The following is a 217,312-nucleotide window of genomic DNA, read 5'->3' as shown; positions in this document are numbered from 1 at the left end:
ACAGAAGATCCTCTGGGTCCTCAACTCTCTGGGCCTCAGTTTTGATGTCTTAGTTACTGTGCAAATTACTGTGAAGAGACACCATGACTGAAAAACTTATAAAAAAAAAAAAAAACCAAAACCCAACATGTGTCCTAATTGGGAGCTTTCTTGGCTGGATAGTGGTGGTGCACACCTTTGATTTCAGCACTCGGGAAGCAGAGGCAGGCAGATCTCTGAGTTTGAGGCCAGCCTGGTCTACAGAGCTAATTCCAGGACAGCCAGAACTACACAGAGAAACCCTGTCTTGAAGGAAAAGACAACCAAAACAACAACTCTGAAGCCCACCCCAGTGACACACCTTCAATAAAGCACAAAACATTCCAATATATGAGCTGTGGGGGCCATCCTCATCAAACTATCACGTTCCCTAAGTGTATATAAGTTGTGTGTGGGAGTGTTCACTTGTTTGTTTTATAATACTTGAGTGTTATAGTTTTGGGTTATGAGCCTAGCCTTTAACGGCTGAGCCATCTCTCCAGCCGCATACTTGTGTATTATTTCAAGAGCAACCCCAGAAACCAGGTAGAGCTGGATTCAGAGCTTTTCTGGATGCCAAGGCCCTTGACCTAGCCAGGTCTCCTGCCTCTCTTTTCTGGGTTTCTGTCTCTTCAAGCCTAAAATACTGTTTTGACGAGTGCTAGGCCAGAGTTTACTCCAATGCCCAGTCATTTGTAAAAGCAGACAGTACATGAATGATTCCTGTACAGAAGGGTAGGGGCCAGCTGGGGCAGGTTTCAGCACATTCTGGCAGGTCTCACAGAGATGTGGCCACTTCCTAATTTCCACCCAGCCCAAGGGAAGGGTATGGCTGTGAAATCAAGGCTGCCAAAGGGGACAATAGGTGGTGAAGCAGGCAGGTATTAGCCCAAGGGTAGGAAAGAATGAAGGTGGCTTGGAAGGCCCAGCTACCACTTCCCATTCTTCAGCCAGAGCACTGAGCCTGCCTCTGGCACACACTGCTTACAGCCCAGTGCCTGTGCACCTCACGGACAATTCCCTTCTGGTCTGCGCCTTCACCTGAACTGACCAGGTCATTCTATTAGTTAAAGTGCCTCCTGTCATGGAATTCTAGTTGTTACAGCACCAGTCCAAACACAGATTGCTCAAAAACTTCACACAGTATGGTGTCCAGGCCCTTGTTAAACTCAGTCTACCTGCTGTCAACACGTGGTTTAAATCTTCCTTCCCAGGCCCACCAACCTGACATCCCTAGGCCTGATGGAGAGCCAGCCTGTCCCAGCCTGTCACCCAGGGGCAGCCTGAACAAGACAGGAGGGCCCCATGAGAACCCTAGCATGACACCTTAGCAGACAGAGGAGGGCCATGGGAGGACAGCAGGCCGGTCCACTGTTGTAGGAGAGGTGTCCTGGGTTGACCAAGCTGTGCAGCAGGACAGGGTGTCCGAGGGTAGGGGCCGTCAACAGAGGCTCAGCTTTACACCAGCCCCAGAGCCACAGGGAGCGGTCACTAGAAGCCCCACAAGGCTGAGCCCAGAAGAGTCAACACGCAAGAATGCCAAAATCCTGCGCACAGGGCCGAACGGTGGGCGGGCCCTACAAAGAGGAAACCTGCTGAGGGCGGGGCTCGTGTCCAGGAAGCGTGGAGGAGGTCACAACGGGGCGGGGCCCGTCCTGGCGAACGTACCCAGGTGTCTGCGGGTTAAACTCCCTCGTGATCCTTGCTGGGCTTGAGTCCAGATATGACTGCCAGGCCAGGCCTACTCGCCAAGGCGTCCTAGCAGCTGAGCACGTGCGGCCCTAGGTGGAAGGTACTGTCTTGCAAGTCTTAAGATCTTTAGGCCTCTGTCGCCGCAGGCAGCGTCACTGTGCTGGGGCGGCGCCAGGTTTGCTCTGCGCGGTACAGGCAGGTCTCAAGCTCCTGCTCTTTGGCTGCAGCATTTCCAAGGTTAGCATTTCTCATTGATTCGTTATTTTTGTGCTATGGACGGGCTTTGCGTTTTTATAAACATAATTGGCAAGTTTTTGTATCGAACATATTTACTTTTTTTTTCCTTCGAGTTTCTCTGAATAGCCCTTGCTGTCTTGGAACTCGCTCTGTAGACCAGACTGACTTGGAACTCAGAGATCCGCCTGCCTCTGCTTCCTGAGTGCTGGGATTAAAGGCGTGCACCGCCGCCAGCCGGCCTTTAACTTTTAAAATTTGAAGTAGGATCACAACTCTAAGTTGTAGTTCAGTGCTGGGAGGCCTTGCCTAATGTGAGTTATAACCTAATCCTAGATCCCAGCATCTTGACAAAGAAAAAAATGGGGGTGTACATTCGCAATGGATACGACTGTTATAAAAGTCCAATATAAACCTTGTTCCAGCAACCACCAGCCACCAACCAGCTGCCTCTGGTTTGGATGCTTCAGGCAAGGGACTCTTAAATCCTCAGGCCTTGGGTTAGGAGTCTTTACATAAAAACTACATCAACTCCACTGTAACGTTGTGTCAACACCGCCTGTCTGTAGGACTGAACAGTGTTCACATTGTTCATGGTCTCCTAGGGGTGGACATTTGGGTCGTTCTCACCTTGCGGGTTGTAACCACCTGGGATGGGTAGTGCTAATTATCAACTTGAGAACCTAGAATCACCAGGAAGGCTAACCTCTGAATAAGCCTGTGGGAGATTATCTTGATTATGTTAACCGAGGTGGGAAGACGCCCCCCATGGGGGCGCTATTCTCTGGGCAGGGGATTCTGTTTTTTTTTTTTGTTTGTTTTTCCGAGACAGGGTTTCTCTGTGTAGCTTTGCGCCTTTCCTGGAACTCACTCTGTAGACCAGGCTGGCCTCGAACTCACAGAGATCCGCCTGGCTCTGCCTCTCAAGTGCTGGGATTAAAGGCGTTGGCCGCCACCACTTCTGAACTGTATTAAGAGTGGAGAGAGTCTGCCGAGGACCGGCACATAGCATTTATCTGTCGCTCTTTTCTGGCGTGGGTGTACTGTGATCAGCTGCAGTAAGCTCCTGTCGCTGTGATGTCCCTGCTATCATAGACTGGAAAGCCCACTTTCCCTTGATTTGCTCTACCAGGCTATGCTATTGCAGCAACAGGAAAACTAAGCTTTGCCACTGCCATGAACCTGACTGCAGGTGTTTGTGGCAATTGTTTCCATTTATTCTGGGTATCACCTGAGTGGCTGCTGCAAATATGGGGTTTCTGTTCAGGTCTTTATGAAATATTTTCCTTTTGGTGGGGGCAGAATCTCTGTAGCACGGGCTGCCCTGTGTAGCCAAGGATAACCTTGAACTTCTGATCCCTCCGCCTTCATCCACCCCCCAATTGAGTGCTGGGATTTCAGGTATGTATTACCACACCCTGTTTGTGCACACTGGTTCTACCAACTGAACTACATTCCCAGCCCTCTTTTTTTTTAAGAGTAACTTTGGTCTTTCCAAACTAATGACTAAGAATATGTTCCATAAAACTCATTTTTAACTTTTCTGTGCCACTTGTTGTTTTGGGTGCTTTTTAGCTACTCCGTTTAAAAAAATTATTGCATTTATCTACTTTGTGTGGCGAGGTATGTTCGTGTGCCTTGGCTCAGGTATAGGGAATCATTGGTTCTGTCCTTCTAAGATGTGAGTTCCAGGAACTGAATTCAGATCTTTGGGCTTGATGGCGGCAGCACCTTTCCTGGCTGAGCTGTCTGCCATCTTGTTTGTCCCCTTTCCTTCCTTCCTCCCCCTCTTTTGTTCTTTCTTTGTCCTGTCATAGTTACCTTGAGATTTCTCATGGGAATAGTCATTTGGAGGCGTCTAGCGCAACACATCCCAGGCATTGTCTTTGAATGGAGAGTTTAATCTTTTTTTTTTTTTTTTTTTGGTTTTCTTTTTTTTTTTTGGTTTTTCGAGACAGGGTTTCTCTGTGTAGCTTTGCGCCTTTCCTGGAACTCGCTTTGGAGACCAGGCTGGCCTCGAACTCACAGAGATCCGCCTGGCTTTGCCTCCCAAGTGCTGGGATTAAAGGCGTGCGCCACCACCGCCCGGCGAGTTTAATCTTTTTAATCACTGCTAAGAAAGGATTTCTGCCATTATGCTAATTATTTTCTGTACAGTATAGGCTGTTTTTTCATTTTCGGAATTACTGTCTTTTTGTTACACTTTTTGTAGTGAAACAAAAACATTTGAGTTCTTTTTTCATTTCTTTATACAACCTATCACTGTCTTCTTAGAGGTTACCATGAAGATTTTTTTCTTTGAGACAGTGTCTGTCACATGATGTGGTCCAGGCTGGCATCTAACAGAATCCTTCTACCTCAGCTTCCTTAGTACTGGGATTACAGGTGTGATCTGTCTGCTGGGTTGGATCTTAGGGTTAATTAAAAGCACAACATTCTAATTTGGATTTATAAACCAGTTGGACTTCAATAACATACAAACTTCTTCTGCTCCCACGTAGCTCCTTCCCCATCTGTTTTGGTTATTGATATCACAAAATTATATCTTTATCCATTGTGTGCTCCCAAATATAAACCAACTTAGTACATTAGTCTTTTAAATTATGTAAAAAGCAAAATTTGGAGTTACAAAATAACTTGTGACTAGCTTTAAATGAATACTTACTTTTTTTTTTTTTTTTTTTTTTTTTTGGTTTTTCGAGACAGAGTTTCTCTGTGTAGCTTTGCGCCTTTCCTGGCACTCACTTGGTAGTCCAGGCTGGCCTCCGAACTCACAGAGATCCGCCTGGCTCTGCCTCCCGAGTGCTGGGATTAAAGGCCTGCGCCACCACCGCCTGGTGAATACTTACTTTTGTTTTGAAAAGTATTAGTTTCCCAAATCATGAAAGTAACACAACATGGGACCACAAGCCTTCTCTTGAGACTTGCAAGCTTTTGGCAGATGGGGAACCCCTAAATAATTGCCTCTCAGATTCTGTTGTCTAGTTGGGATAATGGATTCTTGGAGCCTTCTACTCTGCCAATTCCCAGAACCTCTCTTCCTTTATTTAGGTGGTTACCATGATAGACTCAGTACTCATTGTGTCCAGCTTATCAGTTTCCTCATGGATTGGACCTTGGTGCTTTATCTACAAGTCATTGTCAAACCCACGGTCAGGTCATCTACATGTTACCCTCTGTGCTTTCACAATGTTTTGGTTTATTTATTAATTTTATTTATTTACTAGTTTTTCAAGGCTTTTTTTAAAACATTCCTTTTAGATTTTATGGGTATGAATGTTTTGCCTACATGTATGTCTGTGTATCACATGAGTGCCTGGTACCCATGGAGGTATCAGACTTCATCAGATCCTCTGGAACTGGAGTTATAGATGTTTGTGAGCTACCATATGGGTTCTAGGAATCAGACCAAGGTCCTTTGGAAGAGCAGCCAGTGCTCTTTACTGAACCATTTTTCCAGCCCATTTGTTTTTATTTAAAAGTAGATTCAAGAATTATTTATTTCATGTGTATAAATGTTTTGCTCAAATATATGTCTGAACACCTTATGTGTGCCTGGTGCCTGTAGGGACCAGAAGAAGATGAGGATCCCCTGGAAATAAGAGTTACTGATGGTTGTGAGCTGGCATGTCTGTGCTGGGAACTGAACTCAGGGCCCAGGAAAGGCTCTTAAAAAAGCAAAGCAAAGCTGGGTGGTGGTGGTGCACACCATTGACTTGCCTTAGCTTTTGGCAAATATCAGCTGCTTAGATTTCTGTGGGTCTGATTCTGCACTGTCGTCATTTCCGTTTCATAGATCCACGTGTCTACTCTTTCACTGGCACCACGCTGTCTAGATGACTACAGCTTTAGTCGTTCTGAAGTCGGGTTCATGTCAGGCCTCTGACTCTGCTCTTCAAAACTGTGTTAACTACTCTTGGTTTTTTGTTTTTCCTTACAGTTTTTTTTTGGGGGGGTGGGTGGGGGTGGGGGAGCAGGTACTTATTGTATAATTCTGGCTGGCCTGGAACTTGCTTTGTAAACCAGATTGGCCTTGAACTACAGAAATCCACCTGTCTCTGCCAGGTTAGGTCTGAACTATCACACCCAGCCTTATCAAATTTGGGAGTGGGGTAGGGTGGGGCAGGGTTTCATACACACTGAGATGGCCTTGAACTTGACTCCTGTCTCTACTTTCTGAGTGCTAGGATTATATAGCACCACCACACCTGGTTTTGTGTGATGCTGGGGATCAAACCCAGAGCTTCATGTATGCTAGGCGAGCTACTTCCCCAGACCTCCATAATCAATTTCAGCATCAGTCTGTTGATATCATAAAATCTTTTCAGAATCTTGATCTTTACATCAGATTGGAAAGATGATATGACAGTATTGAATTTGACTCTCTCCTTCTTACCTCTCCACATATTTACTTCTATTTTGATTTATTTATTGATTGGTTGATTGAATTTCTGGAGACAGGTCCTCACTTTTTAACCCAGTCCGGCATTGAACTTTAGTCTTCTCTTGCCTCACTTTTGCTTTATTTTATGTATATAGATGCTTTGCCTGCATGTATGTCTGTGCAGTGTGTACATGCCTGTGCCTAAGGAAGAGGGTGTCAGATCCCCTACATCTGTTGTCAGTCTCTGGGTGGGTGCTGGAAATGGAATCTCAGTCCTCTGCAAGAGCAGCCAGTGCTCTAAAAAGCTGAGCCATCTCTCCAATCCAAATCAGATCAGTCTTGGATTCTCTCTTTTTGATTTTTTTTGTTTTTTTTTTTTTTGAGATAGGGTTTCTCTGTGTATCCCTGGCTGTCCTGGAACTCGTTCTGTAGACCAGGCTGGCCTTAAACCTGGAAATCTGCCTGCCTCTGCCTCCCAAGTGCTGGGATTAAAAGTATGTGCCATCTCTGCCCAACCTTTTTTTTTTTTTTTTAACATTTTTAAAATGATATATTTTTATTTTATGTGCACTGGTGTTTTGCCTGCATGTATGTCTGTGTGAGGGTGTCAGATCCCTTGGAAGTAGAGTTACAGACTGAAGCATGAATCTATTTAGTCTTAACAATAAAAACCCAGAGTCAGATATTGAGGGTGAAAGTTCAAACATCAGAAAAGCAGAGCAGCAGCCACTAGAGACTTCTTACCTCTACGAAATCTCAGACTGAATGGGGAGCATCCTGTCTCTCTGAATCCTCAGACTGAATGGACTGAGGTCCTGTCTCCACCCACCTTATAGTCTTGTCTCCACCTCCCATGTGTTGGGATTAGAGGTGTGAGCTTCCCAAGTGCTGGGATTAAAGGTGTGAGCCTCTACTGCCCAGGTCTGTTTCTCTTTTAGACTCATTCCATTTCCTGTAGGTAAGGGTAGCCTTGAACTCCTGATCTTCCTGCTTCCTCCTCTCACATGCTAACATTAAAGGTGTGTGCCACTACTGCCAGGCCTTTATGGTTAACTAGTGGCTAGCTCCACCCTCTGATCTCCAGGAAAGCGTTATTTGTCAGAACACAAACAAAATATCATGCAACAGCAGACAGTTGTGAGCTGTCATGTAGGTATTAGGAATTGAACCCTGATCCTCTGGAAGAGTAGTCAGTGCTCTTAACTGACAAGCCATCTCTCCAGCCAGTAGTTTTTCTTACACAGGTTTCTCATGTATTTTATTGAGTTTATGCCTAAGTATTACCATTCCTAGGGGTATTAAAATGACATTACTTTAAATTTCAGACTCCAGTTGTCCTTTCCAGGCATTTTGCTTATTAACTTCATCCTGCAACCTTACTGCAACTGATTATTAGTTCACTGATTCTTTTGGTCCATTCTTGCAGAACTTTTTTTTTCTTTTTACGTAATCATGTTATCTGTGAAGTAAGGCACATTTACTTATCCCTTTCAGTATACCTATATTTTCTTTTTTGAATTATTTATTTCATGTGCATTCATGTATTGCCTGCATGTATGTCTGTGTGAAGGTATCAGATCCCCTGAAACTGGAGTTACAGGCAGTTATGAGCCGCCATGTGGGTGCTGGGAATTGAACCTGGTTCCTTTGGAAAAGCAGCCAGTGCTCTTAACTGCTGAGCCATCTCTCCAGCCCTCTTTTCTTTTCTTTCTTTCTTTTTTTTTTTCTCAAGACAAGGTTTCTCTGTGTAACAGCCCTGACTGTCCTGGAACTCGATGTTGTAGACCAGGCTGGCCTCGAACTCACAGAGATCTGCCTGCCTCTGCCTCTCAAGTGCTGGGATCGAAGGTGTGTGACAACACTGTCTGGCTCTATATTATTTCTAAATTTTGTCTCAATTTTCCTGTATCAGCCAATGGTTCTAGAAAATGTGAAGAAGCAGGCTTGAGTGGTCTTTTCACACCAAGCCAGGTTTGGCTCTGATGATTTTCTCCACTGATGCTCTGTGTGCAGTTTCACTGGCTTCTGTAGTCTTTTCTGCTGGCTTTGGATTGGTTCACTCTTCCTAGTTTCCTAGGTTGGAGAGTCAGGTGATTGAGTTTACATTCATTTGTTCTGCATAGTAGAGGGTATAAATTCCCCTCTTGGCATGACTTTCCTGCATCCTGCAAATTCTGATGTTTTTAAAAACAGATTGGCTATTTTTTAAATATTTATTTTATTACTTTTTTTTATGTATATGTGTGTGCCAGTGCCTGTGAAGGCCAGAAGAGGGTGCCAGATACCCTGGAGCTGGAGTTACAGGTGGTTGTAAGATTCCTGATATGGGTGCTAGGTTCCAAAATCAGATCCTCTAGACTAAAAGAAATTTAAGCTTCCTTAACTGTTGAACTTTCTCTTTAGCCCTTGACAATTATTTTATTCTCAATAAATTAAAATCATCTACAGGGCCGGTGAGATGACTCAGCAGGTAAAGATGCTTGCCACTAAGACTGATGACCTGAGTTTGAGCCCCAGGCCCACATGAGCTGTGATACACACACACACACACACACACACACACACACACACACACACGTAAATAAGTAAATGAATAAAAGTAAATATAATTTTTAAAAGATTTTTTTTTTTTTTTAGTTTTTCAAGACAGGGTTTCTTTGTGTAGTTTTGGTGCCTGTCCTGGATCTCACTCTGTAGCCCAGGCTGGCCTTGAACTCGCAGAGATCTGCCTGGCTCTGCCTCCCGAGCGCTGGGATTAAAGATGTGTGCCATCACTGCCCAGCTAAAAAAAATTTTTAATTTAAAACTTTTAAGCCTGCTGGTGATGGTGCATGCCTTTAATCCCAACACTCAAGAGACAGGAGGATCTCTGTGAGTTACAGGCCAGCCTGGTCTACAGAGTGAGTTCCAGGATAGCTAAGGTTATACAGAGAAACCCTGTCTTGAAAACAAAACAAAACAAAACAAAACTTTTAGGGGCTGGAGAGATGGCTCAGTAGTTAAGAGCACTAGTTGCTCTTCCAGAGGTCCTGGGTTCAACTCCCAGCAACCAGTCTATAACTCCAGCTCCAGGGGATCCAACATTGTCACACAGCCATATTCAGGCAAAACACCAATGCATATAGAATTAAAACTTAAAAAAAAAACTTTTAGCTAGTGTGGTAGCATACACCTTTTAATCCCAGCGTGAGAGAGGCAGGAGATCTCTGTGAATATACAGCCAGGTCAATCTGATATATATTGTGAGTTTCAGGCCAGCCAGGGCTAGTAAGACCCTGCCTCAATTTGTTTCATCTTTGACCCTTGTGTTATTTAGAAGAGTTTTGGGACTTTTCATTTATCTTTCTGTTATTTCTACTTTAATCTCATTGTGGTATAAGAACAGACCTGGTATGATTTCCTTGAAATTTGTTAAGGTCAGAATGTGCTTTTCCACATGTTCCATGTAAGCCTAAGAAGTTGTGTTCTGCTGCTGAAGAGTTCTGTAAAGTCAGCTGTATCCAGATGTGGGTGCTGCTCTCATCATGACATCATTATTTGCTTCCAGCCTACAGGACTATTTCTGTGTGTTGTTCATTCTCTTCCTCCCCCTCCCTCTCTCTTCTTCCTTCCTTCTGGCCTCAGACTCATTATGTAGCTGAGGATCACCTGAATTCCTGATTGTTCTGCTTCTACCTACCTCCAAACACTGGGATTACAGAGGAGCACCACCATGCCTACTGGAACTGTTTGATGGTGCTCAAGTCTCCGATTGTGATGCTAGGCCTATCTGCTTCTCCTCTAGCTCTCTCTGTCTCTCTCTCAATATAGGTATATTTTATTTATCTTGAGACAGTGTCTCATACTATAGCCTAGGCTGGCCTCAAAGTTGTTCTGCTTCTACCTCCAGAGTTGAGATTACAGACATGAGCCACAGTTCTTGGCTTTGTTTAGATGGGGTCTTCTTATATTGACTAGACCGGCCCTAAACTTGAAGCAGTCTTCCTGCCTCCTGAGTACTGGGATTATAGGTTGCACCACAAAGCCTAGATGAGTTGCAGTTTTATGGCATTTATGGGCTTGGTGTTCTTTGTGCCTCCCCATTTCTGATTTGGTGTCATAATTTGACTGCAAAGGAAAGGCGGTAACTCCAGCAAGGGGGGCTGGCTAGTAGCCTGACCCCCATACTCTAGAACAGTCCCTAGTAACCAGGCATCTGACCCCAAGAACTCCATGCAATACGCCAAGACTCATGTCCTCATAGTGGGACTCTCAGCAAAGCCTAGTAAGCAATGGCCAACATGCTTTGTGCGTGCCTTTGAGGTGGAGGGCATGGGGAAAGAAAGAGAATGGAAGAAGACCAGAGAATGAGAACACGAAGCTAAACCAAAACTTGGTTTATATTCTTTTTAATGTTTTCTTGGAGTGGGAGTTGAGACAAGATCTTGCTATGAAGCCCTGCTGGCCTCAAACTCACAGCAATCCGTCTGCTTTGGTCTCCTGAGTGCTAGGACTGTGGGTGTGTGCCCCTTATACTCGGTTGCTCTTCGTTTCTTTATATAGACCTGTTTTTTTTTCTAAACCTTAATTTTTTTTAAATATTTTTTTGTGCATTTGTTTTTTCAAGACAGGGATTCACTCTGTATCCCTGGCTGTCCTGGAACTCACTATGTGGATCAAGCTGGCCTTGAACTTACAGAGAGCTGCCTGCCTCTGACTGTGTACTGGGATTAAAGGCCTGTGCCTGGCTCTTAAATTTTCTCTTTGTTGTTCATATACATCTATGTGGGTGTATGCCAAGTGTACTATTTCCTGCAATGGCCAGAAAAAGATGTCTTATCCTTTGGAGCTATAGGCAGTTGTGATCTTAACCACTGAGCCATCTCTCTAGACCCAGATCTGAGGTCCTGAGTTTCCTTCTCTCTCCCAAATTCCCTGAGCTTTGTGCAAACTAACCACACACTCAGATACACCTTAACCTGACCTGTGTTTCTCTAAATAATGTCTAAAATTCCTTCAATTTTTATCTAAGAAGACCTTATTTATCCTTCACTGTTTTCTTTTTTCCCTTTCTTTATATAGACCAGAACTTCCAGAATTCTGCGTGGCTCTGCTTCTGAGTGTTGGGATTAAAGGTGTGCATGACCACATCTGGCTGTCCTTCACAAGGAACAGATGTCTAGGTTGGTCTAGCATTTCTCCACCAATGCTATTTCATTTTACTCTTCCTAGTTCCTGGCCCCTGAGATGCTGGATGTGATTCTTACTATTGCTTTTCCATAAGAGCAGCCAGCCTCTCTCAGGATTTCTGTGGTTTAAAATGGTATGCCCAGAGACTTGGGAGATGGCTTGATTGTGATTCTTACTATTGCTTTTCCATAAGAGCAGCCAGCCTCTCCCAGGATTTCTGTGGTTTAAAATGGAATGCCCAGAGACTTGGGAGATGGCTTGGTTGGCAAAGTGCTTGCAGTGTAAGAGTGAGAATCCAGCCAGGGGATGGTGGCACAAGTCTTTAATCCCAGCACTGGGGAGGCAGAGTCAGGCGGATCTCTGAGTTCGAGGCCAGCTTGGTCTACAGAGTGAGTTCCAGGACAGCCAGTAATGCATGGAGAAACCCTGTCTTGAAAACAAAAAAAAACAAAACAAAACAAAACAACAAAAAAGTGAGAACCCATGATCGGAGCCCAGAACCCAGGTAAATGGCAGGTGGCTGTGACAACCTGTCATCCTAGTGCTCAAGAGGTAGAACAAAGGACTCCCTGCAGCAAGTTGGCTAACTTGACTACCTAAGGCAGTAAGCTCTGGGTTAGAGTGAGACCCTGTCACAACATATCAGGTGCAGAGCAAGCAATGGCGATACCCATGTGTCTTATTTAGGGTCACTACTGATATGATCAAACACCATGACCAAAAGACTTGAGAAGAATAGCATTGATTTTGCTTACACTTCCACACCATGATTCATTACTGAAGGAAGTCAGGGCAGAAACCTAGAGGCAGGAGCTGATGCAGAAACCATGAAGGAGTGTTGCTCCTCATGGCTTGTTGACCTTGCTTGCTTATAGCATCCAGGACCACCAGTCCCAGGGGTGGCACCACCCACAGTGGGCCTAGTCCCACATCAATCACCAAGAAAATGCCCTACGGGCTTGCACACATGTAAGCCTGATCTTGAGGCATTTCTTTCAGTTGGGGTTCCCTCCTCTAGGATGACTTTAGCTTGTATCAAGTTGACAAAACTAGGCAGCACAACATGCATGTACACACATACATACAAACACATAAAAACCATGAGTATGATGGCACATACTTAGCCCCGACTCCACAGAGGTAAAGACAGGGTTCTTGGGCTTGTGGTCAGACAGCCTAAATGAACAGGGGAGCCCCAGGCCAGTAAGAAATCCTGTCTCAGAAAACAGGGTGGATGGACCTGAGGAGATGGCTCAGCAGTTAAGAGCACATTCTGCTCTTGTAGAGGATCCAAGTTCAGTTTGCAGCACCCACATCAAGTGGCTCCTAACTGCTTCTAACTCTAGCTCCAAAGGATCTGATAGCCCTGGCCCTCAGAGGCACATTCACATACCCACCCCCAATACACATATACATATAATTAAAAATAAAACAAAGCTTAAAAACAAACAAGGCATATGGTTCCTCAGAAATCACACTTAAGGTCTAAACAATCTCTGGTGTACACATGTACACACACACAGCATGCTCAGATATAATTTTACTTGTTTATTTTTTCCCAAGGCGGTAGTTAAGTTTCACCCTATACCCCAGGCTGGCCTGGAATTCACTATGTAGCCGAGGCTGACCTCAAACATATAGTGATTACAAGTGTGAGCAACCATTCCTGGCATTTATCCTGCTTGGTGTCCTCTTGAGTTTCAGCAGTTTGGTGAATCTCAGGAGACTGTCAGTCACTACTCCTTCAGATGCCTCTGGCTATTCCTAGTACTCAAATGTTGGCCCCTTGTCCTGGGCATTCTGTCTGTTCAGTTTGTCTGTCTGGAGGTTTCTCTTACTGTGTCCTCAGTTCAAGTTTCCTCAGTGGAGCTCAGTCTGCCAGTCAGCTCTGCAGGGCAGCAGCATCCTTCATTTCCCCAGGCTGGTCATCTCTAGCCTGTTTCTGTCTTTTCTTTCCCTCCTGTGCAGGAAAGTCTTCTGTCAATTTGACATAACTAGAGTCATCTGAGAAGAGGGAACTCAACTGAGACAATGCCTCCGTAAGATCCAGCTGTAAGGCATTTTCTTAGTGACTGATAGGGGAGCCCACTGTGGGTGGTGGGATCCCTGGGCTGGTGGTCCTGGGTTCTATAAGAAAGCAGGCTGAGCAAGCTATGAGGAGCAAGCTAGTAACCAACACATTCCACCATGACCTCTGCATCAGCTCCTGCCTCTAGGTCCCTGCCCTGCTTGAGTTCCTGCCCTCCCTGCTTTTGATGATAAACTGTTATATGGAACAGTGTGTGAAATTAATCCTTTCCTTCCCAAGTTGTTTGGTCATGGTTTTTCATCAGAACAATTGTAATCAGAGGTTTCTGTCCCACCAGCAACTCCCAAGTACCCGGCAGCTTCTTCCCATTATTGTTTGTTTGTTTGTTTGTTTGTTTTTTGAGACAGGGTTTCTCTGTGTAGCTTTGCACCTTTCCTGGAATTCGCTTTGGAGACCAGGCTGGCCTCGAACTCACAGAGATCCGCCTGCCTCAGCCTTCTTTGCATGCTGGCTGCTTTGCTCCTTAGAACCCTTAACAATATTAGCCACATTTAGTTAAGATGTTGGGTCTTTGCTCTTTCCCTAGAGCAGCAGAAGGGAGATGATGAGATATATCAGAGTGCTGGGATTAAAGGCATGCACCACCACTGCCTGGCTGCTTCCCATTATTAATTATAAATGCTTGGCTGGTAGCTCAGGCTTATTATTAACTAGCTCTTACACTTAAAGTAACCCATAATTCTTACCTATGTTTAGCCATGTGGCTTGGTATCCTTTCTCAGAACAGCATTCTCATCTTGATTCCTCTGTGTCTGGCTGGTGACTCCTGACTCCACCCTTCCTCTTCCCAGCATTCTTAAGTTTGGTTGCCTCATCTATACGTCCTGCCTGGCTACTGGTCAATCAGCATTTTATTAAACCAATTTGAGTGACAAATCTTTACAGTGTACAAGGGGATCATTCCATAGCAAACAATAGTAATCCTAAGACACTTTCTTACCTCTTTTGAGACAAGGTCTCATGTAGTACCATCTGGCCTCAAACTTGCAGTGATCCTCCTGCCTCAGCTTCCCCAGTGCTGGGATGTCAGATGTGCAGTACCACTCATGCCTTTTTAGCATCTTTCTGGTTTTCTTTTATTAGCTCCATTTTCCACCTTCCTCAGCCTTCTTTGCATGCTGGCTGCTTTGCTCCTTAGAACCCTTAACAATATTAGCCACATTTAGTTAAGATGTTGGGTCTTTGCTCTTTCCCTAGAGCAGCAGAAGGGAGATGATGAGATATATCATGTGTGTAGCCTCATCTACATTGTTATCACTGTCACCTGTAGGAGCCTCTGTCATAATTACATGACGTAATTCACATCTACTTCCTCCCACTTCCTCCAAGGTTACTTCTCCTACATCCTTCCCTAGGGCCTTGTTAGCTTTGGAATCTGGGGTTTCACAAGGTGTAGTGTGATGATCCACTTCTGTAGCTTCCACACAGATTTGTAGATGCTGCTCACCAGGTCTCAGTCAATGGTACTGTTAGTGGGCCTTGGCATCTGGCATTTGAGTGATGGTCTACATCTTGGTGACAGGGGAATGGATGAAACTGGGGGCTAGCTGTCTTAGGGTACTATGTATCTCCTACTTTGGAGTTGGCTCACATCCCCCCCCTCTTCCCACAAGGGCAGAGTCCTAGGAAGACTGAAGGGTGGTGAGTATGGCATCCTCCTCCAGAACTGTAGCTCCACATTGAAGGTCACTAGCCCCAGACCCCCACCTGTGGGCACTGTGGGGACATGGAAACCAAATGTGGCCCAGTTGCCCTTCCATTACCTCACTTGTGCTCCAGATGAACAATTCTCACTGCTATCAGAAATAGCCAGCTCTGCCTGTCGGCAAGTCTAGGCAGGTATGCCTTATTTTGCTGGTTATTTTTCGGCTTTAAAACCTCCATTTGTGTTTTTGAGATGGCCTCAAACTGACCCTCTACTTCCCAAGTGTTGGCATTACAGGTATGACCACTCTGCCTGGTTTCTGTGGTGTTGAAGACTGAACCCGGGGCCTGCAACAAGCACTCTACCAGCTACAGTCCCAGCCTGATTCATGTTTTGAGACAGGTCTTGCTCCTTAGTAGAGGCTGACTTCGAACTCAATACATAGCCCAGGGTGGCCTGAAACTTGTAGCCATCTTCTGGTCTCAGTCTCCCCAAGTGAAGGGATCACAGTCATGAACTACCATATATATATATATATATATACATATATATATACACACATATATATACATATATACACACACACGGTATATATATTATATATGGTGTATGTATATGATATATATATCATAGATCTATGACATATATATATATCATAGATCTATGATATATATATATATCCAGTCAGCCATTTGTTCATTCTTTATGTCTTCTATATTTTCACAAGATGTATTGTTTCAAATGGCCTAAAGAATGTTAGATTGCTTCTTTGAAGTTTGGTATAATAGCTGCCTCCAACACTGTTGTTGAGGCATAGGCATCTATAGGGTCTTCCCGGGCAAATGAACTTTTGTGTGTTTTTGTATGCTTAGTAACTTAACCTTGTATCCAGGATTGTAAGACTCTGGGTCTTGCTTAAAAACTGTGAGGACTGTTACTTTATCAGGGAACAGGTCTAGTTAGAATCAGGCTATGGTCGTGCCAGTTCCCATTGTCTGCCCTTTCCCCTCTCCCACCCACCCACAGTCTTAAGGTCAGTTTGGCTTTCAGACTACTGTTTTTGTATGGTACTGGGCCTCAAGTATACCAGGCAAGCGGTACATTGCCAAACCGTATTTCCAGACCTCAGCTCAGTTCTCATACTCATGCTCAGTCTGGATCAGGGGTCATAATCTGTGTTATTTTCATTGAGCTGGTGCAGGTTGGGCTCTCTTAAAGCAAAAGTGAGCTGTGACCTTTGGCTCTTCTTGTCCTCTCCTGGGACACCTTTTTTGGTTCTCTAGGTGAAACACAGATCTGTAACATTGTACATGGCTGTGAATGCTGTGGATACCAGTCCTTTAGGCCCCACGACCAAAACATGGTGGAGTTACCCTGGTCTTGAGTACTTCTGAACTGGGCCATTCTCCCTCAGTGTTCCCTTGTGATTCCTTGCTAAGCTAGTGGGCTGCTTAGGAGGATGGTACATTTTCATGTTCCTCATCCAGATTCCCTTCATTCCAGTCACTGGAGTACAATGTTTTGTCATTTCAATCCTTTTACATTTTCTGAGACTGACTCCCGGCCTATTATCTGTTCTTCTTGGAGAGTAACCCATACAGTGGACAGTAGCAAGTTTGTTACTGCTGGGTGCACACTGTGCGGACACCAATGAGAGATGATTGGTCTGTGATGACTTCCTGCCTGTCTGATCCATTATAGAAAGTGGGGATGCTAACATCTCCTTCCGAAAGAGCTCATCTGTTAGCAGTTAAGGTAACTTTTAATGACCCAGAAATGTCTTTAATTTCCCAATTTCGGGGGGATAGTTTTTCAGTCATGCTTTCCACACTTTGGGAGGCCAGCCAGCTGCCTCTAACCTTTATGACTCTACTGTCTAGTCCTGGCTAATCTGGAGGTCCTTCCCGTGGATGCAATGGCTGTGTGTGTGTGTGTGTGTGTGTGTGTGTGTGTGTGTGTGTGTGTGTGTTGTTGTTGTTTTGGTTTGGTTTTTTGAGACAGGGTTTCTCTGTGTAGTTTTGGTGCCTGTCCTGGATCTCACTCTGTAGCCCAGGCTGGCCTCGAACTCACAGAGATCCGCCTGCCTCTGCCTCCCAAGTGCTGGGATTAAAGGCGTGCACCACAACCGCCCGGCTCTGCTGCTCTCTTATGCTTTGTCACTATCTATTTAAATTCATTGAGCTTATATTTAAAAAAAAAAAAATCAAAATTGGGTAACTTCTGACCATTCGCTCTTCATTATTTCTCCCTTCTTCCAGGACCCCCCTCAGGCATTGCACACTGGCCCTGCTGGTACCTGCAGAACTAAGGCTTTATTTTCCTTCTGTCTTTTTTCTCTCTCAAATTTGATTGTCTCAACAAGCTACTTCCCAGCGTACTGACTTCCAACTCAAATTCATCCACTTCACTATTTATCAGAATGTCCATTTGGTTCTTTAAAACAACTTGTTCTGGCTGGTAAGACATAATTTTTGTATCATTAGCCATCTTATAATTCTTTAGACATGTTTTCTTTTGTTCCTTTAACATTACACTTCTAAGTTGGTTTTTAGTCTAGTAAGATCAGTTTCTCATCCCCAGGGTTTTTCCTCAGTGGCTCTGACAGGTTACAATGCTACTTTAGGCTTCATTTGTTATTTGCATAAGCAGTTTGCATTAAGATCAGTCTCAGTTGGAACTAAGAAAGTGTTCTCAGATGCTTCCTGGGCACGCACACAGACCTATTACAGCTTTATCTTCCTCAGGAATGTGTCCATTAAAGTTTTCAGGATGCCCATGGCAGACCTTTCTCCATGTATTGGATCTTGTGTCATCAGGTCACTGTGGTGTTTCTGACCAATGCTGTGGGAAGAGGGGGGAATTCCTCTGAAGTCCAGGCTGAGTCCAGTAATGACAAACCACTAACAGTTGCTTTTCCAGGGAGCTGTCAGGTAGGCCTGATGGTCATAGGCTCCATGCAGGGACCCCTCCTGGTGGGCTGCAGGCTGATTCTCAAGGCACCAGAGCCAATGGGGTATGATAGAATAGATGACACAGACCTCACAATTCTCACTTCTCAGTTGCTTTCTTCTTTGAGCAGACCATGAGTTCCATAAGCCTGTGCAGTAACTTCTCAAGTACTAGAATGGCAAATCTCAACAGTTTGTTTCTGTTGACTATCTGAAGGAGAATTTTGGAGGTACTTTGCTGCTTTCAAATCTTACTGTTTTCTATCAAACTAATATTCCTTATTTTATCTCTTTAGAGGTTATGATCTATAAACCACTGCTTTGAATTTGTTCTCTCATGTTTTGGGAAAGTAAATTGCACTGACAGTTATTTTGGTAGAGTGTTTGTGACTATAATTTCTGGTGCCTTGTGAAAACGGAGAAATGTCTCCTATTTGCAATTTTCCCCCAAGTTTGTTTGTGAAATATAAATAAGAGGAAGAGGTGCCCAAAACATGATCATGACACAGAGCTCACTTCTGTTTTAAATTGCACACAAATCCAATCCAATTGTTTTGGATACAGGTGTTATTTTGTAGTCTTCAATTGCTTTATATCAAAAGCTCTCAATTGGAGTCAGTTGAGACCTTGCTGGTTGTCACACTGTGTGTGGAGTGGACAACTGGTATTTCCCACAGGGGGGCCTGGCATATTGTTGGACATTCATTAGTTGACAGTTAAGTACTCAGACCTGCCTCCACTAAACTGGAGCTTCAGCAGCACTGAGGTTGAGAAACCCTGTTGTGTGATTTACCTCTGAGGTGGAGAACTCCCAATGTCTGGAGTAAGGTAGAGTTACTGTGCCTGTTGCAGCCCATCCTGGCTCTGACTCCTACCGCCCCTCTAGTTTAAGTTTTCCATTCTCCTCTCCACTCTGCTGTGTGCCTTCCCTATCTCCGGTATAATCAGCTTCTTTATGGAAGTCACTTGTAGGAGCTACTCGGGTTCTCCAGGGCAAAGCCCTCACTAGGCTCCAGGTGCTACTGGACACAACCCCCCTAGATAGAATTGTCCTTAGGCCAGCCTAGGACCCTAACTCTTCTTGAGGAATCTGTGAAGGAGGGAAGCTGCTCCTGAGTTTTCTATGAAAATTGGCACCCATTTACAGGTTGAAGAGCCACCATTAAGTGTTCTACCTCTTCTTATTCTTTTTTTCTATCCTAGCCTAGCACCCTTAGCCAGGCATCAGCCCTGTGTGTGTCGGGGGCAGGGGAAGGGTGTTGAAAAATGCTGTCTCTATGATGTCTGAACATGTTCTGCAGGCATCTGTGTTTCAGAGCAGGCTTTGATATGCATGAGGTTCCTGGTTCTTTGGTAGCAGAAATCTGGTTCAGCTCAGCAAAGCCTCTCATGTTGGCAGGCCACTGATATATGGGCAGTCTTAGGTACCAGGCATACAGAAAGTTCACATGGATTCAGGTCTGGCTTCTAAGACTGATAGGTAAGATGTGTGTCTATAAACGTGCTCTATGCATTTATGCCAAATATCTTTATAGCAGGCCCTGGCAGCAATACATTAGACTTGTGCAGAGTTGCAAGGAAGCCTTTCTTATGCACTGGGTTATAGAGTTTGTGATTTGTCACAGTTCTAGGGATGCTGGGAAAAAATGGGATAATGCAATTTCTTTTTAGTGCAAAATGGAGCTGCAAAGAAGTGTTTCACGATAAAGGTTTAGGGATAAACAGTTAACTAAGGGCTAGAAAAGGACAGGGGAGCTTTGTTTATAAAGCATGTTCCCCTAGCTGCAGAGCCACTAGGACATCCATACATTGCCAGGCCATTCCCAAGGTCAAGGATCTTCAGCAGAAACAAATGTGATAGATCTGTTGGTGGTAGAAGCCCAGTGTCCACAGCCAGCTGGACAAGGCAGGTGTCTTGGAGGCTGACAGGTTGCTTTAGAGGCAGGGGGTTCTGGGTGTTTACCCTTTTCTTACATGCTAACATTGGCAGACAAGGCTGACCCCTGCTTTAGCTTTGTCCCTCTACCTGGAACACAGGATTAACTATGCAGTTGCAAGCACAGGCTCTTACTTTCAAGCTGTCTGAAGCCCAAGTACTTTTATACGTTAATACACCGGCACCTCCTAGGAAGGATCCTGCTACCTGAAGGGACGTTGCATGTACAAAGAGCATTTTAATTAATTTATTTATTTCTTTACACATAACTGAAAGTGATGTTACAGTACATAAGTTATTTACAACTGTGCAGTAATGTGTTGCAAAATAAATTATCTAGAAGGCAGCAAAAGTACATTGTGAATGTATATAAAACTGTACAAGTTTGCGGATACACTCTATAGGATTATTGGCTCTGTAGTGTTTCAAGTTACGTTCTCAGAAAGAGAAACAAAATGCCCAAGATTAAAGGAAAAAATATACAAACCACGTGGATTTGACTCCATTAAAAACACTATTGGAGAGTCCTGGCTATGTCCCTGTGTTCAGGCAGGCGGCAGCCGGACCCTTGCCGGCACCAGTGTCCAAGCCTGTCCCAGGGACCATGGCGGGACAGCACTTTCCTGCCTCTTTGACCTGGAGGTCACTGCTTATGCGAGGTGGACGCTTTAGTCTTATTTTCCATTAGTTGATCAGAATGGAACGAGGAATTAAAAAACACACTCTGTTCTGCGACTCCTCAAGTGCCCTGTTGTTGGCTGGAAGAAAACCAGAGGGCATGGCTGAGACAGAGCCACCTTGTTTGTGGCCATGGTCTCCTAGTCCCAAGGCTGGCAAAGCTCTGCAGTGTCTGGGCCTCGTGCTCCCCACAGCAACTGGTAAAAAGAGATGCATTCTGCCTCACTGGCATCTGAAGCGGGAGACGAGTGGCCAGGTGCAGTCTCTGGGCCTCTCCCACTTGATGAACGTGGTGCTCCCTCCTCCGCTGCCTGGACTCATCGGCAGCACTGGGCGACCTATATGGCCCTTGTTTGTGTCCTGTGACCTTCCTCTAAATGTCATGCTGGCAATAGTACGAAGTCATCATTGACGTCAACCATGGGCACGTAGAAGGATGGCACCTCATTTACACACAGGGACTTGTGCCCAGCAGGGTCCAGCTCTTGGGCCTTCAGCTGCCACTCCATCCTTTGCACAGCATTGAGGGCTGCAGCCTCATGCTGCTGCCGCATCAGCAAACATGTCTGTGGGACACACAAGGTGAGAGGAATGGCCAGCCCCCGGTTTCCACCACTGCCTCTAGGTTTCATTCAGCACAGGATTGCATACCCACCCTTGGTTTTAGCACAGAACCTGGATTATCCCATTTTATAGTTTTGTGTTCATACTAGAAATGCCAATTTAAAGACGTACATAAGGGACCTGGATATAGTAGGGACATGTTTGGGACCAAATAAATAATTTTAAACATGGCCCAGGGGCATACAGCTTGACACCGTTATGTGGCTGACTCTGGTTAATGAAGGACAGCTTTGGGTGTCCAGTTGATTGGATTATCTCAATGAACACAAGGATTGCTCATATCCTTGAAGTTTGTTGTTGTTGTTTTGTTTTTGTTTTTGGAGACAGGGTTTCTCCGTGTAGTTTTGGTACCTGTCCTGGATCTCACTCTGTAGACCAGGCTGGCCTCGAACTCACAGAGGCCTGGCTCTCCCTCCCGAGTGCTGGGATTAAAGGGGTGTGCCACCGCCACCTGGCATATCCTTAAAGTTTTAAACGACTAAAGTCATTTAAACTGCTAATTTAGGCGTATGATGTACTCAATGAAAACTAGGTGGCATATCTCCCATACTACAGGGAGCCAGGCAGCCTCCTCCAATCCAGCCTTGCATAGTCTTCTGAATGAAGAATCCCATTCACTTTTTGGTTCTAAAACAAATTAACACTGAGTATCTTTTCACCAAGATTTGACCATTTTATCTCCTTCCAGGACTGTTAGAACTGTTTTCTTTATTATCAATTAAGTAACGAAATTTTCAGTGTACACAGTCAAATTTTAATATGTTAGGTTAAAAGCCCATTCCTCTTCTCATAGTCTCTCCTAGGTCTTCTGGGCAACATTACATATCAGGATGAGATGTCTAGGGACCTAGAGGGGACTCTAGGATAGAATGAGAGAGATGGGAGTAGACGCTCATGAGAAAAATGCCTCAGGCCCACGCTCTGTAAATACCCTGCACCTCAGGTACCACAGGGCTTGTGATTCTCCCAAGGTCTTCTTGGCACCTTTGAATGAACTGCTATGATATGCTGTCTCTGACATCTTATTGTCAACAATATGCATTTGACGGCAGCAATCAGGAGACTCTGGGTTGCTCCCCTTTTCTGCATAAGAGCAATATTTATGGGGAAACCACATAAAGGAGAGGCATCAACTTCTCATTTTGTGACTGGCATGCTGGAATCTCATGGTACCCTGTTTGGCTCTAGCAGCTACAGGTGGGGATTTGCTTCTTCCTTACTGATCTGCTGCACTAGCCAGTACTGCAAGTGTAGAAGGTTATGTTGTGACCTCTTATGAGGGTTCAGGTTAGGTCCTGTCAAGAGCTGCTCCTTTCACCTGGACAGAAGGGAAGACACTGAAGAGACAACAGACCTAAGACCGTGCTCCCTGAAAGCAGCAGTGGTGTGGGAACTTGCAAAAGCATCTCTTGTGATCATGCCTAGTAGAAGAACGGCTTCCTTGCTCAGAGCAATCTGACACTAGAAGAACTCACCTTCATGCGGTCATACTTGTCATCTACATCCTGCAGCCAAGAGATGAATTGTCGGGCATTGAAGCGATCTCGCACAGACTTGTTTTCATCACCCTGTAGAAACCAAACAGGGATCTTCACAAAAGCTCTTGGAGGCCATGAGGAGGGTAAAAACATTTGATGGTTCAGTCCTTTTCCCATCAGAGAACACAAGGGTAACCTCATCTTAGCAGTACATGTTTCAACCATTTTATCTTGCCCTTGAGGAAAAGTATTCCTTGGCACTGGTGGCCATAGACTCAGCTTTTGATCTACCAAGTGATAGGGCAGTCAATACTTGGCAGGGATGTACAGGATAGGGTTGAGTGGAACCAGTTTCCTATGCAGGAACTTGGTGTATTGGGGGGGGCGGGCAGAGATCAAGGCCTCATATAAACTGTGCCCTCCATTATTTTGGTTTAAGACTACAGGGTCACATTAAACTAGCAATGACATATATTTTAATTTATTCCTTTTTAGAAGCTAAAAGTAATTTTTCTGCTTTGAAAAGGATAGTTGAGAAGCCTGAAGTGGGAACTGAGGGTCTTCTGTAGACTGGGAAAAGCTTCCTTACTGGCTTTCCCTCTGTGTGGAGTCCGAGCTTGAAGTAGATCCTCACTTCATTTTCATTACACATAACCTTGGCTGTATTATGACAGACTACTCTGCAAACAAGAACCAAGTTTTATGTTGCCTCACAAAGGGGGAAAACCTGGAGCTGGAATGGCTGTAGCAAAACAGACTGCTCTGACATAGTTGGCCTACATCCCTGAATGCCAGGGGGGCAAGGCAAGTTAAAGAGTTCTCAGTTGATCCATGACCTCCTGTGGCCCAAGTGTTATCCAATAGCCAATATGCATCAGCAAGAGGAATCAGGCAGAGATCATGTCTTTTACCTTCAAAAGCATACTTGAAAAGTACAGGGATTTTGTATTTAAACAAAATTCTCAAACAATCATCTGGCCCAGTTTGGTGACAACTGCAGAATATCTTTTGTGCTAGGCATGGTGGTACACACCTGCAATCCCAGCACTTAGGAGACAGAGGTAGGACAGGAGTTCAAAGTCAGCCTACACTACATGAGACTCTGTCTCTAGAAAGAGCATCTGTTGTTAACCTGTGCAAAGTGGGGAAAGTATGTGTGTCCCTTTTCTCCAAGTATAAGAATGTTAATGGACTGAAAAAAAGATCTTAACCCAAGTCCACTCAATCATTAGGTACATGGCAAGAGGCCTCTAGAGCTCCTGTTGTAAAAGCACGGACACATCAATCACCAAGGTCTCAACAGCCAAGAGGGAAGAGATTACAGACAGCTGCACGCTGAGCAGGGGGACACAGCCCAGAAATAAGTCTGATATGAGACTGTCCAGAGGACAGAGAGAAGTGTGTGACAAAACACAACCCCAGAATGGGTTTAGGGCAATTATGTATAGGAGACATAGGATCTGAAATGATAGAGAATAGGAAAAGGTGACAGAGAGGAGCTAAAGAACATGTAGTATCTGCTGGATCTGAGTCACAAATACAGAACATCAAAAGATCCTAGAGAGCCAGTGAAATGGCTTAGTGGGTAAAGGTGCTTGCTGCCAACCAAGACTGATACCTGAGTTTAATCCCAACTTTTGAAAGTACCACACATATACATGCACATACTCGCCCACAAAATACAAAACATTAAATTTAAAAGATTAATTAGGATTAAAGGGAGGTAGTAGGAGTGTGCTCAGTGACAGGTTAGAGCAGGAATGCAGTTAAGGTTTTGGAATGCTGCTTTGGTGGGTAGTGTAGAGGGGCTGTTGCCTAAATGCTTCCAGGCCCTGTGGCTCCAACTACCCCAGATAAAACCAGCTAAGAAGCTTGTCTAGGCTTCTGTAGCCTCACAGGAACACTTGGCCTGAAGTCCCAATGTTTTGTTGCTGCAATTACCCTTGACCCATTATGGCCACTAACACAGCAGCTCTGGTCACCCCTTAGCTGTAGATGGGGCTACAAATTTAAACAGACTGACATCAATCACCCCTGCAGCCTGTGAGAGTGAGAGGGTGCTGCTCATCCTACTCATGTACACAGGTGCCCCAGAGGAACTTAGAAACTGTAAGAGACTGAAATATACCAAAGGCTTGAGGGCCTTATCCACAACACTCCCGTGCCTTCGAGGTAACCTGGGGTTAGGATCTTGGGTCCCAAAGCATGTTGTGAGCAGGGAAGCTGCAGTCCAGATGCAGGGCAGAGGCTTGAGTATGCAGAGTGAGTCTGGGGGTGGTAGTGGTGAAAGCTGGAACCTACACCAGGTAAGTGCTACTGACCTGGCTTTCCAGAGGCATGTTATAGACCTCAGAGTCTAGCAGCATTGTGCATGCACTGAATGGTACTGCCTGGTTGGCAATGGTCCTGGCTGCCCGGCAGTGAACCCGAAGGATCTCTTGCTCACAGGACACAATCAGCTTCTCCTGAGGAAGGAGAGGAACAGGTGAGCTCCAAGTCATTGACACCAGGCCCCTTGCCCAAGGCTCCACTTACCCTTTCTATGCTGTGCTGCAGGCGCAGCTTACCCCGCACAGCCTCTTGCTGCTTGAACAGCTCCTTCAGGGGCTCTGCCAGGGAGGGAGGGGGTGCTATCTGCAGATGTAAGGGAAAAGCATACTTAAAATTTAGACATGATCCAGCCTAGCACCCCAACCCAGAAACCTGTTTAGATACCAGATGCTTACCTGGAAGCAACACTGAAGAGCTGCTTGTGAACTCTACCCTATGAATAGTGACAGAAAAGGCAGGGCAAAGAACATCTAGGGTCTGTAGTTCCTTGTGCAAGGAAGAAGTCAGTGTACCCACCTATACCAAAAGGAGCGCAGTGGGAATGTGGAATTTTGAGAGTGAATAGAGTGCATGCAATAGAAGTGCATGTAGAATCCTGGATACCTGCCAAGGGTGGCGTAGGGCATTAGACAACCACACTTGTCTGCACTGAGCAGAACCCACCCTCATCCCTATGGAAGAGGCTCTGGTCTGTTGACAACATATCATATTGTAAGCACTGTGTATCACAGGGTGAGCAAATAAGTAACACCAAAGATAATGAGGAGCAGAAGACAGACTTCTGTGGTGCTGACTAGAAGTTAGGTTAGTGTGGAGTCAGACTTCCAAAGCAGACAAAGAAGTAGGTGTGGTGTGTACAGGGCCCTAGGCAACCAAATTTTATTGGCTCTTATCACTGTAAACCAAAGGAGGAGCATGCAGCAGTGGTGGCAGGGCTGGGTTGGGGCACCAAATATAGTCCCTTGTGAGCCAGGAAGGTGGAAGCTCAAAAGATAAGCAAAAGGCTAGGGCTTTCTGTACCACAAAGCAAACTGTGAGGCTAACAACTTTTCCTGATGGCAGAACTCCATCATTAGAGAAAAGCCCTGACAACAAGGAAAGCTACAGAGTAACTGTTGGGGTGAAATCCATCGAGAAGACTTGAACATGGTCTCATAGCCTTTCCACTAAGATAAGGTGAACTACAAAAGGCAGGCAAAAACTTCTCAGTAGGGAGGCTTGGCTAGCAGCCTCACCTCATGTTTCAGGTCCACCTCCAGTGATCAAGTATGTGACACAAAGACTCATGTCTATGTAGTAGGAATCTAACCAAAGCACACCAGACAATGATCAGCATGCCTTGTAAGTACTCTTGGGAAGGGTCACAAACCCATCCAGGAATAAATCTGTGACTGGCCATAACAACTAGTATAAATTCTGTGCTGCTTTGAGGTTTGAACTTTTTTAGTTATAAACTAAATCTTAGGGGCCAGCAAGATGGCTCGGCAGGTAAAGGCACATACTACCAACCCCAATAGAAGGCTCGGCAGGTAAAGGCACATACTACCAACCCCAATAGATTGGGTTCAATAACTAACTCCCAGTAGCTGTTCTGACTTCCATGTGTGCGTTGTGCTGTGCACACACAAATAAACAACAAAACTAGAGCAGAGAATGACCTTGAAATTTCAGCAGGCCTCACTTGTCACACCTCTAAGTAAACCTAGCCTCCAGTATGAGGTTCCCAATGGAGCACTGACTTGTGGAAAACTGAGCACAGGGATGATTAATACTCCTCTGAACCTGTCCATTAGAAAAAGGATACTGCTGTGGGGCCAGCATGGTCCTTCCCTTAAGACTACAATTCCTTCCAGGCCTCATGCTCATTTAGACAGACTTATGTTGTAGCACAATGGTGAGTCCATCCAAGTTAGGGAGTAGCAAACAAGGGAGCTGGCTACAAAAGCCAGCTCTGTAGAGAAGGAAACTGCTTGTAGGTAAGTAGTGAGGTTAAAAATGACCTCCCTTTGGCTTTTATGAAGAAGATCCTGAAGTTAGGAAAGCAGCATGTGTGGAAAAAAAGGCCAGTTCTGAAGCCCGATGTCAAAGCTATCTGCATGGCCAAGTGGGATGTGCTACAAGAGGACCACTGAAGGGACACATGGGAATGAGGCAAAGATGGCCCCGTCGGGCAGAACAGTAGCCACAGATGTCTTAGAATGCCAATGAAGAATAAAGGAGGGGAGGCTTCAGGGTCCCAGTGAGACTCAAGTTCCATGAGTGAAGGTGGGAATACAGAGGGAGATAAGCTGAGGTCCTTCGTTGTTAGAGGGGTGTACAGCACTGGGATCAGGGCCTTGATCCACACAGCCACTGTACAGATGGGTTGGAGGTGGGTACGTATAATACAGGGCTAGTGAGGTAGAGGTGCTGACCCTCACAAATGACAACCAAGAATGCTGGTGCACACTTTTTTAATCCCAGCACTCGGGAGGCAGAGCCAGGCGGATCTCTGTGAGTTCAAGGCCAGCCTGAGTTCCAGGACAGGCTCCAAAGCTACAGAGAAACCCTGTCTTGAAAAACCAAATAATAATAATAATAATAATAATAATAATAATAATAAAATGCTAGTGCCTCTCCTGACCACAAAGGTGCCAAAATAGCCCCAAAGGCCTCTGCTCGTCAGTACCTTGTTGCCCTACTTATTGCCTGGTGCTTGTGCACACACAGATCCCATGGCACTCACCACAGGGATGTGCAGCTTGCTGAGTGGCTTGCCATCCAAGAGGTAGGACCCCGTGTAGGTAACATATTCCGCATAACACTGGGGTGCCTGTGGAGTGATGCAGCAGAGGATCTTGCGTTTCTCTTCAATCTTCTTTCTGATCTGAAGGTACTCAAAGTATGGGTTGGACCTATCGCTGTGGTAGGGCTCAATGGCATCCAGCTTTATGGCATCCACAATGGCGGCCAGCGTCTGCTGAATGACCTCCCGAGTCTGCTGTGTGGATGTGTTCAGCTGCTGCTGCAGCTGCTGACTAGAACGTTGGAAGCGGCGCTTGCGAGGGTGCTGGGCCTGGGCATCTTCCTCCTCAGAGGCACGGCCCTTGGCTCTAGAGGTTGGGGCAGGCAATGGATCCTTCTCTGTTGGGGGTATGCTCTGCTTGCTCTGGCTTGCCAGCATCTGGGCACGGTTCCTGGTCATGCGCTGAGGAACTTCTTCCACCTTGGGAGCCTTGGGGACTTCGGCTATAGGTTTGGGCTCTGGGTCTGTAGCCTCTGGCTGAATGTTGCCTGGGGACCCTTCAGCTACAGCCACACCACAGGTGGCCTCTGCACTGTGTGCCTGTGTCAAGCTATCTGTGGTGGGACCATCAGGTGCACAGCAGGGAGCAGAAGAAGGGTCTTCAGTTTCAGTCTCTTCATCACCACCTCCCAGGGGATGCTGTTCAGGGGGACTGGGTGCCGGCACCAAATTGGAGACTGAAGCTTCAGGGGCACCGTCATCTGCAAGGACCTCTGTTTCCACTGTAGCTTCTAGAACTACATCCAACTTTGGCTCCTCTGAGGGCTCCGGCTCAGTGGAGAGCTGAGGCGATGATTCTTCAGGAGGCGGGGCTGGTTGGTCCTCAGCTGCTGAGGCAGAGGCCTCCCCACTGCTGAGGACCCCAGGAGGAGGGCCTGGAGAGCTTTCTACTGGAGGAGCAGGACTGCCCTCCACAGCTTCTGCCTCAACATCTGAAGCATCTTTGGCCTGGAGAGGGAGCTCTGGCAGTGAGAAAGGCCCTAGGTCGAGGTCATCCTCAGGGTTGGTAAAAGCTTCGTGCCACGGCACTGGTTCTACCTGGCTGAGGGCAGATATACCATGATTGCTGTCTAGGAAGCCACTCTCTAAGGGTCCCAGAGCCTCTACCTGAGCCACAGTAGCAACACATGTAGGCTCAGGGGCTGTGTCCAGGGGTGCATCTGGGAGTGATTTACAGTTGCTGAAGAAGGACTCCAGCCTGGTGGGAGCAGCGTAAGGAGCAGCCCCTTCTGCAGCAGAGATGGCCACTGGGACTGCTCCTGTCCCACCATCTTTGACTTCCTCTAAGCCTGACTCAGGAGCTGGCAAAGGGTAAGAGACTGGAGAGACAGGGTACGTGGGCTCTGCAGCACTGAAGGGCCCTGGGGTGGTGGAGTGGAGGGACTCTCCAGGGCAGAAATGTTTTGGGGACTCTGCAAACCTCTGTGGAGACTTTAGCAGAAGTTCAGAGCCCACAGGCCAGCTGACAGGGTTTTCTGAGGCACTAGCAATAAGGGTGGAAGAAAGGGCCTGCTCAGCAGCAGTGTGTGTCCACTCAACAGGTTCCTCAGTAATAACCGTGCTGAAGGGGCCCTCATCCAGGGGTTCCAGGTAGCTAGGCTCTGGGGGAAGAATGGCAGCTGTGGCCTGCTGGTCCTCTGTGGCATCCAGAGGTAGGCCTAGATCTGGGGGCAGGGTCCCCTCAATGGCTGGGGTCAACAGTTCACCTCTTGGGGAAGGGGAAGACTTTGCTGGTAGGCTGGAGAAGACGCTATCTGGGGGTGGTGTGGCACTGACCACAGCTGTTGGTGGACAGTGCAATGTGTCCACCTTAGGCGAGGGGATACCATAGTCTGGGGAATAGTACCCAGGGGACAGGCAGGCAAACTTCTCTGCAGGAACGGGTGGCAGAGGAGCCTTTTCTTCCAGTAAGTGCTGTACCGGGGAATCAAAACTAGAGGCTGCAGGAACACTCTGCTGCCTGAACAGCTTGTCCCCAACACTGAATTCTTCTTCGGGTGTCCTTCTGATATCCACAGAGATTGAGCGATACAGGTTTGTGGAGACAGGCCTTGTAGGCGTCTGGCTTGGGTTTTCTGAAACCACACTGGAAGCCACAGAGAACCTGTCAAAAAAGGGTGGAGAGCAGGCGCTGGTGGATGTGGTGGAGACAGGCATTGAATGTTGGGAGTCAGTGCAGTCAAACACCAGGTCAGGGTAATCATCAGCACTGCAGGATGGGGTCCTGGGTGTGTGCATCACCTCCTCATAGCTGGGGCAAGACACCACTGAGGTGGGGGTTGGTACCCCAGTGGGTCTGCCCTGCTCAGTCCGGGGTGAAGCAGGTAGAACCTCCTTCAAGGGTTGCCCTTGCCCAGCTAGCCAGTCTTTGGACTCTGTACCCAGTCCAGAGTGTGGCTTGTTTTCACCAGTGGGCAGCATAGGAGCTGACTCCTTGAGCTTTTTGTCTTTAGAAGGAGGGTCTAGGCCCAGAGCTTTCTTGGAAGGAAGGTCCAGGCTCTTTTTGCGCCCATCGTCGGTGGGCTTCTTCTCTTTGAGCTTGGGGTCTCCAGACCTATGCCGCATCTTCTCCATCTGCTTCATGCGCTCCTTGTGCCGCTTGTGCCGCTCCTCAATCTCAAGATCTTTCTGGGAGAGCATCCTTTCAAAACTTGTCATCATGAGGTCACCATCTCCCAGGAGCTTCTCGCGGGGCCTGATGTCTTTCTTGCTTGAGTCTCTAGATGGCAGGAGCTTGTCATTCCCATTGCTCATCTTCAAGGGGTCGCCCTTTTCTCGCTCTGTGTTCTCCTTCAACTTCTCCTTCAGCTTGGTCTCACTGAGCTTCAGGCTTTCGTCCCTGGACTTCTCCTTAAAGGAGTTGGGAGGGTTGTCCTTCTCTTTGGCTGCAGGCTTTGGCTCATCCTTGTGGTGTCTCAGGAACCCGTCTACATGCTTGTCCCTGTGTCTCTCCTTCTCGTCTCTCCACTTTTCCCTATGCTTCTCTCTCTTCTTCTTCTCTTTGAGGATGCTGACGGTACTTGACCCATACGGCTTTAGTTCCTTTTCTATCTTCTTTGCAGGTTCTCTTTCAGAATCATTTCTTTCTTTCTTTTCTGAAGAAAACAACTCAATGGCTTTATCGAGCTCCTCCTCGATGTCAGCTTTTGTGGTATAAGCAACCCCGTAAGCGTCTGTATCTAAGAAGTCCTTCTCATATTGGCTGGAGTCCTTCCTGGTGCCACTGCTACTGTCCTTGTAGTCTTCACTCTTCTCTTTCTTGTCTGCCTTTTCCTTCTTGGCTCTCTCACGCTCATGGCTTTTTTTAGAGGATGAGGAGGAATGTCTGTGCCTCTCCTTCTCCCTCAACTTCTCTGAGAGGCAGGTACTCTCCCTGGCCTTGTCCTCTGGTGGTGGCTCAGAAAAGGATACCTCCAGAAGTGTGCTCAGGCTGGGTTCCTGGCCATGGTCAGCAAAGCTGTCCGAGGAGACTTCACTGATCTTGTCATTGGAGTCTTCACGGTAGTCATGCAGAGCCTCTTCCTCCAGCTTCTCCAGGAGGCTCTTCTCCATTTCAGGGCCTCGTGAAGACTTTCTTTCTCGGGAGTGTTCCTTCTCTGGCTTCTCCTTGTGCTTACTCTTGGCCTTGTCTTCAGCAAAGTGCTTTTTCTCCACCTTTTCAGGGAGCTTCTGTTTATTTTTCTTTTCTTGGGCAGAGTCGACAGAAGCTCTGTCTTTCCTGTCCTTGTACTTTTCTGTACACTCTTTATCTTTCTTTTCTTTGTGCTTCTCAAAGATCTTTTCCTTCTTGTCCTTCCCTACTTCCACAACTCCTCTGTCCTTCTTCTTTTCCTTGGGCTCTTTGTCTCTGGGCTTCTCTGTGTGCTGCCTGTCAGAAGAGGACTTTCTGTGTCTGTCTGAGGGATGTTCTCTTCCATCCTCCTTCTCCTGGAGGCTGTCCACTCTCTGTATGTCGCTGGCCTCTCCAACCTTGAAGCTGCTGGCCATGTAATCGTCTTTCTCATCTTCACTTTCATCTGTGAATATGTCTGCAATGTACCAGCTCTTCTCCTTTCCCTTTTTATCGTCCTTTTTTTCTGAGAAGTCTTCTGAGATGATGCTCGGGAACATCTTCTCCTTTTTCTCTCTTATTTGGTCGAGGGATGATTTTCTGTCTTTGCTGTGTATGTCTTTATGCTTTTCCTTGCCATCTTTCTTCTCTTTGAAACATTTATCAAATTCTTTGTCTTTCTGACACTTCTCCAGGATAGACTTCTCACTTCTGTCTCTCTCACCGGATTTGTCTTTGTACTTGTCTGCCCTGCCCTTTTCCTTCCTCTCCTTTTCTAGGACATCCTTTTTCTCTTTTTCCCGTGCTGCATGGGGCCGTTCCCAGGGCTCCAGGTTCTTAGTGAAGTCACAGTCTGACTTGTCCTTGAAAGTGCTCTCACAGCCACACTCCTTGAGGTCCTCCCTATGGACCTCTTCAGATCGTATACGCCCATCCCTCCGCTCCCGGGAGCCCTCTAGGGGATCCCTCCTGTCCCGGGCTACCTCAGCAGACTCTCGCCTCTTCTTATCTTTCTCAGAGAGATAGCCGGGGATGCTTTTATGCTTTTCTGTTTGGTCTCTCCTCTTCTCAGAGTTCTTGTCTAGATAGTCCCTGTCTTTCTTTCGGAAGAAAGAGTCTCTAAAGTCTCGCTTTTCCCGGGTTTTGTTGTCACGCTTCTTTTCCTTATTGTCTTCTTTGACTGTTTCCAGGATAAGTTTGGCCACCGAGTCATTCTTAATGTCTCTATAGTCTGTCACTGGAGAGTCCCAGCTGTCCTCTCCTTTGAAATCAAAAGAGGAATCAGATAAGTCAGAAAACCACCTCTCTTGTTGGTCATCAGAAAGGCTGAACTTGGTGTCCTCATGCTCCAGAAACTGACTTTTGTTACAGTATTCATCAAAAGTAGCATCTTCCCTGTATGCCTTTTCCTTTTTCAGTTTTTCTTTATCCTCTTTGAAGGCCTTGTCTTTCTCCTTGGAAACCTTGTCCTCTTTCATGTCATTCTTCTTCTCTACCTTGGAAGGTCGGTCTTTGGACCTTTTCTTCCTTTCCTCTTTGTACAATCTCAGTTTTTCCTCCTTGGGAGACTTTTCCTTTGTAGACTTCTCCCTTTCTGCCTTACTGGGGCGGTCTTTTTCTTCCCGGAAAGACCTGCTGATGTCTTTGTTGGCGTCCTTGATTCTCTTTAGTGCCTTCTCATCCTTAAAGAGCCACTCTTTGTCCTCTGGCTTCATCTTCCCAAGTTTATCTTCTTTCTTAAAATGGTCTCTGTCGTGTTTCAATACTTTTAACTTATTTTCAGTGGAAATGTCGTTATCTAAGAGGATGGCCTTATCTGACTTTTGCTTGGAATCCTCATATTCGTATGTAAAGCTTTTCAATTTAAGTTCTTGGCTGACTGAACATTGTCCTTTCTCTTTGTTTTTGTGTTTGTGTTTTGTTTTGTGTTTTTTGACTACTTTCCCTTCCTTGTCCAGCTTGGGGACAGCTCCATCTGTACAGGGGTGGAAGGTGCTTCTCTTCTCAGGTGGCATGCTCTGGAGGCCACCCCTTTTACGGTGTTCCTGCTTCCTCCTCGTAGGCTTCAGAGATTCCACACTGGAGCCCTCAGAGGAGCAGTCAGACTCGCTGGTCAGTCCCGTCCTTGAGGAGTCTGACAAAGAGCTGACCTCAGACCAGGCTGGGGAAGAAATGGCTTTCCAATTGTCAGTGCGCCAGTGCTTAGTGTGCTGGTCCGTGTGGCCAGAGCTGTGTTTCTGGGCCACAGCACTACCATGAGACGAGGTGGAGGAGGCAGACAGTGAACTGAATAGGGAGGGGTCCTTCAGCACCAGCGGGGACCCCTTGAGGCAGCTTGAGCTCCCCACAGAGTCCCCGTCATCCTCATCACTCTCTGAGGACTCACTTTCTGACCCGGAGGAACAGAATTTGTCATTCCTCTTTCCAAACCGAACTTCTTTGCCTTTTGTTTCTTTCTTTCGTTTCTTTTTCAATTTATTTTTTTCTTTCTGCTGCCTAGAACTAGAAGACTCTCTAGCCTTACTACTAGGCAGCATTGTGTGTGCCGACAACCTCAGTTTCTCTCCAGCCCCCATGGCAACACTCACATCCTCTTCATCTGAAGTATCTGACAAGATGCGATGGGCTGCCTTCTTTGGTGCAAGTGTGTTGTTTTTTGAGTAACTCTTAACTTCCATTTTGGGTATTGAAATGAAACTGTTTGATTTAGTTTCTTTCCTATAGTCTTTCTTCAGCAAGTGCTTGTCATCCACTGGAGGAACCCTGTCCTGCTCATCATCTTCGTCAAACTCATACTCATCCTTGACAGGGGTCACAGTTTTTTGGGGCTCTGGATTCTTAGCCTTAAGCTTGAGGCCTTTCTCAAACTCAGAGTCTGTGTTATTGCCATCAACAGAGCTGGAAGGTGCAAATGATGGGGCGTCCTCCTCTTCAGAGCTCTCTGTTGGGAACAGGAAGGGAGTTATCAGGCAGGTCAGAATCATTTGACTAGCATCAGTTAAGAATGCTCTCTAGCTGTGGAGGAACAGGCCTTCCCAGTGCATGGCCACCCAGAAGGGGAGGCTGGTTGGCTTTGCTTCTAAAGAAGCACTTTACTTTAGTCACATCTGAGGCCAACCAAAGGCAGAAGGAACCCACAGTGCTTTGTGAGAGACAAGGCTGGCATCTCAGCAGACAGAGTGCAGGCATCTTGGCAGTGAGGCACCCTGGCAGAACTCCTGTATCTGGAAGTTCCTGAAGGTGCCAGCCACCTGAGGAGGCTTGTAGACCCTGTGTGACAATCTGCAGGGAAATACCATATGTAGACACTGCAGGGCGCTCTCCCATCAGGGAGTACAGAGCCTCACCCACCCACTCACGTGTTCTGTCTGCCTGGCTTACCAGTGGAGCTCTCCTCACTGGAAGTGTATGTGCCTTTGCCTAACAGGAGATTCACCATCGTTGGGGAATTGGCTACTTTCAACGGTGTCTCGCCTTTCCTGTTGCTTTGCTGAGGGTTTCCGCCATATCGTAACAACAACTTCACCACCTACAAAACATTAATAATGGTATTAGCAGACTATTTGAAAAATAGTTACTCTGCCATGCCTGTAGAAAGCTATAGGCCACTCTACACCCTGTTGTGGGGGTACTGTGTGCAGAGCCATTGTGGCAAGGTCTCTAGGTGCCCAGCAAGCCTGTCCTCTTTTTGTGAGAGATTGCACAGGGTTCCCCTTCAAAAGCGGTTCACTTCCTCCATGTTTTCTCCATCTCTCTTCCTTGATGTGCTACCTCTTCCCCAAAATCTTCTTACACAGCTCCCTTCCCACCAAGAGAGAGCTGGTCAGCAGTGCAGGTCCGAAGGGTAGGTACATAGGGGAAGTTATCTTAGGAGGACTGGGGTGTGGAAAATAGAGGAAACAAAGACCACATTTCTGTAAGCTGGTTTATTTATTTTCATTTACATTAGAAAATAAGATAACTCCTCCTTGCTTGATTTTACATGCATAAAGATGGTTACATGGGTGACAGAAACATTCAAGGTGACATTTCAACAGCTCTATTCAACCATTTATAATCAGCAATCTGTGTTTCATATGCCTGACAGAAACTCACTCAACTCCAGCACAAACATTCAGTTTCCATCTACCCTCAACTTTAGTTCAGGCTTTAATACATACTCTTGTCACTCACAGTGTTTCCACTTCAAGAATAATGTTTTGCATTGGATCATCAGCATGGAGAGTTTTTAGTGCATATAAGTTTTCTACTGCTTGCTGTAACAAATCACCACAACCTGTCTTATAGCCTGAAGGAATCAGTTTCACTTGCTTGCATCAAGGTACAGATAAAGCTGGCTCCTTCCTTCATTGTGTAGGTTGTCAGAATTTAGTTCCTGTGGTGGTGGGACCAAGGATCTACTTCTCTGCTGTTAGAAGTCAATACCCACCCGTGCCTTTCCCCACGCAGGCCATATTCCTACCAGGTCTGTTATCTTTATGTCTCTTCCATCTCCTTGGTCCAGCTAGGAAGAGAGGTTTTCAAAAGTTGCCTTTTGGACCACCCTGTATGTTCTCTTCTAAGAGGTTCTGCTCACCTCACTGTGTTACTACAGCTTGTGACATTTTACATAATTATAAAAGAAGTTAAAACTCATGCATATATGGAGACTTAGATAATGGCCCTTGCCCTCAAGTTTTATCACCTGCAAGCTCACAGCAACCTGTACTCAAACTGCCCACCTTTCAGGGTATTCTTTTACAAGTCTTAGGCATTTGATAAACTTTTCCAGTACATTTTTCTAAAAGGGCTCCTAAAAACCAGCAAACAAATACACCACCATGCCATTATCTCACCTAAAAACTTAATAGGCCGTAAAATCATATATATTCCCCCCCCTTCTGGCTGTCTCACTAATCTTTTCATTCAAAGGACCCAACCCACAAAGATTCACTGTGTACCACTGAGTTCTTGGAGGATCCTGATCTATAGGTTCCTGATACTTCTCAAAATAGCTGGGCAGGGGCTGCTTTTTAGCACTATTACCTGGACAGATGTTCTCATCCTCACCATGCTTATTGTCCTGCCCACTCAAAGGGAGTCTAGTAATGAAGTCACTTCTGCAACCCATTCTCTTGTAGGAAGAAGTATGCATGCCCAGCACATCTTAAGTGTTTCCTGCTGCAGAGATACAGGAAACCCTGTCCTTAAGAGATGAGGTCCTGACCTACCACAGTAATCTAATTTTGACTATAATCCCATGTGCTGACTCTATTTCTCAAGTGTTACTCTATCCAAGACTTTGGATTGACCTTCCGGATGGAATCGGTACCAGTGGTAACAGGGACGCAGCAGCAACTCATACAGCTATCCAGCCAGGCCAACAGAGCCAACACTGTACATTTAATATAGTCCTATTAGTTATCAAAACTGAGAGGTTATCTCAGTACTGACCTAGGGCAGAATGAACAGCTAGGCCTTAGGGCTGGAAAGGGAATTGGGATCAACAGGGGACAACAATGACGACAACATAAAACTCACTTCCCAGTATCAGAAAATGTGAAAACTAGCTAAGACAGAGAAACAGGAAGCTGTAGAATGGTCCAGAAGTTAAGGACAGAGCAGCCACTGGAGGGCCGCAGGGAGATGCCAACCTTGTAGTGCCCGTTGTTGGCGGCATCATGCAAAGGCGTGTCATCATCCAGGCCCTTAGTGTTCACCTCTGCACCAGCGGCTAACAGCTGCTTGGCGATGTCATAATAGCCCCGGTTACACGCCTCATGCAGTGCAGTCCAGCCTAAAAACAGAAACTTAGGGTATTTGTTATGTAATCCCTGAAAACTTGGCTCCTGCCTAAATTGTAGTGAATGACAACAGGGGTGTATGGGGGGGGGGGGGGGGGGGGGGGGAATATGTTGTTCTTCCCTAAGGAGGAGCCCTCTAAGAAAGCAGATTATACCCAGCGAAGGCATCACTTTTTTTTTTCTTGTGCTTTTCATAATGACTATCTAGCCTACTAACTCTGCAGATTTATAACTTGTAGAAGAAACTATACATGGGTAGAAAATTTGTGCAGCATTGCCTGCCACAGGACTCACTCAGGAGGCCCCTGGGCTCTGGCTGGAGGGTCTAGTGGCAGTCTTTACAGGCAGCTCCCATTTTCCCCAAGGAAAACTGTTTTAAAATAACATGCTAAATTTGGTAGAATCAAACAATCATAAACTAGGCAGTAGAGAAATTAAGGTTCTGCACAAAGTTGATTTTGCCCAAATCCTCTCCTCACTGTTTTTTCTGAGATAATCTTTTCAAAAAATTCTTTGATAATTTCATACTTGCATACAATGTATTCTGACCATAACCCCCAGCCCTACCTCCTCCAGCTATCATTGCACCATGGGCACATAATTCTCCTACAGTGCTGCATCATGGTGTAGGGCATCTCAAAAAGGCAGTCCAATACTCTAATCACAAAAATCACACAATTAACAGAGCCTTGGCCACACATTTCGGGAGGTGCCTCCACTTATGCCCAGTCCAACCTTTGTAGTCAACAGCATGAGTGCTCAATCTACAGCAGAGTGGACTCTGCTGGAACAAAGCAGGTACTTTTTTAAACACCAGAGCAAGACCCTCCAGGAACCTGCCTTGTGGTAGACCCGTAAAAGGTAAATATTTAAAGCCCCTTTACTTGCTTAAGAATAACAAAAACAAATCAAGATCCGAAATACTGAAATAAGCAAATCACACTGTGTGGACATGAGGTCAACCACAGAAACCAACCATACTCCACAAAAACACCTCCTTCCCATGTTCTGGGACCAAGGGCAGGAGGCTCACCCTCCAGAAGCAAGTTGCCCAAGGGCAGCAAGGACTTACCTGCAAAGTCCTTGACATTGACATCTGCGCCCTCGCTGATGAGCTCCTTGATGCGCCGGGCATCACCCCGGATAGCTGCTCGGTGCAGACGTGTCTCTCCTCGTTCATTTCTCTTGTTTACCTTATCTTTGGTTTTTGAGGCAGAGTTGGGGGTCCCCTTCTGACACACTGTAGACTGGGAGGGGTGCTTTGGTGTTGTGTCTACTGCAGGCCAAGGAGGAAACAGAGCATTACAAAAGGCAGCTTTGTTTCATGGGAACCTCAAGAACCCAACCATTTTCATGAGGGGAAAGGGATCCACACAGGACCCACTGTCAAGTACAGCCATTCCCTCCCTGTCCAAAGAACAACTCAGGTTCCTGGGGCTCACCTGGGCTATTTGCAGACTCCTCAGCAGTCATCTGCATGAGCAGAGCCACCTGCTGACGCTCAGAGAGAGGGTATCCAGCTCGGATCCCAGACAGCCCCATGCCGAACAGGAGCCCGGACTTCCGGGCAACAGGCTCCTTCTTGATCCTCTTCCGCTCGGGACCCTGCTTCTCTGTGTGGCAGGTGAGGGAGAAAGGGAGGGGAGACTTCATGCCCAATCCTCAGAGCTGGATTTTTAACTAATGTTACAGAGCCCCTTCATTCCACCCCATAGCTTACGGAGCAACAAGGAAGGTCTATGAGGGGAAGTGTCAGTGCTGGGAGCACTGACATCACCCCACTCTGAGCAGTAGCTGTGAGAGACACAGTATAAATGCCCTGTTGTCAGCCCATCAGATCTAAGTCTCGGTCTCCACCAACCATTTGCTCCCTACAGGCGCCACACACGAAGGCAGTAGGATGGTTCAACACCACTGGCCTGGCCCACATGGGACAGGTCTCTATTATTAACACGTGTCTGCAATTAAACTCTTTCCCAGCCCTCCTCCAAACAAACAGTGCAGATATAAAATGGCAGACACAGTTTAATATATGTAAATAAATCAAGGCCAACTTGTCAGTACTGTACCTTTCTTCTTGCTTCTAGGAACCTCCATTTCATGCCATGGTGCTTCGAGGACCGTACCAGCCTTGCAGTACCACAACATGGACTGAGCTGGAGGCATCTAAAGGCATCAACACAGAGCACTAACAAGAACGATGTAACAGCTCAGCTGTTCCATCTTAACCGCCTCCTAACAAGCAGGTCCTGGGTGCCTCTGACAGGTGACAAAATGCCCTGCCAACTCTACTGGACAGACTGTGCTGCTGCTCTTAAAAGAGGTGGGATGTGGAGAAAACACTCCAAAGTCCATGGTTTGGGAACACAAAGGCTCTCACTTTGCTTTTTGCCTAGCAGCAAGCACCTCTCTTGCTGTGGAGATCAGGGGTAAGCCCTTGAGCAGGGCTAAGATGGATTCAGGGTTCCCCAGGTCACAGGGTACATAGCCTGGATTTGCCAAGGTCTGGCAAGGGAAAATGCCGATGAGGCTATTACTGGCAGTAGTTTTCTCCCCTTCCTATCCAGAAAACCCTCTGCAGGGATAAACTAGCTTCTGAAACCAATGCCTGACTCTAGAGGTAGGTGACAGCTTTAAGAAAAAGTAGCTTCAATAGATAACATGACTCCCTGTCACTGAAGACTCACTCTGGTCTTCAGCTGGTTTGTCTGGCTTCATCAGCACTTTCCCTCTGTTTAGGTTAGTGTCCTCAGGCCCCCAAACCATCCTACCACTTTTCTACTGAGTTTTCTGACAAACTGTTAGTTTTTTACAAGTATTTCAGACTGCCTTCTTAAAAACTAAACTTGTGGCTTGCTGACTTAGAAGATTTTTAATGTGACAAGCCTGTAGGCAGCAACATTTGCAACTCATGGCAAAACTCCCCTAAATACTTCAAGCCACCACTAGCTAGTTTTGAACAAGCCGTGATGTACAACATGAGAAAGGAACAACAACAACAACAACACATTAAGAATATGGCGAGAACAAAATGTCAGAAAGCCATGCCACTCTCATACTATACAGAGTATGACATACTCCCAGCGGTGGGTGACACCTGCTAATTACATTAACAACTCCAAGTGGTCAGCTCTGCTTTTGTACAGTATATGGTTGATATACTGCAGGTTAGTGTGTCTTCAGATCATAAAGCATACTTTTCTGTTTTGTTTAAGTTTGGCACTATACTGAGTCTCAAACGAGACTCCCAACCCTGTCAACTAAGTTACAGGTGGTATTTTGTTTAAAATGGTCTCATATAGGCCCAGGCTGGCCTCAAACACCCCATCTTCCTGCCTCCAACAAGGGCTGGAATTATAGGCATGCACAGACATACCTATACATCTTGTTTTGTTTTGTTTGAGATAGGGTCTTACTACATAGCCTGACTGGCCCTGAACTCACTATGTAGACCAAACTCAAGAGATCAGCCTGCCTCTCTACCTTCTGGAATTAAAGGTGTTTGCTACCATGCCTGGCCACATACCTGTTATTTTAAAGATAACAAAGGAACCTAGTAAAAATGTACCAGGCTAGCAGTCTGAGGCACATGTACTCTAGCAGGTCATTCAAAAGCTCAGGCTGGGAGCCCACTCTGGGCTTTTTCCTTGTGGGGAAACTAAGAACACAAGATCTGTCTGTCCTTCAGAACAGCTGCTGCCAACCGTGGGACACATAGGCTGGGAAGGGTATCAGGTCTGGGCTTTTAAGGCAGCAGCTGTCCCTCTCTGCAGCTCAGTGACCACTGGCTCTCACTGAGCCAAGAGGCATTTCCCTGCTCTTAAAGATGCTCAGGGACATGCAGCACCACTAAAACACTGCTCTGCTCCCCTCCTCCTGAAGAATTTGGTTCCTGAGCATAGCAACTTCTCACACAGCCAAACATCTTAGAACTTCATCACTTACTTGTCCAAATGGGAGTGGGGGTGGGGATGGTTCTGAAATGTGCTCTCCTCAAAGTCTGAACCTCTTCATTGTAAATGTAGCTTTTGCTAAGCACATGCAACAACTGGTACCCACAACTGTCCAATTTCACTCCCCAGCTTCAAAGGCCAGCAAACCTGAGTGCCTATCAGACTTCTGGGGTGAAAGATGGACACCAAAGAAGTCCCTGAAAGGACACTGAAAGTTCTGTCATATGCCAAGATTCAGAATACACTCAGGCTTAGTGTGTCCAAATATGGCTGAGCTACCCAACATGGACACAGGCTGTGTTGCAGATGCTCCTAGGGCAGGATATGCTACCTGCACCCACTACCACCACCAGATGGTGAAAAGTCTGGCAATCTGTAGGGCTGGCCTAAGCTGTGGGCTCCGGTGACCCAGCTCCACACCCATTGTCACAGTTGTATCCTGTCTGTTGGAAGGAAACGGGGCAGGAAGCAGGAGAAACTATTAGTTCCTGCAGACAACCAGAGTTCCTCTGGCATTTTATACTGATTTCCATTTCTATTATTCAAATGGAAGCAAAGTAGACTTCATAAGATTTCCAATTGGTATCTGCTAAATTGCTAAAGTAGAATACTGACAGATCCAAGGCGAAATTCAGTCTATGACATGGTTGAATGAGTGGCAGGTAGGATCACAAGTTTACCTGAGCCTACAGAAGGGCAGCCAGGGAGGGCTGTCCAATGGATCCAAGAGTCCCCTTTAAAACAGTGCTCCTTAGGCTTTGCTTTGAGTAGAGCTCAAGGGCAGAGGGTCTGAGAAAATAGAGAATGGGAGAGGGATGGACACACAGACCCTGCCAACACCCAAGGAGAGACCTCAGCTATGGCAGTTCTCTTAGGCAGACTTGAGCCTGCATGGTTCTACTTCTCACCTATATTCAACAAAAAATGAGATAGTGCTCTGCTTTTTCGCAGTACCTTTCTTAGCAACCACATGCCTCATGTCAGATCTTGAGGTAACAAAGTTGTGTTTTATCACTCAGATGGAATACACAAGACACCAATAAGCACTTCCTAGCTTGTGGTTGGATCACCCCCTGACCCTTTCTCCTTCCCATCACCTGGCACTGCTGGTGTGGCCTTCAGGAAGATTGGACAAATGCACTCACTGGCAGCCTGCTCCGACTGACTCCTCCTTGCCATTACATCTATCAGAGGAAAGGCCTTCTAGATGCACTTTTTTCGCAGCAAGGACAGAGTGCACTTTCCCAAGAACAGATTCCTTGAATGAAGGGGCAACACATCCAGTTCCTGGCTGCTGGGGTAGTAGAGGCCTATGACTCTATCAGTGCTGTTCAACAGTGTCTTCTCGGCTCACTGACCTGGATACATCCTCATGAACCTACAACAAATGCTCCTATCTATACTTACTCTTTCCTTGCTTATGATTCTCCTTCACTCTCCTTTAGAGTCAGCTCTCCTGTGCCTGCCTCCTCTCCCTTACTACTCTAACCAGATTCATTAATCCTTACTCTTATCTCTCCTCTTTCAATCTATGTCTTAGTTCAAGAAATTTCTTCAGCTACAATTAATTCACTGGTTATTCTGTGGGTGTTTGTTTGTATGTGTAGGTGTAGAGGTCAACCTTGGGTATCTTTTCACAGACACAGTGCATCTTTATCTTTTATTTTGATTGTTTTCCAACATGCTCTCTTAATGGCCTGAGGTTTGCCAAGTAGGTTAGGCTGGCCGGCCAGTGAGTTCCAGATATTTACCTGTCTATACCTTTCCAGATCTGGGATTACAAACACATGCCACCAAAACCTAGCTTTTGCACATTCTCAATTTTGTACATAAGTGTTTTACTCCCACTGATTCTTTTTTTAAAATGTCATATCTAATTAACTATATAGTGTGGCCACTGCATTTTTAATTTTAGTGACAATTTTCATTTCCAGATGTTTGATACTTAGTTTTTTATTTCTTCCTACTGATCTTAATTTTTTCTTCTATTACATTCTACTAGTTTTCATTTTGTCTATTCCAGGGTGTTATTCTAAAGCCAGCCCTTGCAGAGCTTTTTGAAAAAGCTTTCTTCTCTGTTGTCTGTAATTCTACCAGGGAGTTCTGGCATCCAGGAATCTCGGCAATGACATTAAACCTATGGTCCTACCAGTGGGTATGGAAGCACAAGTCCAACCCTACTAGAGGAGGGACAGGATTCAGAGCAGAAGCCAACTAACTAATCCTCTTTAGAATATACCAACAGAGCCTGGGATCTTTAAATGGAGAATGCCTTCCTTGTAGACAAAGGGGAATCTACAGACTTCGCCATTTTATGGGGACAAGCATTCTGTGGTGTCTGAGGACTGGCTTCAGGATAGAAGTCCAATTCTGGGGCCTAGAACTCTACTGAGGTATTATACTTAAAAGTTCATTTCATAGTGTGGGGGTTTGCTGCAGGAATATATCATAAGAACTCAGCTGGTTATGGCATTTCTAATTCTAGGCTTTTGCAATGAGACCACTTTTTAGGGTATAGACTATATCTCATTACTGAAATTGTAACTCTTTTTTTTTTTTTTTTTTTAAAGATTTATTTATTTATTATGTATACAGCATGTATGTCTGCAGGCCAGAAGAGGGCACCAGATCTCATTACAGATGGTTGTGAGCCACCATGTGGTTGCTGGGAATTGAACTCAGGACCTCTGGAAGAGCAGTCAGTGCTCTTAACCTCTGAGCCATCTCTCCAGCCCCAAAATTGTAACTCTTATTTGCCACTTCAGAATCTAGATGCCAGTATAATCTTAAGAAACTCTACAGAAACAACTTCTGGTAATATTTTGAAACAGCAGTAAATGCCTTGCAGGTGCCAATGAAACTCCATGGAATAGTTTCCCACTACTCTTAGATATGGGTAAGGTATAGTGAACACCAACACTCTTAAAAAACTCACTTAGTTTTTACATATTAAAAAAAAAAATCCCACAAAAACAAACCATGCCTCTCCAACCAAATATATGACCTGGTCTTGGAATCTAGAGTAATTAAGTACAGTGTTTCTGGCCACAAAGTCCCAACTGTGGACAAGACATACGCTAGGTCATAAGTTGCAAAAAGGACCTCCATCTAACTTATCTAAGCCCTGAGCTACAATTCTAGCATAGTGGGTAGAGGGTTAGGAGTGCTGGTCTCAGCAGCCCAACCTGCAGCACATCCTTATCAAGTCATGGTGGTAATCGCTAACTGTACTCCTGACTTACTGATACATCTTTTTCTTTTTTTTCATTTCTGTGAGGGTCACAATTAATCATTTAAAAAAAAAAAAAGAAGAAAAAGAAAAAGAAAGAAAACCTGTGCTGTGATAAGTGACCCCACTCATCTATGTGCTGTGACACCTCCTATCCCCCAGTAGACTCATCTAGTTCTTGTTCCTCCTTCTGAGAAATGGACTAGCCATCTGTAGTGTGGTAGTAAGGTCAGACACAAGTGAGACCATGTCTTCGCTTCTAAGACCTCTGCAGATTGTTTTCCCAAGTTCTAAACTGAGGGTTACACTGGCCCTCACTGCATTATTCTCCCTGAATCATATGAGGCATATAGCCTGCAGGATGAATGCTTGCTGTTGCATAGTTCAATAGTAGAACATGAGGAGTGAGACCAACATAAAGATCCACAACCTGCCACTTACTCTCACTATACAACACATGCTGAAGATTAAAAGATAAATAAAATGACAAGTCCAGACATTCACTAAGGCCTGAACAACATCTATCAATCCTGCCTGGATGGACCCCAGACATTGGCAGTTGCTGCCAGTCAGTTGGAAAGGCAGAACAGCAAAGGCAAAGCTCAAAGTTTCACAGTGTATATAGCCAGGACTAAACTGCCTGGCTCCTGTACTTGCCTGGCATTTCTCCTTTTATCTACCCTAGCTGTGTTCTAATCCCAAATACCTTTTACCTTGGCTTATTTTGCTGTCTCACTGCTATAAATGCTAAACAAAAGCCCTAAGCCTTGGTATCAAGTAGGTGCATTGCATAATGTGTTTGCCCACCAGAACAACTGCTTTGAATTTTGTAAAATACAGAATTTGAACCAGAAAGAACTTTCTGTGCTAGTCTATGATCTCCTTTTGTTGAAGAAAAAATGGCTTAGGTCTGGACAGGAAAAGTGGTTGAGAAATACACCAGACCAACCACAGACTTCTCAATTATGTGAACTATTTTATTTGGACCTGTTTCTTCACCAGTAGTCACATGTGGTTCTTGGGCTAATATTATGGAGTGCTGGGTGGAGGCTGCTGGTCTATAGGTCATGGTAAGCCAGAAATCACCTTGTTCTCACAGCATTTTTTCTTCAATGCCCCTAGCCAGTAAGTCAGACAGGATGCAGACTCTACTCTCTCATTTGCCATGGTCCAACATCTACCAATATGCAGCCCACAGTAATGCCCTTTTGGTGAGCAAGGTGGTAGAGAAGCCTCCTGATTAGCCCAAAGTCACTATCTCTTATACCAAGCATTCTGTGTTTCATAAATTCCTACACAGCCAATGGCAAGAGACTTGGGAAAAATCCTTTACCATAGAAAAACTGAGTGATCAAGACCCGAGGAATGAACACCTAACTGAATGCCTAAGAATTTATGAGTCAACGTGCTGCACAAACCCCTGAGAAGAGTCTTGCTCAAAAGTATAAGCAATATGAGAAAGCTTTAATTCCCTCCCTTGTTCCAAAGATGCAATAGATACTGGGAATAGACAGCTGTTGGCTCCAGTCTTTGACAATGACGTATGCAATGGGGTGGGTGGTTTCTGTGTAAACCCTAGAAAGGTTAGGTAAGGGGTTATTTACAGATTTTTAAATTAATGAGAAATTTTCCAACATAAAATGGGGGCAAAATAGTATCATCTGAAGTAAATCCTAGACATCATATAATTCCATAATGAAGGCTTTTTCCCCCCTTCAAGACACTATGTAGCCTTAGGTGGCCTGCAACTCACAGAATCCACCCACCTCCCAAGAGCCAGGATTAAAGTGCCTGCCACCACACCAGGCCATCATGAGTAATTTTGATGGTGGAATTTGAAATGGAGACCAGACCAAGACAGGAGGAGGAAGAGCTCTTCACCAGGTAAAGGTAATGTGTGTGGTCAGTCCTAACAATCTGCTCTGGAAGAGGGCCCCAAGGAATAGTCTTATATTCTAAGAAGACAGAGGTACTGACACTGGGCTGCCTGGTTTTCCTATAAAGACAACTAGATCCGCTTCCAGCCTTGCCAGCATGTCACAAGGGTCAGTTGCTCACTGCTAGCTGTCAGAAATGTACTTTCTCAGTCTCTTCCCCTGTACTACCAACCCTAACAAAGGCATGCGCTTCTGGATGTGCTCTTGTCCACAGCTTCCGGGCATTGTGATGGCAATAGTGTTGCACCACTATACTGATGTACAACCTTGGTAGGGCAAGCTTTTGACCAGGCTGACTCACAACAGACAAAACTGTATTGTTCTTGGCAGGCTGCCCTCAGTCCTGACTAAGCACTGGAAGGCCGCACCTCCAGTGGGCTGGGTCACATCCAGCAGGGTCTGGGAAATCAGAAAGTAATTTGTATGGTTTGGTGGTCTGAGGCTACCTAGCATTTTGCTACTTGAGGGCGCAGCAGAGGAAGCTCACTATTTGCTACTAGGAATCCTGATGAGAAGGGGGGAGCACATTCCTTGTGTTAACTCGGGTAGGCCACTTCTGTCATCAAGGATGGGTACTAAACTGTACATCATCAGCAGAGGGCGCTGGAGGGACACTGTAGGGTCAGGAATGGCTAAGCTGTTGGCCAGGGGCTCCTATTGGCTCATAATAACCTTTCAAAGCTAGAATGTGCTTAGTATGACTAAGCCACACACTTCAAGGGAGATCTGAAAAATTCTATCAGATGACCAGAGAGATCCTATCTCAGTCAACATTTTATCAAGTTAAAAATCTTGCAGATGCCAGCACTTTTCCAGCTTCCAGAACTCTAAGCCAAAATAAACCTCTTTTACATGGGAGAAAATATCCACCATCACCTCACACATTCTATGGCTTCTCCATCCTGAATAACATGGTGGGTGCCACTGCAGAACATCCTGGAGATGAGAGGTATGCCTCCTACTCCATCACACCCCATTTCTAAACCAGCCCTGCTCCTTATACCTTAGGTATCCAACTCACCACAAAATGCAGAATAGAAAGGCAGTTTAAAAAGAAAGGTAGGGGTGTGTGAACAAACAAGTGAGCAGAACTCAATGGAAGAAGACAAAGATTTGCTAGCCTTCTACAGCTGTACTGCACATCTGTAATTTCAGTACTTAGGAGATGAAGGCAGAAGGATCAGGAGTTTGACACCAGCCTGGGAAACACCATGAAACCCCATCTCAAAATATGGAGATGTCTAAGGCTGGGGATACAGATCAGTGGTGGAGTATTTATATACACAGGCTCTGGGTTCTATTTCCAGTGCTACAAAAATGACTGAAGAAATAAACTAGTAGACAAAGGAGTTCAACCTTGCAACTAACATCAGCATCATCTCACTGGGATGACTGGTGTTATTATACTAACAAAGCAGACTTAATGTTATACTAAAGAATTAGCTCTCAAAATAATACTAAACCTAGGGCAGGGCATACACACATTTTGTATGTATGTCTATAGCTCAGTTTTGATTCAAAATATTATTTCCAAAATGTTCTAAGTCTCCCCAGCTGAGCCTCTGCTGGCCTCAGAAGGTCCTGGTGCGAACATGCACAGTTTGATAGCACACCTTCAGTATAGGTTAAAGGATAATCTAGAAATCCACAGAGTGCAGTGGAGGTCACAGAGGCAAATCACTGATACACACAGGTCCAAGAGGCCTCCCATAGCCCCCGAGGAAGAATTTTCTCTAGCATAACATCAATCACCTTCCGCAAGTCACAGGGCCCTCCTAGGAAGCACAAGGACTTGCCTTATTAACTGTATAGCAAAATTTCCAGAGAATGTGTGACCATTTCAGAGGCTCTATTTCAACCTCCGTTACCACTATACAAAACACTAACAGCCAACTGGGAATACCACACTTTGCAACAACCAACTCAAGAGAGAGCCCCCACAACCCACACACACACAAAAGGAAAAAGACATTCAGGTTTGATCTGGTTTTCTCTGGGTACATCCCTAAGAGCTTCAGGGAACTGTGTTATCTCCTCTACACAACCCAGCTTCTCCATTACAGCAGAACAGAGGCGAAGGAAAAGCCTGCCATCCACATGTGTATGTCCACCATAAATACTCATGTATTTCTGCTTTTCCTTGGAAGCATCTGTGATAGAGAACAGAACACCCATCCCTCTTCCTTCTTCATCTAAGCGTCTCTACAAACTTCCCCCTCCCAAACACAGCAACAAATTACAGGAGTCATGTGCACCAACCCATACCACTTGCTTAAATCCTAGGCAAACATGAGCCACTTAGCTAATCATCATCTCTGTTTAGTTTCTGTGGGCATGTTCAAGTGTATACTGTGTACCCTTGCCTCATGCCCAGGACACTGCCTCAGTTGGTTCACCCCTGGCCTCTGCCATTTGGGTGTTCTGCTGCCCGATAAGCCATTTTTTTTTTTTTTTTTTTAAAGAAAAAGAAAAAGGCTGAAGAAAAGTCAGATGACCAGTAGAGTGGAGGAGTACTGTCTAGGTACAAGTATCATCAAATGCAGGAGGATATGCAAGACAGCAGCAGAGACCAGGCAGGGTTCTCCTTCCTTGAGAAGCCCAAGACAGAATAAGATTGGGAATACACACAATGAGGGGTAATAACCCCAACCTCTATACATGCCCATGTATATTCCTGTTCTGAATCTTAGACCTATCCATTCTCAGGAAGACTATACCAGCTGCCTCACTTTCAGGGTTCTCTCTGGGTTTTGCTACAAATAATAAAACTTAATCCGTGTGCCCTGGTAGCCCTGTGGGAAACCATCTTTCCTCTGTATGAACTTCTGGGAAGTATACCAGGGCACCTGGACCCTTGCAAGTTTGATGACTTTCCTGTTAATGACATGGGCTCAACTTGGAGGAGCCATCACTGCACAGGCTGGTGCAGCAGCTACAACAAGACTCCTCCATGGATACAGTGTTAAACCGGGAGGGGCAAGGGATGGGAAGAGTGGCCACTGTCTGGTACCTGTGTCCGAGTCTTTCTGCTCTCCATTGGCCCCCACGGTGAAGGGCAGCTTCCGCTTGGTGGCTCGTTCTCTCACCTCCTTCCCTCCATCACTGCGGTCCAGCTTTGGAGTCTTGGTTAGAGAAACTTTATCTTTATCCTAGAAAAGAAAGTGACGTTTTCACTTATTATTCCCAAATTAATTTCTCAAATCAGCTATGACTGTACTTTATGTGCCAAAGAAAGCAAATCTCTTACTGGGGCTATTAACAGACCCTCCTGTTCCAGGTTCCATGTACAAGGCTAATAAGCAAGCTGTTAGTGACAAGGACTAAAAGATAGAGCTGACTGCAGTTTGGCCTTGACCACAGGCTCACAATACATGCTGCTCATCCTTTAACTGAAAGCTGCTGTGCAAATGAAGAAAGAGCAAGTTGCTTTCTGTCCCATACTACTTCCCTGCAGGAGGTATTGCTAATGAGGAACAATGAATTCTCTCTACAATGTGGAATCTAACTCTCATATGGAAGAAAGTGCTGGCAGGGGCCAAGGGTTAAGCTCTTAGGTGACTCCAACAACCTTGAATCCCCTTTCTGTGCCCACCTAATATTTGCTGAATTGCAGCTTTGCTGTTCTTTTCCAGAATATGGTCCTATGGGCTGCTCCTCATAGAATGTACCCTGCCCATACTTCCTACTTCATCCCAGGCCTGAGATACTGGGAGGTAGTATGTCTACAGGTAAGACAAATTCAAGTCTGCCTACCTAACCAAAGCTACTATGTAAGGAGCTGGAAGGAGGGTCTCTGTTACAGGGTAACAACCCAGGAGCTCTACAATTCTGGCCACATGATCCCTACCCCATCCCTACCACATGTAGTACATGCCAACACCTGGTTGGTCATGAGTAAGTCTGGAATTTGTTTGCATCAAAAACATCAGTATGGGATGGACGATGGTGGCATACACCTTTAATTTCAGTACTTGGGAGGCAGGGGCAGGCAGATTTCTGTGAGTTCGAGGCCAGCCTGGTCTACAAAGTGAGTTCCAGAACAGCCAGAGCTACCCAGAGAAACCCTGTCTTTAAAAAAAAAAAAAAAGAAAGAAAGAAAGAAAAAAAATTTTCCTTTGGAAATAACACCTGTGTTGAGATGCTATCCTCACATGTTAACATGGTATTTGTGTTTCTTAACACCTGAGTTAAAACAATAGTTATTTCTTAATATCCACTTAGAATTTTCACCCCAAAAACAAACTAAAAAGTTGTCTTCAGTGAAGTCAATCTAGGGCAAGTGGTGGCTAAAAATGATATCCAAATCATTGATTCTTGTGCTGTGTAAGAGAAAGGAAATACTGCATTTTTAATTAGGTGTTTACTAATTTATAATTACTGTTTTATACTTTTCAACATTGTAATAAAGATTTTTTTTATTACTGGCTATGAAAAAATAGTATGGATTAGATACAATGTACCCCTTCAGAGGTGGGACCTAGACACACTGCACATGCACACCTAGGATGTAGTTTCTGAAAATGTGCCCCACAAAAGCAAGCCTCTAGTTGAGACTCAGGTCACATGATGTTTATACACACAGGCCATGGAGCCATGGAGGCAAGAGAAAGGGGAAGAACAGGTGGACACAGAACATGATGATGGGAGCAGGAGGTCCCTTCACACTATCCGCACTACAAAGAGAAACTTGTCTGGCAGAGCAACAGTTAGCACTTGGACCACTACACCCAGACCCAGAAGAACTCCTGGCACCAAGCTGACCTCAGGGGGTCTACGAGTGAGGTTTATCAATTTCAATCAACACCTTGGACTGGACAAGAACAACTAGTTCTGACTCTGGCCTCTCCAGCACTTATCACAGAGGGAGGCTCTGGCCCTGAGGTCCCTCACAGATGGTGCTATTCTGTACAGCAGCCAAGAACAGGGCCTCAGAAAAGACACCAATACATACCTGCTAGAGCACATGAACAGAGGTATGATAGAACCTGGAGGCCATTCCAAAAACACTGCACACTTAAGTTTGAATGATAAGTGTCACTAATATTTGAAGTGAAATAGAGGGGGCTAGAGAGATGGCTCAGAAGTTAAGAGCACTTGAGGCCATTGCAGAACACTGGGGTTTGACTTCCAGCACTCACATGGTGATTCACAAATACCTGCCACTCTAATTCCAGGGTTCTGGTGCCCCTTTTTGACCTCTGTAGGCACCAAGCACATACATGGCGCATAGAAATATATACAAGCAAAACACTCATTGATAAAATAAAATGAATAAATATAATTTAAAAAAATAAATATTTTTTAAAAAATAGAAGCTGTATTTGTGTCACTAAAAAGTTTCACATTTTAAAAACAAATACAAAAACTCATAGCTCCTTGCCTAGGTAACTAGCTAATGCACAACCACCTGTTCCCAGGGTTAAGCCTCCAGGTGACTGAAACAATCATGGATCCACTGCCTATGCCCACTTGACACTGGCAGGAGAACACAGGTACAGTGTTATAGTTTGGATAAAATATGTTTACAAAGGCTCAGTCCCCAGCTGGTGGTGCTAGTGACAGGTGACTGGATCATGATGACACTAATCTGATCCACTAATGAGTCCAAAGCTGGGAAGTGGGGCCTGTTAGAAGAAATAGGCCATTAGGGGTACAGCTTTGAAGGGGGTGTCTTGTCTGCCCTGCCTCCCTCTCCTTTCTTCCCACAAAGAGGTGGGCATTATGCCCTCTTGCCATGATGCTCTCTCTGCCTCAACCATGCCAACAGAGGTGGGGCAAAGACTATAGACTAAACCCTCTGAAAGTGTGAGCCTCTTCCATTACTAGCCCTATGCAAACAAAACAATTAACAACAAAACACAAGCCACACATACAAACAAAACCTTTCTTTTAAAAAAAAGTGGGGGAGAGGGGTTCCCACACTAACACACCCGGCACTTTACCTAGAACATATTCAGAGCTCAACACAGAGTTGGATGAATGCTTAAAACTGAGGTTCTTGAGAGTGAATCTGGACTCAAAATTTTGTTCTGCAACTATGAAAAGACAGCATAGTTCAAACTACTCTGAGCATGCTCCACTAGAAATGAGACTGTAAATGTTACAAAATGTTTACTTCTTAAATTGAGCCAGCTCTGATCAAGATCTCCCATGAGATTCTAGTATGTCATAAAAATAGTCAAGGTGGCAACAATGTAGTACCTGAGACAGCCCTGGCCCCATTCACCCATGTGTTGGGCTGTGCACACGTGGTACATAAAGAAAAGCTTGCCTTAATCAATTCTGTGATTTTCATGATAAAAACCACAGAGAGAAAAACAATAAATTTGCAATTTCAAAACAGAGTCATTGTCTCTGTGATATACAGCCGTTGGAACCAACTGTGATTCACAAGCACCTACCAGTGACCTTAATAGTCAAAAAATTGATAAGGGCATATAATACCACATAGGACACCAACAACCCAAACTTGTGAACCAAATCATTCTACACACCCTCTCAAAAATAAAATGCCCTGGCACCTTTGTGAATTTCAGTGGACTCTGCTCCACTCACTGGATCCTGATGCCATACGTTATTACTGCATCTTTAATATTAAAATCAAAGAGCTTAATTCCTCCAGTTTTCAAGACAATTTTAGTTACAACAGGTCCTTTGCGTGTCCATGAGAACCTGCAAGGATTTCAATGGCATTATACCTGGCAAGGTTTATTTTATTTGTGTGTGTGTGTCTATGTGTATGTCACACATGCATATGAGTGCAGGTGCCCTCAAAGGTCACAAGAGAAAGATGAATCCTTGTATTGTTTGTTTTCAATGTAGCACAGCCTGAGCCTGAACTCTTGATACTCCTACCTCTACCTCCTGAGAGGTGGGATTATAGATGTATATCATCACACCAGCTGTAAATATATTTTACAATTATTATTATGTTTTTTTGAGACAGTTTCTCTGTGTAGTTTTGGTGCCTGTCCTGGATCTCACTCTGCAGACCAGGCTAGCCTCGAACTCACAGAGATCCACCTGGCTATGCCTCCTGGGTGCTGGGATTAAAGGCGTATGCCACCACCTGGCTATATTTTACAATTATAAGTCTTGATTTTTCATTAATTATATTTAGAAGTAAATTTTATATAATGGATTGCATTGCAACATCTTGCCCAAATCATTGAGTCTTGTAGCTTTTGTGCAATTCTTAGGTATTTCTCTATAGATATCTTGGAATAAAAGGGAAGTTTAGTCTCTCTATCTTCTGTCTTGCTATTTTGCTAGTCAAAGCTTGCAGCATAACACTGCCAGCAGTGAAGATATTAGGTATCATTCTGCCTTGTTTCCAAACTTATACAGACAGTATTCAGTCGTACGCCATTAAATGATGATGGCACACAGGGAATTCCCTCCTTTTTTGCCAAGAGTTTTTGTCACAAATAATTGTTAAATTTGGTCAAATATTTTTGCTACACTGATGATGCCATATACTTAGGGGGAAAAAAGCACAAGGAAAAGTGTTTGTTGTACAAGCTTGAAGACTTGAGTTCAGATTCCTAGCAACTATATAAAAAGCCAGGTGGAGCTGGTGGTGGTGGAGCACACCTTTAATCCCAGCACTCGGGGGGCAGAGGTAGGCGGATCTTTGTGAGTTTGAGGGCAGCCTGGTCTACAGAGTGGGTTTCAAGACAACCAGGCTACACAAGGCACCCTGTCTGGAAAAACAACCAAAAGCCAGGTGTAGCAGTATGCATTGTAATCCCAGCATTGGAGACTGTGAGACAGATAGCAGAGGCTTGTTGGCCAGTTGGTCTAGACAAATTGGTGAGTTCCAGGTTCAGTAAGAGACCCTTTCTCAAAAAATAAAGTTAAAGGCTGATGAGATGGCTCAGTGCCTGTTGACAAACCCATTGATCCTGAGACCCACACAGTAGAAGAAGAGAATTGACTCTCACAAATTGTCCTTTGAACTCCACATACTTGATTGAGGAGGAATGTGTGTGGGCACTTCCCCTAATCAATCAATTGATCGATCACAGTAAGGTGGAAAGCAATAAAAAAAGACACTTGACAGTATCTTTTGGGCCTCCACATGCACTTGTGCACACGAGCACACGAATACAAATATACCCAAACTACACACATTAATAATAATAATAATAATAAATTAATTTTAAAAAAATTTACCCAACAGTTAAAGGAAACTAGAACTACCCAGAGTGTGATACCACAGTGAAGTTGTAGAACTCAACCCCTCAAGAAGGCAAAGCAGGGGCTGAGGAGATGGCTCAGAGGTAAGAGCACTGGCTGCTTTTCCAGAGGTCCTGAGTTCAATTCCCAGCAACCACATGGTGGCTCATAACCATCTATAATGAGATCTGTTGTCCTCTTCTGGTGTGCAGACATACATGCAGGCAAAATGCTGAATACATAATGAATAAATAAATCTTAAATGGCTCACTAGTTTTCACATGTAGAATACCTGCTAATAATTACACAGAGAGTATTATCAAAGTCCAGAAAGAATCAAAATGGGAGGAACACTGACAGACTGAAGGTACAGCAGAGTTGGGACCCTCTCACAGGGACAGGTGTCAAGAGGTTCAGGAGGAGCAACTAGGAACTACATAAAGGTGAACTAGGACTAGAAATCACCTTATAAGCACATGACCTGAATTGTGAGGGTGTGTCAGGACTTCTTCATCTCACTGGCTGAGAGGTGCTCTTCTACCAGAGAAGAAATTCAGTCCCAGGACAGCTCATGTACTTGGTAACAGTCACGGAATATATAAACAAGCAACTAAACACATGAAATATGTATCTACATGGTAATTCTAACTTCTCGTTCATGGAGGAGTCTTCCCTTGATGTGAGGAAATATGCATCCCAGAATGTGGCATCAACAACACAATGACTAAAGGATGGCAATTCTATTTTCCTATTCTTGGATTTGTTTGTTTGTTTGTTTGTTTGAGATAGGGTTTCTTTGTATAGTTGTCCTAGAACTCATTCTGTAGACCAGGCTGGCTTTGACTGAACTCACAGACATCCGCCTGCCTCTGCCTATTGAGTGCTGGGATTAAAGATGTACACCACTACCACCTGGCTCTATTCTTGTTCTGGATTAACAAAATTGGAAAGCAAATGGCTCAGCAGAGTTTCTAGCTAGTATAACTGAAACACAGTTAACTGTCTCACTGAAAGCAGGACAAGGTATCTTAGGGTTCTGAGGACATAGATGGGCAACTTCTATATACAAGTCTGCTAAGGGATCGACTATGATAAGCTTAAGCCTTTTCAGTGAGTGAATGGCTCATAAGAGAACTGGACACTCTTGGAAGACAAGGCCTCACAAAACAGGCCAAGAACAGAGTAACGGGCTGGCCCTGTGAGCACATGGGTTATGAGTGCTGTCTTTAGTCCTTATCCTGGGTCTTAATGACCCAGGAGAGGCAAGGGAAGGGGAGGGCGAGCCAAATGTTACCTTTTTCCCAGTTTGTTTCTCCACCATGTCGTTGCTAAGAGAAAAGTCTTCTTGCTGTGGTGTTTTAGAACACCCACCCTTGGGCATCGTTCTCCTCCCCTTACTTGATCTTCATTTATGCTGCCATTGCTTCGTCATCAACTGTCTGCTTCAAAAGAAAAGATACAGCAGGTTAAAAACCACTCAACCCAAAGCATAAGACCAGGCCAATTTCATAGGAGTGCCAAAGAGACTGCTTAACCAAGATGTACAGTTGCTTTGACCTCAGAAGCCAGTAGCCTCACTCTGGATAGAGAGCTGAGCCAGGGAGGGCTATTTCAAGAGGCAGCTCCCAGGATCATCATCAACAGGAACACTGGCTATGCTGCATAATGGGGAGTAGATAAGGAACTCACGACAGGAGAATGGAATGAACTGTCCCGATCCTGAAAGTCTATTCTAGGGAGCAGCCATTAGTACCTCATACCTGGACCCCTTTAAAATAGACAAAACCCACAATGAAATGGAGCCTGGTGATCCTAGCGACTATGTTCTTGCTCTGTATACTGCTCTCCCCCGCCCCCCCCCAAGCAAGGTCAGGTGAATACCCAGAGCAGTGAGTGCTCTGGCCCACAATTCCAACAGGTATCTCTCCAGCTCAACTTCCAACATCCACTCATCAACTTCAAAATTTTCTTGCTCGTCACACCCCTATGTAGAAGGTAGGAAGAGAAATACTCTACTTGTCATAAAACACCAAGGATACTGGTTAAGTCTATAATTCCCAAATAAAACATGAATGGCGCCGGGCGGTGGTGGTGCATACCTTTAATGCCAGCAGAGGTGCGAGGATCTCTGTGAGTTCGAGGCCAGCCTGGTCTAGAGAGAGTTCCAGGATAGGCTCCAAAGCTACACAGAGAAACCCTATCTTGATAAAACCAACCAACCAACCAACAAACAAACCACGAGTGGCATGGGTAAATGACAAGTATAAGGGAGTCCCTAGAGGATTTGCAGGCAGCTTCAAGGTCCTACTCCATGTCCAGGGAGCCAGATCCTTCATCTGGGCTTGAGGTTCTGGCCTCTGTGCTTCTGAAAATGCTTTATGACACATGCTGCATTAATCACGTGCTTTATTTTCTGTAACTTGGCATCCTAAAAAGCTTGTTGGCCATGCACCAAATTTTAGAGATAGCCAAAAGCTTATGCAAGCCAACTACCCCCTCATTCAACCCTCATGCACAAGCCAACAAGATCCATGCCTTAACCATCCAGGACAGTTAACCTTAACCAGGCAGTCAGAGACCATCCTCAGAAGGATTATACAAACTAGTTGGTCCTGACTACTGTGTCCTGCCTTCCTACTCTGTTGGGCCTTCTGACCAGCAGTGGGGCTTTAGTCTTCTTCGATTTTTGTGTATGGAATACACTTTCCTCCTCAAACCTCACTCTGGTTTTCTCTGTGGAAACACTCTCAGAACACGCTTTCCACCCACCTTCCAGCCTTTTTATATGTGTTCCATGTTTTTTCTCTACCAGGAGTTTCAGTTATTCTGACAGGAAAATAACATTTGCACTATAGCTTTTATAACCAGTGTATCCCTACACTTCATGTACATGGTTATATGAAGACTGAGGCAGGATGATCACAAGTTCAAGGCCTGCTTGGGCTACAGAGCAAGTTCAAGGTCAGTCTGGACAACGTAATGAGACCTTGTGTTAAAATAAAATATTTAAAAGCAATGTTTTAAAAGTTTAAATAGCACATGAAAGTCCAAGTGTTACAAAACAACAGTAACACAACACAACAAAATAAAGACCTTTTTGTCAGCCAGCCAGCCAAGCCACATTCACTGTTTCAGACTATCTTCCCTTAGTAAAGCACTCAGTGCCATGTTAGTCAAAGCACTTTCTAATGGACTCATCTGGGCCTACAGATATCAGCCTCACTCCCTAGCTCTTTCTGTAGAAAGAATTGCTTCTAAATCTCAAGACCTTTGGGGCTGGAAAGCACCTGTTCCGCAAGTATGATGACCTGAGTTAGACTCCCCAGCACCCATGTAAAAAGTCAGGCATGGCTGTGTATGTCTGTAACCCAGCATTAATGGTAGGAGAGGATGGAGGTGTGAGATAGGTAGATCCTGAGAAATCTCTGGCTACGAAGTCTAGCCAAAAATGTCAAGCTTTCTGTTCAGTGAAAGACCCTGTCTAAAGGCAATAAAAACGATAGAGGAAGATACTGGATGTCCTGCTGTATGCACATCTACACACTCATACACATGCAATACACACACACACACACACACACACACACACACACACACACACACACCCCCCTTATGTACAATCTCAAGATCTTATCTTACTTTTCTGTGATAACTGATAAAAATTCCTGAAGTTTAACTGGCTTAAGAGCATTATCTAAAGTTATTTGGGGGAGTCAGGAAAGCATCATGGTTCATGCCTGGAATACCAACACTCTGAAGGCTGAGGCAGGAGGAGGTCACTAGTTTAAGGCCAGCACTGGCTACATAACAAGGAGCCTGGGCTGAAAAGACTGTCGCAGTTTGGTTTTTGTTGCTGTGATAAACACTCTAATCAAAAGCAACCTGGAGGAAAGGAGCTTATTTTATCTCATACTTTACAGTCCATCATCAAGGTCTGCTAAGGCAGCAACTGAAGAGCAGAAACCATAGAGGAACACTTCTTACTGGCTTCTTCTACGGTTTGCTCAGCTTGCTTTCTTGTATAAACCAAGACTGCATGCCCAGGGGTGTCACTGCTCACAGTGAGCTGAGCCCTTCCACCTGAAGCATTAATTAAATGCCCCCACAGACATGCCCACAAGCCAGTTCCTCAATTTAGGGCCATCTTCCCAGATGACTAGTTTGTGTTAAGTTGGTAAAAACTAAGCAGCACAGAAACTGTCTCAAACAACAAAAACAACTTTATTTTGAAGTAATGGACAAAGCTGGCCAGGCCATCCATTGCCTGATCCCTCCACCAGCAGGAGCAGGGTGCTCCCATCCATGTCCCTACAGTGGATGAAACCAGACATGGTATGTCTTTTTTTCACATGTAGCTGTGATTTCTCCATTCTGCATTTTCTACTGTAAAAGTGAGATGTCTCAAGCCTGACTTGGTGGTACACACCTTTAATCCCAATACTTGGGAAACAGAAGCAGGCAAAGATTGAGGCCAGCTATGGCTAAATATCAAGACACAACTTTCTGGATGTTAGTTTTTGCTTGTTTTTAAGACAGGGTCTCACTAAGTATCCTTGGAAATCTGCCTGCCTCTGCCTCCTAAGTGATGGGACTAAAGGTATGTGCCACCATGCCCAGCACTCATTTTGAGGTAGTACAGAACAAACCTAAGCTTAGCAAAGCTAGGCAAGTGCTCTACTGCTGAGCTATATGTTTCAGCCCAAAGGGCATCAGAGAAGAGAACAATGTCTGTATCTCTGATTTTAGCTCTGATAAGATACAACACAGGGCATTTTTTAAGTGTGCCCCATATCAGACAAAGAAGCCCTCTGGCTCTAGAGATTATGCTATAGATTAAGGACTATCATTAGCCTCCTACCATCCCAGAATTCCTTTCCCCTGAAATAATGATGCACAAATAACAAAACTATAGGCAGCTTTCTGACAGCAAAGGAAAAGACACCCCTCCCCCAACTAGTGGTATGTGATAAAGTGGAAAAAGCCACAGCCTGAGGAAGTTCTCAAGAGGGGCTAGGAACCCCACGTTCACAAGATTGGAGAAGACTCATGCCAACCTCGCTGATGCAGTCTAGGAAGAAAGTCCAGCTGTAAATGGTAACATAGGCAGATCTAAGTCCAGTGCCTTATATGATCTACATACACCACCAGCCATCGAAGGTCTGCCAGCCAGCCATAGGAGCTGTAGCCATTAAAAAAAAGAGTAGAGCTGTTAAGAGGAACACCAACATAAATATGGCACACAGAGCAAGGGCAGAGTTCAGAGAATTCAGGATTTCAAAGTCCAAAATTAATCTGCTCATGCTTAGGAAGCCATGGGACCACAAACACAAGAGAGCCATGAAAAAGCAAGAAACCAGAAACAATTCCAACTGCTAGTACACTCTAGAAAGTTCATTAAGAGGCTAAAAGATTCAGAAACTAATGAGCCAAGTGGTAGTGGCACATGCCTTTAATCTGAGCACTCTAGAAGCAGAGGCAAGCAGATCTCTGAGTTTGAGGTCAGCCTAGTCTAGTGAGTTCCAGGACTATTAGAGTTACACAGAGAAATCCTGTCTCAAAGAATTAGGAAAAGAAAAGAAAGAAAAGAGAAAAATAGACAACAACAACAAAGAAATTAACAAACGAGAGGAAAATATCTAAGTATTGCAAAGTCAATCTCTTATACAGACAATGGCCTATCAGGGAAGCAGACACCAGAGGACATAAATGTGAACAGCCTTGACTGGGGCTAAACAGCAGGAGTGAGCCAATATCTCACTTGCCAATAGCCAAAACACTTGCAGGAGGGTAGGAGCCAGGTTCTCTGTACCAAATCACATGGGAATTCTCACGGACACCAGAAATGATGAAGGTCAATAAGCCGCTGTTAAGAGTTGGGCTAGAGCCGGGCGGTGGTGGCGCACGCCTTTAATCCCAGCACTCGGGAGGCAGAGGCAGGCGGATCTCTGTGAGTTCGAGGCCAGCCTGGACTACCAAGTGAGTTCCAGGAAAGGCGCAAAGCTACACAGCGAAACCCTGCCTCGAAAAAACCAAAAAAAAAAAGAGTTGGGCTAGGAGCACCCATGGAATTTCCAAACTGAAATGTTCAATTTGGCCACAACCATCAACAAGAATCAGTGAATAATGCAAAACCAGTGTGTCCCCTGTCCCAATCTTTTTTGAGGAATGATGTAAAGTTCTATTCACATAGGTCTCCATATCCAGCCTGCTTTCTATGTGTGCATAAGAATGGAGAATGTGTTTTATTACGTTACTTTAATGTCTGAAGGAGGAAGGATCAAGGAGAGATAGTTAAGCAGTTAAAAGCTGCTGTGGATATCGCTCTGTATAAATAAAGTGCTGATTGGCCAGTAGCCAGGCAGAAAGTATAGGTGGGACAAGGAGAGAGGAGAATTCTGGGAAGTGGAAGGCTGAGGCGGAGGAGATGCTGCCAGCTCCCACCATGAGTACCAACCAACATGTAAGTCACGAGCTATGTGGCAAGGTATAGATTTATAGAAATGGGTTAATTTAAGATAGAAGAACTAGATAACAAGAAGCCTGCCACGGCCATACAGTTTGTAAGCAATGTAAGTCTCTGTGTGTTTACTTGGTTGGGTCTGAGCAACTGCGAGACTGGCGGGTGAGAGAGATTAGAAAACTCTAGCTACAAAGAGCACTTGTTGCTAAAAAGCACTTGTTGCTCTTGCAGGACCTTGGTTCAATTCTTAGCACCCATAAGTAACTCCTATTTCAGGGGATCCAAAACCCTTTTCTGATGTCTGCAGGCACTAGGCACAAATGCAGGACACACATATACATGTATGCAAAACACTGATTCACATAAAATTAAAAAATTCAAAACCTAAAAATTATAAAAATATTTTGTGATATTTGAAAACTGTATGTAATTAAGATTTCAGAGACATTCAGTTTGACTGAGATGCAGCTAACACAACCATTTCTTGTTACAGGATGTAACTGAGGGTCTCTTGTATGCACCGAATACTGAGCTACAGGCCCCCTGGCCTTCTGTCAGGCTGTCTTAACTGCAACTGCCATGAAGTCTATTGTGCAGCCTTTCCAGCCCTTTATGAGTTTGTTACAACCTCTGCTGGTGCAGTGGTTCTTAAAGTTTTGACAAATAGACTACTTTTCACGATACTGTTAAGATACTATGTGTGCATTCCATGGTACTGACAGTGTAACAGAAGGTAACAGTGGGATGGAGGTAGGATTTTCACACTCACTGCTTATCCTCGTTTGCTTTTTTGGTGCTGTGATAAATACTATGATCAAAAGCAACCTAGGGGAGAAATAGAAAACCAATCAGCAAGAGAAGTCAGGACAGAAACTCAGGTAGGAGCCTGAAGCAGAAACCACAGAGCAGTGGTTCTCAACCTTCCTAATGCTGTGACTCTTTAATACAGTTCTTCCTGTTCTAGTGACCCCCAACCATAAAATTATTTTCATTGCTACTTCAGTATTGTAATTTTGCTACTACTAAGAATCAAAATGTAGGGGCTGGAGAGATAGCTCAGCAGTTAAGAGCACTAGCTGCTCTTTCAGAGGACTCAGGTTTTTCAGAGGACCCAGAACCTATATGGCAGCTCAAGACTGTAACTCCAGTTCCAGGGGATCTGACACCCTCACACAAACATACATGCAGGCAAAACATCAATGCACATTAAAAAAAATTTGTAAATAAGTGAATCATAATGTAAATATTTTTGGAAATAGAGGTTTGCCAAGGGGTTTGCAACCCACTGGTTGCGAACCATTGCCGTAGAGGACCACTGCTCTCTGGATTGGAAATGAAAATGCTCCACAGACATGCCCACAGGCCAATTTGATTAGAGTCCTTAGCCTTAAATATTCTTTGACAAATGGAGACATGTATGAAGCACCTCTGATAGATATACATTACAATGTTCTAGGGATCAGGAAAAGCATCTGTAAATGAGAGCTGACAGCTGAACTGGATTCTTCATGGAATCCAATTTGTACTTAGACTATCTTTCTGTCCAAATACTAGTAAGAAGTGAGCATCTAGCAATCACAGTCATTCCACAGTGACTATGAGGATTAGTTCCTAGGTCCTTGCAGATATCAGAGTCCATGGTGCTAAAGTCTCTCATGAAAGATGGTATAGTGTTTGCCCATAACCTCTTCATACTCTTCCTGTCAGCTTAAGACATCTCTAGGTGACAATGGTACCTAACAACAACATAAACATGGTGCAGGCTGTTACATTGTGCTGTCTGGGGAACAGTGATGAGAGAAAATGCTTGTATGAGTTCATTATGTGACTGTTTTATTTTTATACTTTTTTTTCCATCTCTGGTTGACTGAACCTACAGGTGTGGAACCAGTCACAGAGAGTCAATAGCATTTTCTCAAAAGTGGTTAATATAAGCCAATCATTTCAATAAAAACTGATTGTAGTTGTTGCTAATAATAAAACCTGAGCTTTCAAGTAGAAATAAACCTTAACTCAGGGACACTTGGTCTATCCTCCGCAAAGCCTAACGACTTCTCCTAACTTAAATGTACTGTGCTGAAATCAAGGGTGGTATCAAAGTGGCTATTTTTTAATAATGCAGAATAAGAAATCTGCACAATTCAATGAACCAGAATTCCCAAGATAACTGATCTTATGGTGTTAAAAATTCACAGACTGGGCAGGAGCAGACTGAAGTGGATGAGCCAACAGTAAATGACAGGCTAAAGCCTTCACACCAGCCACTGACAAGAAGAAATGGCAGTCATGAAGCCTCTTTCCTGCTGTACACATGTCTGTAATAAGTCCAGGCTTTCTTCATATACCGCTAGCAAAAAAGCTAAATCACAAGCAGTGCAAATGCCCAGCTGCACCCTCCCCATAGCAGCCAGTCAGGGACTGATACAGAAAACAATGCCACTTTTTTCACTAGAATTTCATTACTGATTTTTGTAGCTACTTTTTAATAAAAATCCTTTAATATTCAAGTAAAACACTTTATTATTTTCAAGTCAACTAAACAACTTAATAGATATGCCCCATATAAACTAACCTCTCTGGGGTTCACAAATCCCTCCAAGTATAGAGGTATACACCTATAGTACTAGCCTTAAAGACAATGGAGGGAAGAGGATCAGCTTGAATTTGAGGAGGCTTTCAAATTACAGAAAAGATTATTCTTAAAATTAAATTTAAAAAACAAACAAACGAAGTTGAAACAGTGATTACCAACAGTATGACATTGGCAAAGAACTAACCAAATGAGGAGGAAGACAGAACAGTACCAAGACCATGCTGGTGCTAACAGAGGACTAGGACAGACTTTGGGTAGCTAGGGAAAGATGGCCCTGCCCTTCTGTAGCAACTGCAAATTGAATATCCATATGCAAATGTGAGCTGGCTTCTATCTCACATCTCGTACACAATCTATGCCGAACAGAACAGACAAAAACATCAAGAGCACGGTTATACTAAGAAAGAACAATGTCAAGAAAACAACCCTAACAACTTGAAATCTTTTAACTACTATATAAGAAATACCTAGTACGGGGGCTGGAGAGATGGCTTAGCGGTTCAAAGCATTGACTGCTCTTCCAAAGGACCCAGGTTCAATTCCCAGCACTCACAGGGCAGCTCACAAGTATCTGTAACTCCAGTTCCAGGGCTTTTGATATGCAGGCAAAACACTACATGCAGGCAAAACACTAACGAACACAAATGAAAATAAATTATTTTTAAAAACCTACTATAAATTAAATCTGAAAAATTCTGACTAAAAAGACCTTTTCTATTAAAGAGGTCACTTTGAAAAATGGGAAATAATATTTTTTATACATGTAACTGGCAAAAAAGCTCTTACCCAGAATATATAGAGTTCCTGCAAATCAGTAAAATAATAAGACTGAATATAAACAAGGGCAAACACTTTATAAGAGGTAAGGAAGTAGTTAAAACTTCTGAACTTCACTATCAAGAAAATACAAACGAAAGCTAAAATAATATACTGAATATTGGCAAAGACACAGTAAAGTCATCTATTATATATATATATATATATATAGTCAGAAAATATATATATATATAGTCAGAATTATAAATCAATAGAATGAATCTGTCACCAACCACTCCTACTAAGTATAAGGTTATTCTACAATCTAGTGATCTGATCTGGAATACATTAAAAGAAAAATGCAAAAATAAACGAATCAATAGATAGTACTCGATGTTCATAAAAGGTCCAAACTGAGCTGGATGTAGTGGCCTGTGTCTTTAATCCCAGCACTTGGGAGGCAGGGGCAGACAGATCTCTATGAGTTCAAGGCCAGCCTGGTCTACATAGTGAGTTTCAGGAAAGCCAGAGCTACACAGTGAAATCCTGTTTTAGAAAACTGAAGAAGCCAGGCGGTGGTGGTGCACGCCTGTAATCCCAGCACTCGGGAGGCAGAGGCAAGCGGATCTCTGTGAATTCGAGGCAGCCTGGTCTACAGAGCTAGTCTAGGACAGGCTCCAAAGGTACACAGAGAAACCCTGTCTTGAAACCCCTCCCCCCAAAAAAAGTGAAGAAAGAAAGAAAAAAAAAGGTCCAAGCTGCTGCCATGAAGTCACAATGTTATTACAGAATACTAAACAACAAAGGAAATAATATGAAATTAATCTCACAATGAAGTTGATAAAAAGATACATATACATAACTTTCTGGAAATGATCCAGTGCTTAGAGGTGTGATTAAGGAGGAAAATTGACTATGAAACGAGGCTGGGGTAATAGTCTAGGACTAGGTTATAAAGACTTCTAAGGTGAAGGTTATACAGGTGTTTGTATTGAGAAAAATAATGTTCCTACTTTATGGAATTGTGTTTCGCTTCATTAACAAACATGTTTAAGAAGTTAGATAATCATATTTCATTATATACAAGTATGAAAAATTTCAAAAAAAAAGCTGAATAAGCAATGCTAAAAGGATGGCAAATATTACACCTTGATGGAACTCTAGAAAGTAGAAGGAGCTAATGATAATGCCCTTGCAGCCAGACCCATTTTCCCTCAAGTAGTTGTGGCTGATTGTATTCCCTACTGGGAACCCTATTTTCATGGAAACAATGTGAGCCCAACTCCAGGCTGTATGACATTTGGAGTGAGTCAAACCTGTACAATGCTTACAACAGGCCACTGTAATTGTAGAATAGGTACTTTTTCCCTTGATGAGATAGAAATACGGCTCTGAAAAGATGGATAGAAGAGGATTGGGGGGTGGTTAAAAGAAAGAGCAGAAAGAATTCAGAAAGAGACTAAATGTGAAAAGACAGAAATACAGGCATGTGTATTAAAGGTGTGATGCAATGACTAAAAATAGCAATTGCAGAAAAGCATGGAAAACAGATCAAGGACAGTGAATCAACAGATATCTTTTAAAACAGTAGGAAATAAGCACATGGAAATGAACAGGGGAGGCAAAACAAATCCAGTTACAGGCTGGAAGAAGGCAGTAGATGCTAAAGTACTGCTGCTGGGAAAGCAAGAGGGAAGGCCCTATGGAGACGTCACTTTACAACTATCCATTCATTCATTGTCTCCAAATGCATGAACAGAAGAATCAAAGTTGTATGCAGGGGCAACTGACAACTGAACACTGTTTCTGGGCACTATGGAATTCTGAAGACAGATGAACCATGGAGTGATGTTCATAATACCAAGGGAAGAAGCAAGTCCAGGAAGATGTATACAGTCCAAAGTCTACTCAGAGATGTGGAGGATTGCTTACAATAAAAGAAATCTGAGTCGGGCAGTGCTGGCCCATGTCTTTAATCCCAGTACTCAAGGAAGACAGAGGCAGTCGGGTCTTTGTGAGTTCAAGGCCAGTCTGGTCTACATAGCCAAGATCCAGGACAGCAAGAACTAGAGAGAGAGACACTGTCGAGAAAAAGAAGAACAAAAAAGGAAGGAGTCTGGAGACATGAAAGGGAAGCTCAGCACAGCTAAACTCTGTTGTTCATTTGGCTGTTCATAAAGGCCACATAACAGTAACAATCCCTATAGAAAAAGCACTTGACAAAATTCAGTGTGTATGACAAAACCCTCAGCAAAATAGTAATAAAGAGTATTCTAGACACTATGTGGAACACCTTCAAGGACAACTACACCCTAGCTTAATGGTGAGAGCTGCCTGGTTTGTTCCTACAGCTGGTGAGACAGCAAAGATGGCATCATCATCCTTCATCTCTCTGTTCCCTGTCATCACTACCACTGTTAATACTACACTGAAAGTACACATGAAAAACAAAATTAAAAAAAAGTATCACTATTTACAAACACAACTGCCTACGTAGAAAAATCGAAAGGAATCCATCAAAAACTTCTGGAAATAACAGTTCAGTAGGACAGTAGAATCCAAAACCAAGGCAGAAAATTCCTTTCTGTTTCTACATAACCATCAGTATGATGCAAACAGAAAAAAAGGCTCCAACCAAAATGAAAGCATTCTAAAGTAATAGAAAGGCTTTTTGTCTGATTGGTTGGTTTTCTGGGGCAAGGTTTTGCTATATACCTTAGGCTAACCTCAAACTTGCAATCTTTCTGTCTCAGTTTCCCAAGTGCTGGGATTAATACTCTCCACAAAAGCTTGTAAAAAGAGAAAATCTTGCCGGGTGGTGGTGGCGCACGCCTTTAATCCCAGCACTTGGTAGGCAGAGGCAGGCAGATCTCTGTGAGCTCAAGGCCAGCCTGGGCTACAGAGTGAGTTCCAGGACAGGCTCCAAAGGTACACAGAGAAACCCTATCTCGAAAAACAAAACAAAAAAACAAAAAGAGAAAATCATTCTAAACAAGAGGTAGGAAAAATTCTTAATTAGACATGAAACCCAAAGTGGTACCTAAAAAGCAAAAAATTAATATGCTATCTTAAGTTGTAAAACTATTGCTCTGTGAAATACTTAATGTAAAGGGTGAAATGACAAAATGTGAAAAGACCCATGTACAAACCACAGGTCAGATAGCAGAATTGTACGCACACTGAAAAACAGAGTAAAAAGCAAGCCAACTGAAAATGGGGGAAAGGAACACAAGTGTGCTGGCTAGTTTTATGTCAACTTTACATAAGCTAGAGTCTACTGAAAAGAGAGAACTACAATTGAGAAAAAGCTTCCATAAGACCCCGCTATAGGGCATTTCTTAATTAGTGATTGATGGGGGAGGGCCCACGCCATTGTGGGTGGTGCCACCCCTGGGCTAGAGGTCCTGGGCTCCATAAGAAAGGAGGCTGAGCAAGCCCTGAAGAGGAAGCCAGTGGGGAGCACTCTTCTATGGTCTCTGCATCAATTCCTGCCTTCAGGTTCCTGCCCTGCTTGAGTTCCTCTCCCAACTTCCTGTGATGTGGATGCATAAACTCAATAAACCCTTTCTTCCTCAACTTGCTTTTAGTCATGGTGTTTCAATGCAGCAATAGAAACCCCAACTAAGATAATATTTTATTAAAGAGATGGAGATGAGCATACAGTGACCACCTGGAAAATGAAAATCAAAATCACACATAGAGCAGAGAAGAAAGCTCAGTCATAAAGTGCTTGTTTTCTAAGAAAAAGACTTGGGTTGGTCCCCATGGCCAATGCTCTTAAATGAACAAATAGGCATGCATTTGCAATGCCAGCACCCAGGGAGTAGAGACAGGCAGATTTCTGGGACTTGCTGGCCAGCACAGTCTAGTTTACTCATTTATTTCCAGGTCAATGAGATTTATCTTAAAAAGGAAAGAGAAAGGGAAGGGTGGACTGTGCTACAGTAACAATACCTAACATTGCCCTCTGGCCTCTAGATACATCTGAACAAACAAGCATGCACACATATATACACACAAAAAACCATGAGCCTATGAGACTGCCTAAAACAACAATGCCATCATCAAATACTACAGAAAAAGCAGGGAAACTTATTGGGTGCCTCCTTATTGAGAACATGAAATGGCATTGTCACTGTGAAAATATTGTGGGCATTGCACCACATCCTCAACTGCTTTCATAAGCAGTTAGCCCAGAAAAACAGAACCTTGTGTGCAAAGACCACAAAGACCTATAACACAAACAAAGTGAAACTGAGGCAGTGGTGGTACACACTTTTAATCACAGCACTCAGGAGGCAGAGACAGGAGAATTTGTGTTCAAGGCCAGCCTGGTCTACAGAGTAAATTCTAGGATAAGTCAGGACTACACAGAGAAACCCTGTCTCAGAAAAAGAAGAGGAGGAGGAGGAAAGGAAGAAGCAGCAGCAATGAAACTCTTCAACAGCTATCCAAACAACATCCTTCAACTCAGTTCACATCACCATGTCTCTTCATTAATACAAACCAACAAACCAAATCTCACAGGCTATGAGGGAGCTACAAAGCATGAACACAGCACAGCAGTTGCCTCTGGGAGATACTGTGGGAGAAACACAGGACACTATTATTTTTGTTACATCTTAGGTGTTTAACTGTTTCAGAGTAAAAGTTGAGTGAGTGAGTGAGAGAGAGAGAGAGAGAGAGAGAGAGAGAGAGAGAGAGAGAGAGAGAGAGAGAGAGAACACGAACACAGAAGATGAGGAAACTTCCTCGAGGTGACTGACAGTGATCTATGTTTTGATTTTAGTGGTAGTTTCTCAACTATCAATATTTTCTAAAAACCCACCGAACTAAGAATTTTAAAAGAGTACATTTTATTAATAAAAACTACACTTTAGTAGTGCTGTTAAGAATTGACTATTAAGGAATCTGTGGACACACTTAACTGCTACTCCAGTGAGTACTTATTCAATACAGTAACTTGATTCTTCAGTTCTGGTTCCCCATGCCTTGAGAATAAGAAAAAGCCTAACATGCAAACACCCCAAGCTCTTTTTTCAGGAATGTTAGTGTTCCTGGTTTTACAGTTATTATTCTGAAACTTCTAAGTATGTTGTGTGACATGAACCAAATGAATGCTCTTTAAAACCCTGATTTGCTAAATGTAGGAGATTTAGAAAGAACAGACAGATGAGAGGGCAGCAGACAGGAATTGCCATTTGCCCCAGTGGGCATTATCAGTCTTAAAGCCTGATGTATTCTCTTTAGGGATTCTTAAATCTTGGCATGCTAAGGTATGGAAACCACGGGGTAGACCCAGAAGCAGAAACCCTGAAGCCCCTCTGCAAAGCTGCTTGCCACAGTTTCCTTGTTTAGTAGCAGAAAATAGCATAGGTTCTTAATATTGCTTATAAGATTATTTTCCTAATTAAACCTGTTCTAAACTCCCTTACTGAGACCGTGCCCAGGAGAAATGACAGCATTCGTGATCCTTGACCTATGATACCTAAGGCATCTCCTACACATCATGGTGTCTCTTGCTCAGACCCTGGAAAGGCTAGAGCTCTCCAGTGGAGAATCAAGTTCCAGAGAATACCATACTGTCCTCCCTCCACTCTGCTGCCCACATATGTAGTCAAAGAACAACAGACAGCCCTGGGACAGAAGCCCCGAGACAGAAATGGCATGTGCACCCCAGGAGTGACCAAACTCACAGGCTTCCTGATTTCTCACTTCTATAAAGACAGGATCATGTTCTCTTGGAAGCAAACATCATAAAAAGGTACTCCACAAACAATAAAGTTCTAAGTCCAAAGTAAAATAACTTCTGAGGGCTTGGGTAAGGAAAGAATGACAGGCAAAAGAAGAGAGCACTGAGTCATAAGGCTGAGTTGGGTGTGACTGAGTTCAGGTTTGAGCATAATGCTCCCAGAGGGAGTGACCTGATCTAGAGGCCATAAGCCACTAGAGGTCAAGACCCTTGGCTTTGCTCTCCTTACCTTACTGGTAGCTATTGGTGGACAATTGAGACAAACAGTGCCTTCCCTATTTGCTTATAACAAAAGTAACTCCTGAAGAAGCTCCAGTTTCTTTCTACTCATATTTTCTTCTTATTTTTTTTGTTTTTCAAGACAGGGTTTCTGTGTGAAACAATCCTAACTGTCCTGTAATTCACTCTGTAGACCAGGCTGGCCTCGAACTCAAGAGATCCACCTGCCTCTGCCTCCCAAGTGCGCCACCACCACCCAGCTCTACTCATATTTCTACAGTACTGTTTTGTTCTCGCCACAACAGGCTCTACAATTCTGAACATAATGGTGTCCAAATTGCAGGCACTGCAACAGAATAAAAAACAGCCCTGATGTCTCTGGCCCTCTCCTAAACACAACATTGCTAGAAGTCTGGACTTACCTTACAGAAATACAGTACCACCCGCCACAGTGGAGCTGTCACAACTCTGTCGTCATAGCTGTGCTTCACTTCAGTCCAAAGTTATTTTAGCATGTTGACCAGCCATTACAGCAGTCAATTTCAGTTTCCAGAAATACTGAGTACAAAAGACAGAGCTGCCACATACCTTTTACCTCAAATGTAAACAACCTCTACAAATCAACATCCTGCACCAAAGTAGTCTACCTATCACCACTAATCTCCAGAGTTCATAATTTACATCAGGATTCACTTTGGGTGCTGTACATTCTATAATTTTGACAAACATATAATCACTTATATCCACTATTACAGCACACCATACAGACCAATTTCACTGCTCTAAATATCCTCTGTGCTCTGCCCATCTGACCAGACAGATGTGGACCAGTTTTGTCTTTCTCAGAATGTCATAGAACTAGAATCATGTTGCCTTTTCAGGACAAGTTTCTTTCTTTAAAAAGACTTTTTGTTAATTTACTTGTGTATGTACTGGAGGTGCAGCACATGCCATTGCACACACGTGGGGGTCAGAAGTCGGTTCTTTCCTTCTACTATGTAGGTACTGGAGATCCAACTCAGGTCAGTCTTGGGGAGAAGTGCACTTAGCTGCAGAGTCATGATGGGCTTCTTTCACTTTGCAATATGCATGTGTGATTCCTCCATGGTTAAAATGGTTTGTTTTTAGCAATGAATAATTTTCTATTGTCTGGCTGTGTCACTGTTTATCTATTCACCCACTGAATCAGCTGCTTCCAATTTTGGCAATTATGAAGAAAGACACTTTCTCAAAAGTCAATTATCAGAATAGAAAACACTGGAAGGCATAAACCCATCATCACATGAAGAATGTCATTCTATTTACATGTTGCTTGTGTGTGTGTGCATGTGCACAGTGTGTTGCAAACTGAGACAATATTTTTCTCATTGTGAGATACAGTTTTTCAGAAACAATGGCTGATTTGTAGTCAGAAATGTTTAGGTCTATCTATAAAATACAGAAATAAAGCGGATCAAGGACCATTCATTATCTTCATCTTGTGTAGTACTAGTACATCAGTGATCCTTACAGCCTATATCTCAGGCTAGAATAAGAATATAAACTGACTCTTAGAATGTAAATTACTAATGCTGGTGGATTTCTGGCCTCAACTTCACTGAGGTTCCAAGACAGAATGAAGTTTAAGATGCTCGTCTTGAGATTAACTTTTACTTTCTATTCCATACAGTAGCCTTTTACTACTCTGCTGATCCAGTTTCCTCATTCACCACTTCTAGCACGCTGAAGAATAGATCAACCACGGCAGGAGCTCACCACCACAACTCATTAGATTCCAAAAAACAAGACAGTGCGTTCTGGGGACTGTCATGTCTATCAGAATCCTGTAGCGAAGTCAGGTAGAAATGACTGGCAGAGAGTTCTTTAACTTTTTGTTTGTTTGTTTGTTTGTTTGTTTTGTTTTCAGAGATAGGGTTTCTCTGTGTTGCCCAGGCTGTCAGGGTGGCCTTGAACTCACAGAGACCTGCCTGCCTCTACTGCCCAAGTGTTGGGGTTAAAGGCATCCACCTGCACCACGTGGGGAGTTTTTTTTTTTTAAATCTTCAATGAGTGAACACACAGTTTGTCATCCAGCACCTGGAGGCAGAGGCAGGTGATCTCTGAGTTCAAGTCCAGCCTGGTCTACAGAGTTTCAGGACAGCCAGGGCTACACAGAGAAATCTTGTCTCAAAAAACCAAGGGAGGCGTGAGGTGGTAGTGGTGGTAGAAGCAAGTCTGTCTTGGAAAGAAGCAATAATACTAATATGGGATTGCATACTGACCCAAGAATGTAACTTTTAGAAAGTCATGTTTATTTGCATTTCTGTATTTCCACTAAACACATCATCAGTTCATATAATATGATTTGATTAAAAAAAATAAGTATTGAAATTTCAAATGCATTAACCATACCTTGCTTGCATAACATTTTGTTTTTACAAATCACTTTTACTCAGATGATGCAGGCAGACATATTTAATAGAGAGAAATTAGATTCACATAGGAAAAGTGGTATACTCACAGCCAGCAACTGGAGGCCACAATCTCCATAAATACACAGTTCATTGATGCCTATCTACTGCAAGGTCCTTCACAATCCACAGTCCAATGCCATAAGCAGCAGCAAAAACAACCTTAAGGCACACAAATCCCAAAGTTCTAAAGTCCAAGGCACCAAAACCACATGATACGTCGAATTTTTTTAATGTTTCAGAAATCTAGAGGGTACCTGAATGGGTTATATCTTATGATTTCCATAGAAGAACTATGTGATGGATATTCTTGGTTGTCATATGGTTAGGCACACTGTGAGGGATTTTTTTAAATAAATCATTTGATGTGGGAAGTCCCCCTTCTAATCCAGATCTTTGAAGGTGGAAGATATATCTTTAATTTGGGCCACACCTTCTGCTAGCAGCCTAAATAAAAGACAAAGAAGGAGGAAGCTTGTTCTCTCTTCCTCTGCTTGCTCTAGCGATCACTAGCAGGTCCATTCCTTCATGGGCACTGGGGCCTACTTCTTCAGGATTCTGGCTTTTATACTCAAGACTAGCTGACACATCCAGCCTCAGTGGACTGAACAACTTGGACCTTATGTTGATAGACACAGCCATTGTTGGACTAGCTGGACCACAGCCTGTAAGTCATTTTAATCAGTCCTCTTGGGGGAGTTATACACCAAGGGGGAGAGGACTAAAAGAGATTACTGGAAGGAGGGACATTTTGGGGTCAGGTAAAAACTTGGCACAAGGGAATCTCCCAGGAACCTACAAGGAAGACTCCAGCTTAGACTCCTAGCAATAGCAGATCTGGCCATCTCCTGTGACCAGATTGGTGCCTAGCCTAATTGTCAGAGAGGCGTCATCCAACAACTGATGAAAACAGATGCAGACCAACAGCCAAACATTAGGATTAGGTGGAGTTCGAGGAATCCTGCAGAAGAGGAGAAAGGATTGCAGGAGCCAGAGGGGTCAAGGACACCAAAAGATACTCACAGAATCAACTAACCTGGGATCATAGGAGCTCACGGTGACTGACAACCAGGGAGCCTGCGTGGGATTGACCTAGGCACTTTGCGTATGTTACACTTGTGTAACTTAGCCCTCTTGCAGCACTCCTAACAGTGGGACTCTTTTATAGGCCTTTGAGACCCTATTACTCATAATGGGCCGCTTTTTACAATCTTAATACAAGGGGAGGTGCTTAGTCTTACTATAACTTGATATGCCATGTTTTACTGATATTCACAGACCTGCCCTTTCCTAAACAGAAACGGAGTGGATTTGTTCAAGAAAAGAAATCCTCTTCCGTGTGTGCACACGTGTGTGCATGGTCATGCTTGGTCATAAGGCATTTTCCCCAGAATATCTATGTACTTTTTTAAAGTTTAAAGTAAAATTTAAATAAACTGGACATGCTTTCAAAACTCTAATGAAGATCACTAGGTGTGAAGCTCATTGGGAAAGTGTCTATATAGCAAGACAAAGCCCTAGATTTGATCCCTAGCACATAAAAACTGAGTATGATGGCTACATCACAAGTTCAAAGCTAGTCTGGGTTACATGAGACGATATCTCAGGAAAACTATTGTTCCACTCTGCACCATCATTCACAAACTTCATTTTCACCTCAGACTAGAACAGGTGTCTTTTGCCATAAAATTATCAGAAAAATTGGAAGACTCTAGCTTGTAATCCCAGCACTCAAGAGACTGAGATAGGAGCACTATGGTAATTTGGAAAGCAGCCTGGGCTACAGAGTGAGTTCGAAGCCAGCTTCAGAAACACCAGTGAAACCTGAGAGCAGGTGGTATTAGGCTGAGGAACGGGAACTGGCGCTCTGCACGTAACAAGCTCTTCTGTGGAATGTGACCAGAGAAATAATAATGAACAACTTTAAATATAAGTCAAAAATTAAATTAAGCTCTATTCATGGAAAAAAAATAACAGCTATAATGAGGGGTGAGTCAGAGTACAGAGTTCTGAAAACACCCAAATTAGATAGGATACTCAAAGCTGGGTGTAGTGGTGCAGGCCTTTACTCCTAGCACTTGGGAGGCAGAGGCTGAGGGACCTCTGTGATTTCCAGGCCAGCCTAGCCTACACAGAAGTTCCAGGATAGCTAGGGTTACAGAGAGACCCTGATGACCCCTCTCCACCATACCTATAGATGCAAAGCCTTCTGGGATGAGCCTACAGCTTTTACCCAATTTTCAGGGAGTTTACACCAACGAAGTTTTAAAAAGTCACTCTGTCTTCCTTAAAGTGTGTAGCCAAGTGGGGAAAATTAGATGACAGCCAAATGAAGTACAGAAAGAACAATTTAGTTTTCAAATCCAATTTCATATAGATTATAATTTTATTAATGTACAGATGGAGATAGATATAATATATAAATGACTCCAAACTTCTTTGATATATAACCAGGAAATTAGAACTCATAACACCAAGTAACTTGAAGAAAATGTTGTTTATATGAAATATTGCTCCCAAAATTTGAGGTTTCCATGGTAAACGGCTCAAATCCAGTTTTTCACTGATGGCTGGATGACACAAACTAACGAACGACACTGATTCTGCTGCAACTGTGGAAAGCAGAGAAGCAAAAACGGCCTCACAGTTCTACTTCTCACTGAACTAAATACAGAGGAAGGCATCTTGACTAGGTGAAATAACTAGGCAATCAAACCAAAAGAAAGCAGATGCTTGAAGATGAAACACAGCAACTGGCAGATCCTCACAGGTCAGAGGGATGTGTGTCCTCCTGTGAACAGATGCCACAAACAGCATCCAGGCCTTCCAGAAGGACTGTGTGGGCTGCCAGGCTTGTTGTTATAGCAACAGCTCTAAGCATATGTGCAGTGACACCAGCTGATTTCTGAAAACTGCAAGTAGAGGATAATTGCATTAAAAAAAAATAATAAAAAGGATTTCCAGAGTAAAGATCACCACCCATTCCCTCCTCTCTCCAGCCCACACTATCTCTAGACATCATTGTTCAGCAGAGCAACAGCATGAAGACAAATGCAGCCTCAAGTCCCACATATGTCAGATCATTTGGATAATGATACACCTACAAGGCTATAAAACAGGGCCTTTGGATTCATAATCCTGTGCTAAAATGTTACAGGAAAGAAATAGCCAAGAGATGGTCTGGCAAGGGTAGTCCACCTGGAGAGATTTCTGGGCCCACTCTGACCCAGAATTTGTTCTACACTGGTCTCTCCACATACAGTCCTTTCTTTCAGGGACTTTGAAGCTTTCAGTAACTGGATTAAAGTTCAAGGCAGCCGCTAAGAGGGTAAGTCTATACAAACTAGTCACCACCTGAAAAGAAATGGTGTAGCAGTCTGCCAAAGCAAAGGTTCCAACTGAAAACCACAGGGTTTTGGGAAAGCAGAGCAAAAGTTCAGGGTTTGGAATTAAAAATCTGTTTCTACCATTTTAAAAAAGATTCATTTCTTCTGATATGTGAGAAGGAAAAAGTAAGCATTTAGTGTAGTTTAGAGCACAAGTACCCTTGGGATATCCCAGCACACAGGCAAACAAATGGTCCAGGAATGAGTGTATGCACAGACAAGCTATCACCAAGTAGCAAGTTCCTGCACTGTCCTCATAGTAATACTCACCTATTTATTCTTTCCCTTCTTTTCCACTCTCTCTCTCTCTCTCTTCTTTCAACCCACAATGCTAAGAAAAATATGTTTTTGTTTTTTTAATTTCTCTTTTACCACATTTCTGAAGCTTCACCCAAAACTAGGCAGATAAATCTCTAAGTACAAGCTGACAATGTTTATGCCCAGGCTGGAGAGATGGCTCAGTGGGTAAGAGAACTGGATGCTCTTCCCAGAGGACCTGGGTTCAATTCCCAGCACCCACATGGTAGCTCACAACTGTCTGCAACTCCAGTCCCAAAGGATCTGACACCCTTACACAGACATACATGCAAGCAAAACACCAATGCAAATGAAATAAAACAAAACAATGTTTATGTCCTTTACACCTTTATTTAGTAGATATGGAGGGGGCATACATGTGCTGTGGTCCCCATCATGATGGTCACAGGACAACTTGGGGAATCACTTATTGACTTCCACCATGTGGATTTTAGAAGTCAAACTCAAGTCATGAGGCTTAGTAAGAAAGGCCTTTACTTGCTAAGCCATCTCACTTATCTTGAACGGACATCCTCAAGACATAAGTTGGTATTTCATGTTCCAAATGTATATTTATTGGTCCAAACAGATGCATTCTTCACTATTATCAAAATTAAATACTATTCCATGGCACATACAACTTCATGTTATAGGGTTGATAAAAGATATAGAATTGTGCTTTTATCATCTTGACACAATGAAGAATCCCCTGGGAAGGTAGTATCAATAAGTAATTGTCTAGATTAGTTTGGCCAGTAGATACACATGTAAGGTATTTAAAAAAAAAAAAAAAAAAAAGCAAACTGTGTCTCTGTGTGTATGTGCACATACGTGTGGGTACCCAAAGTAGCCAAAAGAGGGTGTTGAATACTGTGGAGCTAGAGTTACAGGCAGTTGTGAGCTGCCAGATATGGGTGCTAGGAAATACATTCACATTCTTTGCCAAGAGAAGCAGTTTCTTTAACCTGAGTCACGTCTCCATTTTCACGAGGAATTTCCTTAAATTAGAGGTGAATGACACATTTCACGAAGGAGAGACTAAGTTGAGCCAACAGCAGTACGCAGCTATTACTCCCTTCTTTTGACTGCAGATGTATGTAATATAGATAGTTCTCTTACGTTCTCTACCATGATGGACTATAACCTGGAACTGTGTACCAAGTAAACCTTTTCTCCCTTAAATTCATTTTATTGGGGTACTTTATCACAGCAACAGAAACAAAACTATGACAACAATAACCAGAATTTTGTTTATTCATAGTGTCTTTCTGCAATGATTCACCTCCAAATGGGAAGTGAGAAAACAAGAAAAAAACAAACTGGGCTCCTATCAAATGCCACCAAGGTTTACAATTTATGTATATATGGTATCTATGATCCCCTAAAAAATAGAAAAAAAAATCAACATTTTACCATAAGCTTCAACACTGTTTCAAAGAGTCAGCTGTTTATACTGAACTTCTGGCAAATTCTTCCAAGGGGGGGGGGGGGAATCTAAGATTCTTTTTTCTTGTTTCTTGAACAGAATGTTCATTTGTCATCAGTAGCAAACATGCATTTTTAATATCAGTAAGAAGCTAAAAGATGGAAGGTGATTACTGCCAGACAGAGAAATGACATTACCTTTAAATTGTTACTCTGTGATATTGATCTCAGTTTGGAAACACCAGAAAATCTCTTGACACGAATAGAAACAAACCCAACGATAATGAATTCTGACTAATGCAAACCATAGTTATAACCTGTGATCAGATTTGGGGAAGGGGTTGCTTTCTTCCTTTTTTCTTTTAAATCAATCTATCTATCTATCTACCTACCTATCTACCTATCTATCTATCTATCTATCTATCTATCTATCTATCTATCTATCTATCTATCTATCATCAGCTTGATACAGTATAAATTCTTATCCTAATAGTGAAATGTTTCAATGAGTCTTGCCCAGTAATTGAGTAAAACCAAAACTTATTATAAGCCACACTCATCCTAGGGTCCCCCTTGCTATATAGCCTCCCTGGTTCTGTGGGTTGCAGACTGATTGTTCTTTGCTTTATATCTAGAATCAACTTATGAGTCAGTACATACCATGTTTGTCCTTTTTTTTTTTTTTAAAAAAAAATCATTCTTCTCTCATATATTACATTCCAGTTTCCTCTCACCCCTCTCCTTCCAGCTCCTCCTCTCTCCCTCCCCTCTTCTCCTCCATTTCCCTTCAGATAGCCCAAAGATATCAACCGAACATAGCATATCATGTTGTAGTAAGACTAGGCACATCCCCTTGTATAAAGGCTGAAAAAGGCAACCCAGTAGGAGGAAAAGGATCCCCAAAGCAGGCAGAGTCAGAGACAGCTCCCTGCTCCCACTGTAAGAGCTGTCCCATTAAGAATACCAAGCTGCACAACCATAACATATACCACAGAGGACCTAGGTCAGGCCCATACAGGTCCAATGATTGTTGGTTCAATCTATGTGAGCCCTGGTTAGTTGATTCTGTGGGCTGTTTTCTTGTGGTGTTCTTGGTCCCTCTGACTCCTATAATCTTTCCTCCCCCTCTTCCAAAGAATTCCCTGAGCTCCGTGAAATGTTTGGCTATGAGTCTCTGCATTTGCTCAGTTGCTGGATAAAGCCTCTCTGATAATGATTACGGTAGGCTCTGATTTATAAGCATATCAGAATATCATTAAGAATCATTTCAGTGGCTTTTTTCCCCCCAGACGTGACATGTTTGGTTCTATCCTAGGATGGGCTATCCAGCCTTTGGTTCCTGGCCCTCCAAACATGTCAGGCATGGGCTCCCTGTTGTAGCATGGGTCTCATGTTGGACCAGTTACTAGTTCGCCACTCCTTACTGTGGTGATATTTTATTTGTATGTTAAAAAATAAAGTTTGCCTGGAGATCAGAGGACATAGCCAGCCATAAACAAAAGTCAGGCAGTGGGAGCACACGCCCTTAATCCGATCACATGGCTAGCAGAGTCTCTGCGTGTTCAAAGACATGCTAGGGAACAGCCAAGCGTGGTGACACAGGCCTTTAATCCCAGTACCAACCATAGAGACCTGGAGGTCTGTACCGACAGGCAGTAACAAGGAAGTGAGGTAGCTGGGCTAAGAGCCAATGAGAGGGCAGAACAGCAAGGCAATAAAAGCCTGGGTAGACAGGAAGTAGCTCTCTAGCTTGGGAAACTACAGCGGCATGGTGAACTAAGGTTAGCTGGTGGCTCTCACTATTTCCCTGATCTCTATGACTTTCACCCCGATATTTGGCTCAGTGTTCCTTATTTAATAAGACTGTTTAGAAATTTGTCTACACCTTACCCCTACATAACTTACAGGCAGGACAAATTGCAGGATGAAGGCTTTGTGGCTGGGTTGGTGTCCCAATTCCTCCAACAGAAGCCTTGCCTGGTTACAGAAGATGGTTAGTTCAGGCTCCGTATCTGCCATTATGAGGAGATTCATGTTTTTAATGAGCAATATATTCCACAGAGCGTGTGCACATACATGCTCAAGAGTATGAGAGAATGAAACAGAGATTTTGGTTAGCTGGAGATAAAAAGTGAATGCAAATCCTGTGTCTCTACTTGAACTGGTAATTTGTCTGGTTCAGAACATTACCTTAGTCACAAAACACAGCAGCAGAGCATCTGAAGTTTCTGATCAGTCAATGCCAGAGAAGCATTCCTAACCAAGAGCTTCCATCACAGACAAAGGTCAAAGTGCATTCTGAAGGATCCGTAGTTTCTAGTTTTCTAGGGTGTACCTCATGTTGAGAAAGAAACCTGCAGTGAAATGTCTCCACTGTCTTCTCTGCATTTGGTATGGCATAGCCTATGCTTCATTAGCAATATAGGAGTCCCTTCCCTTCAATTAGATACCGTAAGCTAACAAAAAGGAAGGAAGGAAGCATCTCTAAGTCTGCAACATATGGAGTCTGTGGACATAAATTTAAGCTCCAATAGCCCTGCACAGGTTAGCTCAAACACTCCGCCACTTGATGGCTAAACCAGTGAGCAAAAAAATTAATGTGTCTGTCTTTTCAGCTACAAACTTGGGGTGGGAGGAGAGAAACACTGAGGGGAGGAGGGACACAAGATTACTATGTTCCAAACCTTTAGGAGGGTTATGGGATCTGTGCTCTATGGAAAGCAAGCAGCACACACCAAGTGCACAGCACACACTGGCAACTAAAATTAATGACAGCTTCCCAACCCCTTCAGGTCAATGACTGAGGTTTAACGATCCATTTCAAATTACACTTACATGGTTCTTTATTTTGCATGTTATTTTATTCATAGCATCTAACTAGCCTCAGCTGAACAGATGGCATTATTTCCTCATTACAAATGAAAAACCTGGAGCTGATATAATCCACATATCCCCTCACCTCCAGGCAATAGCACCCACTGGAGACCATGCTGTCAGCATATACCTTGCTGATTCCATGTCTGTCTAAACTGACAGGTTTGATATCCTAGAGGTTGAAAACATTTCATCTATTAAGAAGGAATCTTCCCTTCTCCAAAGGCTGCCTGAGCATCGTGAGGAATAGCTCCTGGAAACAATATCATCTCAGAGGTCAGGGAAGGCTGATCAAGGCCATTTATACCGTACCTGAAGCTACTTGGTGCTTACAGATTGAATAAGACACAGGGGGCATTGCTGACTTAATAGCGGGACAGGAGAGGTGTCTTGGCAAGTAAACAACCCCAGAAGAAGCAGCTTTGAAAGTTTTTATCTTCAAGAACTCTAAACATTTCCTGGATTTCATTAGAAAGCTCAGTGAAAGTAAAAGTAAAACACAACTGCTAGCATAAGTAGACATCACAGAAAAAAATACAATAGAAAGGAGCCAAGAAGTGTTCAGTTAGCCAGGCAGTAGTGATGCACACCTTTAATCCCAGCACTTGGAAGGCAGAGGCAGGCAGATCTCAGTGAGTTTGAGGCCAGTGTGATCTACAGAGTGAGTTCCAGGACAGCCAGGGCTACACAGAGAAACCCTGTCTCAAAAAAAATCAAAAAGTAGTGTTAAGTCTAAAGGAATTACTAGATCATCATCTACAGTTCATGCTAAAATCTGCTTCAGTGTTTTAATGTCACTGATAGCAAAGTCTATCTAAATCCCAACAAGACCACTAATGTATACAATTGCCAAATTTACAGGCAGAAAAATAATCCAAACAAAAAAAGAGAAAATACCTTGATAAGTTCCAGGTGAACCTGGGCTACACAGCAAGACCCTGTCTTCAAATAAATGCAAGCATATGAACAAACACAGTGTGTCTTATAAAATACTTGTTAGACACCTGGGCTGCTGCAAGCCACAAGAATATATTATAGAGATTCAGCTGTATATAATACAGCTATACCTAGAAAGGTCAAGGAATCTTTCTAGAGGGAAGCCATTTATCAGGGAATATTTGGTGTTATTCAGCTTTTAATAATCACCTGTCTTCTGCTATGAGTTTTTTGTGTGCTCATATACTACTAGGCCCTATGGTAAACAGTATAAGCTTCTCAGACCTCCTGCTGATCTACTAGGTAACACCCCTATGGAGCCTTGGAGACAAGCAGACTGCAGATGCATAGCTTTGTTTCTTGTGCAAATGAAGCTCAGACCATCCCTTTCCTTCAGGGCTAGTAGCATGCCAGAGTTACTGACTGAAGACAAAAGAGTTTTTTGCATAACCAGCTGCAGTAAAGACTGAAGCAGAATTCCTGGTCTGGCCAGAGAGAAGAGAGGAAGGCAGTTTCTGTAGATGGTAAGGCAGACTGGCCTGGGTGGAGAAGTAAGGAGCAAGGAAAAGTTTTGCAGACTGTAGGTGGATTTGAATCAGATCAGGAGAGTAGGAGAGGAAGGATAGATGGAGGACGAAGAAACAGAGGACGAAGATGAGATCGAGAGCCTAAGAGCTTAGTTATTACTAGGGCTATGAGAGGACAGAAAAAGAAGGGACAAAGAGGAACTGAGTGTCAGGACAGAACTGAAGCTGTGTACACAAAGGTTTGTTATAGAGAATTTAAAGTAAATGGATGTAAGAAACTGGTTTACACATATTCTTTTCCCTCTGACAACCCCATGCTGGACGTAGTATCTTCTCCAGGACTCTGGGAAGAATTTTCTCAGGGCAGGCCCCTGGGGAAAAATTCTGATACTGGTCCTTATACCCAATCCAGTGCTACGAAATGATGCCTTCAGATCAAAAGGACAGAAGCTTCACCAAAAGACTAGTGTGAGCTACCCTTCTATCCCTCCCACCCTGAACAGACAGGTGGAAGCAGAGAACTTGACTGGGTTCAGCTGCCAAAGTCACTGACTTGCACTTCCTAATTTCTAAAAACATGAGAAATAAATTACTATTCTTTCTAAACTATCTAGCTCGTGGAGGCTTGTTACACAAAAGACCAAGATAAGAGTAAATTGACTTAAGAAATCCAGTTTAAGTACTAAAAATGGAAAAGGTTGCCAGATTGAGTGAGTGAATGAAAAACATTACCTAGAGGTAAATAAGGATAGAAAAAGGTAATTTGTAGGCAATGTGCTGGGAGTTGGGGAAGCAAGTTGTAACTGATGCTGAGTATGTTTTAAGATCAAAATATCTCAAAGGATAAAAGGAGCCCCTAGAGTGTCACATAAGATTCCTTTCATGGAAGATAAGATGTTCCTAGAAATTTATGCACATAATGAGAACCCAAGAACCTCAACAGAGAAAACAGAACCACTGCCATGGGAACAGGCATTAGAGTACTTCCAGAGAGGATGGAATGAGACAACCTCTACTGCAAACTCAGGGAAAGAGGAAGGGGGGAACAGAGAGCAGAGTGGGAGAAGGAGAGGTGGTGATGTTTTGCATCTTATCTCTTGTTTTCCCCCCTACCTTTCTAAAATGTAGAGTAATAAAGATATGAGAGCAACAGAGACTGGTGAGGGAAAAGGCACTGTTTTCTCTTTTAACTTAAAATTTTTTTAAAAAATCCAAGATTGGGCATGGTGTGCAGGCCTTTAATATCAGCAACTTGGACACAGTGGCAGGTAGAGTTATATGGTGAGACCCTGTCTCAAAAACAACAGTAATTAAACTAATTTTTTTTAAAGTTGCCTTTTAACATTGAGTATAATGTAAGTTGGATGTAGGCCTTACTTTAAAAGACAAAGGACGTGCTTTTCTGCTAGTAGCTTGCAGACCATTCATTTCCTTATCTGTACTGTCAAGCACCATTTTTTAGGTCATGTTTTTCAACAAAGCAGGCTCTCTCTGAACTTGGAATTTGCCAATTTGGCTAGCTAGGAAGCTTGCCTTGGGGAACCCCTGTCACCACTTCCTGAGTGATAGGCTTATACAGCGGGCACTAGGATTACAAGTGGGTTATTAGGTCCAAACAGCTTTTGTAGACGGGTACTAGTGATCCAAACTCTGGTCCTCATACTTGTCTAGTAAGCACTTCATCACCCCAATCTGATACCTAATTTCTTAAAATGGGCAAATGATACCACAGGCAAGATGCCTCACTGAAGAAGACACATAGTTGAGCCTGTACTCTTCTAGATAGGTGACCGACCGCCTGAAAGATGATCAGGATCTTCTGCTAACAGAAAAATGAAAAATATTAATGCTGTTATCACAACAAAGTCTAAGTTGGCTTCATACTGACAGCAATCCTCTTGTCTCCATCTCCTAAATACACCATCAGGCCAAATGAAAATTAAAACTATAATAATACCTGTAATCCCTGAATGAGGGGGCTAAAGCAAGAAGAACACAGGTTAGAAGTCAGCCTATGCTACAGGTGAATTCACATCACAACAGGATGCTCTAAATATCCAACAGAATGGAAAAAAACCAGAACGTGGATAAACACAGAATAGCATGCAGAATGTTGAATGTCACCTGACCCTAAACCCCTAAAATCAAATCTGGAAGAGGGAACAGAATTTTCAGAGGCATGGTGTCCAAACCTGGTGGGAGACAGGCAGAGGTTGCCCTGGGCAACCCTACTGAACATTTCTCAGCATCACTTCAAGGAACTCTGTGTATTCATTACATATTAAAGGATTGCTTCCTATCTCACATACACAGATTCAGCCTCACTTAAATGGGGCCCTTTCAAATCGAGAGAGACAGAGGGGGGGGAGGGGGGAGGGGGGGGAGGGAGGGAGGGGAGAGAGAGGTGTCAATCTCTTTAATGTGTCAGTAAATCATAGGCATGAGGGCTATTTCTGTATTTAGCTATTTCACACAGGCTTGCAACAGCTGGTTCTTGACCCATGCTCCAGCATCACATGCAGTAATGATTCCAGGAGAGGAAATGTCTACAAATGCAAAAGCTACAGGAAATGTCCCAATAGGAAGTGATGGCTAATGGTGTCAATTTCTTTCTAATAAAAACGGTGGTGACTGCACATACATGTGAACATGCTAACAACTGCTGTGCTAAGTAAGAGCTTTAATTAGAAACATCAGGATGCCAACTCTAACTAAATAAGCTGCTGCTTTCTATAAAGAGGGTGAAGCAAGCTCCCCAGGAGTGGTATGATGGTTTATATATAGTGATTGTCAATTTAACAGGATCTAATTCATGGAAACATGTCTGTAAGGGATCTTCTAGATTAGGTTAAGGTAAGCATAACCAGTTAGACTGACAGAATATAAAAAGAGAAAGCAAGCAGAGCACCAGTATCACCCTCCACACCTGTGTCCTGACTGTAAATGCAATGTGACTGGCCACTTCACACTCCTGCTTCTGAATGGACCACTGGACTGTGGGTCAAAACAAACCCTTCCTTAAGGTGCTTTTGTCTTCCCAACATATAAAAAGTAACTAATACAGGTGTGCCATGCTAAATAGATGATAGAATCTGTCAAGACACTGGGACACATCCACAGCCTTCATTGCCCAAAACTTAAAGGCCAGAATCAGGGAAGCCAACTATCCAGGCCAACCAAATACCTTCCCATGACCGAATGGCAGAAAATATATTTGAGTGCAAGCCCTGGAGAAATGCCAGCAAATGACCATGGTGAGCACTTCTTTCCTGCAGCTATCAAGGTTATTCTCTTTGCTTGTTTTTAAATATAAGGGACAGACAGGCTCCTTTAAAAAATAAAAATAAAAAGAGGATCCTGAATACTCAAAACTGCTAGGACTGCTATCAGAGTTGCTCAACAAACACAAAAAGGGGAACAAACCAAGTCCTCAATCGTCAAGGGTCTGTCACACATACTGCTCTCTCTTCCCCAACCACTCAAGACCCACACAATCACACATGCTTGCCTGCTTTTTAGCAAGCATATTTTGACTGACATTAGTGAAAGTAACTTTTGGCTGCTCCATTTTTCAGTAGCAAAGTTTTCCCCACTTGGTACTAATTTTACCATATTAACCAGCCGGGCATTAACAGGCTGCCATCTCGATATGTGTTGACACTCTTCGGTTCAGCAGTTTCCTGAGCATGCCTTCTGCACACTGTTACATGTCACCATGGTACTGCACTAACAAGGTACAGGCATCCTTCTGTGCTTCTTCACAGTAACAGGAGTGGTGGAACTGGGACCACTATCTACTTGTTTAATGACTTGTTTTTTCTTTCCTCTTGATTTCTTCTACTTAGTGGCACATTGGTGGCGGGGTGGTGGTGGTGTTAAGCTTATTTTAAAGCAAATATATTTGAGGAAAAGTACATAGGAAGCTTTAATGGCCTGTTTACATCTCATTTTATATACTATCACTAATATAAAATTGTAACATAAACAGAAAGAGGCTATGTAATGCTACAGAGAGTCAAAGGGAGAGTCAGAAATTTGTTCTGACACCACAGCTGAACACAAACCAAGGTAACAGGGTGGGCCTGGTCACACACTTACTGGTTTTGGGATTTGTTTATCTAGTTTTGAGTGATACTGTGTACAGCACAGGATGGTCTAATATTCTCAATCTTCCTCTCCCAACCTCCTGAGTGCTGAGATTAGAGGTATAGACCACCAAACCTGCTAACGTAATAGCTTTTATTGACAGTCAACAGCCACTATTAAGACATAGCACCCAACAGTATCAATATATCCAAAATAAAACAAAGTCTTTGTATTCTCCAATACACAGACTCATCACTGACTTGGCCAAGAGAACAGAGCAGCAAATAACAGAGGCAAGGTTGGCTTTTGGCAGTAGAAATGATACAGACTAAGGATCTAATCTTAGGGATTGTGCACATCTCAGGTCCTACCCCTACATAACAAATTGAATGTGGAGCTGAAAAATCAACTTTTATTCATTCAAATGCTTCAAGATAAACATCTTTGTTTTCTTCTTGTTAAATGAGGCTTTATTTTCTTTCTATTTTTCACAAAAAGTAAAGCAATAAAGGTAGGACAATTAATTAAACCTGGAACCAAATTAATAGTTTCATATCTTGGATCTGTTCATGACTATTGGAATCCTGGAAAATTTATTTAAAATCTTTGCTCTAGAGTTTTCTTTTTTTTTTTAAATGCCGAATGCCGTTTATTGAAGGAAGGAGGAGTTCTTAAATACAGGCTTACAGCACAATGGGAGAACCCTGGAGGGCAGAAGTTCGATACCAATGTTTTACAATCTTGCACAAGATAAACATCTTTAAGCAATAAACTTATGACGGGCGGCCATGGCACCCACCTTTAATCCCAGCACTTGGGAGGCAGAGCTAGGCAGATCTCTGTGAGTTCGAGGCCAGTCTGGTCTACAGAGCAAGATCTAGGACAGGCACCAAAACTACACAGAGAAACATAGTCGGGGGTGGGGGGTGGGGGGAGTTAGACTGACATGTGAAAAGCTTTACATTAGGCAGAAAAGTTTTGCTAAAAAATAAGTCTCTTGGCCCAGAATCTAAAGAGCCTTCCTTTCCTCCTTGCCTTGAATTGAATTGCCAAAGAAAAGAAAAACAAACAAACAAACAAACCCACCTGCCTCTGTGAATAGCATTGTTTTGATCAAACTTAGTCCTGTACCACTACTGGGGAATGGGGAAGAGAAGAGAACACCTGTAGCACACAAACACCTGTGACCCCTGCCCTCCCCTCAGAGTGTTCTCAGAAAGACCTGTTGAGGATACAGATTGTTAAGAAAGGATATTGAAGTGGTATTATCTCAAAACACCAAAATACAAACAACAAAAAACTCACCCCTTCACAAACAGATGGAGGTGGCATGCATAGAACTGCCATATGACCATCTACCCATCAAAGAACATGAAGATCCCATTAAGTTTCCATTTACTTGCTCACTTGTGCTTCAAGTAAAACTGACCCTGCTGTGAATAGGTTCCAGAATAGGTTGAAAGTAATGAAATGGGAGGGTCAACACTTCTACAGCTAGCATGCATTTTTCACAAGGTGAACTGTTCATACATTAATGACAATCTAGGTAGATAAGGACTCTTCCATGTAGGAAACGTCCATGTAAAGTGTCCTTTTTGACTACCTAAGCGTTATCTCCACCAGTCTGAACTACCATCAACAAGGCATTGAAATCAATCCAGAATCTGATTCCAAAATCACAGTAGCAGCACTGTAAAAACAAGTATTTTACGATAAAGCTTAAGGGCTGGGTTAGTGGCTCATAACTGTAATCCCAGTAATTAGGAGGCTAAGACAGAAGGAGTGACAAAGGTAAAGGCCAGCCTAGGTCACATCATATGAGTCCCAAGCCAGCCTGCACAATAGTGTAAAGCTGTTTCAAAATTGGAGTAGGGGGGTGGTGGCAGCGGCAATGGACAGACCGACATGGGGGGGGGGGGGGGTTTACTCCATTGGGAAACAAAATATAAAAATTCAGGAAAAGATGCCTGGCCATTTAATAAACACATCTGAGTCCTTTGTGAATGAGTGGGTATGGCTATGGTGGCAGCTACCTATCAGCAAAATCAACTCGCAACTATTGAAAATCAGGGAAAAATAAACTCCCACAACGCTGGGTATCTGTGGTGTTTTGAATAGGATTGGCCCCCATGGACTCGTGTGTTTGAATGCTTGGCCATAGGGAGTGGCACTATTAGGAAGTGTGGCCTTGTTGAAATGGGTGTGGCTTTGTTGGAGAGGTGTGCCACTAGGGGGTGGGCTTTGAGGTCTGAGAAGCTCAAGCCAGTTCACTTCCTGCTGCCTGCCCATCTGATCCAGATGGAACTCTCAGCTCCTTGCCATGCTTTATGCCATGACAATAATGGACGATAAAACTCTGAAACTGTAAGCTAGTCCCAATTAAATGTGTTTTTCTGTGAGAGTTGCCATGGTCATGGTGTCTCTTCACAGCAACAAAACCCTAACTAAGACAGTATTGTAGAAAGAAAAAAACCCAAGAACATAAAACCACCAAGAAATAAACAGAACTAAAATGGAGCTCAGAAATGATAACTGACTTGCCCAAGATCACAAAAACTACAAAAACTCAAAGTGTTCTGCCTTTAATTGTGCCTACATTCTCTGTACCCACATGAGCACTGTTGGCAAGTGTACGTATGGCTGGAAATTGGAAGAATGGTGATCAGCAAAAAACCAATAGGTACAAGTGGGCCCTAGCCCCAAAGTCAGATCTGGTAAATGTAGGTACTTGTAAAGAGTCTGCCTAGGTGACTGCTGTACAAAATAAAGACAACAAGAGTCTAACAGCACATAAATTTATTTTTTAGTTTTATTATTATTTTTTTTTTTTTACAGTCCAGGTCTTCTATTTCTTTTTGTACATTAGGCCATAAATTCATATGGAATGGGTTCCAGCAACTCAGGCTCCTTCCCATTAGTCCTCACAAAGTGTGCTTCTCTGGGTGGAGCGGGCTGGAGCTTCAGCTGAACCCAGGTGCTCTTCTTCTCTTTGGCTTCTTTTTTCTTCCAGTTGTTCTCCTTCACCCACTTCAGGAAGCTGTCTCGACTCTTAAGAGTGCTTGATGCTCTCAATCCAGATGTTAATTCTCTTGCCATGAATCTTGCCCTTAACTTGCTTGTTTACAATGATGCCCACAGCGTGCTGGGTGACATTGTAGATGCTTATGGTTTTGCCATGGAAACACTATGAGGCATTCCTTTTTGAACAGTGCCCATTCCCTTGATGTCTGCAATATCACCCGTCTTGTAGATTCACATGTAAGTGGCCAAAAGAACAAGTCCATGTTTCCTAAAAGGCCCAGAGATCATAGTGAGCGCCCTCCTCTCTCCCTTTGTGTTTGTCATTTTGGTGAGTTACTCAAAGATGGCTGCCATGGTCACAAGCATCCTTTTTATTCTTAAGTTTCTGGTCCTTTTCTTTGTTTAAATATGGCATTTATACATTGCAAACAATAAACAGTCTATGGTGAAAGGATTTTTAAAAAATTATTAATAAGGGGACTAGAGAGATAGTTCAGTGGTTAAGAGCATTTGTTGCTCTTCTAGATGTGGTGGCTCAAAACCATCTATAATTCAAGTTCCAGGGGATATAACATTGGCATATATCCAATGGCACCAGACAACATATGGTGCACAGACCTATGTGCGGGCTAAATACCATACACATAAAATTAAACTAAAAGGTATGATTGAATCCTAGCACATTAAAAGGAGATATCTTTTGCAAGGAAGTAAATGCAAAGTCTCATGTGTAGGCCCAGTTCTTTGGTGACAGGCTTCTTGAGGTTCAGTTATCCACTGGGATACAGGAAAACACAGGGCAAGGGGCTGAAGGAGCTGAAGAAGTAGGGTACACTAAGAAGAATATTTCTACCACATAATACTTTTGTTCCAAAAGCAAGGGTGGTGCCATCTTATACGACTACCCTTCCTAGTCCAAAGGACAGTGTACACCCAGGCCTGAGGCCAGTCAACTTCCATGCTAACTAAGGTTATGCTGAGACTGGTAGGCTGTTTTGTCACCCAGACAGGTCCCAGCATTAACAGTTAGTTTAGCATCCAGGCTTTGACATGTTCTATTCTTAGAACACACCACAAATCAACCAAAGAGCAGAGGTGGGGATGAGACAGAAAGGGGCCAGAAAGCAGAGGCTAGGGATACTGCTAAGAGAAGAATTCTGCCAGACCCAGGAGTATACCTGCAGAAGATAGGTGGTAGGCATAAACAGACATTTTTTAAATATAGAGCTATTCACCTCTTTATCTGCTATGACAAAGGTCACATTTCCAAGGAAAACGAGTTGGGGACTGTGTTGACTGGATCCTCACTGCCTACAGGATGCGTGTACTGACACAGCCCTTGTAAGGTACTGGTGGAAATATAAAATAGTACAACTGATGCAGAAAACAGTGCAGAGGTTCCCTTAAAAAACTAAAAATAGGTCAGACACAGTGGTATTCTCCTTTAATCCCAGCAGACAGATCTCTGTAAGTTCAACACACCAGGGCTGGTCTAGTTGTATATAGTGAGAATCTCTCCTTTAAAAACATAAAATATAAAGTTGGGGGATTAAGCTCAGTGGTAGAGCGCTTGCCTAGCAAACACAAGGCCCTGGGTTTGGTCTTCAGCTCAAAAAATAAAATATAAATAGAGTCTCACAGTTTAGCAATTCTACTTTGTAACATTATGATTGTCAATCTAATTGGATTGAGAAGCATCTCCAAAATCAAACTTTTGGGTGTCTGTGAGGGCATTTCCAGAGACGGCTACAACGGGAAGAATACCTGCCAAGAATACGGGCAACACCATTCCATAGGCTGAAGTTTGGATGAAATGAGACAAAAACGAACAAACAAACAAACAAAAATGAAAAGATGGCTCCATGGTTAAGAGCACTTGCTACTCTTTCAGAGGACTCAAGTTCATATTCTAGCACCCATGTCAGGTGGCTCAAACCACTTGTAATGCCAGTTCCAGGGGATCTCACTCCCTCTTCTGGCCACCCTGGTCAACTGTACATGTGTGGCATATATTCAACACAAACATGTATACAAAAATAAAAATAAAAAAGACAAGGAAAGGTAGAGGGCCCAAAGCACAGGGATTCTCTACTTCCTACCATGGACTTTGTGGTGGTGGAGTATGAGGGTGTGGGGTAAACTAAAAATAGTTTTCCCATGAATTTCTGTCAGATAGTTGTCATAGCAATGAAAATCTAACAGCAGTATATACTCTGAAAGAACTGAAAGCAGGGTCTCTCCAAGACATTTGTAATCCCACATTCCCAGTTCACAAATGATTTACAACCTCACAGACAGATGAGCAAACTATATATGGTGTATCCAAAAATGGACTAATATTCATCCTTAAAAATGAAGGGAGCAGGGCATAGTGGTATATGCCTTTAATGCATAGCATTATGTATATTAATAGTACGTAGATTGAGATAATCTAGGTACAGAAGATCAGTGCTTATGACCTACTTTTACAAGGTTCCTAGGCCAGCCCAACCAGAGACAAACAGTAAGTGCAAGAGAGAACCCTGCCTCTTTGAAAGGTGCTCTTCAAAATTTGTTGTGCTTGTTTGAATAGTCCAGAAGCCCAAAGAAGTGATTATTACATTAGCTGTTCCTTTGTGGGGGCATCTTTTACTTTGGGGGGGGGTCATTGTTAATATTTACCAAAAAAGGTCTCATTATGTAATCCAGACTGGCCTGAAACTCATGATCTCCCTATCTTCTTAGCCTCACAATGCTAGGATTTCCAGTGTATATTACTACATATGTCTGGCTCATTTTTTATCTGCACCACCCCCCAGCACCCCATTGCTGTGGGATGGTCTGTATGTCAAATGTGTTGCTGATTGGTCAATGAATAAATCACTGATTGGTCAGTGGACAGGCAGGAAGTATAGGCGGGACTAACAGAGAGGAGAATTGAGAGAACAGGAAGCTGGGAGAGGGAGACACTGCCAGCCGCCATCAGGACAAGGAAGATGTAAAGTACCGGTAAGCCACAAGCCACGTGGCAAGGTATAGATTAATAGAAATGGATTAATTTAAGCTGTAAGAACAGTTAGCAAGAAGCCTGCCACGGCCATACAGTTTGAAACCAATATAAGTCTCTGTGTTTACTTGGTCGGGTCTGAGCGGTTGTGGGACTGGCGGGTAGCAGAGATTTATCCTGACTGTGGGCCAGGCAGGAAAACTCTAGCTACACCCCATCCCTATTACATTTTATCTTTCTTTCTTAGACAGGAAGTGATATGGCTGGGCGAAGAGAGGAATATAAGGCAGGCCCTCCCTTCAGGCTGAGGAGTTGGCGAGGTAAGTGGTGGTGGCTGTGGCTTGCTCCTTTGTTCTCTGATCTTATAGAATTTACCCTGATACCTGGCTCTGGGTTTTTATTATTAAGACCAATTAGAATTCGCACTACACAAATCAAACACAATTATTACACTCTGTTTCTCTAAAATGGTTCTGGGAGATATTTTCTATTATATTTGATTCCAAGAAGGTGGAGAACCCTTTGCTGCTTTCAACAATGGAGAAACCGAGAAGCCAAATTAACTATGAACCCAAGGTTATAATAAAAAAAATTTATCAGTGTTGATAGGTACAGATGGCATAGTCTTGTGGGAAACTCAGCATCAGATAATTTCTCACCTCCTGCCAGCTGTCACAACTGCACACGCTGGACAATGCTCCTACCTCACTCACAGAATGAGTATCCACAACTGTGGGCATGTATATACTACTCAAAAACAGTGGAAAGGTAACATGCACACATAACCTTGCTGCTGCTGCTGGTCAAGCTTTGCTTAACTACTACCATCTAGATAAACTAGCCAGTTACCCTGTATTCAGATATTCAGAAAAGGAAAACTATACTAAATCAAAGTTATTTTTTTTCTATTTTACCACCAAGAAATCTATACAGGTATTCCCTAAACGTCATTCTCCTGAAGAAAGAGCTGTCTGCTCCAGGTTTCCCTAGTGAAAGGCCCATAGCAGAAGATCAACCCTGTGAAGACAAAGCTGTACATCAGAAGTTATGCTCTAAAGCCAACAAGGCTTTAGCAGAAGGAACTACACATTGACACAAAATACTTTCCTTTCATGATCACTCAGATTTCAATTACAGTAACCCAGGTACTGTATGCATAAAACAAACTATAACAAGAACTTGGAAGGTGTCAGCCATGGCCCCTGCGCACATGCAGACATGGTGCTGTGCTCAGTATTAAAGACACTAAACATTTCCTTTATGTTACTCAGCTCCATTGTGAAATGTTAAATTTACCTCTTTTTTTCCCCCAAAGCCTAAAATCCTGAAACACAGTGCTTTTTAACTTAGTAAAAAGGAGAGACAACCTAATCCAATGAAAATATACAAACATTAAGCCAAGTATAGTGGCACATGCCTGTAGTTCTGGCTACTTGGGAGGCTGAGGCAGGAGATCACTTGTGACAAGGAAATAAAGAATAGCCTAAGGAACCTCATAAGAACCTGTCTCATAAAAGAAAAACAAAAAAAAATAAAAATAATATGAATGATATTATGCATGTTTTGATCTTTTTCAGAAACTACTTTACTGAAATACTACAGAGAATCAAATACAACATTCCAGTTAATACTGTTTACAGTAGTACTTCTTCAGAAGCAAAGGAAACACCTTTCTAATGTTAAAGTGTTTCCATGTAAGCCTGCCAATTTCATAGGCAAGACCAATTATCACGCCTCGTTTATTCGGTAAGCAGTGTTTCACTGATTAGCAATGAGCTCAATATAAAGAAAGAACTGGTCATCAACAATCCAAATCCTTTACTCAACGCAAACTCCTCATGCTTCTATACCAATAGTGTAATACTGTGTGTGTGTGTGTGTGTGTGTGTGTGTGTGTGTGTGTGTGTGTGTGTGTGTAAGCAAAACCTTTCTCTGCTCATTTTTTATATTCCCAAGTGATTGCATGCCACTTGCATGTACTACTTCTGTGTACAGTCTCTAAGTCAGGATCTATATTCCATACCATATCTTGATCATGAACACTATGCATGCTAGATACAGACTGCTTAAGCATCCTTTCTCAATGGCAGTGAAGACCAGAAAACATTCCTATAATCAGCATTTTCCATATATACAATAACATAAACAAGGGCTAAAAGCAGATTCCCAATGAAATGAGGGCCTGCTTCCAGGGACCCAGAATACACAATGAGAAGATATGTTTTTTTAGGCTTCAGAATGATAGTGGCCATGCTGTAACCTCATAGTCCCTTCATCTCATTCTGGTGCTCACACTAGAGCCTCAAAACCAGCAGTATGAGATATGTAAATTTTAGTCTAAGTGATACAAAAAGATAGCATTTGCTTTACCTTTATGTAATGTACAAAATACTAACAAGTGTCAGATACCAAATTAGCACCACTTATTTAAAACAATGCTAAGTATACATGATGCAATTCTGAAGAATTACACACCATTAAATCTCAAAATATTTGAAAAGTTAAAGGATCAAAGATCCACTTTGGTTACCTGCATTAAACCAACATTGGTGTTTTCAAGAAAGTGCCCTCACTGCTCTGAGGTAAGGGGTAACAGACTCTAGGAACCCCCCCCCCCCAGGATAGACTATATGGTATAGAGACCAGAATATCTGACCAACACTATGTTGTTGCTTGTGTGCATACCAACATATAATGGTGCTACAGGACTTTACTGTTGCCCCAGAAGGATCATAAAATGTCTGTTCAGCCATAGTACTTTGGCTTTACACATAAAACTTCTCAGTCTTACAGCTAAGATTTTCAAACAGCTAAAAAAAAGACTCTGTCCTTGGAAACAACCTGTATCTAGTAAGGAATGAGGCTCTGAGAATCATAGACCCTTTGTATCTACTCCAAAAACAACTGAATTCCTACCCTAGAACTCATTCACTTTCAGTCCTGCTGAACGTGGTAAGCTTTTCCAAATGCAAACAGCTCAGACCTCTGAGCTAGGACTATACCAAATCCCTATGTATGCCCCCCCCCCTACATTCTCCTATTAACTGAGTGCAGAGTCACAATACAGTAGACAAACGCATCTTCCTACAGCTCTGAAACCCTGTCCCCAGTGTATGTGGAGAGCTCTCTCCAACTCTGTGTTCACCCTGGGAAATGCCTCAAAAATCCCCCTTCATCCTTCCTAGAGGAAACAGACACACAGGGCAGAGGCAAGACTTAGGGAACCTTGGCCTTAGCCTTAGTATGGGGACTCCAGTTGCCCTTCCTCTCAGGTCAGCAAGTACCTCAAAACTAAGAACTGCTCATCTGGGTCAATGACCATTTCATCATAAATCAACTTTGTAATTGAGGGCTTATGCTAATACACGTTGTTTTAAGTTCCACAGTTTTATCTTACAAATAGAAACAAGTTTTATTTTCTTTGGTTATTTTAAAAAACAAAACAAAACATTTGAGACTATTTGGACATATACTATTTGGACACACTCTCCTATAGAATAAAAAGCCTGCTACAAGGAAGACACTGGCACAGCTATTACATAAATCACTACTTAGAAACAATGCTTCCAAATTCAAGATCATAGGCTATCAAGCCAGGTGACTAAGGATTACAGGAAAAAAGTAAAACACCTAACTAAGGGGGTTGGCCATATAAATGAAAAAGAGCGTGGTTTAGCAAAAATACTTGCAAAATTGCATGCCTCTTCAAATGGACAAAGAGCTTATACTTTCCAGGGAAAAGATAGGTATTCACAAAGAGAAAATAGCAAGACCATCATCACTGAGTTTTGTGAACACCAGCAGAAAGGATGAGTCAAAATAATCATAAGACTCTCACTAACTCGTTTCATTAAGTATACCAAAAGTTTTGTTAGAAGATTTAAATTTCAAGCTGGGTGTGGAGGCACACGCCTTTAATCCCAGCACTCTGAAGGAAGTGGCAGGTGGATCTCTGAGTTCGAGCCTAGCCTGGTCTAGAGAGTAAATACCAGGACATCCAGTGCTACATAGAGAAACTCTGCCTCAAAACAACCTAAACAAATGGACACAAGATTCAATTCTTTACCCAAATTAACATGTAAATTAACAAATGAGAGCTGAGGACTTTCTGTTGTAACATTCTGAAATGCACAATTCGTGATCTTTCCTTACTGTAGTAACCAGAAAAAAAGAAAAATGCACACCTGTTTTTTATTCCGCTTGCTCGTGTGAACCTGGATGTCCCTACATGGCCAGCCTAGCCTGGCTGCCTAGAAACAAACCAAAAGACTGAGCTAGGGAAAATACATCAAGTTCCTTTGGGAATGGGGCCTAAAATATATAGTTGCCCAATGAAGTAAACAAGTTGAAGCATGAATGAAACGTAATAAATATTTGATGACTGCAGTCAAAATCCAGTAAGAAAATATGACTACAAGTTTTTCTTTAAAATCATACAAGGTGTGGCTCAGTGATATAGAGAACTTGCCTAGTATGGTGAAGAACTGAGTTCAGTGGTCCAGCACTGTAAAACAAAATGAACAGTATCTTTCAGAGGAAAAAAAGGTGCTCATAAAAGTTTTTTTCTCTTATGGTAAAGCAGCCCATGTTTTCTTAGCAGTCTATTAATAGTCTAAGTCACTATTATTTATGTGCACCAAGTACGCTTACACATATCCCTCCTGTTAGTTTATGTTGCCCCAACTGCACCTTTAAAACACCCCCTACACTCCCTTTACACACACACACACACACACACACACACACACACACACACACACACACACACACCCCTTAGCAACTCGGCCAAGATGGCTCTTTTTCAAGCCCTGGGGCCTTTACAGGCCCCATTACAAGACTTGTCTTGTCCTTCACCTGTGCCCCATAAACAATTACTGTCCAACTGGCCAGTTTACTATGGCCTGATAAGTGATAAGGATATCAGCAGAAAAACTTCCCAGATAAAGTAAGCTTATGAGAAAGAAACATCACTGTTATCTTGAAAGATTAAGCTACAGTATAGTTTTGTTACTGAGCAATTAACACTAATACATGCCACACAGTATAGGAACTCCTGTGGGCTAAGGTTTAGTGTATATAATAGTTGCTGTGAACCTCTGTTCAGATCCATAGAGTCCATATAAAAGCTAGGCACAGTGGCATGTTCCTGTAATCCTGGCAAGGGGGGAGAGAGTAACAAAAAGACCCCCAGGGTTTTCTAGACAGTCAGTCTGGCTGCATGGACCAGCTCCAGGTTCAGTGAAAGATCTTGTCTGAAAAAAATAAGTAAGGTATGAAGGGCTGGAGTGATGACTGTGGCTAAGAATTATTGCTGTGCAATCATGAGGACTTCTATTCAGAGTCCTCATTTAAAAGACAGACAGAGGGGAGGAAGAGTCAAGTCCGGAGACACGGCTCAGTGGTTGAGACTGCATACTGCCCTACAGAGGCTGAGCTTTGCCTCCAACACCAAGCACCCAGCAGCTCACAACTAACTTTAACCCTAGCTCAAGGAGATCCACAAACTTCTTCTATCCTCCATAGGTACTTAAGTTCACATGACCATATTTATATTCTCCCCACCCCGCCTCACAGACACAGACACACACACACACAGACACACAAACACACACACACTTTTTTTTAAAGGTATGTGGATGGTCACTCACAGCTATACCTAGAGTGCTTTGGGACAGAAACAGATGCATTCCATCTGGGAGTGTTTTGGATGGCAGGCCTAGCTTCTGAGTCAATGAAAGGCCCTGTCTCAAGGAAATAGAATGCTAAAGCAGAACACTTAATAATTTCCTCAGGCCTCTGCACACACAGTAAAAGACAACTGAGAAAGATACCTGATATTGACTTCTGACCATACGTGTACATGTGTGCAAACACAACCAGGAACATGTAGGCATATATGTGCATACATACAAAATAATTTTAAAAAGAGCTTCCTGAAACACAGAACATATCTAAGATGCTACTTAAACACTTATTTAGCACAGAGCATCAAATAGGGTAGGGAAAGCAGGGAGCTGTCTTTTTTTTTTTTTTGGTTTTTCGAGACAGGGTTTCTCTGTGTAGCTTTGTGCCTTTCCTGGAACTCACTTGGTAGCCCAGGCTGGCCTCGAACTCACAGAGATCCGCCTGGCTCTGCCTCCCGAGTGCTGGGATTAAAGGCGTGCGCCACCACCGCCCGGCGGGAGCTGTCTTTTTAAAGTACTCTGTGTTCCATATAAGACTATCAAATAACCAGGTGGTGGCACATGCCTTTAACCCCAACAGGGAGAGGCAGGTAAATCTCTTGAGTTCAAGGCCAGCCTGATTTACAGCCAGGATACAAAGAGAAACCCTATAGGGAAGGAGGGAAGAGGCAGGTGATGACAGACAACACCATTATCCATTACTTAGAAGTCACAGACTCCTTTTGGGCTCCAGGGAGTTAGGTGCTAAACAAATTGCCACCTCAACAACTATCATGTCTATTCAGACTGGCAGATGGACACCAAGGACAGGTGAAGCATACTTTGGACATCAGTATCAAAGCTAACAACAATATGTTAGGTCTCAAGTTTTAGCATTGAAATCATATTCTAAGATGGTTTCCAATTTATTGGAAGATATTATCACACACACACACACACACACACACACACACACACACACACACACACACACAGTCTTCTTACTGTCTGGAAGCCCAGACATTTCTGAAGTCAAATTTTATAAAATGATCTGAAAAATGACAAGAATTAAATGCTGTTGACTGCCCTTCCTCTTAGAGTTAATCATTTCAACTCCACACCAATGGTGATAACCTGCTGGCTACATGGAGGGGTAAATTCTTTAAGTGGCTGAAAGAATGGGAGATCCCAGAGCAGACAACTGTTTTCTGAAGAAAAACAAACAAACAAACAAACAAACAAAAAACCACTGTAAATGAATTTTAAAATCTACTCACTTCCTTTTATTTGAATATGAATGTCCTAACTGGGCTTGAACTCAACTCAGGATACACTTCTCATTCTCCAAAACAGCTGGGTTTAAAGGACTGTACCACCACACATTAACTCTCAGATACCATTTCATAGAACACACACTTATGAGCCACTTAGTACTCTGATACCCAGGACCCTTATCATCACAAACACAAATAAATATACTTGGTATTACCTACTTGATACTTTCATCTTAACTCAGAAGATTCATGAAGGACTGGTGGCTGTGTTCCAATGTTACTATTAAGCTGAATTATTTATTGGGGGGGGGGGGGGCGATACAAAACACAAAATACACAGCCAGCTCTGAAATCAGAAACTTTTATGAGCTTCCCAGGGTACTACACTCTGATCGGGAAGCTTCAGATGCATCACTGAACTACTATAGAGGCCCTGGTCACAAGTCCTTCCACAACTCTCAACTTGCTTTCATTTCTTCATCTTTGTATGCCTCTACAACAATGTAGTAGATGTACTAGACTGAACTAGCTAATCACACGTCCTGCCCAGTGCCCATGCTAACAGGACACAGAAAAAGGAGGAGAGCTAATAGGAACCCTCTTGCATGCAAATTGGAAGCACTGCCTGTAACAAGCAAGTGCTTATTAGGAACTACAGAAGTGCTCTGATACCCTAATCCAAGTCATTACTTACGGTGCTACATTTGTGCTGAAATCTGCACCCACTGAGGGCATGCAGTCCACAGACATAACTAATGAGCTTCTTTAACAGAGCAGGACTGCAGGGTTGGCTTCCAAGGTGCCTAAGGCAGGGGTATCAGTCATCATTTTCTGGAAAGGGCTCTCAAACCATGAATGGATCTTCATTGCTGCTATGAAAGAGCCCTTAGAAACTATCCTCAGTAATCTCGTTATGCAAACTGAGATTACAGGCTGAATTTAGTCGACAGGTTATGTTGTGCTAGTTCCTAACTTCAGTCCTCCACTAAGACAAAGACCGACGTACCACTGGAGGATCCTGTCTCAACTCCCCACCTTTCCTGCTACCCTTGGATAAAATAGAACAGAGCAAGGACAACGAGAGTCGTATAAATCCTTGTATTCATATGTCCAAATATCCACTCACAGTAAAATATGGTATAGTCTGGTCTATACATTCTTGAAGGTGTAGAGAATCTAGCACCCAAAATAACTGTTCCAGGGCACTACTAACATCTAGACCAGTGCAGTAAGTGCCAAGAGTTCCTCTGTGAAGCAAGTCATGCCCAGAACCAGCAATTTTGCTGATACTTCCTCTGAGAAAGCTGGAGACTATGTGTGGGACCAGCCTGTAATTTCCAAATGATCCATGTTAACAAGTTGCCATAACAACTAATACCTCTCAGGCCACATCACAGCCTAATCCTGATCCCACTCCCTTCAACCTTTTATTCAGCCCTTTTTCAGACTGCTATGTCTTGTCTGTTTGGAGACCTCCAAGCACCTTCCATCACATAAAACCTTTCTTTATCAAGAAGGTTCTCAAAGGTGATTTCATCTAGCAACAGCTATGGATTTCTTACACACTGGTATGTCAAGCCCAAAGAACCATATCATTATATCAGTATATGCATGCATGTTATGCTACCCTAAACTAAAATTATAGCCTACCCATAAGTCCAGGGCCAAGGTCATTACAATTGCATTATGCACAACCTACAACACAGAACAAGATAAATACCTGCAAAATGTAAAAATGCATTCTAGACACCTCATATATTATTTCTCATATCCTCTTTTAAATTAAAGCCAGTTATACTTCACAGAAGTTACAGTTTTTACATTTTAAATTTCCTCTTTTTTGTCTTTACTAAATCTAAAAGGAAATGAATTTACTATGTTCTTGTTAATCTTCACTTGGTTTGCTATTTGTTGTTGTTCTTTGGGATCCTGTTGGAGACATCATACTTACAGCAAACTATTGCATTAATCTAAGAGATTGTACTTATCTGTTTCTGGTTTTGTTAACAATGCTCAAATTGTTTGGTGGTTTGAACATTGGGTCCTAGATCAAACAAGATTCCAAACTAAACATATTCTCAAAGCATTTTTTGGTGCAACATATTCTCTTGCTCTCAATATAAATTCTTTTCTTTTTTAAAAATTATTTATTTCTTATTTTTACGTGCATTGGTGTTTTGTCTGCATGTATGCCTGTGTGAGGGTGTTGGATGCCCTGGAACAGGAACTCCAGACAGTTGTGAGCTGCCACGTGCATGCTGGGTATTGAACCTGGGTCCTCTGGACAGGCAGACACTGCTCTTAACCACTGAGCCATCTCTCCAGCCTTATAATTTCTTACACTAAAGGAAAGTACAGGGAAATCAATGTGACCTGAGAAGAGGAAGTAGTGGCAGAGGTGAGCAGTGCCCGTAGAGTAAGGAACAGGGAAGAACATTCTATAGGGCAACTACTGTTCCTCCACATACGCTTGTTACTAATCAGCTCTGATAATCAACTCTAAGAAACATCAAACCTAGTAAGAGCCAGGGCTCCCCAACTTCAAGAGTTTCTCATGAAAAGAACAAGATTTTCTCATCTCCAAACTGGCTTCAATCAAAACCTGGGATAGTAAAGCAACCTACACTTAGGTGTAAACCCAAGGGAAAAGAAACTTCCACACAGATTCTCCTGTGTCAATACACTGAGAAACATCATTCAAATTAGCCCAAAACTAGAAAACTCAGATGTTCACAAAATGATACATGGACAAATAAAATGTGACACAGCCATACAATGTACTACAATTACAATTCACTTCGTAACAGGGAAGGAAGATGAACCTTGAACAATATATTGTGCTCAGAAATACTAGATATAGAACACCACATACTATTTCATTTGCATAAATGGTCAATAACAGACAAATCCATAGAGCTGGAAAGCAGATCAGCAGCTGTCAGGTGCTAGAAGAGGAAGCACATGTGGTTGTAAGAGAAGAGCAGACACTGAGCTGGGGAGATGGTTAATGGTTCAAGAGTTAAGGGTACTATATATTGTATCCCAGCACCCAGGTGGTGGTTCACAATTGCCTGTAACTCTAGTTCAAGGGGATGTGGCCTCCACAGGTACCTGCACTCATGTACACATGCTCATATACTCACACTACTATTTTTTTTTTTAGGGTAAACAATATCCTTGTCTTGGCTATAGTACTGACTACAGGACGTTACATGTGTAATTTAAAAAAAAGGGGGGGGGGGGAGGAAGGAAGAAAGGAAGGATGGACAGACAGACGAGAATTGTTCAGGCATGCATAGAATTTTCTGAGCAGAAGTAAAACTCAGTTCATCTAAATATGATCAGAGGACTTTTATTAATCCTGGTGTTAAATTATTAATTTTAAATAATAGCACTAAGGAAACTAGGAGAAAATACAAGAGGGGTTGACTTAAATTTACCCCAAGAAAACAAGTAAGGCTGGGCTGAGAGTCTATGACAGCCTCAGCTGCAATGTCCATATCATCCTCGTATGGCATGCCATAGTCCAGATCCCCTAAAGACACAATGTAAACTTCTTTCAGGGCAGAATTATTTTGGTAAGAGTGAGCTACAGGCCCCATAGCAAGGGGTCAAGGACTCTGAAAAAGCATAATTCTTAGAAATATAAAGAGAGGATGAACAGTTTGTAGTGGGGGGGGTCACTTTGGTGAGGGGCATGGTGGTTCATCATGTCTTTAATCTCAGTACTTGAGAGGCATGGGCAGGGAGATCTCTGAGTCCAGGCTAACCATGGCTACGTAGTAAGACCGTTGAAAAATCAAAGTCACTTGGTAGGAAAAAATGCTGAAATTAATAAAATTGGTGAGTGTGCATGCGTGCACGCGCGCACACACACACAAATTGAGCTTTTCAAAATAGAGCTCTAGGGAGATGGAGAAGTTTCTAGAAGGGGCAACATGCTAGGCTTCAGCTGAGAAGTGATGTTGAAAACATACAGGCCAAACCTCCTATCTTCTCCCATGTCATCAAGTCCCAGCAAGATCCTGGCCCAGTGTAGATTCAGCAAGTTAGAGACTCTGAAACCTCTCTGCTTTAACATTCCAGGCAAAGATCGGGGTGGGGGTGGTGACCACACACATGGTTGTGCATGTATAGGGCGCCAGAGTTGACTCTTGTATTGTGATGACTGAAGCTATGAGGCAGATACCTCCACTAAGCATAGAGAACCAAGTACTAACTATACTTACAACAAAAGACCTACTTGTATTTGAGGAAACAGTTGCAGCAGTGACCCTCAGAGCCTTTCTTCACTCAAGTTTTGCCATACTTATTTCACAAACAAGATACTTAAAGGCCAAGCTACCTAGCCCAGCACCCACCTGGCCTAAAACCCTTCTACTGCAAGCACAAAATAAAACAAATGAGATGCATAAGGATTCTCAGTCACCCAAAATGCATTCACAAAGGGAAAATTCTTTCCCTTAAGTAGTAATCAGGACGAGCCTACCCCCTGCAGCCACTGGTCAAAGAAGATACCAAGTATAGTGAGACCTAAGATAAAAATAAAACAAAGACTAACATTGCCAGAGCCAATTTTGCCATTTGGTGTGGTTTTGCTTGGTTTCAATCAAGCCTAAGACCCTCCATGCATAGGAAGACTCTCATTGAGGCATCACCAAAAGGAACCATAGATATCAGCAGCTTCTCTGTGGTGGAGGAATAATATGAACAAAAAGGTGACACATGGGATGTGTACACTGACCCAATAACAGATTTTCTAAATGACTGAGCCAACTCAAATCACACCGATGTAGCGAAGCCCAAGCAGGACAGGACTCTGAGCACATGAAAACTAGACACACTCAGATTCACCTCGTGACACAGGACGGAAAGAATGAAAGATCAGGAACATGCTGTGAAAGAGCATGCATGCCTCCTCCTGTACTTATTTGGTACAACTAGACCCAAAGACTTTACCAAGACCATGCAAGCAAGCTGTGTTTGTTATATTCTGAAACAACCTCAGAACTGGAAGAACTGTCACCATAATTGTGCTAAGGAGACAAGAGAGACTTATCACATGGCTGACCTCACTAACATTCAATGGAATTGCCTAGGCATAAGAAGAAAAAAAAAGGGTGGGTGGGGTGGGGAGCAGCAGTGACTAGAAGCTCTACAGGTTTAACAGGTCAGTGACAGTTCAAGAAAGAAAAAACAGACTGGCATGGTGGAGCCTTTACTCCCAGCACTTTGGGAGGCAGAGGTAGGCGGATCTTTGTTGAGTTTGAGGCCAGTCTGGTCTACAGAGTGAGTTTCAAGACAGCCAGGGCTACACAGAGAAACCTTGTGTGGGTGGGTGGGTGGGTGGGTGGGGAGATTCATTCTATAAGCTCTGTTATTCTAGAGAACCCTAACATACCAAGCAAGAACCCAAGACTAGAGATCAGGGTTTAGGGGATGGCTTGGAGGTAGAGCATTTGCCTACCATGAGCAAGGGCCTCACTCAATACCATCACCAGTATCTCCAATTATAGATTTATAACCTAAGGTTCTACAGAAAACCATCACTGAAGCAATGACAAGACGAAAACTGTTCTGAAACAGACCTTAATACTCATGCGCTGATAAAAAGCAAACTGTGCCATCTTCCACATTTTTATTTTCTCATGTAGAGAAAGAGTTCCTGACAAGGTGAGAAACACCAGCCAATTGTATTACTGTTACTCAGAGAAGCTTGGGTTTACAGGATGCTCTCCCTCCCGTGTGCCTCTTTTAACAAAGTGGTTTCGGATCAGCAAACTGGCTCAGTGGGTAAAGGCACCTGGCAGAAGGCAAAAAGCAAAGCCCCAACTCTTACAAGTTGGTTACTGCTGAAACTGGACATACCACAGAACACATTAATTTCTCACAGTTCATAGATATTTCAAAATGTCCTAAAAGGAAGGCTACAGCAAAATTTAAACTTCGATCTTAAAGTGATTTTGCAACTCACTGCTCCCTATGAACAATTCTTCATTGAATCTTACTACTTTTCCTAAATGATTCTGTGTACTTCAAAAAGTATACTTGTAGAATGCAAACAAGTTGTATGCATACTCCAATACATACACACAATTGAGGGAGGTGTGGCAGAGAAATCCAGTAAATATTCTAAGAAAAACTACTGTCAAGTTATCTTGATTTAGTCTTCCTCTATTATTTGTCAATTTTAAAAACAAAATACTTTTCTCCTATTTCAGATCAGTAGTATTACATCTAAAACCCTTTTTAGAAAATGACTCTCTAAGAATGAAAGTAATGGAAAAGTCTTGAAAGATCATGCCACACAACCAAGTTCACTAACTTTCTCAAGATCATGAGACACTTTAATAATGGTACTGAACAACAAAACAGATTTCGAAAATAACTGGGGGGTTGGGGGGGCATGCCTTGGCGACAATACCAACTGAATCAATACTGGAGGCTGGACTAGTTTATCCCTCATAGTTCCATATTACTGTCCCTTCAAGAAGGTCAATTCCAATGACAGTAAATAAGTAAAAGAACTTGTAATAATATAAGCATTGTCATAACCATCTAACTGTGTGGTCTAACCCCAGCACTGATACTACAGTGCACAGCAACAGCTCCCAGAGACCAGAGCTGCCCTGTCCACTGCAAAAGTGAGACTCTCAGGCATCATGGTGCACGCCTCTGATCCCAGCACTCAGGATGACTGCTGAGTTCCAGTCCAACCTGGGCTGCATAACAAGACCCTGGCGACAGGTCAAGTCAGATCAGGTCAGGTAAGAGTAGGGAAGGGGAGGGGAGTAGAGGGGAGAGGAGGAGTTCTGCAGAGCAGGTGTTTGAAGGGATAAAGTTAACTATAGCTTCAGGGTTTCTAGAAACCAACTATTTGAGAGAGAAAATATGAACAAGTGACAAGATGGACATCAAGTTATTTTCTCCATCCATGCCCATCAGCCGCTTTGTTTCACAAAATCAAGCCTGTGTGACATAACATTGTATAGCCAAGACCATGGGAATGTCATGAGAACACAGCCTTGTTAAGAGCACACTCACTCATACAGCTTTTGAAGTTACCCAATACTACCCCAGTAACCATATAACATGTATGACATGTGCGGATTGTGAGGCTGGCCTGAGTGACTGCTAAAAGTCACTTATGATTAGAGTTGCTGCGATCGGTCTCAAAAACTAACCTCCAAGACACAAAAAGGGGGTCTTGAGTCTAGACAAATAATGCATGCTACAGTATCAGAGTGGGGCTGTCATGCAGGATAAGTCAGCTTCATCTCCGTCTTTAAATTCATCAGCAAAAGAAGTGCTCATTTTTTCCCCCTAAGACTCCATATCTCCTCATCCTATGGCAGAAAAATGTCAAGATGGAGCCTATTCCTGCCTTTCTCTACTAGGACCCAAGATATGGTCTTACTTCCTTACCAGACCTATCAACACTGTTACTTTCTCAGCCTTTCTGCTACCACCCCTCAAACACACCTACTTCCCTACTTCCTGTCTCCACCTCCTCAGTCCTACTTACTATTACTAGTGCATGCCCTCCTTCACTGTCAACATTCTCTGAGTTCTCTTGCTTTGGAAACAGTCAGGTTATTAGAAGTCTTTTATCCAGATTCCTCCAAATAAGAATTGGGGAAATACTTAAGTGTAAGTGAATGGCAAGAAAAACAGGTGCTGCCAAAGAAAAATTCTAAATAACTTATTCATGACATTATTTAAAACAAAAATTACATTAATACTGGACTGCTTTAATAGAAATCCACTAAATTTTCTGCTTACTGATCTTTGCAGTTCTCTTCACATATAAGGTGAGAAGGGGTCAGCAATCTATATCATTTTTTAAAAAGATTTACCTAACTTTTTTGTTTTCTTTTTCGAGACAGGGTTTCTCTGTGTAGTTTTGGTGCCTGTCCTGGATCTCATTCAGGTTGGCCTTGAACTCAGAGATCCGCCTGGCTCTGCCTCCCGAGTGCTGGGATTAAAGGCATATGCCACCATCGCCCGGCATTTGGTGCATACACATACATGCAGGCAAAGCATAAAATGCTATTTTATGTACACATAAAGTTAAGCATTAACATTTTATGCTTTGCCTGCATGTATGTGTATGCACCACGTGGTGCCTGATGCCAGAGGAGGTCAGAAGGTAGCATTGAACCCACAGATGGTTATGATCCACACCATGGTGGGTGTTGGAAACAGAAAAAGTGTTCTTAACCACTGAGCCATCACTCCAACCCCACCATCTGGTTTTGTAAATAAAGATTTACATAACTGCATTCCTTTGTTTGCATATCATATTTTACTACTTTTACTCAAGATGTTACAGAGAATGTATGTCTTGTTAATAAAACTGGACTCTATCCAACTGAATAGTTGACACTCAAACAAGACACAAAACTAGAGGAAATTTAAAATACCAGCTAACAAAAATCTGGACCTATCTAATCCATATAAAGGTGCTATACGAGGTGATTGGAGTCTGGATGGATATGGGAAACACAATCCATACGGATAGCAGAGGGAAACACAAGCTGCATCTTTAATGTTCTAATTTTTTCCAAGAAGAATACACTCAGTAATTTCCCAGGAAATATGGTTAATCTAAAAACAGTTAAATAATGAACTCTTAGAAACAACATTCTATAGAAATTTACCATTTGCATAACACAATTTTTTGTGTCTCCAAACCACTAAGGTTTCTATTCAAACCCAAATGAGTATATATAAAGCTTCTGCCTCTACTAAGAAATTCACTGTGGAAAGCTATTATTTCTTACACATACTCTCTTGCAAAACAATGATGCCATTTTTAACTCCTTTGATCCTTAGTACTCACGAGGCTTCAGTTGTTCTGGAAACGAGGTATTCTAGAATACAACTCAGAGAAGCACAGCTACAACAACAAGAGAATGGCAACAGGTCCCCACAAGGAGCTGTGGGCATCACATTGTACAACAGAGGGAGGTGTCTGGCCTGTGAAGTCTGTATCTTTGCAAAAGATCAAACCAATCTTTGACGAAAGACAAAAAGCAAGGGGAAACATGCAATCTGCAGGACATCTAGAAATTGTGGAGCCTGACAAATGCTTGCTTTCCCAGAAGGAAAAGCAATGTAAGGAGAACAAGTCTCAATAAGCTGACACCTAACAATACATTCCTGAGGCTTTTTTAAAAACATAGGGACAACTGAAGCCATGGAACAGAACATGCACATATGCTTCCCAGGAGATTTTTAAGAGGTCCTGCTGCTCAAGACTTAAAGGTAACAAACAACCCAAAAAGGAAGTGAGTAATGGCTCAGTGGTAGAGTTTACTTGCCTAGCCTGGCTTCAGATCTAGCATTGGAAAAAGGTACAAGGAGTGTGGGAGAGAGACACTCTGAAGGCAGCACTCATACACTTAGAGCTACTGTGCAAAGAGCTTCAGTATGACAAGTCAGACCTAACTCAACAATAAAAAAAGCTAGTCAAGGCCAAGCACAGCAGAAGAAACCTTTACCCCAGCACTTGGGAAACAAGGATGCAGGCATCTCTTGAGTTTGAGGCCAGCCTCTTTTTGCCTACTTGCAGAGGGAACACATGGAGAAATGACTTGCACAAGCTCTGTAGATGAATCCTACCACCATGCTCTAACCACTATTCAAATAGGCTAGCTCTGTGTGTCACCATTTGTTCAATATATATCTGCAGACAAAGAAGGTGAATTCAGCAGGTCAGAAAGAACAAGCACAGCCAGGAAGGTCAGGGAGGTCTGAGACTACAGTACAGTATAGAGTTCAGGTACACGAGGTAGGAAGCACCAGGGATTAAAGCCAAATAGTACCAGGTGGACAACAGATCTGGGACCCAGAGAACAGCCTCCACGGTCCCTTCCTCAAGCAGCTTCTACTAAGGTCAAAACAGACATCTCCTCAACCCACTCCATTTACCAGAGTCCTCAGAGACTCTTCATAGTGTCTACTCAGCATTCACCGAAGTCAACCTCACAAGAGAATAGAAGATACAGAAATCTAAAATATCCCCTTTCAAAGGCCTCCTCCATTTTCACCCTCAATTACCCTCATAAAAGAGAATAATGAGCCAGGCGGTGGTGGCTCATGTCTTTAATTCCAGCACTTGGGAGGCAGAGGCAGGTGGATCTCTGTGAGTTCGAGGCCAGCCTGGCCTACAGAACGAGATTCAGGACAGGCACCAAAGCTACACAGAGAAACCCTGTCGAGAGAGAGAGAGAGAGAGAGAGAGAGAGAGAGAGAGAGAGAGAGAGAGAGAGAGAGAGAAAGAATATGAGAATATGAATAATGTTCTCTAAGGCTTACCCCAGACTTCAAACTCTTATCCTAAGAGAAAGTGCACATTGGAAAGACAACCTTTCTAGCAGGTGTTCCTACAAGCCTCATTCTGGCTCAACAAAACCCAGTTTGTCTGTGAGGCCCAAGGTGTCATCCACAACAGGACTACAGAGCTCAAGGCTGTTTCTATTTATGGGGAACACAGGTCCAAACATCCCTTGAAAAGAAGCTAGACTTGTCAGGGAACATATTTTCCTCTTCTATGAAAGCAGCCACTTGCCGTGAGGTTATTCTGAGCCAATAAGATCAAGATAATGAGTCAAGCAGTCACCTAGGTATCAAAATAGAACTGAAATCAGAACAATACACCCACCTCCACACCCTACTAAGATACAAAAATTGAACCTCAGAGATTAGCAGGTCCATAGTAAGAAGGGAAGGGGGGGGCGCATTACAAAGGAAGAAATAAATGTGATTAAGTGTGCCAGATGTGGTCCTATGGCAGAAAGGGGGCATTAGGTAAAGCCTGAGATCTAAAAAAATTACAGTTGTGCTCGCTTCAGCAGCACATATTCTAAAACTGGAACGACACAGAGAAGATTAGCATAGCCCCTGTGCAAGGATGACACGCAAATTCGTGAAGCGTTCCGTATTTTTTTGAAAAAAAAATAAATAAAAAGTTACAGTTAACACTGTGTCAATGCTGGTTCCTTAGTTCAGACCAAGGTAGCATATAAGATGGTAGCAATTACAGAAAGATAGGTGAGAATTATGTAAGAATTCTGCTATTTATGCAAATTTTTCTCTAAATCTATGTTTTTCAGAAATAGAAAGTATATTTTTACAAATTACCAGGCATTTTTAAACAAAAACAAAACAGTACAGCCCGGTAGTGGCTCACACCTTTAAACCTAGTACTTGGGAGGCAGAGGCAGGTGGATCTCTGTGAATTCGAGGCCAGCCTGGGCTACAGAGTGAGAAACTCTAGTCTGGGGGTAGGGGGTGGAGGGTGGAGACACATATACAAACAAACAAACCTCTAAGGGAGGTGGGGTGTGAAAACAGTCTAGAACTGACACAAATGTCAAAATTAGTAGATGTGATTTTGAACACTATAATTCCATACCCATATTCAAAACATAACTAGAAACATAAAAGGATATAAAGAAAAAATAGGCTGAAATGAACCTCAGAGATGAAAAATGACACTGTGAGATGAACAAAACACTGGCTCTGTCAGAGAGATGAACACTCAAGAAGGATCACTGGGCTCAAAGCAACAGCACATCACCCCTCTAAACTGCACACTGAGGAGACAGCTCTAGCATTACAACATATATGGAGAGTAAAGCAGGATAAAAGGAAGTAGTGGAAATAAAAAGCCAGGTAGTTTTCGTATTTTTATGAAAACTATGAACTGAACATGTCAGGGACTGAAAAAAAGCATACAGCTTTTTTTATTGGGGGGGGGCACACCTTAAGAGAAGCTAGAGGATGAAGCCAGGCAGAGAGGAATCAGGGTTAGAAACAGGTCCCCTTGGGAAATAGTGTAAGCGCAAAGATTGGGGAACAGAATAAGTGGAGTCCTGAGGAGAAATATTCATAGAACATCTTCCAAATGCAAAAGCAATGGGAAACCTTTCACAGCACTGTGAATACAACCCAAACCACTATATTTACTTTAAACAGGAGACATAGATACACCAATTATCTCAGTAAAAGGGAGACACACACAGGTATATGTCCACACATATAGGTATAGACATGCCCAGTCAAAGGGGAAGAATGTCAGAGGGGAGGGTTTTATATTTGTTCATTCATTCGTTGTGCATTGTGTAAGGGTGTTGGGGCCACCGGAACTTTAGCTACAGACAGTTGTGAGCTGCCATGAGGGTGCTGGAAATTGAACCTGGGTCCAGAGGGGAATTTTTAAGCTAACTCACTTTAAATAAAGATGACAAGAAAAGAAAATCAGTAAAGACAGAAATTGCTGGTATCTGAAGAATAACACACTGAGGTGCACTACTCGGACAATAGAATTTTTAGGTAGATTTCTGTCTCTTTTTCATGTTTTTTCTACACTGAGTAAGAAGTGGAAGTGTGATTGTCATCCTCCATGAAGCTCCATGATGAGGTTTGGGAGCACTTACTACAGGCAGGTCAGAACCACACCTGCCCTACCTGAAGCTGGAGGACTTTAGCTGCTAATAATGCACAAGTGTGACAGAGCTGGTCCAGCAGAGAACAAGTTCATAGGTGCCCTCCCATAGGTCATCCAAAAGCCCAGAAACTGTACCTCCTATCCACATAGAAAACCCCACACTGGAGAAGGGGAAGACAAAGATTATAACCTATTCCATAATCTAGGCAAGGAAGTGCTGTGTAACCACCATCCTTATGAGCTAATCTGCATCTAAGGCAATCCAGTCAACAACCTTCAGTCAGTCCTGTTTCCTTAACCCAAAATTCCTTTTCTACTCTATGGCTATTTCTTCAAACTTTACCTATAATATACAATACAAAATCCACCCAGGCGCTACTCATTGGTGGAGGCTTCCACAGGCCCAGATCTGTTCCTCATCCCACACCTCCTCCTATGAGAGCCTTGACTGACTCAGGGAAGTTGATACATTATTGTTCTATCTACATATCTGGAGGGCAGAATATGTATCTTCCGAACTTTGAGAGGTTCCCTACTAAACTTGCGTTTTCTCTTCCTGATGAAGCATGGTGATGCTTTTACCTCAGGGGATCTCCAAGGAGTAAGAGAGGCAACATCCCCATGATACCAAGTAGGAGGCATTCTAAATAGACCTCTTGTTCTTTATTGAAGATACCTAACAGAATTGTATGCAGCACTTTGCACATCACAGATAATAAATGCTTACAAATGGGAGGAAATAGATTTAAAAAAATGAGAAGAATAACCATTATCTAACTTTATTCCTTCTTTTGTTATTCTGAGACAGGGTCTCTTTGTAGCCCTGGTGGGTCTCAAATTGACTGAGGCCAAGGATTAAAACTGAAGTTCTGATCCTCCATTTTACACCTCTAGAGTGCCTGGGATTACATTACACGTCTATATGCCTCCATCACCCCATTTCAGGCAGTGCTATGAATTAAACCCAGGGCCTCTGGTATGCCAGGCCAGTGGTCTTCCTGCTAAGCTACATCCATAGAAAGAATCACCAGCCAGGTAGTGGTGGCACATGACTTTCCCATCCTGGGGGGGGAGGGGGGGGCGCCCGCAAAATGCAGGTGACTCTCTGGAGTTCAAGGCCAGCCTACACTACAGAGTGAGTTCCAGGACAGTCAGGGCTACACAAAGAAACCCTGTCTCGAAAAAACAAACAAAAATTACCATTATGATAGGAATAAGTAAACTTCAAAAGGTATGTCCCCACAAAATTTCACAAAGAAAATTCTTGTAGTAGAGACTAATTAATCCTGAGAAGTAAAAAAAAAGAAATAAAATAAAACCATAAAAGTGTATTCCAGTAGCTATGTCTGTGATCCAGCACTGTGGGTAGAGCTGGAAAATTCCGAATTTGAAGTATGCCTAGGCTACACAGAAAGACTGTCTTGGGGGAAAAAAAAAAAAGAAAAAGGGTTCCTGAACCACAGCTTTTGATGAATTAGCTCCCAACCACATTGACAATACACAGAAATACTACATGGCACCTTTTTAGAGATTTCACCAAACAGTAAGCTTTGTGCAAAGTAAGACTAGAGGAAGGCTACTTTGCAGCACAGTACCATTTAATCCAAATAAACCAAAGGGTCAATATGGGGGGGGGGGGGGGGGGTTTGAATGCACACAACAGGAGCTCTCTGACCTGTTCTCTGTTCTTTAATGACATCCGCTTTATTTTAAACCTTTATTCCCAGCACTCGGAAGGCAGGGGCAAGCAGATCTCTGAGTTTGAGGTCAGCCTAGTCTATAGAGCAAGTTCCAGGACAGTCAGGGCTACACAGAGAAATCCTGTCTCAAAAACAAAAACAAAACAAAAAGACTACAATCCCACATTGGACTCAGCTGTCACTTGGGGGAGGGGGGGGCGGGGAGAGGATCCCTGGTATCCTCCAAGTCTGACACAGCTCTCAGAAATCCTAACACAGCTCTTTAATATAGTAAAAGCCAACTCTTACACAGGAATTAAATGTTTTTTCCCTCTTGTCACATTAAGCCCGAAAAGACCAAGTTCATTTATGGCAGTCATACTTGACAATAAAACACTTATATACACAATAAGCTTAAATAACATTGTACATTATTTTCACATAATACATGGCCAAAAGAGTTCAACATAAGGTTCCTGAGCTATTTTTTCAAAATTCATTTATTTTATGTCATGAACATTTTGCCTGCACATATGTATATGCACCACAGGTGTGCCTGGTGCCAAGGTGGTCAGAAGAGGGTGTTTGATCCCCTGGAACTGGAGTTACAGATGGTTCTGAGCCACCATCTGGGTCTGAGAATCCAAACTAGTTCCTCTGCAAAAGCAGTAAGGTGCTCTAATCTGCTGAGCCATTTCTTCAATCCACTAGGCTATGTTTTAAAGCCCATAGTTCTTTTGAGTTAATGTCAACAGGTTCCATCCAGAACCTTTATAAAGTCTCAAGTCCCCACATAGGTCAGAAGAAGAGAAACTCATGTGACAATTTTTCCAAGACCTGTGTATATAAAATAACCTAGGTTTAAAAAAAAAATCTCTAAGCCAGCAAATGTGCAACATTACATTTTAAGACACTAAAATCTAGATAATATTTTTATCTGAAATTTTTGACAAAACAAATTACTAAAACAAATGCCAGACTAAGCTATAGGGCAATACCTAGAATAAGCCATGAGTGGATACCAATACTAGTCTACAAAATGAAGTGCAGTTGTTTTAAAGCATCTTCTAAATGGGAAGAATTATGTGAGCAAAGAAAACTGGATGAGACATAGAGAAGGGCTATGGGATGCCAGCAGAATGGACTCCATAGTCCTGGGAGAAGGGTTCATTTTAAAAAAGAACAGTCCCTACACTGCAGAGACACTGTCTACTACTGGTATGCAACAAAACCAAGATGGATGGATGGATGGATGGAAGGAAGGAAGGAAGGAAGGAAGGAAGGAAGGAAGGAAGGAAGGAAGGAAGGAAAAGGTAACTCTAGTGTCAATACACAATTGAGGACATGTATAGTCAAGTCTCTGAACACTGAAAAAACAAATCAGTTCTAACAGAAGACTACTAGGGGGTAACTCTACCAGGGGACCACAGCATGGAGAGCCTGCTGAAGCTGCACACACTGATAAGCAAATACACTATACACTAGAGAGGTTAACAGATATAGATTCTCATAAAGGCATGAACTTTTTATTAATAAGTCTGTGTGAACACACAAGCCATGGTGCACACTTGTGAAGATTAGAGGACAACTTTTGGGTATTAGCACTGAACTTCCACCATGTGGGTTTGGGGAATTGACCTTCGGTCTTCAGACTTGGTGGCAAGAGCCTTCCTTACCTGCTGAGCCCAAATGGATAACCTGGGTGTGGAATTCTTACAAGATTGTCAACAAGCATACAGACTAAGCAACTCAATACAACTGTCTTCAAAATATGGGTCCAAGGACCCTTAGGGAGCCTTCCAAGTTCATCCAGAGAATCTACAAGTTTGAGAAATTTTTATTAACAACACAGACATTTACTGGGGTGATACCTAAACAGATAATCCAATCCACTGAAAGAGAGCCAATTTGATAGCAGCCCAAACTGCATAAAAAGACCCATTGAAAAGAAGGGAGAAGGGAAGAAAAGAGGAAGAGAAGGAGAGAGAGAAGGGAAGGGAGAGGATGAAAAACAATTTGTGATAAACCAGCGTCTTTTCTGAATGCACAAAAATCTCTCTACAGATGTCTTACAGGATACCTATACTGCCTGACATGCATGAATCACTTTGGCAGAACCTTTTTTTTCCGCAGGAAATACTGTACTTCCATCAAAGAGTGGCTGCGTAGAAATTTCATTTGTTGGAGCATATGGACTGGTAGAGGCTTTCTGGAAAACAAACAGGAAATGACTACTTCCAGAAACCCTCAGCCAGTCTAATGTACTCAAATGAAAGCTTTTGGGAAAAAATGAGTTTAGGAAACCATCCACAATGGACAGGCAGCATCTGGTACTTTTCTGGGATAGCCACTCACCCGCCCCCACCCCCAAGAAAGAAAAATAGTACAGCAACATCTGGATATGTGACTGACTCTGCTAACCTCATTCCATAAGACCACTGTGCTGCACAGGATGAAAGATCCATGTGTATCAATCCATGATACATACCTTTAGGGGGGCAGAGTCATGTGGATTTCTGTGAGTTTCAGGACAGCTAGACCTATTACACAGAGAAATTGTCTCAAAAAAAAAAAAAAAGGCTAATAAAAACCAAACCCAAACAAAACACCCACAAACAACAACAAAACCCATACTCATCATGTAAGACCCAGAAGAGAAATCCTGGAAATGCAAGCAGGGAACCAACATCTGTCAGAAAACTTCCAAAATTATACTCAAAATACTCTTCAATTGTACTTTTTTGGTATACTTCAAACAAAATTGACCTCAAAAGCTGATGTGACAATACAGCAGTCTTCTAGTAATCCCAAATTCCACACATTATGGGATTTGTAAAATTTTAAGACAATAGATCTCTAATCACTAACTTTTTGTTTGCAAAATTATTTTAAATATAAATGCTCTACTTATATATAACAGGCAATGAATGGTTTACTGTAACTGTTTGTAGATGAAATTAGTACAGAATTTTTATGAACTTTTTATATACTCTTACTAAGAGGTGTGTAAGACCAACAGAGGGTACCCCACTGGCCTCAACATGAGCAGGGATGGCAGGGACCTCTTCATACCTGGCAAGGCACATGCAGAACTGGCTTTAGAGACAGCAAAAAGGCACTATTTCCTATCTTCTCATGTCCTTGGGGGGGGGGGGGGGGCGCTTATACAAAGGATTGGAGGTCTTAAGAATAATACTAGCCTAGGGGGAGGGGGAGGGGGAGGAGGGAGGGGGAGGGGGAGGGGGAGGGGGAGGAGGGAGGGGGAGGGGGAGGGGGAGGAGAGGGGGAGGGGGAGGGGGAGGGAGGGAGGGAGGGAGGGAGGGAGGGAGGGAGGGAGGGAGGAAGGAAGGAAAGAAAAGAAAGAAAGAAAGAAAGAAAGAAAGAAAGAAAGAAAGAAAGAAAGAAGAAAGAAAGAAAGAAAGAAAGAAAGAAAGAAAGAAAGAAAGAAAGAAAGAAAGAAAGAAAGAAAGAATTTAAGTGGTCATTCAGCCACTATACAAAGTATATCTAGGGCAGAGTTTATATCCACAAGAATCACTACATTAGGCCAACGCCTGAAGGCAATGAAAAACAGTTCATTTTGTCCCACCGTTCTGTTTACATAACAAAACAGCATCTGGTCATCTAAAGCACAAGTTCCTCAAGACTTGATTTCCCCATCACCTTGCAATCCAGTTTTAACATACCACCCATACTCCCATCTTGGGACACCCTTGTACTCTTACCATACCAGTATTTTATGATTGGATCCCTAACCCCTAAGGTTCACTACCAAAAAAAAAACCTACTCAACCCCAGCACTGACTTCAACAACCTAATCATATTCTAAACTAAAAAAATGATGCCCAATGACAAGTGAATACGTTTCCTACTCTACAAAATGCCATAACAAACAAGATTTATTAGTTATTTTATAACTCTCTATCGACAATGATCACCATATTTGAGGAGCTGGGCACTAAAGCACTCCTGTAATTCCAGCACTCAGGAGGCTACAGCAAAAGTTCAAGTTTAGCATGAGCTATGTGGTGAGACATAACCCCTCCCCCAAAATTAGTATTAATAACATGTGGGCCTGGGGTGTATGTAGCTAAGTACTGGAACATTTGTCTCATCTGTGCAAGTTCCTGTGTTCTATCCCTGGCATCGGAAAACAAAAAATACAGATTAGGGTTACAGTGTGACACGCCAACAGTCCCAGGAAAATGCAAAATATAAACCTTCACATACAATGTAATCCTTGTTTAATAAAAAGTAAAATATTCAAAATTTCTAATTTATTTAAATGTTTCATTTATTTTGGGAGGTAATACAGATTTTTTTTCCCCTCTCTCTTCCCTGTGTGTGTGCACATGCATAGTGGAGGCACACATGTGATGGTCAGGACAACATTAAGAAATCAGTTTTTTTCCTTCCACCACGGTCTATTGTCAGGCTTGACAGCAGGCACCTTTACCTGCTGAGCCTATCTCACAACACTTTGTTTTGTTTGAGACAGGGTCTCAAACCAGCCCACAAACTAGTGATGGAAAACAAGGCTGATCTGTAAACTCATCTTCTTGCCTCTATCTTTGGGGTGGGGTGGGGGAGCAAAGCACAGAACTCAGGGCTGTGTGCATGCTGAGCAAGCTCTCCATAAAGTGAGCCACATTTGCAATCCAACTGAATGGCTCCCATTGGCTCGTATATTTGAACGTTTCGTACCCAGCTGGTGGGACTATTTGGGAAGAATTAGGATGTGTGGCTTTGTTGAAGGAGGTCAGGTGTGTCACTAGGGGTAGTCTGAGGTTTCAAATGCCAAGCCACTCTCAGTTAGTGTGCCACCTCCCAACTCCCCACCCCCCAACTTGTGGATCAAATGTAAGCTCTCAGCTACTGCTCCAATACCATGCCTGCCTGCTGCCATGCTCCACAACCTGGACTAACCCTCTGGAACTGTGAGCTCCAAATTAAATGCTTCTTTTTATAAGATGCCTTTTGTCACAGAAATAGAGAAGTAAGACTCCTTTCTTTTTTACACTGCATTTTATTTGCTGGTGTGACAAGTCAAACTATGTAGCCAATGGAAATCTAGCATGTGGCTATTTGGAAACAGATCCTTGCAGGTGAATTCAAACAGAGATGAGATCATGAGAATAAACTCTAAACCCAGTATGGCTGGTTTCCTTATCAACAGAAATTTTGCATACAGATAGGAGAAAGCCAAATACAGACAGATGCAGAGATTGGAGATGGATGCAGGAAGTTATAAATAAATCAAGGAACACCAAAGACTGCTACCAACCTTCAGAAGCTCGAAAAAGACCTAGAGCCCTAGAGCATATTACCCTAGAATTCCAAGTCCCACACTTTGCTTTTGGGCATCTGGTTTCCAGACTATTGGGGGATATACACTTAAGCCCTTAAGACTATAATGTTGTGATATGACAGCTCATGCAAGTTATGATATGACTGTTTTGTTCAAAGCCCATAAACAGTTTTAGTAATAATCAAGCATCAATTTTTCTAAGTAGTGAATGAGTAAATACAGTTTTTAGAAAAGAGATCTCTTTGGTTCACTGCACGAAAAGATTTGCCCTTCCAACATAACAAAGTAATGCCTAGATACATTTTACTTTAGTCAGCTCTTTGTAGAAAGACTGAGGTTATATTGGAGGCATTAATTTATATTTAACCATAAACTACTGTGTGTGTGTGTGTGTGTGTGTGTGTGTGTGTTTGTTGTCTTTGTTAGGGAGGGGGTGAAGTTGGTTCTCTGACCTTGAACTCCTGATCCCCTTTCCTCTGCTTCTTAAGTGCTAGAATTACAAGCATGCACCATCATATGGCCAGCTGTAAACATTAACTCTTACCGTAAGACACGGTAAGATATTTGAGACTGGGCAAATATTTTAAGTGATTCTGATAGGATGAAAAGACAGAATTCATTACTCATTCCTAGCTCTAATAACAGTTCTAGATAACCACAAATACTTTTGCCACAGACCGCCCCCTCAAGTTTCCAATAAGAGCCAAAATGTTGGTTCTTATTTGTTTATAGTTTACAATTATTTGGAACAAACAGGCCTAGCAGTATATGAGAGCATAAAACACCATTAGCCTGAAAGAAGTAGAGGGCTGACAAAGAGTAAATTGTCAAGGTTCTCCAGAGAAGTGAGAGGTGTCAAATGAAGGAACCATGTTAAAAAGGGATGTGGCAGCCCAGCATAATAGCATACATTTCTAATTGTAACATCCAGAAGAAGGAAGGAAAAAAATCTCAAGTTTTGGACTAGCCTGAGCAACAAAGAAAGACAGTCTTGGGGGGGTAGGTGGGAATGTGCCCATCATGGGGTTCTTCACCATGTGTAGACTCTTCTCAACTCTGAGCCATGTTCCAGGGCAAGTGATACAGCCTCAACCCCCCAGCCTCTTTGATGTAAGCCACTGGGCAGCGCCCAAGAAGATCTAACACTACCAAGTCAGATGGCACTGAGGCAAAGTGCCTTAAAATGACATTAATTTAGTATTTGCAGGGATGCAAACCACACAACATTTGAATGTTTTTTACTTTTCAGGTGAAATGCTTCAAAGAGTGTGCACTGACAAAGAGATCTATACTTCTACTTTGAGAAAACGAGAATGAAACACCAAAGACTACAAATCAGACCAGTTACCAAGGCTAAGATTAAGACACTTAAAGTGGAAACTCCTTCTTGGATATATTGAGGGAGTTAGTCCTGTGAACATGAGTCTGAACTCACACAGCAGATAGCAACACTTCTTGGAGAAGCCTACTGCTTAAGAACAGCAAGGTTCACCAGGCAGTGGTGGCAGGTGCCTTTAATTTCAGCACTCAGGAGGCAGAGGCCAGCCTGGTCTACAAACTGAGTACCAGGACAGCTAGACCTGTAACACAGAGAAACCAGGTCTCAAAAAAGAAAAAGAACAGCAAGGTCCAGTATAGGTGGGGCAGGACAAATGAAGAAGCAGATAAACCTGTTTCATAGGTAAGAAACCAACATATAAAGTAACTTGCAAACTCAACCAATTAGCAGCAACATCAGGTTAAAGAAAAATACTCTCGAAAACAGGAAAGGTCTCAAAAACCGCCTTTAAAAAACACAACTTCCACAAGAAAGGGTTTCAGAATGTCCTTACCACACATGCTACAAAGTGCAACAAGACCACACAGTCAACACAGCCAAAGTACACCAAATCCAAAGCCCAGAAAACCTGTGACTGAAATCCCAAACGAAGAAAGACTCTGAACACAAACACTGAATGGTTCAGGCAGTCCTGAGCCATCATCATGCTGCCATTATGAGTGCAACATTAAAAAAAAAAAAGGGGGGGGGACTCCCCTTGGACATTAACAACCAGCCCCAGTCAAGGAGCATACTCACAGTTCTACAAGGCAATGTTTATTGGAAGTACAACTGGAAAGCTGGATCAGAAAATTAAAAGGCCTTGGTGTTCTTACAAAGAACCCAACTTAGGTTCCCAGTGCCTAAATAGCACACAGCAGTCAGTCAATACCTGCAGTTCCAGATGATCAAATGGCCTCTTCGGACCTTATCAAACACCAGGTATGTACATGGTGAAAGCACATACACACAGGATAAATACACTTACACATAAAATCAAAACAAATAAACCAATTTCTGTGAGTGTGGGGATTGGGAAAGGGACTGGGGGGATTGGGAAAGGGACTGGGAATGGCGATATACATACATTTTTATAATTATACAATCTTCCTATAACATATATTAATTCATTCATTATTAATTCATTTTGTTAGTTCTCTTCCTCTAGACAACCCTGGTACCAAAAGTAGTTCTAGAGCAACAGATGTATAAGGATAGATTTTTCAAGTATCTAGAATAGGCTTTCAAATTTGCCAACACTTAACAGTTACTGAAGCCTCTCCTGGAAACTCAGAAAGTTCTGAAAGCCCATGGTATGGTATGAACTAATTTATAAACTTAAGGAGACAAACGCATCTGATTATCCTGATTCACCAATTGTGAGAGGTAATGGATTGGGTGACTTTGTATATAAATTTGACAATTTGTGGATAAATAAGGGAAACGATGGTGTTGGTTGGTTGCTCCTAGCATCTCTGGATAAATTGACAAAGGAAAAGAATGTGCTTCATGATAAAATTAACCAACTCTAGCATCTCAGAATATGGTGAAAGACAACAAAGAAATCAGTATAAAACTGACTGGTTTCAGGTGCACATAAACAGTCGAAACTTTAGATTCTTAAAGGTTTCTGTCTATGTCCTGGAAGAGAAGCTTCTCTCCAGCAGCCACAGTGCTTAAGTTGTGGAAAATCGAAAAGAAGCACTCATAAGATTGGTTGAATTACAGAGAAAATTCAAGTCCTAGCCTCAAAGGGTGTTGGCAGTTAAAGGGTATTAATTGGCATAGAATGGGATCCTGTAACATGGAATGGGGATGTGTGGAAGGACCCTAAAAATTCTCAAGGGTCCACCCACAGCAGAAGATATACTCCCACCCCCACACCCTGAAGTATTATTGCCTTTTCCTCCTTTGACTTGAGAAAATTAATCCATCATTGTCTGCTAAACCAGGAGTGACTTTCTCTGAAGGAAATGCCAGGTAAGACAATACTGATCTCCCTCCGGACCCACCAATAGTTGCCTCTAGACTCATAACCAGACTTAAAGCTAAGCATGCTCCTAGAGGGGAGGTAGAAAGTGTAGTCCCTGAAGAGGTGTGCTATACTACTAATAAGCTTAATGAGTTTGCTAATTCATTTCAGCAGAAGTCTGGGGAATATGTGTGGGAATGTATTTTAAGGGTGTGGGATAATGGGGGAAGGAACATAAAAGTAGAGCAGGCTGAGTTTATTGATATGGGCTCAGAAAGTGAAGATTCTAGGTTTAATATACAAGCTCGTACAGCTAAAAAGGTGTCAAAAGTTTGTTTGAATGGTTGGCTAAAGCACCCGTCAAACGATGACCTACTGAAAAGAAGTTCCCAATATCCCTTAGCTTAGTGTTGATGAAGAAATTTTAAGGCTCAAAAAATTACAATGTTAGAGGAGGTATGTTCTGTAGGACCTAGTCCTCCACAATTCGAAGGCCAAAATGACATGTCCTTCACTAATCCAGTAAAACATAAACTGATGAGAGGAGCACCCCCTTTTTCTTTTGCCAGACCTCAGGGGTGGAGATGCTGCTGCTCAACTGGATGAATTAAACGCAATGGGTTTAACTGGGCCCTGAAGCAGCAGGAACCAGGTGGCAGCATTTAATCGCCAAAGGCAAGGTGATCATAGTCATCATAATGGGAAACACAGATAAAGCAATGTCCATAATGGCCTAACCCATAATGGTCAGCGCAGGAAATGTGATTTTTATGGTGGTGTGACTTACATGAACATTTGATACTGACTAATCAATCACAGTGTTTCCAGGCATGAAACAGATAAGAAGCCTATTACATTTTTGTTTGATTTGTATAAAGCGGGGAAGGAGGGCAATCTCAAACAAATGGAAGAAAGGCTACATTGGATCATGGCAAAGAGAATCAAGGCCTGTGAACCAATTTGCAGACCTGAGTCAGTTTGCAGACTCAGAATCCCTTGTATGAAATGATGGTCAGGATTCCCTGAGGAAGGACCTCGATAAAATCCTAAGAATTTTAATGTTAATCTTTCTCCAGTTCTTCCCAAGAGAATGTGGTATGGCCCCCATAGACTCATGTGTTTGTTTTCCTTTATAAGAGTTGGTGTGTGTGTGTGTGTGTGTGTGTATGTGTGCGTGAGAGAGAGAGAGAGAGAGAGAGAGAGAGAGAGAGAGAGAGAGAGAGAGAGAGAGAGAAGTCATAGTCATGGTATCTTTTCACAGCAATAGAAACCCTAACTAAACAGGGACCTACAGCCTTTCACAGAGGTAACTAACTATACACTCGGGGGGAGGGCGACAATCAGACTTTTAGGGGTCTACAGGAAAAAGGTTCTGAACTAATGCTGATTCCGAGAGAACCCAAGAAACATGTGGCCCTCCAGTTAAATAAAACAGGGGCTTATGGAGGTCAGGTGATTGATGGAGTTTTGGCTGAAATCTGACTCACAATAGATCCAGTGGGTCCCAGAACTCACCTGCAGTTATTTTTCCAATCCTAGAATGTATGATTGGGGTATATATACTTAGAAGTTGGCAAAATTCTCACTGGTTCCCTGACCTGTGGAGTGAGGGCTATTATGGTTGGAAATGCTGAATAAAAGCCTTTAGATTTGCCTCTGCCAAGGGAAAATAATGAATCAAAACCATAGTCACATCCCTGGAGGGACTGCAGAAATTAGTGCCACCATCAAAGTCTTGAAAGACAGGGGGGTGGGATGTTCCCACCACATCTCTCTTTAACTCTCTGGCTAGTGCATAAGACAGATGGATTGTGGGAAATAACAGTAAACGATCAAAAACTCAATCAAGTAATGACTCCAATTGCAGCTGCCACACCAGGTGTAGTGTAGTGTCTTAATTTGAGCAGATTAACACATCTCCTGGTACATGATATATGCAGCTGTCCATAAAGATCATCAGAAAACGATTTGTTTTCAGTTGGCAAGTGGAGCAGTATTTACAGCTTTACCTCAAGGATATATTAACTCTCCAACCCTCAAGGATATATTAACTGTCCAACCCTGTGTCATAACTTAGTTTGAGGGATTTTGACCATCTGTCTCTTCAAAAATATCACATTGGCATTATTGTGATTGGACCAAGTGAAGAGAAGTAGCAACCACTTTGGACTTACTGGTTACACATACGTGCATCAGAGGATGAAAAAATATATCCAATCAAAGTTCAAAGGCTTTCTACCTCAGTAAAATTCGTAGGTGTCCAGTGGTGTGGGGCATGCAGAGAGATTCCTTTTAAGGTAAAGGATAAGTTACTGCACCTTGCCCCTCTTACCACCAAGAAAGAAGCACAATGTTTAGTGGACCTATTTGGATTCTGGAGACAACACATTCCTCACGTGGGCAAGTTATTCCAGCACATATACCAAGTGATTCAGAAAGGTGCTAGCTTTCTGTAGGGCCTGGAACAGAAGAAAGCTCTTCAACAGATTTAGACTGCTGTCCAAGTTCCTCTACCACTTGGACCATATGATCCACCAGACCTGATGGTACTAGAGGTGTTAGTAGCAGGTAGAGATGCTGTCTGGGGCCTTTGGCAGGCGTACAGGTGAATCAATGAAGAGACCTTTGGAATGTTGGAGCAAGGCTCTACCATCATCTTCAGACAACTATTCTCCCTTTGAGAGAGAGAGAGAGTTCTTGGGCTGCTATTGGGCTGTACTACAAACTGAACATTTGACAACTGACCACCAGGTTACCAAGTAACATGAGCTGGTCATCATGAGCAAAGTATTATGTGACCCACCAAGCCATAAAGTAGGACATACATAGCAGCAATCCATTTTGAAATGGAAGTGGTATATATGCCATCTGGCCCAAGCAGGACCTGAAGGCACAAGCAAGTTACATGAAGAAGTTGCCCCAAAACCTATGGTTTCCACTCCTGTTACAATGCTGTCTGCTACCAAGCATGCACCTATAGTGTCCTGGGATGTGCCCTATTATTGGTTGAGGAAGGTAAGATTAAGGCCTAAATTACTGATGATTCTGCATGTTACTTAGGCACCATCCAGAAATGGACAGATGCAGCATCACAATCCCTTTCTACGACACCCCTGAAAGGCAAAACATCAAAGGGATATCTTCACAGTGGGCAGAACCCAGACAGTACACACAGTCATACATTTTGTTTGGAAGGAAAATAGATGTGTGACTGATCACTGATTCATGGGCTATTGCCAATGGATTAGCTGATGGTCAGGGACTTGGAAAGAGCATAATTAGAAAATTGGTTGAAAAAGACATCTGGGGAAGAAGTATGTCGATATGGGGGAGCCCGTTCTCGGGTTCCTCGTGGCTTTACCCAGCAGGTCCGCATAGAGGATGATTAGGACCACGGGCCTGAGTGCAGGTGTCTGAGATGGTCTGCACTTAAGCTGTGCTGGGGGAGGAGGTCTTTTGCTGCACCCCTTGGCGTCTCTATAAAAACCCTGGGGCAGAGACAGTCGGGGCCCATTGGAATAGGTTCCAGGCCCTCTCGAGGCTATCCTTTATTTTCTATCTGTTTATCTCCGCAATCTAAATCCTTCTATCTAATATTTCCTGCTGCTCGCACTCAAGAAAACTCTGGGGAGCTGTGGGGGTGGCTGGGTAAACGCCCCACATCGATAGCTCTCTCCAAATGGGTAAAGGATATGAAGACACTTGTGTCCCATGCTATGTTCATCAAAAGGTGACTTCACTAACAGGATGACAAGTAGATAGGATGACATATTCCTTGGACTGTCAGCCTGTTTCCCCAGTTATCCCTGTCATTGCCCAATGGACCCATGAACAAAGTGGCCATGGTGGCAGAGATGGAGGATGCATGGACTCATAACATGGACTTCCACTCACCAAGTCTGACCTGGCTACAGCTACTACTGCTGAGTGCCAGATCTCCCAAAAGCAGAGACCAACACTAAGAACCAGCTAGATAGGCATCATTCCCCGGGGAGACCAGCCAGCAACTTGGTGGTAAGTTGACTACACTGGACCATTTCCTCCATGAACAGGACAACACTTTGTCCTTACTGGAGTAGATTCTTACTCTGGTTACAGATTTGCCTTTCCTGTTCATAATGCTTATGCCAAAACTACCATCCGTGGACTTATGCAATGTCTTACCGAACATTATAGTATTCCACACCGTGTTGCTTCTGACCAAGGATCTCACCTCACAAGCAGAGGTATAAAAGTGGGCCCACAACCATGGAATCCACTAGTCTTCCATGTTCCCCACCATCCTGAAGCAGCTTGCCTGATAGAAAGACAGAATGGCATTTTGAGGACACAGTTACAGTGCCAATAAACGGCAGCACCATGAAGGGCTGGGACAGAGTTTTCCAGAAGGCAGTATATGCTTTGAATCAGCGACCAATATATGCTACAGATTCTCTCATAGCCAGGATTCACGGGTCCAAGAATCAATGGGTAGAAGGACTATGTCACCCTCAGTGAGCCACTAGGAAAGTTTTTTGCTCCTGTTCTGCAGGCCAAGAACTTTTGGCTCCAGAGGAGGGAGAGCAACTACGAGGAGACACAGCAAACATTCCGCTGAACTGGAAGCTCAAGCTTCTCTCTGGGCACTTTGGCTTCTGATGTCCTTAAGCCAACAGGCTAAGAAAGGAATAACATTGTTAGGAGGGGTGACTGATCCAAACTGCCAAGGAGAAACTGGATCGCTTCCCCACAATGGAGGTAAGACAGATTAAATCTGCAGTGCAAGAGATCCTTTGGGGCACTTCTTGGTGATTAAAGTAAATGGGAAACTGCAACAACCTAATCCAAGCAAGATGACAAAGGGAACAGACCCTTTAGGAATGAAGGTATGGGTTACTCCTCCAAGAAAAGAGCCAAGACCTACTGAGGTGCTTGCTGAGGATAGAGGAAATACAGAATGAGTAGCAGAGGAAGGTAGTTAGAAATATCAGATAAGACCATGTGACCAGTTGCAGCAACAAGGATTAAAACTGCCATGAGTGTTTCTATCACATTGTGTTAAGCATGTTTGTACAATAGGGCAGGAAAGATGGCTCAGTGGTTAATAGTAGTGGCTGCTCTTCCAGAGGACTGAGGTTCAATTCCCAGCACCCACATGGCAGCTCGCAACTGTCTGGAACTCTAGTTCCAGGGGATCCGACACCCTCACAGATACACATGCAAGCAAAACACCAATGCACATAAAACTTTAAAAAGACTATTTATACAAGTGTTTGTGTTCTCTTTCTTTGATTTATCATGTAATATAACATCAATTAAGAAAATATTGGTGGTTATCCTATTTCAGTTTTGAGATACTAAAAGAATGTTCCTCATGTTACAGACTCATTCTGTAAGTGCCGTACCTCTAGGAAACCCTAATACAAAATATAATGCCTTCACATAAAACATGTAAAATCAAGAAAACTGGGAGCTACAGAGATGGCTCATCAGTTAAGAGCACATGCTGCTTTTCCAGAGGATCTGAGTTCAATTCCCAGTACCTACATGGTGGCTCACAACTGTCTTTAACTCCAGTTCCAGGAGATCCAATTCCATCTTTAAACTTCTATGGATACCAGACACACACATGATATACAGACATACATGCAGGTAAAACATCCATATACTAAGAAAAATTAATAAAATAAAATCTAGACATCCACCGGGCTTCCCATGCTTTTAAAAGATTAACAGGCACTGTTATTTTGATGCTCTAGTATCCCTCAGAAAACGAGGCATTACAATAGAGTCTAAAACCAAAGCACAGAACAAAAGGCTACAATGTAATAAGTTGCCAACATTTTATCTGGCAGACACTAGGACCTTTCAGAACAAATTTTGAACATTTCCCATCATCTACTACTATAGCATACTGTTTTCAACAAAACATGTACACAGTAAGCAAAGCACAGGCGCCTAGTCTGAAGAACCAACCATATCCACAGTCAGGTGCAGCCATCAGTGTTGCAGAGTATTTTTACAATGTGTATTAAATGACCAATAGCTAGGCAGGGCAGATGGAAAGGACTTCCTGGCAGAGAAGAGGAGGAGGGATAATCAAGGCGAGCAGGAGATGCCATCGAGACATGGAAGGAGTCAGACATACAGAATTAAAGAAATGTAAAAAGCCACATGGTAAAATTTAAGATTAATAGAAGCAGGTTAGTTTACATTATAAGAGCTAATGGAACAAGCCTAAAATAATGATCAAGCTTTCATACTTAGTAAGACTCCATGTCCTTATTTGTGAGCTGGCAACCCAAAGAAAAGTTCAACTACATATAGTGTCCAAACTGGTGGCACGTATTTGTGCATAAGACCTGAGAAAGCTTTAAAAACAAATTCCAGACACATAAACACAAAGCCAAACACTGCTTCCTTGTCCTGCATCTCAGGCAGGCTGCAGCATACAGATAAAGCTGCCTGCAGGCTTGAGTCAGCTAGCACCATGCGCTGAGCTGCACAGCGGGTTTAAGGCCTGGCTCACAAGGTCAGAGACGGCTACAGGCACGAAGGGGTTCAGACCAAGAAAACCTTTAAACAGGGAAAAACAGTAAACAGTAAAAAATGAGTAGAGACAGTCATAGAAAAAAAGTTTAAAAATAATGAAGTCTTTAAATAGAGTAAAGCAATACTTTTTTTAAAAAGCCATGTAAAGATGGGAAATACACAGGGCATCTGAATCCTGTATGGTGCTTTGCTGACTTCTAATTTTTTGAATGCTAATGAGCAAACAAAACCTGTTGAGAAACATTGGATCATGAAATGGCCTGCTTAATTAAACCAGCCTATATACTTTAGAGACGTCTTGGCTTCAAAATGGAAGTGGGAAATGTGTTGCACTGGGAAAGTGTGTTATGTCTTTCTTTGTTTCCACTGGAAACAAAAAGTTATGGTTCTCTTCAAAACTAATGAAGATCATATCTGATTGGAAGAGACTTCCTGATAATGTTGGCTGCAGACATGAAGAAAAATCAAGAAAGACTACAGGACAGGTGATGTAAAAGCTGATCCCTTTACTATGGGAACAGGTCTGAGAATGGATGAGACATAATAAATCTTATTGGCTACGGAGTCCACATGACTTACTATTACATGCCATCCTTTCATATGGCAGAGAGAGAGGTTTGGTTATATAGTCCAAACAAACCTATAAAGTTAACAGATACCTTTTACCTGCTCAAACATAAAACAAAACAAAAACATTTTTAACTGACTTGTGCACACTGCATATTCCATATTTGTGTTAATATAGGTATGTATGTTACCTTTAAAAGTTTATGTGTTGCCGGGCAGTAGTGGCACACGCCTTTAATTCCAGCACTCAGGAGGCAAAGCCAGGCAGATCTCTGTGAGTTCAAGGCCAGCCTGGTCTACAGAGTGAGTTCCAGGAAAGGCACCAAAGCTATGCAGAGAAACCCTGTCTCGAAAAACAAAAAGCGTATGTGTTTTCAGAAAAAAAGGACCAGATACCAATAAAGACAAGCCACCCAGGTGATTCAGCCTCTCAAAATGTTTGTTGCAGTTCACTCAAAATTCTGCATCTAGAATAACTTCAAAGCTGCTAGCTGAGATGGTTCAGCAGAACTTCAAATAAGACTTGCACTTTTCTATCACACTGAGACTAAGCAACACCTAGCTCTTCCAGGACCTGACCATTATCTCAATTTTCTCAGAGTCCCCTAAAGATGCTGTAGTTGCCCCCAGATATCAGGAAGTAGTTTTAAGAACACAATGCCCACATTCCCAAGAGGTGGGGTAGGTAGTTTTTGGTCATTTGATGGTTTATGGATATTTGTCATCATTTAGGGAAGTTGGTTGCAACTCGTTACTGGTTATGGTAAGGGAAGAAACTAAGCAAGGGAGGTTAGATTCAATGATCCCTTTCTGAAAAGAAAAAAGGGGAGATATAGAAATGACAGGATAAAAGGATAGATTATTGAATCTATTTCAAACTAAAAAAACAACCACTAGTCTCAAATATTTTACATTGGTATGGATTTTTATATACTGATACATATTTAAGGTTACTTTTGTTATACTAGATATATATTTCTACTCTTGTTTAAGATATTGTACCTATGCAGCTCATTTAAAAATGTAAAGTTTTAGTCCTATTTAGGATAATAAAAAAAAGACAGGTTAATAGTCATCTATAATAATCAAACTTATAGTCACATTAGGTATTTTTTTCAAGATCAAACAGAGCTATATATTAAATAAACATGGTCTTCAAACACTTCAAAGACCTGTAGGTTGTGATCCTACTTCAACTTTTAAAAGTTAAAGGCTGGGTGGTGGTGGTGGTGCACGCCTTTAATTCCAGCACTTGGGAGGCAGAGGCAGGCAGATCTCTGTGAATTTGAGGCCAGCCTAGTCTACAAAGCGAGTTCCAAGACAGCCAGGACTGTTATAAAGAGAAACCCTGAATTGGGAAAACAACAACAACCAAAAAAAAAAAAAAAAAAAAACCAAAGACCTACAGAATATGGCATTTAAAATGTTTTCACAACATAAGGCTTTTCATGACAGTGAGACATGTCTGCTCATTGACAGCACCAATTTACTTCAAAAAAGGATGATGGCTATCAAAGGACCTCCATATGGAGTTTGCTTTCATTGTAGCAAAGTTAGCCACTGGACAAAGAAACTGCCCTTGCCTCAACTGCTGAGAGTACACTGTCCAACGTGGACAAGCAGGACACAGAAGAAAGCAGTTGCTGAACTTTGCCAAGACAAGGTAGTCAGGCAAATTTCTGCTTCACAGAAAACTCTGTCAGATATTCTAGGCCTGTAGGCTGAAGATGGATGCTCCAACATTACATAGGAACCTTAGGTAACTGTCCAGGAAGCCAGCTGTTTCTGTCATCTCTACAGTTTTGAACGTTGTTTGCTTTACATTTCCTGTTTACTCAGGTAATATTAAATCCTTCTCAGGTCTTTGATGGGGGTTAAAGACTAGATATTATATACTGTTTTAAAGTCTACAAGGATATTTTGGGGCTGGTAATACAAGTTATGATAGAAAGTAGTTTAGATATAAAACTCTGGACTCACTAAGATATGCTAGAGTATTTTCTCAAATATGCCAAATACAAATGAACTGGACATTGTGGGTGTAATCCTTACTTGATAATTGTTCTTATTGTATATAGTTTTACTATGTTAGCGTTAAAACCGTTCCTTTTTATTTAGACAAAAAGGGGGAAATGTTGCAAGATATTTGTACACTTTATGAAGGTGTGTTGCTGTGATTGGTGTAATAAAAAGCTAAATGGCCAATATTTAGGCGTGAGTGATAGGCAGGACTTCTGGGCAAAAAGAGGAGGAAAGATTGTAGCAGGAATCTTAGAGAGTCTTATTAATAAAATCAAACCCGGGGCCAGTTATTGGGATGAAATGATCGATGGTCAGAGAGATAGAACAAGCCACAGCTAACCTCGCCTGGCCAACTTCTTAGCTGGTCTTGTTTCCTCAGACTGTAAGCCTCTGTGTCCTCATATCCGAATGGCTCTCAGCTGAACTGTGCTGCTAGAAGCCTGAAAGCTTAACCAGCCAAATGCTTAACCAGCCAAATGCTTCTAATTTCTGATCCTCACGCCTTATATACCTTTCTGCTTTCTACCACAACTCCCTGGGATTAACGACTCGCTTTCTGAGATTAAAGGCGTGAGTCACCATGCTTGGGTGAATCCTTGAACACATGGATTTCTGCCTCTGGAATGCTAGGATTAAAGGCGTGTGCTACCACTGCCTATCTTTAGTATCTAGTGGCTTTTCTGTTCTCTGACCCCAGATAAGTTTATTAAGGTGCACAATATTTTGGGGAATACAATACCACCACAAAAGATAACCAAGACTCATGAGACATATTAGAGATGCAGAATGAGTTGGACACACAGAATGGGAGAGAGGTAAAAGCCACGTGGTAGAAAGGAGATTAATAAAAATATGCATTGATTTAAGTTATAATAGCTACTGGGACAAACCTAAGCCAATGGCTAAGCTTTCATAATTAATAAGTCTCTGTGTCGTCATTTGTGAGCTGGTGGCCCAAAGGAAAGTCCAACTACACATAAGCTTACCTGTATCTACCTTCTAAATATTAAATATCATACACTTACTTAAATAGCATACATTTAACTTAGGTTTTTCAAAGTACTACAAACATGAAATTATCACAATTACACTGCTAATTTCTAGAATGAGGAATATAAGAGCACCTATCTTTAACATCAGAACCACAAACTACTTTAAACTATGTTTTTATTTAAAATTCAAGAAGGTCTGTTATGGTGATATTTTATTTGTGCTGAAATGTGATTTTATTTGTATGTTAATAATTAAAGTTGCCTGGAGATCAGAGGTCATAGCCATTAAGCAGAAGTCCGGCAGTGGTAGCATATGCCCTTAATCGGATCACATGGCAGGCAGAGTCTCTGTATGGTCAAGGACACAGCCAAGCAAGGTGACCTGAACTTTTAATCCCAGTACCATAAAGCCCTGGAGGTCTGTATAGACAGGCATTGACAAGGAAGTCATGTGGTTGGGTTTAGAGCCAATGAGAAGGCAGAACAGAAAGGCAATAAAAAGATAGGTCACACAGAAGAAGGTTTCTCTCTGAGGGGAAGCGGGGGCAGTGAAAGGTAAGCTAAAGGGAGTCGTGGCTCTTGCTATGATCTCTTAGGCTTTAACTCTGTATTTGGCTCTGTGTTTCTTATTTACTAAGACCGTTTAGAATTTCATCTACAGTCTGGGTATGTAGCTTAGTGGTAGAGTGCTTACATAACATTAGTAAGACCCTTAGGTTCAATCTCTATACATACACACAATTTCTGAAAGGAAGTGCTCGATGGGTTCTCCCTTCCATACCCTGCCCTAGCAGTAAGGTGAAATATATGGCCTACAATCACAGTCTTGAGCTCAGATGCAACAACATCACATGATAAGCAAGAGGGTGAAGCACAAACATTTTATCATTTACTGGTTATTTCTGAATGAGCTTGATTGAGTTCTTCCCCCCCAGAATCTACGTTCTCAAGAGACTTTCATTGGCTTATAACAAGTGTCCTACTTAACAACAAAAAGAAAGCAAAATAAGCACCATACACGTGTTAAATGGTGCTGTGCAAGTTAACCATCTCATCTTGTCCCAGACCATGCTGCAGTTACTTAACAAAGATTCACCCAGAGAGATTGTCCTTACACCCAAACCTACAATATGGTTTCCTCTAAGCACTCCTTGATATGACAGATGCATTACAGAGAATTCCATCTGACTTCTAACAATACTCCAGCCAGAACACATCACAGTCCTAAGTCTGTGTGTGCCCTGCCTTGTTTCTTAATTGTAAAAACAGAGCAGTGCATTTACTTCCCTGTCGAAAATCCTTTAACTCTGAGTTATACACATGTGTAATCATTTCTAGAACAGACACACCTTGTGCCAACAGCTCAATCACAGCACAGACATTTCTCCCAGGCATACTTGTAGAAAGGGCACAGGCTTGAACACTACTTGCTCTTAACATCTGCTATAAAAAGAGAGATACTATAACCCTGCATGTATGCTCTGGATCCTATATCCAAAGGCTGAAGAAGTCACTGGCCCAATAAAAGGTGCAACATTCCTGTCTATGTGGAAACCACCTTCATTTAGTACACACAAACAACAGGAAGACAAAATGGTTCTTCTGATATAAGGGACAGGAAGCAGACTGCAGAAAGGATAGCACAAGTGGCCAGAGTACACTAGAATTCAGTGGCCAGCATCTGACTGGATAAAGGGTAACACAAACACTCCTTTAGAGAAAAGAAGCCCAGGTGACCTTTGAGCTGACATTTAACCATAGTACAGTGCATAGGATCCAGGCACAGGCTTTATCTAAAAGGGTGATGTCTGCCCTCCTAAAGGCAAAAGGAAGAGAACAGCAGAGAAAAGGTAAGGTACTCAAAGTAGTGCAGACTAGGAGACGTTCTCATAGTCTGAATGGGAAATGACCCCCCAAAATCTCCAGTCTTTGAACACTTGAACCCCAGTTAGTGTTTGGAGAGGTGCTTATTGGAGAAACTGTACCACTGGGGACAAGTTTGAGAGTTCATAGCTTCATTCTACTTCTGATTCCGCTAAAGTTTAGGATATAATCTCTCAGCTTCCTGATTTGGCACCATGCTTGCCATGACTCTCCACAACAATGATTCTTATCCCTCTGAAACTGAAAGCCAAAATAACTTTCTCTTCCATAATTTGCTTAAAGAAAAGTAACTAATACAGAGGCTAAGAAGAAATTATCAATTCCAACACTGAAGACAAAGGTTAAGAGATGACAAGAATGCCAGGCAGGGAAGGCACATGCCCTTTAATCCCAGCACTCAGGAAGCATAGGCAGATGGATCTCTTGAGTTCAGAGCCAGTCTACAGACTGCAGACTACAGAGTGCAGACTGCAGGTCTACAGAGTGAGTTTCAGGACAGCCAGGGCTACATAGAAACTCTCTTAAAAAAAAAAAAAGTGGGGGGTGGGGAGAAATGACAGCAAAATACTAATAAGAAATGACACTATCAGGGCTCTATAGATAGTGAACAGGAATGACATTCAGGAAGCCTGAGAACACTGAACAGCCTTTCCCAGTGTACTTCCTATGGTCCTCATCCTAACCCCACAGTAAGATGGTAGCCACATAAACAGCTAGAAAACTAACTCTTTTATTTAGCAGTCAAACTGATAAATTACTAGGTAAAGAAGACAGCATCCCTGTAATTGTAGCATTAAGGAGACTGAGACAGATGACAGATGACTGCCACAAGTTCAAGGCCAGCACAGGCTACAGAAAAAAATACTATGATAAAATAAACAAATAAACCTCAGTAAATAATGGTGTAATTAGATATGCCCAGTTTTAATATTTATTTTATGTGTATGAGTGCGTTGTTTGCATGAATGTCTGTGTACCACTTTTGTGTGTCCACTTAGTTGAAGGCCAGGGAAGGTATCAGATACCCTGGAAATGGAGTTACAGATAATTGAGACATCTAGAAGAGTAGCCAATGCTCTTAATTTACAGACCTGCTATGCATGTTATTTCATGAAATGAAGTGTGCTTTGCTATCTTTAATGTACCACAAGTCCTGCTACACTTACACTCCTAGTCACCCTAGGTAAAGTGTAGGGTTCTCTGAAACAGTGTTCCTGGTTCCCTACCTCCAGCCATGCTACTTTAGCAGGTACCTCTAATGTAGCTAAAACTTAGCCATGCAAAGTATCTATCTTTGCTGTTCTTGAGTATGGAGAACTGTGCAATAACAAGTACATGTGAGCCGGGCGGTGGTGGCGCACGCCTTTAATCCCAGCACTCGGGAGGCAGAGCCAGGTGGATCTCTGTGAGTTCGAGGCCAGCCTGGACTACCAAGTGAGTTCCAGGAAAGGCGCAAAGCTACACAGAGAAACCCTGTCTCGAAAAACCAAAAAAAAAAAAAAAAAAAAACAAGTACATGTGGCTTGCTCATAGACTGTACTTTCTCAAGGATACTAAGACAGAAAGCATGCCACATTCTTTCACATGACATAATATTAACACTATAGCAAATAAAACAATGGTTAATTTTGCTGAGTACAATGATTTGTATCTGTGGTCCTAGCACCCATTAGTTTAAAGTGGCAGGATCTCTTGAGCCTAGAAGGTCAGAGATAGCCTGGGCAATGAGAGACACCCAGTCTGCAAGTTGGAGGTGGTTAACTAAAGACTTCACACATGTGAAACTCTCCTCCTTTGTCATCGGCTATGGTCCTAGCCTCGTATTTGTTTATTTCAATTTCAATTTTGTTTATTTATCTTGACAGAGCCTCACTATGTTGCCTAGGTTGGCCTCCAATTTCTGAACCTCCTGTTTCTACTTTTCTATTTTGAATATACATGTTAAATTAAAAGTATAAAATTTGAGAGGCCAGAGAGATGGCTCAGCAATTAAGAACATGGCTGCTCTTCCAGAGGACCTGGAGGTTACATTACTAGCACCTATATGGCAACTGACAACTGTATGTAACTCCAGTTACAGAGGATCCAACACCTTCTTCTAGTCCCCGCAGGCAACACACACACACACACACACACACACACACACACACACACACACACACACACACACACGATGCACAGACATACATACAGGCCAAACACCCATACACAAAGTAAAATAATAAGTGATGTGCACACACGCACAAACAAAATCTAAAGTTTCTTTCATATAAATAACACTGCCTTTATTATTATACCATGCCATACCACTTTCAGAAACCAAAGGATTGCTGGGTGTTGTGGCTCATGCCTATAATCACAGAAAAGGAGCTTCTAAAGAAGGACAATTATGAACTGGAGGCCAATCTGAGCTACATTATCCAAGACTCTTTAGCAGTAGCCAGGCAGTGGGAAGCAAAGCCAGGCGAATCTGTGATTTCGGGGCCAACCTGGTCTGCAAAGAGAGTTCCAGAAGAGCTAGGGCTGTTACACAGCCCCCCCTTTTTTTTGGGGGGGAGGGTGGCGGCACACGACAATGGCTGATGTCCTGTAAAACCTTCTTCAGAGCTGGAGAAAAGGCTCAGCAGTTAAGAGCACTTTTTCTTGCAGAAGACCTGGGTTCAATTCCTGGCACCTATATGTAGCTCACAATTGTGTAACTCTAGTTCCAGGAGATCTAATATCCACTTGTGAACTCCTTGAGAGCCAAGCATGCAAAATGGTACACGGACGAACATGTAAGCAAAACATTCACATTAAATAAGTATTTTTTAAAAATTTCTTCAAATTAACTCTATCTACCAGAGCCCAGAGCAAGTAGGCAATGCCTACATTCTGTTGGCTAAAGATCCTAATATGATTTTATTCTAGAGAAATACATCCTGAGAATCATGAAATATTAACAATCAATTTTCGTAAAAAAAAAAAAAAAAAAGTAGTGTTTTGCTTTTCCTTTTTACTCATTAAGATCCATGAATATAGCTCCAATGCCAGGCGTGTGTGGCTGGCTTCCCTATTACTATTGTCTTTTTTTCTTCTTCAATTTGAAGAGTGACCCACTGCAGTTGACAAGCTGGATCCACCTCCAAGCCTAGAAAATTTCTTCCTTTGGGGGGGAGGGGAGAAGAAGGGGGACGGACGGGACACTCCCACTGCCAGGCTAGCTTCTACCTATTGCTAACACTCGGTAATAGCTGAAGGCTTGCAGCCAGTTTCCTTTCTTGTTCATCTCTTCCTCCCTCCTACCCCTCTGTTTTTTTCAAGACATAGTTTCATTCTGGCTGTCCTGGAACTCACTATGAAAATCAGGCTAGCCTCAAACTCAGAGACCCACCTCTCTGCTTCCCTAGTGCTAGGATTAAAAGGTTGTGCCACTACACCCAGCTCTTTCTCTTTGTAAAGGTGTGCGTACAGCCTTTAAAGGTGTGTATACAAGGGCATTGCATGTGTATCTGGTATTCACAGAAGCCAAAAGAATATGCTGGGTCCCCCAGAACTAGAATTATAGATGGTTTTATGTCACCATGTGGGTTCTAAAAACTAAACCCAGGTCCGCTAGGAGAGGGGCAAATGCTTTTAACCATGAGCCATCTCTCCAGCTCACATAGTTTCCTTTCATTCAAAAAATTCAAGGGAAAGAAAGACCAGTCAGATCCATTTCAAAGGGGCCAAACTCAACGGTGACCAAGATAAAAGAGAGAGGTCTGTTAAAATAATATAAAAAGATAAGATCTGGGGGCTACTTGCTTGAAAACATTAATAGCTGGGCAAGATATGAAAATCTAAAATATGCCAAGAATTTTTCTTGCCAATTATCGATTCTTCCATTAGAGAGGAGAAACAATATGCCAGCCACAATGAGTCTCTTCAGGAGAAACTTTTATCCCATGGTGAAACTCAAGGCCAAATGGACCGTTATGGAGATAAATGTCCATATTCTCAGATACATGCCAGTCACTCTCAGGAGGTCTGGGACATATCAGCCAAAGATATTCCTCCCACCTGACCACACAACCCTGTTCTCAAGCCAGAAAAAACCATGAAAGCTACAGTTCTCCCCAGTAACAGCTCTCAAACCAACAGTACAGGATGCCAGGTTACAAGCCCCAGATTTGTCCTGATCATTTCCAAAGCTATTCTCCACAATAACAGTTGATACAACATGCACATAATACTAAACAAACACAGCAACTGCTGGGTTACAAACTATTTCGAGGTGGTGGAAGTTTATTTTGTAGACAAGACCATCAACTTAATATTTTTTCAACAAAATCACCCTCATAAGAAACAAACTCCACGAGGCCCAAGCGCAAATATAAGAAGCAATACTCACAGATTCCATGGCAAAAAAATCAGTGTTGCTCAGGACTGGGTATGAACTCCAGCAGGGTAGTATGTTCTGAAAGGAGACAAGAAGAGCAGATTAAGTCAACACTAATTTTTTTTTTTCGAGACAGGGTTTCTCTGTGTAGCTTTGCACCTTTCCTGGATCTCACTCTGTAGACCAGGCTGGCCTCGAACTCACAAAGATCCGACTGCCTCTACCTCCCAAGTACTGGGATTAAAGGCGTGCGCCACCACCGCCCGGCCTAATCTCTTCTTAGCTCCTTTTACAGTTCTAGTGTCTTTCTACCTGGACCAACTATAATATAACAAGTAAGATGTTACTAAGGTACAGCTAGCTTCAGGTGGTCTGGAGTTATAATGTGCTCACATCTGATGGTTTGCTTTACAGCAAGTGTTAACTCTCAACACTAAAAAGCAAGGTCCCACAGGACAGGATGAGGGAAAGAAACCACCATAATTATCTGATAGCCTGGGTTGGTTTGTCTTCCTTCTCTCCCCTAGGAAAGGACTCAAAACCAGGCTTGCTTCATCTTCAGATAACAACCTAAGTATCAAATCTTTATTCAAAGTTTTACATTTTTGTGTCCTCTATGAAATTCTTGTTAAAACCTCTACAGTATTATCATACCCCACCTCCTTCCCTCCACTGCCCTTTGTCCCCACACCAACCCTGCCTCTCTCTAGGACTATGCTTGAGGTCCAGTACAGAATATTCCTGGTCATTCACTGATTAGCTATCAGCCAAGCCAGCATAGAACACCCCACTGCCTTCACTCATGCTTCACATCCTTAATCTACTTTTATACTCATTATCTAGAGAGTAGTCCATTTTCAAAGGCACAAAATGTAATTCAAGAATCAGGTACTATAGCTCCAGTACTTGCGAGATGGAGCCAAGAGAATCAAGAGTTCAAGGTCATCCTTGGCTACATGGTAAACTCAAGACTCACATGGACTACACGAGGCCCTTCCTTAGAAATAATTTAGAAATAGTGACTCTAGGAGCTGGATCAGGTGTAAAGAGCACTGGTTACTCTTCCAGGGATGAGTTTGATCCCTAGCATCCACATGGTAGTTCACTGTCCACAACTCTAGTTCCATGGAATCTGACACCCTTTTCTGGCCTCTGTAGGCAACAGGCATGCACATGGTATACAAACATACATGCAGACAAGACACCCATGTGCAAAAAAAGAAAGAAGGCAGGAAGGGGAGCAAGTCCAACAACCCATGGAATTTGGTGTTCTTCCCAACACAACTAGGGGGTGAAAAGGGAAAAACCTTGAGTGCCCAAATACCTTATATGGGATCAAGATTGTGGTTGGGATGTTTTGGGGTGTGAATGTAGATGTGTCCTCTATAAGGTAAACCAATGGTGGTATGCCAAGTGGCTCAATAAAGACGCTCACAAGGAAAATTATCCTGAAGAATTTACAGGGAAACCCATACCCAGCAGCCAGTGCCATGTCCTAGGTCATTCCACATAGAATACATGTTCCCTCTACATTAAAAAAAAATTATTTATTAATTTTTATGTATATGAGTGTTTTGCCTTCGTTATATGTGTATGCACCGTGTATATGCTTGGTGCCTCTGAAGAGCAGAGGGGCATCCAATCAATCCCTTGGAACCAAAGTTACAAATGGTTGTGATCCGATCATCATGTGGGTGCTAAGAACTACATGGATCCTCTGCAAGCATTCCTAACTACTGAGTCATTTATCTAGCCCCAACTCCTATTAAATAACTATTGAACTAAAAACATACTTATCAACATTACTGAATCTCAAAGATCTTAACAATGAGCAAAAGAACAGGTCTCAAAGGAATGTACTGAATACAGCCATCCTTAGGAATCTGTGGGAGATTGATTCCAGGATCCCGTAGTAGAGACACCAAACTCTGGAATGTTCCTGTCCCTTATATAAAATAAAGAATTTGCATATAAACTAGGAACAACCTTCCTCAAACACTTAAAAGCATTTCTATGAATATCACATAAACAACTGTTATATAATATTGTTTAGGCTATCATGACAAGAAAAAGTTTGTATGTGTGCAATTTTTCTTCTGAGTATTTCAATTCAATGGATTAATTACAAAGACTATAAATCCCAGAAAATGAATCTGCCAGCACCCTGATCTTAGATTTCCTAGCTTTCTGGACTTTGAGAAATTCTGTTTTTTATTAATTAAAAAAACAAATCTGTGGAAGCAGTGGTCATCTATAGCTGTATTGTTCAAATCCACATGAAATTTATTATGTTGAATTCACTTTGTGTACAGTAAGAGTCCAAAAAGAAGCAAAATATTACAAGATTCAACACAAGGGTTTCCTGTGGTATATGGGAAGAAAGCCCAGAACCCTCACAGCAGTGGCACAGCAGAGCTGGTGGGGCTAAGTATGCACACAACTGTCACAGCAGTCTCAGCAGCTTAGAGTACCTCAGTGGACAGCACTGGTACCTTCTTCTCCCTCCTGATAACCACAGAGAGGAAGGGAGGGGGACAACCTAAAGCAGCAGCCTACCGATCCCTCCACCCTTAATTCCATTTTGTGATTGAACTAAAAGTCTATTTCTGTAATTTACAACTAGGACTTTAATTAAAGGTACAAAGAGAATTCAGCAAATGCTTTTATATCAAAATGTATCAAATATAAAGGTAAAATCAAAGTCTAATATCAAACAAAGACAGTGAATAATACTATATCCAGCTTTGCAAAGTCACTTTTAAAAACAGATGACCAAGGGCTCATGCTTTCTGTATATAAGAAACCAAGTAAAGTAGGTAAGCACTGTAGCCATGTGTTGTGAATACAGTGAGACTACCAATATGATTATTTTCAAAGGTAATTTCAAACTTAAGAAATATGAAGTTTTACACATAAAACTATAGGAAAATAGTGAGGTAATTTTCATTTCCACTTAGTGTTTTTCAAAAGTAAAGATTAGAGCTGGAGAAATGCTCAGAGGTTAAGAGCACTGACTGCTCTTCCACAGGTTCTGAGTTTGATTCCCAGCAACCACATGGTGGCTCACAACCATCTATAATGAGATCTGGTGCCCTCTTCTGGCCTGTAGGCATGCATGCAGGCAGAATACTGCATTTACTTTTTTTAAAGTAAAGATCATATCATGAAAAAATGATGTAAACAAAAATCACATAATCTCATTGGAAAGCTTTGAGATCTGCAGGAAAAACACAAAACAGAAACAGAAAAAACACATACAAAACTCATCTACCCATAAACCATGATCCCAATCAAAGGTGGTACTCCAAACATATCAGAAATGCTGGAATCAGTACAACAAAGTCCCAAGGCAGGAGAGGCTCTGAGAACAAGCATACTGTCCTCAAGCAGAATCCTCAACTCATACAGCATGGTTTCCCTACACCAAGATGCATGCTCTATGTGCATGTAGCTTTCTTGTTCTGTCCTTAAAACTCTCTATAGGGCTTTTCAAAGCTACTGAACAAGATCTTAAGGCTATCAAAAACAAGTGTGAATAAGCTGAAGGAAGAGTACTTCCTACAACCACATAGTGGCTCACAAACTACCTTAACTCCAGTTCCAGAGGTGATGACACCCTCTTCTACAGTCTAAAAGTATGGGTCATATGGCACACATAAATAAATGGAGGTAAAATACCTATACACATTAAAAAGTTTTTCAAGTTTAAAAGAAAAAAATACTCATGTGAGTAAAGGAGCTTCCAGTCAGCACATGCCCTGTTTTAATGAAAAGTATCGAGTATATAACATAATTTTCCAGTTGTCCTATAAAAGCAATGATAGCTTTGACAGAGTGTAAGTGAAATGTCTACACCAGGAACTCAGTAAACAAGATCATCTACTGCTAGAATTCTGAAATAAACTCAGGGGTGTCTTCATGCTTCTTAAACATGGGACCACTAACATTTGAGCCAGAGCCTGACCACTAAAGCATTTTGAGTCACATCTCTGGTCTCACCTCCAGGATATTTCTAGAACCACTACCAAGTTCTGACAACCAAAGCTGTGACCAGCCAATGCCACTATTGGTCGGTCATCTGAGGAAACCAGACCCAAACTGGGCATTAGGGTAAAGTGGTTGGTCTTAATCAGAGAACAGAATGCAGCTCTTACAGAACCTAAAGACTTTCATTCTATCTAATGAAGGAATATCTTTAACAGGTTCCATTATTTCTAGAAAACAAGTTAAACCAAAACCCTCTAAATTATTTGAAATAAACACTGATGAAATATTCTAAGATAGGAAAAAGCTCAACAATAAGGAGCAGAGGCAGGTGGATTAGGAGTTCAAGGAGAAACATGAGGCCCTGCAGTAGTGGCACACACTTTTAATCCAGCACTTGGGAGGCAAAGACAGGTGGATCTCTGTGAGTTCAATGAAGTCCAGCCTGGTCTACAAAGCAAGTTCCAGAACAGTCAGAGCTGTTACACCGAGAACATGTCTGGGGGGGCGGGGGGGGGGGGGGGGGGGGGGGCACAAGAGAGCCTACATGAGACCCTGCAAGGAAAATTGAAGGTAGGGGCAGGGATGGGGAACCCACAACTATCCACAGACTTTTTTTTTTCTCCTCAATTAGAAACAAACCAAACTACACCTTTTACTAGCAACTACATTTTTCCTATTAATTACCTTTATACTATCTGGTTATAGTAAACGTGGATTCCAGCTCAGAAATTCATAGATCTTGAGAAAACAGCAGAAACCAAGAAACCAAGAGGCTATAAAGTTCACTGTGGGATGTCTGACAATTAGTGACAGGTAGGAACACTTTGTCCTCCTTCTGTATACAACCTCACTAAGATCCTATTAGAGCAACAGAAAGGTAGGTCCACCCATGAGTCTGACAATGTGGACAAGAAGATAACCCCAAATGCCAACAAAGCCTGGCACACAGGATCTGTGTAAAGAAAAAGAGCTGAGTGTGAGGCTGCAGGCCTATAATCACAAGGCTGATGCAGTAGTATGGCAAGTTCCAGGTTACCCTAGGTTACATAGAGAGGTCCTGATAAGGGATTAGGAGGTCCCTCGGTGATTATAGCTCAGTTGATAGAGTGCCTGTACAGCATGTGCCAACAACATAGCACAACTCAAAAGAGGGGGATGGAGGAGGGTAAGAAAGAGTCCATCCAACAGTGTTTCCAGTAGATTTACTGATAATTGCACTCAAAGCCTAGATGTCCTTCTGTAAGTAAAACGTTAATCCAACTGGGGACCTGGTACCATGAAATCCTACTTAACAATAAGGACAGAACTATTGACACAGGCAACAACTGGCGCAGCTCCTAAAGCAGTGTTTCTCAACCTGTGGATTGCAACCCCATTGGGGGTCAAATATCAGATATACTTCCTATCAGGAATTTACATTACGATTCATAACAGTAGCAAAATTAAAGTTATGAAGTAGCAACAAAAATCATTTTACAGTTGGGGTCACCATATGTGGGACTATACCAAAGAGTTGAATCATTGGGAAGGTTGAGAACACTGCCCTAAGGGAAGTAACCTGAATGACAACAACAACAACAACAAAGAGCAATCTCAAGGGTAATATGGTTATCCCATCCCATTCTATCATGTGGAGCACGTGCTTATGTCTGTCTCCCCGTGTCTGGCACAGAATGAGTCTCAGAATGGCCTTAAACTCCCAATTTTCCTGCCTCAGCTTCCTAATTGATGAAATTACAGACATGTGTCATGATGCCTGGTTCTTAGGGTTACAATTTCTCTTACCTTCTTTATATGACGTTTTTATATGACAAGGTATTAGGAATAAAAGATCATAAGTAGCTTCCAACAATTAAAGAAAGGATGGGGAAATGGGATCTAAGGGAGGTATAAACGGTAATAAGACAGATATTTATAGAAACCACACTGTAGAGGACCCCAGACTGTAACAAAGTAAATCTCTTCCTCACACAGGAAAACAGGCAATTAAGTTCTATCAATGTTATAATCCTAGCTGTGGTATACTAGTTTAACAAAACAAAACCATTGGAAGAGCTGAACAAAGAGTTACAAGGGACCGCTGAATCATTATCCCAAGTGCAAGCTCAAAGTCAAAATGTATGTGTGTATATAAATATACATATGACTTTATCTACTTCTGATTCACTTAATCTCAATAACCCTACAAAGTATGCTATCATGATTATCCTTCCTTTACAGATGAGAAAACTGAACCATGGATTTATGAAAAACATAGTGTCACACATCCAATGGTGAAGAAGCAAGGACTCAAATCCAGCTAGATCCAGAGAATCACTTTTATCTGGAAACTAAAAATTTGCACATGCATGCTGTTCTTAGGGCTTTAAAATTTTGCTGAAATGAATCCTTGAGAATGTAGAGAACCCCTGTATTTCCAGAAGTTCTCAGACAGAATAAAACAGGCAAATGAGTTTCCTTCCCTTCCTGGCAACACTAGAGCCACATCACTGTATGCCTGCCAACCTGTGCTGTGTCATGTCTAGGCCTAACACTGGCCTCCTTCCAGAGAAGCAAGACAGTTCTCAGTCTAGTCTCTCCCCTTCCCTACCCTCTGGGAGAAGAATGCATAGTTATCTACTGTTGGTTTTAGGATAGGGTGCTATATTAACATTTTACTACGTTACTATTCCTATGATTTAGAATTAAAGAGAGCAGTAAAGAAACTAAAAGAAGGAAACTCCTAACCTACCTTTCAATTTAATGTTTCTTTCACTAAAAGGAAGGAAAAAAAACAAAACAAAACAGTGCTTCAATACAATTCTTTGTATCCCTAAGCAGGAGAAAACACAAAATCAAAAGATCACAGGGTGTGACTTAACCCAACTGCCTGCCCCCTTCATCAGCCCACACTAAGTAACACAGAAACTCTGGTCCTCCCACTAACAACCTTCCCATACTTGCTAAACAGTTGTGAAAGTGAAATCCGGAAAGGGAAACTGCAGGTTAGAGACTGGGAAATACCTGGAAACAAACTCAAGCTTAAGAAAGTGACTCAACACACCTATGAGAACATCCCAAACAACACACAGGGAGGAAGGAGGAGCCTTGGTAAGGGAAGGCTGCAGGACAACTTAAACCAAGGGCTGATGAAGGTGCACCAAGTTTCAATCAGGAAATTCACAGCTACAAACTCCCTCCCTAGTGACTCTCCAGGCTCAAAGAGGGAACAATATGAAATCTCACCATCTTTCAGACATTTCACCCATATACCTGAAATTCTGACAATAAATACATAAAACCAACTTTCTGAAGACCTAGATGAGAAAGAGATTACCAATATCAAGAGTGCTTACCAAAACCACAAAATTCCATAGCAGCATACTTAACAGAGCTTTACCTTGGTTCTTTCTTTCCCACCAAACTTCATGTTGAAGCCCAATTTATTCATGTGGCGATGCTGGCAAAGGAGCCTGGTTAGATGTGTGTGAGTCACAAAGGTGGAGCCCTCAGAAACATATCTAACAGACGCATCTTTCTCCAGAGAGTCAAGCCCCCTTTTATGACTTTTCTCCCTTCCACATGAACCTGTGCAATTCCTCCTTCTGCCAGGTTCCAGCAGTCGATGGGCCATTCATCAAAAGCCAGAGGCTGATGCCATGATCTTGGACTTCCAGAACTGTGAGCCAAGATACATGTCTCCTTTACACATCATCCATACATGTGTTTTCTTTGAAGTTCACTGCCAGCCTCACCTCTTTATGAGCAGTGCTGTGGGAGCACTAAGACAGCAAAGGTCCATACTGGAGTTGTTTCACTGCATTATTGTGAAGCTCCTACAGAACTGCAGGTTACCCTCTACTTTCCACAACTCATTTTCACAACATTTATAGAAAGTGAACAATCCAGGGGAATAAGCAGCAGATACTAGGCTTTTTTGTTAAACAAGAAACAGACTCACACAGAGCTCCATGAAAACACTTTCTCGTTCAAAAAGCCTCATTCACAGGATTCTTTGCAAATTCTCTAGATTCCCTCTCTTGGGTGTCTCAGAAAGACGATTAAGATGTACAATGGCAGACCCCCAACAGAAGCAATGTACTAACCTACATCAGGGAGCACCCACAGGAAAACAAAACCCACTATCACTGAGGCACCATTAAAACTTAACCAGGGAACTGAACAGATGGCTCAGTGGTGAAGAGCATATACTGACTGTTCTTGCAGAGGATTCAAGTTTATTTCCTGGCACCTATATAAGGTGACTTATAACCACCTGTAACTCCAGCTACAGGGAAATCCAACTCCTTCTGGCTCCCACAGACACCCACACAGACACACATGCATACACATAAATTTAAAACATTAAAAGTGATTTAAATGAAAGAACGAACAGACAAGCAAAAGCTTAAACCTAAGTGGGTTGCTGGAAAATCATTTTAGAAAAAAAAAATGCGAAACCTAAAAATTGGAAGAGGAGGGCACATACCACTGACAGCACAGAACCTAGATACAATTAACCAAAGTTATAAAATGACTCTAGTCAAGTTGTAAAACATATGATTAATATGTAAAATCCAGGTTCACTGGATATGCTAGCAATTCAAAGAGAAATTAAGAAACAATTCCACATAGCATAGTCATAAATAATAAAATAGCAGTAAAATGGACAAAAAGTTAAGTTTAAGACACTGTTAAAAGAAATTAAGATCTAAACAAATAATGAAAGAAGTATAAACACCAACACTACCACACAAATCCTTATGTTCATGGTTGGAAGATGTGCTATCAGCCGGTGGTGGCGGTGGTGGCGGTGGTGGCGGTGGTGGCGACGGCGGCGGCCTAGGCCAGGCGGATCTCTGTGAGTTCGAGGCCAGCCTGGTCTACAGAGCAAGTTCAGGACAGGCACCAAAACTACACAGAGAAACCCTGTCTCTAAAAACAAAAAAAAGGAAGGGAGGGAGGGATGCAGGGAGGGAAGGAAGAGTAAGAAAGAAAGAAAGGGCTATCACTACGACAGAAATGTTATTGTAGTGTGTTCTCCTGATTTTTAACAAGCTACCTACTGAAATCCCAAGCACCAGTTTCAAAACTAGACAAATGGAATTCTGTTTTCTCTTGAGCATTTTATACTCTACAACTTAAAGAACTATAAAAGTTTCTTTAAACTTTCTTGAGTAGAGAAGGAAGCAACAGTTGGTTTATCTGATATTCATATGATCCCATAATTTATTAAATAGATTTTTGTATGATTTGAGGAGAAACTGGGGGGTTCTAATCTATAAAATCCCAGTTATCCCTAAAATAACTTTAAAAACTTAAAATTTTCCTATATTTGAAATAACAATTTTTCCCTTTAAAAACAGATCTCTTAGGGGCTGAAGACATGGCTCAGCAGCTAAGAGCACATACTACTCTTGAAGAGGACCCAAGTTCAGTTCCTAGCATGCACATCAGGCAGTTCACAACTGCCTGTGAACTACCTTACCTTAGAAGTTAACACCCCTGCCCTCCAGACACACACACACACACACACACACACACACACACACACACACACACACAAATAGTAAAAGTAAAGCCTGGTGTAGTAGCACATGCCTTTAATCCAAGCATTCAGTAGGCAAAGGATGGCAGATCTGAGTTTGAGGCCAACCTGTTCTACTGACTGAGTTCCAGGACAGCCAGGACTACAAAGAGAAAACCTATTGGGGAGAGGAGGTGAACACCAAAAGAAAGAAAAGAGAACAACTGTATATCTCTTATGATTTCAAGACCAGCCCGGTCTACATAGCATGTTCCAGGCCATCCAAGGCTACATAGTGAAACCCTGTCTTTAAAAAAAAAAAAAGGGGGGGGGGGGGGGTAAAAACAAAACAATAAAAGTAGATCCCCTGGGCTGGATGTGATAATGCATTCCTGCAATCCCAGCATTTGGGAGGCAGAAGCAATAGGAGCATGCCTGGGCTATACAGAAGGAAGACTTAGCCTCAAAATTTTAAACACATGAATGCAAACGTGAATCCTCATTTACTGTAAACCCACAGCAATAATTGGTATAACTTAACATCTGATGCAAAACAAAAAAGGGCCCTGTTGGCTGGAGGTGTGGGTGTGTGCCATCTGACCTTGTTTGTGGCATAAAAGTGAGAAAGGCTAGACTGAGCCTTAACTTGTGCTCAGTCACTACATAGTGAGTTTTCTTCTTTTTTGGTTTTGTTTGTCTGTTTCTGTTTTTCGAAAAAAGGGTTTCTGAGTGTAGTACTCACTTTCTTGTATCTAGCTCTGTAAACCAGATTGTCCTCAAACTCAGACATCCACCTGCCTCTGCCTCACAAGTGCTGGGATTAAAGGTGTTAGCCACCACCACCTAGCTTTCTTCTTTACTAAAGATAAAATTTAACATATGCCTCTGGGTGAGTGACTAATGAACAAGTGTTCCACCATGCAGGCTTTCTGCCATCTGACTGCATCTACCCACTTCCTTGGAATACAACTTCTGATGTTTGAACAAAATGTTCTGATGCCCAGGCACTACAACCGAAGAACATCACCCAACAGAAGCAACTTACTTTCTTTAAATCAAAAGAAAATTCTACTATATGGAATCTTTCCCAGTTCCAATTGGAAAACATTGTTACTTACCTCTACTTGTACTCTTCCCAAACAAATGTAATCACAAATACATACCCGCTCCTTTTTTTTTTTTTTTTTTTTTTTTTTTTTTGTGCATGGGAACACAGGCTAAGAAGCAGGTGCCACGAGGCTAGCCTCTTGACATATTTTACACCCATCAGCAAACTCTCATTTACAATGAATAAAATCCTTGCCGGGCGGTGGTGGCGCACGCCTTTAATCCCAGCACTCGGGAGGCAGAGCCAGGCGGATCTCTGTGAGTTCGAGGCCAGCCTGGTCTCCAAAGTGAGTTCCAGGAAAGGCGCAAAGCTACACAGAGAAACCCTGTCTCGAAAAACCAAAAAAAAAAAAAAAAAAATCCTCTAGTGGTAGTTCCCAAGTGGGCATGACAAAACCTGTATTTTCGTTTTTCATTTTTTTTTTTTTAAGAATTGTTTACAATTGGAACTGGAGAGATGGCTCACTGGTTAATAGCACTAGCTGTTCTTCCAGAGGACCCTGGTTCAATTCCCAACACCCACATGGCAGCTCACAACTGTCTGTAACTCCAAGATCTGACACTCTCACACAGACATACATGCAGGCAAAACACCAATGCACATAAATTAAAAATTTTTTTAATTAAATTTAAAAAATTGTTTATAAGAGCTAGAGAGATGGCTCAGTAGTTAAGAAGATATGCTACTCTTCCAGAGGAATCAAGTTCATATAAAACAGATGATAACCATAGCTGTAACTATAGCTCCAGGAGAGCCAATACCCTCTTCTGGACTCCATGGGCACCCCACACATAGATAGGTAGGCAGGCAGGCAGGCAGGCAGGCAGGCGCTCCCACACCCCTCCCTCCCTCCCTCCCTCCCTCCCTCCCTCCCTCCCTCCCTCCCTCCCTCCTTCCTTCTCTGTCTCTCTGTCTCTGTCTCTGTCTCTCTCTCACACACACACACACACACACACACACACACACACACACACACACACACACACCTTTAAAGAGACTTGTTTTTAGTAGCAAAGTAGATTTCGCTACTCTGGAGTAGCAAAAGTTAAATAAAAAAGATGAATAAAGGCAAGATAGCCCCAATGCATAACTATGCATAATACACATCTACATTCATTATGCTTGTTTCAAATGGGCTTGCTTACTGACACACACCCACAGTATGGAGCACTCTGGTACCAGAAAGACTCAAGGGAGACATGGTGAGTGGCAGATCTTCACACAGCTAGTACCAAATGTTTACCACAAAGTCTCACTACATCCTAACCAGGACCCTGCAGAGTAACAGTATCATCTTCCTCTTTCATGTGAGAAATCAAGTTTTAAGTGGCTGAGTAACAGGCCTAACACTCAAATCAGGCTCAGCTTTGGAACATGGATCTACACAATGGTCATGCATGCCATCTTCCATCCATATGCTGTCATTCTTGGAGAGCATTTAGGGCTACAACTGACAAAGCCTTCCACTAATCCAAAATAGCAACACAATTCTAGGAACTAAAGAGAGAATTCATACTTCAAAAAAATTAAGGGTAGTCTTAATTCACCATCCCCAACCCTTAAACCAGGAGCAAAACAGATACGAAAATGACTTGAACTCACAAAACAATTACTCTATAAACAATCCCTTTTAAGCAGGCTTCTCTTAAATCTAACACAGCTTCCTTTGGTATTTCTACTTCATCTCATCTCCTACATGACCTTTCTCCACTTGCTTTTTTCCCACCACCATCATTCTGCTTAGTAATCTCATCAACCTAATGTATCTTTAACCAAGCTATTTAATTCCTAGTCTGCAACTCTAAACTCCCTCCTGAACTAACCATAATAACTAACTGTCCAACTAGAGACATTGTCAATCATTTCACTCAACTCACCCTCCTCGTGTATACAACACTCATAAAGTGCATATTAGTCTATCCAACTTAACTGTTTTTCCTGAACTTTCTGTCCTGCATTAGAAGCCCCTGGCTTTTCAATCCTACAAGCCAGAAAACAACTGTTGCTTCTTACTATCAAAAGTGAGCTTGTAAATCCTGTCAATTTCAATTCCAAAATTGGGGGGGGGGGGGGGGTTTGTCTTCCTACTTCTACTGCCACTCTCCTAATTTCTAACTCAAAGTATATATCAGTATTTATTCATCTACATTATCATAGTTATCCCCACCTCCAATCACACACCCAATTCAACTTATTCCTCACACTGCTAAGAAGTGAATCTACCACATCTGACACACCTCTCTCATCTATACATCAGCCTTGCCTACAAAATAAGTCACCAGACTAACAAGGAATATATTTTGTTTTTCAAATTTCAAGCCCACAATGAGAAGAGTACTTTACATTAAGATAGAATATGTACACAACTGGGAGAACAATGCCATGGTGGCACATCCTATAAATCCCAACAACTGGGAGAAATGGGGCAGGAAGGAAGATCCTGAATGCAACACCAGCTTACATTATATATCACGATCCTAATACTCAACCAGAGGAAGGGTCAGAGAGAAAAGACAAGAGGGTGGAAGAAGAGAGTAAAGGAGATCTAAGCACATTTGTATACATTGTGAAAAATGTCACAATGAAACATACATTGTAAAAATAACATACATTAATTTTTTTTTTAAAATATAACAAGGCTGGTCATAGTGGGTGCATGTCTTTTATCACAGCGCTTAGGAAGCAAAGTGGGTGGATCTCTGAGTTCAAGGCCAGCCTGGCCTCCACATCCAGCTCCAGGGAAGCCAGGACTACATAGAAAAACCCTTATCTAAAAACACCAAGGGCTCTTTTCTACTCTGCTCACCTGGCAAAGTCTTTATTAACCCTTCAAAATCAAATCTAAGTCTTGACATAGTTCCAAAAGGTCTTTCATATTTTTTTTAAGATCGCTATCTCATGGACACTGCTGATGATCACTGTAACTTCAGAGCTGGGGCATTATAACTTGCCCAGGTGAAACACACAATCAAGGAACAAGAAATTTCAGAACAAGGAAATGCAAGTGTCAAAGGACTGCAAAGAATATAGTCAGCTGACAGATTAGCAAGTAAACATAAAGCCAATCTGCATAAATATTACCATGGAAATTACAATCTCTATCCTTAGAGCCTCAGCACTTTGTCCTTTTGATCCATTCAATTTATATGCTTTGAGACATAAAAGTTCAACTGAGATGAATATAGCTTACTCACAAAAATTAAGAAATGAAGAACCCCTCCAAATCATATCTTAGTAACCTCTAAAAAAGTGGCTCTGACTCCAGAATGCTGGCCCTGGGAGGGCTGCAACCTGCGTTCCTCTTATGCACCTCCCAACCTTCCTCTTACCACCTCCCAACAGTACAGCAACCTTTCTAACCATGATAGGTTTTAAGATGTTTCCCTCCTCCCACACTACTACTCTCAAAGCACTCAAAATACATTACTTCAAAATAGAAATACATATTGATCACTAGTCCCAACTCAAGAAAGAATAAACTCCCAAGTTAAATGCCTTTCTACCAGGTGTGGTGGCACATGTCTGTAATGCCAGCACTTGAGAAGCAGTGGGATCTCTGTGTTTGAAGCCATCCCAGCCTATATAGTGAGTTCTAGGCCAGCTAGGACTACAGTTAGACCTTATCTCAATAATTTAAAAAAAAAAATTAAAAAAAATACTTCCTAAGGGAGCAATGTGAAAGAGAACAAAACCACTACCTCCACCCCTTATGCTTTGACAAGACGCCATCGTTTAGAGAGAAGACAGACTCCCTTTGCTTGAAAAATAGCTAGATTACTATCTATGCTAGACTAGTAACATTTGGTTTTTTTCTTTAAGCAGACATACAAAGAGAAAATGAACTTGGCACATCATCTATATATAATTCAGGTCCCACTACTTAGCCTTTTCCTCTCACTAGAAATAAACAGAGACAAGGAGTGCCACAGAATATGCACTTACCTATTTTCAGAGTCTGTTTACCATAGCTTTCCTCGGCATGTCTCCTAGCAATTTCATTTCCTGAAGACATTCCATTTTTCTATCTATGGGACTGAGGACTCAAAGTTAGTTCTCACCTCCCCTGGCCCCACTCTTCACAAATAAATTTAATAAACACCAACTTAGTTCTTCCTTCACCCTTTTCCAATATATACTTGTGTAATAATCACCTAGGAGTAATTTTCTCTAAATTGAGAAATCTCCCCACTTCTTGCCAAAGTTGTTGGAGAGGACTAGTCTGAAAAAAAGCTTTTAAAATGCAAAGATCCACTAGTAAATCATTCCAGTCAGAGTAAGCATAGCTGTGAGTCTCCTGCTTCATTCCTATCAGATTGCCCAAGATGTGGGAGTAAACATGGTACTGTTCCTTATCAAAATGACCAACAGTCCTTTCATATACATTTCAAAACAGATGTCTCCTCCAATCCAAACTTGCTCTGTGGAATGAAATCAAGATGACCTGTGGCAACACCAGTCTCATACAGACATACTATACTAAGATTTCAAACTTGCATCAAAACCTTTTAGTCAGGAGTAGTGGCTCATGTCTATAATCCGTGTACTCAGGAGGCTAGGGGAAATTGACCTAAAGGTTTAGGCCAGTCTGGGCTACAAAGTGAGATCTTTTCTCAAACAAACAAAAATCCTTTTTATGAACAGCTCATGAGTATCAAATGACAAGAGCAGTGGAGGAACAGCTCATGAGTATCAAATGACAAGAGCCGTAGAGTACAAGTTGAAGAAACTGCTGAGATCCTGGGAGCTGAGTAGACTGGTATTCTAAAGAATGTATGCTAACTTGTAAGACTGAACAATTGAGCAAAACCAACATTGCCCTAAAATGTTAAGCAAGAAAAGGTAAAGTAGGGATCCATGCAAGTGTGGTTACCCAGCAGATGTGGTAATGAATCTTCAAGACATGCAGCCTGGTAGTAAGCCTGGAATATACTAATCAATACATACTGTCTCTTTACTCTTTTCTCACAAACTTGTTTCTAATTAGTCAGCTCAAGGAATAAAATGTGTATGTGTATGCCACGTGTGTGCAGATGCCCAAAGAGGCCAAAGGAGAGTGTCTGATCCCTAAAAGGTGAAGTTATAGGCAGTTATGATCTGTCCAATGTGGGTGGCTAGAACAGCAAACAATGAGTAAGTGATGAGCCCATCTCTGTGGACCAAAATGTCTCTTTTTTTAAAAACTTCCAATTTATTTAATTCAATATGCTGGCAATGCTCTTCATCTCTGAACTGCCACAAATTTCCAAAAGGAGAGTTAGTATTGGTATAGTGATTGTGCTAAACCATCCATTAGCCTGGAAGACAAAAAAAAATACTATGAGCAGAAGGTTTTGTGCCTATTCACACATATCCTCCCAGCCATCCTGGTATTCGCAGCAAAAAGACAGGTTCTTCATCCTGAATATGAAGCAAAAATTTCTTATTGCAGCATGATAAGACAAGGTTCTCTTTTAGTAAATGGAACTCAAAGAAATTAAAACAAAAATGGTACCAATTTCCTAACAAGTACCACACAAGAGATTCCAAGAGCTACCAAAGTATGAAGACAGAGCAAAAGGTAGTTATTCTACAAAGCTGAAGAGGAATGATTCAGATTCAAAATGTTATGCGCTAAGAGCTTAACCCTTCTTTCTGCATATGCCATAAGATCCTGTTTCAGCTGTTTATTTATATATAAAGTAAGAAATAACTTTCTGGGCCTAGGAAAATGGCTAAGTGGGTACAGTGCTTATTGTGCAAGCAAAAGGACCTAAGTTCTACATCTTGGGAGCTTATTGGCCAGTCAGTCTAGCCTACTGATAAGCTCCAGTTTCAGTGAAGGACCCTTGTCCCAATAAATGAAAATTTTCAACACTGACCTCTGGCCTCCACACACACGCACCTGTGTACATATTTTCCCTCTCTACCTCTTTCTCTTACACACACACACACACACACACACACACACACAGAGAGAGAGAGAGAGAGAGAGAGAGAGAGAGAGAGAGAGAGAGAGAGAGAGAGAGAGAGGGAGAGAGAGAGAGAGGGAGAGGGGGGGGAGAGAACACTTCCAACACTATAACACTAACAACTAAGCAGGTAATGGGATACAGCAACCTAAAATTATCACTACATGTTTTATCTTAATAAAATTATAATGACTATCTGTGAATGAGAATTAAAAAACAGATAATTGTCAGTTGGAAGAACTTTAAACAAAAGTTAAACAATGGTACTCTTTTTAAGAAAATCATGCTTTGCTATTAAATAGACCCATCCAATCTCTTAAGGCTAATGAACAAATGCTGGATTTAATATGCATTTATAAGTTATAGGTGGGGAGAGGTCGGCGGGTACAGGTAGAGAGAGGGTATTTTCACATCTAAACCTAAAGTGGCCACAATTCATAAATATAAAACAACCAACCTGCCAGGCAGTGGTGGTACACACCTTTAATCCTAGCACTCAGGAGGCAGAGGCAGGAGGATCTCTGTGAGTTGGAGGCAGCCTGGTCAAAGTGAGTTCCAGGACAGCCAGGACTGTTACAAAGAGAAACCCTGTCTTGAAAAGTTACTGAAGAGTGACATCAAGAAAGAAGGCATTAGGCCAGGAACAAGGCTCAATCAGTAAAGTGTTTGTTTTTGCAAGCATGAGGACCTGAGTTGATCCCCAGAACCTAAGCCAGGCATAGGGGCTGGCTGAAGAGATGGCTCAGTAGTTAAGAGCACTGGCTACTATTCCAAGGGTTCCCAGGTTCTACTCCCAGCACCAACTTGGCAGCTCACAATTGTCTGTAACTCCAGTTCTGGGGGATCTGATGCCCTCTTTTGGCCTCCTTGGGCACAAAGCATGCAAGGAGTACATAGCTATACATGCAGGCAAAACATACACATAAAATAATAAAAGTGTAAAAAACAATAGAAGTCAGGCATGATAGTGCACACTTTTAATATCCTGCTGAGGAGGCAGAAGCTAATTCCTGGGGATCACTGCTCATCTAGCCTAACCAGCAAGCTCCAGGTCTGAGAGACTTTGTCTTGAGGAAGGGGAATACACAGCACCTAAAGAAAAATATTTGAGATTGTCCTCTGGCCTCTGCAAACAGGAACAAATGCTAAAATGAGGGAGGGAGGGAGCTCAGAGAGTAGGTGCGGCAATCAAACCAGACTTGTTTCACAACTGCAAACCTAACTCTCAAGAGGTTGAGGCAGGAAGACAGCCACAAATTCAAGGCCGACCTGGACTACACCTTAAGTTTCCAGCCTGGGCTACAGAGTTGGACACTGTCTCAAAAACAAACAAAAAGACATCCAATAAAATGAACACTATTCACACTCACCAACTTGTATGCTGTAATTTTCAAAAGAGGAATTTAAACCAAAGTGTTTTTTTGTTTGGTTGGTTTTGTTTTTAGGATATTCCCAAGACTGAAAACAGAGCAGCAAGCACAGTGGTATACTCTAGTCCCAGCACTCAGGAGGCTGAGGTAAGATCACTGGGCCTTGAAGTAGAAGGCCAACTTGAGAAACATAACAACAAAACCAGTGAAGGAAAGAGGAAGAGAAAGGGGGAAAAAAGGAAAGAAAAACAGGATATGTCTTTTCATCATTGAACTAAAATGAAAATAAAACCCATCTAGCAGTGGCAGAAAGTATCTCTCCTCCAAGTAACAAAGATGATACAAATTCTATGATGGCGAATGAGAGAATCCATCCCCCAAAGACTGCACCTTTTGATCTATACAATAGAAGAAATATTCCATGCCCATCTTCTTCACTCTCATGTTCCTAAGCAGTAGAACAAGCTACCAAGTCCCTCCTCTCATTTCACTTTCAGTATTTTCTCTCCCCTCACCTCCTCCTTCCTCCCTTACCTGTGGACAAGCTACCCCCAAATCTTGCATCCCAAATCTAACCTCTTTCCCAAGATTCCCACTGGTAATACCTTTACTAACCTGGATCCAAAGGAGCAGTCAAGCATGATGCCCTCTAAGTAGTCTCTCCTCTGATTAACTTTCCTAGCAATGAGGCTGCAGTATGCTGCTCCTTTGGTGTCTCATCTCTGTACCTTCAGTTTTATATGGCTCAAATGTCAGCATGAATCCCAGCTTCCTGTAGTGACTACACCATCAGTACACCTTCACATTGTGATGTGTTTCATTTCCATACAGATCAATGTTGGGTACTGAAGTCTGTGGAGCCTCTAGCATTCCTAGTATTCTCATAGGTAGACAGAAAAGTTCCCAAGATACAAACATAAAGACATTTAAGTCCACTGTATTTCTATATACCAATGACAATCAACACATCTACTAAAATCAGATAAATGATAGTGTCCAAAGACAGACAGGCTAACCAACTACTGGGACATAGAGTAAGCTTAACACACATGTGGAAGGGACTTGAAGTAGGCCAGCAAGCACACAACACCCTACTAAATAGATAAAGTTAGGACAAATGGTGCCTACATAGACAAACAATGAGCAATTACAAAATAATAATAATAACAATAATTTTTAAAAATCTGGGAATTTTTTTAAAATTTGAGAAAAGGCTTTTTCTCTCCAAACATGCCTTGCATGTGCAATATGTCACCCCACCACAGGAATCAACATTTATAGAAGATTGGCTAGATCAAGCAGTACATATAGATATTTGAGGATGAGGAGGCTACCTCTGGGCCTCCAGGGAAAGCAGAAGATACCTAGAATCTTTGACCTAACCTTTGTTGGTCACTGAGCCAAGGCTTTGAAAGGAGATGGATGGATTGTGGAGTAGAAAAGAATTGGCACTTCTCATCTATAGAGTATAGCCGGGCCTTAAATATCAGTTCTATTTCCTGCTGAACCACATCCCACAAATGAGGCTTTTATGCACTTGGCCCAAGGACTATGCAGAATCCAAAAGATTGGCCATATTGAAAAACTGAAGGTTTATTTTTCTATGCTAAGGAGTGTAAGTAAAGTATGTAAGGCCAAACTCAAACACCAACCCCAGTACTGCAAGGAATATAAGAATTAATTTCTAAGAGCCAAGTTTGGCAGTGCATGCCTTCAGTCTCAACACTAGGGAGACAAGGCAGGCAGATCTCTGAATTCCAGGACAGCCAGGGCTACACAGAGAAACCTTGTCTCAATAAAAATCAAACAAAAAAGAATGAATTTCTACTGTGGATATCGCTCTGTATGCTGTAAATGTGTTGCTCTGATTGGTTAATAAGTAAAGTGCTGATTGGCCAGTAGCCAGGCAGGAAGTATAGGCGGGACAAGCAGAGAAGAGAATTCTGGGAACAGGAAGGCTGAGTCAAGAGTCACCAGCCAGACACAGAGGAAGCAAGATGCAAAGACAGAACTAAGAAAAGGTACCAAGCCACGTGGCTAAACATAAATAAGAATTATGGGTTAATTTAAGTGTAAGAGCTAGTCAATAGTTAGCCTGAGCTAATGGCTGAACGGTTTTAATTAATATAAGCCTCTGTGTGTTTACTTGGGTCCAAGTGGCTGCAGGACTGGCTGGTGAGAGAGATTTGTCCTGACCACAGGCCAGGTGGAACACAAGAAAGCTCCAGCTACAAATTTCTACCTTTATGTGACTTTTCTGACAGAGGGTGTGTGTGTGTGTGTGTGTGTGTGTGTGTGTGTGTGTGTTTGTGTGTGTTAAATCTGATAGATTATTAAAAGTTTAAATATAAATGGTTTAAAAAAAAAAACCAAACTTCACAAAGGCCTAAGAAGCCATCTTATTATCTTGATTTAAGAAGAAAATTTTCTTTCTTCTTTTTTTTTTGGGGGGGGGGAGGGGGGGCCCTGAAGGGGCGAGAAGGGGATGTAGGGTAGGGTCTCACTTCTGTAGACCAGGGTGGCCTCAAACTCACAGTAATCTGACTGCCTCTGCCTCCTGAGTGTTGGGATTAAAGTCAAGCACCACCATCACAAGGCATGGGAAAATTTTCTTAGGGCATGATGGCTTATGATCCACAATCTGAACGACTGTGCAGAGAACCTAGATAATCTCTTCTAAATAAAGGATCCAGTCACTAGTTATCAAAGTTAACTGCTTTCTGCACTCTCTTCCCTTAGGAATTAAAGATTTACTTTGGTTCACAGCTTTAAGAGGGTTATAGTCCACCACAGCAGGAAGACATAGCAGATTTGCTCAGTACAGGATAAGAGCAATGTGTCAGAGGTTGCTCATTCCAGGAAGCAGAGTCAAACAATTCTTCCTATTTTTCTCAAAGGTAATTAGCACAATAGAAAATTATGATTATCACAGTGTATGATACATGGTGTTCAAAAATCAAGTATAGAGCTGGAGAGATGGCTCTGAGCTTAAGAGCACTGACTGCTCTTCCAGAGGTCCGAGTTCAATTCCCAGCAACCACATGATGGCTCACAACCATCTATAATGAGATCTGGTGCCCTCTTCTGGTGTGCAGACATACATACAAACAGAATACTATATACATAATAAATAAATAAATCTTTTAAAAAAAAACAAGTATAAGCAAGGCACAATGTCATACACCTGTCATTTGAACACTCAGGAGGAAGAGGCAGGAGGACTAAAAGTTCTGGGTTAGCCTAGGCTACCTATCAACTTTGAGGTGGTGGTAGTGGTGCTTTAAAGGTATTTATATGTACAATCATAATAAACTTCTTCTTTTCCTCATAACACCATGAAAGTTCTAATAAGTTACATCATTGTTAATAAACAGAAAAGTTTTGGTGGGAGACACAGTTTTGGTTTGGAGTATTCCAGTTTTGTTTTCTGGACAGTTTCATGATGTAGCCCACACTGGCCTCGAACTCATGGTGTTCATTCAGCCCCCCAATTGCTAGAATCCACATAAGCAAGTGAGCAAGTGATGAGAGTGAGAAGACCATCTGAAATACACTTCCGCAGAGACCTTGAACCTCAGTCACAAGGCTGAGCAAAACCACACAAGCAAGGAAGAGCACTTGCACACAACACTAAAGCTGTTCTAGACTGATCTCTACAAGTCTCAAAATCATTGAGAATGTTTCCATTCCAAATTGCCAGCATAATTCCAGCTAAAAGCTGAACTCAACACAGGTCAGACTGATAGGGTCCAGACCAAGACACACTACAGGATGAACAGCTTCACCTCCACTACACGAACTTCAAGAGTGACCATATCTTGGGGACCAGGCCACAGTCTACTGTTTAACTCCACAGTCTATGACTTACTCAAGACAAACAAAGAAACACAGCAGAGTATGACATTTTAGGATTATGTCTAAAACACAGAATTCAAAATCACCCCACATCCTGTCTCCCTGGTTTATCCGGAAGTTAAGAAGACAATGGGATGAGTCATATGAATGGGCTTCCTCCAAAGAAATCCACTGTGCTGTTATTAAACAATAAACATCTTATAAATATATTAGTATGAAGTGAAAATGTTACCACTGTGCCAGAGACAAGTAACAGTACAACTTTAAAAACAAAAAAATACTGTCACACAATTATTTGGAAAAAGTAAAGCCACAGAAGTCCAACTCCAGCAATTTACGGTCTGAGTCCTAGTTATCTTATAGAAGCTATTCTGGCCCCACACAGCAGACCTACAGAAAATGATAACTCACCTTCTTCCAGTCTTATCAGAGCAAAAGAAAACCCAGACAGTACCCAGGAAGGGTTTGTGTGTGCCTGCATGCCTGTGTTAAAAAATGGAAAGAGCTGGGAGGTGGTGGTGCACACCTTTAATCCCAGCACTTGGGAGGCAGAGGCAGGCAGATCTCGGTGAATTCGAGATTCTGGTCTAGAAAGCAAGTTCCACAACAGCCAGGAGTATTATACAGAGAAACCCTGTCTCGAAAAACAAAAACAAAAGGGGGGGGGGTCCTTTAAAAAAAAAAGAAAGAAACAAAACAGTTTTCTGTGCTATAATTCTCTGGAGTAAAGTTCTAAGATACTTGTAATTATTTTCATTTTGTTCTGAAGGAGCTACAGAAAAAAAAATCTCAATATTACAGAGCTCTCATACATACATGTATACAAACACACACACACAGCACCTTGGACAGGATTTAGCCTCAAACTCATACTCCTTAGTCTCCAAAGTACTAGACATGAGTCACCACACCTAATTCACACATACTTCTGTTTTAAAACCACCACCACCACCACCACCACCACCACCACCACCACCACCACCACCACCACCACCACCACCACCACCACCCCAAAAAAAAAAACCAACCAGGTGTGGTAGCGCACGCTTTTAGTCCCAAGCACTCATGAGGAAGAAACTGGTGGATATGTGTTCAAGGTCAACCTGGTCTACAAAGCCAGTTCCAGGACAGCCAGAGTTGTTACACAGATGAAACCCTGTCTTGAACCACTCCCCCACTCCAAAAACAAAAAAGCTTGAAAATACAATAGCAGAATATATTCTACCGCCCAATAATTAATGCAATATCATTAAAAGTATTTCAGATATACAAACTTGATTCTAAGAAAATTAAATGAATCTATTTCCAACAAGGTAGAAGGTGAAGGACACTAAAATAAAAGTGTCCTCTTAACTTCCACGTGAGTGCCACGGAACCAACACAAATATAATAAATGTGGATCACCAATATAAGAAGGGTTAGATGGGTCTGACATCACAGGAAATACAACTGACAGTATAAACAGCATATGAACTGTGAAAGAACAGAGGCTGCTAAATAAATGAGTAGAGGCAGCAGCATGGCAAGTTTCCAATGTCTCTTTAGAGTCAGGCAAGGTAGAAATCCAAAGATGTTGGAGCCTTGAAAAAGATCCCCATTTATGTCTATGTTTTCTCATCAAGGATTCAGTTCCAAAAGTCTAGCCATATTCTGAGAGGTCTACAAACATAACTAAAGTGTTTGGATATGAAGGAGGGGCAGAAAAGTCTACAGTGTTTCTAACATACCCTTATTACCTCCAAAAAGCTATGGCTGGATGAAGGCGGCAGTGATTTAACAGCTCCAGAATCAGCAAGGCTCAACCCTGAGAAAGTTCCCAGGCAACTGCAGACTTGAAATATTCTGTCAACAAAATGCTCAAGTTGACCCTTTTCTGACTGGGGGTGGGGGTGGGGGTCTTCAGGCACAAATCTTTTCATACTCCTTTATGCAGTATATCTTTCAGAGGTTTCTTAAACCACTTTCATGAACCAGTGAATATTCAAGAGCACTAAATGTGAAGACTGTACAAAGCTTCCTATAACATATGCCATAATCACCTGTCAGTCCTTAACATCTACCTCTGAATTTTCATGGATTTCTGGTTCACAGGGTTTCAACTATTTATACACATTGGCTGTGGCATACAATAAAAGAGCATACAATATCTGATTTTGTTTAAAAAAAAAAAAAAAGTCATGACTGACAGGAGACCCTTTCACAATTTCTTCCAAAACCTGATCCTGAAAAAAAATGTTTCTGTAACCAGTTTTCTCCAGACAGCTTTTGTCTATCAGTGTCTTCAATACTTCTAAGTTTTAAGCCAAAACAAATTATTTTTCACAAACTAGACTCTGTAGTGAAGAAATTATTTTACACATCTAAGATTCATTTCCAAAACAAGTGGAAGAGGGGCTGGAAAGGTGGTTAAGAGCACTGGCTGCTCCTCCAGAGGACCTGGGTTCAATTTTCAGCACCCACATAAGAGGTTACAGACACCTCTAACTCCAGTTTCAGGGAATCTGACATCCCCTTCGGGCCCCCGAAGGGCACCAGGCACATATGTGATACACACATACACGCAAGCAAAATACTTACGAACAAAAACTAATTTAAAAAATAAAAAAAGCTGTAAGAGGCTCATAAAGGAAACCTTGTCCCACAAAGGTTAGTTATTAGTTTAACCCTCTTCTGCCCACCATCCATCCACTGGAAATTCCAGAGGATTAGAAACTATCACAGTAAGGCTCTGGGGCTTCCTTGGCAGAAAGGAAGTCTGCACCTTGCTCCCTCCTCCAATCCTGTACTCAGATCCTGCAATTCCAACCCTTACACCAAGTGCAGAACTAACCATTCCTCTCCTAGTTGTGCAGCTAAGAATAAATGTTTCACTATAATACTGCTTCTGCCTCCTCCATTACAAATGTAAGTACAAATGTTTCCCCTAAACAGGAAGAAACTTTAATGGGAAATATCTCAAGTTAAACTTGTTCAGAATCAATACGAAGAGATACAGATGCTCCAGAGTACCCAGTATTCTCCAATCAATCAGCACCCAGAGGCAAAGGGTCTCTGGTCCCTAGAACAACCATTACCTCCACCACATAGGCATAAATACCACTTCACACCTGCCTGTCTGTCGTACATGGGGAAAAAAAAATTTGTTTCGTTTTTCAAGACAAGGTTTCTCTGTGTAACTGCCCTGGCTTTCCTAGAACTCACTCTGTAGACAAGGCTGGCTTCAAACTCACAGATATCCATATGCTGGGCAGTGGTGGCACACACCTTTAATCGTAACACTCAGGAGGCAGAAGCAGGCGGATCTCTGTTGAGTTTGAGGCCAGCCTGGTCTACAGAATGAGTTCCAGGACAGCCAGAGCTGTTACACAGAGAAACCCTGGCTGGGGAATGGCCCCCTAGGCTCATATATTTGAATATTTCATTGAATAGTCATCAGGGAATGGCACTACTTAGGATTAGGCACTACTTACACATGGTCACAATCCTTATATAAATTATGTCTGTCATACACACACACACACACACACACTTTACAAGACCTACAATTCAGCTCTACAAAGATAGGGAGAGCCGGGCGGTGGTGGCGCACGCCTTTAATCTCAGCACTCGGGAGGCAGAGCCAGGCGGGGATCTCTGTGAGTTCGAGGCCAGCCTGGGCTACCAAGTGAGTTCCAGGAAAGGCACAAAGCTACACAGAGAAACCCTGTCTCGAAAAACCAAAAAACAAAAACAAAAACAAAAAAAAAAAAAAAAAGATAGGGAGAATTTGCTCATATTCCCTTCCCCAGGACAGACCATCTTTGTGATCTCAGAAGGATTCAAAGCATATTCCAGCACTGAAGGAAGAACGAACAGCTGATCCTTACTCTTGATCCTTCCTCTTCTACCACAGCAAGAACAGACTCCTATGCTAACCCACTCGACTCCCAGCACCACTGCTTGTGCAGGTGTAGAGTGATACAGCCAAAGTACTCTCCCCACAAGATGCTAGCCCAGTGACAGAAGTCTGAACAAACCCACACCTCTCTGCATTTGTCCTTCCAACTTCCAAGCTCTCCTGACAACCTTACTTCCTGGAAAACCAGAACAGGAGTGTCCATACACCTGCCAGTTGGTGCAGGAAAAACTCAAGGAATATACATTCCCTGACATTAGCTGGTGCACCCTGTAGAGGAAAGAACCTTTGTCACAATCACCCTTATAAACCGCAAGCACAGAATGTACTAAACTGAATGGGCTACATTTTTACTAAAGAAGTAAAAAACATTTATACAAAAAATAAAAGTCTCAACCAACAAACAGACTGGCATATACAATCCAAGAGTGAGGTCAGCCACTTTCTTCTAAACCTGAACTAAAAGGACAATCCAAACCATACTCATGCCAGTACACCACAAGGGCTCCCTTGTACTTGCTTCAGTTCCTGTCATGTTGGTAGATTCAATGTCTTGGTGTACTAGGCATGGTGGCATGTGCCTATAGTGTCAGTATCAAGAAGATGTATGTGCCACTGGGCTGGAGAGATGGCTCAATGGCTAAAGCACCTGGTGTTCTATGAGGACCTGAGTTCAATTCCCAGCACTCATATAGTATCTCCCAACTATCTGTAACCTCTGTGTCAGAAGTTCCATTGCCTTCTTCTGACCACCACAGGCATTGCACATATGTGGTACACATATATACATGCAGGTAAAATGCTTATACACATAAAAATGATAGAAAATTTTTTTTTGGGGGGGGCAGAATCGTGAGAATTACTTCAGTATAGAGGTTGAAGACCAGCCTGGGAAACAACATACCAAGACATCATCATAAAAAATTATGGTAAACATACCAACTACAGTATTTGAATGCAAGTCTCCATCATATTTCCCGCCCCTCCCCTTTTGTTTGTTTGTTTGTTTGTTTGTTTTCAAGACAAAGTTTCTGTGTAGATTTGGTGCCTGTTCTAGATTTAGCTCTGTAGACCAGGCTGGCCTCAAACTCACAGAGATCCACCTGCCTCTGCCTCCCAAGTGCTGGGATTAAAGGTGTGCACCACCACTGCCCTGTTTTTTAATAAGATCTCTCAATATAGTCCAGACTAGCTTTAAACTCTCAATCCTTTGACCTGCTCCATTATCTTTTTGTTTGTTCTTTGTTTTGTTTTTGTCTGTTTTTGAGACAGGGTTTCTCTGTGTAATAGTCCTGGCTGTCCTGGAACTCATTCTGTAGACCAGGCTGGCCTCGAACTCACAGAGATCCACCTGCCTCTGACTCCCAAGTGCTGGGATTAAAGGTATATGCCACCATTACCCAGTCCATTACCTATTTTTTAACTTGACCTTACTACACATAATTAAAACTCTCAAAAGTGTATTTTTTTTTTAACCTAAGCTGGACTCAGAATGTGGCTTATTGGTAGGGTGTCTAGCAAGCACAAGGCCCTAAGCTCCATCTGAGAGAGGGTGGAAGGAGAAAGGGTGAAAAGAAGAAAGGAGGAAATCTTACATAAACCCTGAAGAGAAAACTACCTTCTAAATAATCTTCAAGTGGGCATTATTAAAATCAGGCATGTAAATGCAATGTATATTTTTGTAACATTTAAACCCAAAAAAGATTTTACACATGCCAAGAAATAATTTGGAAGCAGGCACGAGTACAGCTTAGACAGCTAGAGGCCTCTGCTTCCTTTGAGCACACAGCAAAACTGCATACCCCAGACCTAAGGTGCCACCTGTCCATCCCTCATTTGTCTATCACCATCTTATTTAAGTCTCATTAGCAGTTACCAATCATCATAAACTAATTTATTCCTTGCAACTGTAAAATGAAAAGGAAAACCAAGAAAATGGACATACTAATGACGAAAACACAGCAAAAAGGGAGCTAGTAAAAACAAAGCTCTCTTAAATTTTATTATTTGAAATGATATACATATTTTACATTACACATGTTATCAATACAGGTATTAGGCATAGATACATTAACTCATCCGTGTGTATTACATATACACAAGTTTATTACACATGCACAAATTTACATATATAAGACACATTCATTGCACTCATATGCATGTTTACAGATTATCCATATAAATACAAACACACCTTTCACATTCTTCTACAGTTAGAATACATTTACGTTTCAATCACTGCAGATTGATAAATACCTCCGATCCTTAGTAGTAGACCTATGCGCTTATCTAGTCATGAAATTGAAATAGAGGGCAAGTGACTGACATGTTCAAAAGTAGACAAACAGGACCACACTTCACAAGGCAAACCTCCTGGTTCACAGTTCTGATTCTCATTGTCTTGGACTCTCTATGGGGTCCTGCTCAAGTATGGCCACGTGATTTGTTTGTTTTTGTTTTTCGAGACTGGGTTTCTCTGTGTAACAGCCCAAGTTGTCCTGGAACTCACTTTGTAGACCAGGCTAGCCAAGAAGTCAAAGAGATCTGCCTGAGTGCTGGGACTAAAGATGTGCGCCACCACTGCCAAATGCCACGTGACTATTTTTTAACTAATGAGAGACATTTCACAGAGAGACATTTCACTGAGGAGCATCCTGAGATTTTAAATACCCATGTATTTGTAAAATATGTCACAAATCCCTCCAAACAATAAATGAAGTAATTCTCACTTTATCCTTTGCGTCCTCTTCGCCTCTATACCCAGACTGAGAATCTCAAACAGAGAAGATGGCCCATCCTAACTCAGCTATCTAGCTACCTTGGTAATTCTGGAAATCACAGCATCTACCTACAAGATATGCCACAGATCACTTTGTTTTGTTTTGTTTTTCTTTTTCTTTTTTGTTTTTTTGAGACAGGGTTTCTCTGTGTAACCACCCTAGCTGTCCTGGAATTTGCTCTGTATGTAGACCAGGATAGCCTCGAATTCACAGAGATCTGCCAGTCTCTGCCTCCTGAGTGCCAGCATTAAAAGCATATGACCACTGCCTGGCAGAGGAGATACATGATCACCAATCACTTTTAACTATTTAAAATCCAAATACCTAAGAAACTCATCCAAAAGCCACTTACATTATCCCTTTCAAGCCTAAACTTTTTTTTTTTTTTTTTTTTTTTTTTTTTTTTGGTTTTTCGAGACAGGGTTTCTCTGTGTAGCTTTGCGCCTTTCCTGGATCTCACTTTGGAGACCAGGCTGGCCTCGAACTCACAGAGATCCGCCTGGCTCTGCCTCCCGAGTGCTGGGATTAAAGGCGTGCGCCACCACCGCCCGGCTTCAAGCCTAAACTTTTATAAATATTCTGGGGTAAGTGTATCAGCATTTAGGAAGTTATTTTTAATTAAACAAATAACTTTTGCCTGGCGGTGGTGCATAACTTTAATTCCAGCACTCACCACAAAAGGCAGAGGCAGGCGGATCTCTGAGTCTGAGGCCAGCTAGGGCTATTACAGAGAAACCAAAAGTTCAAGGTCATCCTCAGCAATATAGCCAAGTTTGAGGCCAGCTTGGGATACTCAAGACCCAATGTCAACAATAAAAACAAAAAACAAACTAACAAAAAAAGAAAAGAAAAGAAAAAGAAAAAAATTTAAAACGCCTAAAGATGTGAGAATTACAAAAACAGACAAAGAAAGGGGACAAGCAAACAGCTTTACTGGGCTTTGTGACAATTTAAACCGTCTATTTTTTTTTTTAGGTTTATCTATTTATTTGTTTTGTGTTTATGATCCATGTACATATGTGTAGCATGTGTGTGGGTAGTGCCCACAGAGGTCAGAAAAGGTGTTGGGTCCCCTGGAACTAGAGTTCCAGATCACTGTCAGCCACAATGTAGAAGGCTGGATACTGAACACGGGGGTCTTCCGGAAGAAAAAGTGCTCTTAACCACTGAGTCATCTCTCCAACCCCCATACAAATTATTAGATGCAGTCTACAAAAGAGAAAGATCAGAAAAATTCTTTTTTTTTTTTGGTTTTTCGAGACAGGGTTTCTCTGTGTAGCTTTGCGCCTTTCCTGGGACTCACTTGGTAGCCCAGGCTGGCCTCGAACTCACAGAGATCCGCCTGCCTCTGCCTCCCGAGTGCTGGGATTAAAGGCGTGCGCCACCACCGCCCGGCCAGAAAAATTCTTTTAATAAACAACAGCGGCCAGACCTGACGGCACAGGCCTATAATCCAACTACTGATGAGGCCGAGTTAGGATAATTACAAATTCAAGGCCTTTTGGAACTTCACAGTAAATTCAAGGCCAGTATAGGCAGCTTTCAGATGAGACCCTGCCTTAAAATGAAAACTTGAGAAAACACAGAAGATGTATGTCAATAGTAGAGCACTTTGCCTAGCAGGGCCCTAGGATTATTCCCCAGAAGGAAAATGAAAGTGAGAGGTGAAGAGAGAAAGGGGAGTTTAGGGGCCTATTTTAAAATGTTAATGTTTATCTTATAGAGGAGTAACTTTCTATACTACTGAAGTTCAGGGGAAATCTTATCAATGCAATCATAGATAGGAAAAGTAATGCTAACCACATGAGAAAGAGAATAGAATTGAAAAATGCAAAGTGACTAATCCAAGAGAATTAAATTTATTATCTGTCATGATGTGACATTTTCATTAAAGCTTTCATTCAAAAATGAAAGAAGCCAGCCAGCAAGATGGCTCTATGGGTAAAACTTTGTGCCGTTTGACTCTGATGACTTGACTGATCCCCTGAGCCCAGAACTCGGATGCATTGGCTTCCTTCTGTGATCCTGTCACACCTATTTCAAGATGAGTGGTGGAACTAATATCAGCAGAAGCCTGGAAGCTTACCCAGCCCATTCACATAAATAACAAAATTTGTCTTAACATGTTAGAAGAATCAACCTAAGAATTGACAGTTGTCCTTTAATCTCCACACAAAGCACAGCACTGGTGTCCGACAGCAGCACATGAGCCTGCGCTCACACACACAAAGAGAAGAAGGCAGAGGATAGCTCAGCTGGCAAAAGTGGCTGGGATATGAGCCTAAACCCCAGAACTCACAAATGGTAGGAATAGAAAATCAACTCCTCTGACCTCCACATGTTTGAATGCATATACAAACACTAATAATAAAAAATAAATTTTAATTTAAAATAAAAATGCAGGGCTGGAGTAATGGCTCAATCAGTAATAGGTGCTTTCCACACAGGCATGCATTCCTGAATTCAACCCCCTTATAAAAAAGCCCAGTGTGGCTGAAGAAGCAAAAACAGGAGAATCCCAGAAGCTTGCTAGCCAAGTAATCTTCAATAAGAGACCTTGTCTCAAAAACTAAGGAGAATGATAGAGGAAAATCTCTAACCTCCACATATACACACATGTTCACAATGAAATATTTATACATACACCACAAAAACAAGCCAAGTTTTTTTTTTAAAGCAAAGAGAAACAAACACATTCTGAAACAAAAGCTGAAGACATTTATCACCGGAGTATACTTGAGAAATTTTTTTTTTTTAAAGTACTTGAGAAATATTAAAGAAAAGGTTTTGAGCCAGGCAATGGTGGTGCATGCCTTTGATCCCAGCATTCGGGAGGCAGAGGCAGACTGATCTAAGTTCCTGAAACTCACTCTGTAGACCAGGCTTGCCTCAAACTTGGAGATCCGCCTGCCTCTGCCTCTCAAACAGGATTAAACTTGAATTAAAGGCATGCACCACTGCCCAGCCAGGCAATCCTTTTTAAGAGTTACATAAGTCTTGTATTTTTGGTTGTTAGCCTAGCCTTTAACTATTGAGTCATCTCTCCAGCCCAACCAGACTCACTGCAATGAGCATTTGCCAAGTAAAGCTGACTGGACAAAAGAGTATAATGTGTGACACACTGCACCTCCCAATGCCACCAGAGCCAATGAAAAGTATTGGGGAGGTGGGAAAGATTGAGAGCAAAGGTTCTTTGTTTGGCTGTTTTGTTTTGAGGGGGTTATTTGCTATTCTTTTTGTTTGCTTGTTTTAATGGGTTTTTTTATTTTATTTTATTTTGGGGGGCACTGTAGGGGTAAGAGGAGAATATGGAGGGACTGGGAGGAAAGCAGAATTAGAACTCATGATGTGAAATTCCCAAAGATTCAATAAAGAAATTATGCTAAATTTAAAAAAAAGTCACACAAGTAACCAGGTGTGTTGGTGCACACCTTTGATCCCGGCAGAGGCAGGCAGATTTGCAGTGAGATTGGAGGGGGAAGGTGTTTAACACAAGAATTATATCAAATACAAATACATTTTTTTCTGTTTCATTCAATAATTCCAAAAAAAAGTTTTTAAACTGTTCTCATAAATATGTACTGACATAACTTTAGCAGAAGCTTATCTTTACACTCTTTCCAATTCCAAACTTCTCTTTCAAGGACTAGAGCTATAATTCAGTGGTAAAACAACTAACTAGGGCCAGGCGTGGTGGCCCACACCTGTAATCCCAGTACTGGAAGGCAGAGACAGGAGTATCACTGTGAGCTAAAGGCCAGCCTGGTCTACACAGAGAAAGCCTGTCTCAAAAACAAACAAACAAACAAACAAATAAAAAAACTAGTATTCCTTAGGTCCTAGGTTCACTTTACAGCACTATCAAAAAACAACAAAAGAAAATCTCTCAAGCCTGAGTAATAGAACCTGCCTGTGATCTCATCTACCCTAAGTTTGAACAACCTGGACAATCTTCAAATGCAAGACTCAAAGTAATAAAGTAGGTATGGTGAAGCACACTTGTAATCCCAGTTCAAGACCTGACAACCAAGCCAAGGTGAAACAAGAAAGCAAATAAGCCTCTTCTAGAACCAACTGCTATGGCCATTTCTATTAAGAGACAGTTTCAAACTCTTGGGCTTTTATTTGAGCCTTATTACCTTTCTATTAACTTTCCTCCTTGCTCACGTGTAATGCACTCATGGAGTACACTGCAACAAGGCTGCCTCAGCACATAGGCAATTAGACTTCTGTTTGTCACAAGCAGTATTTTACAAGTTCCCTAACTAGCCAGCACTGGCTCAATTATCATAAATACTCCATCTCAATATACTTAGTAATTCTGAGAACATTTTTATTTGTAAGTGACTTTGAGCTAACTTTAATACACATCAGGATAATTACTATGTTACATGTTCCCATAGCTTTCCACTTAAGGAAAAATAACTTTCTTCTATACAAATAAAAACTCTAAGGTGAAAATGCTTCCTATTCAGCTGCAATTTTGTTTACAAGCCAACGAGGGGAGGAACACTATTCCTCTTACCAAACATATCTCAGGAGCAATAAAAAGTTTTTTTTTTTTTTTTTAAGAATCTGTGTGTGCCAACAGGTGGAAACAAGATGACAGTAAAAGCCAGGAGATGACCAGATTTGGGCCACTAAATAACAAAACGTGAATATCAAATGGACAAATAACACAAATGTGAAGAAACTGTATCCCAAACTAAACATGATAAAGAAGAGCACCAGTTGTGGCACATGAAGGTAGGATACGTTGAAGGGGCAGGGAAATCACAAGTTTTAAGGCAAGCCTTGGTTACGTAGTGAGTTCCAGGCTAGCAAGTGCTACACAGTGAGACCATGTTCTGAAAAGAATAGAAAAGCATAGTCACAATTGACACAAAGCTACCACAAAGTTTTAGGGACAAACATTCAGTGAATCCAGGTCATTCCAGTTTCACCAATATGACAAGGGTCTGAAATCTTGGGTCCTTAAGGCCAATTGTGTGTGTATGTGTGTGTGTGTGTGTGTGTGTGTGTGTGTGTGTGTGTGTGTGTGTGTGTGTACACACACATATATGTATGTATATATGTATGTGTATGCATGTATGTGTATGTGTGTGTATATATATATATATATATATATATATATATATATATATATATATATATGAATGAGAGAATGGGTCTGCTAAGAAGAAATTTGCATCTTTATCTTAAATGAAAACAAAAACATTTTGTAAGGCTACAGAGATGGCTCAATGATTAAGAGCACTGGCTGCTCTTTCCAGAGGACCTGGCTTCAACTCTCAGTAGTTGCATGACAGCTCACAACTGTCTATAACTCCAGTTCCACACCTTCTTCTGGCCTCTAAGGGCACCAGACACACATGTGGCACACATATATACCTGTGAGCAAAACAACATACAGATTAAAGAAATTTTAAATTAATAAAATAGTATTTTGTAGCCAGGAGTGGTGGCATGCGCCTTTATCCAGGAGGCAGAAAGACAGATGGATCTCTTTGAGTTTGAGGTCAGCCTAGTCTACAGAGCAACTTCCAAGATGGCCAGAACTGTACAGAAAACCCTGTCTGGGGTTTTCTGGCAGGTAAAAATTACATTAAATCCCCAACCCCCTTTGAGACAAGTTCTCCTGTAGCCCACGCTGGTCTCAAATTCGATATGCAAACGGGGGTACCCTTGGACTTCTGATCCTCCTGTCTCTACCTTTCAAGGACTAGTATTACAGATGCACACTACCACACATCCAGTTTATGTGAAGTTGGAGATCAAACCCAGGGTTTCACATATGATAGACAACCATACTACTAAGCCTTATCCCTAGCTCCAAAACTGTAATTTCAGTGGCAACAGAACTTGACTGGCAGGTATCAGGCTCATTTAGCACATCTGTTCTTATTTCCTGCAACAAGACCAGAGCTGAAGAGCTGCAGCAAAGCCTAAACGGCTCACTCTTCTGGTTCTTTCAGAAATCTTGAAAATGGGATGGGGGAAAATTCTAAGGAAAAGTAATGAAATTTCAGAGAGATAGAGATAGAAAGTCTGAGTTTCCATAAAACCTTAAGAAGTCTATCAACAAATGATGATGAATCAAACTGGTATGAATTCCCCAATCTCAATACCAAATACCACATGATATAGAACATAAGTCAATAAACATTTGTTAACAACAAGATATTAGATCTGTAACTTCTCAGATACATCTCCTGTTCACACAAGTCCTAGGCCTACTTCCAACCACGAGGACCTCTGTCCGAACCTGTAGACAAAACCTGCTCTGCTAGTACTACACCACTGAAAGAAAAAAATCCTTCTTCTCAATGTCCTGTGAGCACATGACTCAGACCTAATACATCAGATTATCCAGGGAAAGATGACTCTTCAATAGTCATTATTCACTGTTTCAAATACCAATATGGCAATCACAGAAGGGGCAAAGAGAACTAGTACACAATACACTGGCATAAATTCAGTGGGATAAAAGAAAAGAGGCAGCAAGAGCCAGGTGTGGCACTTACTTCTAATCTCAAGCCTAGGAGGCTGAGGTAGGAAGACCGTGAATTCGAGGCCAGCTTCAGCTGCACATGAATTCTAGACCATAGAGTGCTACAAAATGAGACCTTGCCTTTAAAAAAAACTAAATACCCTCCACTTTGTAATCATGCTTTACTCATATCAGATTTCTGGCAACATCTACATTTCAAGGAAGAAACACACAGAGTAAAATTATAACCAAAACATTTGATAAGATTATTAACTTACAGAACTATTTCCATCAAACCAGAAACACACTAATTTATCAAATTTATCAAATACAAATGTCAAAACAGCCCACTAGTTTTATATTAAAAAAGAATCAAGTCTTATTACTTGATACTTTTTTTTTTTAATTTAAAGGATTTATTTTTATGAGCTGGACAGATGGCTCAGTGGTTAAGAGCACTCACTGCTCTTCCAGAGGATCCTGGTTTCACTCCCAACATCCACATGGTAGTTAACAACCATCGGTAATACCAGTCACAGGGAATCCTCTTCTGGCCTCTCTGGGCATCAAGCACAGAAGTACACAGACATACATGCAGACAAAACACTCACACCTCATTTTTTAAATTTATTTTTACTATTTTAATTGCATACAGGTGTGTGTTATCTGCATGTAAATACGTACACACTGAGTGAGGTGTCCAAAGAGGCCAGAGACATCCAACGACCAGAGCTGGAGATTGACAGCTGTGAGCCAACTGAGATGGGTGCTGGGAACCACACTAGGGTCATCTAGAGGAACAGCAAGTGTTCTTAACTGCTGAGCCATCTCCCAGCCCCCAGTTTATTTATTTTTATGTATACGCGAATTTTACCATGTATGTGGAGATCATTAGACTTTGCTGGATCCCCTGAAAGTGGAGTTATAGATGATTATGAACAGCCATGTGGCTGCTGGGAACTGAACCCAGATCCTCTGAAAGAGCAGTTAGTACTCCTAGCCACTGAGTCATCCCTCCAGTCCATATTCATTTTCTTTACTACTGATCAAACTTGGAAGCTGTTCAATGATATTCAAATGACTTTCCTAACAGGGTATCACCTAATTATAATTGTTTTTTTTTTTTTTTTTTTTTTGGTTTTTCGAGACAGGGTTTCTCTGTGTAGCTTTGCGCCTTTCCTGGAACTCACTTGGTAGTCCAGGCTGGCCTCGAACTCACAGAGATCCGCCTGCCTCTGCCTCCCGAGTGCTGGGATTAAAGGCGTGCGCCACCACCGCCCGGCTAATTATAATTGTTATGTGAGACATGTTTTTGCTTATCTGTAGTGGCAGATATCACAAAAATTGTGAAGGCCTCTTTTTTTTTGTTCATCAGCCTTTATTGATGTTTGTATATTGAATGTATGGCCTAATACAAAATTTCTTCATCACAAGTGGCCCAGAGATGCAAAAAAGTGGAACTCTAAATAGAAAGGAACTACAATGGAAAGGATAAAGAATAAAGTTTTATATATATCTTAGTTCATTTTGATAATTGTCAATTTGACTGAACTAAGTAGCAACTAGATTAGAGTGCACTTCTGGGTGTGTCTATGAGGATGTTTCCAGAAAAAAATAATTAGAGGAGAAATCCCCACCCTGGATATGGGCAGCATCATCTCAAAGGCTGGGGGTTTGAGTGGAATAGAAAGGAAAAGGTAGAATGTCAGTCCACTGGAGCAGATAAGCAGGCAGAAAAGAGTCTTGCTCCCTCTTCCTCCTTCCTCATTTTCTACTTCCTGGCCACCATAAAGTAAGACATTGAACTCACAGAGATCAGATTTACCTACCTCTGCCTCCCAAGTGCTAGGATTAAAGCTACCATACCTAGCTAGTATTCAGTCTTTATTGTGAATTATAAAAAGGCCAAAATTTACCAAATATATAAGTATAGCTTCAATAATACTAGGACTGGAAAAATGTGATGAGGGAAAAATTAACAGTAACCAGACATCAAAATTGTAAACAAAACAGAAAGGAATACTTAAATATTAATTACCATTTAGCACTTTTATCTCAATCACTCTAGTAGTTGATTTAGAAACACAAAACATTGCCATTTAGCACTTATATACCAAACACTCCAGTAGCTGAGAGAGAGAGAGAGAGAGAGAGAGAGAGAGAGAGAGAGAGAGAGAGAGAGAGATCATTGTAGCCATAACTTTCTCGGGAAAATTTTAAGAAGTAGATGTGGAGTACAATGCCGCAGTCCTGAGATGATGAAGCCGGTGTGGATGAGATGTTCCACAAGGGCATGGGGCCCTACAAGGACCTGGATGAGGCTGGAGGGAGCACTAGCCTCTTGATGGACTTGGCAGCCAATGAAAAGGCAGTTCATGTGGACTTTTTTAATTATTTTGAAGATCTCTTTGATGATGATGATGATGATGATGATGATGATGATGATGATGATGTCCAGTGAAGCTGTCCAGTATATGCTCCACATTTGTGATGTGTCTTGAATTTCTCAGGACAGGATCGGATGATCATAGAGACCTTGCAAAGATGACTAGAAATCGGGACCTGGTCAGCCAAAGGAGGAGGACTGTCTGAACTAGCTGGGTGCTGCTGTCTCTGAGAATGTTAGTCCCTTGTCCTTGTTTAAATTAAAAAACAGTACCATTTAAAAAAAAAGAAAGAAGAAGTAGATGTAAAGAGTTGGCATGTAGCTCAGCTGTTAAAAGAGTACTTGCACCGGGCGGTGGCATGTGCCTTTAATCCCAGCACTTGGGAGGCAGAGCCAGGTGAATCTCTGATCTCTGTGAGTTTGAGGCCAGCCTGGTCTACAGAGTTCCAGGACTGGCTCCAAAGTTACACAAAGAAAACCCGTCTCAAAAAAACAGAGAGACAGACAGACAGACAGACAGACAGACAGACAGAAAAGAGTATTTGCCTAGCCAGGTGGTGGTTCAGGACTTTAATCCCAGCACTCAGAAGACAGAGGCAGGCGGCTCTCTGGTCTACAGATCGGAGTTCCAGGGCAGACAGGGCTACACAGAGAAATCTTATCTCGGGGAAAAAAAAAAAGAAAGAAAGAAAAGAAAAAATCAAAAAGAAAAAGGAAGAAGAGTATTTGTCTAACAGTCACAAAAACTCCGTCCAAACCAGAGTGCTACATAATCTGGGTATGGTGGAACATGCCTATAGGAGATAGAGACATAGAGACAAGGTCATCCTCAGATACATTAAAAATCTGTCTCAAAAGAAAAACAAAATGTAGCAAATGTAACCTCCACTCTCACAAATTAACTTAAACATGATCATAGCTTGTAGTTAACATTAAAATCCAATCAATAGAAGGGCATTTGGGTCCATCAAAACACAATCAGGGAAGCAAATTTGTGTGCATTAAAAGTAAATACATGTTAATCTAAGAAAAGAATAAAGTACCCCATTTAAGGACAAACAGTCACAGATGTCACATGTCCACACAAAAGGGAAGTGGAAAAAGAGACTAACCTAAGAAGACTCAGGAAAGAAAAAAGCAAAATATTCACACCTCTAAGAAATCTCTTGAGAGCACAGAAACCAATGTCCTCCTTCCTTTCCATATTCTCAACATAAAAGCACTATTCAATCTCCAAACGAGTGTCACTAACTCTAAATTTTAACAACTTCCTTTGAACAGCTGCATGCAAAATTTAAAAGCAGGCTAACTGGAGGCCCTATATCATAAAATGATCTCACACTGCTAAGGAATTCAACACTGAAAAAGATGAACTGAGTTTCACAAGACAACAAGAATTACCCACTTCCTGAAGGAGCCTAACAGGAGATGATTTTGCCAAGTACTTGCCCTGAGAAAAAGCTTCTGCTCACAGAAAGTGCAAAGGTTGAAGGTGGGATTTGATTTACTATGCAATTCAGAAGTGTACCTCAGTTCACATATAACACCTCACTAAGGGAGAGAGGTAACACATAACTGGTTAGGAGAACTTGCTGCTAATTTTGTTTTGTTTTTTTCTAGACAGGGTTTCTCTGTGAACCAGCCCTAGCTGTCCTAGAACTCACTTTGTAGACCAGGCTGGCCTCGAACTCACAGAGACATGCCTGCCTCTGCCTCCTGAATGCTAGCATTAAAGTCATACACCACCATGCTCAGCTGTTTTTGTTTTTGTTTAATTTAATGTGCATGAGTCTTTTGCCTGCATGTATGCACCACATGTGTGCCTGGTACCCTCAGAAGGCAAAAGAGGGCATCAGATCCCCTGGAACAGGTGGTTATGAGTTGCCATGTGGGTGCTGGAAATCAAACCTCAGTCCTTTGAGAGAGAGCCCCCAATGCTCTTAACTGCTGAGCCACCTCTCCACCCCAGACTGCTGCCCTTGCAGAAAATCAAAGTTCAGTTCCCAATACCCCATATATCAGGCAGCTCACAACCACCAGTGCCTGTAACCAGCTCCAGGGGATCTAACAACCTCTTGTGACTTATGTAGACACCAGGCATGCAAGGACTGCACACACATACATACAGGCATACAGGCACTCACACATAAAAGAAAGCTTTTTTTTTTTTTTTTAAGAGCTAAAGGAAGCCAGGTGATGGTGGCACATGCCTTTTAATCCCAGCACTAGGAAGGCAGAGGGAGGACTACCTCTGTGAGTTCGAGGCCATCCTGGTCTATAGCTCAAGCTCCATGCTCATTTTATCATTTTTTTTGTAAGCTGTAGTCACTTTCTGCCAAATGTAAGATCAAAGAAAGATGAGTGTACAGTAAAGATCAGCAGTGTCTCCCACTCCCTGGATACAGCATGACTCATACTGAACAAAGACCAAGTTCTGTGACATGGGAGCTGGCAAAAACAGCTGAGTCAGCTTCCAGCCCTGTCATTCAAGTACCTCTTCTCTTACAAAGATGCTCCAGAGTAGAGAAACTGGGGTTGGACATAAGTGTAATGATGCCACAATTTTGGATTCTGAATACAAAAGCAGATCAACCATCCTTTTTCTGAGGTTCAAGTATCTACGGACGCGACGCTCACAGATGAACACTCCCAGGACACAAAAACTAAGAAAAGTAACCAAGAGAACAAAAGACAACCGAGGATGCTTAGTTTGCATCTTCTTCAAGCTCTCAATGAGATTATACCATTGCTTCTGATTCTGCACAGAAATGAGACGTACCAACACAGTATCTCTAAGCTCAACACAAAATTAAGGGACCTGAGCCTGTTAAATAGAAAAGCTACCCCAAACATAAGAAACATGAAAAGGAAGGTTTGTTTCTCTGCTGAGGCTGCCAGATAGGGACACCTGTTCTGTCAACTTCCCACAAGCCACATTTTAATGCTGAAATATTTCTAAGTAAACCAAGAGAGGTCTAGGGGCTTATAAAACTGATTTTTATAGAAAAGGCTAGCCTCTCAGACTCATACAATAAAGCCAGCAATGACACAAGGCTTCTAAAACCTGAAACAATAGATGCTGTAAATAGACATTCCAGGTCCAGTTAACAGCTGTGTTTTGCATATCTTTAAATATTTACCAAGGTGACATATTTATCGGTATTCACAAAGAGCATGTAAGCCCTGTTGTCTGATGTCTGAGGATACTAGCATATCATGCAGAACCAAGCACAGTAGTACATACTTGTACTCCCAGCACTTGAAAGGCAGAAGTAGGAACACTGTGAGTTTAAGGCCAACAGGGGGTACATTGCTACAAGCTATCTCAAAAGGAAGTAGAGAGCCAGAACATCAAAGTGAGAAAGACATTAAATAAAGTAAAAGACACAGAACAGCAATTATTACCAGGAGACAAAGGGTACTGTGAGGCAGTACTGGGCCCAGAAGTCACAAGCAAACAGAGCTAAGTAAGCATGAGTTCAGGAAGACTCACAGACAGTTGAGACCTGAAGTCAGTAAGTGCTGGCCAAGAAACAGGAGAAGAAAAAAGGCCTAGAAAACCACAGCCTTCACTAAGAAAGAGAATGATCAAATGAGATCTTACATTTAAGAAAAACCAGCTTGGTAATCATTTGGACCAGTATCAAGGACAGTTGAGATGGGGAGGGGGGTGTCAGGCATGTGCCTGCACTCTCAGATGCACGAGGCAAGGGAATGAGAATGCCAAATTTGGAGGTCAACCTGGTTCTGCATCAAGAGCTCTACACTAGCTTGAGATACATAAGGAGATCCTGTCAAAAAGGGAGGGATGGAGGGGGAAGATAGCCAGCCAGCCAGATATATTGGGGGGGGGGGGGTGAATAAATGAAAGAACAGGGGGGTGGGGTGTTCAGGAAGACTCAAGAGACCACAGCAAACTGACAATCATGTATTTACTTGCAGAGAAAGCCAATCTACTTTCCAGAGGGGGATGGAGGAAGGAGCTATGGTGATTTAAAAGAAAATAGTCCCCAAAGGGAGTGGCACTATTAGAAGCTGTGACCTTTGTTGGAGTAGGTGTGGTCTTGTTGGAGAAAGCGTATCACTGTGGAGGTGGGTTTTGAGGTCTCATATATGCCCAAGCCACGCCCAGTGAGACAGTCCACTTCCTGTTGCCTACAAGTCAAGATGTAAGACACTAGGCAACTTCTTTAGCACCATGTATGCTAAAGCATGCTGCCTTGCTTCCCACCATGACAATGATGGGACTACTAAACTTCTGAACTGTAAGCTATCACAATTAAATGTTTTTCCTTTACAAGAGTTGCTGTAGTCATGGTGTCTCTTCACAACAGAAACCCTAAACTAAGACAAGACCTCGGGGCTAGATTTCCTCAAGCCCTAGACCCTGATTTCACTGGTGACATCCACCACAAACACAGGAAGCAAACAGCACAGTTCAGAATGTAAAGCATAATAAACATCACAGAGGCAATAATAGGGTGCAGCCAGGGAGATCTTTCCACCCAATGGGTAGCCATCTGTTATGATCTTCTCTCCCATCCATACAAGTGAACAACAGAAGGAAAAAGAAAAACCCTCAAGATCAGAACATGAGTTTAGGGAAAAAAAGGTTTTATGCCAGCAGACCCCCAGAAGACAAACAGATACTGGGCAACTCCAACAATCCAACCACATAAAGCCTCTACTCTCACCAACTTCCTTCAAGTGCAAGGCGGCAGGACCATTAGAACAAGGCACAGGCAATGTTTCTCCCATGATTAGGTTACACAGAACAGCCAATTGGCTGCAATGTCACTCCCAGGACTGCATTATGTGATTTAAGACTCACTGTTCACAAACAGAACAAAAGATTTTGCTGCAGGCTTGGAAGTAAACTGCCAGGTTGCAAGCATACTAGTGGCAAGAAGGACAGAAGGCATATAAAGAATCAAAAGAGGCCAGGCGGTGGTGGTGCACACCTTTAATCCCAGCAGAGGCAGGTGGATCTGAGGCCAGCCTGGTCTACAGAGTGAGTTCCAGGACAGACTCCAAAGCTACACAGAGAAACCCTGTCTCGAAAATGAGAGAGAGAGAGAGAGAGAGAGAGAGAGAGAGAGAGAGAGAGAGAGAGAGAGAGAGAGAGAAGAGGAGAGGGGAGAGAGAAAGAGAGAAAGACAGAGAGAAAGAAAGAAAGAAAGAAAGAAAGAAAGAAAGAAAGAAAGAAAGAAAGAAAGAAAGAATAAAATCAAGAGTTACCCATAGGAACAACCAGTAAGAAAAAAACAGGGATGTCAATCTTACAACCAGAAGATAAATTATGCCAGCAACCTGAGGGAGCATCAGTATAGCCCACTCCTCATGTAAGCCTCTGGGTTGTGACCTGGCCAGACCTAGGCAGAGTGCCTAGAGAGTAAGGATGCACCCAGACTCTCACCCACACAACTGTGTGTTCTTTCAAACTACTGCATTTATGATTCACCACACAGCAGCTAAAAACAAACACACCCCCACACAACACATCCAAAGAAGTTTTGGCACTCTTTCCTGCTGCCGCCTTCCATACACAAATGACACTAGGAGAGAGGGCCAAAGGGGCACCAACCTTCCAGGCATTAGTCCAAGGGGAAAACATAAGAACGAAGTTACGTGCTTCACAACATACTGCTAGTAGTATACATTCTATCAATGAAGTTGAGTCCAATTTCTTTATAAATTACTTCATAGCTTCCAACAATTACTATAGTCCAAGAGCTTTTTTTATTTTTTAAATAAATTTAACACAATTCTGATCTACAAATTAAAATATGCAGCCGGGCAGTGATGGCACACTCCTTTAATCCAGCACTCAGGAGGCAGAAGAAAGTGTACCCCTGTGAGTTTGAGGCTAGCCTGGTCTACAAAGTTAGTTCCAGGACAGACAGAGCTACACAGAGAAACCCTGTCTGGGAAAAAAAAAACACACACACAAACCCCACAAATTAACATATACCACCAGCTTTAACTTCCAAGCAATACATAATGGCCCGAAACACATCAACTAAAATTCAAAATATTCTTAAAATTCAAAGTAGGGCAAGATGGCTGAGCAAGTAAAAAGTGCTTGACCACATGAGTTCAATCTCAAGAGAATTGACTCCCCAAAATTGTCCCCTGACCACCATACGTGCACACACGTACACACAAAATCATACACAATAATAATAATAAAAATAAAATCTTTGGGTAAAACACATATGGTGATCTCTTAAAGTTAACCTTCAAACAAGAATTCATGCAGATGAACTCAATTCTTGCTAATTTCCTCTCTTCTTTCTTTCTTTCTTTTTTTTTTTTCTTTTTTTTTTTTTTTTGGTTTTTCGAGACAGGGTTTCTCTGTGTAGCTTTGCGCCTTTCCTGGGACTCACTTGGTAGCCCAGGCTGGCCTCGAACTCACAGAGATCCGCCTGGCTCTGCCTCCCAAGTGCTGGGATTAAAGGCGTGCGCCACCACCGCCCGGCCCCTCTCTTCTTTCTTGAATGGACACTGGACATGTGTATGTACAAGGTTGTCCCTGCCTTCTCTTCCAATCCTGGGTAGTATAGAGATGAATGGGTTAGAGTAGGAAATTTCACAACTGAGGATGAATTTTAACATGTTACTCATAAAGTCATTTTTCAACAGACTCTCCTGACTGCTTTCTCTGCAAGATGATCTTACACAACAGAGAAAACCTACAAAATTCTTGAATGGCCACTGGAGCTAGAGAGACAGACTAACACCCAGGTCAAAAGAAAGCCACAAGCATTCAACTGGAGGACAAAAGCTGATAGATAACACTTAGGTAAAGAGAGGAGGAAAAAAAAATCACACCTTTCGGGGCTGGAGAGATGGCTCAGAGGTTAAGAGCACTGACTGCTCTTCCAGAGGTCCTGAGTTCAATTCCCAGCAACCACATGGTGGCTCACAACCATCTGTAACGAGATCTGGTGCCCTCTTCTGGCCTGCAGGCACACATGCTGTATACATAATAAATAAATCTTTAAAAAAAAAAAAAAAAAAAAAAATCACACCTTTCTAATTAAACAGGTTCTGATGTCCTTGTGACCAAAGAGGGGTCAGAAAAGGGGATAACTAGTACCTCACATTCCTTCAAACCCTGACACTGCAGTGGACTCCAAGAGCTCAATTTTAAAAATGCATAACCGAGCACTGAATTAGCAGTCACTAACACACTAGACTGGTTTCTAGAGCAACCAAAAAGAAAATATAAAGCGCACAGCTTTACATAAATTGTTCTCTAGTACAATAAAATATTGAAGTCAGGCAAAGGATTTTGATAAAGAACCAGGCAGACAATATCTATAACACTAATGCTAATTATTTATTCACTATCCATACAAAACTGAATTTACCTTCAATTCTAGAATAAGTCATTATTCACAACAGAAACATGAAAATTATTATTAGCAATAAACACTTCTATCTAGAAAAATTTAGAAGCCAGGCTCGGCAACACACCCATCATATCTCAACACTTGGGAGGTGGAGGTAGAAGGACCAAGAGTTCAAAGCCAGTTTCCATGACATAGAGACTCTAAGGGCAGCCAGGGCTACATGAGACTTTGAGTTTTTTGTTTTTTTGTTTTTGTTTTTAAAGCAGGGCATGGAGTCCTACCCTGGGCTTTAATAAATCCCAGCACTAAAGAAACAGAGGCAGGTGGATGGATCTGGGAGTTTGAGGCCAATCTGGTCGACATAGCCAGTTCCAGGATAGCCAGTTAGTTACATTATTAGACCCTGTCTCAAGAACAAAAAATAAATAGAAAAAAAAAAAAAAAGAAAGAAATCCAACTCAGGTACATCAATTAATCACACAAATATATGTAACAAAGAGCTGGCAAGATGGCTTAGCAAGTAAGGACATCTGTCCCCAAGCCTCATGTCAATCCTCAGAGGACACATTGTGAAAGAAGAGAACTCTCCCAAGTTGTCCTCTGACCTCCATACACAGGCTTTGACTTATGCATACCCATATCCCTATATTCATAAGTCTCTTTTTCTGTCAATAAAAATGTTCAAAAAAATTAAATCAAAATACTTTTATCTTCAACATCCCTAAATTCTTGCCATGGCCTTAACAATTCACAAGCAAGATGGTCATTCTCCTTACAGATAGAAATCAGAACTCTTACTAGAAGAATGTTAATATTTCATAGGATTCTTTGGTTTTAGGCTATTTATAGAACAGAAAAGTGATTGCTATGTAACAAGGTAATTCACATGCCAACAGGAAAAAGAAATACAAACCAAAACCTGGCCACATCAGGAAAGGCAACTGAACCAGACAGGCAAATCCAACCACCACACCTGCCTCCAACCAGTTGGGGCAGGCAGGTTGCAACACTCTCCTGACTCAGCTAGGCGTGGCTCCCCAACCCAGCAGTTACAAAAGCACAAACAAAAGCCTTTAGGGATAGGTCTCCCTAAAAGGTCTTTCAACCTGACCAACTGTTGTTTGGTTCCTAAGTTAAGAGGCCCTACCTAGCATCATATTCCTATCACTGCCCACATGGCAAGCCACCAGCCAATGTTCAGGCTATAAAGGCCACAATCAGTACCAGTACTTACTCCACCAAAACACAAAGCTGCCATTCTCTGCCCAATCCATTGGGACTTCTGGAAACTCAGAGAAGACTATCCAAGAACCACTTTTCCCTTCCATGTGACCTTGGGCCTACATGTGACCTTGAGCCAAAGTATGTTCACTGGTAGTAAAGCTAACTGAACTCAAGAGGGGTCCCATCAACACTCATGCAATGCTTTTATGATCACTTGTTCTTTTTCAAGTACTATTCTGCACAGTGGCAAACTAATTTCATAATAAATGTGATTAACATCAACTGTTTAACCAGAAACTTGTCAGCATTTTCTAGACAAAGACAGAAAAACTGCTATGAAATCCAAATACCCAACACCCAACCTTGCAAAACCTTTCACTTTCAGGAAAGTTACCAGTTAGTCACATATTTCAAACACCAAAATGTTACTGCTTTTGACCCAAGGTGAATTCAAGACAAGCAGAACACAGAAAAGACACAGAGTCTTTAAAGTTGGATATGATCAGGATGTATCACATACATTAAACTGTCAAAGAATACATATTCTTTTCTTTTTTTAAAGACAGGGTCTCTCTATGTAGCCCTAACTGTCCTGGAACTCTCTCTATGTAGACCAGATTGATCTCAAATTCAAGAGATCTGCTTGTCTCTGCCTCCGGAATGCTGGGATTGAAGGCATGTACCACTACACACAGCTTAAATATTCTTTTTTCTTTTTCTTTCTCTTTCTTTTTTTTTTTTTTTAAAGAATCCTGGGTCTGGCAGGACAGCTCAGCAAAGGACCTAAGTTTGTTTCCCAGCATCCACATAAGACATCTCAAAACTGCCTATAACTAGTTCCAGGTGTTCTGACATCTTCTGTCTTTAGAGAATAACTGCACACATGTGGCAAACAATCATAAACATACACCTTTTAAAAATAAAAAATACACCGGGAGGGGGGAGGGTTTGAGGGGGGACGGGAGCACACGCCTTTGATCCCAGCACTTGGGAAGCAGAGCCAGGAGGATCTCCTGTGAGTTTGAGGCCAGCCTGATCTACAGCCTGATCCAGGACAGGAACCAAAACTACCCAGAGAAACCCTGTCTTGAAAAATAAATAAATAAATAAATAAATAAATAAATAAATAAATAAATAAATAAATAAATAAATAAATAAATAAATAAATAAATAAATAAATAAGCCGGGGTGGTAGTGGTGCATGCCTTTAATCCCAGCAACTCAGGAGGCAAAGGCAGGCAGATTTCTGTGAGTTCAAGGCTAGCCTGGTCTACAAAGTGAGTCCTAGGACAGCCAGAGCTGTAACATAGAGAAACCCTGTCTCAAAAAAACAAAAACAAACAAAAGAATTCAAATAACATTTTTAAAGAAATCCTAATTGGCTAGGGATGGCTTTTTTAAGAGCACTTAAAGAACTACTGTACCAGTGCTCAAAACCCAGTTCTTCAAAGTAACAAGCCAAAAGTCCTGCCAACACCTGTAATTCAAGGTCCAAAGGGTATATGATGCCTTCTGGCCTATATACACACACACAGGAGCATACATCTGCACACATATATGCACATACACTCAGGGGAGGGAGAGGATCAGGTAGATCAATCAGAAAGGTAGGTTAAATTAAAAAAAAAAAAAAAGTCCTCATACACTGTCGGCCATTAAGCATGAGCCAGTACATTCTTGTCCCAAAGTAAATTTGTAAAGTCACAACTTTAAATATTTATAATCCTTGGCCCAGCAATTCTAGGAATGTAACTAATAAAGATAACCCCTTAGACAAATACATGAATATACAGAGTATTACTGTTACAGTAAAGCACTGGAAACAAGTCCATCAACAACAGACACATTAAGCCAAATGGTAGCACACACTCATGTTACAGTAGAGTAGGCTCCCTATTAACATAGACTAAAATCCAAGACCAGGTTTTAAGAAGCAGTTACTGAACATCTGCCACCTGTGCCAACAATGTCAACATACATATATGGCACTGCATGCAAAAAAGAAAAAAAAAGTTCCATTCCTCTATAACTATAGCAAACCTAAAAAAAATATATATATATATGAATATGAAAACCAGAAGTAAATCCCTTAGGATTTACAGTAAGTAGGATTTTTGCTTTTAGTTATTGTATTTTGTGGTACTGGGAACTGAATCTAGAATCTTGAATATGCCACACAAGTACTCTATATCACTAGGCTTAACATGTTTTTAACCCAGTCTGGAATTCCCTATAGTGCCTAGAGGTGCTCTTGCTATCCTCTAATCCGTCTCCAAGTAACAACAGGAGCTGAGGTGTAGCAGTCATCCTCTTGGCTTCAAAATTATACTGGCACTCATCTCACAATATTACAAAACATGTAACAAACATTTATAAGCATGTACGGACTAGAATACATGATGTAACTTGCTGAAATACATGAAGCTTGAAGAGGAGTGGGGGTATCAGGTAGAAGCTTATTCCATGAGCAAACATCTACAAAAAAGGTGTATAGAAAACAGTATAAGTCAGGGTATGGTAGTGCATGTCTTTGATATTACCACCTGGGAGGCAGAAGTAGGTGGATCACTTTGAGTTCAAGGCAATCCTGATCCACATACCAAATTCCAGGCCAGTCAGTGCTACACAGTGAGACTCTGTGTCAAAGGAAAAAGAAAGAAAGAGATGAGGGAAGGGGAAGATGTAAGAAGGGTAGAGAAACAAACAGGAGAGGGCTAGGGTTGTAATGCAATGGTTGAGTGCTTACCTAGCATATGCAAGGCCCCAGGTTTCAATTCCCAGTACTATAAAAAGGAAGAAAAATGAAAAGAAAAAGAGAAGAAATCATCTTTAGTCTCACCATGGTCTTCTCTAACATGAACTTTTAACTAAGGAACCAACATGAAGTATAAAAGTACCTCAAAGCATTTCTCCAATATTTGTATTACTAAAATTCTAAAATAAATGTGTGTGAAGAACATGTCAGACCTGCAACTTGACTCAAGTATTTGCACTGTGCTCTGTCTATCTTGTTACACCATTATGTGGCTGCCATCAAAACCTCACATTTCAGAGCCAGAGAGATGGCTCAGCAAGCAAAAGCAACTGCAGCTAAGTCTAACAACCTAAAGTCTATCATCAGCATCTACAAGGTGCAAACTAGCTTCTGAAAGTTGTCCTCTGAATTCCATATATACAAGTGCGCAACACTAAATGTCATTTTTTTTTTTGGTGCCTTCCTGGAGCTCGCTCTGTAGACCAGGCTGGCCTCGAACTCACAGAGATCTATCTGTCTGCCTCTGCCTCACGAGTGCTGGGATTAAAGGCGTGCACCACCGCCGTCCAGCCTAATAAATGTAATTTTTAAAGTTGTTTAAAAAAAAAAAAAACTTTCTAAAATGACAACAATTAGCTGGGTTTTAGTGGCACTTGCCTTTAATCAAAGCACTCAGGAGGCAGAGGCAGGAGGATCTCTGTGAGTTCAAGGCTAGCCTGGTCTACAGAGCTAGTTCCAGGATAGCCAGGGCTGTTACACAAAGAAACCTTGTCTGGGGGGAGGGGGGGCACGCAAATAGTAACAATAAATATTAGACACAATGACCAAGGTATAGTGGCACATACCTATAAACCTAGCACTGGGGGGGGGGGGGGTTTGCAGTGTGCAGAAGGATCCCAATTCAGTCCAATTAGAAAACCATTAGGAAAGAAAGAAGTGGGGGACAACTCTCTTCTTTAGAAGGTCAAGAATGAGGGGGCAGAAGTGGGAGAGGGAGGGAAGGAAGCTGAACAGGGCATATAGGCACCTCTTAGTGACCCCAGAATTTGGGAGATTCAAGGCCAACCTCTACTGCATATTAAGTTCCAAATTAGACTGGGCTACAAAAAAAAAAAAAAAAAAAAAAGGCAGGAACACACCAACAGCTACTGGACTTGAGAACCAGCAGCACTGGCAGGTCCTTCAGGGATAGCCAGAGCAGACCACAGAAACATCTGGTTTGGGCTTGAGGGCTGTGTGGGTGACAGGTTTCACTTTGTAATCAGAATGGCCTGGAACTTGCTATGAATACTGGGCTGGTCTCCAACTCTCAATCTTCCTGCCTCTGCCTCCCTAAAACTGGGACTACAGGGCCATCACCTCCTATGGTCTTCAAGATCCAGATTCAACCAAGATCTGAGAAACAGGAAGGAAATGTACATATAAACTACAATCCTAGCATACACACTGAATGTAATGATGGTAAGTAATGACAGATGAAAACTAGAAGGTAACTAAAACCACACTGTTGGAGACCATTTTTCTTTTACAATCCCAAAAGAACGGACGGGACAGATGGACGAAGAGAAGGAAGGAAGGAAGGAAGGAAGGAAGGAAGGAAGGAAGGAAGGAAGGACGGACGTATGACATCCTGTAGCTGGAGAGCTTCTCTCCAGTTCCCACCAAGCCCCCGAAGTCCCACAACCCACGTATAAAATATATCCACAGCAACATCCTATTCCAAAGAAAGGAAATCTCAACTTTGCTAATGACCCTGAACCCTGAAGTTTCAATATCACAGTTGGATATTCTCCCCCAGCCCATCTGGGTTAGCCCCAAAATCCCAGAAGGAAAATCACACAAAAAGCAACCTGAGTGTCCCCAAAAAACAACCTGAATGTCCTACTCACAAAAAGAGGGTACAAAGGTGTCCCCTTATGGCCACGAACAGTATGAAACTGCTCTTCACACTCTCCTTCCAACTATCCCTGGTAGAAAGCAGCCGTCACCCTAGTGGCATCACTTACAACTGCAATCTCTCCCTGTGGCAGTCACATTAAACCCTCTCATAAATAATTCTCTGAGCTTATTACCATAACTCTACTGTCAAAGAAGCATATCTCAATAATATGAGACATTGCTTGGGGTTTTTTGTTTTTAACAGAAAGGGTCTCAGTTGAGTATGATAGATGATAGCTATAATGTCAGCAATTGGAGAAACTCAGGACTGGAGCAAGTTTGAAGACAGCCTGGGATGTTGGGTCAGTTCACAAGGCCAGCCTAAGCTTTGAAGTGACACTCTGTCTCCCCCCAAAAAAGGGGGGGTTGGAGAGATGTCTCAGCGGTTAAGAGCTCTGGCTGCTCTTCCAGAGGTTCTGGGTTTAATTCCCAGTAACTACATGGTGGCTCACAACCATCTATAATGGGATCCAATGCCCTCCACTGGCAAGTGGAGGAACGTGCAGACAGGACACTCATACATACATACATAAATAAATCTACCAAAAACAAAACAAAAAAACAAAAAACCACCCCAAGAACTGGGAGTGTAGCTCAGCAGAAGAGTTCCTACCTAGCATGCATAAAACCCTAGATTCAATCCCCAGCACTGCCTAAAACCAGGCATACTGATATACTCCTGCAATTCACTTGAAAAAATCAGAAATTCAGCCGGGCGGTGGTGGCTCACGCCTTTAATCCCAGCACTTGAGAGGCAGGGGCAGGCAGATCTCTGTGAGTTCCAGGCCAGCCTGGTCTACAAAGCGAGTTCCAGGAAAGGCACAAAACTACACAGAGAAACTCTGTCTCGGAAAAAAAAAAAAAAAAAAGAAAGAAAGAAAGAGAGAGAGAGAGAGAGAGAGAGAGAGAGAGAGAGAGAGAGAGAGAGAGAGAGAGAAAGAGAAAAAAAGAAAAAAAATCAGAAATTCAATGTCACCACCAGCTACATAGGGAGACTGAGGCCAGTCTAAGATACATTAAGACCCTGTCTCAAAAATGTAACCAATTAAAAATAAAGGAGCCAGAGAGATGGCTCAGCAGTTAAGAGTGCTTGTTGCTTTTGCAGAGGACCTGGGTTCAGTTACCTGTGCCCACACAGTGGTTCATAATTACCTGCTCCAGGGAATCTGACATCTGACTTCCTTGGGCACCAGGTACACATGCGATGTACACAGATAAATTTAGGCAAAACACTTATTCTCATAAAATACATAAATCTAAAAATAACTAACATGCTCAAACTATTCAAATAAATAAATTCAAATAAACAAAAATCAAAACAAAACAAACCAGAGTCTTACTCTGTAGCCCAGGCTGGTCTAGAATTCCCAATTGTCCTAACTCAGTCCTCTAAGCACTGGGATTAGAGGTATGTGCCATCAAGCCTAGCACTCAAAAGAATGAAACCTTGCCGGGCGGTGGTAGCGCACGCCTTTAATCCCAGCACTCGGGAGGCAGAGCCAGGCGGATCTCTGTGAGTTCGAGGTCAGCCTGGGCTACCAAGTGAGTTCCAGGAGAGGCGCAAAGCTACACAGAGAGACCCTGTCTCGAAAAACCAAAAAAAAAAAAAAAAAAAAAAAAAAGAATGAAACCTTAAAGCAGGGCAGTGGTGGCTCACCCCTTTAATCCCAGCACTTGGGATGGAGAGGCAGGCTGATCTCTGTGAGTTCCAGGCCATCCTTGTCTACAGAGTTCCAGGACAGGTTCCAAAGCTACACAGAGAAACTCTGTCTCAAGGGGAAAAAAAAGAAAAGAAATGGGAATTAGTATCAGGTTAGCCACATTAGTACATGTCTATGGCTAAGAAGTTTACGGTCTCCCTGAGCATTTTAGTAGTTAAGACCCTAATTCAAAATAAAAGGCTCAGTACTAAAGCATAAACCCATAGAAGAGACAGAAAGTAGGGAGGAAGAAGAGATTAACACCAGTATCAACTATTCATAGTGACAGACTGTCTTTGAGTCATAAGCTAGGCCTGAGTCAAATTGTGAATTTGTAACCTGATTCTCATCTGATGATTTTCTCCATTTCTTTTTTGTTAAACATATGGGGGGTGGGTGTCAGTGACAATATTCACATCTGGCTGTCAGAGGACAACATGCAGCAGTCAGTTCTCTCCTTCAACCCTGTGGCTCTCAAAGATTGTACTCAGGTCATCTTGATGGTAAGTAAGTGCCCCTACTCACTGAGCCATCTAGCTCATGTTCTATCACCTCTACATCTCATTAAGTGACAGCTGCATTCACAGAAGTACAAGCGAACTTAGCCACTAATGACAAGTATCTACATAGGAAGTCTAAAAACTATCCTATTCATAAAGAACATGAGTTCCAGTTCGAGCTCTCCAGCTCCTCACTAGAAAACCTCTGCACCTGTTTCTTTTATTTGTTGGGGGGCACTTGGGGAATGTATTGTTGTCTTACCCCAAACTCTTGGCATCCCCTCCTAGAAGCCTCAGCCTCCCCAAGTACTGAAATTGCATAAACCATTATGCCTAGTTTGGACAAGTCACTTTTAATGTAAATGTGAGCTGGAAGCAACACCCACATGATAGGCTACACACAAAGGAAATATATTACCAATAAATTATTCCATTTGCAACAAATCTCACCACTCCCATTTCACACCCACAACCTAATTCTAGTTTCCCCCAGGAAGAGGTTCCATTTTCAAAAGTAAAGCTTGGTATCACAATATTAAATATATAATTCCCTGAACCTATTATTTAAGAATGTCCCATAATATTTTAGATCTTTGACAACTCTAGCCTCAGAGTCTGAGGATGGAAGTAGGTTTCCTTTCATCTTAGCAGACCAGGGAGAACTGCCTTCAGCTCCAGCTGCAAAAACTTCAAAACCAAACAGCTTTGATAAGCCCACTTGTGTCTTAAAGCATTTTTTAATTTCACTCACTGAAAACATAGCCCTCAAAAGCATTCCTGTGCAAAAAAAAAAAAAAAAAAATGAGCCAGCTTGCTTGGGCAAAAAAAGAAAAAAGGCCAAGCAGGACAGCTGACCCCAGGGCCCTTCCTCTCCATTCTCACTGTAGCAGAACTCCAGGGAAACCACCACCTACTCCACTAAAAGGAGTTTTTAAAATCCAATCCAGTCTAGTGTGTAAGGCAGCAATGCTGGATTAGCAACTGTGGTGGGGAAATAACCAGCATAGTCTCTCTGAAAAAAGTAAAATGGATGGTTGTTGACAAAGGGAAACAGTTCTGAGAAGACTTTAAAGAGCCAAGGGTATCCTACAGCCTCTTCAAGCAATGTCAAACTGCCACATTTACAATAATGTCCATGTAAGTATTGCATGGAATATTCCAGAAAAAAACTCTTAAGTTTTAAAATGTTTAAACTTTAAATGGCTCAGTAGTTAACGCTTGCTGCTCTTGCAGAGGACCTGGGCTTGGTTTTCAGCACCCACAAGGGGCTCACAACTACTCCTAACTCCAGTATCATGCCCTTTTCTAACCTCCTTGAACACCAGGTGCATACATGGTGCACATTCATACATGCAGGAAAAGCATTCATACACATAAGGAAAAATAAATGTCTTTTTTATTTTTTAAATAAAATGTATACTGCTAGCCAGGCATAGTTGCACACACCTTAATCCCAGCACGCCAGAGGCAGAAGAAGCAGACAGAGCTCTGTGAGTTCCAGGCCAGCCAGAGCTACATAGTGAAGCCTTGTCACTAAATAAATAAATAAATTTCGAAAGGTAGGATGAAAATTTATACTGCTATTTCTGCCTGTCTGCCCACCTAGGAATTGAATCATCCTGGGTCCATCAGTCACTTAAGTGTCAACACCACAGAGCTTTGTTTCAAAACTCTTATTTGGCTGGGTGTGGACATGGCATATGTCTTTGATTCCAGCACTCGCAGAGAAAGGTGGATACCTATGGGTTTGAGAACAGCCTGTTCTACATAGCAGGTTCCAGGCCAGCTAAGGCTACATAGTAAGAAGAGACAAATAACCAGTCGGGTGTGGTAGTGGTACATGGCTTTAATCCCAGCACTCAGAGACAGAGCCAGGCGGATCTCTGTGAGTTCAAGGCCAACCTGGTCTACAAAGTGAATCCCAGGGCACCCAGGACTGTTACACAGAGAAAGAAAACATGTCTTGAAAAACAAAACAAACAAAAACGAAAACCCACAATGGATGCCCAATCACCCAAAAGTGACTCTAGCCATCCAGACATACCAGAAAGCCACAAAGTGCCGCCTTTCAGTGAAAAGAGAAATCAGAAAGCACAAAGCAAATATAGGGCTCAGTACTATCTAATGTTTCAATACTGTGCAGTTTCAGGTGGGTCATCTCCTTCCCTGTCCTTCTGTTCTCCTTTATTTCCTCACCTGTAATTATGCTAAGCAAGACTCAGAGCCCTGACAGAAACAGAACTGCTATGAGAGCCACCCACCAAACCACCTGAATGCAGGTGACAGCAGACCAAAGTTCACAATCAGGATAAGAACTGCATCCTACTGACTTAAGATAACAAGAATGCCCACTATATGCAAGGCATGGTGGTGCACACCTTTAATCCCAGCACTTGGGAGGCAGAGGCAGATGGATTTGAGTTCAAGGATAGCTTGGTCAGTTCCAGGACAACCAGGACTGTTACACAGAGAAACCCTGTCAAACACACACACACACACACACACACACACACACACACACACAACTGTTCACTCTTAATTTTTTTTTTTTGGTTTTTCGAGACAGGGTTTCTCTGTGTAGCTTTGCGCCTTTCCTGGAACTCACTTGGTGGCCCAGGCTGGCCTCGAACTCACAGAGATCCGCTTGGCTCTGCCTCCCGAGTGCTGGGAGTAAAGACTTGCTCCACCACCGGCCCAGCTTCACTCTTAAATTTAGTCTGGATTAAATAGATTAAATGTTTTTTACATAAAATATTATGTCCTGTTAGGTATTATCGTTTTCTCTGACTTATATAAACCTTTTGAAGTAGACCTTTCAAGACCAATCCTTTTCAAGCGAATATTAACTATCTATGTTCTAACATGAATAGAAGAAACTACAGGAGGCAGAAAACAAAACCAAACTCAAGGTTAATTTACCTATATCTGAACACATGGATCTCTACTCTTCCTTTATAGGACCTTGGGCATCTGTAACTACCAAAAGTCTCTAACTCCCTCTCTACTGTCTTAGCTTACATTTTGTACTGACTTATAAAATTCTTTGAGGGCAAATACCAAAAGTATCTAACTCCCTTCCTATTGTCTTAGACATAAATAAGAGCTGCTAATATTAAAACTTCTGCTAAAATACGTGAGGTCCAAACTGCCCCCTTCGAGGCTCTCTGACCTCCACCTGTCACTTTCTGAACAATCTGTTTCCTCTTCTGAACTGAGCGGCCCACTTCTCCCTCCAGAATGTAAACCCCAGGAGACCAGAGCTATCCAAGCCAAATGCCAAGAGCATCATGTGGTAGGCACAAAACAAATACCATCTAGATCCTGCTCTTTCTCTTTAGTTTATGTTGAATAAGAAATTAAGGTTACTCATCAGCTGTAGAAGAGTAACATGGAGTATTCAGCTAGGTCCAATCACAAGTGTCAGTAAAAGGCTCACACAAACCTGATGACCTTAGTTGATTCCCTAAAGCCTACAGTAGGAGGAGAGTGTTGTGGGATATTTGTACACTAGCGGGACAGAGAAAGACTCAACACAGGAGAGAACTCCCAAAAGTTGTACTCTGACCTCACCACACAGTGGCACACAACGCACCTCACACATATACATATCATATACACATAATAATAAAGTAAAAAGGGACAGCGATGAGTGCTACAGATGTGTTACTGCCATCTTTTAGGATGGAGAACAGTAAACCATCTGCAGAAATGAATATATTTTAAGGAGACATTTTCATTATCAGACTATTAAACAATGGACCCTATGGTGATGTAAATGAGAAATGTCTTTCACAGGCTCATGAACTTGAACACTCGGTTCTCGGTTGGTCATGCCGTTTAGGGGTTATGGAGCCTTTAGGAGGTTTAACTTGCTGGAGGAAGTTTGTCACTAGAGATAGACTTTAAGTCTATAACCTCTCCCATCCCACTTCCTGTTTGTTTTTCTCTCACTTCTTAATGCATGTGAACAATGCCTCTGCTTCCTGATCCTGTCATCATGTCATGCCTTAGCTGCCATTATGGACTCTCTACCTTTCTGAAAAGGTAAGCTAAAGTAAGCCTTTTCTTCCTTAAGAAAGGTAAATCTCAGCCGGGCTGTGGTGGCGCACGCCTTTAATCCCAGCACTCGGGAGGCAGAGCCAGGCGGAACTCTGTGAGTTCGAGGCCAGCCTGGACTACCAAGTGAGTCCCAGGAAAGGCGCAAAGCTACACAGAGAAACCCTGTCTCGAAAAACCAAAAAAAAAAAAAAAAAAGAAAGGTAAATCTCACTGGCCGGTGGTGGCACATGCCTTTAATACCAGCACTCATGAGGCAGAGCCAGGCGGATCTCTGTGAGTTTGAGGCCACCCTGGTCTACAGAGGGAGATCCAGGACAGGCACCATAAACTACACAGAGAAACCCTGCCTTGAAAAACCAAAAAAAACCATACTGTTCTTCCAGAAGACCTGAACTCACATACATCACATACACATAATTAAAACTTAGTGACTCAGAACCACCAAAAACAAACAAAAAGCACATCATTAGCACATTTAATAAGCTCTGGAGGGCATAAAGCAGAGGCAGGCAGATCTGTGAGTTCAAGGCCAGCCTGGTCTACATAGCAAATTCCAAGCCAGTCAGACTCTGTCTCAAACCACTCTCTCCACCACAAAAAAAGACTGGAGGCAAGAGAGTACAAAAAAAATCTAACGAAGAGACTCACAAAGGCTAAAACCTTAAAGTCAATATCAACCTTGAGGTCATGGAATAATAACAAAGCATGTTGATCTGAAAGTTCAAGTTTCTTCTATGTAACCAATCAGAAAGGTGCTTTTCCTGCTCTGTATATCCTTTAACTAGTCAGCCATTTTAGTAACTTCTTAAACATTAAGAGCACTGACTGTTCTTCCAAAGTTTCTGAGTTCAATTCCCAGTATCCACATGGTGGCTCACAAGTATCTACAACTAGTTCCATGGGATCTGATTAACTACCCTCTTCTGGTATGCAAGTATATATGCAGATAGAACACCCATATACATAAATAAATCATACATACATACATATATACTATATACATATATATGTATGAGTGTTTTGCCGCATGTAAGTCTGTGCATGAAGCATGTGCCTGGTGCCTAGACACATGGAGAGACAAAAGAGGGCATCAGATCCCCTGGAACTGGAGTTATAGACATTTGTGGAACACTTTGTTGGTGCTGGGAATCAAACATGGGTCCTCTGCAAGAACAGCTTGTGTTCTTACCCTCAGTGCTAATTTTTTCAGTTAATTCTTTCAAAAGTGTTGCTTTGGGGTTTTATAGGTCTTTTATTTTCTGTTCTGCAGGATGTAAAAACCACATTTAGAAACATGGTCAAGTAAGCTGGGGGTGTAACTCAGTGGAAGAGCACTTGCATAGCATGCACAAGGCCTTAGGCTACTCAGGAAGGCATCGGAAAACTATTTTTATCAATTTATTTTTTTGTGTATGAGTGGCTTGCCTGCATGTATCAATCAATGTGCACCACTTGTGTGCCTGGTACCTTCCAAGGTAAGAAGAGGGCATCCAATCTCCTAGAACTGGAGTTATGGATGTTTGTAAGCCACCATGTGGATGTTGAGAAAGGAAAGCAGGTCCTTTGTAAGAGCAGCCAATGCTCTTAACTACTGGACCATCTCTCCAGCCCTGATATTATTAATAAACTGTTAAGAATAAGAAATAAAGTTCTTGGTCTGGAGAGATGGTTCTGCAGTTAAGAGCACACTGGCTGTTCTTCCAGAGGTCCTGAGTTCAATTCCCAGCAACCACATGGTGGCTCACAACCATCTGTAATGAGATCTGGCGCCCTCTTCTGGTGTTCATAAAGACAGGTCACTCATCTACAGATTGAGTTTCAGGACAGCCAGGGATGTCACACACAGAAACCTTGTCTCCAAAAACCAAATAAATAAATAAAGAGCCAACTTTTTCTAATTATAAAACAGATGCACATGATTGCTTTACAAATGGAAAAAGCGTGTCCACAGATTTTCAAGATAATAATTTACCACAATGATGCCAGGACAAGACTAGAAGCTTAAGGCTTGGCCTTAGGCAGCCAGTAAAGGCAATGCCTTTAAAATAGCACCTGTCCCCAACCAGCTCCTTCTTCAACAGCACCACAGCCTGGGGCTTCGAAGAGAAGGAAAGGAGTAGTCACTAAAGCACCCTTGATTGTCCACAAGATTTTCGGCCTCTGAACAATCTCATAGATTTGTGTTCATAATAAAAATCCACTTAATTCTTTACTCACAGAACCAGCTATAGAACTATAGTATTTCTCAAATCTAGAATTGTATCTAAATGGTTCAAACCAGTCAACTGACTGTTCCCTCCTGCTACACCACCCAAACAAACCCAGCCCACTTAACCAAAACGAAGAACTCAAGACTCCATCTCCCAAACATAATTTTCTTTTCAAAGGCAAACTTCTTCCCTGGTGTCTTAGTACATATCTGTAATTAGCATTCAGAAGGCTGAGGCAAGACAATCACAAGTTTTGAGATCAGCCTAATTACACAAAAACAGAGATCTTAAGAAATAAAAATAAAAAGTTTGCTGTTGGGCAGTGGTAGCACACGCCTTTAATTCCAGCATGTGGCAGGCGGAGGTTGGTGGATCTGAGTTCAAGGACAGCCTAGTCTACAGAGTAAATTCCAGGATAGCCAGGGATACACAAAGAAACCCCATCTCAAAAAATAATGGATGGATGGATAACTAAATAACTAACTGAATAAGTGAAATAAGTAAATAAGCAAATAAAAGCCATTTGCCAATTATATAAACATGCTCCTACCACAGTGCTCAGAGGAACCAATGCCTACAGCGTGGTAAACAGGTGCTGTACCATAGAGCTACATCCCAACCACCAGGTTCCTGTTTTAAAATTTAGAAAGTATAAGACTATTAGCCTAAGGCCGGAACTATGGCTCAGCAGTTAAGAGCACTTGCTGCTCTTACAGAGGACTCAAGTTCAATTCCCAGCACCCATATGGTGGCTTACAACTGTACATAACTTTAGTTCTAGAAGATATGACACCTTCTTCTGACCTCCACAGGCCCTAGGCATGGCAGGAAGTGCACTAACATACATGCAGATGAAATATGCATATAAAGAAAATAAAAACAGATCATTTAGCTGGGCAGTGGTGGTGCAAGCCTTTGGCCCCAGCGCACTCAGGAAGAAGAGGTAGGTGGATCTCTGTGAGTTCAAAGACAGCCAGAGCTACACAGAGAAACCCTGTCTTTAAAAAAAAAAAAAAAATCATTTAATTATACATGTGTGTCTACACACACACACACACACACACACACACACACACACACAATACATACATACAGACTGACTTAAGGCTGTCTGTACATGGCAGAGTACACTGTAATTCAAACAGTCCAGAACTAGATGGTCAGGAGCTAGGGGCCACCCTGAACTACATGAGACCTTGTCTCAAAAACCAAGAGAAAACCTAGGCCTACAAGGGAAAACAAAAACATGCAACTCCACTTTGGTATATTTCCCTCCAAAAAGGTTTGGGAAAGAGAGGTGTTTACTTGCTTGTTCTGAAATAGGACTCCACTATGCAGCTTTGGGCAGCCTGGAACTCTGTAGACCAGGCTGGCCTGGAACTCAAGAGATTTCCCTGCTGGTATTAAAGACCCAAACAGCTTATCTCATAAAATGTTTAAGTTTTCATAGGACCCTACTATAACAGTAAACCATTGTTTATGTCACCTTTAAGGAGAAGGTGCTCACCGGAGATAAAACACTTCTTCCCCGTGAGCAGCAACAGTAAACTTCATACACACAGCCTCTACTAAACCACAACACTGGGACCTTAAAAGGAAAGGTGTGGAAATCAGAGTAGAAACTGCTTGTAGACTTTTCCTTTGTCCTGAAAGAAAGTCCTACTAAAATTTCTTTCACAGAAAGCAATTTTCTTACCACAAAAAAATAACCCCTATCTTTCTCTTATTCTGTATCAATTGCGAAAGCTGTGTCCCGCCATCTTCAGCTAAACTACAAAGGCAAATGTGTAATAAAGACTAATGGAGAAGCAGGACATAATATTTCTAGCCAGTCAATTCCCTCAATCAAAATTATTCATATACTTCCAAATACAGGCTTTAAACCAGTGCTTCTCAATCTTCCTAATAATGCTCTGACCCTTTATACAGTTCCTCATGTTGCAGTGACCCCCAACCGTGAAGTTATTTTCATTGCTACTTCATAACTGTAATTTTGCTACTATTATGAATCATAATGTAAATATCTGTGTTTTCCGATTATCTTAGGCAACCCCAGTGAGAGAGTCGTTGGACCCCCAAAGGGGTCTCTACCCACAGAACTGATGCTTTAAACAATTCCAAAAATACTTGTTAAACCAATTCTATGACTCTCCTGTAACACCCAGGGCTGGGCCAATGTTACCAATGAGATCATCCTTATCTTCATTAAAGCATACAACATCATCTTTGGAGCAAGGAAAAAGACAGGGGGAACACATCAAAGCAAGTATTAGATAGTTGACAATTTTTTTTTTTTTTTTTTTTGGTTTTTCGAGACAGGGTTTCTCTGTGTAGCTTTGCGCCTTTCCTGGGACTCACTTGGTAGTCCAGGCTGGCCTTGAACTCACAGAGATCCGCCTGGCTCTGCCTCCCGAGTGCTGGGATTAAAGGCGTGCGCCACCACCGCCCGGCCGACAAATTTTATTCAAGTTCTTTGTGGCTGTAACGAAGTAGGGAGACACTTTCCTTGATTAAGTTTCAGTAACAACCAGGCCTAGTTATCTCACTACTTGGATGGTTGAGACAGAAGGAACCATGATTCAAGGATCCTTGTCTTCCACACTAATAAATAAATATAATTTTAAAAATGAAAAAATAAAGGACAGTCCTCAGTACATAATCAGTTCAAAATCAGCCTGGGCTATACAAGATCCTGTCTAGCCGGGTGGTGGTAGTGGCGGCGGCGGCGGCGGCGCATGACTTTAATCCCAGTACTTGGGAGGCAGAAGCAGGCAGATCTCTGTGAGTTCCAGGACAACAGCCAGAGCTACACAGAGAAACCCTGTCTCAAGGGGAAAAAAAAGGGGGGGGGGGGCTAGAATGGGAGGACCTAGGAATATAGTTAAATCAGGAAACTGCTTCCACAGCTTGCGAGCAGCCCTGGGCTCAACTTCCAGCAGAATAAACAGGGTGTGGCAGTATATTCCAGTTGCCCTAGTACTCTAGAAGCAGAAGATCAGAAATTCAAGGTCATTCTCTACTACACGGGGATATATATGAAACCCTGTCTTAAGAGGGAGGGAGGGTCGGGTGGTGGTGGTGCACTGCCTTTACTCCCAGCACTCGGGAGGTAGAGGCAGGCGGATCTCTGTGAGTTCGAGGCCTGGGCTACAGATGAGTTCCAGGACGGGCTCCAAAGCTACACAGAGAAACCCTGTCTCAAAAAAAAAAAAGAGGGAGGAAGGGAGGAAAGGAGGAGAGGAAAGGGGAGGAGAGCAGAGGAAGGAATTGTATTGAGAGGAAGTAATACTGAACTAAAACCCAGTTTTAGGAGGGAGGAGTATGAAAAGCTAGAATGGGCACTCAGCAGACAAGCATATGAGTATGTCAAAGCCCAAGAATGAGGAATGAGATCTGATCTAGAAATCAAAAGGCCATGGTAGCCATTCTTTTAAGAGTGACAGGACCAAGAATCTTAGCAGAAGCTTGTCGTAAAATCAAAGTTAGGTTGTATTTTCTTTGTTGCTGCTGTTGTTTTGGGGGTGGGGTTTTAAAGGTTTGAGTTTTGGGGGTTTGTTTGTTTGTGGAAATGTGCCATTGGATGCATGCAAAAGTCAAAGGACAACTAGAGGGAATCAGTTCTCTCCACCATGTAGGATCTGGGGATCAAAGTTAGGTCATCAGACTTGGCAGCAAGCACTTTACCAGATGAGCCATCTCACCAGCCCTAGTTTTGGTTTTCTGAGACAAAATCCTGAGTAGCTCAGGCTACTTGCTATGTAGCCAACCATGACCTTGAATTCTGACCCTACCAAAGTACTGGGATTATAAGCATACACCAGCTCACAATAACCATTTTGATGCTTATCATAAAACAGTTATCTGTAGTTCTGTCATATTTATATAATTTATTTTTATTTTATGTTCACTAGTGTTTTTGCCTTCGTGTACGTCTGTGTGAGGGTGTCAGAAGTCCTGCAACTGGAGTCACTGACAGGTGTGAGCTGCCATGTGGGTGCTGGAAACCAAACCAGCTCAGCAGTTAAGAGCACAGGCTGCTCTTCCAGGATCCGGGTTCGATCCCCAGCACCCACATGGCAGCTCACACCTGTCTATGACTCCAGCTCCAGGGGATCTGACACCCTCACACAGACATACATGAAGGCAGAAACACCAATGCATATAAATAAATATATATATGTAAAATAAATTTACGAGATAAAATTCTCTGTCTCTGTCCTCCGTCTCTGTTTGAGGGGCTGGATACATAGCTCAACTGGTAGAGCTCTTGCCTGGTATTCAGGAAGTCCTGTGTGATAGCACATGCCTGCACTATCCTAGCATTGGGAGGTGGTGAAGAGGAGGAGTCAGAATTCCAAGGTTATCTTCTGCTACATAAGGAGTTCAAGGACAACATGGAATACTTGAAACTGCCAAAAAAAATGTGTTTGTGTTTAAAAATTAATTACAATGAAAATTGGACAGGATATTTAAATGATAATTTTCAAAGTACAGAACAAAAACAGAAATTTAAATACAAAGCTGAATTCAAGTCTAGCTTAAGAGATACCACAAATATCCATCAAACAAGCAAGCCACTTAAAAATAAAAATATCTATAGGAATTAATGAAGTAGTCATTAAAGCGGATCATTTCCTAAGCCTAAAAAGGCTTTCCATGCCAATTATCCAACTGCCTGAGTTCCGGAGCCGAGGACTGACACCCTCTTTCATATAGCTTTAAGACAAAACTGAGAAAGCTGAATTGGACAGAAATTCCATTTGAAATTCAAATGAGAACACATACTGAAAACATTTCAAGACAATAACTCCTAGTTACTTGAGTTCATTCGATTTTTGTTTAAAGTTATCACAAGGGCCATGCTCAGTCTCAGAGCACTGCCTAAACAGCAGTAATAAACTGTCACAGCATGCGGTCAGACATGCAATGCATCATCATTTTCACCTATTAACTAGCAAATATCTTGCTATTAAGAGAAGCTCATCCATTACACTTACCATTTGAGGGATGAAGGGACTTACACGGGGTAATGGACAGATCAAAACACTTATTTTGGCAACAAATGCAGATTATTCTCTGAACCAGCATTTACTGATGCTTTCTAATTATGTTATTTAATTGATGATGGGCTCACTGCCAATATGCAAAATAACCCTCCTCTTATATTTGATGAACATAATTTTACTATGTCAAACCCACTTAGGTATCCAAGGCACACACACAAAGCTTCTAGAAAAATATTCTTAAATACAAACAGCATAGGTTCTTTAACTCTATTTGTAGAAAATTCTTCTTGTCACTGAATCAACACTGTAATTATAGCTAACATGACAGCCACTAGTCATCAGTAGCCATCTGGTTTAGTGAGATGAAAGGCTCTGATAGCGCAGCATGATTAACATGGCTAGTCTAGAGAAAAGCCTCTAACAGAAAAATGCAAGTTGGAAGGCTGGTAGAAAGTTAGAACTGTAAACGAGGAATTCAAAACTAGGTGACACTTATAGAGAACTTCTGGTAAATTGTGTTGTACGTTGTTTACCACAGGAAGAAGAAAAAAGGAGGAAAATAAAAATAAACACTCCTGAAAGAATCAAGCTGAGGTCAAATTTAGCAGTATCTTTTGGGTTGCTTTTCAAGGAACGCAAGAGGCAAGCACAAAGAAGAGAAAAATGTCATAGCAACTTGGCCTTTGTTCCCTCCCATGCCATTCCATTCAGGATGGCCAGCCTATCACATGAGATCCTGCTCTTAAGCGTGAAACTACGGAGAGGAGAACAACAGCTGAATGAAGTGTGGGGGAGGAAGCATCAGCTATATCGAGATCCAATTCAGGGTCACAATCAAAGGGAAGCAAGGCACTTTTCCGTTTAAGTATAGCTGCAAAGTGACATCAGAGTATCTGTGCAATCATTTCCAAAGACACAGACAGAACTCTAGGTCTTCAGGGCAGCCAATGTTCAAGAAAAGAAGGTCTCAAGGCAACAAATAACATTCTTGGAGACCGCCATGGAACTATGCAAGTTATACCACTGATTGGGTATCTCACACACATAACCCAGTAACTTTCGATAGCTTTTCGACAACCCATATCACCTACACGTTTTGCTGAGTAAGTCTCCTCATCCCCTGAAGACCCAATAGCCTAAGTAAGTTTTTACGTTCAACAATTGTGCCCCTTTATTCAGTTGAATGGAGTATTAGGGACAGTGTCCAAAGGACCACAAAAAACTCACCAAATAAGCACAAAACCTGATTTTTCTATCGGTAAATTTATAAAACTACACAGTTCTCTCAAGTGGATGTAAAACTTCCATGACTGCAGAAACTACTATGAAACATGAGCACTAGACCCATGTAACCAGGAGATTTCAGAACATACAGCCTTACTGAGGACCAGCTTAACCTTCACAAGACTTCCAAAATCCCTGTAAGCGGTTATGCTAGACTAGCTTTCCAGAAACACAACAAAAACAGAAAACCCTACTGGAGCACCAGGACAAGATAAGGCCTCAAGAAAAAAATTAAGACTCCACACCGGGCCACATACATCCGAACTGAACCGCACATCCGTCTGTGAGGGGGTTGGATCCATGTGGCAAGGCCAACCCTGCACACACGTACACACGTACACACACACACACACACACACACACACACACACACAGCGCTACCGCCTTGCCAGAGGATGATGAAATGAGGAACGGAAATTAACATTTCAAGCAACGTCTCACATTGTTCCTTGAGGCCAAGGGCTGCTTCTGCAGCCGTCGCCTACATCGCTTTCCTCCCACTCGCCCCCAGTCTCGCCTTCCCCTCCCCCAGACGCCCCCCGCCGCCCCGCATTCCTGCCCCCACTCGGGCCTGCGCGCCTCCGCACCCCGCAGCTCCAGGTCCTCGGCTCGCCCGCCCCCTCCGGCTCGGCTCGCAGCCCGAGGGCCGCCTGCTCCCATTTCAAAACACGATAATAATAGGGACGCTGGGAATAACAACTACCACCAGCCCAGCGACGGGGCCCCTCCCGAGGGTCAGAGGTCGGCGCCCCACATCACTGCAGACCCCAGGGACCTCCGGAAGCCCTCCGTCGAGCTCACAGAGTCCCAAGACCCACTGGCCCACCGTCGCCCCTCCACCGAGGCCCGCCCTCGATCCTCACAGCCACCCCGGCCCGCCCCGGAGCCCTCCCTCAGCCCCTCACTGCCGCCCGACCCCTGGGACGCCCCGAGGCTCGCCTCGGAGCCCGCCCTCAGCCCCTCATGGCCGCTCGCAAGGAACCCCGCGGCCCACCAACCAGCCTCTCGCGGCGCCCGGCCCGCCCCGGGGCACCCGCGGCGTCGGGCAGCGGAGGAGGGCCTGCAGGCCGCAAAGGCCGCGGGAACGCCCGGCGCCCGCCTCGACCACCACCCCCAGGTCCTCGGCGCCTCTCACCCGGCTCCGAGGGCGACGCGGCTCCGCGGCGGAACGGCGGCGGGGCGCGGACGCTGCCCATGCAGTCCGCGGCCGCGTTTCCCGGGCCGCGCGGCCCGGGCGGGAAGGCGGCGGCGGCGGCGGAGCGCGGGCTGTGTGCTGCGGCGAGTGCGGGGCCGGCGGGATGCAAGCCCGCCCAAGGCGCGCAGAAGCTCACGCGGGACGGCGGTGCTCACGCGGGCGCTACTGTGGGGGCGTCTGGCCGCGGACTCCGCCGCGGCGCCTCCCCGGCTGGGGCCCTCGGTCCATAGCGCTCTATCGCGGGCGGCCTCTGGCTCCAGGACCCAGCGGTGGCTGCGGCGGGCGCCGGCCGCATGAGAGGCTCCCGCCCATTGGCTCGCCGTATCCGCCGCCACCATTGGCCCGCCCAGCAGAGCGGCAGGGGCCGCTCACGTCACGTCGGAGAGGAAATGCGATCCTGGGGTGAAAGGGCGCAGGCGGCCTGACGGCTTCCGTAACAGGTCTGAGGTGGGACTAGGAAGACGTCTCGGGAATGATTGGCCGAAATTGAGCATCCATGTATCCGAGACGCAGGCGGAAAAGGTAACTAGATTGGCTGCCCTCCCATACCAGAGGGTGGGTCTTGCGCTACGAGGTACGACGATTGGCTTTACTCAGTGCCGGAAGTGATGAGAACGCGATCGAGAAACAAGGTTGTTGTCGAAGGAGCCGGAAGGTTAGATATGTGCTGTTCTGGCAGGCGTTGTGTGGCAGCACGCGGTTCCATGTTGCCTGCAAGTCTGTGTGAGCTTCGAGAAAACGTGGCTCCAGCCGACCGGAGGCTCTTGAAGTAGCAAAGACAGCTTGGTGACCATGAAGGAGAAACGTAGCTCGAGCCCCCGCCCGCGTTTCGGCTCTTTCCTGGAGGTGTTCTTGGACAGCGCTTCCCTCTAAGTACCGAGAGCCACGTTAGCAACCGGGATGTGGTGAGCGCCAGACGCTACCCGTCGGTTTCCTTAGACCCCGTGCTTCGACCGCCTCCCTCCCCCAGCTCAAGAAACTTCAGCGCCAGGGTTCATAGAACCAAGGAAAGATGACGAACTTCAGGCTGCAAAGTCGAATAGTCCTGTGCCTTACTGTTTTAAGTTTACAGAACGCAGAAAAGTTTAATGATGATTTCTGTAGTAGATTTTGTTTGCAAATTAGCTGAAAATTCAAAGCACAGGGTGTAATCCCAGCGCTGCAGTGGCTGAGGCAGTAGGATCCGGAGCTCAAGGTATATTGTTGGGTACATTTCGAGTTCACGAGCAGTCTGAGTTACATGAGACATTGTCTCAAAATACATAAAGTAATCGGATGTGGTGATGCATGCCTTTAATCCCAGCACTCAGAAGGCAGGCAGAATGGATTTTTTGAGTTCTAGGCCAGCTAGGGCTACACAGTGAGGCCCTGTTTCAAAAAATAAAATACCAAGTAATCAAGGCTGGAGAGATGGCTCAGCGGTTAAGAACACTTGCTGCCCTTCCAGAGAACCAGGGTTTGTTTCTCAGCACCCATCTTGGACAATTTCACAAATACCTGTTAACTCCAGCTCCAGAGGATCTCACGACCTCTTCTGACCTTTCAAGAATTCACATACGTGTGGCATATTCACATATATAGAATACACATCGAATAAATACTTTAAAAGTAATTGGAGGCTGAAGAGATGACTCATCATTTAAGAGCACTGTCTACTCTTCCAGAGGATCAGGGTTCTATTCCCGGCATCCATAACTCCAGTTCTAGAGGATCCAACACCCTCTCCCCAGACATGCACTGGTATACATACATATATACAGGCACAACAAACACCTATGCACATAAAAGTAAAATCTACCAAAAAAAAAAAGTTTAATCAAACCTCCAGTCAGTCCCTGTCCTACCTTTTAAGTGAATCTATGTACTCGTAAACCAGAAAAGCTAAGTGGCCAAAATCAATATTTGTGCTTATTTGTTTGTTTTGTTTTGAGACAAGGTTTCTCTGTGTAGCCTTGGCTGTCCTGGAAATAGCTCTTTGACGATTTGATTTGGTTGGTTTTGGGGTTTTGTTTTGTTTTGTTTTTTCTGTATTTTATTGAACTTTTAAAACGATGTGTAAACAAAGTCTTTACAGAGCACAGTTATGAAATCATAGAATTGCAAATTCCAAAGTGGATGGGACCTTGGAGATGACCTTTCCCCTTTTTCAGCATATAGCGTTGAGAGGACATGCTATGATAAAACCACCCGTGTTCAAAATCCCAGCTTTGTGATAAGTAGCTGTAATTGTAACCATGGACATTTTTGTTTCTCAAACCTTCAGTTCTTTTCCTGGGTGAAATGGGAACAACAAATGGTGCCAGTTTCATAGAACATGGGGGAAAGAGGATGTGAAACCTGTAAAGTACATGAATACCTACACAAAATAGTTTTTATTGGAGTGTGTAGATTGTGTGGGAGGGGACGTCAGAGGACCACTTTGTGGAGTTAGTTCCCCTTTGACCTTTACGTGGTTTCAGGGCTCATAGAGTCATGCTTTACCTACTGAGCTATCTTCCCAACCCATAAATCATTTTTTTTTTTTTTTTAAAGAAAGAGGTTTAGAGCCAGGCAGTGGTGGTCCATGCCTTTAATCCCAGCACCCAGAAGGCAGAGGCAGGAGGATCTCTTGAATTTGAGGCCAGCCTGGTCTACAGAGTAGAGTTCCAGAACAGCCAGGACTATTGTATAGAGAAACTTTGTCTCAGAAAACCAAAAAGAAAGAAAAAGAGAGTTACCAGATGGTTCATAAGTTAGGAGCACTCTCTCTTCCAGGGAACCCAGGTTCAGTTCCTAGCACCCACATGGTGGCTCACAACAGTCTGTAACTCCAGATCCAACACCTACTTCAGCCTCGGGCACCAGGTATGCACATGGTGAACAGACATACATACAGACAAAACACCCATACACAGAAAACTTTTAAAATTTAAAGAAATTGGATCTGGAGTCAGGCGTTGTGGTGCACACCTGTGATCCTAGAAGAATCAGGAGCTCAAGACCAGCCTCAGCTACCTGAAACACTTTCAAAAAGAAAAAAAGAAAAAACAAAACAATGGGGGCTGGAGATACAGCTCAGTTGACAAAGTACTTGCCTCAGATGCACAAAACCCATGTGTTGAAGCTTCCACCTCTGTTTGATAGTTACTTAGAGGCAAGCCTTTGGGGAAGTTAATTAGTTACATAATGAAAGCAGTGAGGTCTTCTTTTTTCTGGTTTTTGTTTTTGAAAAGGATATGCTCCATAATTCAGACTGGTCTCAAACTCTCTAGAGCATTGGTTCTCAACCTTCCTAATGCTTTGACCCTTTATACAGTTCCTCATGTTGTGGTGACCCCAACCATAAAACTATTTTCATTACTATTTCATAACTGTAATCATCCTATTATAATGAATTGTAATGTAAATATCTGTGTTTTTCCAATGGTCTTTTTTTTTTTTTTTGGTTTTTTCGAGACAGGGTTTCTCTGTGCAGCTTTGCGCCTTTTCCTGGAACTCGCTTTGGAGACCAGGCTGGCCTCGAACTCACAGAGATCCGCCTGGCTCTGCCTCCCGAGTGCTGGGATTAAAGGCGTGCGCCACCACCGCCCGGCTTTCCAATGGTCTTAAGCAACCCTGTGAAAGAGTCCCTCAAACCCCCCCTCAGGGGTCATGACCCACAGGTTGAGAAATACTGCTATAGATAGTCCAAACTCATGAGTCTCCTTGATTATAGGAGTGCACTGCTATGGCCAGTTGTGGTCACATCTCTTTTGAATGGAATTAGTGTCCTTAAAAAGGAAGCCTGAGGAGTTGGGTCTGACACCCTACTTAAAAACAAAAAAAATTAATAAAAAAAAAAGAAAGAAAAGGAAAAAATTATTTAAAAAGCCTATGGAAGCTTACTCATCACCTCTGCCATGTGGGAACCAGCAGTCCATCATCACACTGACCTTGGCTCAAAAGCAAGTCATCTGCAAGATGGCTCAACAGGTAAAGGTGCCTGATACTAATCCCTGCATCCTGCAAGGTGAAAGAAAAGAATCACCTCACACAAGTTGTCCTCTGACCTCCACACACATTCCATGGCACTCACGAATACATACAATGAATACATGTAATTTAAAAATTATTTAAAAACCAAAAGGAATCAGAGATGATGGTGCACATTTGTTTGTTTGTTTGTTTGTTCTTTTGTTTTTTGAGACAGGGTTTCTCTGTGTAGCTTTTGGAGCTTTAATCCCACTACTTGAGAAGCAGAAGCAGGTAGACCCCTCTGTGAGGTCAGCCTGGTCTACATAGAGTTCCACAACAGTAATGATTACATAGTGGGGCCCTGTTGTTTTTTTAAATAAATAAAATAAAATAAAATAAACAGAAGTAGGGGAAAAGGCACAAGAAAAATCCAATCTAGGGTCTGTTTTTTAAGTTTTTTCTAAAGAACTGATAACTTGATATTTGTGCTTCTGACCACAAGTTACAGTTAACTGGGGGAGTTGAGCAAAGTTTGGGATCTGTGCTGCCACTGAGATAGCTCATAGCCACATCTTTGTACTGAACAAAGTCCAGACTGGCATGTACCATAATGGTAAAAATAGGCCTAAGATTTCAAAGACTCAGAACTAAGGAAAGACTAAAATATCTCACAAGAAAAAAATTAAATATATAACATGTTATTATAGTATTTTAGATATGTTACTTTGGAGTGAAACACACTGTTGCAGTTGATTTCTCATGGTTCTTTTCCTGTTCAACTAGCTGTGGAGAAATCTCAGGCACCTGCTAGCTCCCATTATGTTTTCTGCACAGCTCCTCCAGAGAGGCACCCTTACCACTGTCCTGAAGGAGGGAGAGGCACAGCGGCTTGATGGGCAACATTCTTCCATTTAGAAAACCAAGTACCTACTGTATGCCCATCATACTGCCTAGATTTTTTAAAATGGCGAACTGTTTATATAAATTATTCAAAGGACTACTGCACTCCTTTTGTTTTTGCTTAAAAGCCTTCTCTTCCTCATCTGGCCCCTTGGCCTGCTCCTTGTGCTGCTTCAGGAGCTTCTTATAGCCTGACATAGCACCTGCAGCCCCTCTCCCAGACCCTAATCCTAAACTCCAAATTCCCATTTTTTTAAACCAAGTGAGGGTGAGAAGCTTGGAGGAGGCCAAGTTGGAGACTGCTGCTGTTATCCTGTGAAAAGAGGCAAGGAGAGTAAACTGAAGAGTGAAGTGAATGGCAGACCACCCCTTCCCAGGGAAGATGTGTATGCTTAGTTCTATCCCTAGGCAGAGGCACCTTCCCCAGGCCCCAAAACCACAACCTTTGAGACTGGAAGAGACTCCCTCTTAGCCTACCTTGAACTTCTGGACACTACTTCCTCTTCCACACAAGTGGCAGAGTGTAAGGAGCAGGCCATGTTCTAGTACTTTCCCTCCCTGCTACCTCCACTGTGGCCATGTGGTAAGCTGACAGTCTCAGCCCTTGTGGAGCCCCAGCTCACCAGCATTCTTAGCATTAGAGTCAGGAACTAAAGCTCATTACACAATAAATGATTACAGGTTTTGCTCCCCAGTTCCCACAACACTGTGGCACATCGCCCTCCCATACCACAAGAGAGGGAGTTGGAGAATAAAGCAAGACTCATCTCAGGCCAAGCCTACTAGTACCAAACCATGCCCCAGCACTTAAAACTGTACTCAATGTTATTTCTGTATCCCTATTAGTTTGAGGACACCCCTAAAGATACTTTCTATTATTCTTCAGACTATGTGAGACCAGGCAGTGGTGGTGCACACACCTTTGATCCCAGCTCTCAGGAGGCAGACATATCTCTGTGAGTTCAAAGCCAGCCTGGTCTACAAGTTCCAGGACAGCCATGGTGGTTGCACAGAGAGAGACCCTATCTTGAGAAAGATGTGGCACACATCTTTAATGCCAGCTCTCAGGAAGCAAAGGCAGGCAACTCTGAGTTTGAGGACAGCCTGGTTTGCAGAGCAAGTTCCAGGACAGCCAGGAGTTACACAGAGAAACCCCATCTCAAAAAACAAACAAACAAAAGACTTTGTGATGGCCGGATATGATGGTGTATACCTTTAATCCTACTAGGTCGGTAGAGGCTGGCAGATCTCTGTGAGTTCCAGGCCAGCCTGATCTACATAGTGACTTCCAAGTTTGCTGGGACTACACAGACATTGTCTCAAAGTGGGGAGTGGGGAGGCTGGAGAGATGGCTCAGTGCTTTTCCAGAAGACTCAGGTTTGGTTCCCAGCATCTACACTGTGTCTTATAACTGTAACTCCAGTCCCAGGGCATCTAAAGCCCTCTTCTGGCCTCTGAGGACTTTATGTACACACATGGTGCATAGACATACATGCAGGCAAAATACCCATAAACACGTGCACTTGAACTATTAGGCTCCAGCAATCCTCCTGCTTCAGTCACCAAGTAGCTGGAACTACAGGCATGAGCAAATGTGCCCAGCTTTGGTAATAGTTTTTGCTCCCCAATTTGTTTTGTTGTGTTTTGTTTTGTTTTGTTTTTCAAGACAGGGTTTCTTTGGTAGCCTTGGCAGTCCTAGAACTAGCTGTGTAAACCAGGCTAGCCTCAAACTCACAAGATCTGCCTTCCTCTCCCTCCAGAGTGCTAGGATTAAAGGTATAAGCTACCACCAACTGGCATTGTTCCCCCAATTTTACTGTGGTAAAATACAATGATGGCTGAGGGTTGGCCTGTCATAGTTGCCCACACTCCTTTAATTCCAGCACTCAGGAGATAGGCAGGTGGATCTCTGGGAGTTTGAGGAAGGCCTGATCTACACAGAGAGTTCCAGGCCAACCAGGGCTTCGCATTGAGACCCTGTCTCAGAAAAACAAAACCAACAGCAATGGCTAAGGGAATGACTTGGTGCTTCCCTTGTAGCTACTCAGAGGCTGAGACAGGAAGATCACCTAGTACTGTAGGTGTGGAGGGGAAAGTAAAATAAAATTTACTATCCTAACCTTTTTATTTTGGGGAGTTTTTTGTTTTTGCTTTTTGTTTTTAGAGTCAGGGTTTCTTTGTGTAGCCCTGGCTAGCTTGAACTCACTCTGTAGACCACACTGGCATTAAACTCAAAGATCTGCCTGCCTCTGCCTCCTGAGTGCTGGGATTAAAGGCATAGGCCTCCACCACTAGGCTGGTGTTTAAGTTTTGACTTACTAAATAATCTTTTGATCAGATAGGTTCCTGCTTCAGGAGACTAATGTATTCTCTGCCTAGATAAGTACTTCAGTTCCCCCCAATCCCCAACACCAATATAGATACACTGTAAACATCATCTATGGGACTTGATATAGCTTGTCTGTTCTGGTTATGAATAGGTAACTTCATATAGGATTGCCTTAGAACCCAAATAATAAATAACTAGTTAAATGAAACGTAAAAACAGGAAGGGATTTAGGAGTGTGGCTCAGTATCTGCCATGGGGAAGCCCTGGGTTCATCCCTAGACCACAAAGCAAAACAATGCCATGGAACATATGTTGAGGTCAGAGGACAACTTTGGTCAGATGATTTTTTTTCCTTCTGTCTTTACATAGGTTCCAGGGATCAGGTTATCTAGCTTATGCAGCAAGCACTTTACCTGCTGAACCATTTTGCAATTCCCTGGAACTCTTTTTTAAAATAAAGGATTTATTGGGGTAACAATCATCTGTAACTCCAGTTCCAGGGGGATCTGATGCCCTCTTCAGGCTTCTATGGGCATCAGGCATGCAATATGGTACACAGACATACATGCAGGCAAAATACCCATACACATAAAATAAAAATAAGTGAATCTACTTATGTATGTGTGTGTGAAGAAGAATGTATATGCACATGTGTATCTGTGCTGGCCCCTGCTCTCATGAATATAAAAGGTTAGAAAAGGGCTGGGTAGTGGCAGCACACACTTTAATCCCTCAAACACTCAAAGTCAGGTGGACCTCTGTGAATTCAAGGTCAACCTGGTCTACAGAGCTAGTTCTAGGACAGCCAAGGCTACACAAAGAAACTGTCTCCAAAAAAAAAAGAAAAAAAAAAAGGTCAGAAAAGAGCATCAGGTGTCCTGTATTGTTCTCTGTCTATTCCTGAGGAAGGGTCTTTCCCTGAACTTGGTGCTTATGTTTTCTCAGCTAGTCTAGAAGTCAGAAAGCCCCAGAAATCCTGACTCCTGCCCTCTGCCCTCTGCCTCTGCCTAAATGCTAGAATTAGCTGGGCAGTGGTGGTACTCGCCTTTAATCCCAGTACTCGGGAGGCAGAGGCAAGTGGATCTCTGAGTTTGAGGCCAGCCTGGTCTACAGAACAAGCCCCAAGACTGCCAAGGCTGTTACACAGAGAAACCTTGTTCCCCCCCTCCAAAAAAAAAAAAAAAAACCCAAAGAGATTAGTCATAAAGAATTGGAAGCCGCTGCACACTATTGCCCTTCCACACCAGCCCCATTGAACACTGTCACAAGCCTAGCCTATTGCTCGCCTTCATCTCACACAGCAGCTAGTTCAAGGTAGCCTCAGCTGGCCTTGTCCTTTCCTAAGGTTGCAGATTGGAAAAAACAGCCCAGTAACAGCACAAACATAGAGACACCTGTCTCCCAGAACCTGTGGAAAGGCAGCTCTTCTCTGCATACTTTTCTTAGCCCAGGTGGCAACTTCCCCTCACTCCCTGTTACAACATTCTTTTGTCTCCTGGTCCACCATTGGCCCTTCTTAAGTCTATTCATGAAGCAGTCAAAATAACACATTTAAAACAGAGTTCGATGGCAGCTTAGTGACTCCTGCCTATAATTTCAGCACTTGGAAAGCTGAAATAGGATGTTTGCTTGAGTTGCCAAGGCCAGCTTGGGCTACATAGTGAATTCCAGGCCAGACTGTTGTACATACCAAGACCCTATATGGAAAAAAATAAAATATTAGGGGCTGGAGAGATGGCATTTGCTAAGGACCTGAGATCAGTTCCCAACACCCACATCAAGCAGCTCACAACCCTCTATAACTTCATCTGCAGGGGATCTGACAGTTGTGGCCTCCAGAGACAACTACATTCTCCTGCACACACATACATACAGAGACACAAACATCTACATGGTTTAAAATAAAATAAATCTAAAGATTAAATAAATAAAAATAGTAAGTTTTGGACTGACGATGTAGGTTGACTAGCATACACAAAGCCCTGGGCTCAGTCCCCAGCACTGCATAAACTGGGTGTGACCAAGCACTCCTGTAATCACAGTACTTGGGAGGCAAAGACATAAGGATCACAAATTCAAGATCATCCTTGGCTATATAGCCAGTTCAAAAGAAACCTAGGATACATGATACCATTTCAAAAAAAAGAATATCTTATGTTATATATAGTTTGCATATAGTTCACAGCATATAACTCACCCCATGGATATGTGTGCCTGCACTTCAGACAGCACCCAGGAGTTCATGAACACTAAGTACTTGCTATACACCTAAGGTCCACCCACATTTTTTATTTATGTGTGCATGTATATGCATACCATGTACCCTAGTAGAGGTCAGCTGACAACTTTCAGAAGTTAGTTCTCTCTTTCCACCATATTAATCCCAGGAATCAAACTCAGGCTTGGCAGCAAGTTACTTTATGCACTGAGCCATCTCAGTTTGCTGGCCTCACTTGGAGACAGAGTCTTATGTATCCCATGTTGGCCTATGTAGTGGATGACCTTGAACTTCTTATCATGCCCTCTTCATGTCCTCAGTGTTGGGATTACATGTGTGGGCCACCACTACCAATGATATGGAGTGCTAGAGATTGAACCAGGGTCTTCTGCAGGCTAAGCAAGCACTCAGCTAAATCCCCTCCTGCCCACACATTAAAAGTTCCTCCCCTGAAGTCTTTGCTGACACCCATGTCTTAGCCTTCATCTGTGGAGTCACTTGCCGTCTTCCAAGTAGCTAAGCTTTGCTTACTCAGCTTATTTTTGTTTCTTCTCTTGGGAGAATGAAGGTTGCTAAGGATAGGAGCTGTCACTTTGTACAGTGTCCCTAGAAGTGTACTGTCCATCAGAGAGTAGTCCTTAGTAGATCTCTCCTAAAGCCATCTCCATGTCGTCTCTCAGCCTCCTTTTCTCTCCAGCGTCCCTCACTCACTCCTTCCCTATAATCAGTTTGAGGCCTGTCACCAAGTCCCCCCAAATCAGCCTCAGAATCCCCGACTGTTTCCTCTTGTGTCTTTGTTTGTTTGTTTGTTCTTTTTTTTTCTTTTTGGTTTTTCGAGCTAGGGTTTCTCTGTGTAGTTTTGGTGCCTGTCCTGGATCTCACTCTGTAGACCAGGTTGGCCTCAAACTCACAGAGATTCGCCTGGCTCTGCCTCCCGAGTGCTGGGATTAAAGGCATGCTCCTCCACCACCACCACCACCACCACCACCACCACCACCACCACCACGCTCCTCCTGTGTCTTTAATCTTTATTTAGGGACTAACAGAAGTTCTGGGTATCTCCCATCCCTCCATATCTTAAACCCTTTTGTTGGGCCTGTTCTTTTTTGTTCTGCATTTCTAAGCACCAGAAGGGGCCAGTGGTCTCCTGAAGAATGACTCTGGAAATTCCCAGCAGACAGAGGGGACAAAGGCAAGCCTACTGGCAGACAAGGTTTGGGTGTGGCATACATACTCACTAATCATAAATCCTATAAGTGTGGCTTATGGGAAACCTTACAACAGCAGGGTTGATTTGCCTCTGATTTGTTGAAAACCTATAGTGACCAAAACAATGGATTTATTGGACAAGCTGAACAGTAACAAGCTATGACCTTGATCACAAGGCCCAAAAGCTAGGACCTTCACCCTTCAGGAAGACAAGTGTTGCTGTCCCCCAAGCATATAACATCTCTATTTATGACTGGATATGGGCTATGCAGAATGATATATGTAGTAATGGCTGTATATATTGGACACAAACTCCTGCTTTACTGAAAACCACCTGAAAGGCCATGTACAGACAAACATATCCTTTCCTGCTTCAAATATCTTATTCCCCCATCAAGTGCTCCTGGACTGAAGAGATATCAAACTAGATATTCAGACACACAGGCTGTGCATTGGACATTCAGAGCTGACCCTTCTTTGCCAGTAACTGACCCAACTCCAGCAGCACTGAGGAATGATACAAGGCGTGTTGCCAATTGTTGACCTCTCAATGGGCAGTGAACTCAGACAGGGAAATTCCAGTTTAGATAAACAGCAAACTTAAACTTGGCACTCTCCAAACTGCTTTATTCTTGTAGTCAACTTGCCACAACCTGAAACTGCCTCCAGGCTGATCTGAGACTTCTCAGAACACAGCATCTGCCTTAAGAATCTTCACAGACTCAGCACTGCTTGCCACTGGAAAAAAGGCATGGGCCTGCAGAACTTCCCAGCCACTAACCCTAGATTTTTTTTCTGATGAAACTTTGAACAGAGATTGTAAGTCATTGCAGTTAACTGGACCTTTGCATATACTAGTACACAAGCCTGTAAGCATATTCACATCTTACCATGATCTCAGAACTTCATAGACAAATGTATTGAATCTTCCCATTCCAGCATGCTGGAAAATTCTAAATACAAAACACTGTTTTCAGCACAAACTGTTGGCAACAGATCCAAACCAGTGATTGTTACCTCACTGGCTTTTAAAAACTGACAACCTTTCTTCACTGTTTAATGTAAACTTGTATGCTCTAAAAAATTTTTCAATCTCCTTAAAGATACTTCAACAGGACACCATTTCACACACTTATCAAACATTCTAGGCCTAAAATTCTCCCAGCACTGGGGCAAGGCAGATCTCTGTGAGCTTCAGATTAGCCAAGAAATTAACTTCTTAGGACAGCTTTCAAGCAGCACCAGTGCATGGGTAGGCTCTGCTTCAGGCAATGCCAGCTGGCTTGCCATACATGGCACTTCATTTGGAACACTGGTGCTCAGTGATTCAAGCTACACAGCTCAATGAAGCAAAAATACTAATTTGTAAAGCTGGACTGGTTCCCAACAGCCCCAGTTGTCCTTCACCTTGAGAACCCCTTACTGGGTTCCTCAGGTACCTGAGTTGTGACCCCAGCAACAGTGACCAAGGAGTACAAGAGTGGAGCCAAATTCTTTTAACAGTTCTCTGTACTGGCCATCCTGGTGTCAAAAATCTCCCAGCAGAGGACAGGCTTTGAGCAGCTGGATTAGTCTGAAAGCAGTCAGCAGTTTCATGCCAGCTGTGGCCCTAATACCAGTGAGTCCATTCATGCATCAAAGTCAAAATGAATACCTGTCATCCAAAACATCAAAGGCCACTCTAACAGTCAAATTTACACAGAGCATGCATTTCTACCTTCTTCAAGGTGGCTGCTCAG

General features: G+C 42.6%; 1 protein-coding gene and 1 non-coding gene across 8 annotated transcripts; one reads left to right on the top strand and one right to left on the bottom strand.

The window, feature by feature from the left end:
• Positions 1 to 20,348: 20,348 nt before the first annotated feature.
• Positions 20,349 to 205,296, bottom strand: Ankrd11 (ankyrin repeat domain containing 11). 7 transcript variants are annotated; one of them, XM_052726991.1, is made up of 13 exons: positions 204,925 to 205,296; positions 138,446 to 138,511; positions 55,936 to 56,080; positions 49,474 to 49,612; positions 38,787 to 38,957; positions 38,417 to 38,617; positions 37,195 to 37,337; positions 34,943 to 35,090; positions 27,952 to 34,502; positions 25,431 to 25,529; positions 25,217 to 25,360; positions 22,893 to 22,985; positions 20,349 to 21,359 (listed from the first exon to the last, which is right to left on the bottom strand). In XM_052726991.1, the coding sequence occupies exons 3-13, from the start codon at positions 56,020 to 56,022 to the stop codon at positions 21,174 to 21,176; spliced, it is 7,962 nt and encodes a 2,653-aa protein (XP_052582951.1). In that variant the 5' UTR covers positions 56,023 to 56,080; positions 138,446 to 138,511; positions 204,925 to 205,296; the 3' UTR covers positions 20,349 to 21,173. The 7 variants fall into 7 exon arrangements, with proteins under 7 accessions (XP_052582951.1, XP_052582948.1, XP_052582947.1 ...); XM_052726988.1 differs by having other exon boundaries at positions 38,417 to 38,620; positions 55,936 to 56,083; positions 204,925 to 205,294; XM_052726987.1 differs by having other exon boundaries at positions 38,417 to 38,620; positions 204,925 to 205,294.
• LOC128104790 (U6 spliceosomal RNA) lies at positions 110,190 to 110,296 on the top strand. Its single transcript, XR_008216096.1, has one exon. It is a non-coding gene; the product is annotated as a U6 spliceosomal RNA (small nuclear RNA).
• Positions 205,297 to 217,312: the final 12,016 nt, after the last annotated feature.

Source organism: Peromyscus californicus, unplaced genomic scaffold, assembly GCF_007827085.1.
Source record: "Peromyscus californicus insignis strain IS unplaced genomic scaffold, ASM782708v3 Scaffold_8__1_contigs__length_139910024, whole genome shotgun sequence".
In the NCBI taxonomy this organism is placed as follows: domain Eukaryota; kingdom Metazoa; phylum Chordata; class Mammalia; order Rodentia; family Cricetidae; genus Peromyscus; species Peromyscus californicus.
Note: the sequence above shows the minus strand (reverse complement) of the source record. Positions and strands in the feature narration are given on the sequence as shown.

Excerpts from the sequence above, each read along its gene's own strand:
- Ankrd11 (XM_052726988.1), bottom strand. The coding sequence starts at position 56,022 with ATGCCCAAGGGTGGGTGTTCTAAAACACCACAGCAAGAAGACTTTTCT. Across the intron at positions 35,091-37,194 it reads CCAACAACGGGCACTACAAG|GTGGTGAAGTTGTTGTTACG; the intron begins GTTGGCATCTCC and ends AATGTTTTGTAG. Across the intron at positions 25,530-27,951 it reads GCAAGCTGCACATCCCTGTG|ATAGCACCCCCTCCCTCCCT; the intron begins GTGAGTGCCATG and ends TTACATCTGCAG.